The sequence below is a fragment of the Silurus meridionalis genome, chromosome 12, assembly GCF_014805685.1.
Source record: "Silurus meridionalis isolate SWU-2019-XX chromosome 12, ASM1480568v1, whole genome shotgun sequence".
Taxonomy (NCBI): Eukaryota; Metazoa; Chordata; class Actinopteri; order Siluriformes; family Siluridae; genus Silurus; species Silurus meridionalis.
The window spans coordinates 14,630,532-14,918,889 of record NC_060895.1 but is presented as its reverse complement, the minus strand read 5'-3'; the positions used below and the strand labels follow the sequence as shown (position 1 = coordinate 14,918,889).

Here is a 288,358-nt window from a genome sequence, read left to right as displayed (position 1 = left end):
TCGTTGAGTGCCATTGAAGGATCAGGGATGGAACAGGAACTTTTGATTTCCCTTTGGCATAATCATAAGTATCCACTCAATAATCTTTGCACCACACACAGTATTTTTAGATGTAAAGCAGCCTATCACTAGCTGCTGCCCTTCAGGAGTGTGCTCTGCTGGTTTATAAGTAAGGAAAGTAAGCTTCCAAGCTCCTGGATCATTACATGTAAATTAGACTACTTTCTGGGCTTCTCTTTATATTAATACTATAAAATTATTTCATTAAATATACAGTGAACTCAGAGTTTGAGCTCATTCCAGTTTTGCATGAAGTCCACTGTAGTAGGAAGGTAGTAGTTGTTTGGTCCCTAACTCTGTGTATTAGTGGACCTTAGATCTGCATCTGCATTTCAGAAAATACACCCATTTTAGCAGACTGAGCAATGAGTAGCATGTGGAATGCAAGTGAAACTATGCTAAAATATTCAAAACTACGCAGCACAAATTCCATATGGTGTACATTTGGTTTGACATGTACAACTTTATTAGAAGAAAAGTGAAAGGTGGCTGTACAGCAGCTGTATTTAATACAAATACAACGCCACAGTGTGACTTGTAGAGCACACACACTAAGGTATCTTAAGGTGGTTCTCTCTGCCCCTGCCAGTAGAAAGTGGTGTAGTAGAAGTCTGTATACATGAAATATACAGCACAAAGCAAGCTTTAGTCAGGGCTAATTTGAAATCCAAAATGTATAATGGAAACTCTTTGCTATAGTTAGATTAGCATGCATCTTTGCTATTTTAAATATTTTTACAACCTTTATGGTGTTATGTAGCCAGATGTAAATTGTATATTAGGTAGGACTCTAAATTTGCTCTAAATCTGAATTACACACTTGCCTCTTCAGGGCTCTGGACTTAATAGTCATTGACAAAAGGGCAGGGCTGCAGCATTTTCTGTGCTTGTTTTAATTGGGGTTATGTGTTGAGTGAAATTGAATGCCTTCCCATTGAAAAACTGACAGGATACTAATGTGTCGGGGTGCACTGATGATAAATTGGGGCTATGACATGAAATAACCTCTTAATAAAAGGAATAAAATTCAATTGCCGTTTTTACTCTTTCATTCTTTTTCTTTACCTGTTTATTTGTCCCCTTCTTTATACAGTACAGAACTCTGTAAGCTGTAAGTTCAGATCCCAAAGGAATTCTTTGGCTAATTGTACTATACAGAAAAGAGTAAACAATAAGACTGTTTTAATTTCTGTCTGTATGCTCATAATTACAGCAGTTAGGTCACACATGCTCATTTTGTTCAGTACCATCCTGTGCTACAGTTATAACAATTTTGACTCAATTTATAATTAATCTCAGATAAATTTGATATTTCACAAGACACTATAAGAAAACTTAGTAGAAAAATACTTTCTGAGGACCATAGTGTGTCCTCATTCTGTTTTTAAATAATAAACAAACAACCAGTTAAATAAATAAAATTCTGTATATTATCAGAGCATAACTTTTTTTTTTTTATATAAGAAATTTATTTTAAACTGATTAGCAATTTATTAGTTATTTTCTTTTTTCATCTAATTAAATTCAGTAGAATAATTAATAGACTAAGAAAATCAGCTAAATTGTATTATTAGTGGCAAGGCCCAAGGAGAGAAGGTTGATTTAAGCTTTCCTTTCAGTTAACTGCTAGGTAATGGCTTGAATTACAATCTTTTGAGAAAATCAGCAAAGTTCAAAATATCCCCCTCGCAATAATCTGCCTGTTACCATTTCCCTCACGTTGTGAAATGCACAAACAGCCCGAGACCATGTTGAATTATAGCTACAATGCACATCATTATTTGTTTACATAGTGTAAACAGCACTCCTTGTGAATACAGAGCGTGCTCAAATCAAATGGGAGAGGGAACACATTGACCACCTTACACTGTGCTATAAACACCCCCATAAACTCGCTCAAAATGTCTGCAACATACGAGATAATATTTTCTTCCTTTAAAAACAGGCAGACCCCTCAAATCATCGGAGAAGTTAATTCAAGGTGATTGCCCTTGAAAAGAGCAGCATCTAAACAGTGACCTCTACAGTCTAGAGATTTCCCAATAGAGCTGCTTTCCTCATTCTCTAGCTGGCCCGTTCTCTTTTGTCAGCACAAGCTTCTTTTCTCTGTCCTTCTTCCGAGCTTATTACAAATGAATGTGACAGCTGAAGAGAAAATGGGCCCATCAGTTAGTGGCACCGGAGCACAGATATGATGGATGATGGGAAAGTTCCCCTCTAAACTTGGGGCTCTGACCTTCTTGCAGGTAATGTTACATGTATCCTGGCCTTTTACAGATAAAGAGGCAAACCTCATCAGCTTTGATACCCCGACAGTTAGCAGCACATCAATCCTGAGTATTCTGGTGCAGGGCCAAGGACACCACAAATGCAGTAAATTGAAAAGCACTTTTAAAAAGCAGCAGCATTAAACAGATGACTTTTTTAAAAGTGTTTTCTAAAATGTCAAGCTGTTCTTAAAAACTGCACTAGGTTCTATGGAGACATGAATAGACAAATAGTAAATTTCAAGAGCTTTATTTACTGTTAATAGAGCACCACAGAATGAAATACAAGTTTTTTTGACTGCCATTCATAAGACAAGGAAGCTACATTTTGTTGATCAAGCGTACTTTCAATATAAATGTATATATATATAATTTTATACATTTATATTGACAGTACACTTGATATTCATTACACTGAAAGATTTCGGTCCAAATGTTATTAAATCAACAGAATTGTCAATAAAACCCTACAGGCCCTAAAACTCCACAATTCAAGAAGGGTTGAATATAAAATAATACCAAAAGAATGCATAATGTGGATATGGTATTTCTTGTAATATGAAAATCCCATCACGAGGTAATGTATTCTGTTTAAAAATGTCAAGCCTTTCTGCATTGGGATTATACAAATAATAAATTTAGGCAAACGCTCAAACATTACTGAAATCATACAGGTGTGAGCAAATGCTGTAAAGTAGTAAGGGTTTTAAAAATAAAAGTGTTAATAGTATATTTTTATCAATTACCAAAATGGAAAGAAAATGAACAGAAGAGAACTCTAAATGAAATCAATACATGCTGTGACCACCCTTTGCATGCAAAACAACATCAGAGTACAGTTGCACACAGTTTTTGAATTTGTTTTTGAAACATAGCAAACATTTTGGAGAACTAACCACAATTCTTTTGTGGATGTAGGCTGCCCCAAATCCTTCTGTCTCTTCATGTAATCCCAGACACATCAGAGATCAGGGCTCTGTGGGGGCCAAACCATCACTTCCATGACTAGTACTTCTCTAAACTGAAGAAAGTTCCTAATGATATTGGTTGTATATCAGGGGTTGTTGTCCTGCTGCAGAATAAATTTGGGGCCAATTAGATGTGTACCAGATGGTATTGCTTGTGGGACAAGTCACTGTCTGTATTTCTCAGCATTGAGGACACCATTAATTCTGACCAAAACACAATTTGCAGAAATGTAGCCCCAAACCTGCAAGGAACCTCCACTATGATTTACTGTTTGCTGCAGACAGTCATTATTTTACCACTCTATAGCCATTCGGTAAACAAAATGCCTCCTGCTACATCCAAATATTTAACATTTTGACTCACCAGTCCAGAGCACCTGCTGCCATACTTCTGCATACCAGTTTCTGTGTTTCTGTGCATAGTTAAGCTACTTAGCCTTGTTTTCATGTTAGAGTTATGGCTTTTTGGCCGCAATTCTTCCATGAAGATCACTTTTCCAATCAGAGGATGGGTGTACCAGGTCCCACTGGTATTCACTAGTTTTTTGCTGATGGCACTGCTGAACATCTACTGATATTGAAGGGAAATAATAATGATGTGTCTTTCATCTCCTGAATCAGGTTTCCTTGCTGATCACTGTGTTTATGACCCTATGACTCTGTTTCAAACTACATCTGAAATTGATAAGTGTTAGCACCTGGTTGGTATAAATGATCACACATTCTGATCCGACAAAATCCCTGACTTTGTGCAAGTGTACAAAGTGTGCAGATGTAATAATTGATGCTGGTTTGAAGTCAAAGATTAAGATTTTCCCATTTTGTTCACTTTTTATTTTGTAAATGTATTAAAAATAAACAATTAAAAAATATATATTTTTAAAGCACTCTTACTTTACTGCATTTCTTCACATGTCTTATAATTTTGTGCAGTACTGGATGTAGTATCATATTAACAATTTATTAAATATTAATCATTCCTCTCAGAACGCATCTGCATTTACCCCATTTATCATGTGAAATCAAGTGAAAAAAAGCACCACTAGATATAGATACTAGCCACTTTGGTTCTCTTTTTCTTTGTAACCAAGGATACCTGTTTTTTAACTCCCCCTGGGTACTTCAGTTGCAACATGAAACAGCTTTGCTCCCAATGCTGCTCCTCACATAACACTTTTTATCCAGGCGTTATTCTTTTATACTCTCAACTCAAAACAAGTAACACTGCAATAAATTACTGTGCATGGCATTTACAGAACTGATAGACAAAGCCCTCACTGTGAATAAAACCTTACTGTGTTACTTTTGTGGTTCTAATGTATTTGTTTTTGTCCATGTTTTTATCCAGTCAGAAATTCCATTCAAGTCATGTCACGAGTCAGTCAAGTTCAAATTGCGAGTCAATGTGCGATTCAAGTCTGAGTTTCAAACTGAAATCCCATCTCTGGCTTGAAATAATGCCTTGGGCATGGTTCATACTTGAACAATGCAACATCATATAAAAATAGAAGACAATACATAACTGAATAAAGAAAGCACCAAAGCGAGTGACCTTTGTATACACCTAGTTTAACTTGACCTCAATGAACTGGAATCAGTTAAAGAAACTGTCAAACGCAGTTGCTATTGCATTATACCTGTATATTGTAAACTTATACAGAGGATAAATACAGCCAGTCTGTAAAGAGCATCTATTCAACTTGGACAAAACTTAGAGTTGAAAATAAACGAAAAAGAAAAAATTTTTGAGGTCTGGAGTTCAAGGTGGTACATGACACAACATAAACTATGTGTGACAGCAAACTTATGTCTAGACATTTATGAAAGCTTGTTCAAACAGGTATCGAGCATGTCTGACAGTATCATGCTTTATATATCAGAGTCATATATTAGTAATTATATATTATATGTGCATTATATATTATGTGTAATATATTATTTATATATATATATATATATATATATATATATATATATATATATATATATATATATATATATATATATATATATATATATATATATATATATATATATATATATATTAAACAGCCAGTGTGTGTGTGTGTGTGTGTGTGTATATATATATATATATAATATTAATTTTTTTATTTATTCATAAGTGATATGAAAACTGGCTGTTTAATAGTTTTAAATAGTTATGTGTTTCAAATAAGGTGTACCTTATGTCTAAGCATTTGATTTTACAATTGAAGTTAGTGTAGTATATATTTTGCCACCCCACAGCTTTAAAAACATTAAAAATATACATTTGGACCTAGCTGCTATCTTTAATTTTTTTTGGAGCATGTTTTTAAAAAAAAGCTGTTCAGGGCTTAGTATCGGTCCCATCTGCTCAAATCACAAGCCTGCTTTCTCATCAGACAGCCTTTATTATGGGTTTTTGATTGCTGCCCCCAAAGAGAGATTCATTTAAAAAAGTTTTTAGCAATTCCATAGAATTTCTCTCACCTGATGCTTCTGAGAAACCCTCATAGGACTTGCTTTAATGGACATTTGATGACCCAGTGTCACTGACTGTATTTCAGAGCCATGCAGGCACAGAGCAACAACTTTCACAGATGAAAATCAAAAAGGAGGAAAAGCACTAGAGGTTTACCAAACCAGCTGAGTAAATTGAAAAGCTTTTCTGCCTTGTTATTGCACCAACAAAAAATGACATTTCTGCCACATACTGTTCTGGAGTTATTTTGCTTTCCCCTTTACACTTGCAGTGGAGTGCTATAAGAATCAAAATGCTGAATCTTATCCACAGTGGTCTTGTGTGGTTGCAGATTTTCATTCAATACAAGAAAGAGTCACAGCTCATAGAGTCAGTGGTCATTTGAGGGCTGAGACAATCTTATTAAACAAGAACTATCAAATCTGGTTGCTGGTTGGCTGGAATAAAATAACAATCAGGTATCCACACCAGTGGCCAGCAGATAGGATTTGACACTGGCTTATAGGTCCCTCTAGAAAACTCACATCCACTATCATGACTGTCTCGAATAATGCTCCTATAACAGTTCTGTTTAACTCATTTTAGAGTCCAAGGTGCTGGATCCCTGAAATATGGAAACATACTATATACAGGGCAGTATTTTACAAAATATACATCAATATTAAACAGTAGTGTGAGTATCATATTGAATACTCTTTTTACCATTTAAGGTTATCTTAATATTATAACTACCTTTTGATTTTTTTCATTAAACACCAGTAAACTCCAAGGATATTGAAGAAAGCATACCATATAAATAATCTTAAAAATTAGTTAAATAAGTATATTCTAAGGACAAGACTATATTTATGATAATATATTGCCTTAAAATTATACCTTGCCTAATTTATATTAATTCCAAAAATGTGACAAGTATTAAGTAAAATGTGTTTAAAAGGGTTAAGGTCAAAGCTCTTTATAAGGCTATTCGAGATCTCCCATTCCAACCCATATAAACCACATCTTCATGGAGCTAGAATTGGGCACAGGGGCATTGTCATGTTTGAACAGGTTCGGGTCTCCTATCAAGTGAAGAAAAAATGTAATGTCACCACATCCAAAGACGTCCTATACAATTGTGTGCCTCCAACATTGTGGTAACAGTTGGGAAAAAAACACATGTGGCTGGAAATGTCAGGTGTCCCGACACTATCTAATACAAATCTAGTCTTACGGTAATTAAGTCTCTAAACAAATGCTCTTGCACTAAATAAAGCACTTGTTTCGAGAAAATTTGAGTGGATGCGGAATCCTTCATTACAAAAATGTGATTGAGCATGTGTTTAATTTTGTCTAGTGTATGCACAAACTATAATAATACTTACATAAACTCCATCAATGCCACAACTTTACATAGACTGGTTCATTATACAGTATAAGGTGCATTCTCAGCACCTCATTTTTAATGACAGTTTACTGCATTATTAAACATTTCTCTAATAGGAGGTCTGTTCCTCTAATAATTTGAATAAGAGTGCACTGTTCCTGTATTTAATGGTCTAATGGTGTAATACATAAATATCATTCATTTTTTACTGATGACTGTTTGACATTTATTTTACACACACAATATGTAAATGTAGTATGAGTTGCTGTTAAGTTGATGAAAACATTTTTAACCTCTGATTATGTGCATGCATTTATTAGCAACCATGTCTCAAAAGAGTTGCACGAATACTGCCTTTCCAAATATGCACAAATTAGCATAAAGGTGAATTCATAAGCATGTGTTTGGTATCCACAATAAGGGGGAAAAGACATGTCTACAATGGACCTTTTCTTTCATCTGAATTGTAGATGTAAAAAGCAGTTATTAAATGTAATTTTGTAAAATGATTTTAACTATGCTTAGCTGTAAAGCTAACTCATCTGATTATTGGCCACTGCTGTTTATTCATCAGAATAAATAGTGAAATAGGCAGTTGGAGATTTAATGACACCCTTCTTTATCCAGAGAACCATGCTGAATAGCTGATAAAACACACACAAACATAGTAATGGTGGCTTACAACCTACACCGTGAGTGTATGTGCATGAGTAATTGTTATATGCTTCTCTTTTTTATTTTCTGTGCATGGGCATAGCCTGCATGCTAATCTTGTCCATTTTATGCTATTAGGACAGTGATATGGATGTAAACAATGCTATTCTGTTATTAAAAACTGTCTCTACTGCTCAACTGCACCAAAATGGAAGAGGTGTGTGTGTGAGTGTGTGTGTGTGTTCATCTGGTATCTGCTGCCACACACATGCACGCATGCACACAGCTTTCTCTTCATTTCAATGCAAGAGACATTACATGCTTCGATTTTAGCATGTCCAATTTCCTCAGTTTACCACATATTAATATAGGCTAATAGTTTCTTAGAGAAAAAATCATTTTATAAAATTCTCTATTTCTCTGTCTAAACAGGGATTGAACCAGGCTGCTTGATGTTTGCTGCCCTTGAATAGTTGCCATAATCATGCTGGGTGTGTTTAAAGGATCAAAATAAAATTGAGCATGTTCCAAGGACTTGTTGTTAGGCTTCTAATTTAGCCTAATTATGCATTTAACCACATATCTGGGTTTGGACCAAACTGGTTTTGATCAGCTGTTAACACCCCGGTGTATTTATTATAGGATAAACCAGTGTCCTAGCGAGTCACCAACTCAAAAACACACAGATAAAATGTTCCCATTGAAGTCATCTAATGATAAATTTTGTATGTGCTTATAGAACGTCCCATTCCACATTTATTTCCTATTTTCTGTTATCATAACCTCCACTCTTCTGGAAAGATGCTTGACTAGATTTTGGAGAGTGGTTGTGGAGATTTGTATTCATTCAGCCACAAGGGTGTTTGTAAAGTCAGGTACTGATGTATGGTGAGGAGACCTGGGGTGCAGTCAGCGTTCCAATTCATCCCAAAGCTGTTCAGTAGGGTGGCTCTATAGCAGAAGACTTTATGAAACACTCTATTATTCAATAGCTTGTAGAATCATTATTAGCAGCGATTACTTGAAGTAATAATTCTTTGTCTCACACCGATGTGGAGGAATTATGGTTCACTCCTTTTCAAAACATTGCTTCAATTCATTGAGGTTTGAAGGCATTTTTATGCACAGCTTATTTAAGGTCCTGCCACAGCATCATCGATGGACAGACGACCTCACATTTGACTCTGGAATATTTTGGTATGCAGAACAATTTGTTAACTTATTAACTGCAAGGTGCTCAGGTTCTATAGCTGCAGAACAAGTGCTTGACAAGTTGTTATAAGCTGTTGTTTCTAGCTGTTGTTTTTTCTAATTGTACTGCCATGAATCTTCACATTTAACATGCGAACTGAACGGATCTAAGAAGTAACTCTTGGATTTTTTTTCTTTAAAATCCATGTATCCTGTCCTTTAAAACCTTTGGTTAAGCAGTTTTCTGACCTTGAACTCTTTTAACTTAACTTACTCACTATGTGATGCTACTCACAGGCATGGTCATACTCTTGATCTAGTTTTATCTTTGGACTTGTCCATCAGTACTGTGGCCATAGAGGACAATTGTATATCTGACCACAGTTTTGTTATGTTTAATGTCGACTTGCTGGCAATTATCTCGAATAATATATCCGCAGACTGTTTTTTTTGTTCTGTAAATAAGATTACAGCAAAGTGTTTTGCTGAGGCATATGCAGCAAGCCCAGGGCCTTCTTTCATTGATGTTTCTAGATCCTCTCTAGATACAGAGTAACTGACTCCTGTTTTAGTTCTATTTGTTTGTACATTATGAATGATGTTGCTCTACTCAGACTTAAAATGTCTAAACCTCAGTCTCAGCCATGGTTTACTGATGAAACACATGCTCTTTGACAGGTTTGTGGGAAAGCTGAACGCAGATGGAGGAAAGACAGATTACAGATTTCTTATTATATGCTAAAAGATACTCTTAGCACCTACCGGCATGCAGTTAAAAGCGGCAAGAACAAAATATTTTTTAGATTTAATTAATAGAACAGTTCGAAAGGTGGGCTCAATAAACTCTGTTCTTAACCCAGCTATATCACCTTCTTCAGATTTCACTTCCCTTACTTATGATGATATCTTGAACTTCTTTGTGAGAAAGGCTGACAAGATTGAGACTGAGATTGTTCTCTCAAATATTGTTCTCATAACCCCTGGTTCAAGCCCTTGTTCAAGCCATTTGACTGATTGTCACTCTTCCCAGTCTAGCAGACCTACTTAAGCACATGGAATCATCATCTGCTCCACTGGAATCCGTTCCACCACGGTTTTTAAAAGCTCTATTTGAAACCGTGTGCCCGAGTTTACTAGCTATTGTAAGTAGTTCCTTATTTGAAAGTTGTTTCATCTTGTTTCAATCATGCAGTGGTTTCTCCTTTAATTAAAAACCCGGCCATGAGGTTACAGAGTTGAACAATTTCCGGCTCATTTCTAAACTACTATTTTTGTCCAAAGTGTTACAGAAGGTAGTTTTGACTGAAATTACTCTTTTCTTGCAGGAGAATAATCTCCTAGATAAATTCCAATCTGGTTTCAGAGCTGGCTATAGTACAGAGACCACTCTGGTAGAAGTTTGAAATGATTTATTTTAGCTGTGTCTGGGTTGACACTGTGGATCATTTGATTCTTTTAAAACGGTTGTAGTGTGAGTTTGGTTTTAAGGGATCAGCTTTAAATTGGTTCCACTCACATTTTAGGAATAGAACATTCTCAGTTAATTTGGCAAATGTTTTATCAACCTACGTTGTTTTCCTTATATATGTGTCCCTTGCCTTCTATTTGCCATCGCCACAACATTTTTATCACATGTATGCAGATGAGAAACAAATGTATCTACTGCTGAAGGTTGGAAATGAGCAGTCTTTGCAGTCTGAGGTTAAAGTTTCGCTGTCGAGTAATTTTCTTCAGCTTAGTGAAAAAACTCTGAGATCATTATATTTGGTCCTCCTAAGGTGAAAAGGAAGAAAGCCAATGCTCTTGGCCCTTTAGCAATAACATTGGGAAAAAAAGTGAGAAATCTCGGCATTATAATTGATTCACCTTTTAGTTTTGATAAGCAGATCAATTCGGTTGCAAGAAGTAGCTTTTATCAGTTTAGAATAATTTCCAAGCTGAAACCTTTTCTGAGTTTTAAAGATTTGTTATTCTTTCTATGTAGGTATCTGTCAGTGGCAACTATCTCACTTGCAGGTTATGCAGAATGCCGTAGCTAGGCTTTTGACACAAAAAGAAGGGAATACAAAACTCCAGTGTCCTCTCTCCATTGGTTACCAGTCAAGTAAAGGATTGAGTTTAGAATTGTATTATTGTTTTTTTTAAAGCGATACACAATTTGTCTCCAAATTATATCTGCAATCTTGTATGGTCTTACATATTGATTAGGTCACAAAGATCACAAATCATGCACTGTTGGCTGTTCCTCAGTCAGAAGAAATCAAAAGATTTCAAAAGTAGTAGGTCCTAAACTGTGGAACGGTCTCCCCCTTTTTATTTGGCAGGCTTCATCTATAATTATTAATTATATAATATAATTTATATAATATTTAATGGGAATTTGTGTGACAGGGGGTTCTGTGGATTTATATAGTGTCATAAAGTACCAAGAATATGCAATCAAAAAACAGGAACTAATCTCATCCTTCCAACACTAACTACACTCAGAAATTCTCTCACATCTAGAACCTAAGCTGCTATCTAAAAATCTCCAGTGCTGAAGTCTGACCGTGGCTTACTTTGGCACGTACACAGTCTTAAAATGAAAAGGACAAGAAGGTGACACACTTGAGGACATTGCTGAATTATAGAGATAAATGCAACCTAAAATGACTCGACCCTGATCCACAGAGTAATGGCCTCTATTTCACACTACGTGGCTTTGCTGGACACAGAAACACAGGCATAGAACCCTCCTTGGGCTAGGTTCCTCCTTGGGCACCTTTTTATCTGGCTCTGATATAGGAATTGACCTTTGGTTTCATGGTGTATTTCACCTAGGACATGTGGTTTTCCCAGCTTGTGGGTTGCTTTCCTGCACAACTGGAATTTATTTAACCATTTTCAACACCTTCACAATAGTTTCCAAGTTATTCTCAGGGAGATAAATGATATTACAGGTGAAATAACTGTAATCAGTTGTAAGCGCTTTCAAGATCTTGATTCTTTTCTTCTCACATAAATATGGTGATTTTTCAACATAAAACAGTGTGTTTCAAAAATAGGTGCTTCCAGCTCTGTTTTAATTCAAGAGGTGATTGAAAAAAACACATACAGCATAACCAGATCTCATATCAAATCACACAAATTTAAACCATATTGTGGCCTAAGAAACTGTTAAACAAATAGCTGTGGATAAAGTGTGAAAATATTCATACTGGGTTTCCTAAAAAGTGTACATACATAGAGGGCTATGTATGCCAGCACCACGTTGGTTGTGTTTTTATTAGTGAATATTCTTGGATGTCCACTTTTTGTTTGGTTTTCCATGATTAGTTTGGAGACTGGAATTAGTTTTAATTGGCTCTCCAAATGCTTCAGAGAGGAAATGCAGTTGAGCAATGAGATATGCCTTGGTACTGCCTGAACTTGTTAATACATTTTATTTAAAAAATGTGTTAATATATTTGGCAAAAGTCTTGTGTGTGATGTGCTTGTTATGATTCTTGTTAAGGTCTGATGCAACCTTAAGACACCTTCCTAATCGGATCCAGCAATGAGAATAATTTCAATACATTTTTCTTTTGGGTTTTTAAAGATAATTACTATTATTATTATTGACTTTGAATATTAGTCTTATTGTATTTAAAGTCTATAATAATAATAGTAATAATCATTAAAATTAATTATTATAATAAAGAAAAATATTAAGTACATCTTGCTAATAAGAAAAATGTTAATTTTCCCTATTTGACATCCCTGACACCCATTAGTTTTGACCAAAAACTAATCTCCTAATTATATACCTTGGCATTTTCACCTTAAGAAAACAAATTCCTGCCTCAGGCGATGAAGTAAAGTGGTAAATTGTAATTCTTTGAACTCGGCAGTTATGTCATTTTTTTAGTTTTTTTTTTTTTATATAGAATTAGTTTGCGTTGTTAGCAAACACATTTTAAACTTCAATGTTAAACACAAAAGTGTTATAGTATGTTAATTCAAAAACATAGCAACAGTAGTGAATTCTGCCTATGCTTAGCGATAAATCTATTTTAGCATCTATAAGCATGATTGGGAGAAATTAATCATCAATAGCTCTATGTTTATTTTACACTTCATGAGCAATAAGTTTCCTGATATTTTTTTAACCAAGTGACTGTCTAATGCTTCGATTACATTGTAAATGTAACCAGTGTTACTTATAGTATAATATTCCTTAATAAAGGTTTAGAAGGTAGGAAAATCCCCTAAATGCTCCATCGCTGCATTGCTTTATGTGAATTATGGAGGCTGGGATAATGATTCTAGGAATTTTACGACCTCTTAATGCTTTTGTACGTAATGCTTAATGCTCTATAACAGTCCTGCCTCTTGCAACATTAAATGATATTAAAGGCTGATATGACAGAAATAAGATTTTCTTAGGTTTTAGGTTTCACACTTCCAGGCAATGGTTCTCTGCAGGGAGGTCATCAAAATGTAACATTAACAGCTAAAGATGCAAGAGACATTCATCTTCTGGTGCTCACTATGCAGGGATATGATGAAAATAAATAAAGGAAAAAAATCTATGGGTTTTATCTTCACAAAGAAGATCAAGGTTGAAATGACTATTGATTAACAATTCAGCCCAATGCCATCTTTGTCTTGGAGCACAACATTATTTTCAAGCAGGTGCATTTCCATGTGTGTTTCTTTTAGCAAACAATAACAACTACTTTCAGTTATATTCTCTACCTCCGTAAGAATCTGGTTGCACAGTGTGTACATGTGTGTATATAATGGGGCCTGTGCTCAGAATTGGCCAATCACATTCAAATGTATATTGAAATGTAATTATCAAAATGGTAGTTCTGTCATCACTGAAGTGGTTATGATTCTAAACCCAAAATAAGGATCAGCTGTTTCTGTATGATTTTCTTGACATCATCTTTGCTTCATAAGAGAGCTTATTCTTGAAAGGCAACACTTGATGCACCATGAAACATTTTGAAGAATATGAAGGTAAAGAAAATAAGGGGTCAATAAAAAAAAAAAAGAACAGGACTTCCATTCCAAATTGACAAAAGGACAAAAATAAAAACGTATCAGGGAGGTTGCCAAGAGACCTACGGCAACAGTAAAGCAGCAGCTTTAAATCCTAAACATATATTTTGCACAAAAAAACAAGGCAGGGTATGATTTAAATATAACCTTATCCTTGATAAAGCATGGTGGTGGCTGCATTATTCTGGAGGCCTGCTTCTCTTACAATTAGATTGGGGTGCTAGTCAAGATAGAGTGATTGTGAAACAGCTCCAAATATTCTTATATTTAGTACAAAACCCATAGATCTCTGTTAGACAGTCGAAGTTGACGAAACTTCACATTCCTGTACAACTAATCCAAAGCAACAAAAAAAAGGGCTTCAGAAGAAGATCAAAGTTTTGAAACAACCCAGAAAGAATTTGTGAAATTACTTGAAGAGCGATGCACATGAGGTTTTACAACTATATGATATACTATATGGTATATGGTATACTATATATAGCATATACTATATATAGTGTATATACTATATACTATATAAGGATATATTATATGGACAAAAGTACTGGGACACCTGACTTTTCCAGCCATATGTGGTTCTTTCCCAAACTGTTCCGTGGGCACAAAACAAACTTCATGAAGATTTACATTTACATTTACATTTACATTAAATTATTACCATCATGATGATATACTTTGCTGTGGTTGGAATTGAAGATTTCCTGCTATAGAGCTCTGACCTCAAACCTATTGAACACCTTTGGGATGAATTGGAACTCTGACTATATCACAGGCTTCCTCGGCTCACCTACATCAGTACCTGACTTTAATAACATCCCAGAGAAATGGAGAAAAACCACACTTATCAACAGGTATGTATGTATGTATGTGTGTGTGTGTGTGTGTGTGTGTGTGTGTGTGTGTGTGTGTGTGTGTGTGTGTGTGTGTGTGTGTGTGTGTGTATGTATATATATATATATATATATATATATATATATATATATATATATATATATATATATATATATATATATATATACACACACACACACATTATTTCTTAATTTATTGATGTCTCAGTTTCTGAATAGCTACTCTAAAATATTACATTGCTGAACTGCACTTCCTCCTGGCAGCATTTGAAGGGCAAATTAAAACCAGAATGAATGGAAACATGACAGGTGAGAGTGATGGCTCCGTCTGGTCATTCAAAGCTTTCCACTATCCTCCACTGAGAGCTCATCTGCTGTCATTTAATCAGGAGAAACGTGGCTGTACAATCTACACACACACACACACACACACACACACACACACACTGATCATGCACATTCTAATGAGATCAGATCCTCCTGCTTTTGAAGGCGGCTATAGTTTCATATTTATCAATCATGCATGAGGTCTTGCTGATAACACCAAGGTCAGAGTATCTCCAGGTTTGAGGATCTCCTGTGATACTCTGAGACTACTTCACTCTTTTATGTTCATTTAATCTTAAATCTTGCTTATCATAGCAATGCACACTACTTATTTTTATTACACGTAGAAGATAATCTACAGCCATCATATTATGAAAGGACTTCTCATGGAATGTGCAGATTTTTTATCTGCTACAATCAGCTGACTCCAGTCTAAAGCCATGGGTAAATTTGAACTGTGCAGTATTCCTAATTCCTTTTGCTTTTTTAGTTAAATGAAAACAGCATTTTACCTCTGAAATAGTTTAATATCTAACCTTTTAAAAAAACTAACAAAGTGGATGAGATCTGACATATGAATGTCATGTCATGTGATCTGGAAGGTGTTGTAATGCTGTTTTCAGTGTCATCTGTTTTAATTTCACGTTTCAGCTGTTTTTGTTTAGTGTACGAGCGATACAAATACAAAGTTTATGGGTCAGATACCTCATGTATATGCACTTTCTGTCAATTTGAATGTGTTTTGTCAAATGTGAACATGAAAAAAAAAGAAACAAAGAAAAACAAAACCAAAAGTATTTTCAAGTGTACCTGTGCTAATGTGAAATAGGCCTTAGCAGATGTTTCACCAAGTTCTGTAGAGCAGAGCCAGATGGCAGTCATGAATTAAAATCCTGGATTTAATAGGGTATAATTCTGTTAATCCAGTGCTATCCTGTTTGTCAATTTGGGCAAGAACCAGCTGCATTTCATTACTAATAGTCTTCTAGGTTTTACCATGAACTGGAAATAAGAAAATTCATTTTTGTGATATACGTATATCAGTGAACAAAGTGATACAAACAGAGATGTTAAACATGTGATATTTAGACCTTATGTTTCACACATTTTCCCACATGTGGTAGCATATGTTTTTGTTTTTTTTGATCACATATGTTTGTCCCATATTATTCAGTTATTTGCACATGTAGTGTAGGCCATTATGTAGGTGTTATTTTTCACAAGATCACATATTATTCATATTGGTTTATTTGTAATGGTGAGGGAAGACATGCAGGTAGTTGGTTTGAAAGAGGCAGATGTAGAGGATGCAGACGGATGAGCTGCTGTGGCGCCCTGGATTGAGAGAAGCCGAAAGAAGAAAAAGAAGAGGACATATTATTATTATCAAGCATTTAGTGCCAGTGGTTATGTGTGCCACATTTCCATATTTTCCAGTGTTGGACTTGTGATCAAAATGACTAGGATGTCTGAGAACGAAGATGAGAACCCAATGCTCTGTTCTATGATCAGTCAGATCATGTGCTCTGATATAAAATCTTTGAGGAATCAAAGTTAAGCAATACAATATAAATAACATGATGTTATGAAGATTAAAACAGCTGAATTCTATATCGGTTGTTTTCTAAATCCCAATGTTGCCTGGGGTATTCATTGCTGCTCCTGCTAAAGTGAGCAGGGGAAAAAAATCCCTACTTTCCATAGTAGAATATGTATGAAATCTCTAAGTTTCAAAGTCTTCATGAAAAAACTTCAGCACAGGGGGAATCCTAGTAAAAGCCTAATTTATTTCAGTGATTTGCTGCAGGTCCCTCCAGCAGTATTTTGACTGTGCTTCTATTCCCCTGTCACTTGCAAACTTTTAGAAAGTGAAGAGGACTGTGTCATTTCTAGTGCTCTCAGCTTAGAATATGCAAGAGAGTCTTTTACAGAGGCATGGCACAAAAGTATATGCTCTGTGTATGTATATGTATAATGCCTTCATCTCACAAAACTGTTGCTCTCATTACTCTTAAAATATCTTTGTATACATTTTCAGTATTAGTATGAGCCATTCTTGAAATCATAGTCTAATTGATGCTTGCTTTTCTTTTTTCCAAAACCATAAAAGTGGTCAAAAATTGTGTCTCCACTGAATTCAGGGGGTACATGTACATGCACATAGCCATGTACTAAAGGTGTTTGCCATCATACTGTGGAAGATATAAAAAAGCTAAATTCAAATAATGTACTGAATAATGTACTGAATTATCAACATTTTTTACCTGAATAATTCAATTGCTAAATTGATATATAAATGCAGTATTTCTAAAGATATTAATAAAAGAAAATCACAAAAAGACATATACATTATGTGGCAGAAAATCTAATAGAAAGTTTGATTTATTTTTTTTATTCAATCCACATTTTTTTTTTTTCCTTTTTACTCTACTACTGCTGGAACTAAAAATAAGGTAACTCTTGAAACCAAAGCATTATTATTTATATAGCCACTAATCACGTCTCTCTTTTTTCTCTTGCAGAACATCAGCAGTTTCTAAACATTTCTGGAGGCTTTATGCTCTTTATAGCACATATATAGGAATTTCTCATTAAAGCAACTGGCACACCTCCTGTCTCAGCCAGTCAGTGTGATACACATAACACAGAGTCAGAATATTGGAGATGCTCATGTAATTTAATAAAGAAATATAAGGCAGTTATTATACTGTATATTACACTAAGAATCTCAGTGTATTTAAAACATGAACTGTATTCTAATAATTATAAAAAAGCATAATGGATGTAGTTTTAGAATATAGCCATACAGCAATATTTCCATATGCATAAATACATTTATTATAAGTGTTTTTCTTTTTGTATATTAATTTTGGCTCATTTTGTTACAAAAAAGTTTATCTTAATTTTTTATAGATAGAAAGTTCAGTCTGTCGATTTATCTAAATTATGCTGATATTAGTTTGTTTTAAAACTTTATAAAAGCTTAGCTTTGTGAGTCAAAGGTTTTGAATTTAATACAATATTTACTATTTGATTTTTTAAATATAAACTATATGTCATGATGACTATAGTCAGTGAATTGAATCAGTGTGTTCTTAGTTTATAACACTTTGGAAAATGACAATAATAGTCATATTTTTGAGAGGCAAAGTATTTGTGAGTTAGCATTAAATGAAGTAATTGAATAGTCTATCCAGGCAGAAAATTTGTTTTTGTTCTTAGAGACTCATAGTCGACAGATGACATGCATTTAAATAGACTGAGGCGAGAGCATTCTACAGGCCACTAGCCTAGAGCACTAAAAAGGGGGTAGTTGGCCAAAAACCCAGTTTGACAGCTTCTAACCTCATTTGACAAGAGTAATCACATTGACCTCATAACAGACAGCGTAAACAGAAACAGAAGGCAAGTGGCACTCTAGTGCATGTGAGCACGTGAATTATGCAATATTATATGCATGGACTTTAGGGGAGCATGCGGAAAACCAGACAGGCAACGAATTAAACAGATTTGGTGACTGCTATGGGAAGCAGAGGTGCAGGAGTTGCGTCAATCTTAAATTGCGGTCATATGTGCTGGGGCATTCTGACAACTCACAAGCTCCTGCATTAAATAAATTGGTGACAAGTGCGTAAAGATGCTGAATTGATATACTGAAGACAGGTATGCTGAAGACAGGAATGCTGAACACAGCACTTTTACAATAAACGTATCACTCTGGTAGACATATTCTTGCTACTATTTACCTATGTCATTTAGAAGGAAATGAGGGCAGTGTTTCTGTTAAATAGCTGCAGGGTCCCTGGTTCAGTCCTGAGCTCGAGTTACTGTTTGTGCAAAGTTTTACATCGTCTCTCTATTTTCTTATGGTTTACTTCAGGTTCTCCAGTTCCTTTCCACCTTTTAAAATTCTGATGATAGGTGGATTGGCTACTTTCAGTTACCTTTGGGTATAAATAAATGTGTGAATGTTTGTACGTGGTGCACTGTGACTGACTGGCATCCCATCCCGGATTTATCCCAGACTCACACATATTGCTCAGGGGATAGTTTCCAGATCCACCATGACCCTGACCAGAATAAAGCAGTTCCTGCAGATGAATGAATAAAGAAAATAGGATTTAGTAGCCTTCATGGCAGAACATTAACACTATGAAGTACAGACAGTCTAAAACAAATGTAATTGTGATTAGTTTTAAATTGCTCTCATTTTGCTTTTAATATTATGCCTAAAATTGTATTGTGTTATGAATATGAATTAAGTGGCATTTATGGTAATATAATTTGGTTAAAATACTAAAGGCACCAGTGTCAATTTCAACAATATCCAGTTATTTCTATGTACTGCTAATTTATATGATATTAATTATATGATAATCAATGCAATTGCTCCCGAAGGCATAGAAATTAAATTAAAAAGGTTTAATGTCAATTTCTGGAAACAACGTCATTGATTTCCATAATAGAGTGACTTTTGTCATCTATTGTCTGGACATAAGCAACCACTTCTAACACTCTGCAATGTGTTTTTCTCTTATTTTTTGACAATAACAAACAGACAGACTAAAAATTATTTTGAGACTCCATACACACACACACACACACACACACACACACACACACACACACACCACCAACTGACAAATCAAATAATTGAACCTCCAACTTTACTGGGCCTCTTTAGTTCAGCACCAGCGGGCCTTTCCTTATCAAAGACCATGAGACATCATTACCTATACCTCACTTCAGGCCAGGCATTTAATCCTCCTGAACAGGAAAAGAAATTGGCCCTGAACCTTTGGCTGGTGGATTCATAGAAAAAAAAAAAGTATAGCATGTGAGAGTTAACTGACATTTTTTTTCTGCTTAGTTTGAGGTCATTTCCAAGTGGCACTGATGCTACACTTATATTGACCCAAAATGTCTCTTATATAGCATCATGTTTAAGATCATATGTAATGAAATTCTACCTTCTATTCATTTTTACCAACAATCTTGCAAAAGAAATGTTCAGTTTTTTTTTTTTTCTTTTTCAATTAAATTATTTTCTTTCAGTGAACTATTTTCTTTCTCCCCAGGAGTGTAACCCAAGTCCATTATAGCAATTAAAGAGCTACATTTGAGAGCAAAAGAAGGCATAGAAGTTATACATATACATATCCCTGTAGTAAGAGCAATGAAAACTTGATATATGAATGTGCCATTGTTAACGTTTTATCATACACTAATAGGCTGATTTCATATCTTAAATAATAAAAGCTTTTGCCCTTGAATGTAAAGGAGGTATGTCAAAGTGTTTCACTTATAGAAAATCCTTGGCTGAAAAATGTCCCTGAAGTTTCACATACAAAACTTTATTTTCAACTAATCAATGTTCTACTATCTACTGACCCACTTTAAAAACTTCCTAGATGTCTTCATTTAAAATGAAAAATTAAGTGTATTCCTAGCCCACTTGGGTCAGTTTGAATTAACCATTTTAATGAGAAATTCTCCTCAAGTTTTACTTGGTCCCCAATGAATAAACTTTGATATAATATAAACAATCAAAATAAGCACAGGATGGTATTTAATATGGCAAATGTATAAAATACTATCTGAAAGGAGCCGATACCGTGGAGTCAGTGGTCCATAATAAATTTAAATAAACCAAGGGGTCTGGTCTGTATAATTTTCCCTTCTCTTTTCGACTTTGGGTATAATCAAAAAGGGGAAGTAGTTGTTCGGTAAAAAAAAAAATCCTTTTTTCCCTTTTTTTTCCACTTTTAGGCCCCTTTGAGCAAGATGTATAGACCCTGCTCAGATGTATTTAAAAAAAAAGGAGATAATTGCAAGTTGCTTAATGCTTAATGCTTAAATGTAAAAAAATTTAACATAAATGTAACGTAAAGCGTAAGTCCACATTGACACTTTTTCTTAGCCTGAACTGTGTAGATTGATCCAGGGGTCTTGCATGGGGCTAAGATTAAATTTCCATCATCACAATTACATAGACTTATTGTCTGCCAGAGAAGGGGCACAGTGTCTATTTATTAACAAAACAATGAAGCAAAGTTTTGTTACGTTTCCTATGAAGGGCCAAAAAACTTCATAGAGGCCTGTGGGCAGAAAGTAAATGTTGAATGAAAGTAAATGTTTTTGCTGCCAGACTTTAAGAAAGCTGATAAATGTTTTGTTTCATAATAACAAAGAATATTAATTTACTTCATTTATTAATTTACTGTTTGCAAACTTGACATAATGTCTTTCGAAGTGTCTTCAGTAAATAAAATATTATCTTGCCAATTAAAAAAGAAATTTCCTCTTGTCTGTGTGCCACTGCCTTGATCCCTCCGTAATTAACTGTTTATTTAGTGTCACGATCGCTGTATCTGCACCTTGAAGTATGAATGTACATTGCATTTGAAAAGTCAAACTTTCTATTATTTAACAAATTCAATTTATATGTACATTTTTCCAGTTTAAAATTCTGTTAAACACTAAATTATAAATGAAAATCTGTATGAATTATTTTTTTCTTTTATTCCTTTTCTCCTATACCAAATGGGCCAAATCAGAGGTTCCATGTTTACCTATTTTGGGATGTTTACCTATTTTAGCATCCCGGCTATAGAGCATTTACACAGGTTAAATAACTTTCTTCAAATTTCCTATGCGTTAAAATCTGATACAAAAGAAACAAAGAAGGAATGTTTTTAAATACAAGTGGAAAGTCAGAAAAAGATGGTGATATTTTTAAGATCAGTGTGAAATATCGAAAGAAAAATCCCCTGGTCAAAAGAATTAGCCAGTCAAAAAGGGCAAATGTAAAAGAACAGCCGTAAACATAGCACGGGTAAAATTCTGAAATACAAGCTGAACAGCTGTAATTACTGAAAAGCTTGAGAGTGTTTTGTCGTCTGTAAACAGAAATTTGGATTAAGAGAAGAAATGGTAAATGTTTGGGAGACAAGCTTTCTGCAAGCCCCGAGGTGTAATGTCCTGAGTGAATGTGGCAGTAAATAACTGATTTGCTATTTATAAAAACACATTCATATGTGAAGACATTTCTTGCATTTAATTAGATGGTTACTGAAGATCCAAGAAGCATCCGAATCAATATATTTCATAAGAAACAAAAATATCTAAAGTAATTATAGGCATTGGTGTTCTTTATTTGCCATGTGTTTAAATATATACAACAGATCAGGCAGCGATAACCTTAAACCCAAATGACTTTAAATTGCTTTCTGCACCCTTAATGATGACGCACTAGAATAATTCCGCATCCTGGAATAATTCATCAGATCGTACCCAGCACAGATAGCAATAAAGTCACAAGTTCCTAAAATGTGAATTAAACTCCATCATTCCGAGTGGCTTTCACTAGCATTAGCAATGCAGATACTGAACACTTTAATAAATGTGCTTATCTCATCAAGAGTAGAATATGTGATATGGGAAATACTAATTACAATTTTATGAAGATGACTAAGCCCCGGAATGACATTTTGTCTGGAGACTGAATGTTAATATGGATCCATTTCGGTGACAGAAGCTTTACATCAGGAATAATAGCTCATTCCTATCTAGCAGATGTGTAAATAGTATCTTTAAAATAAAAAAGAAAAGATGCCATGCCAAGATTTTAGTCTCCCTAAAGCAAGGATTAACCTGTTAGATGAGAGAAAACTTGGCATCCTACTACTACTGACACAGCACGACTCTCTTAATGTGATGGTGAAAATTGCAGCACAAAGAGGCTTACACTGTATGTTACCTCGTGCAATTGACAATTTTAAATGCCAAATCCTTAAAAATGTTCACAATGCTGAGCAGTGCTCAGGTTCATGCACTGAAAAAAAGAGAGAAGAGAGCAAAGTTTATGGAGATGCCTGTTCCAATGTTCCTGTGCATGCCTGTATCAATGTTCCAACAGTGGTGCTTCCATTACCAGTGTGGGGTTGTTGTTTTTTTTTTTCCTCAGTGCCAACCTATTTCAACATTGGATTCAGAGTTTTGGATATGGATATCACACACCACGAGCAGCCTACAGCATATGAATACTTACTTATTAGTGTTATTTTTATAGAATGAACTTGTAGAAAAGGATTTATAGTCCTACGTTGTGGTGTCACAATGTAGAAGAGGGGGGGCTCATTTTTCATTGTGTTCCAATGTTTCTTTCACAATATTTTTCTGTACAAGTAGGTCTTTAGTATGTACTTGGACTAAGAGTGTAGATTGTTTCCAACATCTACTCAAAAATGGGCTGCTTTTAATATGTATTGATGCTTCAGGAAAAGAGCTATTCAGTACTGTAGTGTTTATTATGATTTGCAGTATACTTTTGAGGTGAATTAGGTGATAGGACAAGACCATATTCAGTACTTAAATAAATAAATACAAGTTGTTATTAAGATGCGACTTTCTAGTTATTTGTAGGTCCCTGGCTTTTGTGTCTGAATCATGTTCAACTGATTCACCTCATTTATTCAATCTAAAGGTCATCAGTGCGTGCATGATTTATAGAACACATATTACTTATGTTATATTCCTTCATTCCAAAGACAGAATATGGATCTTCTAGAATCATGACTGATAACAGTTTCAAATGTCAGTGGTGACACCAGGATTAGTAACCACAGTCCATGACATGCTGTATGATTGCAATATCATTTAATCTGTTTTCATTGCTTAGGCAGATTATTTATACAATCTTGAATCAGTGAATTAAGATTTATGTGTGGTTGTGTGACTGTTTATTCCTTGGGACACACAATGTGCTGCTGTCAAGGCTTGCTGAATAAAATGATTATTCCATGCAATTAAGTTTATTTCTATATATATTTTACTCCAATCTTTGAACATCGACCTATAATGTAGCTTCATGCTGATGCTATATTTAGACGTTGAGATTATCATCTGACAATTCCTTTAATAGGGTGCTACTCAGATAACAGTGGAATTTATGTGAGTGCCAAAAGGGAAAATAGGCATATATGAGCATAAATATTATTTGCATTGGGATATCCATGGATCATTTAATTGTGATTATTTAAGAAATACAGAAGAATGGTTTTAAATGTACTTATTTTATATTAATACTATTAAATTTGCAAAACTAATCTATTGGATGGCCACATTAATTATACTTTTGTATCATGTTTTACAAATTTTCACAAACTTTCTTTGGTTCAAAGAACAGGCTCACTTTATCTTGATTTCCCCTTCAATGGCTTGGCCTGAGCTACTATATCCGTTTACCCAGCTGCTCTGTATCCACTACTGACCCCATGGATATCTTTCAGATGGAGCAGTTCTTCAGTCTGGTCTTCTCACAGGCCTGTTAAACTGACACAATGGACACTTCTGGCGCTGCCACACCTGCTGATAGCTCCCCCAAATTTAATTTGGCCTCCAACATGATATCTCTATCCTGTCCTTCCAGCTGGTTTGGTTTATGTTCCACTAAAACATTGTCTCTATGAGAACATCTGTGTGCTGAGCTTTTTGAAGTGTCAGGTAATTAACCGACATATTGAAATGCTTCCTCACCTTGATTTGTGGGACATTAGAAAAAATATAAGTGGCCCCACTTTTGAAGAATGTGCCTATAGATAGGCATGTTAAAATCCCATTGTTGCAGGTCAGCTAAAATCTTATGAGCATGTATCAAAGCACTATGACATCACAAAGTCATGCCAAATTGATAGTTTGATTAGATTTTGGATCAACATTGTGGCGATGATGTTTAATCTCTGTTCATGTATTGACCCTTTATGTATTTGGGGCTGCATTTTGGTGTTATTAATAAAACCTGGATTTTATAAAGCCTCCTGAGTCCAGTATGTTACTGTGCCCTTAATTTTGACCGGCAGCTGTTGAGTGATTAGGACTCTCTCCCCATGACCTGAAGGTAATGAGTTCAGATTTCAGGTCTGATCAAAAGCCACCTTTGGACCTTTGGAGTATAACCCTTAAACCTTATTGCTTTTTCATCAAGTCATTTAGGGGGTTGGAATAAATGGACTCGTTTTGCCCTGTGTTATCAGCATCAGTGACCAGGTGTCAGAATTTTAATCTTCTTCACTGGAGAGTGCAGGTGTTTTACTATGACCTATGCTGACACACTAATGACATGTACAAGATAGTATGCAAATTCTGATTAGCACCAATGATTAAAGATATGCAACACAGCAGAATTGCACTCAGGGTTATACTGAAATGAGACATATGAAGGTGACTTTTAGTGGTTGATGGAACACAGATACAGTAATGCCTTTTCCCTTGTAATGACATAATGACAGTTGATATATTTTATCTTTCTTTTCTTTACTGTGATAATTTCGAGCTGTATATACTGTATGTATAAATATATATAAATATTAGTAGTAGTAGTAGTAGTATTATAATATGGTTTGTGATGTTATTTACTGTGTATGTTTTATTTCACGAATATGGCTTAACTGTTCAATTATTGGCATCAAGCTTACAAATAGACAACCAATAGACCAATTGACCACCCGTTCATGCCAGTAAAGGCAACTTTTTAAATGACACCAGTAGGAAAGAAATGCCTATAACATATATATGGATGATAAAAGTCATGAGCCAACACTTTTCTTTTTAGGAGCTACAAAAACAAGCTCATCATTCTCAGTCCAACATTCACAATCCTTTTGTTCTCTCTGTTTCCCAACCTAGTGCAGTTGACTCTTCAGTCTAACAGTTTTGGAAGGATTTGCTGAGGCGTGTGTGAATATAATACCCAGTTGTGTTACCAACACTCAGACGGCAGGTGTTGAGTTGCGACCTTGGATAGCAACATAGGCTGTATACAAATTTTCTGCTCTGTGCTTTTCTGTAGTTCTCATCTAGAAAAAAAGATTATTCAAGACAGGAAATCAGTGTGTTTACTTGGATTAACATTTTTGAGTGTGGTTGTATGTGGATAATAGGTATTATTTAATGAATGCTTTAAATATAGTGCATTATTGCAGAAGGTTTTTACATAGTAGTACAGAGATTCCTGCCATAACTAATGTGTGTATATATATATATATATATATATATATATATATATATATATATATATATATATATATATATATATATATACAGTACAGACCAAAAGTTTGGACACACCTTCTCATTCAAAGAGTTTTCTTTATTTTCATGACTATGAAAATTGTAGATTCACACTGAAGGCATCAAAACTATGAATTAACACGTGGAATTATATATGGAATTATATACATAACAAAAAAATGTGTAACAACTGAAAAATGTCATATTCTAGGTTCTTCAAAGTAGCCACCTTTTGCTTTGATTACTGCTTTGCACACTCTTGGCATTCTCTTGATGAGCTTCAAGAGGTAGTCACCTGAAATGGTCTTCCAACAGTCTTGAAGGAGTTCCCAGAGAGATGCTTGGCACTTGTTGGCCCTTTTGCCTTCACTCTGCGGTCCAGCTCACCCCTAAACCATCTCGATTGGGTTCAGGTCCGGTGACTGTGGAGGCCAGGTCTTCTGGCACAGCACCCGATCACTCTCCTTCTTGGTCAAATAGCCCTTGATGCCTTCAGTGTGACTCTACAATTTTCATAGTCATGAAAATAAAGAAAACTCTTTGAATAAGAAGGGGTGTCCAAACTTTTTGTCTGTACTGTGTGTGTGTGTATATATATATATATATATATATATATATATATATATATATATATATATATATATATATATATATACACTGTGTGTGTGTATATACAGTGGAACCTCGGGTTACGAATTTAATTGGTTCCGGTACTTTATTCATACCTAAAAAGTTCGTATCCCGATACGTGTGGATAGAGCGTGGGTGGCGATAAGAAAAGAACCGACTTGCCTGTGATTTTTTTGGTGCGACGTTCATATCCTGAAATTGTGTTCGTAACCAGGGCAAAAATTTTGATGAACTGCGATTCGTAACCTGAATTATACGTATGCCGGGGCGTTCGTAACTTGAGGTTCCACTGTCTATATAATATATATATATATGTCTATATAATATATATATATATATGTATATATATATATATATATATATATATATATATATATATATATATATATATATATATATAATATAATATAAAAAACCAAGTCCAAGGCTGTAACACTTTAGCTTACAGTCACCCATTTCAGAAATCTTGACTAGAAATATGTAATATGTAAATTATTTAACATTATTCTACAATTACCTGTAGTAAATATTATATCAAAAATATCTTTAAACTGTCAGAATACTGAGAATTAATAGCTAACATAATATACTTACATCACATTCCCTATCTCAAAGCATTCAGGCAACTGAGACAGATGATGGATGCTTACAGCAGCCTAGAGCGAGCTTGGCTTTTGTTTGGGCATAAAAAGCTCTTAAAAGGCAATTAAAATGCCCAAAAAGAATTGTGTTATTTCTTTATTTATTAAAAAAAAAAAAGTTGTAGTGTAATTCACTGTTTATGCTTTTGATAAATATAACTACACCATCAAGTAATCAGAAAACAAATAAACAAGACAAATTATTATTTTAATGTTCAACTTACTTCTTGCATTAAGCATTCATTTATTCATCATGCGTAGCTGCTTTACTGTGTGCAGAGCTGCTGTGGACCCAGACCCTATCCCCAAAACCTCATAATAGGCAGCACCATGCCAAGCACAAAATGATTATGCTTAGCATTTCACAATTTTACACATTTTACACTTCTTCAATTGGTAATGTTGTAATTTAGGCAGACATCAGCATGGACATTTTCTCATAAGCTTACTCTGGAGATGCCTGGGCTGAAAGGTTTGAAAGTGTAGTCTGTTAAAAGTCTATTAGAAAACCTTGTGACAAACTGATCCAAATGATCTCTATAAAACGCTCTGACAGGATATTGTGATATCCTGCATGGTTTATACAGGTAATCTGTACAGAAATCTTTGACTGCATATTACATGGTAAGATGTTTTATGTATAAATTAATTATTTCTGTTTTCAAATATATTGTAAGTTTATTGTGCACTTTTTATGTATTGTGAACTGTTAAATCCTCAGTGTTGTGCTAATTAAGCTCTTTTAACTTTTGTACTATATGTGAATATTATGTGAGGCTTAATACCAAATGTAGCTGTTATTATAAGCAATAAAGCAATTGTAATCAGCCAGGGGGATCATGCTATTTGGTTTACTTTCTTTTCCCATTTAGCAGTTACCAGAAAAATTGTAACATGGATAATATAGCATCCAGCGTTCTGTGATTGGTGGGAAGTTTTTTAAAAGCGGACATAGGTTTAAATACTAGTTATGGAAGTGAGTACTTGAGATGTGATGTTTCGAAACTGCTTGAGACTTGATTTGTCATTATTCAGGAAATTAATTTCATGTATATTTGGCCTATCATCATTCTTTCCCTTAGCACTTTTCAAAACAAAGTAGTGCCTCGGGACATATGAGTTAATAATGAAATAACTAACACTATGGAATATCGATTGTTGTGATTCAAGGGTATTTGCAAGAGTGAAGGTTTATAGGACTGTGGTGAGACCTGTGATGATGTATGGTTTAGAGACAGTGGCATTGAGTAAAAGACATGAGGTGGAGCTGGAGGTTGCAGAGTTGAAGATGTTGAGATTTTCATTGGGAGTGACAAAGATGGACAGGTTTAGAAATTATTTCATTAGAGGGGCAGCGAATGTAGGTCGTTTTGGATACAAGGTGAGGGAGGAGTGATTGAGATGGTTTGGACATGTGCAGAGGAGGGACATGGGGTATATCAGTAGAAGAATGCTGAGGATGGAGCTACCAGTTAGGAGGAAAAGAGGAAGACCAAGGAGGTCCATGTATGTGGTGAGGTAAGACATGCGGGTGGTTGGTTTGAAAGAGGCAGATGTAGAAGACAGAGGGGTATGGAGATGGATGATCCACTGTGGCGACCCCTAATGGGAGAAGAAGAAAGAAGAGGAAGAAGAAGATGGAAAATCGATTGTTGAAGTTTGCAACATGACTGTGTAAGGAGAATCACCTAGCACAAAAAAAAAGTATATGAATGAAACGGAGTGGTAAACACGTTTATAATAATAAATTAGATTATAGCTTACACAGACATGCGGATTGTCACAGGTAAAATTAATTTATATGTTTTATGTTTACGTTCTAACTTAGTATTACACACTACTGTAGCTCTTTTGCTTGTGATTAAGTTAGTTAAGATAGTTATTGAAATGAAGTGCTGTCAGTTTCATTGTATTAATGCCAGTAATGACATATTGACAAGAAATCACTGCTTCGACTGCATTCATTCCAATTATGTTTGACGATGCTAAAGCTAATCTGTTTTGGTCGTATTGCTTTCTTATAAATATAATAAAAAATCCCAAAATGCTTATTTTGTTCTGAACTATTCTCTGACTTTTTTAAACAGGGGATTTATGAAAGAATAGGGAGTTGGTTTGCTGTGATAATTGTATTTCCCTGGTTCCCCTCAAATGGCCTGCTGGAGGACTGTTTAAATAGTGCCAGTCACGCCTGATAACCAAGAGCTGTCTTCAGATAACCCTTTCATACTAATTCCAATTTCCCAAGAGTTACACAGATGAATAAAACACATAACACATCTTCTGTTCTCTGGCCAAAGCTGTTTGTTTTGTGCTGCATCTTCAGTGTATTCTCTGTGGATTATATATTGCATTTTTGGCAAAATTATATTTGGTTAGAGAGGCAATGATTGACAGCCGAGTGCCATCAGGGGCACCAGCCTTCCAAACATTGCGTACAATTGGATCGTGTGAGGTCTTGTAATATTCCTCCCTACAAAGCTCTTTTGATTTCTGCATTCTTTAGTTGTCGGTTTTTCAATGCTGCCTGAAGACAAGCATGAGCTGCTGGTTAATATTAGCTTATACGCACCTGATGTAGGATAACATTATCAGTCAGCACTTAAGGTCAGCACATGAAATATGTTTGCAAATGTTTTTCCCTGTCCTCCGGCATGCCATGCCAAAAGCTTGCTAAGGCTAGCTTATGATTACTGTAGCTGAAATGCATCTTTTATTGTTGTGATTTTGTTCATCAAGGTAAAGTATGCCATACTGAACAGCTTCTTGTAGGTATGGAAATCATCAACTAGAGATATCTGATCATTTGCATATTTAGATTTAGATGAGCTAATAAGCTAATAAAATAACACATTACTTAAATATACTATTTTACGTCAGCATGACAATGTGAGGTGACCTAAAAATAATGGTTAATAGTTGTCAGTATCAGATGCTTCAGAGCTTTTTCAGACCTCAGTATTCCTGAACTTTTCACACACGATAAAGTTTATACCTAATGTTAAAAAAAAAACGTAAAATCACGTAAAAAGCAGATCTGTGGGTGGAAAAACACGCGGTTGGTAAGAAAAATCAGAAAATAATTACCAAGTATGGTAATTGATTGGTAATAATTGACCAGATTGCTGTGGTCTAAAGGTAAAGCTATGGTTTGTCACTACTCTTGACATGCATGGTGAGCAGAAAAGCATCTCAGAATGCACAATATATTAACACTTGAGATGCAAGAGCTATAGTGGCAGAATACTACATTAGGTCCCATGTCTGTCAGCCAAAAAAAATACATTTGAGATTCCATGGACACTGATTAGGGCTGTTGAAGACTGGAAAATACCAGGCAATGTCCAATTTTGGCAATCTTGTTTTATTTATTTATTTATTTTTTTATCATATATTTTTCTATTTTACCCAAACGTCAAAGGCTGACAACCCATGGAAAACACAGTGTAAATAAATTTATTTTTTTACACTAATAATATGGGCATAAAAAGTAGGGTATGCTAGACACTCGGTTATTTTAGGTTTTCATGTGTGCCGGTTTTAATCCGGTATACTACTGTGTTCAGAATACATTTAAAAAAAGATTTCAACTCATTTTCTGATTTAACTGTGCCTATTACACCAACATTTAAATACATTCTTTTAATAACATATCAATTAACAACTTCTCAGGTAGTGCTGTGGCAAAACCTTATGATAGTCAAGTGTGTTATAATCTTGTTTGTGAGAAAAAAATTTCCTAATGTGAAACATTTGTGACAACATTGATTCTTAAATGCAACATAAGTGATAATTCAATTACCTGCACTATTAAAAATGTTATTATATAAATTATTCAATTTATATAATAGATAATGGCAGAAATAGATTTTTGCAGGCATTTGTAATGCTAAAGACAACACCTAAAAAAAAAAAAAAAAAAAGGCAAGGTATTGCACGTTAACACGAACGCCCGCTTGCATGCTGCACCCTGAGTGTAAATGAAGAATAACACCACTGAGCCATGCGCATTATAACCTTTACCTAGTGCCAGGCAAGAACAGCCCACATTCGTTTAGATAAGCCTCTATAAAGTGTCAGAATGATCTGTGCTTGCCTGCGCAGTAAGATACAAACTCATTTCATCAAGACTTCCATGAATGTGGGGAAATGGCAGCACTAATGCAAGGGTAATAAAAACCCAAATGCAAGCCCGGCTGATGTAGTTAGAACATGAAGGCACTGGTAAGTGATACACAAAGTGTTTGGAGTATCTCTTCTTCCTGAGTACACAAAAAGGTTATTAGGAATAAAAAAAAAGAGTAGAGCATTGCAAAAGTCATTCTCTAGTTTGTATGTGAATGGCCTCTGTAAAGTGAAAGAGACGACTTTGTGACAGCGAATCAATCACAATAATACCTTTAGTTAATGGCATAGGAGCACTCGAACATTTGACTAAAAACATTGTACCACATCTCAACTGGATGTCTAAACAGTGCAATCAACCTCAGTTCCCGCTATTTACATAATTTTGTATGAAAGAAAAGTCCTTTAAACAGAAGAATGTCAACATAATTTCCATCTCTGTATTGGTTTTGGAGACTCTCCACCCAGGTCTGTTTTCAGGCCTTCTGGGAAAGCGCTTCAAACACCTGCAACCTGACTCCGGAGCGCTCTGGACCTGCGGTGAGAGAAAATAAACAAAATAGAAAAGTCATCTATTGGCAGGTTTAGCAAATCAGTAGGTGGTCTCAAGGACAGTGCAATCTGAGCCACAGACACTCGGCAAATACAGTCGAATAGTGGTTTGCTTTGTGCATTACTGCATTGTGGGAGTGCTTTTACTGTCTAGCCAAAACAGTTCCCAACAAAACCATCTGTAGGCTGAGTAGTCACAATCTGTGTCTGGCTTTTCTGCTTTTCTTTTTTCTGTAAAGGCACTTACACATATATTCAATTTCATTTAATGAATAATCATTAAATTATTTAAAAAATAAAAAAGATTAGCAGTCTTAGGAATTAATTTATTTTTAATATATAAAATAGTCGACAATATCAATTATGTTAAAATAGCAACAGGGAATTTGCTTTAGACACCAGTTGCCCATAATAACAAAACCACTAAATATAAAGTAAATAAGACTGATAAAGTAAATAACATTGATTTTCTCATTTCAGGGGCACATGTCAATAGATAAATACTAAATGATCAGATCTTGAAGTTGTGCGTTTGAAGTAGAAAAATGCATTTATCAAAATCTGATCAACTTTAACAAGGGCCAAATTTGTTATGACTGGCAAGTGGTTCTGAGAATCTCCAAAGTGATAGGTCTTGGATATCAAACATGTCTGATCCATGGAGCCTTGCAACCAAAAGGATTTAGAGGTGCTGCTAATGTCAAAAACCACAGCACACTTTTAGTGTTATACCATTTCTAGGTACATGTGGGACATCCAGAAGACAAGTTAGTTCACTTTTGTAATTATAAAAGGTTCAAATAGACGTTTTCTTGTTGGAAATCCGAATGTCTCCTGTCCTGAAGACATTCCCGTGGCAGAAAAAAGCAAAAATGTTAAATGAACATCTCCTTACAAGAATGTAAATGATTATGATTACATTTTTTAATTGTTTAATAGCAAATACATCATTTGTTGAGCTACATAAGGTGTTCATACACCTTATGATTTGACAGTATAACTAAGGACAGTAATGTTCCTAGTCCTATTCTTGATGCTGTTTTAAAGCATAATAAAAGCAACAACTACAAAAATACTTTAGTTGTTGCTAACCATGAACAAAAGTTAATTGGTGTCACTACTGTAGGATCTTTTTGAAGTATTTTAAAATGTCTCATGGTGACTCATTTCAAATATTTGGTTAGACCTCTCATTAAACCTCCATTTGACTGAAGCTCTTTTACACCTTGTTGCTGCCCTCCAAAAGAAAAGAAAAAAAAAATAGAGAAAGGAAAAGCGGAAACTTGTTCTGTTTGTTTCTCTCCCAATTACACCTCAAATTGAACTCAGGGGGCACCGATGTCTTGTTTTCCCCGAGTCTGGATGTGCTATTTTCCCTCCACAGATGTGCACATTGCTTGTGTCTCCCGAGCACAGACAGACTTGTATTATACCAGCTGTTGTGTTGGTTAGACCTGGACAAGCCGTCTCCTGGGTCCTGTTTTTTCAGCTGCCTTCGTGCTCTCCTTTCACCTTCCTCCCCCAATCCATCTCTTGGTCCTCTGTCAAAGCATGATAGCCAGCAGGTTAGCCAGCTTTGCCTGAACCCTGGCACTGAGCTCTCAACCTGTGGGCCTGCTATGTTTTTAAATGAGACTAACGAGGACTTTGTTTTTATTTCCTTGTCTGGTTTACAGGTGTACCAGTTCTTTATTTGTGTTCAATGACATTCTAGTATGGGGTGCTGTGTAAAATGATCTTTTTTTTTTTTACCATTGACCCATTCAATCTCTGTTCGCAGTTGACTTGAATGTTTACTTTTCACTCCGTGTTTCTGACTGGGTGTGCCCTAGAGATTGCACTAGGGGACCTGATTAGTCATGATTAGAAAAGCAATCATGCTCTTCTCAGCAGGCAATCGGCATGGATATTCCCATAGAGACACCTTTCACCAAAGCTGCTAATAAGAAAATAAATGACTGTTCATGCTTTAACAGAAGGCTGTATCAATTAGCCTTTATCAAACAAGGCAGGACAATAGCTAGAACAGATATTTACTTGCATTGTTATAGATCTCATGAAGCCATGTGTGAAATGTATTTACTCAGAGAAATATAAAAATATACCGTCTTTGTAAAGCAGGTTATTTACTATATTACTGGATGCGGCAGAAAATTGCACATCATTTGGATCATCTACAAATTTGTGCAACTATAAGTTTTCTGACTTTCACCTTAAGCATAGGGAGAGTTAGACTGGAGCTCTGGCTGGCAGAAACATACAGTATGTGAAAGCAAACAGACCTGACAGATATCTACCAAATGACTCAGAACACTTGAGGGCTGTTCACCAGACACTGATTGTGTCATTTTGACGAATAAACTCACTACAAATGAGATGGAATTTTACTGTCAGACTTTAAAAGATGTCTTAAGGGCAATACTTGTACTAAAAAAAAAATTAGCCCTTGGAAAATATGAAGTAGAATTACATGCTCTAGAGTTAGTGCATGAAGGGATTTTGGAGTGCTTATAAAATTCGCATATTGAGCACCCAGCAGCATCAAATGTACTCCTTTACGTTTGGGTATTGAAGTTATTTAATTGTTTTATGTTTTTTTTTTCATAAAGCAGTGTTGAGAATTTAATAAAAATACAAATGTCAGAACTTGTCAGGGGGACACAAGACACTAAACGCTGTCACATTAGAGGCAAACTCCTTACAAGAAATAAAGGAAGCAGAATGTCTCTATTTCTAAAATGATACCATATATGGTACATTATTGGAAGCTTTAGGATGTATATTTCTATCATAATCATTATTTAGGTTATTATTTAGTCACCTTAGGGTTCCCTGGTGGTCTAGTGGTTAGGATGCGGCGCTCTCACCGCTGCGGCCCAGGTTCGATCCCCGGTCAGGGAACCAACCCCAGCCACTTTCAGTGCCGGTTCCAAGCCCGGATAAAATGGGGAGGGTTGCGTTAGGAAGGGCATCCAGCATAAAAACGTGCCAAATCAAACATGCGGAGGATCCGCTGTAGCGACCCCTAATTGGAGAAGGCGAAAGAAAGTTGTTGTTGTATTTAGTCCCCTTAGGTAAAAGAAATTGGATGTGGGCTTGCACCTTTGCAAGAAAATATGATACAGTAAATAGCAAAAAGAGAGTAACACCCCAATGACAGGAAATAATACTCCCAGTTTAGGATATTATTTTGGCATTTCATGTTAGTTTTTACTAACAGAACATTTATGATTCTTTGCAATAAACTTTCTTTCGGCTTCTCCCATTAGGGGTCGCCACAGCGGATCCTCCGCATGTTTGATTTGGCACGTTTTACGTTGGATGTCCTAACTCAACCCTCCCCAATTTATCCGGGCTTGGGACCGGCACCGAAAGTGGCTGGGGATGGTTCCCTGACCGGGGATCGAACCCGGGCCGCAGCAGTGAGAGCGCCGCGTCCTAACCACTAGACCACCAGGGAACCTTTAGAATAACTTGTAAAAATACAAAATATTTATTCCATTCCTAATCATTTACATAAGCATAAACCAACAGAATGTATTGGTGATTTAAAAGATTTACAACTGGAGTATTTATTTTTCTGTATTTTTTTTATATGAATGCTATTGGAATATTATGTTCTTTTAAATTGTTGATTTGAGCCGGCACTCATATATATATATATATATATATATATATATATATATATATATATATATATATATATATATATATATATATATATATATATATAAGAATCCCCACTGTTGATTTTTCTACTGCATAGTTAGTAGGTTAGTAGTTAGCGTTGGTAATACAATCATTATTTTAGATAGCAGTTTGGCACACAAGAGTTTCTTTTATTCAACTTCATCTCTATTTCCTAGTTACATTGTGCTCTTTTCAGTCAATTACTAATGTGTCAGTTAGCAGATTTTCTCGAACAATGCCTCGGGCTAGAAACATGAACGAGATCTATAGTTTCAGTATGCATTGCTGACAGAACACTCACAGGGAAGCTTATTTGTGTGATAATTAAGTGTAAATGTATTCTACAGCCAAGGCCCATAAGACTATTATTTGAGCTTGGTTATATGCGGAATAATATTTTGAGCTCCTCTCCTAGGATGATGCATGACGATGCAATATGTGTGATCTACAGGAGAAAGTGCAAGTGCTGTGGCAGCTAAAAAAGGCTGTTGCTTCAGTCAGCAACCTCATCAGGACTTTGGAGGCTTGTTCACTCCACTTTTTGCTGGCAGTCAGATAGCGCATCCTGACCTTGAGGGTCATTTGAAGGGAACGAGACATCAGTCAAAGGATCAGTCATTTAAGAAGCAGTCAGTCTTGTCCTGCTATCTCAGTACTAAATCACTCTGCCATTTTTTTCAGGCTAAGGTGTATGTGCATGGGTGAGGGGTCTTTGCAGGGTGTGAAAGACTTTTATGAACAGGATGAAAGTAAATATTTTGAAAACGAGCTCAGGAGAAATTACATTGGACGTTGGTGCTATGTGATACACAGGAATGTGTCGTGCTATTACTCACGAACAATATGCATGCTGTCATTTATGTTCAGTTTCCCACTAAAGGCATGAGGAGAGCACAGTATATCTTCTCGAGCATGTCAGCTTGCCTAACTTGCTAGATTTGCTGCAGTCGTCGATCTCAGGTTGTTTTCCAGATGGAGGATTTCGTTTTTGTCTGATCTCTCTGGCAACATTGCCTGAAATGGAACGCTTTAGGTTGCATCATGGGTCTTTCTCCTCCACAGTGCCTACTGAAGACAACATGCTGTAGCCCTTTCTCTGTCTATAGCTGTGTCTGTAGCTCCTTTTCATTGACAATGAATAATGTAATATGCTGATGTTCCAATCACTTTCAATATGTGCATCCACACTTTTTTGTGGCTCGGTTCACTGACACTTTTCCAGTCTGTCTGAGAGAAGTTCTAAATGACAAAAATCTGTGACCCTGAATTTAAAAAAAAAGCCTCTTTTTACACTGTTTCATAATCTATATCGTTTTGAAGGATACTTGCACCAAGCTTTGAGATTTCATAACACATTTTTATAAGCATTACATATATCTTTCATAATACTGGATTATACAAAAAAAGTTAATGTCAAACTTTTTTGAGAGATGGATTTGAGAGGTCAACTTGTCTTTAACAGGAATGTGTAACTCAATACTGTTACTGTACATATTTTATTCCTATACTGTTGTTGTCTTTGTTAACGGCATAGTCGTGCAGCTTTGAGACATTATCTATGAAGTTTCCACTCTATTCCTTTTAATTTACTTGACATACAGTATGGGCTTCTTAAATAAATTAAGCTGCAGGAAGTATACATTAGTGCTTCAACCGTTATAACTGCAAATTAGATTTCCAATTTAATTCGAGAGCATTAAAATCATTCATTTAGCTCACACATGAGCTCAAATAAGTGGAGTCATAGAAGTAATGTTTTATGCTATTATAATACATTTATCTTTTATAAAGCAGTATACCAGAGAATTCATTTAAAAAGACAAATGCAAAAGATTTAAGGTTATTAAAGATATGTAGTATGTTAGATAAGAAGCCTGTAAATTTACTTATGTTTGGTACACACACAGCTGTGGCAAGGGTGTTTTGTTATATTATTATTGCTTTTTATAGGGATGTCTTGTGATTAAAAGTACATATATGAAACTATGAGAAATCTCTGAAGCATCCTCATGATGCTGTACTTCTTGGTGAGAGTATTTATGTACTTCATATACAGTAGGTGCAATCAAATTAGATAGAGTTGTGGTCATTTATTTGCATTAATAAAGTGTAAATGTGCACCATTCCATGAATGGAGTGTTTTGTTTAAAGGACAGTCCAAACTGGATCAAATTAAATATGATTATGTTGAGATTGAGGCATTCTGGTGCTGGAGTGGTGAGAATAGGATGCATATGGAAAAAATTCGGGGATTACGATCAGACTCTATAACAGTTTCTTTCTGCAAGCCATTAGACTTTTCAATACACAGAGACTGGACTGGCACACACACACACACACACACACACACACACACACACGCCATGACTAATTTGTTAGTTGATACTAAATTATAGATATTTCATTGTAAGTAAGTAAGTAGGCGTGTGTAGGCTGCACTGGTCAAATAGGCACATTATTATTATTATTATTACTATATTATTTTAATAGGAGAAACTAATTAAGCCATGACAAAGAGGAGTGATAATGTAATGCAGAGTTACCGTAACAACTTAGTTTGGCTAGTACTTTTCCACTCTACAAGATGGCAAGCATGACAGTGTTGGTGGTTTGAGGAATAAAAGGATGAAGCTTTGGGAGCTGATTTGGAACAGAGCAATGAGATGAGGAGTTAAGAGACCACTGCTGCATCATTAAAACACTGCTGCCTCAGAGATGAAGCATGGATTACTCACTGGCATCTCTACCAGTAAGTAGTCAAATGGCATTCTGGGTAATATAAGAAATCCTGGTTGAAATGAAAAAAGTCAGACCAGAATTACACTACAAAATAAATCTTGGATGCCAATAAGGATCACATATTCATTATAAAAATGAATTATAAACATGAATATGCATACCACAGAGAGGGGGTCTTTCATTTTGAAGCACAACTAAAGTTAATCAGTTTTACAATTAATGCACTATTATGAAGTATTAATTAATACTTCACCCATTTTTAGAAGGCTACTTATTAGTAGGAACAAACTAATATCCTGCAAGATATGGATCTGAACCTTTATTCATAACCATCATTTTTCAGTTAAATCTATCTTTTAAATAAAGACAATACATTATGCCTCAAGTGACCCCCAGGTTTTGACATAAGCCTTTATAATCCTCCAGCATTGCTTTATACATGATTTAAGCAGTGATTATGAAAGGCAGTGATTATAAAGGCTACGTGAAGCTTTCCATCCTGGGTTGTGCCACCACTTTAGGTGAAGAATATTCCTTTTTCTATATAAAGCATACACTTAAACATACAATTAACATTTCTTAAAAGGTAAGACAGGAAGTGGATACTTGATAGATTTCTTAGCACTTCAAGAACATTCTGTTAGCAAGGACAAAACAATAAATGATGTCCTCAGGATCAAAACTACATAAAAGACAGTCTTCCTCTTAGGTATTTCCTTAAGCATTTCTTTATATATATATATATATATATATATATATATATATATACACACAGTACTCATGGATGACTTTTAACAATGTAAAGCATTAACCATCTTCATCCTTTTTTATCTATTTTGTGCATTGAAAACAATGCAGCGCAAAGAAACACTTTAACAATTTCTCATTTAAAGCCATGAAAATCCACACCTCAACCTTAATCTCATCACCTTGGGCTTTTTCCCAATACAGTTTGCTTGCCAGGCACATTTCAGACAGGCTTAAACTAAATTACACATCGTAGCAGGATAACAGTGATGCAAAGTGATAGTGACTGATCTGTATGATACACTCTCCATACCTAATGTCCTGTTTGGCTAATCCTCAGCTTCAGGACTAAAGTGCTAATTGTTTTTTTCCTCCTAGTGCTTTGTGCACACAGGTGTGTTTGTGTATGTGTCTGTGGAGAAAAGTCCAGTATGGTTTTGTACCTTACAAGTTTATGCTTTTGTAGATTATCTTATCATTTTTAATGAGTCAATCTAGAAGCAAATATCACAAGAATGTCTATATGTATAGTAATATATGTTTTGTCCAGAATGCTTATGCAACATAACACTGTAAATATAATGTAGGTTCTGTGTTGTACAACAGAAAGCAGAAACAACTGATTTGTAGAATCATTTTTTTTCTTGAGCTTTATTACTTCTAACATTTTTGTACTGGTCACTCTCCTTGCACTGCAATTTTAACTGTGCCCACGTCCAGTAATAAAAATCAAATTGTGCAGAAAGAATATACACACAGGGTTAGAGTTTCAAAGCAAGCATGTCATTCCACCCACATTTACCCAGAATACTAAGAACACTAAAAACTTGTGACAAAAATCAGAAATTGTGTTTAATATCCCAACAATTCACTCGCTGCGATAATTGATTTCACATTTTGAAAGGAACGATATAACTAGGATGACATTATTTAGTCATTTTTTTATTTCATATCCCTGGATGCAAAGCTAATGCAAATTGCTTTGCAGGCTTTTCTCGGGCTGTGATGTTAATAATGGCAGGAAAAGCAAGAGGAGATGGGAGTCCAATTTGTGCATCTAAATGAATTGCAAGTAAATTAGCATGCGTGGCGCAACCACAGAAGATAGCAGGAATTTTCTGACTTGTGAATGTTAACAGCTGCTGATTTAGTTTCTTCATGCTACATGACTAATTACATAAGAACATCAGACTCAAAGAAGGTGCCAGAATTTTCATTGTTCAAGGTCTTCTAATACTTTTTCCTTTGCATTCAAATAATCTTAAAACAAAAATTAAATGGACATTTCTAGTATTTTTTAGGTTGGTACACTGTAAAAAAAATGCTGTACATTTGTAGCATTTCTTTTTGGTGTTTTATTATTTTACAGGATTGTATTGTAAAAGATTTGGCATTTAGAGCAACACACTGGTTAATAGTTAATGGTCATAAAATGCAATGCATTGTGGCATAACTTGCATTTATAGCCAGGGTCAGAATGCTAAAAAAAAACCCACTTGTAAAATGTACAGTTGTCAGGATTATACCTATGGACTTTGCTTCTCAACAGCCTCTATGTTCTAAATCAAGTGCTACACTTCTAACTTTAATTAATATTGTATAGTACTGTTGAAATTTGGGATTCTATGCTTCACAGATATCTTCTATGTTCCTTACTTACATACTTTTGTCATGTTTCTATTAGCTATTGCTTTAAACCTTGTTTTAGATTTTGTTTCTTATCTTACACTCCTTTATTTATTTCCACTCCTTAGCAGCCAAATTTACTTTAATTACATGACATCAGGATAGCAAAAAGACTATTCTGTACTACTTTTAAAATACTTTATTGATATCTACTAGTTAATTACTGTCAATTTCACATAATAAATGTTTTACAGTGGATACCGAGTTTGAATAATAGTAGCAATATGTACAGGTCAGAGCTTATAAAGTTGTCTGTTGGTCGCATTTTATGAAGTAGTTCTTGGGTAACTCCGTCTGCTAAGGTACAGTTCCCACTGAGCTTCACTGTTGAGTTCTAACTGGCTGATTCCCAGAGATGCTACTGCCATATTTGACATTACGTGGGTGACAGCTCTAAAAAAGGTGGCTGGATTCATATGCTTCAGATAATGGCATGTTAGCCCACACTCTCCTAGACTGGTAGTGCTGTGCAGTAAGAGGGAAATACAGTATTCATGGTTGTGAAAAGGCTACAACGAAGACTGACTAAGGCTCAGCTCCTTAGAAGACAAATAAGTCAGACTTGGAAATAAAGTGTCAAGCTAATCTGCACATTTAACCATTTAGAGCAGCATGATAACTGGACAAAGCCATGAATATTTGATAAAAGATAAACATTTCTCAAAAGGAAAAAACAAATAAATACATTTATATTATTACTCTATCATGTTAAAATAACCTGGAAACAAAACGTGCATGCACTTTATCATCTTTCACATAATTAAGGTATAATATAATAAACTACAAAATATTAAGCTTTTTGGTAGTCTTGAAAACAAATCATTGATCTAAGAATCCATACAAATTGAACAAACAGATCATATAATTTAACAATAATAATAAGAAGAAAATTAATAATAATTACACAAATAATCATTTATTTAATAAATAAGTAATAATTTAAAGTAACTTGTGATGTGCTATTTTCTTGCAGTAATTTCTGAGTTTTTGGGTTAAGGTTCCAGTCAGCTTTTTACAGAAAGAGTCAATTGGCATTTTTTAACTCGTTCTCTGAACTGGTCACAGTATTAAACTATACAGTACAATTATTAAGTGTGGTTATAATGTGAAGTGTTTTTATTCAGTGTTCGTTATTTCCGTATATAAGGCTGTACATGTTGAACATTTTGCTTGTTGCTTATTCATTCTATTCATTCGCCTTTAGTTAATCAAACCCTTTTTCTAGAACTAAAGGACCTCTTGTTCTCTCACTCTGTTACCTTGCAGCTGTAGAGTTCTGTATTTATGAACTTGCTGGAGAAAAAAAGGAAACAGCAGTTGGCCCTCAAGCAGAAAAACTCTCTCATTAGCACTGTAGAAGGTGTTTGCCTGTAGTTTCTATGCATTAACGAAGTAAAGCTTGAAGCAAAAGCGTCACCACAGAGCAAGTGTTCGGTATCTGCAGCGCTTCACTAATGACTTCCTACACAACCCAAAAAAATAAAATAAATCACTAGCTTTAGGTCAGAATCTTTCCACTGACACAAAATTTAGCATGAAAAATATTCAAACCGTTTAAACTAGACTAGATTTCTATTTCAATTTTGTTTTCTTCACTTTTGTCAGGTCGTGCGCATGTTTGTGTGTGTTTGCCACATATAGAATTCCTACATACACATCGAAAGCCCGAGGTTTGTTACGCTTGCCATTCCGAGTGGATTATTCGTTGTGATTGACCACTGACATTTTGTGGTGCTTCTCTGCATTGTGGATTTTTCCCTGGGGGGTTTGCAGGAAAGGGCAGCATTATCAAAGTCCTCACGGCAGCATCTCACCAAGGTGATGCAGCCAGTGCCAGGCGGGCACAGGAAGGGGGGGACTGCACAGAGGGGTGACATTTTAGCACGGCTGACCCCTTAGATGTCAGTGTGTGTGAGTATGGTACCTTCTCTTCTCCATGCATATGCGCTTTTACATCCCCTGCGTGTGCACACACACACACACACTGGCACACAGCATCAGTCTGGTGTGAGGGGTTTAATAATCAGCTATACGGCGTGAGTGTGTGGTCATGCTCAGCCTTCCAGCGCACAACTTAATCTATCTGTTTACTGATACAATTAGCACTCGCTCCTCAAGCGAATTCAATCAGACCCAAATAACTCAAAGCCACTGAGCAGAAAACATTTGTTTTTGATACAACAAGGTAATTTAGAAACAGCAAAGCTCCCAGTCATTTAGTTTAAGCTTTTCATATAGAGCAGCAATCTTCTGGGGTTATTTTCCTCCTGGATGCTTTGGATGCAGTCATGTTACATTTATTTCCTCACACACACACACACACACACACACACACACAATCACACTCTCTCCTCTCTTTTTCTATAGCTTTCGAAACATACACATTCTCTTTCTCTCTCTCTCTCTCTCTCTCTCTCTATTTCACTCTTTCTATCTCTCTTTTACACATGCACACTCCTGCACACCCACATTCGTTCTTTCGTTCTTTCTTTCTTTCTTTCTTTCTTTCTTTCTTTCTTTCTTTCTTTCTTTCTTTCTTTCTTTCTTTCTTTCTTTCTTTCTTTCTTCCTTTTTTCCTTTCTTTCTTCCTTTCTTTCTCCCACACAATAACAACAACAACAATAATAATAATAAATACATTAATACATCATGATGATAAATACATCATTTAATCAATATATAAATAATAATTTCAATTAACTTGTGATATTTTATTGCTGTGATTTCTGAGTTTTTGGGATAAAGTTCCAGACAGCTTTTTACAGTAAGTAAAGTCAATGTTGTTCCATTTTCATCAAACATTTGATCATTTTCTTAATTTTGCCTTTAAATATGAGATGTGAATTTCCCAGTTTTTAGCTCATATATATATATATATATATATATATATATATATATATATATATATATATATATATATAGAGAGAGAGAGAGAGAGAGAGAGAGAGAGAGAGAGAGAGAGAGAGAGAGAGAGAGAGAAATTCTTGAAGCTGTACATAAAACTGTAAAGAATCCTTAGCGCTAGCTCCAGCCGATAGCCACTTCCTGGTTATCAGCTAATGCTAACGCTATGGATTTGTTCGTGTTTTCGTGCACAAAACAAATCTTATTTAAGCCACACTGACACTGCGCTAATTGTATTTTCTTTTTTATACACCTTCTATTGTTGGTATTGTTTCAAGTTTAATAATAATTTAAAAAATGCGCTCAAACTGTAAGGCGGAGACTGTACAAACTTGACGTTCTCTAAAATTCAATTGATTTGTAGAATTTTTTTAAATCTTTTAAATATACATGATTCAGTTAATTTAAATCAGCAAATCAAAACATAATTAGTAAAGTAGTATTTGCTGTAGCTGTTAATGTATGACCTAAGAGGTAAAGCCCACAGTATGAGCTTTTATAATTATAGTGTGCTATCTGGAAGAAGAGCGGTTTGAGATTTCAAGCAACTCCTTCTAATCCTGAAATTTAACGTTACAGTTCAACAACTAAATGTATAATTAATATATTATATAAATACATTATATGGAGAAACGTTTTGAAAACCTGACATTCAATATTATGTATACTTTTTAACCATCCCATTCCACATTTAGTCATTATTGAAATGTTCTAATCAAAAAAGCTTCATCCTGCCTTTTGTTGATAAATGCTAGTGGTGATGTTTTTTAACTGAAGTATGTATTATGTACATAACACGCTTGAGTCATCAGTGTTTCTTTGTTTAGTGAGCCAGAGACATTACCAGTTCCAAACACACTTTCAATACCTCAAATACAGTATAACATCTCCAGGTTCCCAGGGGGAACGAGACATTGCGTCACAAACGCCTTGGGTAAGCCTCCGCGTTGTCCACACTCTGAATCATATGTATAATGAGTCCAATGGAAAGTGCGGGGTCATCGGCGGGATGACGTCATGACCAGGAAGCTTAAAAGCACATGGAGTGAAACCTGTGCTAGCTTCTGAAAAGGGAAGAAAGCACTGCAGAGATTTATGCAGTGTGGCATAAAGATGCAGCGTCTCATTCCCTCTGGAAACCATGGTTACATACGTAACCTGGAGATGTTCACCTTCAGGAGCTCAAGCTGCGTCAAAAACGCTTTGGGAACAAGAGTCCAATCAAGCCAGACTGACCAATCCCTGCCTAGTGTGGACAGGCACAGCTAGGGCGAAGGACAGAGGGCCCAGTAGTAGCACTGAAAGTATGCATCCTTCAAATCTATGGTCAAAATCCAGTCCTCTGACCTGATTTGGTACACAACCTGCTTCAAGGTCAGCATCTTGAACCTAAGACCCAAACTGAATCGTAAATAGCCTCTGTCTACAGTGCGCAGGACCCACTGAGACACATCAGAGCCTGCCAGGCTGCCAGATAAGGGGGTCTCTTAAGGGAATCAGTCTCTCAAAACTGACCTCTGGTACACCTAGAGCCGGAGCAAACTCTAGGGGCCTCCTGAGTGGGGCCTTCGCTGGAGTTTCCGTTCCTGAACACATAAAGTGGCACGGTTAAAAAACAGCGCCCCTTCCCAGCAGGGTCCCCAGGTGGTCCTACGTCAGGTTGTGGTGAGGGCTGCACTTGCTGAGCAGCCCCACAGGGGCGATGTTGGAGGAATCGCTGGAATGCCGCCAACTGCTTCTCAGCCTCATGAAACCTGTCAATGCACCGCCGAACAGGCCGGTCAGCAATAGCATCCAGGAGCACAGCATAGCTTATGGACTTGCTGACCACTTGAGACATCTCCCACGTCTAGCCCCCGCAGTAGATTGGCCTGATGGGCCTGCAGCACAGCCATGGTGTGCAGACAGCCTGTGGCCTGATCCGCTGAGGCATGGGACCTTGCCCACTCTCGCTAATGTGGTTCTAAGGGAAGAGATAGCCAGCCAGCATGTATTCGATCCGGGGCAACACCCCATTACCACGCTCTCTCAGTCTGACTATATTTTAATATAGTGACACCCTAGGACTAAAGAGGCAGGGCAAATAAGGCATAGCCCACGACCTGGACACCTCGATGTGCAGGTCTGAAAAGTCTGCGGAAGCAGTGACGCGCGTTGCAGGAAGCGCTTTTCCATCTTACTAGGCGGACCAGCCCTTCTCTGATCCGCCAGCAAATCGATCTGGAGCTTGGCAACGACACGGGTCACTACCTCTAGGAGCTCCAGTCGTGCCGTCACCTCGCCAGTGATTTCATTGTTTCATTGGACCGATTATACACGTGATTCTGAACAGGGACAACGCGAAGGCATTCCCAAAGCGTTTCTGATGATGTTCAAGTTTCTGAAGGGGAAACTTTTTAGATTGATGCTATGACAATATATAAACAGCAATGTACACTATCAATGATCAATGATATTGAAATTATACTTGTGGAACTGATTTTTCTATGTTTTTTCTGTTTAAATTAACTATGTAGATGTTTTTAGAGTACAGTTATAAATTCAAGACACAGCTAAAGTCTGTAAACTAGAACCTGCTGTGCATGTTTACAGCATAAGTTAAATTTTAAAAGTTAAAAAAAGGCCAGATGCACAGGAACAAACATTCAATGTAATGCAAACTTCCACAACGAATGATTAATTGACTCAGCTGACTTTGATTTTTCTTTAATTGGTGTTTTACCCATTAAAACACATAAAGCAATTAATGCGGTTAGATAACTGTTGTTAATCCTGAGCAAGCCGGTCGGGCATGTATTCAATAAAAGACAGATGGATGAATCGGCAGGTGAAAACAGGTTTGGTTAACCAAGCAGAATGTAGGGGTGGATCTTATAAACTTATTTTAGTGAGGAGTAACTAAAAGAGGAGAGAATTGAAGCTGCATTGCCAACTTCTCCAATCACAGAAATCTTTCCCGGCTGCTCATTGATGCAGAGTTATTTGTCAAAGTAGGTTGAAGGAGCAATGGGGAGAGGAAGAGGGAGTGGCAGAGAAAGATAGCAGAGAGAGAGAGCAAGCAAGAGAGATAGTAGAATAGAAGAAAGTGTGTGCATGAGAGACAGAGAGAGAGAGAGAGAGAGAGAGAGAGAGAGCCCTTACACAGATCATATGATGTTGCCGGGTCACTGACGTTGTCATAGAGACAGTGATGCAAGTGTGGCTGTGAACAGTTGTAACAAGAATAGCACCTTATTGATTCTCACACTCGCCAACTCTGTTAATTAGGTCTTTGCTGTAAATGTGTTCTTTGAGTCTTAAGCCTAATGCAGGTACATGTAAAATAGATTTATTCCTAGCGATGTAAATTGTAATTTACACAATGAAATGCATAAAGCTGTGTACGTTGCCAATCAACATTTTTTATTTAAAAACAGTACAATATATAATTTTCCTACAGTGCCTGTAAGTGTAAAGCACCAAAACACACCAAAATAAAAAAAAATACAACTGCAATAAAAAATATGAAGGGTAGGTTTCTGTTGAACATAACATGCTCTTTGTTGACTAAACGATCAAAAGGAAGACATTTTACTTATTCACTTTGTTATCTAATTAGTTTAGTACATTTTATTCACATGTACTTATGCTATTACAATGATAGGTTGTGCTTTGAATAAGCCAGCTTCCTTTTTTTTACTCGCGTATTCATGTAAATGTAAACAGCATGTCGAAAGTAACATCATATGCAATGACTATAATTAAAAAAAAAAAAGAATAAAAATCATCAGTTTTTTTAAAAGATTTGTTTGGGCTCCTATTTCCTCTTACAGTAAATTTCCTCCAGCTCTGTCAGTAATGAGTATATGATGTTTGTTAAGGTTGTCCCCTTTCAGTTCTGAGATAATGTCAATGTGTTTCATTTTTTTTTAACACTGCTTGTTACATTTTCAATTTGATAGTAACATCACACTACAACTTATTATACATTCATTTTTCCTGCGGAATAATTCTGAGATTGATTAGCAATGAGGAATCCTTATTTCATTGCTCTCCTGCGTTCCGGCACGCACATAAATAGATTATCTGATGTAAGTCAGACACACTCATGTGCACATAGCCAGGACTTGGTTTTAATATTTATGCTTGTGCTTGCCCTACTCATTGCCCTTGTCAAAATTCTAACACCACCAGCACATCAGTGACTCCTCTGGTCCTCTAGGGAAAGCCTTGTTTGGCATCATCTTTGGAGATTTTGACAAGTTTACATGGATTGCTGGCAGGCTCATGTGGTCTCGTTACGGAAATAAGCTGCATCTATGGCTAAACACACTCTCACTGCTCCGAAAGTTGCATTTGTTTAATGTAAACATGTTCTTTACAATGCAATAAAAGAACAGATGTAACCGGAAATGGAAACAAATATATTATTATTAGTGTTATTATTATTATTATAGATATAATAACAATTATTATTATTATAATTATTATAAACTATATTATAAATTAACATATTTATCAAATATAGTTTTTTATCAAATGTATATATTATTATATAATAATTATTATATAATAAAATATATAATAATAATAATTATTATTATTATTATTATCTAATAATAATCCATCTATCTATCTACTGTTCCCTAGCTGGTATTTGGACAGAGTTGCCCCTAAAGCCAAAATTGTGCTGTAGGTGCCAAAGGATTTCCAGGTTTGGCAGTCCATAGTCACGTTCTGGCCCCATCTAGATTGCTGCTTTCCTGATCCTGCTGTGAGTCTCTGTGGCCATGTTCACGCTAATACATTTTTGTTCATATTTTTCTTTTCGTTTTGTAAGTCTGTCCACACTGAGGCCTTTTCAGTCAACAAAATGTGGCTTTTTAAAAACGCTGTTTCGTGTCTTAGTGACAAAAGCGATGAAAGAGCCAGAAAGAGCTGGAAAGTAAATAAACACCAAGCAGAAATGACACAGGTCGAAGTGTCATTAGTTTGCGCAGTACAGAGACATAAGTGTTTATAGACGTTTTAATGTGGATGAGCAACCGTGATTGAAAATAAAGAGTAGCCTGTGTTAGCCATTCCTTTCTTTTCCTGCAATCCATCATATTTGTCATATATATATATATATATATATATATATATATATATATTTTTTTTTTTTTTTTTTTTTTTTTTACCTGTTTGATCAAGACACCATTGAGTTGGACAGCTAAGGTGTCTTAAATACATTTGTTTTCTCCATGTTACATCATCAGTGAACACAGTCAGTTAGGGAGTAATAATAACAATATGAATGAATTAGTATTGGTAGTATTATATAGTTATATATAATACAATTATTGTCATTAATTGTATTATTTATAAGTATTAATATATAGTTACAAATAATAAAAGTAATGTGCATTCCATATAAATGTAAAGCAGCTGCTCAATGGTAAAGGTTTTGAGCTATAGAGCAGAGGGATATGAGTTCAAAACCCAGGATTGTCAAGAAAAGTATCACCCCACTGAGTAGCTGTAGTGTAAGGTAATTGCCGGTAAATAAGAAAACACTCGTAAATTACACCGACCAGGCATATCTTTATGGCCACTGATCAGACATATGACAACCTGCCTAATATATTGTTGGTCCCCCTTTTGATGCCAAAACAGTCGTGACCCATGGAGCATCAACAGCATGGCCTTCTTCAGCAGTTTGAGCTACAGGAACTCGTCTGTTGGACCAGCCTTCGTTCCCCACATGCAGCAATGAGCCTTGGCCTGTCACCGGTTCACCACTGTTCCTTCCTTGGAGCACTTTTGATAGATACTGACCACTGCAGACCAGGAACATTCCACAAGAGATACAGTATTTGAGATGCTCTGACCCAGTCGTGTAGCCATCACAGTTTGGCCCTTATTAAACTTGTTCAAATCTTTTCAAATCTGCCTATTTTTCCTGCTTTTAACACATCAACTTTGAGGACAATAAATATAAAATATAACAAATATTCACTTGCTACCCAATATATCCCACCCATTAAAGGTACCATGATGAAGAGATAATCAGTGTAATTATCTTCAACTTTTATAATGTTATAATGTTTAATGTTATGCCTGGTCGGTGTAGATAGCTTAAACGTCAAATGATGCTAAATGTTCAACATCATATCCTCGGACACTTATTAATAAATATAATAAAATGTCCCCCTAGAGTTGATCTCCATTTGGCCTGATATTTTTCACCCCACTTCACTGACACGTCTGTAATATAAAATAAAACCTTATATTGATGTTTTTTTAATAACTGAAAGACTGGACAGCATAACCCCACTAGCCCATTTATAAAAGCAATGCCTGGGTGCACTATTAATGCACTTTGAGACTGAAGCCGATGTTAACCCCAAACTGTCAATATTAGTTTTAGCTGCAGCCAATGGGCCATGAGTGACCCTGTAGATTAGGACCGGCAGCAGTGTTTTGCTACATTTACACATCTACACCTCAGCAGAACTGCCAGCTCTGTCAAGGGTGATTGTAATTTCACTGAACATGTGTTTGAACAAGGGCAACAGTCACTGTAAAGCAGTGCGAGGCATATTGAAAAATGAAGTGTAATATCAGTGTTTACAGTGTATTACAAAAAAAACAAGTAAAAAGCCATAATGATGGATTTAAATCCATGTGAATTCTACTTTGATGAATGCAATTCATAGTGTTGGCCATGAAATTATATGCTTTTAGCTGTATATTGATCAATGTCATTATGTATGAATCAATCTCTCTATCTGTCAATGATCTTTTTATTCATTTAACTAAAGTAACAGAAAAAATATTTTTAACATTAATATTTCCCTTGATGTTCTGCGGTATAGGTTTTGAAATGAAAGTGTCGCCTGGAAACGAGAAGGAAGAAAGATGGAACCTTCTTCCCACATAAAACATTAATATTCAATCTTATGGCTATTTATTCGGAGAATGTCAAGGAAGGCAAGCTTTTTTTTAATTGTAATTAAACATTAAATTCATATAAAGTTAATGACAGAAACCAAAATTAGCAGTGACCCTATTTAGTCTGCTTCCTTTTCATGCCCACTCACTCTCACAAACTGTACCCCACAGATTTAATTAAACACACAAACACTGATCTAAAGAAGCACCAGTGTTAAATAAGTTTCTATCACAGTACAACCATCAACGGTGTGTTAAAATAACATGCACTATATTACAGTATACTGTATATTATTAGTGTTTAAAGTAAGAGGTATTTATAATTTTTTTAATAGGTCTCCAGTCAAAGGTAGTTTTGTGAAAGTCTTCAGAAATTAGAGCTTTGCCGTCTGTCTGTGCAGTGGTGGATGAAGTACTCCATTTCTGTACTTAAATAAAAGTACAAATAGCGCTGAAATATTACCCAGATAAAAGTACAAATATTCCTTTTATATTTCAACTTGAGTAAATGTACATAAGTGGCTAATGTAAATTTTTTATGAGTGATGCAATCTTTATGAGGAGACAGTTTTCAATAGGTACAGACACACAGTGAGAGTATCCATACATCATGGACCTTCTTCTAAAACCATGAAGTAACAGTAGTGAGGAACATGTTTTTCTGAAATGTAGTGGAGTAAAAATTGTGATGTTAAATATAATGAACTTAAAAACAGCTGCTTCGCATCAGGCTGCATCACTTACCTTGCATATTCTTTTATAAAACTGGTTAAAAATAAAATCATAGCTAATGTACAGTATGTTTGCTGCCATTTCCTTGGTTGCTTGGTCACACAGGTAATAAATTAGCTAAGGTGAATTTTTCCATCACCAGCTATGCTTAAATGAATAACTATATGAATGCATCAGGATAAGTGGTGGTGTAGCATTTCATTCATTCTTTATTGTAGTTTGTAGATTTGCAGAATATCTATGTATGAATATAGCTCTGACTGCATACTTAGTAGCCTACATCAGTTGGACATCTTTAGCAAACTGGATTTTTTTTATGCTACATACCACATACGGCTTAATAGTAAAGGCTTCATGTCAGTAGTATGTGTACTATGCTGTTTTAACCACAGCTGTTGTCAGCCTTATGAGTTTCTTGATGTTATTTTTAAATTATGTTATAATAGCTAAGGCTATTTGAGCACCATGGAAAATAGCTCTTGCTGTTACATCTTGTACTGAAGAGTGTAGCTCCACACCCTGGAGAACAATTCAGAGCCACTCAGTGATGCTGATTCACACAGAGCATTAATGATTGTACAGCAGTGTTTTGTCAGCCATGTTCTTTTCATTTGGAATGAGGTGGAGTGCTTGAGTCAAGAGCTTCAGTCACGCTAACATGTCAGTCTGGTCAGCATGGCTCCAACATTTACTGTCCTCTGTGTCTTAGAGTTACGCCCCACTTCTAATACATGACTGATGTGTGTGAAATGTCCCTTATGTATTTAGTTTTAAATGCAGCTGTATTAGGTATAAGTCTAAAGCCACATTAGCACATCATTTTAGGCACATATGAGTGATTATTCATTTTATTAAAGCATGTTTTATAAAACAAACAAGCTGCTTTGGAATTATTGATGGAGATTATACCTGCATCTTCAAGCTTATAATTGAATTTGAAATTTGATGCCTGTCATAGTAAAGCACTCAGTTGTGCCTGTTCCTGAAGCCCCATTAAGGGAGAAGACCATAACTCATTTCTGGCCACAGAACCAGCTGGGGTCTAGCAATCATCTGTGGCCCTTGTCAAGTCCTTTAAGTCCAACACCTGTAAAGCAGAATTAATGGCAAGTCGCTCATCTCTTGCCTAACGGCACTGTTCCACCCTACAGCAATTTACAAGGCAACAGTCCAAGATCTTGCCCCACTGTTCATCATCAATCTGGTAGTGAATAAGAACACTGAACAAAAAATGCTAATTTGCAAAACAGTGAATGGCAATTACTTGCCCATTTTATTCCAGATTTCTTATTTAATGCTTATTTTACAGGGAAAAAACAATTATCAAACAAATATTTTATCAGAGATGACAGATCAGCAATGATGAAATCGTCTTCAGTCGGATGAGGTAAGATAACCTTTTAAATGCAACTACATGAGTCTTAATTACTGTAAATAAATGCATGTTTTTATGTATGGGTGTAACATTAGAAACAATACCTTTACTCAGTTTGGAAAGAGGTTTCGTGAAAGAAAGTTTCCTAAATGTCATGTACATTTGCTAATTACGTTTAATTTTTAGTTGATCATGAAAGGTGATATAATTCATATAAATGTGCCTATTCATATGAATATGCTTTTAAAAACCCTTGATTGAAAAGTTTGTTTACGAGTAGTCAAAAACGATGCAGTATGACATTGAAGACCTGGTTGGGGAAGAATAGTGAAGTGAATAGTGTAATGGTGAATTTTACTGTAGCCATAAAATGACATACAGTTTAGTGGGGTGTCCTCAGGGTGTCCTGACGGCTAAAATGTGGACATCATGCTTACATGACATACTGTAGAGTAGCTCGCTCTTTGAGTATTTTTCGCTTGAAGCAACTATAAAGTTCAGCCTATTAAAATTCTTTCAATAACTTTTTGTCCCAATGGTGTCCATTTATTTCTTTTTCTGAAATTGCTATTTGAGTTCCATTCTCAACCCGAATACAGGCTTATAACTGTTCCTTAATTCCTGAGAAGAGAAACAGCTAGCTTTATTGGCTACATACAAACTAGTATCTACTATTTTGACTTGAGGAGCTGCAGCCTTTCCAGAAGTTCTTATGTGAGGTCAGTTCACCCTAATGAGGTCAGTTCATTTGCTTCCTTTATCTACAAGGACCAAATCACATTCTGTATCTCTTTAAACCCTTGCATTCCAAGTCTCATGGATCTCTGTTAGCATGGAACCACTTTATGTGTCCTTTTATAAGATCTGAGCATGCGTTTATTGAGATCCTGGTTTCCTAGTGGAAGAATTTATCTTTTTCTGTCCACACAGATCTTTTTCACAGTGGACAAAAAAAACATACATTTTACCAATTAACTTGTAATATTTTGCTGACACTTTGTGTAACCTTTTTTTTAAATGTATGTGTTGTGTATACATACATATATGTATGTATACACATATTTATGCTATACACTAATTTTACTGACTAGATGACTAGATCAATGTAGCACTTAACTATAAACTATCATTAGTTCAAACATGTTTTTAACATCCTTTTTGGGCAATTCAGTCACAATCAGACAGCCAAGTGAAAACAAATAGCCTCTTTTTTTAATCAGTTGCAGATCAAATAGCAATAGCAGAGTCAAATCTACCAAGCTGGTGCTGCTTCAATACCAGAAACCCGAAAGCTAGAATGTTTTTACGCTGTTATCTGGCCATATGCAGCATCTTATCATGGTTTATGTTCTTTCAGAAAGCACATACCAGAAAGATAGTAAAGTGAAAAACCAAAACAACCCATGAGTCGCATATATAATTATAGTTTGTGCGTATAGCACATGCTGTTAGACTTTGATGATTTAAATAATCAGTTCCCCATAAACACGTAGATTTAAATAAAGTACTTTCTTGTAAAGCTAGTCTCAAAACCTTTTGATACCACCTCGTTTTTACATATACCAAACTGAATCTGCCAATTACAAATCCTTAGCACTATTTTTAACACCATCATTGTTATAAATTAGTTACTATATTCAATCTTTTTTTTTTTTTTTTAATTGTCTAGTTATTTCACCAAGAGGCTAAAATTGCTTTGTGTTATCAAATATACTGTATACATTTCTATAACATAAGGAAATCTAGAATAGTTTTCTTTTGTTGTAGGGCAAGGATGTAAAATAATATAGGACTTGCAGAATATAATATAATAAGAAGTATATAATATAAGTATTTGCAGAAGTGTTATCATTTTTAAGAAAGAATCAGATAAAAATTAACTAATTAAAGACAATTCATGATAGAAATGTTTGCTTTCCAAAGTGCTTGCAACCCCTATTATTTATTATTATATTCTTGAAATGGCTAAAGACACAAGAATAGCAAACACCTACATAAGGTTAGAAATTAGGTGAACAAAAAGGAAAAATATCCAAATATCTCAAAGCTTATTTATTCTAAACCCTCATCACACCCCATCGACAGCAGCAGCATTGCATCACATTTGGTAATTCAAACAAACTAGCATGATTCTATTTATACAATAGTGTGAGTATTGTTGATTTTGTGTGTGCCTTTGCATGTGTCATATATTTGAGCCTCACTACTCTCTCCCTGTGGGGCTACAGAAAATTAATGTTAGCAATGCTAAGCTGATTTGAAAGCTGACTTTATACACTTCAGAAGCGATGCTTTCGCCAAAGGCTGGTGACACCACTTGTCAGCTTGTGTTAAGAAGATGGGGTGTTGAGTGTTGTCACTTCATCATGACAGACAAGAGGTTGTTATCTCTGGTGCCCCCTAACAATGAGCAGCAGGTCGGGTCAAGAACCTTTGAAAGGCAAAAACATTATCCGAATGCATTTTCATTAGCAAAGTTAAGACTTTGTGGAATACTACACAAGTACAGCATCTAATTCTTTAAGTTAAATTAAAGTAAAAAGTAAAATTGGCAAACTAAAATAGATTTTGACATATCACCCTATACGTGGGTGGGTGTGGGTGTGTATTATAATGCTAACAATGCTGAAAACTGGAAGTATGGCCAAGTATATGCTTCAGATGAACATGTTTATGCCAAATATTTTATAGAAGAATAATTAAAGGTCAAATTAATTAAACAAAAGAGGTCTTTTGTCAGAAATGGAACAAACCCCCAAGTTAAATACAAATCTATTATCTTTTACAAAACTATAGTTTAAAGGAAAAGGAAAAAGTGTAGAATTTGTATAAGTCCTTTCTAGCTCTTGATAAGCTAAAAAATATATAAATTATTTTCTCTACCTATATTTACTTGAACGAAAGTAATTTATATGATATAGTACAGAGTTGATCAGAATCTCTAACTTACATTTTAATATATTTTTTGTCTAAGAATATGTATTACATTATTTCCAATAATCTTTTTTCTCTTAATTTCATTGTGATTCTCTCAGATTCATTGCTTCTGGTGAGGGTTTTGGTTCGAGTTTCGGTAACTGTCTGCCTTGTCCTGTAGGCATCTTGTTGCTTACAAACCATGGTGCTTGAATCTGTTGCTTTAACTAATTAAATATCGACTTGCTGACTCTGAGGCACTCCAGAAGGCATTCAATCATGTCGACATTTTCATGTCTTTTGATTGGATGGTCAGAGAGCACACTAGTCAGAGCTCGCAAACCACATCTGTAGCAAACTGCACAAGCAGTTGATTTAATAGCTGATTTTCATTTCACAATGGCTGACAGTGGAGAAGAAACTGATTTGGTCACATATACACTTACAAGGACATTTACAAGAAAAGCTGGGCGTTATGAGGAAAGGGCGGCCAAAAAAGTTGTTAAGCTTTTTCAGGAACCATTTTACTTAAGTATTTTTATTCCTGTAGAATTTGCACAAAAACAGACATTTTCCTTCATTTCAAATCCCCGGAAAACTGTTCTGCATGGAAGAAATGCACAAAAATGGACGGAAAAACAAGGGTCTTATGAGGTTAATATTGATGCTTCTGCTAAGGATTAAGTATGTGGACAGTGCAGCTGTGGCTACAGTTTAAGGAAACTTGTTGAATTGTGTTCATTGGTTTACTTACTTTAGTAATAGCATTCATTCTCGCTGTGTGAAATACTTTTCTGTGATGCAGCGCTCTGTTATACTTTGTTTCTATATAATTTTTTTAATGGTTTCTATAGCTGTGGCATCATAATGATGGTATTAAGAAGTGGACTGATTCAGGTAGGACACCACTGAAGGCCTAGGTGTGAACTTCAATGGCAAGTATTTTAATAATGTCATTTAAAAATGTTAGTAATTAGATTCCTAAATATGCAGTTAAGAAATGAATAAGTCAGTGAGCAGATTCGTTTATTTACATTCTATTGTGTTTAAACAGGATTGCATCTAAGGTACAAATAAAAAAGGTATCATGTCTGTTTCACACAGGAGGTGCAGACATTGTATTCCTGTCAAACTGATTATGCATGAGATCTCCTTTTTCCTTCTGCTAATCAACATGTGAAGTGACAAAACAAGTAGCGCTTTATTAAAGTGTCTCTTCACCTTCCCTGTAACATCTCACTTGATCAAGTACTGCAGCAAGAGCGAATGTGCTGCATTAAAAATAGAGAGAATCAGCGGATCTTTAAACTTCTTCAAACATTTAAGTCATGGAATAAGTCAGTTTTATTATAAGCATTTAGAAATTAACCAAATGCATAATTTTAAAACATGAAAAGATTGTTTTTGTAGTTGTCTTCTTAGATGTGACATTTCTCAGAAAACACTGACATATTGTGCTTTACATGGATTTACTGTAGTTCCAGCCCACTAATTTAATTAGTTGAGCAGCATTCCAAGAATGTTATAGGTAGGTACTCAACTACGTGTGGCAAAATCAGTCGTTCCTTTTTTATTAATGAGCAGGAAAAAAATTAACTGCTCAACAATCCACCAATCAGGGTAGAGCGTCACTCTGTTTTAAACCCGTTTTGATTGCCGCTTGGCAGAGGCGGATTTAGGCGACATGGGCAGCCGACCAGAGCGGCATCTAGCTGGGGGGCGTGTTCATAACGTGTCATTTTTATACATTTGTTTATTTTTGTACAGCTCATTTGCACGCTCGCGTCAATTATTATATCATGTCACGGTCAATAAACCTAGTCGAGACTCGAAGTGTGCACCCACCGCCCGGAGAAGTTCCCACACTCATACACTCAGAAAGTAGAGGAGGGGTTAAGTGACGTTACATCAGTAAGGAGCGCTGAATCCAAATTATAATTATGGATGACAAAAAAAGCTCTAAACCCTCAGGAGCCCAATTCAGAAAAAAAGAAGAAAGTAGGGGGAAAACGTGCAAAAGATGGAGGTGTGTATGCAGCTCATCGTGATAGGAGTATAGTAAAGGCAAATGCATTAAATGTTAAGCTGTGTTTCCTGTTATGTTATGTTATGTTATTGTTGCAAGCTACACACGTTATGATAGACTACATACTATAAATTATGTAGTCTATCATAACGTGTGTAGCTTGCAACAAAACAATTACAGCCTAACTAGTCTAGTTGGATTGTAGTTAAACTAGCACTTACTCATTTGGTTACCTTTAATTGAGGTGATGTCAAAAAGGTTTTCTTTGATTGTACTAAATAGGTGCTGAACTGAGTTCAGAAAGGTGACTCTCTAGTGCTCCACTAATTTAAACGACATGTATTATAAGGATATAGATGTTGTATGTTGCCCTTGGTGGTATCTACTTAACACGATCATACAGTTCAGTGTCAGTTTAACAGAAAGCAGAACATTTTGCGCTGCGGCCCAGGTTCGATCCCCGGTCAGGGAACCAACCCCAGCCACTCTCAGTGCCGGTCCCAAGCCCGGATAAATTTGGGAGGGTTGCGTTAGGAAGGGCATCCAGCGTGAAAACATGTGCCAAATCAAACATGCGGAGGATCCGCTGTGGCGACCCCTAACGGGAGAAGCCGAAAGAAAGAAATGATGGGAGAAATACCGGACTCTAACTTGCCACAGCACCCATTGCCCTATTTGCGTCAGAATGTTTTAGGCTCATGATAATTTATTAGATATTAATCATTGTTTGATTCATTAATATCATTCTATTAATAGATTGGTGTGCTAAGAGTAACATTAGAGTCTTTTTATATAAACTGAGTTTATTAAGCAAAGAGTCTTGTGTTAAAAGAAATTATAATTAGTCATTATATTCATTATAAATCATAGTACAGTGATACTTTAATACATTTGAAGCTAAATATTTTTTACTTTTACTTAAGTGAAAGTTTAAATGGACTTTTACTGGGGTAATATTTTACCTAGTGTATCTCTACTTTCACTCAAGTACATGCTTTGTGTACTTCGTCCACCACTGCTTAGATTAGATTAGATTAGATTGATTATATTAGATTAGATCCAACTTTATTGTCATTGTGCAAGGTACATGCACAGAGCCAATGAAAAGCAAAATATTTGCAAAATTAATTATAGCATTTAGCCAAATTGTCTTTGAAATGTCAGTGTCAGCATCACACTTGCTATCATGTAGTTAGACTGGCAGTATATAATAGTAGTATCATTGCAAACTGTTCATAACTGTATTGCTTCCATATGGGCATATGGTTGTCACACAGCTTGGATGCAAGTGTGTAAATGGGCAATGCTTCTCTATTTTAGAATGAATTGGGTGGAGACAGTGTTTAAAATATGTTTACTGTAACTAATCCTTAGAATTAAGTGGTACACAATAACATTTTACATGCATGTTGTTACACTTCTAAACATTACTGTATATCGGGTTGTGAAACCTTTAACTTCACCACCAGTACACATTAGCAGATTCAGTGAAAGCTGTCCCTTGTAAACACATACTGTATCTTTTCTATTAGTTTCACTCCTGTTTTTTAATAAATTATAAGAGTTACTAATTACTATCCCTAAGATAAGATAAATATCTGAATATTAAGTGGGAGGTTTAATAGCTTTGTGTTTCTGTAGTGTTGCATCAGAACTTATTCACAGAGTGGAAACCCCAACCCCAGCAGAGCCGCTTGATACTGAATCCTGGTGAGCACTAAAAGTGCCGTCAGTCTCAACAATCCTTTTAATCTCTCATCAATCATGTGGAAGTGGTGCAGGGGCCCCTGATGCTATTACCGTCTCGGGGAAAATTGCTATTCGTGTGAAGAGACAAGCCTGCAATTGGCAGTGAAAAGTAGCCGTGGTTCAGTAGGGGAAATGACAAGCTTGAGTGAGCAATCACAGAAACAAATCGCTCAGCAAGTGAAACACAAGTCCTGTAAGTAAACAAATGAGAAAATTATGCTGTCTCACTAATTACCAGATGTGGTTAGGGCTATCTAATGGATGTGTCTGCACACGACTTGAGATTTATGAGGGCTTCTGACATTTCATGCCATCTCTGACTCACTTATCCAGATGTGAGGTGCTGGATGGCTTCGGCATGACTAATTGAGCTATCTGTTCTATAATTCTTTAAAACGATGAAGTCAACATTCAAATGGCACAGAGTTCAACAATCAAGAGCATGCTGTAATTAAATTTTTGCTAATTGACTTGGACTATATTTAGTCCTAGATTAAATAACCTTTGGTCAGTTTATTAACACTGGTCAGTAGATTAAACCTTGATTTATTACTTGTTAACAGTCATCATAAGCATATATCTAAAATATGTACAATTAAATATATCAGATTTGTGAACCATTCAATTTCTAAGATTTTTATATCAGCATTATTATTAAAATACTGCATTCAGTAACAGTGTTAAAAACACTTTTTTTTAAGCGCTATATTAAGTTTAAACTGAATTGAATTACACTCTATAATACCCAGACACAGTACATTTAACACAAGCCAAAACTGAAATGGATACACATATTTACATAAAATGTTCTGCTGTACTCTGTCTATAACAAAGCAAACACCTGCAATAGTAAAATTACAGTTTTCTCACATGCAGTTGAAACCTTTAATTTAACAAATGATATTAGTTTGAAGTTACAGTTTTAGCACATCACTGTAAGTGTTGTTAGTCAAAGTGAAGACATTATATAAAATGTTTTAAAGTAGACTACCTATTAGTACAAATATTAATAATAATAATAATTCAAATCTCTGTTATTTTAGATCTAAATAAAAGCTTTTGAGTTCCCCCTGCATATCAGTTTGTCTTTAAATTTTCTTATGTTGTAATGATGTACAGTTTGAGCACCAAATATATTTTGATTTTTAGAGGACAATAATAAGTGTTGAGACAATCGTATCATCCAACACATAAAAACACCCATTGTATCCCTCACTCTACTCATTACATTTGCAATTAAAATGGGATATTAAAGATTAATCTCAGCTCTGTAAAAGTTTCCGGTGAAATCTATTTCATACTGGTGGAAAATGTCCCCTTTTTCCCAATGAGTTTTACAATGATTAAGTTTGATTATCTCATTAATGAAGAGAGTGAGGGAGAGAGAGAGACAATACAGGCAAGCCAACACTAATTAAGTGTTTTACGGTGCATGTAATGTAGGTCTCTTAACGCACCTTGCCTAAAAATAAGATACATCAGGCCCTTATTCAGCAGACAGTCAATGAAATATATCAAGTACCCCATAACAAATGACTGAACATGTGGGAAATAATGCAGTGATCTTTCATGAGTTGGTGTTATACTTATTTTGCAACAAAATATTAATAACTATATTATTAATTGCCTTTGCGTATGCGTTTTAAAAAAAAAACTTGCAATAATTTTCGTCCTTAGTAATTTTGAGCAAATGATTTTGTTCAAAGTAGAAATCCCAGGAACACAGCCAATATATCTACATATCAGTACATAGCAGGACACCAAGCACATATATACAGTGTGTGTCAAAAGTTTGAAAACAGTCTTTTATCATTTTTTTAGAAACAAAACAGTCCTTTGGTTTATATGCATTTACATTTATGGCATTTTGGCAGACTCTCTCAACCAGAGTGACCTACAATAATTTCATTTATACAACTGAAAGGGTTAAGGGAGAGAGTATCTGTTGAGAGTTAAGGGCATTGCTCAAGGGCCCAGCAGTGGCAACTTGGTGGTGCTGGAATTTAAACTCACGTCTTTCTGATCAGGAGTCCAATATCTTAACCACTGAGCTTCCACCTCCTTATGCAATTAGTTAAAATGTAAAAACACAAGAAATTGACAGTGAATGACTGAACAATTTGACAAGTTTGGCACTAACAGAAGAATTTATGTAAGACAGAGAACAGGAGAGATGATGTTAGCAGAATGCCTCACACCACAGTCAAACTTGGAGAAGGAAGCTTAATTTTTTGGGGTTGGGTTTGGGGTTGTTTCTGAGCCGAGTACGTTGGAAATGTATTTCGGGTGAAAGAAATACTGAACCAACATGGCTACCATTCCATAATTCGACACTATGAAATTCCATCGGCACTGTGGATAATTGAAACCTACTTCAACATAGAACAAGACAATGAACTGAAGCATATATCCAAGCTATATAAGCGTTATGTAGAGAGTATACAGTTTTACAAGAAGCATAGCAAAGTGTCTCAAATGAATGTTTGGAAAAACTAAATATCTGGATACTAAGATTGTATAAAGCTGTAATTCATGTTATTCATTAATGAAAATAACGTGTACATCTATGAATTTGTTTGGTCATATTACATTTCTACACTGTTAAATTACCTATTATGTTGCATATAAACATAAAGAACATGCATGTGTTTCTCAAAATCGATAAAGGTCTTTCTAAACTTTTGGCAGCAGTGTATTCACATCTTGGGACAAGTTAGAGTAGTCAATTCACATTTGGGATTGTTTTTAGATTGTGGGAGGAAACCCTAAATCCTGGATGATGCTTACATGGGGATGTGGAGAACATATAAGATTCTACACCAGGAACATTAGTGCTTCATTGTGAACCATTAATTGTGGAGCTCTGAGGTGGCAAAGCAAGCCACTAACTCTAAACTAAAATAAATTCATTAAGAAGTACATTTTGTATAATTATTATTATTAAAGCAATTCATCACATCAGTAATAAAATATCTGGTGGAGTAGAGAAAAAAAAACATCAGAAAATATTACCTTTAATTGTGGAAATCATTTAGATTTGAGTTCTATCCCTGTGGCTCTAATATGATATATTAATTTTACTCGCCTCACGTGGAAAAAAAAGTGTCTTAGGATAAAGCCCAGATTTTTGGATGAACAGCAGCTTGTGTAAAACAATTACTGTATCTTATTTGGGAAGTGCTTCCTAATCTGGTTGCATAAATGAAGACTGGGTTTCCATGGAGATGCTGTTTCAAGGAAGTAAAGAAGTCTGATACAGTGCAACTGTTATTACTTTACTCTACTGCAAAATCTTTCCCACAGGCCCAATCACAAAAACATGATCACAGATGAATGCCACAGCAGGGGGCCCTCCGTCTTACCTAGTACGAACCAGGCACTTCTGCTGTCTGCCTGTCTGTCTTTCCATCCACCTGAAGCTCAATCTTGGGAAATCAAAAGACAAAAGCTTTAATATTGCTCTGTGTGTGTGTGTGTGTGTGTGTGTGTGTGTGTGTGTGTGTGTGTGTGTGTCTGCGTGTTTAGATTTGAACTGATCCAAGAGAAGTTAAGGTTTTCTGACAGCTTCATGTGGAGTAAAGAGCAGGCTATATGTTAGGCACTGTTCTACTGGGCGTCTACATGACTGTCAAACCGGATCGATGCTGCTCCTAAGTTAAATATGAGTATGTCAGGATGGATAAGGATGAAAACCGTTTACTGTAATACATTATGAAAGGTGCATTCCTTGTGTATAGAAATTGCTCAAAGAGTTTTTAACTGTTTCTGCAGGGTTGATCGATAATACATTTTTGCTGAGTAACAGAGCAGCTTTCCCGCTTTTGCACCTTTTGCACTTATACTCCAAACTGCCAGCATTATACTGTATATTTAAAAATACAAAGAATTTCAGTCAGACAGTAGAACTGCTGCTATAAAACTCCCGAGTTATAAAAATGCTGATAGTGATTTCCAAGTATTACTGTATTTAAACCTGAAGGAGCAAAGACTTAAAATGTTAACTTTATGTATAGGCAGAGAGTAGTATTGTAAAAAAAAGTATTGGAACACCTGACCTTTTCTGCCATATGTGGTTCTTCTTCAAACTGTTACCACAAAGCTTGAGGCACACAAATGTATAGGACGTTCACTTAAACTTGGAAACCCACACCTGTTCCAGCATTTGAGCTCCGCAAAGATATGGTGTACATGGTTTGGAGAGGAAGATCTTGAGTGGCCTGCTATAGAGCTCTGATCTCAACCTTACTGATCGCATTTGGGATGAAAACTCACTGCACTCCAGGCCTCCTCACCCTCCATCAGTACCTGATTTTACTAACACCCTTGTGCCTTTGGAACAAACATGTCCACAAGCACACTCCAAAATCTAGTGGCGCATCTTCCCAAAATCTGGAGGGAAATGTAAGAGCAAACTGGGACTAAATGTGGAATGCGATGCTCAAAAAACACATACCATACTTCTGACCAGGTGTCCGCACACATATGGCAATATAGCGTACGTTTAGGCGCCCTCAATAACATGTTCATGCAGGGTTCCCAATCACTTGATACCAGACCTGTTCATTTTATGTTTTGCTTAGACATTTAGCTTTGTTTGACTATGTGGACTTGGGTTAGAACTGGGAACTGATAAGGAAGTGGTTGCGTGGTGGATTTCCAATCGGAAGGTCATGAGTTTAAATGCCAGCATCGTCAATTTGCCCCTGCTGAGCCCTTGAGCTCTTGATTGCTCAGTAGTATAAATGATAACTGTAGGTTGCACTGGATAAGGGTGTCTGCCAAATGCCCTACATTTTAATGAACGCTGTAACCTTACCTGCTTCCATCTGTCCACTTTATCGACAGTCATGTAATGTTTTATCTTTATGCACATCCCAAGTCTGTCTTACTGCCTGTACTTTACTAAGCCTACTAACTTTTCACACGTTCATTTACAATATATATTTTCAAAACACCACAAATTAAGCTGCTATTTTTTCGATATTACAATCTTCTGGATTGTGTTTATTAAGGCAAAATAACTAACCAACCCACTAAATAATTTATTAAGCATGCATTTGATTAATGAACAAAACCAGCAATCTAGATGTTGGATGATGTTTGGAAGTAACATTTTTATTTCATACTCTTGAGAAAACTATTTACAGAACAGTTTACTGGAATTTATTTACTATTTTTACATTCTTTGTATTGTATTATATTTGCAATACAAAATTCAACATGGCCTTACAACTATGGACATTTTGAGAAACACAAAAGCTTCTAAATATGGATAGAAATGCACCTGTTATTCTAAACAAAAAATAAAACTGATTTGAAAAATAAAAGTGTATATACTTTTTTAAAATGTGATTTATAGTATTGTTTGATAGGGTTTATAAAAGAACCTGATGTATACTGTATGTATTTCTAGCTTGTTAAACAAGCTTGTTAAGGATATATAACTTGACATGATTGTGTCGAGTTGTTGGATTTAATGCTTTATAAGTTATATTTCAAATGTTATATGTGGATAAAACCAGCAAAAAACAGAAATTATATTTTACTATGATTCAACCATTATATTATAATTACAATTTAACCAGAAATCTGAAAATGTTATGACCAAATGAACTATTGCTGCCTGTAATGTGTTACTTTGTGCTTTCTAACTACATGTGACTTGGTGGCACATTGGAGCTTTTTCTTGCACTGTAGACTATTCGTTTATCACAGATATAATCCCCTATAATTATATAATCATATACCATATAATTTGAAGTCAAATCAAATATTAATTGTTTAAAAAATAATAATGCACTAACCTAGGTAACCCAGAACTACTAAGCATATGGTCTGTAGCACATGGTTTGAAGCAGAATTTGGATTTCTCTAAGGCAGGCTGCATGCATATGGTAAGCCTATATGAAGCCACAATACACAAAGCAGATCTTCAACTGTATTTCTTTCATTACAAGTCCTGGCTGTGTGCATCATTCATTGCAGTGTGAAGGCTAAAGTAAATTTGCAGCACATTTCTCTCCCATTCACTTTTTCACACTGCCTGATTTTATTCATCACAGATAGTCAGGCTTCCCAGGCTCTCCTGTGCGCTAGGGTGTGTAGGCGCACATGTGGGTGTCCTGATAATGAGCCTGAACTCGTCTTCCTGTTGCCTGTGTCAACCGAGGGGCTCCAAAATCCCATGGCGACACCATCACAATCCTAGCTCGGCCTGACTGTTTACCATTTGAAAGAATATTTAACTTTTCACTCATCTATTCACGGCCACTGAGAACCCTAAGCCTCGCCCAGATTAGCTGCCTGTGGATAATGCAGCGAATTGAAGGCACACACATACCACCTCCTGGCCTCTGCCTTGTTCTCAGGGTAACCAAACACACTTGGTGGGATAGGGATCCTTGAACATTCTTTATGCCTTGTGAAGGAGTAGAGAAAAAGAGAAAGCGCTTGACACAGGCATGAGTTTTGTGGCAGACCTCATTTAAATGCTGTGACCCCAACAAAGGAAATGTCAGGTGGGACAACATGAAGGTTCTGTGTCTGCCTAATCTTCAAACTCCTAGTGTCAGAGGTTTTAGCAGGGGTTGTAGAAAAACACATGCTGAGATTTCCTCAGTAAACCCAGTCAAGTAGAGTTGCTCGGTGACGATCTCAAATGGAGCTGTTTAAAATGAACTTAATGTGAGGGAGAGATTACGCAGTTCAGATGCTTGATCTGTAAGCCAAACTAAATTGCTCAGCCAAACATGGGCAGAGTACATCCTTTATTAACACTTCTTTAAAATAGTGCTGTTTTTCTGAAAGTTTACCAGGCAATGTGTTTACGTTTTACTTTTTACATTCTACATACTGTATATATGAATATATGTATATATCTATATATGTATATTTCACACCTAGGCCTTCAGTGGTGTCATACCTGAACCTACCCCTTATTATGATGAGCCACGGCTATGGAAAACATGAATATTATACAGAAACACAGTATAACAGAGTGCTGCATCACAGACAGGAATCTCGTGCAGCAAGAATGAATGCCATTACTAAAGCAAAATACCCAATAAATACAATTCAACAAGTCTCCTTACACTGCAGCCATAGCTGCACCTCCACCAACATCATCTCTAGCATCAAGCATCAATATTATCCTTATACCTATTTTCGAGGTATATTTACCTCGAGCTGTCACTCATGCACCCTCTGACCATCCAATCAAAGGACGTGAAAATGCAGAGGTTATTGTGTACCTGCTAGATAGCCCTAGTGCCGTGAACTTGAAATCTGATTGGCTAAAGCAACAGCTTTAAGCAACTTGTGCTGTACACTACCTGCGCTCGCACTGCTGTTTCTGAAGGCTCTATGCAGGTTCCTCTGAACTCGGCAACACATGATGTGACAGATAAAATCTGATTGGATAGAAACTCCAACATAAACAGACTCTCCTAAAAGCAGTGTCCAGAAAGAAACGCTATGAAATGAATATAATAGACTAATGAGAATCATTTTAGACATTTTCATGGACAAAAATATATTGAAATCTAAGTCAGTGATTTTTCTGAAGAGAAGGCCTTGCTGGCCCTGATGTATATACATGATTTGCATCATGGAAGGAGGCAAACACGCTTCTGAATGACAGGACCAGTGCGCAAAACACACCACCAGAAGGCTAATGAGGCTGTGAACATATTTTTACAACAATTTTCATTTTAGTTACTCATTCAGAGCCAGTTTATTGGATAATAACATTTGCATTTCCACACCATTTTCAAAAAAAAAAAAAAACAAGATTTGATGGGGTGATTGTAATCTTTGTATTTATAGATGCACTTCATACTGTATGTTACAACGGATTATAAAAATATAACTATTTATAGCTATTATAAGATAAGTGCTAACAGGAGCATTTAATGTAACCATAAATAGATAAAAAATGTGAATGTAAAACATTCTTAAATTAATTAATAAAAAATGTAAATAGCTGTAGTTTAAGAAAGTGGACCATCACTCAATTACATGATTATTATTATTTTCTTTCTATACATCATCTGCATACAAACATTCCTCCTCCCATTCAGGTCAGATCAGTTTAGAATTTTTCCTATGAAAATAAGGTTGTGGTACTAAGATTAACAGCTAGCTACATTTAAAATTTTGATTTGCAAAAAGTAATTCTAACATGACCTGAGTAAAGTTCAAGAGGCTTAAGTCAAGATCGTCATTGTTAGATGTTAGACACATGGGGCTTCTCCACCTTCTGCTTGAGGATGCCCCACAGGTGCTCAATAGTGTTCAGGTCTGGAGACATACTTGGCCACTCCATTACCTTCACCGTCAGCAAGGCAGTTGTCATCTTGGTGTGGTTTGTTTGGGGTCGTTTTAATGTTGGAAAACTGCCATTTAAGTTTCTGAAGGGAGAGCATAAGGTTCTGCTTTAGAATGTCACAGTACATGTTGGAATCCATGTTTTCCTCAATGAACCACAGCTCCCCAGTACCAGCAGCACCCATGCAGCTCCAGACCTAGACACTACCACCACTATGCTTGACTGTAGGCAAGACACAATTTAAGTTACTCCTCACCAGGACATCTTTACACATGCTTGACACCATCTGAGCCAAACAAGTTTATCTTAGTCTCATCAGACCACAGGACGTTTCCAGAAATTCATGCTCTTGGACAGGTTGTCTTCAGCAAACTGTTTGTGGGCTTTCTTGTGAGCCAGCTTCAGAAGCAGCTTCCTTCTGGGACGACGGGCATGCCAACAGACTGGTTGCAGTGTGTGGCGTATGGTCTGAGCACTGACAAGTGGACCTTCCTCTAAAGCAATGCGGGCAGCACTCATGCGTCTATTTTGTGAAGGAGGACTCAACTTTGATGCTTTGACCCATGCAAGGCCTGTTCCGAGTGAAAACCATCTTGGAAAACCTCTGTATGACATTGACCGCTGTACACTTTTTTGTTATGTATATAATTCCACATGTGTTAATTCATAGTTTTGATGCCTTCAGTGTGACTCTACAATTTTCATAGTCATGAAAATAAAGACTCTTTGAATGAGAAGGTGTGTCCAAACTTTTGGTCTGTACTGTGTGTATATATATATATATATATATATATATATATATATATATATATATATATATATATATATATATATATATATATATATAAACCAACAACCTCCAGAGGGCAGGATTGAAAGTATCTCAATGCACCATCTGTTAAAAACTTTGAGAGCAGAAATATAGAGGTCGCACCACAAGAGACAAACCACTCAAAAACCAATACTGACCTCGACTAAAGTGATGAAAAGGCCAAAGTGTGGAGAAAGCAAGAAGATGCTCATAATACAAAATATGATCTCATTGGTCAAGCATCTTTACTGATATAATGCAACTCATGATGCATAGGCAGAATAATTCAGATGCCTACAGAAACATTTTGTCTGCCAATTTACAGACAAAATAATCTAATTTAATTAAGAGCAACCCAATTGTATAGCTAGAAAGAGAACCAAAACATGCTGCCAACACAACAAAAGACTTCATCAGAGGAGAGGGGGTTGTTGACAGTGGAAAGCTTTTAGATTGGCCAAGTCAGTCACCAGACCTAACCCAACTCCTGAAGAGGAGTCTGAATAGAGGAACCCCTAAAACAAACACAAACTGGAAGAAGCTGCAGTACAAGTCTGTAAAAGATCACAAAAGAAGAATGCCACAGTTTGATGATGCCATTGGGCCCCCAGGCTTGGTTCAGTTATGGTAAGTTGGGATATGCCTCCAAATGATAAATGTTGTTTACTTTAATTTACAAAGTCTGTTATATTATTTCTATACTATTGCTCATCTAAGAGTAAGTTCTCTAAATGTAAACATCATGAAATGAAAGCTGCGATTCTAATTCATAGGATATATGATCTGATATTCATATGATGTTTTTAATGCTCTTAAACTCAAATATCTTTAGTGTATTAGAAAATGACAACATTCTTATCACTGTCATTTTAATTGAACAAACAACCCTGTAACAAGGGCTTTAATAAATCATGCTTAGCTATTTTTTATTGACCCCCTTGTTGAATGGACAGATAAAATCCTCTAACTGTTCTGAATGAATATGAAACCTTGGGGCTTTCTGAATTTTTTCCCAGTAGCAATTTTCATGAAGTAGTATAATACTTGTATGTAAGGTAAAGAAAGGTACTTTATATTTGTCACAGTGAGTTTCTTTCTTCACATATCCCAGCAATGTTAGGAAGCTGGGGTCAGAGTGTAGGGTCAGCCATGTTGCAGCACCCCTGAAGCACAGAGGGTTATGGGCCTTGCTCAAGGGCCCCAAGCGTGGCAGATTGGTAATACCAGGGCTTGAACACTGACCTGATCGGGAGCCCAGAGCCTTAACCACTGAGCTACCACCTCCCCAGTTTCCTGTGTAGTGTTTGCCTTAGATTGGAAAAGATAGGAAAAGTAAAATATCCAAAAGAATTTCGTGTATACAGTAGATAAGAAAAAATGAACACATGCATGTTAAATGATAAAGAAATGTATCAACTAAAGAAATCTAGTTTAGCCAATACACAGGCTGAGCTGGTCAGACTGGTTGACCATCTTTCTTTATTTGTGTATTAATAAAGATGGTCAGACTGGTTATTTATACACAGATCTTTAATTTTAATTGTGATATTTCAACAGGTGATTGGGGATTTGCATTATCTTAATACAGTAAAAAAAAAAACAATTATTACATCAGAATTGATTGTGTTTCTAATGAAAAGAAATGATTGGGAATTAATTCATTCTTTATTAATTTTTAAATAAAAATGCTTTATCTTGGTCAGGGTTTTGTGGTATCCAGAACCTGCCTGAAAAACAATGGGCATGAAGTTGAAATACCCCACTCAGGGGTAACCAATCAATCTTACATTTACGGCATTTGGCAGATGCCCTCATCCAGAGCAATAACCAGGTGGGGGTTAAGAGTCCTGCCCAAGGGCCAAGCAGTGGTAACTTGGTGGTGCTGGGATTTGACCTTGTTGACTTTCCAATCCAAAGTACAATGCCTTAACCACTGAGCTACTACCACCTCTTCGAACACCAATGACACACATTTACACCTAGGGGCAATTTAGAGTGGCCAAACCACATACTTGCAAGTTTTAATAGGAGGTGGGAGGAAACCGGAGAACTCTGAGGAAACTGGTTTAGATTTTCAGATTGAAAATGTGTGAAACTTCACACAGGCAGTAACCTGAGCTCAGGATCGAACTTGTGACCTCTAGCGCTGCATGTGAACCTGCAACAATACCCACTGCTCAACTATACTTCATACTTCAGTGTTTAGTATATACTTTTGTAATGGCAATAGAGCATATCAAAAAAACGCTTAGGGCATAAATCTCTTTCAAATGTATTAAACATGTTCTGTAATGAATAGGTATGAATTATGTAGCCTGTATGAAATTAAATGAGTGCTGGTTGTAACGGGCTCCTAGCTGGATGCCACATAAGCTACATTTACACATGAAATAATCATTGCACAAGTCACCAGTCTCAGAAAGTTAAGCCAGTGAAAGTAGGAAGTACTTTTATCAGATGGTTACACACCCAGCAAGGGTGGATAATGTGCGCTCTACTGTCTTCTCTCCCATTAGAAGTCACTGCACCAGGTTAATCTAGATTTGCATAAAATATAAGGTTTCTCATCTGTTTCTCATTATCAATGGGTACACCCACTTCTAGTCTGTGGTCAATAGTGGCTGTCAGTCATGTTAAAAGAAGTCACCAGCTCTCTATCAACTTGACTTTTCAAGTTTCAAGATTTTTATTTGTCACAAACATTGTTGTATAGGTAGCTTTAGGACCATGGTTTTCTACGCTGAGATTTCAGGATTGTCTCCTGGTGTCTCAGAGGGAATTAGTAGCTCAGTGGTTAGTATCTTGGACTTTTGATCAAACAGCTGTGAGTTCAAATTCCAGCTCCACCAAGCTGCTACTGCTGGGCCCTTGAGCAAGGCCCTCAATTGCTCAGTTGTATAAATGATATAAATGTAGGTTGCTCTGGATAAAGGCATCTGCCAAGTGCCCTAAATTTACAACTGTTATAAATGAAAGCATGATGAATAATGTCAGGAGGATCCTTTTCACCACAAGCATTCTGAACTATATGGGTGGAGGAATATCCAAAAACATTAAATATGAAATTTTGGGGGGAAAAAGATGCACAATCTTGAGGCGTTGTTAGATTTAGGACGCAGCCACAATGCACAGTCTTCGTGCTGTGGTCTTGTGTGCCAACAATGTGACTACATCCCAAACCCCTACGGCACTGAGGAGGGCTACAGTAGTACGCCTCCTATGGTGGAAGCGTGTCCGCTTATACTCATGAGTAGCCAGAGCTCGCTCTCTCTCTCTCTCTCTCTCTCTCTCTCTCTCTCTCTCTCTCTCTCCACCTCTCTCCACCGCCCTCGCACGACCCAACACGAAACGCACCCCTCCACACGCTCTCCCACATGGTACGCGCCGGCTCTGGCTTGCACGGGGCCGTTGTGAAGTCGCGCTCCGGCGTTTCCCCGCCGCCTTTCGCACCGTCCGTATCCTGTATCCTGCACACGTAGGATAACGCGGCAGTAGCTGCATCTTTCCATCTCGGGTTCATTTTCTTTTTCCTTCCGTTCCTTGATTTTTTTTAAATTCAGATCGCATTGTTACAGCGTTTATTCTGCTGCTCTTTCTGTGCTATTGCCCATCCAATCCGGACTCTCTCCAGCACTCTGAGTGTCTCTCCTCCGAAATGATGCCGCTGCGCACTGGACGCTTCACCTCGTGTTAATTCTCTCATGGGAGACGACGTGCGAGTGATAAATCCAGCGCATCCTGCACTCATTGAGAGAAAGCACAAAAAATAATCAAGATAGAAAGAATAAGAGATTTGGACATCGCTACGGCTTAAACGCGGATCTGCTTCCAGAATGGTGAGCTTCTCATTTTTCCTTCACTTGAAAGTGCGTGGTGCTGCAAACGCACGCAGTGCAAAGGAGCATCACGCAGCGCACTGGGGTTTCTGCTTTTATTATTATTATTATTATTATTATTATTATTATTATTATTATTATTATTAATAATTTTCGGTTAGTACACTTAACTAAACTGGGGATCACACCTAAGGGCTTTAGTGCACTCACAATCCAACACATCACACATAGGATTGAGCTTGCTTGCTCTGGGGCTGCAGCTCGAGCTCCAGCACAATGTGATGGATAAAAAAAGTTGCTCTCATTGAATGATTAGAAATAGAATAAATCATAATGACTGTAATTATAGCTGATTTGAGCTCTTTCAGTTAGTCCAAAGGGCCATGCATTGGTGTGCTTGGGGTTGCGCGTGCACCGCCTACACGGCAAATCAATCGAGGCTGGCAATCAAATAATAGTAATATTGCGAGTAACAGTAAATGCATGGATACAATCACCTTACTGGTGCATGCTTTAGAGGATTAAAAATAAATAGCCAAAAACAAAATGTTTTTATTTCTAAAAACGCAGCGCTGATTTCTCGTTTTTATATGCGCGTGCCTGCTTTCCTGTTAAACCGCTGCAATGTGCAGCTCATATCACGCGCTTCCTCCATCTGCACTGCCTACGCGAATAGATGAGAAGAAGTCGATGCAAACAAGATCATGTCATAAAAGCGTATCATCTTCACGGATTCGACATGCTCATTCTGCAGCACGATTTCTTTTCTGGGGAATTTTGGAGATTATATGTAAAAGTGTGTATGGGGTGAGATAGTGGTAATGGGTTAATATTAAAAAGTTTGCAATAACCTGTATTGTTGTGGAAAAGAAAAATAAATGAACAGGGATGCTGTAATGAAAAAACAAGTCGTGCAAAGCTTTAGAGGAAAAACCTGCACTGGTGTTTTTTTTTTTTTTTTTTTTTGCTGTGCACTGCATGTATTACTCTTTCTGTCAGCCATGGTTAAGCCTGTAGCTGAACACTATTGGGCCCGAAATCCAAAAGTCAGTTCTAAAATGCCCCACAGGCTGCATGCATAAGAAAACTTTTCTTGAGCTACTATTTCCCTAAACGGACACTTGTGTGGAATGCAAATCAGCCTCCTCTGGCTGTTCAGGATGGAGTGCTGGGGCGCTCCGAAAATCACAAGTAGCTCCCGCTGGCTGTAGTGAGGCCCAAATGATTGAATAGCTGGATTGAGGTCTGAGGTTTTGCATGAAGCACTAGGGGTAATAGCAATAAATGAGTCTGAAGTTGGTGGGTCAGTGTAGAGGCTGACCTTTCTTGTTGTTGGTCCAAGTTGATGAGCACATAGGAACAAAGAAGAGCCGATCGTTAGGCAATGAAAAGGAAACAAAGCAAAGACAGAGCCCCCTTTGTTATCTCTCCCTCAATGCCTTACTCTTTCTCAATATGTTTTTTTCTGTCGTTTTGTATTAAGCATATTCGGTTCTCATCTTTCCGCAACTAATTCACCCATGACAAAGAATAGTGTATGGAGGTAAGTTATATTGGCGTTTCATCGGTGCAACAGACTCACGTCCATGTTCTCATGAAAGCTTCTTCCAAATATGTGTAAGATCTGACCTAAAGAAATGTGCAAAAGTCCAAACTTGCTTTTTTCATATGCTGTTTCTGATGCGACATCTCATAAAACTCCCATCTTGTTGGGGGCCTTCGGAGACGAAAAACAATGATAAAGGCAGTACAGCGAACTGCCTCAGCTCTCTGGTGAGGCTTTCAGTGGGGACTCGGAGTCTCTCATGCAATAATTGCAGAGAGTTTACAGTTACTGAGGGAAGGAGGAGGCTTCACTGGAAAGTGGACAGCCAGAGTATGGGGAAGTGTGGCTCATTGTCCTTTTGTTGCTTCTCCCTCCTATTAAAGCAGTCGACAATTGCACCCCTGCTGGGTCTTTCATCCCTGCAGTGCCACAACCATTTGATCACTGCTTTTAGCGACCGGCTGTTTGGAGGTGGTTTTGCTGGTAGAACACTTCACTGAAACCTAGTGTGATAGAGCTGAAGTGAGAACCCCACTGTTTTTCTTTTCTCTTCTTCCCTTTTCAAATGTTTCACACATCTTCCCAAGTGGCACATAATTTAATCTTAGCTTTTTTTTCTTTTAATCTCACACCTTTAAATCTCAAACTAAGTTCACAGTGGTTAGTATTATTTTTTTTAACCCACAGCCTGCATTCTGATGAAGTATCCTACAGGACACGTGTTGCTTAAGCCCAACAAATTTTTCAGGAACAAAGCAGCGTGATCTTTCATCAGCTTGTGAAGAAAGTAATCAGAACTCTCATCAGCTTCCTCATTTCGGTGAAGTCAAATCCTTCAGCGCTGCCGAGTCTAGCATAAGGAAAGTTGGATAGAGAAGCAAAAGGCGAATGATTATATCACAAGCGGATGTGGTTTGTATAGTTATAAAGCAGGGCATACATGCAAGGCCAGATCAATGAAGCGCATTACAACTGTGACCTCATGTGCACTCACAACCCTATGGCGGATCAATGGGAAAATTGGTGTGACCCTTGGTGTTTGGGCGTTCTGCTAAGGTAATTAAGCTTTTATTGTAAGTAAGTTTATAGTGCTATAAATACCACCCAGACATGTGATTACCCTGATTTAAAACAATGCCCAACTGCTCAGTAAAACCCACAGTTGTTCATAAAGGACAATGCCACACAGCAGTTTGCCCAACAGCCACCTGTTTATTCATTCGACTGTTTTATGTTATTTGTTCGTGGTTAATATCTAAAAGCTTTCAGACCTCATCTCTGAAAGATCTTGCATGTAATCTGTAATCATAGAACACTTAACGGAGGCAGGTATTTGATATTGCACAGGCTTAATGATAGCGATGGTTTATGAGCTGGGAAAATGCCTCTTTTCTTCCGAGGTCAGGGCAACTATGCAGGTCTGGCTGCTCCTTATTCAGGTGTCTTGTGTCCAAAAAGAAACGAAAGTAGTAAAGAATGAGAAGGAAAGACTTTTCTGTTAAATCTTCTTAAGATGTTGGCTGGTTTATAATTATAAATAGACTTTCCCTTAAATAAGATTTCCAGTGGAATTTTGCCGGAGGGAATATAAAAAACACCCAACAGCTTAGATTGTTAATTATCAAATAAGGTCTTGTTTAATTGTGGTAATTAGGTTTTGCTAATTGTAGTCTTACGAAAGCTCAGTCAAAACAATACATCACTGTTGGCCTCCTTTATTTTTGCAGTCTGTGTCAAGGCCTAATGATAGGAAGAAAAGGAAGCGATTGAATGAATGGCTCTAAATGTAATTTAGCCTCTTTAACAACGCTTCATTTGCTCCTCGTTTTATTTAGGGGGAATTACGCCATGCCAACACATCGGAGGCGACTTATAACATGTGTGTCTGATCAGACATGACATACATCATCGTCACGCTTTTTCCATTAATGCATTAAGCGAGCTTTAAAAACTCAGCCGACCCTCTCGCTCTGTATCCACAGACTTGAGAGATGTGAGAGGGGAGAGGGTGCTGTATTCACATGCCTGGAGCATTATGCTTAGTCGAAACTGCAGTCTGTCACACAGTGATTTATCGCACGAAGGACTAATAGCATCCTATCGAGATAACATTTTATTGTAACCAAGAGCTGGGAGCAACGGAAAAAAAACAGTAATCTTTATTTTCAGATTCACTCAATGGTGACTGGTCACCGGAACACTGAAGTGTCTTGAGATCTGCTCAGAGAAGGATATTCCTCTCTCTCTCTTTTTCTCTTTCTGTCTTTTTATCAAATGAAACTTGCATAATCTCAGGGAAATTTTCATTCAAGTAGACACATTCTTAGTGGAGTTATGCAGCTGTCAAAGCTTTGCACCATTCTCTTCTAAATGCGGCTGTTGGGCAAAATGCAGTTCAGGCCTCATATACGAGAGGCACATTTTTTCACCCCCCCAAGCAGTTGGTGAAGAAGAAAAGCTTGTCCCTCACATAGACTTGGACTTAGGACTTAGACATTGTGCATTCTGAAAGCAGGGCTCAGGATCAGCAGCTGCCACATTTACATCCAAATGACCTTGGAGAGGGCCTTTTTCACAGGACGTGCCCACCTCCTATACACTTCCAGCCAGGTAGACCCTTGGTTCCTCTAGCACATGCTTACTGATTCGTGCACAGCACACAACAGCATTCCCAGGGATCATTTGTTCTTATTTCTGTGGATATGGAGGACACACTTGGCTTGTTTTCCCGTAATATGGATTACAGTTTTTGTTTGTCGTTGCTCACGATTTGAATAGAACACTTTGATAAATGTAGATGAGTGAAGGTGTGAAATTGAAGTCGAAGCGGTTTGTTTAGTTTAGTTTAATCAATCAGGGATGGCGGGTGATGCGTGGAATACATAAAAGCCCAGGAAGAGTTATTGCTCGTGGTTGCTTGACAGCTGAAAGCAGTAGATCCTTTAAACAGAATAATTAATCAATTAACTTCTATTTGCCGTTAGCGGTGATAACACTCCCGGCCAACGAGTGGGGTCAGCGCCTAGTTCTCACTTTATCCTTCACATGCATTGTGTGCTTTGTTTAAACATGCTAATGCACCACATGGCCTGCAAACGACCTTATTCCTATCGTGCACGGACACGGCGTAAATGGAATCCGATGGAGGTGTTTTTCGACACGGCGGGACACTATACACAATGGAAAGATGATGAATGCTCTTTGTTTTTTGCGCTTTAATAAGGAGGCAGCACTTAGCTTTCAGGCCTCTGACTCTATTGTGGTACACCTAAAGCATGAGCCCTGAAGCATGTGCCCTTCTTGATCCCATGAGTTTACTGCCCTGTGGACTCTCTCACATCAGTCACACAATCCCCGGTGTCGAATTATCACCATAAGTTCAGCTGGGCACAAGCGAACACCGAATCTTCAACACTTGTTCCAGGAAAACTAGAAGTGTTTGGGATTGAAGTTGTTTTTCAGCTTCCTGTGTTTTCAAGAAACTTCTGGCAAATAATAATGTGAAATAATTTGACAGATTAAGTTAAAAGCATTGTTTTGAAACCAAACAATTGAGGTATGGAACCCGGTAGTGTGCATTACTATGGGGATTAAATAAAGCAAACAAACAAACGAAAAGTCGAAAAAAGGTTTTTTGTTTTTTTGTGGTTAAAAACACATGGTTCTGCAAAGAACTTCTGAGAAAGTTTGAACATGAAATGAACAGGCATGACTAAACCTTATACATTTCTTCAAATATAGCGGGTTCAACTTCATGTTTTAAGTCAACACAGGACGCGTTTCTTTTTTTCTTTCTTCAGATGCACAGGCTGGGGTTTAATAAGCATCTTTGAATCATATTGATTCTTTTCTTTCCCTCCGCTGGAGAGATGTCGGGTGACCCACGCAATGAATGGGGCCCTTTTACTCCCATCCTGCTCATTGGCAATACGAGGCAGAATCAGCCACCGAAGTAGCTTCAGGAAAGAGAGGGAGGGGGGCGACAATACATACTCGAGCCACTTTCAAGAGAGCAAGAGGGCTCATGTTCCCCTCCTGAGCGGTCACTAACAGAATGTCCATTGTGTCCTCCATTTCACACTACACATGTAGCAATTTCTGTGATGATTCGCATAAGCCACGGGAACCTAATCATGATCTCGGCGCAAGACTCGGATTTCAGCTTTTTGTCACCGCAGCTTAATTTACTGTCACAAACTTTAACACGCCTCATATATATCCAGTGGAGTGTACGAGTGTGGAATAACGCTTCGCACCTAGACAGACAGGCCGTCTGGTTCGCTTACGGCTCTCGTAGATCTGCTGGAGTAATGTCCGTAACCAAGGCATTATTACATAGCCATTACGATTACAATTATCTGTGTAGTCTGGACTAATGGAGGAAATGCGCTAGCAGTTATAAAAAATGCTGTGGCTTTACCGGTCTAACGCCCTTTCTCCGGTAGCCAAGCGCTGTCAATTAGGAACCATAAGAGAAGATTTATAGCACTGCATTGAGTGTCTGAGAGGCAGACACTTGTAATGTGCTGTCTGGGCATGAATATTATAATCAAACAATACAGATTCAGTGGATTCAGTTGCTTAAACGTAAAAAAAAAAAATCTCAGCATATACAGTCAAAGTCTGTCAAACATTTGGACATGCTTTAACTTTAACTTTTATAGAAAAGGTAAAAAACAAAAAAAAATCATTGTATGTACTGACAAAAAGTGGTTGAACAAATAAAAGTGAAAAGTGTTCTCATTTACAAGGTTTACAAAGTTTTATTTACATTTACAAAGTTTTATTTAGTCAGAAAACTGACAGTTTCCTTCTCATCTAGTCAGTACAGTCACACTGAGGGACATGAAATTATGTTCATGTAGCTGTCATTGCTAAAGCAAGCAACCTTTTTCCGTCCTCATAAAATGCAACAAACGTTTGGTATAAGATGTGGTTCTTTTTCTCAGTATAACACTTAAAAGATAACATTTGAACACATCTAACATAATTTATAACTGTTCACCACGACAGATTGTGGATTTATATGACACATTTGCGCTGCACTTTTCCTGGATTTGTCAGCGTTTCCATATACCTACCTGCAGCTTCATCATCTGTCATCCATTCATTATGAATTATACGCAGAAAAAGAATGACAGCTGAAGAAAAGCATTGTGTGGTTTTCAGCTGTCCAGTTTTGATCAGGCTGTGCCTACTGTAGCCTCAGATTCTGGTTTTCAGCTGACAGGAGTGGTTACTGATGTGGACTTCTGCTGTTGTAGTCAATCTGCCTAAAGGTTTGACATCTCGCTTGTTCTGAGATGCTTTTCTGCTCATAACGGGTGTAGAGTGATTATGGGTTTAGCTCAAACAATTCTTCTTTGATTTCTTTCAAAAGCAAGGCATTTTTGACTGACGTACCGACTCACTGGATGTTGTATTTTTACACAATTCTGTGTAATGCTGTGTGTGAAAATCCCAGGAAATGTAAATGCATAAAACAAACATGGTGGCTATAACAAACATGCCACTGTCAAATAGCTTTGAGATCTTTTTTAGATCTTTTCCTCATTCTGACTTTTGAAGTCAACATTAACTGAAGCCCTGGACCGGCATCTGCATGATTGTATGTATTACGCTTTTTTCAGATGATTGGCGTAAGGTGTACAGGTGTACATTTTAAAGTGGCCTGGCTAGAAATAATTGTTTTGTAAAGTTAATAAGAAGCATAAAAGAAAGATTACAGCCTAGGATGCTTCTCGCATAATCTTGAATGCTTTTCTACGTTTTCAGCGTGCTGGCTGTCTGCTTTCGCTTCACTCGTGTATAGTTTTTCATTTTAATCGCATGCTGTTCATGTGTCGGTTGCATCATTTGTAAAGGAAACATATTATAAGTATAAAAAACTACTTGAAAATTTAAACATTAATATCATTGCTTTGACTCGATTTGTGCACTTCCACCGCAACAGGAGAAAAACCCTTTGGACTGCCCTCACGTCGTAAATTTGACGTTGCATCATGGGACGAACAGATGAATATTCTTCAGTGGCTGCTATTTGGAGAGACTCGCCAGAGCACCAGCGGCCATGCTGTAACAACGGCTCAGAGATAGAGAGAGAGAGAGTAAGCGAAAGAAAGAAAGCTTGAGTAGCTGATGAAACTTACTCTGTCCTGTGACAAAGAGAAGACTCTAGGGACCGGAAAGTAGACAGAGTGAAAGAGCGATATGGAGAGAGAGATTGAGAGAGAGAGGGAAAAATAGAGTAAGAAATGTGAAGGCATACAAGGAAAATAGGGGAAGTGGTGGAAAGGCATGCATAGAAAATGCTAAATACAATGAAAGAGAGTGAGAAAGTGAGAGCAGCCAGTTGAGGAAATTAGAGTCCAGCCCTCTGGAGGTGGTTTAGAAAGCAATAATAAGCCACACTTATTTTGTTTAAAGGCTCCAATTTCAGGTTTCGTCTGTCAGCCCGTCGTGTCCATCAGCATCATCCGAATAAAAGAGTGATTCCACATTTTCTGCATGTACAGGTCGCTCACCTCTGATCCGTCTCCCCCGTGGCGTTTCATCATGTGGCCAGTAATCTTATGCAAGATGGTGAAATGGCAGATAATTTGCTGGTAATTAGGCCCTGGTGATTTGCAGGTGAAAGGATGCTGGAAGTGAAGGCTGTGCTTGAATGTCACAGTGGCGGTTGTACCAGTGGCGTAGGAAATTATTTTTTTCTTTTCGAAAGCAGATGCTTGTGTAATTTTAGACTTGTTAAAATATGGATATTGACTAAATAATATAGTGGTACAATGATAAAACAGTAGATAATGGCTTTAAAGCTGAAAGGATGTAGAAAGATCGATGAGTGATACACGGAAAGAGAAAAGTTTGTCTGACTTATTGCCCTTGTACTGTTGCGAGGTTCTGATCTAAAACTTTGTGTAGAGTTTGACTGCCAATTTGATTTCACACAAAGAACACGTTTTTATCAAGATGAAAAAATACCAGCGTGAAACAAATGCTATCTTTTGTAGCGCTGGAATGTTTCTAAATGCCAGAGAACTGTGTCCTGTTTAAGCCGAATTTCTCTTTGTTTTATTCGAGGACATACTGGTTGTCCAATTGATTGCTTTGTTTGCAGCACTTTCCACTCGTCTTGCTCACAAAGCGACCCGAGGGGGAAGAGAGCCCATGCTTTTACAGGATGAGTGATTGAAAAAGAGATGTGTGTATGTGTAGGGGGGATACAAAGAGCGAATAAGTCTTTTGTATCTTGACGTCATCAGTGTTTTTCCTGTTGCAGATCTCCCACCGTAGCTCTCCTCCTCCACGCACTGTCTACTCATTTGTGCGTATCAAAGGCAAAGCACTTCAAGAGGCAAAACGGACTCTGAAATGAAAGACCTGCTAAGCCCTCTAATACAACAGCAATTAAGGTCCCACAATTAAAGCGCTTACTCTGGAATTTGGCCTCCATGCAAGGGCACCGTCAAATAAAGCGGGCGCACTCAGCCAGAGAGTCCGTGCAGAGCTTGCGAATAATTACAGGTAGTCGTTACACCGAAAATTGAATTAGCTTGGAGGTTGAGGAATGAAAATGAAAAGGGGGATGTATGGACAATGGCTGTGGGGTAAATAAACACTCTCAGGCATCATCTAGGTTGAGGGAGACTAAAAAAGGAGACTATTGTCTGAAAGGAGCTAAGGGATGTAGCTGGAATTAAGCGATCTCAAGGCTTTAAATGTAGATGTCTAAGGAAGGCTTTGCCAGTGTTGGAACTGATAAAACTCATTACACTGACTAGTGATAGAAATGATTTAGGTGGATAAAGAAAGATATGAGTCTTAAATTCAAAAATCCATTAAAATTATTAAACATCATCACACATTATAATGATTAGTGAAGCTTTATATTAAGGTTCCTGTAACTATCAGTAGGTAGCACAGTTTGAAATATTGTATGGATGAACGTTTGTGGTAGCCTGATAATACAATTCGTAATTGATTTTTGAACATTCCACATTTAATCCCCATTTGCTGTTATAATAACCTCCACTCTTCTGGAAAGATAATACCACTACATTTTGGTATGTAGTTGTGGAGATTTGTGCCCATTCAGCTACAATGGCCTTAGTAAAGTCAGGTACTGGTGTAGTGTGAGGAATCATGGGTGCAGTCAGCATTCCAGTTCATTCTAGAGACATTCAATATGGTTGAGGCCAGAGCTCTATAGCAGGCCAATCAAGATCTTTCACTCCTATCCATGTAAACCATATCTTCCTGGAGCTCGTTTTGTGAACAGGGGCTGGAACAGGTTTAGGTCTCCGAGTTCAATGACATCCTTTACAATTTTATGCCTCAATTTTTGTGGTAACAGTTTGGGGAAAAACCACATATGGCTGAAAAAGTCACCCAGTACTTTTGTCCATATAATGCATCTTTTTTTACTTAATGTGTTGGAGTTTTTTCTCGCCACCATCGCCATGGCTTGCTCATCAGGGATAAATACACATTGCTCACCTTAACTCTTAAATTCTGTTAACTCTTAAATTCTGTAGAGCTGCTTTGAGACAATGTCCGTTGTAAAAGTGCTATAGAAATAATCTTGACTTGACTTTGTCAGTAGAAAGTTCTGAACTAGAAATCTGTATTGTGGGAAGTGGTAGCTCATTGGTGATGAGTTTGGACTTCAAATGGTCATGAGTCACTTCCCAGCATCACCAAGCTGCCACTTCTGGGCCTTTGAGTATGGCCCTTAACTGCTCAGTTGTATAAATGAGATAATATGAAGTCACTCTGGATAAGTGCATCTAAATGCCTTAAATGTGCATTAGGTAACATTTTTGGAAAAAATCTGTCTCTAACCATTAAATAAGTGGAGCTGAATGGACCTCTCATTTCCATCCATCTACACAAAGCTCCTTCCAAAAAACATCTGTTGCTTCAACTAGAGTTGAGAAGTAGAGTAGAGTCATGCTAGTAGCTAGTGAAATTTCATCACTTTTTTAAGCTCACTTGGAATTTTATTTGTTTGAAATCCTATAGTCAAGTCAAGTCAGGTTTATTTGTATAGTGCTTTTCACAACAGACATTGTCTCAAAGCAGCTTTACAGAAATCAACAGTTAAGGTGAATGGTGCGAATTTGTCCCTGATGAGCAGCCGTGGCGACTGTGGCAAGGAAAAACTCCCTTAGATGTTATGAGGAAGAAACCTTGAGAGGAACCAGACTCAAAAGGGGAACCCATCCTCATTTGGGTGACATCAAGAGTTTGATCATAAATCTTTCAACAATACAGAACACTGGAGAGTGAGAACTAACATGATTACTGGAGTATAAGATTATAAGTGATGTTCTTTCTGCAGTCTTATACAGTCTATATGGTTAGTAGCTCCTAGTTTTATGAGCTCAGCATTTGTGATCATCACAGATCCAGCATCAGCTTCTCCATGCCAGAGCCTTTAAACACTCCAGGAGGTCCAATGTCAAACTCCACACAGGTAGCGGGATCCAAATGGCACTGGTAAAAAACTGCTATAAACATGCAGTATTTCAAAAATAATTTCAACACAATTTAACACACTAGTTAACAAACTGTACAACATGAATTAACATTTAACAAAATACATAACAAATAACTCACATAATCAACATCTGCTTTCACATATGTTCCATTAGTGAGAGTTAAATTACGGCCACATTGATCAATCTGAAGCAACACCAGCATGAACATTTGTGGGGCAGAATTTTGACCCGAGGCTTAAAAACAAGTTTTAATATTTACATCTTGAGATCTAAATTCAATCACTTATAAGTGTAATTAAATTTGTAGCTATTTCATGTGGGTCTATTATTTTGCCATAGACGATACCGCCACCGCACGAGCATTATTTATTATTTAAGCAAACGTCAGTTGATGTGTTCATTTACTTTGTATTTAAGTTAATGCCAATAATGATTTCTTAAAGCTGAAGTTTTAGTATTGTTAATTTAACTCAGTGCAGTCAGTTTGAGTAGATATGAGGTCCCTAATTTAAAGTTGTACCTAATCATATTATATTTCAGGACTTTAACGATATTTCTATGAATATTTTTGACATAGCACAATGTGATCTATGAACATAATAACTTCAAGCGAAAGGTGGAGACATACCTCTTCCTGAATCACTTAAACAAGCACTTTTCTAAGTTTACTTTGTCTTTGTGTATATTTATTAAAAAATTTATCCGGAGTTGTAGGCTGATGGATCTTCAAGGATTTTACATTTTAAGTTTGTAGTCTCGTGGACCAGTGTTGATTTATTCATTAATAGAGACTCAAAGCACTTCTGCACGTAGCTCTGGATAAGGGCGTCTGCTAAATGGCGTAAATATAAATGTAAAAATACAGCAGCAGCGATGAAATTTTAAAGTGTTTATTATTGCAGTGTGTAATATTTGGAGATTGTCAGTAGTGTGTCAGAAGTATATCTTATATTAAAAAGTACCTAATGAATTAAAATTCTAATAGTAATGGTAAAATAGTGTGCAGTATTATTATTATCCAGGTTATAAAAATAACTGTATAAATATTGTATTATTCAGTGTGTTCTTATCGTGGGTGTGAGAACTGCAGGATTAAAGGTGTGAAAATTAAAGGTGTCTCGCTGATCACTAGGATCTAATGTGAACTCTTATTATTATGAAGAGTTGTAGATTTTAGCACACGTCTACTATGCAGCTTGTGTGCTCATTTTGTTTGCTCATTTCACAGGACAGCTTTTTTTCCTTGTAATGTGACTAGTGGAATATATTACCACTGTATTAATGTGATATGTAATAGAATGGGAATAAAATTTGTCCACTGGAAAAACTCTGAAATGGAAAGTAAATGACGGGAAATGAAAGCTGTTTTTGTTCATGCTGTTCATGTTTTATGTAGGTGAACTTTGATCTGGGAATTTCCATGTTTTGGTCTTGTGAACCAACAAGATCATGCGACTGTGGTCTCTCTGTGGTTATTATAACGTGGAGGAGCTGCTTATTAAGTTGAGGTCACAGTCGACTTTTACCTTGGTGTTTTGTTTACTGAGTCTTGGTGTAGATCTGAAAGAAAAAAAAATACGTCCTACTACGTTGTCTACTAGCGTGCTTTAAAATTCTGCATATTTCATTTTTTCATTTATTTATTTTTTGATAACCATATTATGCACGATATTTTAAACTATTTTTGGTTTATACATTTAACATTGTTGAACATGACAAAGATAGGACGTGTTTTTTCTTTCTGTAAACACAGCTTGCATGCGCCCCATTTTAAATCAGTTTATGATTTGCTTTGGAGAATGAAGCTTATCGAATTTGTTGATGCTATGGAAACAATGATGAAGGAGCATTAAGAGTGTATAAATATCTCTATTGTAGTGATTTAAGTTATAAACTGTTAAACACAATAAGCTCATTAATGAGGTGATCTTATATTGTATTATTAACTTTAATTGTCTGGACAATTTAAAGTTTTATAAATTGAACTTTTTCAGAAAATGAAACAAAGTATTTCCTTGACAACTTGTACAACATTTTGGAACAAAGGTTATCTTTCAGTTGTGTTTAAATCCGTTTCTATCGCAGCAGCTTCAAATATCTTAGAGTGCAACTGGACCTTCAGTCATGGCTGTGCTTTTATAGAAGACTTATCATCCCCTTCAGATCCAACAGCACAGTGGTATATAGGCTAGTAATGGTTCATAAAAGCTGTCCAAAACGAAATATACTCTTTTTCTGACCTTTATCTTAGTCTAAATGTTGTCATCTTGTCCTCTTACTGAAAGTGAACTTTTTATATGGCAAGACTTTCCGAATGTGAGTTTCCAAATGTGTTTTTAAAGCAGCATATCTGCTACGGTGTAAACTAGCTCCAGGTGTGTCAGTGATCTCTCTGGGCTCTGCGTACATACTCTGATCACTCTTAATCTGCTTAACCAGGAATGCCCAACTCCTGAAGACCTTCCTGTCGAATTCATTTTAGTTCTAACCCAAGACACGCACATACACACACATCTCAGTTAATTAAGTCCTTAAGCGGCATCTTAATATTAGGACCAGGTGTGTTTTGAACTAAACACTGCAGCGTAGCAGATTTCTGGGAATGATTTTACATACTAAGCCTCCACACACACACACACACACACACACACACGTTTTACTTCTCTTTCACACTTGCTAGCTGTCCTCCCAATGCCAAACTCTGTTTACCCACAAACAAAACATAGTCCTTCCTCTGTAATGGTTCTCAGAGCTACACTAAGGCGTTATATAACACACCTTTATCTTCATTGAGGTGTCACTAATAGTTGAGTGCCAGTGATTTCCCCATCTATCCCACCAAGCAGTTAACAGGCATTCATTTTCTTTAGTCCTTTGCTAGCTTGTTTGTCTCGCTAGAACTTATTTTCTGCCTCTCATTAATTTGATTGTGTTCAGATCCGGGGCTGGCCGTTGAAAATCTGTTATGTAAAATAGTTTATGTTCGACGAAGGAAGCATTTCAATTAAACATGTTTGATTTGTTTTGTGTAGGAAATGGACTACAGACGCTTCCTACCTTCCAAATGAGTTACGTTCCTAACGACCGTATACAATATTTTGTATTAAGTAATAAAAAAGAAAAAAAATGTATAATTAAAAAAATTCAATCAAAATAATTAATTCGCCCGAGTCCAGTGCGCATCATGTAGACTGGTTACGGTCGACAACTAGCCAGCGGCGGCTCTCCTCCGTTTAGAATTTTTCAGACTCCAAACAAATTTCACTTTGAGGACAGGTTTGTTCGTATTCACGACACTTCGTAAAGTGAATGTTTGTAAAGTGGGTAGCATCTTATTACCTAGACATATTCAGGTTTTATTGTATTACTATTATTGAAAAGTGGTTTTAGAACTATTTGTTAATCCGCTTTATAAAATGCAACATGAAATCAGTGGAAATTAGTTTCTTGTTTTAAAGGAAAACTCATGAAGTTCAAGTATAAAAACTTTGCGTGAACAGTTGACATTTACAAATCCATTATAGCTTGTTTACTTAAGTTCAAAAAGTAAGAACAAACACCACTTTGCTTTGCCTAGTTGTTGAACCAATCCATTAGTGGAAAAAAGGAAAGGAAAATATTTTTTTGTATTCAAAACAGAGATCTCATTAGACGATCAAGCAGAAGGGATTGTTGAAGCAGCCAGCCGGTGGCATACACACTCGGCTATTCGTGTTCCCACCAAAGCGGCCTCGATTTTCAAACTCAGCTGAGTGCAAGTGTTTCACTCGGCTCAAAAGGCATACGGGCCTCTGGCGGAGAGAGCTGTGAGAGACTTGTCAATATATTTTGTGAGCATTAGGCAGCAAAGTGGAGTGATAGCTCTCAAGGGGGCTGCCCTTAAGCTGTTCTTCTATAAATATTAATCAGGCCCACAAGCTTGCCTGGAAGGTAGCTTGGCACATTTGGCCTGTGTTGCCGGCTGTAGTTCTGCATGTCAAGCTGTGATTGGGGAGAGGACGAGTTGACATTTAGCGACATGTCTCATTTCCAGCCCAATTTCATGATTCCCTTCTGAAATGGCACCCTGAGCCGCTGACCTAAAAAGGGAAAGGAAGAGTTGATGTATAGGCTGCTTTCCCTAACACTTCAAAAGAGTCCTTCCAACAAGTGTGCTTTGGTTCCCTCCGACCTTTTCATGTAAAGAACTGCAAGGATGGAAAGTTTCATGTCATTCAAGAAACCAAATGTACCCACTACCTGGATTTCTATAGCACGCTAATAGTAACAAATCTGTTATTGTACATTAAGCTCTTAATGTATCAGTCACATTGCCGCAGCTAATCAGCTGATGTAATATGGAGAAGACATTAAACACTTTTGCACCATACATATGCAATCACTTAATCACTCATTCGAGTGCTGTTGATTAGTTAATGAGCAGCATTTCAATGTTTTGCTAAGCATCTTATATACCACTCATTTATAAATGCATGACGTGCATAAGTCTCACACACAGACGTATCGGACTGCATAATTATGTCTCACTAGCACAGAACGGACTATTAAAAACCCGGCCATACATAATGCATCGGTGGCTGTCACAAGAGTTTATCTTCTCCTTTTTTTCCTGCGCAGAGAGAACGATCCCTGAGTGGAGAAATAACCTTTAAAAGAAGAGCGAGCTTCTGTTTTGGTGCTTCGTTTTTTTCTTTGCAAAATAATGTCAGGCCCTCTAAGTGCCTTTGAACTGACCAGGAAAATGCAGCATGCACATTGGGCTCCGGGTGTGAGTACTGAGGCGTTTAATGGCTGCCACCAGCTTGGGCATTCAGTTGCTTTAACCACTCACCTTTTGTTCCCATTTGGTTCAACCTTATTTTGTCAATGCCTGACTCTTGGGAATTGAGTGCACGAGCGTCGTTGGGGTTTTGCTTCATGCGTGTGCAGTTTTCTGTAGTAATCTTTCAACTACAAGAGGAAAGAGCAGAAAAAACAACATGGCATTATGATATGAATATCGTATTGTTGTAGGTCAGCTTTTCCGACTGTATGATCTACAATTTCAGTTATACTATTCATTCACTTGTATTTACAGTAACAAGCAGCTTATTCGAAATCAGTGTTGTTCCTTCTGATTCTTTAGGTTTCTATCTTTTTACTGTGTTACATAGTTTTATGGTGTAAAAATATTCAAAATATTAATATACACTGTATGAACTAAATTTTGTATTTTGTGGACACCTGACCATAAAAGTTTGTATGTGCTTTCTGAACACTCCATTCCACATTCAGTCCCCTTTTGCTGTTCCCACTTTTCTGGGCAGATGTCCCTTTACATTGTAGAGTCTGTTTGTAGAGATTTGTGATCACAGGGTTCAGGTCAGGGCTCTTTAGCAGGCCATTCACAATCTTCCATTCCAACGCCATTTTAAACCATATCTTCATGGAGCCTGCACTTTGCACAGGAGAACTATCATGCTGGAACATGTTTGGGTCTCACAGTTCAAGTAAAACGAAAATTGTAATAATCCGTTCCTATACATCATATACAATTGTGTGGTGTCAACTATGTGGTAACATTTTGGGGGAAAAAAAGCAAATATATCTGGAAAAGTCAGGTTTCCTAATACTTTTGTCCAATTATCAATGTTCATAGTATAGTAATAATAAATAATAGTATTAGTAATATTATTATTAATACTACTACTACTACTACTACTACTACTAATAATAATAATAATAATGAGGGAAAGAAGAAAATAAAAGATGATGATGATGATGATGATGAAAAAGGCCTCGAATGGTTTTATTTTAAAATATATCTGTACTGACAGTATGTGGTTTAAAACTTATTAGAAGCACGTCTTTATCTTTGATTCAATCAGAATTCCGAATGGGTTTTGCTCATACACATAAGGAATTTGTTCTGGTGACAGGACATTTAGATACGTAACAGACTCTTTAGATCCTCGATAGTGCAGCTCATCAAATGTGGACATCATTCTGAAGTGGTCCTTTAGTGGTTTATAAAAGTAGGAAAGATGAAAAAGTATGAGTGGACATTTTCTAAAGCATAAAGTGGATACAGAAAAACATGGCATGACAGAACCTGCACTAACATGTCGACGACTTGGAATGCTTGTTTGTTGTGACCCTTTCTGCTGGATTAAGATTAAATACTACTGCTTTTCCATCCTAGTAGGCTTGTAACTCTTAATTGTAGTTGTCACAGAGTAAAGTGAACAGATGTAAAATATTTCTTCTTCCAGATAATCTTTTAAAAGGTTTCAGAGCATGTGTAAGTATGTAATGAGTTCGTCTGATGGCAGTATAAGAGGTTTGTTCTAGATTTAAAGTTGAAGTCAGAGTGGATTTGCTCGTCATTGGACGTTGCTTGAGTAAGGCTGCTGTTTGTTCGGGCTTTTGTAATTGAATGATTCAGTGCAAGTTGGATTAGAACGATGAGTTGTGTGTGACAAGGTGCAAAATCGCACCTCATTGATGTTTTGGAGTTTGCTCAAGCGTCTACATTAGGGTGTTAATTAATTGACAAATGCAGTAGATTTAACTTATTTTTATCTTCCTGAAGCCTCATGTTTGCAACATTTTAGCCAAGAGGAAAGCAGCGCTACTTCTTATATTAACATAGAGTTAAGAAAGTTTGTCTTTTCCATTGTGTAGAATGCTTCCTGCTGCTTAGTGTGTTCTTTGTAAGAGATTCAAATATGTTTCATTCATTTAATATCACTATTTTTGTTGGGGTTTTTTGTTCCATTGTTGAGAGTTTTGAAAACATTAAAAAAAAAAATTCGTCCTCTAGTACTTCTCATGGAGTTTGTGTAAATCTAAGTTATAGAGAATCTGAATGTGCAGACTGCCCTTGTGGTTAAACAGAAACCGGAGCATTTTCTCCTTCCTTTGTTCAGCATAAAAGGAGAGTGTTGACAAATCATGTCATCATGTAGCAACTATCTGTTAGTGCAGTCATTTTTGTCCTACCTTGGACAGAGTATGAAGGACAGACGTAACATAAATCGTGTCTGCCTTTAACTGCTGTTTTAGCAGGAACCACAAGCCCCACGTTAGCAAAAGTCAGCCCACCAAGCATCGCAGCTCAATCATGTGCATCAAGCATTCCAACAACTTCAGCCAAATCAGAACCTCAAACATAAGCAACCTTCATTTCATTTCCAGTGCTAGAACATTACATACACACGTCACATGTACAGAGATCTAAAACAGCACAGCGCTTTTTCTTCTCTTTTCATTTTTTGTTTTAGAAGGTGAAACAAGGTTAATATCAATTACGTTTGCATAAATTAGCATCAATCGTATTGAATTTAGTTCAACACAATTAATAGAAACGTTTCCAAAAGCATAGAGGAATTGCGTCGATTAATTCTGGACATGAATTTCTTTAAAAAGGAAAGTCTAGTCGATATTTTTGGGGGAAAAAACAAATATTTTGAATGTAAAGCTGAAAGAAAAGGACAAAGCATAACTTTCCTCATAGAACTAAAGAAGCTACAAAATATTTAATTTTTATTTTTTTATATTTTACACACGAAAAAAACAAAAACAAGCTGTACTACAGCAGTATGCTTTATATAGTACCAACAGTATAGGTCAATACACACACATTTGCATTTAATGTTAATTAAATGATTATGAATTTATGACTTTACATTTACATGTGAAAAAAATCACGTGAAAAAATGATGAGGACTGACTGCATCTAATATGATTCAGAATATGAAGAAGTACACTTCAGTAGGAACACCTGAACGTTTGCTTACACAGTTAAAAATCTAGCCTTTTTTTTTTCTTTTTCATTCTTCATTCTTCTCTGTACCGTGCCCTTGCATTTATTTTCTTGATGTCACCCAAATGAGGATGGGTTTCGCTTTTGAGTCTGGTTCCTCTCAAGGTTTCTTCCTCATAACATCTAAGGGAGTTTTTCCTTGCCACAGTCGCCACGGCTGTTCATCAGGGATAAATACACATTGTTCACCTTAACTGTTAAATTCCGTAAAGCTGCTTTGAGACAATGTCTGTTGTGAAAAGTGCTTAAGAAATAAACTTGACTTGACTTGTTTTTTTTGTTTTTACTAAATGTAATCCTCGAGGTTTGGTATGCTGTTCATTCTGTTTCACTAAGATGCATTGTGCTGCTCCTTTTTTTGAAGGAGTATTTGCTTCATCTGCATCATTTTTATTCATCATGTTAGATCCAAAGGTACATCAATAACTGCTCACATCATTTTGAACAAGTACAGTACCAGTATTGTAGGTGTGTATTAAACAGAAACAAAATTACATGCCTGGAGCCCCACTTATATCCACCATTACTGTGTCATTTAATGACCTAGGTGTGAAGAGGAGTGATATATAAATGTTTCACATCTCTCTGACCCATTTCTCATTTGTTAGCTCATTTTATCCAGCAACACCCCCCCCAACACACCTCACTCCACACACCCCACTCCACACACAACTACTCCAGGCTCATGTAAAGAATTGAGAAATCCCCGGTGTGACTAGATTTGTGTCAAAAATCCATTTCCTTGAAATTTTCCAAAATTGACTAATAAAAATGCCAGGCACAAAATGAGTTTAGTAATGGGCTTATTAATATTAATTCAAAGCCACTTCTTTATTTCGTCTTGCTAAAAATATATACCAGGATCAGAAGATTCATTGGAGACTGTACTTCAGGGAAAATGTTGAGTGAAATGTAAATTACAAGCACTTGCATTATATGCAGTAATTGGAATTAGAACCAGTATAAGGGACGCCACATTGCGTGATATTAAAATTTGATGGGATAATGTTAATGTGTATACAATCAAAAGAAAAAAAAGAAAGATAAAGGTCAGGCTTCTTGATTGGCAACGTCGATTGTTTGGCTGCTTGATAATGGAAATACTGATTTGTTCTTTGAAAGATTGTAAGTTTAGGTTCCTTGTACGCTTCCTTAATTTTTGAGTCTTATATATCTAATAAATAAAAATACAGTTACAGTAACACATAAGGCACAGGCAGGTTTGTGAATTGCTGTCTCATTCTGTTGTCATTCCCTTTCCCTCCATTGTGCTACATAACCAGTAATTTGATTTGTTGCGTTTCGCAGTGACTCGACCGTGTTTGCGAGTATTGCACAATCCCAGTTTTGCCTAAAAGTACTTCTTAGGTACTAGAGCACATTATCTGCAACCCTGAAGCGTATTTTCTGCACACTAATTCATGTTCGAAATTAAATATTAAGGATGTGGTCATTGGGGAAGAGAGATAAATCACAGTAATATGGCTCACTCGCGGAAGAGATTAATCTTACCCCCGGTGTATTTGTGTTTGTTTTGGTCACACGGTTGACTTTTAAATCACGAGAAGCACAAAGTCAGAATCAGGATGGAGCTAATAATATAATAAATGGCACTGGAGCGATTTTGCAGCTAGTTAACGTCTATATTCAGTGTCGTACCAGAGACCCAAAAAATGTTGTGTAATAAATAGAAAAAGTGCTCCTTGTTGAATAAATAATAGAAGCACTCAGTCTAGACAAGGCGAGAGACAGAGTAGGGGGAATTCTCACTTAACCAAATCCCCTCACTTGTTTTAACCCCTTAACAGCTGTTACTGGTGATAGAGCAGCTGTATTTAGAACCCTCTGTACATTTTGTACAAACTGCCAAAACAAATTAAGATGCAGGAGACAAATATATGTGTATTTTGAGGTGATTTGGTTCCTAACCGTTTGAAATTGAGGAAGTTTGCTGCTATTTTTGCATTTTCAGCAACCACCTTGTGTAAAAATCAATCAATCAATAAATCTCTTTTCCATCAAGTGTGGGATGTGGGAAACACAATAAAATAATTTGTACACCTTTCAGTTCCTATTACTTGTGCATCTTAAGGGGCTAACTACACATTTAGGGTCTAACACAAACTTATTACCTGCATCTGTATCGATGTAATGCTTAAAACTAGATGTAAAAACGAGAGAAAACGCTGGAAAACAACATAATGGTAGTATTAAACCAAAAAACAAAACAAAAACACTGATCCTGACCAGGCAGGTTCTAAGGATGACTGACTAAATGAACAATAAATGCATTTACATTTATGACCACAGTTTTCAAAGCTTTATATCTAACCACTTGCTCCTGCTCATATGAAAGTAGCTCGACTGTGTCATTACATTATTTTGTCTTTTATTATATCTGTGTATCAGACCTGAAAACATCAGGTAGAGATCATTCAAATGAGACTAATCACTGTTTCTTTACCCTCTAATGAAACAGATATACATTACAGCATGGTGTGATCTGTGTGATTATTTGGTACCAGTGTAAATGGACTAGTGTATGAAGAGCCAGAGTGATGAGCTTTTCAGCAGCAGATGCATGCTCTCGGAAGCCGAGGCGGAAACGCTTTTCCTGTTCCCAGGAGCTCAGGCTGAAATATCTCCATGCTGAACTGGATCATCATTCTGTAGTCATGATAAAAGAGAGCATGCCGCTTCTAATCCTTGTCTCTGTCTACGGCCGCTCCACCCACCTGCTGTGACATGATTCAGACTCGGGTGTTACTGCAGCAACCCAGAACAATGCCAACGCCAGAATTCACAGAACAATTAGGATTTAGTCGATTCAAAATGGCAGAAAGAATCAACTTTGTAATTGGAGTAAATTAACAGGGAATTATTATCTGCTTGTTTAAAGGAGAAAGAATGCAGAATGTGATGTGTGCATTTGTTTCTGTAAGCAATTTTTTTGTTCAAACTGTGTTTTCTGAGCCAGTAGATAACACAAAAGCAGGAATATTGATTTGACTTTATTTACCCGAGCTGGGCTCAGTTTTAGGGAAAATACTTAAACCCCTATAGTCTCAATTGTATCACATGGTCATTAGGTCTAAAAAATGTTTCTTCGAGTGGAAGAAATGGAAATGGCTTAACTGTATTCACAATGGAGGAATGTTCAAATGTTTTCTTAAAAAAAAAAAAAAACAAACATGTTTTGCATTTCCATATTAAAAGACAGGTTGTATCATTTATGCCGTTAGCACAGATCAGTCTCATGCACAGACTTTCTGTAAGGTTTTTGTGGTCAAATACTGTTTTTTTTCCCCCACAACTTTCTGCTATTGGGATTTTTTTTGTTGGTAATGCTGGCATGTCTGTATAATAATGGAAGTTAACAAGATCTTGCATAAAAGCTGAAATCATTGATTTCTTGGGTGGTGTTCTACTTTTTTGGATTCGTTTTTATTCTGTCCAAGGTTGTTAAACTAATTAATAATTTATCTGGAACACGCATTTGAATACACACTAAACTAGGCCTTTAGCAACAGAAATCTTTTTGACCAATAAATTCTTTAGCTTTACCATAGGTCTGCTTTTATCAATGTTTTTCATCAATCTCTGCTAATAATTATAGTTAAAAAAGCTCCTTGCAAAAGCTAATAAAATGTTTTCTTTTTAGAAAAAACTGAGTATTAAGAAATCTATGAGCCTGTCTGCAAATTTTGAGACATCAAATATTTTTAATAATTAAAAAATACTGAAATGAAACCTGTTTGCAATTATTGCAAGTTATAAATAGAAATCGAATCATCTCTGCTCAGTCTTATCATATGTCTATCTAATGAGGACATTTTTGCCTTTTGGCTAGTGTTTGAAATATTGATCAATGGCCATTAAGAATGCTAAGTAATCAGCAGTTTTTTTGTCCCCTTTAAATTCAGATCTTTTAGGTTTATTGTTTGCTAGATTTTAGCTAGAAGTCTAGATTTTAGACTTTTTATTTGCTGTAGAAACACGTGTTCAGTAGAATATAGGATAATAGATGCCTGTAGTTCATAGTCGAGGTCAGAAGTTGAGGAAAGGGTAATCAGTGAGGAAAAGAGGCACCTTCTGTGCATGGCACACTTGGTGCGTTCTTTCATTTGTGTCTCAGCAAGACTCCATCTTCTGTTGACTCAATATTGTAATCAGAAACCCAGGGAGCCAAGATGGATACAGCAGGTCATGTGTGCCGTAATTAGTGGAGAAAATAGAAAGTCAATGTCTTAACATCCTGCTAACATTGTTATTGACCCTGCCAGGGTTTAGCCACATAGTTAAAAAAAAAGAGAAAATATGTATTTCTGACCTTGTGATGTCTTTCTAAATTCCTCAAAATAAAATCATTTCTCATACACTCTAGCAGGGAAAAAAAGTTATTTATTATTGTGCTTTTTTTTCAGCCAGCCGATGGATATGAATTCATTTTCTGTAGCTAAGCAGTCCAAAATTTGGTGTGGTAAAAACATTACACATGCACATCAATATTCATATAGTTCCACTCATTAAAATGAAATGTGTTATTGGTTGTGTATGCCCTCTGGTCTGTGCAGTTTTATACATAAGAAAGGCCACATGTTCAGAAACGAATGTAAGGGTATGAGAGACGGTGCTTATTCAGCAGCAGCCTGTTTCGGTTGAAGAAACATGCTGACTTTTGGCATACTTTGCAAAATTAACACTACATTATCATTCGGCTACATAGGGGAACATATATTGACTGCAGTTTATACGCAGTGCTTGGAAACAACTCTCGTTGTCAATTTGAAACAAAAAATGCTGACAAATCATGATTATATGATAGAAACAAAGATACATAGGTGGACAAATTAATTAGCTCGAACACCCAGTTAGTGAAAGTGTCGGTGTGTCGTCCATTCCCAGTGGTGAACTGTAACAAAGTAAATGTAATTTGTTACTGTACTAAAGTTGCTTGTTCGTGTATCTGTACTTTACTGTACTTTACTTTACTGTTTTGCCACCAATCAGAGTAGAGCGTGCTCACTGTTTTCAACTTTGTTGCTGCTGCTTTGTGGTATCTATTTAGCACCAACATACAGTTCAGCAAAAGTTCAACAGCAAGCAGAATATTTTGAGGGGAATAAATGATGAAAGAACTCCTGATAATTTGAATAGATATCAATCAGTGTTTGAATAATTTATATCATTATATTAATAGATTGGTAATAGTAATATTAGAGTATTTTTACATAAACTGAGTTGATTAAGTTGATAATATGAACATTATAGTCATAATAAATACTTAAGTACATCTGGAGGCAAATACTTTTGTATATTTTACTCAAGTGAATGTTTAAAGCGAGCACTAACTTTTACTGGAGTGATATTTTACCGAGTGTCTCTCTACTTTAACTCAAGTTTGTGAACTTCATCCACCACTGTCCATTTCTTCTGAAGGTGCTAACTGGTATGTGGTTAGACAACTAAACAAATACAGAGTTCCCACAAAAGGGATGACTAGTTATTGTCTTCCCAGTCCTCTCGCGATAAAGTTTGTGACGTAGCACATTGTCTGTTCCTGAACAAAAAGTCCCCAAGGCATTGGCAAATGTGATGTTTTCTGCTTGTCTACAGTGCAGAAGTATGATTCTTGCTAGCATCTCGTGATATATTTAACTGCAAGGTGAAGGAAGGTTGTATGATTGCTTTTTTTATTTTACTTTTTTAATACTTTGCTCAGATGTGCTGAGGTTTCTACCCACGCTATATGGCCAGGAGTTTGTGGGCATGTGATCATCAGAACGGTTAAATATTCCAGATTTAGTAGGTTTAGTTGATGTGTTTTTGAAGGTTTTAAGTTAGATGTGAGGATTTGCTCATTCAGCCACAAGAGCAGTACTGAGGTAAGGCAACGATGAAGCACTGTCTGTGTTCCGAATCGTCCCAAAAGTGTTCACTGGGGTTATAGTCAGGGCTCTGGGCAGGCCACTTGAGAACTTCTACTCCAACTTTGGCACATTGAGTCTTCAAGGGGCTCACTTTGTGCACAGGGGCAATGTTATGCGAGAACAGGTTTTAGTTCTAGTGAAGAGAAATTGTAATGCTACAAGTGTAAAAAAAACATTCTAGATAATTTATTTGCTTTAAACTTTGTGGGAAACTATTTGGGAAAGAACTGAATTGGATTTGATAGATAGACTAGAAAAGATTACCTGTTATAATTTGGGTAGTAAAAAATATATATAAATCGTGATCAACTGAAAAAATCACCTGATCGACACCAGGGCTGATGTGTGTAGTTCAGCAGGCGATGGGATTCACAGGCATCATACCACTGTGAAGTGAATTAAGTTAATAAATGAAAACGTTTTCCAGAAAGTCAATAGGAGGATGGGTTTATTTGTTCACCAGGAAACTACAAATAGCACGGACATGATATCTACTTGTCCTGGGCGCCAGGTCTAGCGATTTGCCCACCCCTGAGAATAACTATATGAAATAATGCAGCAGGCTGTAGGTAGCGGTAGGATTTCAAAGCAGTGTTGTTAAGAAAGCCGTGGTAATTAAATACGTTTACCAGCAGGCTGTCAAGCTCCAGCACTAATCCCTGATGACATGAGAAATTGTTTGCCTGCTTAGATAATGAAGCATCCCACGGGTCAGTTTGGAGGTTTGACCCATAGGTTGTTACACTGTTGCCATGATATAAGCATATCTGAAGCGTGAATGATGGACATGACATTATTCATGTTGAGTGATGATGCAGGAATCTGAAGACCAGTAATAGCCGTCACTCTGCCTGGCGCTGTGCGCTGCTCTACAAACCTTCTCTGTGCTCTCCAGCTCGGATTCCCTCCATCTGCCAAGTATCATGTTCCTCAAAACCTTAGGTCTAGAGAAGAGATATTAAACGCAGATTTTCTTTAACTGCGGGGAATGACTTGTGTATTCTGGCATTAGTGGGATATTTTAGCTCTGTGCAAAACACACATATAGGACAGAAATGTAAAGACCATACCACAGTGCTGTTGAGTTGGGGGACTGGTATATTGATATAGCAAATACTCCTCATTATTCACATGATAGACAGATTTCAAAAACATGTTTAATTAAACAAAGAGAATATACAGCCATTTATATGTTGTAGTTGTCTATAAGGACCTGCTTATTTAATAGTTAGGGAAGAAGTCTCGGGTGTCAGCATTTTGGAACAGTCAAGAACTTTTCACTCTTTCATGTTGCTCAGTAACAAAACAGGATCTGTTGTTCGAACCCGAGAAGGGAGCAACAGCTAATAACTGCTACGACTGTAAAAGGGGTAATAAATGACAATTTAGTCAATTTAGAATTGATGCAGTATAAGACACCATTATTGTCAGGGTGCGTGAGAGGAAGGACCCCAATGCAGGACACAGGATGAATTTCAAAAGGCAGTCTTTTAATTAGAAAAACAAAGTAATAGTTCAAAACTTATGAACCGCACTTAAATCGGAGCCCCAAATACAAAACAAACCAGGGGCAGGGCAGAAGAGAAAGGAAGCAGACAGAAAAATCACAAAACAAACGTCCAAACGTCACATACAGCATGTATCAAATTAAGCGAATAATGTGCCAAAAACGTGTTTATTTGAATTATTAATAAACAAACTAAAAACATTTTTGGAAGTCTTTTGTCCAGTAAACATGAATCACTGAGGGGGAGAAAGTCCACATGAATGGATGACTGGGGTGGGATTTTGCTGCTTCTGTTTAAAAAAAAGCAAACTAACAGCTCAGGACTGGAAAATAAATAAACAAGCATCTTTGTCTTTTCCACGATGTTGAAAAATCCCTGATTGTTCAGACACTCGTCGGACATTGACCTGCTCCAACTCGATCTCGGGGAATGAATCGAAGCTCCGATCCATGTTTTAGGAAGACGTTTCCTGCTGTTTGTGCTGGATTGATTCCGATGCCAACATTTGTAATAATGGCACTGGTTGCGGCTGGCACTTTAAACTCTTCTGCTGCAAACTTCAGCACAGCGGTGAATGGTGTACTGTCAGGTACACTTAATACTTTGTAGGGTAACCGAGGATCCGACGTCAGGGTAATTTTAAAAGTGACTTTAGACATGTTTTCCGTCTGCACGGTCTGAAAACTTATGAAACGCACTTAAATCTGAGACCCAGTGGACAGTGTTAGGAATAATAATATTATTATTACTGGCCTTTTATACTTTTGATGGGGGACATTGCACTGTGACGTCATAGGTAACTTGTCATTGCTTACACTGTATGTCTGCCTCTAGTGGTGAAGCGTGGAAATACAAATAAATAGGAATCCTTTCTTACAGACAGAGAGCAGGAACGGCAAATACAAAACAACAAACCAGGGGCAGGGCAGAAGAGACAGGAAGCAGACAGAAAAATAACAAAACAAACGTCCAAGAACTGGCAAAAAATTCAAAAACTGCTGTCCGAATCCGGGAAAAAAGCTAGTCCAAAAAAAGCCAAAAAGCAAAGTAAAAAATAATCCACAGGGAAAAACTGCAGGAAGGTCCCAAAACAAACATGAAGCCGAAAAGACAATCTGGCGAGTCATAAAAGGAGCTGACGTCTATTTATACACACGGAAGATGGCCGCACCGGAAGCGGAAGTTGGATTACCGGAAATTGGATTACCGGAAAGGCACGCGCCGTTGGCTGACAATTAATGTCACTTAAATACAATGAAAGCAGAATTTAAGTTCATTTTAATAGCGTGCAAACATATAAAACACAAGACACAACAAACAACTCCAAAGAATCAAGGAAACCATAACCTTTGCACAACGACACAATGAACAATAGCAACAACCATAGAAAACAAACATGAAACAATGAGTGCTAAGAAAATTGATACTTATGTTTAAGTGCTAATTACAAGATTGTGTTGCAGGTGTGAGTTATTAGTTATGAACAAGTTATGTGGGGGTGCAGTGGCTGGTGGGATTCATAGTTCAGAGCCATAATCCCGAGAGATTTACAATACTGATATTTTGAACATCATCATTTTACAATTTAACTTTCAGATATAATTTATAAAGCAATATATATTTTTTTTAGTTCTTAGTAACTGCAGTTTGAAAGGCTTTAAATCAATGCCTTCTATTTAATATGTTTTTACTCTTATCTTCCATGTCTTTTGTCAGTTGCTAGCTATTTTGTTAGCTAAATTAAATATTGTGAAAAGTACCGTGTGCAGAAATTTTTTTCAGCCCACCCAGTACTAGCTTGCACTAAAAAATAATTACTATTACTGTCTTTGCATTGGGCTACATCACATCATTCGTCGTTGATTATTTTCCTAGAGTTACACTTTCCATAAGCAGCAGGATTATTGGTGATTTTTTTTTTTATATTTCATGTTATCAGTATATCAGCCTGACAGGATACAAGGATTGTGACATTAATTCATTAGCGTCAACTATGCATTTCCATCGAATCTCCACAATTCAAGCTCATAACCCTGTTAATTACATTACCTAAACCCACCTCTCCTACAATATATCTTATTATATGTGGCATTTCATATTAACTGATTGGTTGTATTGACATTTCATAGTCTAACAGTTGAATTTATTACACATCACAATAATTATCTATCAGATTTTATATAAAAAAAAAATGTTCATCTTTCATAAGTTTGTCGCACAGATTCTAAACTGCGATTCGGTTTTGCTGCTGTCATGTGATTGATGAATGTCACTTCAGGGATTAAATAACATCCTCTCATTTCTGTATAATGGTGAAATGGCATCTCTTTGCCCTAATGTCTGTCTGTCTGTGTGACAGTTTGCGTTTTAGCAGACGGTATTAGTGTTGTCACGGTTAAAAATTTTGACTTGCGACACGATACCTGAAAGCCGGCGGGATTTTTTTTTCTCTTAAAAAAGAATAAAATCCCAGTCGCTAAACTATATGGCTTCTGGGAACTTCCGTGTTACCTAGCACATGCACAAGATGAACACAAATTGCTTTTTTAGCTCACATACCCTTTTTTTTTCGCTTTCTGCTGAAATACTACCCAGTTCATCATGTCCTTGGATGGTTGTAATTATATGACATTTTGTAATTAGAAGGGTAATTGCTCAAAATTTAGAGTAATCTCCGCACGCTCTTACGAGGATCTGCGAGCAGAAGGTCAGACAGCGACGACGGAAAATAAGACGGGACTTTGTTCTGAAGGTTTAGATGAGAATGTTTACTTTTCTTTCATGAAAAGAAGGTAGCAATTACTTTCATTCTCACTTATTAGCTGCATTTTGAAGTTTCTTTGTTGCCCCTTTTTTAGTTTTTTTGCTTTCCAGCTGCATTTCTGTTGTTGCTTTTTTAAGGCTAAAATGAAGACAAACAGTATTTTAATGCACACCTAGACTGTGAAGGGCGTTGAAGGAGTGCCGATTTAGATATCGGTCGTTTGCTAAAGGTGACTTTGCTTCATTAAACAACGTAATTGCGAACATTTTGCTTGTGCTTAGGGCTTTATGGGATATTAAGCATCATCATTAGTGGGATTTCAGTGGTGCTGTCATGTGTAGTAGTTCCAGTTTATAAGCCAACAGTTCTTCTACCATTTTATTAATACCCATATAGCACCAGATGCAGAGCTACTCACTGAGTTGGAATGCTCATGCTGTCAAGAAAAAGACCTGTGAAATCTGGATTGAATTGTGTTTTGATTGTAGTTAAAAGTCTAATTGCCCAAAATGTCGAAATAATAATGCGAGATCATTACGACCGTGTCACAAGCATGTATTTGACTTGGCATCCTTTAGCAATTATTCACCTTTTCACATGACATTTGGCTACAGAAGTGAACCCAGGGCTGTATGTGTCCTGGCGAAGCAAGTGGGTGTGTTTCACGGCATATAACGCTACTTGTGAGTGGAGGATGTCTGTTATGGGTAAAATACTTTTTAAAATTGAAGGTTATTTTGAAATGAAGTAAATATATTGCATCTAATATTAAAAGGAGTACAAGAGCTTTGTCTTTGTTTGGCTTAATAGCAGCATAGATTCAATTGGCAATGGTGCCAATACGTAAATTCTTTGGGAAATCTTTACCAGGCAATTTTATAATACGAAGGAAACCCAAAAGCAAACCAGAAGAATACAAGATCATTGTTATAAGGATTTTCTTGGGAAAAGCTTGTCTGTAAAATATTTTACACTGTTAAATTTTGTTGTATTGTTGTTTCGAGCCGTAAGAGAGATCTGCTGTGAGGACGAGGCTTTGAGCCGAGCCAAAAATCAAACATACAAACAAAAGAAAATGTAACAAGCATGTTAGTACAAGGTCCTTGTAGGCCAAATCATTGTTTTGTGTGGTTATGGTCAGCAATGCCATGTTCCTCTGTGCTTTTGATAGCTGATGTGTATGATTAAGTTGGGAACATGCTTGGAGTGGCAGCAGTGGAAGCAATGGAAGTGGATTACACAGCCAAAGGGTTTTCAGTGCTTTTTCCTTTTTTTTTTAAAATCATCTTGTACAAAAATAAATGGAGGTTACTGTGGTATGATTTATGGAGAGTCCAAAGGGTAGGGGTTATAAATTTTTTAAGCTGGACATGAAAGGGAAGAAAACCATTTGTTTAAATAACTTGACTGGGTAAGTATAAGAGATGGAAATGCGAACGAATTTGTATTTAGTAGGTTAATCAATCGTAGTCATAGACCAAGACTAAATATGGTGCCATAACACCCGTAGTGATGTTGTATGGCGTCTTGAACTGCCACAGCATGAGCAAGTGTATGTATTAAGTGAAATGTTGTGGTCCATTGAGTAATGTAAAACCTCTCATTCACACAGAGTGAAGATTAGCACAGGATTTAAGTAACTTATTCTCCAAGGCAATCTTGTCACTTCCATTGATGTCGGCTCCTGCCAAAACAGTTTCTTACAAGTGAAATACAAAAAGATTGGAACTTATCTGCTTGTCTTATGTATCCAGAACCCATTGCTATGTGATCCGTTCATTAGACTAGCGAGATTGTGTGTTGAAGGAACAGACACACCTTCTGTTCCTTTTTATCCGCTGAAAGACCCAAGTGTTAACCCAAAGTGGGTCTGTTAACAACGTGTCTTGCATTAACTAACACCATTTCTCTGGCGGGTTCGACATGACGTGTCCCGGAGTAAGTGAGCAAGCCTGGCGCTGGGTGGCAGCGATGCCCGCATTGGCCCTCATTCTAGATCCGAGCCTCCAGGGAGCTCTCGGCTTACGGCTGTCGCATCCTGCCGCATTAACGAGGCACGGTGAAATAACACGCTGCCATCTGGAACGCAGCCTCTCGATCACACTCACCTCAATTAAGAGCTGTTTCTTCAATTCAGTCTTGTTTTTTTTTTTTCTTCTTCCCGACAAATGACTGCATCTTTTTTTCATGTTTTTACTGTACTTTAAGTCTTTGAAGACTCTGCTGCAGCAAAGTGCTGCTTTTGTGTTGTTGTTGTCTGTTTTAATGCTCCGGGGCTGCAATTTGATATTTTAAAAGCATGTGCGAAGCAGGTGTGGAAAAGTAGCGTGTGAAATCCGGGAGGTTGAATCTGGGCTTTGTGGTGTTGAGAGGTGCGCTCGCTTGGGTGAAAGCACTTTAAGGCTGAAGGCTCGGCCTCCGTGCTCAACACGACCCTCTTGTGACCCCACTTTAACCGACAATGCACACCCTTGAAAGGTTTTCTTGTTCTTCATCACCTCCCTCTCCTAGTTTCTGTCCTTCAATGAGAAGGTTTGTTATTTCGCGCCATTTCCTCGTAGCACATCTGACTATGTACTCTTTAAGTTGCACTGGCACAATGGTCTGAGTCACATTTACCTCAAACATCACGACTGTTCTGCTTGTTTACACAAAAATTCCACTGCATGTTTGGCCAAGGAATTAAAGCAAATTTTAAAGGAGGTTTCCTTATTAAAGGACACTTGCAAAGTAGAAGTCTGACACAGACTCTAGAAGTTGAAAGAAACTTGTGGATGAAAAAATAATGTTTGAGCAGAGTGTACAAATTGTCAAATGGCTTTACAAAGCGAAAAAAAACTAAAAACTCAAAATTTTATTCCAAACATTTGTACAATCCTAGACGCCATTGAAGATTTCTTGCAAATTAAACTCCCCCCATTAAACTTTTTCCTTTTATGTCCATATAGATGGCTCTTTGTCAGACTTCTGCTCTGCAAGTGGCAGAGTTTTAATGACTCTTGCGATCTTTCGAACCATAAAAGTGCCTAAAGATCACGCAGAGGCCGGAAAGCCTTCAGGGCATGTGAGGAACTAATTAATGCAAAGTACTGCTGCGGGATTCAAGCTCATAACCAGCTCCTCCTGCACCAGCAGTAATCAGTCGACTTTCACTGCCGTGCATAGAGAACAGACCCGTAAGAGCAACTCTGGACCCCCCTGTGCTTCATAATCCAGCATGCCTAGAATAAAATACTGTGTATAAACGAATCTTCCAGCCTGCACCCTGCATGCTTATCCATGGATTGAGTTAAAGTACAGCTGTCTGAATTAATTCTGCTCAGTTCATTTTAATTTCACAACCACATGCTTCTCCAGGTTTCCAAAAGTGTGAGGAAAAAAAAGAAAACGCAACCCGCTTCCCTAAAAACAGGGTGATGACATGTTTTGGAACACACAGTTTGACATACTATCATGATGCCCCAGCTTCTTCGTAAAACCAGAGAACCAAACTGTGTAAATAATGCAACGTGTCTGCATTAAAGAGTGACTCTGGATTGATAGACAGCTTGAATTCTCCCTCGTTCTTTGACATGTCGGCTTGATAGACAGGTGCTTTATTCGGTTTATTTTCGTCTGTGAGTCATCTGCGTTGTGCCGTTAAGTGTGAAAGTCATTTGCACAGCTTCTCAGGTGTCACCAGGTCGGGTGTGATCGTCTCCTTGAAAAGAAAAGAAAGTGAAAAAAGTTGAAAGAATGAAGCGCTTTGACCGTCACACCTTAGAAACACAATCGGTTTTGGTTGCAGGGATCTGGTGAAGCCTGTGCTTAAAAGAACAAAGAGAAAGAGAATTATTAAGAGAAATATCTAAAGAATAAAGTGGTGTAAAACCTCACAGTGCAGATTCATGCCGACAGTTTTTTTAGGGAAAAATTGCTTTAGCTTTCTTTGTAAAAATTAAAAAACCAAAAAACCAAAAATCACAGTCAAATGTGAAATTATTAGAAATATAATGGGCTAATATAATATAATGTTTATATCTAGATTAATTAATTCAATTATTTCATTGCAGTTGTCTTTTTCTCTTAATTTTCTTTTTTTTTTTATCAAACAATCTAATAAGTAAGCAAGTAAATTAATAAAGGATTAAATTTCCAGAATTTCTGCTAATTGATGGTCCATTTTTCAGCTTGAATTAGAAACAATGACTAAAATTAGATTTTAGAGTATTTTCATATTCATTTCAAAAGTTTTGGTTTTCATTTTTCTTTACCAGGACTCTGCATCACAAATTACTGCTGATGTTTTTCCTTTTTTATTTTCATGAAGTGTTTGTTTTAAATCCGGAGGGAAACATGACACACATTATTATCATTCACTGCTTTTTATTTGTTCGTCCTGGAAAGATTGCAAGCTGCATTTCGGAAGCTCCAGCTCAGGGTCATCCGTGGTTTCTTGGCCTAACGGAGCAAAAAAAAGCTGTCTGTGGCACTTAAGCGTGCCGTGTTGTCAGCTTATCTGAGCATGCAGGTTGGCTGTTCGAGATGCCAGCGAGATACGGGCCGTTACAAGAGTGCCACCTGAACCCAGCACTTAGCATCTCTTACGCTATCACGTACCACAATCTGTAAGTGGGATTTTGTAAGGGGTTTTCATGGGCGTAAAAAAGACGGGCTTCTTAAAGCACAGAATTCTCACCATTATTTGTGTCTGGCTGAAGGACATTTGAGGCAACGAGCACGATGGGCGGATCACTTAAAACAATGAAACTGGCAGCAGTCACCTGGATGCCGCACCTCACACTAAACAAGGGCTGCTTGATTACAGCCGGGCTCGCTGGAATGTTCTGGAATGAACATTGCAGCTCTGTTTTAAATCATTGCAGTTGGATACAGTAAACTAATTTACAAACAAGCAAATGAGCATGTATACAAGCGTAACAACAAAAAGGCAAACTCAGCACTAGCACTCACGTCCAGCTTTCTCCGCCAAGGGCCAAACTCCAAATCCCGCTTGTGTAACCATTTATCCCTGCCTCCATTTGGTTAATAGATCCATTAAGCAGTAGAGAGAGAGTGCAGTGTGTGTGTGTGTGTGTGTGTGTGTGTGTGTCAGTGTGTCTGTGATGCGAGCCGTGTGTGTGACATGTTAATTCAGCATAATTTATGACCGAGAGCTTTGCAGGAAAAGCTTTCCTGTGTGAGTTGTATCTCTCAGGATCTCCTCAAACTCTCGCACTCTCTCCATCAGCAGGCTAAGAGCACCCTCTTGCACATCCGCCCGAAGAGAGCACAAAAACAAAATGCCCTGCCGGAGACACACAATAGCCGGGGAAAGGTTTAACGTAGCACGCTAGCTGCTGAGGCGGGGGGCTAAAAGCACACCTGCCAGGAGAGTGGAGGCTAATCCGATTTTCCTCGCACCGTTATGGCCGCTCGCAGCTTCTCATATGGTTTATATTTATGGAGGACTGTTGCTCGAGCGAACACTTTCGCTCCACCCGCCTCCCCCACCAGCCCTTTCCGTCTGTCTGATTAGATCCTCGATGATGGCTGCGGCCCAGGGCTGCAGTGATCAATCCTAATTTACTGGGAGAATTAGATTAACATTTAAAGAATGCAGCGCGTCGACCTGAATGGTTGAAAGGATGTATTGCTGTCATGCAACCCTTAACGCTGAGAGAAGCCCAGAGAAAGCCATTCTTTCTTGTTGTTTTTGGAAAGTGAGTCTGAACAGGGCTACTTCGGAACAGCCACGTTCCAAGAATCACACTGTAGTAGTTAGTCAACCAAGAATATGCTGACCTGCCACTCACTCGGCAGACCATCTGTTTGTTTTGGACCGTGCTGATGTGTGTGATATTCACACACTTTCTCACATTCTCACATTGTAATTATTTCATTTCTGAAGAAATAACTGTAACTCTGCCTCCATGCCCCTTTTTTTCTCCAATTTTTTTAATACCTGTCTGTAATAATACCCAAAACCAGCCCTTAGTATGCTTCAATGATTTGCTTTGCTACTCAGCATGTGTTGAAAATCACAAATGAATCCCCTCTTCCTTCATAAGGCTACATTACGAAAATCCAATTCAGCAAGCTAAGCACATTTCCAGCTGCAAGGTATAGTCTATAGAATAGGCCTGGGTGTTTATGGCTATTATTCTCTACACAGTGCATGAATGAGTGTGGAAGGATGTATACGTGACTCGCCGGAACGACTTGCGCCTTCTGAACAATCATGCATTTTGATTCCCAGCTTCTTTTATTACCGCGGTCTTCACTCACCAGAGGACTTTTTAAAAGCTGCTGGAGGGGCCCTATCTACCAGCTTGAGTAAATATTCATGAATGTGGGCCTATCAAAGGTGCATTTTACATTGTTCAATAAATCCAGACAGCACGGCTTGTGCTGTTGACAGTAAAACGTATGCGCGTTTGCCGTCTCTGAAGCCAAATGCTCGACAACAGTCGGGTTTTGTTTTCTTTTGCCATTATTTTATCTTAGCAATTTCACACAGATCTTTTATTTTTTCATAAATACATAAAACATCCTACACATGCTGTTTTAGAAGAAAGCCCAGGCAAATCGTCCCCATTAAAGTAAGTAATAGGTCTAACTCGGTGTGATTCATTGGTCGACTACTGCTTTAGTGAAAGAGGTAAATATGCTGACTCATTATTTATTTAGCCTTGGTTACACTGATGCATCATCCCTTCACTGTATCTAGTGCAAGGCTCATGCAAGATATAAGTAAAAAAAAACATTCAGGAGTGCAAAAGTCATTACAGTTTAAACATGCTGCTCACTGAAGCGTGCGAGTGATGTATCGTGTTTAAGCTTTCCAACTTTTTGTTTTGTTTGGAAACATAGTTGGAGAAGAAAGTTAGCTGAAAAATTTGCTCTTCAGTTTTGCCAAAAATGGACCTCACAGTTCTACTAGATAATAAATATTAATTCATTTTGATTTCCACACTGACATCTGATCTCTTTTCTCTCTCCCTCTCCCTCTCTGTATTTACGTATATATATATATATATATATATATATATATATATATATATATATATATATATATATATATATATATATATATACACACACACACACACCAACCAGGCATACATTATGGCATTATAACATTATGATAGGTGGAGTGGAACACTGTTTATCTCTTAATTATGGCACCTGTAAGTGAGTGGGATATATTAAGCAGCAAGTGAACATTTGGTCTTCAAACTTGATGTGTTACAAGACGACTAGACGGCTAGACGTCTGTGTCAAAACATTTCCAAAACTGCAGCTCTTGTGGGATGTTCCGGGTCTGCAGTGGACAGTATCTTTTAAAGTGGTCCAAGGAAGGAACAGTGGTGAACCGGTGACAGGGTCGTGGGTCACGTGGGAAGCGAAGGCTGGCCCGTGTGGTCCGATCCAACAGACGAGCTCCTGTAGCTCAATATGCTGAAAAAGTTAATACTGTTAATGCTCAATGGGTCACAACTGTATTGGCAGCAAAAGGAGGACCAACACAATATTAGGCAGGTGGTCATAATGTTATGCCTGATCAGTGGCCTTAAAGTTTTGACTGGTCGGAGTATAATGTGTATGGATGTTTAATTTTTTTCCACTACATGTGCAATGTTATAAATGTGTTAAACTTTTTTTATTTGCTGCATTTAAAACACATATTGTAGGAGAGCCAGTGTAATTGTAATACGGTGTGCATGTTTGCAGCTGCATGTCATCAGCGAGCACATTTTCACTGAAAAACAAAAGTCCATCTTTAAAGGTGTTGAGATTTTACCACAGGTCATGCCCATGACTTCTCACCTTCATGCAAACTGAAGCAGCATGCACAAAATCTGAAAAGTATACTGACAGTTGGTATAGAGATAAGTATTCAAAACTAGTCAAAATAAACAGTATATGAAAAATGTTTCGGATTGGACTAATATGTCCAGCAAAAGTAAACAAATCTTGTTTGGGGGTAAAAAGAAGTAATTTGCTTGTATTCACATAAAGAATGCAAGAGTTATAGTATGCTCTCTGCTACCATGCAAAACAATGAAGGATAATGTATTTACATTATGGTTGCTGTAATGGATGTTATTTTTATGTCTAAATTTGAACGTTAAAGATCCAGATATTTCACATTTAGTTATGTAACATAATCTAAAAGTGGGTGTATAGTGCAAACTAATCTAGAACGATGAGAAAGATGAAAAAGATATCGTGCTACTATGTCTGTGGTAGTGTAAAGTAGTGTAAAATTACAGGATCATTATTATTCAAATACAGTTTTAAAAGAATTTGCTCCAGCCTATGGTTTGTTTTTCATCAGAGAAGTGTGGTACAGTTGATATTGTTCGTATTGCTCATAAAACTCCGATTATGAGATTTTGTGCATTGATGCAGGATTGTTCAGGAGAGAATGGCGGTGCATTGAAGAATTGATTACTTTTTTCCATTCCTACTATTCCCACCTAATTTGTTTATAGCCCAGGTTTATGACTTCATGAGTTAGGTTTTTTTTCCATTTGCTATTCTTCTAATAACTTAAAGCTCAAGACTCAAAGCGAAATCAGATTGTAATGTACTGTAGCACTCTGGCTTTGGTAAAGACTGACTTAGTGACTGAGTGTATGCGAGGAGAGATCGGCAGGACACCTGTGTAGACTCAATGTTCACCCACCTCTTTTTCTTTTTTCCTTACCGAGTAGTTTATTAGGCTGTCAGGGAGAGGAATCTTTTTTTTTGCCTGTCTACTTTCAGAGCACATGTAGCTGAGCGAAATCTGGAGCACAGCTTTTTGCCCTCCATTTTTATGGCCGTGATAAAAGAGAGAGCAGGCTGGAATTGACGGCACACCATTGTCTGGGACCGCTCCGAACGAGCATCATCGGAGGCAATCAGAGCCCACGCTGTCACAGCAGAGATGTTAGAACACGAGTCCCTGCCCTGTTCGGCACAGTTTTCTCCTCAGACAACTTGCCGCACCGCTCTGGAGTTTTTTAGCCCCTTTGGCGTCGTGGAACTGTAATTGGTTCCCTGTTACAGCTACACCACTAGTTTCCCAAGTGAGGTATCTCCCGAAAGCATGTAGATGAGACTCGGTGTGTTTCTCAATGCACAGTGTTGTAGGCAGGGTGAGATTTATTCTGCAGCTGACTAGAGCAGATTTGATTTTCAACCCAAAATTGAATAGAAGCTCATCGAGGCGAGTATTTATGAAGAGCTTTTGACAGTCAGGCATCAGCCTGTGACTTGAAGCTCTACTATTATGTGCAGAGAATTTAAGCTCGTCTAGTTAAGTTGTTTTTTTTAATGCTGTCTGTCCACACGTGCAGTACATATACGATACATAGAGGAGAAATGTGGAATAACCTAAAAATGTATTATTATTATTTTTTTTAGCATTTTCTATTTTATACAGTTATATTATCACTCATTAAAATCTTTCTCCCCACCATTTGAAAAGGAGATAAATCATATATAACTATTTCCTTCCGGATATGAAAACAAGTATTCGCTTTGATCATGTGCATCATTCAGATCAGTCTGTCTAGTCTCATCAATTAAGGTAAACATCAGTCACAACTTTTAATGAACGGGAGCTTCATCATCAGCACTTTACTCGATGTTTGTTCTTGCATCAGTGCGGAAATAATCTATGATTAATTTAGTCTGTTTTGCTCTGGATACTTATTTTGTTTAGCATTAAAGCTTTGCCTGGTGCCATATTTACTGTCTCAGCAATAATCCATGTGTATCGCCAATCGTAAGTAATATGACCACTTCTGTTTTAGTCTATGCTTCACTATAGCACATATTTAAAATTCAATCCTGGTTGCAGTATAACATTTACTGCGATAGAAAAGTGTTTTCCCACATAGATTTACAGATATTATGCCTCCAAAATACAATGACTGTGGACGCTTAAAGTGCTTAATGTGACGGGTACAGCAGGTACAGATATAAACAAACGTCTCAGCAGAGACAGTTACAGTACATATTTTAGATTTGAGTCAGTGATCAAAGTACAGCTAGTCATCAGTGTACAGCTGGGAGCTTCAGAAATACTTAACCTTGCCAACTGCAGGTGATGGAAGATTGACAGCTCTGAGATTCTGCAGCACCGAGGCAAAATAAAAACTCAATAAAGATTATCCAGAAAAAAGCACACAATGTTTATACATTTACAACGGCCTCATTCCAGTTACTTTTCTTAATAAAGCCAGATCATCAGGATAACTGGATGAATAGGATGGATATGATAACTGGATAAATGTTATAACTGGATGAATATGATAACTGGATGAATATGATATCTGGATGAACACGATAACTTGATAAAGAGCTAAATAAAAGACTGAATTAGATTTTATTTCAAACGATTCTAATGCTGGTCATAGTGTAAAAGTGTAGCAAAGTCATTCAAAAGTCACAGAATTAGTGTGATCTGGCTTTCTTCTAGTGCTGCTGTATATTTACTCATATTGTTGCTGCTTGAAAATCAGGGCACGTTTTGAAATTAATCAAAGATGTCTCTGACACAGGTTCCAGCAGTTACTTTTTCTCATTTGGCCCAAATTATATATTTTTTTGTCTTTCCTGAGTTTCCCTCTACTGTGCTGATGTAACTCTTGAAAAACTAAAGAACTGTTATTTTAAAATGTGCTTTAGTTTCTAAAGTCCCACAAGAACCTTCCTTTTTTCAATTACACAGAGATATGTGTGAGTACAGCAGTTCAGGAAAGTAGTGATAGATTAGCTTGTGATATGATGGGCTTTGTGAGTGTTTTCGACTTGCCAATAAACTTTTAACTTCTGACTGTTAAAAGTTTATGACTTTATTTTCTGGCATGGTACACATTTTATATATATATATATATATATATATATATATATATATATATATATATATATATGTAGGTATTATATTAGACCTTTTATGCATTCATGTGGAGACATAAAAGGTCAGTGGGGGCATATTTAAAATTACTAATAGTAAATAGTATGGCATTCATTTGTGTTTATGTGGGTTTTTTTTTACCCACTATAGTTCCTGTTCTACCCAGAGGAAAAGAAGCAGCACAGGACCAGCACTGACCAGATATTATTTAGGTAGTGGACCATTTTTAGCGCAGCAGTGAACCTGAGTATAGCTTCTGGATTGAAAAACAAAAATATCCACCCAACAACATTACTGTGGTCAGACTATAATGAAGGCCTTGAACATTATTCTGTTGGAGAAAAATAGATGATAAACATAAAAATAGATTTACTCAATTGACATGATTTATCATACTTATTGATATCCACTGATATTTTGTGGTAGTCAATTTTTGTTTTCTTAGGCAGTACATTGAAAAAGTTTACATAGACTCAGGCAGATTTTATATTTTCTCTTTCTGTAGTCTGATTAATGAAGCCGACAATGAAACCAATGTTTAAATATGACTGAATAAAAAGTCTCTTTAGTTGTCTTATATATAGCCTTTACTATTCGCTAATTTCTAAGCAGTATCTAAGCGTACACTTATAAAGGTGCCAGTGCTGCGTACACACATATACACACATACACACACACACACACACACACACACACACACACACACACACACACACTACCATGTCACTCTAATATCAATGATGTAATTTAGTGCAATATCAGTGTCATATTGTCATATCGTCTCACCATAGCCTTGATTCTAAACTGCTCAGCTGAATATTGTCAGAAGGCATCCTGTCTCCTGTTCAAGTATTGTGCTTCGGATAAAAGCATCTCACAAATGAATGATGTAAATGTAAAACGTATAGCCGAGGGCCTAAGTGTGCTTTATCTGAATGAAGGAAGAGCAGTTTGCAAGCATCTAACATGCTGCTTAGACAAACAGAGAGTCATGAAAAACACATGATGCCATACTGCTGAAAAATAGCGTGTGGCATGGGAATAGGCCTCGGCACTCAGCCTTGACGCACACACCCACACCCACACACACACACACACACACACACAGAGCCCAGGGATAAGAAGCTTTTCTGAAGGTGCCATCTCTGCTAGCACATTGCTAGTGTATTTTTAAACCACTGCAGTGTGTAAAGCCAAAATGCTACATGCACTCTCCACTGGTACTGAAAAGGTACATGAGACTCATAGCACTGATCTTCTTGTGTGTAAGCACAGGACCTTGCCTTGGAGGTAGGAGAAAAGGAGATGGAGAAGTGTGAGCAGTTCTATGCTTCAGCAATCTCATAGCGAGTCATGGAGCTCAGGGATTGGGCATTAGAGCCTGTGCCTTCTCTGCTATGGCTCCAGTCAGGTACATGTTATTTTGGAGTTTGAGTAGTCGGTCATGCCGGGCTGCTCTAGAGTGCTGGTGGGACTACAGTCCGTTCATTATTGCTTAACTTGTTTTAGGACCTTTCTCACCATCAACTGTGGTTGTAAATCAGAGGCCAACCCGGTCAGAGCACCATATTAAGCAGTAATTGCACTCTAATGAGCCACGGTGGCATGGAAACACACACAAGTTCCACACCCACTACTTTCTTTTTTGGCCATGAGGGCAGAGATTTTTTTTGCATCCCTCTGTCTTACTCATGTTGTGACTTATTTATTTATTTCCATTTTGCACTTTGGCTCATTTGCTCTCCAAGGATTAAGAGGGGCATCTAAAGTCAAGATTGTTTATTTCCTCCTGTTCCAGAGATGAACAGGCGAAATTTGAGCATCTTGCACGTAAATGTATGCTCTTGCCCCTCTAAACAACACCGGCCAGTGGACTCCCCTCTGACATCTCCTCCCACCTGGGCTAGAATGTAATAAACCTCTCTTGAAAGCATTTTTTGTCTCCTTTTGGTGGTGTTAATGAATAACCTGCCATTTTTTTTCTTGCTGAATAGCGGGCTGTTAACGTTTCATGGCTCTAGCCAAGGTCAGGGATGTACATCAGTGTGGAGAGTGAATAAATGTACCTCGTACATCCTCCCTATTCACCAGTGCCACCCTCTCTGTTATTTACTGGGATGGATTGAAAGCATTAGGCCAGCTGTAGGCCCACTGCCTTGCTCATGCTCTCCCTCTCTCCCCTTCTCTCTCTCTCTCTGCCTGAAGCCTATAATGTTAGGGAAGTGATTAGTTGGAGGAGAGTACAGCAGGAGCATGTCTCGGCTACTTTTTGTTTACATTAAGGCTTTTACCAGTTCTGTTTTTTATGTGCTGCCAGACTTTCCTGTTTGATCCTGAAAGCGGGAGTGCACAGAACAACACAACCCCTCTTGTGTACACACTCATATGCAAGTCCCCACCAGTCACACTGCTATGCCCTCCTTTCTCTTGCGCAAGACGGCTAAATTGAATTTGCCCCCTCTCCTCTTTCTCGTCTATTAAAAACACACCTTTCTCAGAGCCAAGCAGGCATGTGAAAGGGCCTCTGCAAAGGAAGCAAGCATTGCTTTCAGGCCACTCTTAGATCTGGATGGAGATAATCCCAGTTGGGTTTCTCGGTTCTGTTATGACTTGAGGTGGCTAGGTTTATCTTAAGGCAGCAGCAGCTCCTAACCTATAATTGTTCTTACTGATGTAATACACCTGATTCCAGCAGTCAGCTAATTAACAACACCTTCGTGAGTTGATGTTGGTGTGTTTTGTCAGGGAAGAAGGCAGGCCAGAGAATACTTCAATTACTGTCCTAATGGATGTTTTCACACAATGAATATTGTGTATATCCAAATACCATAATTAATTTACTTTTACAACATTGTGTATGGATGATTACTATAAGAAGATTTATTACTTCATTAGTTTACTAGTAACATTTTTAGGATATGTAGAAGTTTTTTGTTTAGACATGATGTCAGACAGAACAGCAAGAGATACATAGTACTGTAGTTACTAAAGATTTCCTGGTAGTAGAAGTGCTATTACTGCATCTAGTCTAACACTGCTTAATCCAATGTTTAAAAAAAAAATCAATAAAATTCTGTCAGCTTATTTAAGATAGCTATCATCGGCAGTGAACGTGAATATGAATATTTATAAATTACTTAATGTTCCTCTCAGAAATCCTGTCAAATTAATTTGTAGTATTATTTAGCTAGCATTGGCTGTGAATATATAAACATTACTTATATTATCCCCTTTAGAACTCCTATCAAATTTTCTTTTTAAAGCAAGATAGCTAGCACTGACAGTTAACATTCATAAATTTGACTTTAAAATTCCTGTCAGAAGTCCTGTCAAATTTAGTTTATTTTAACTAGATAGTTGTCATGAATATGGATATTTATAAATGACTTAAAGTTCCACACAGAAATCCTGTCAAATTAATTTATATTTATATTTAGCTATCATTGACAGTGACTATATAAACATGACTTAAATATTCTTTTTGAAATTCTGTCAGATAAACTTATGATGATTAGCAGTACCATGCAGAGAAAAAAAAAATCTATTTGTGCACTTCTTTCTATAAGCTTATTCTATTATACTGTGCTTTTAGTCTTCAGATGCGGGGAAAATACATACTTTGTGGAAATTTGAGAGTGGATTATTTAAGCATGAAAGCTAGCATTAATTCAGATATCTAGCATGTGACCGGCACCATGTGTTTATTGACCTCCTAAAAGCAGGTGATTCCATGTAAGCTTCTTACATTTTAAGCTCAACATATTGCATCCATTTTCATTATGTTTGCCTGAGGTAGAATTTCACAAGCATGCTGATGGGTCATGCATGAGAGTGCCCAGTGCTGGTAAACTTAGACTAACTGAGCAAAAAGCTCCCTTTGCCTCTGGCTTACAGTCTCATGTGGTCAAGTCTGCTTTTGCCCCGACAAGTGTTGTTGTACTTTAACAAATTCTATTCATCAGTGTAATCATCTCCAGAAGTTTATCATAATCTAAACCATCAGTTGAGCACTACACACTTGTTTCCATCGCTCAAGGGAAAGGAACGATAATATTCTCTATGCCAAACCACAAAATGGCTCCGATGGCAGATAATAGTGCTGGAGCTTTGCATCTGCATCGGAGGACTGAATAACTCCACTTAGCTCAGATTGCTGAATGAACAGACACGCTGAATGAAAATGAGCTTGCTTTTACTAATTACATTTTTTTGCATTTCTTAAGATAAGATTTCCGCTATGGATTTTAAAGCTTTGCTTTTTATTTACAGTTCATGTTTGCTTTTTTTTTTTTTTTTTTTTGCAGTTTTTTTTTTTTTGCAGTTTTGTGGAAATGGGGGCTAAAGGAGTTTTACTGACTGCTTTAGTAAAAAGTTTTGGAGTTCTGAAAACAAAAAACATTTAAAACTGTGCCATGGGTTAGAACAAATAATATGGAAGTATTGGGCTTTAACCAGATTTTAATAGTGCTGATATAAGCATAAAAAATACATACTAACTAATCATTAGTCCCATCAGTATGTGACACATTCAGATTCCACAACCCCAATTTACTGACACCGCATTGTATATGCATACAATATGTCCTGATCAACCAAATATGTATGAGCACAAGATAAGCACAAGGATATTTTCACAGGAAAAATAAATAAATTAAAGAATGAAGGCGATAGAGTTGTCATTTTCAATAACGACAGAAAAACTCATAATAATCAAAAGGTCAGATGTGGTATCTGTGCAAATAGTCATATTCAGCAGCGGTGGTTTAAAATGAAAAAGTGTAGACTGCTTTTGATGTGGAGGATTATGATGGAGGTTATTTTTAACATTGTTGCTGTTTTTATGGATGACACTGCCACAAAACAATCAAATCACTAAGTTGGGAATTACCGTATATTTGATTATAAACCATTATTAATAAAGATTATTGAGATTATTGTATATATAATATATACAATAAATTATACATACTTTTTGAGATTCTTTACAAGATTTTTTTTTTAAATAAATCCTTTTATCTGAAGTTTTCATCCTTCATGCTTTCTCTGCTTGAATAACTGTGTTTGTTAATTACACTCATTGTTTGGTTTGAGGTTCTGAAGATGCATCATATCTTAAAATATCAAACACGGTCCCAATGTTAAGCAGCCAGGCTTTTAAGTAGGTTGTCTACTTATGGAGCTATGTTTGGAGTGTCCATCGGGTGCTGCAAGACTTTATTAGAAAAGGTTTGTGTTTGTGTTATGCATGAGAGGATTGGTAAAAGTGTTGTCCAGAGGAAAACTGCTCAAAACTTTAATGTAAATACCATTACAGTGGCAGAAAATATAAACAAAAGCCCTAGGGACAGACTACAAAATATATCTTTTAGACAGTTTAGTGCCCTATATTGTAGACAAGCAAATGTTTAAAAGTAAACACAACAGGTGGGATAATAAGGTGTAATTTGCCTCTAGGGACAACAGTAAGTTAAGAAGAGTAGACAAACAGTTCAGCACTTGTTTATGCCGACATTATGTTAGACCTTTACAACATTCCCCCCCAATGTCATGGAGAAATAACAGTGAATGTGATTAATGCGCAAACTGTTTTCATGTTTTTGACACACTGCGAATTCATGCAGATACGTTAACGTTCCTTTACATTTTTCTTGTCAGTCATGTTCTGTTATTTTACACGGCTTGAACAACAGGGCATAAATCCAAGACATTCAGCTTCTTGGCATCCTGTTTTTAGCCGCCGCTGAACTCCAGGGAGTAGATAACAACAGATGCGTCTCCTTTTTTTCTCCTTCACTTTATTCATACCTCCAAATGTTCTATCAAAGATAAACAAAAGTAAGAATGTTCAGTTAGTTTTTCCTCTAACCTAAACTCAAATTCTTAGCAGCAGTATGTCAGTCAGACACGGCTCTGCTTTTAAATTTATGTATTTGCACTAGGTGCCAGCTGTCATAGGGTTTGTGATGCCAGTGGCTTAATTGTGAAAGACTGGACCGCGTTCCCATGGCCTTAAAGGTACAACCTTACACATACCAGCCGTACAACAGCAACAACATGACGGCATATGCACAAGGGCATTGAGGATGTTTTAGTTGAGGCCAACTGTCTCGGAATTAAGACAATGCCTGCAAACAACCCCCAAACTTCAACACAAGGCTTTAAATGCATTAGCATAGGCCCATGAACCTTCATTAAATGCTAAAAAATTAGTAACCCAGAAGCAAAAGGCTCTGCAATGCAGAATCAGCAGCTGAAGGGCTCCCTCGGGTCTTAAAAGAGAAAGGCTGTTTTTGTCAGTGACTGAAGTCCATGCTCCGAGGTCTCAAAGCCATTAATCACAACCATCTTTTTAGCTGTCAGTCCATACAAAAGGTGACCCCTCCGCCACAATGAGCTTGACAATAAAAAGCCTATTGAAGGAGGGGGGTTATGTCTAGTTTACTGCGGAAGGCAAGACCAACTCAAAAAATTTGTAGTATACTATATAGTATAGCTTTAAAAAGCTTTATACTCATCCACCTGTAGTTGTAAATTGAGATCAGGAAAAATATTGTTAATGGAAGCTTTTTTATTATTGGTTTTTGCTATACGAGCACCATGTACACATTTCGTTTTGTAGCCTTTTAACCGGCACTCGTAAGCCACACCGCTGCTCTGATATTGTTGATGGTCACCAGTTGCAAAGCTGCAATTTGTATAAAACTCATAAGACAGTGAATCAGTTTACTACCCATTTAAGGCAGCATCCTCCAGCCCATAGAACGAGAATGGCTCTCAGCTGAATCTTGATCATTCGCCCCAGTGCTGCATGACACACTCGATTTAGAGGCCAGAATTTGCAGAGAGCTTGACTGAAGCAAATTAAATGAATCAAGTGGGGAAATCTCTTCACTTTAAGCAAGCCCCAGAGAAAACAATGACCCAGCTTCTAATCATCTTTATAAATCCACATCGACATGCTCTAAGCTCGTTCATGGTCAGACAGTACCGTGTGATTACCTGCCGAGGGTGAACAGGGAGCCCAATAAATTTGCTGTTCGCACCCATATGCTCACCAAGGCACCATTTCATTGCTAAAGCCAAGCTATTCATCTCAGAGCCACTGCCATTTTGTTTTCACTTGCGCCTCCAGCTACTTTATATTGCGCACTTACATTAGCATGCAAACTGTTGCATGGCAAGCTTCCATTTACAACACACCTGACATCTCAATTTGCTCAAGGTCCTACATCCAGAGGTTTCTCAGGTTTTTTTTTTTTTTTTAATTCTTTCACCTCAGACATTTGTTAAGAAAACAAGAGAAATAATACCTAAATATGATCAAAATGGTGAATACACTGGGCTGTAGAAATAGCAATGCTATCAGCATGAAAAATCTTTTCCCACGTTTGTAATTATTTTTTTAATCTCATATCTTTATATTTTAATGGGTTTTATAGTGTCTTGTCAGTGAACACCTCTGCGGTTTTATATTTCTTATTGGAGTTGATGGGCTGCAGCATTGCTCCCGTTCACAGAAGGACACCTGCCACTTAAAAAAGCAGCTGGAAGTGCACTATTTCTCTCTGATGCTCATAAAAAGGGAGTGGGGTGGGGTGGGAGTTATTTGTGACAGGACTCATACCATAAAGTTTATGGACAGATGATTTGTTGTACTGTATTTTATCAATGTGAATCCCACTGGCTGCTTGCTCTGGGAGCTTCTGCTTTTTCTTTTATCTTTCTTTTTTCAACAAAGCCACAGAAATGCTTCAGTGGAGTTTTGAGCTGGAAAAGGGATAAGTGCCAAGCCGAGGATCATATAAAGCAAGGCATTGTTGTTTTTGCTTACTCTCATCACATACAGACTTATCAATGTTATAAAATGGCACAAAAATTTATTTAAGTGGATGCTTGGGTGTGTCTGTCTCCATTTGCTTTTGTCCAATAGTCCTGAAAGGAAAAAAAGGGGAAAAAAAGAAAAGGGAAAAAAAGTATGTTCCAACTACTACTACTGCTGCTGCTGCAATTAGTGCTACAACTAACACTAATTACTATTAATACTGCTGCTGATATTAGTGCTACTATTGTCAATTATAATATTATACATTTGTTTTGCTATTATAGTAAAAATATTACTATTACTAATATATTTTATTTCTCTGTTACTAATATGACTGCTTCTAGGGGTTTTACTACTACTACTACTAATGCTTTTACTTACTAACTAGCAAAACTACCAGGAAAGTGCTGGCATAATATTTAAGACATTTCTGTCCAGAGGGTCATAATTTTATGACTTAGCTTTGCTAGACACTTCAGGCCCTGAACCCTCTCTGCTATGACTCTTGTGGTTTACTTGTTTTCAATGATATGCAGCAATTCCAAAATAAAGGAATGATGCATGGGAAAGAATTTTGCATTACTTGTGTATATGACAATAAAAGCTTATTTTATCTTCTAGAACCTTTCCTATTTATCTGTACTAGCACATCTGCTATTACTTCAATTCAAACTAATACTGTCATATAACTTGTGTTTCTGCTTGATACTAATACTGAAATACATTCTAATTATTACTATACTGTATAATGGAACTACTGCTGCTGCTATTGCTGCTTTAACTACAGTATTAATCTTTTAATACTAGTGATATCTCTATTGCTTCTCCTACTACTGCTAATAATAATAAAAATAATAATATACTATAAAACACAATGTACACAGCAAAACCAAGGCATATAAATATTGCTAGCAATAGCAAGCTACTGCAATATGTTTCTTTTGAACACACGTAAATAAATATTGAATTTCTTTTTACAATTGATACTGAGAGAAGCGAAAAGCTTTAAATAGGAGCTGAGAAAATTGCTTCACTCAAACTCCATTTCTCATTCTGAATTACGTTACTGGGCCACACGAGTCATCTGAATTAAATGGAGCCACAAAACATCATCACAGCATGTCTAAAGAATTAAAGCACCCACATAACACCGTATCATTTCCTGTTTCAGAATTGCAGGGGCTGAACCAGTGCCTTCTCTTTTGATGTGGAGAATCAAGAAGAGCTCATGATGGAAGTGAAGGAACGCAGACCGTACCGCTCTCTAACGGCACGGCGGGACACCGAGCGCCGCTATACCAGCTCTTCGGCCGACAGCGAGGACGGCAAGCTCAAGCCCAAATCCTACAGCTCCAGTGAAACCCTCAAAGCCTTTGAGCAGGACTCCCGAGCAGCGTACGGCACACGCGTCAAAGACGTAGTGCACCATGAAGTCGACGAGTTCAGCAGGCAAGGTAGGGGCTAAAGACAAAATCCTGAGCTTTAAACCAGTTACGATATTTTAAGCAAGCTGGATAGCTTTTTTGCATCTTTAAAAAGGGCATTTCAAAGAGAAAAGATCATGTACTGTTATATATGTAATGGCCATCTAATCGTGTGATCTCATTCAAAGGGTTGTTTACAATTAGCAAGAGAAGATGAAAATAACGTAGATGCTGGCATATATCCATACAATCTGCTTAACAGTCTAATAATTTCACCTTTGCTAGGCCCTACTCGTTAGATCTCTCATGTTTCATGATGAACCCGTGTATCATTTGTACATCCGTATCCATTTTAAATAGTAGAGTCACCTTGGCTTTTAGATCATTTTTTTCTTTTTATTTTCCCACCTCACACCGAAGTAGATATCTGTTACATTCAGCTGTTGACATGAAAAAGCTCCATAAGTAGCAGCAGGTTTTCTGAGATGGGCCCTGCATCCCTGAGATATGCTCTACAAAGGAATCACATTCGTGCAATTAGGGGAGAAAACGCTGTGAAGATTTGGTTTGCTGTTAATTAGATTCACTTTCAGTCATTAAAAAACTGCAGCATCTAAACATAAATAGATAAAAGGCTGCATTGTAGCGCTGCCATTAGCCCAGCATGAGTCTAAAGAGAGAGGCCGGGGTGAATGCCAATGCCAATCTACGGATTTATGACCTTCTAATGCAGGGGTGTCCTTTCTGTGGAGTTTAGCATCATAGCCTATTTAGCGCACCTAATTCTGCTTATCAACTAATTACCAAAAGGCTGAGTTTATAGTGTTAAAAAACAAAGATCTCTCCAGAATGGCGTTTGGTATATGCAAGGGAAAAAACTATTGAGTGGTCAGAAGATTGATTGTGTTTTTTGCAGGTCAGTAGTTCTGGCTTAAGTTTTTATGAATTAACTTGTTCATATGAATATGATAAGGAATGCATTATAGTTTTTATAGTAACAACTTAAACCTGAACTGAATAGAAAAAAACACAATGAAAGATTTTGTTATCAGTGATATGGTGAAGTCTCTTGTGAGGAGGCGCTATTTGATTTTTTTCACAAAATCAGAGGTAAAGCTATAGCTCAGAGTCTTCATTTTAGAGGACAAGCGCGGCTTTTTATTTCGTTTGTTTCTGGTTTTTACTTGAGAAGAAATGAGGCTGGTGAAGAAGCAGCTGTTTATAGCTGTAATAATGTTAGTCATAACAGGGACTAATTAGTTTCATAAATGTGTTAAACGTAACTACTGCATGTACAGATAAAATGTATAATGTGTTATCTTTATGTAGGGAAATTGCTGGGAATTGTGTCAATTGAACAAAATAATACAAATATTTGGTGGTCAGTTTAAGTGCTTTCAATGTAGATCTAATTTCTGTCGTGTTTACCAGAGATATCCCACATACATGCATTTTACTTTTGTGTTCATCTACCTTATAGTTTGAGCTGGTTCTGGCAAGGGTTTGCTAAAACAAGATGGCATGAGGGACTGTAAAGTTTATGATTCATTGTTATACACACAACTGCAATTAGCAGTGTAATTGGCTTCAGTTGATTGTGTTTGATTTTATGCCACTTTTATTATATAGTGTAATAATACACCCAGAGAAAAATATTAACATTGATCAACAGTTTAAGTGAGTCAGCTTTTTAGAACATCATAGAGAAGATACAATATGTAAATACTAATGAATAATAAAGATTTCAAAATATAATTTAAATATATAGTATAATCATGAATTATATATATTATATAAAAAATATGATGCATCTGGTGCTATTCTGTATTAATGCAATAAATGTTGTAAGAAATTTAGTAATTGTGTGCCTGTTAGATTTTAGCCGCATGTTTGCATGGTTAATATAAGGTTCAGATTAGAGAGTTTACAAGGTTTTTTATTTCTTTTTTTACTGCCAGATTAAAGTGCAGGTGTTCTTAAGTGCTGCTGTATAAACAGGAACTTTTTCAAATAAGTCAGATTTAAAATCTCTCCTTGTTTTGCACTCGGACGCTACAGTTCAAGTAGATATTATGTACCCACACAACATAGTTAAAATAAAATGTGGTTGCTAATTAGACATTTTTTTCTTTTTTTTTTTTTTTAGTCAGCAAAGTTTAAATACTCCACATTGAAGTGCTGTAAATGCATTTGCATGGGCACGAAATGTCAAATGTCAACTCTACAGTACTCATTTCTTTATTTTCAATCGAGTTTCACGTTTTGGACGTAATTCTTTTTGTTTATGTTGCATGTTATTGCTTAATTCCGTAAGAGAAGGTAGAGAACAGTGTATTGAACTCAGGGACTAAATCCGCAATTTACATTGTTCTCTTTAATTTGTATTTTTTTTTTAGGAGCAGATTTTTCTCTGCGAGATCTGGCCTTTGGTGAGCCCGTGCCTTCTCGCATAGTGGCGTATCGCTCAGACATGGCAATGCCACACCGTGACTACTCACTCAGTGTAGGCTCAGATGCAGACACCGAGACAGACGGAATCGTGTCCCCAGAGCATGCTGTTCGCCTGTGGGGACGTGGAAACACCAAGTCAGGCCGTAGCTCCTGTCTGTCCAGCAGAGCAAACTCCAACCTGACTCTGACGGACACGGAGCATGAAAACACAGAGAACGGTAAGTGTTCCGCCTCCTCTTTTTACACGCCGGATGCTCCGTGTTCCGCAGTAATGAGCTTTTAAGAAGCCAATTTGGCTCCATTGTAATTTTCCCTTTAGAACTGGTGGCGCTTTGAACCTGGAGCTCTTATGGAAATGAAGAGCCATGCAAAATAATTCACCTTGGCTCTTGGTTATAACAGGCGTTCATAAATGCATCTTTTTATGCCAGCTGCGGAGCGATCATAATTTTTCCTCCCACTTTGCATTTTGATTGAAAAATCTTATAATAGGAATAAATAAAACCTTTTTACCATTTTCTACAAGACAAATCTGCTTGACCAAGTATTATGTCATGTTCACTGATGATATGCTTTTAATTCCAACATGGAATCTCGGTCCTGAATGAAATTCAAAGCTGGTTGGACGGTTCTGCTTTGCGTATTCTGTCTTCTGTGTGCGTTCTCATTGTGCTGGCAGTGACCCCTTAGTCACATGGTTGTGGGGTTTTCTACTTTGGAGCTTCACCGGCTATGGCAACTATGGAACAAATTGGACAAAGGGATGAATCAGCCCCCTTTGTTCCTCATAATTGTTTTCGGATATTTCCATGGACATCCAGCAATGCGTAATGAACCAGTGGCCGACAGCATTTTTTCACAGAAGTTAGCCTAAGGCTCAGGGCTTATTCGAAAGAACACATTTCTACTTTTAAATCTTCTTCTCACCCAAACTGAATGAATTTGTGAATTCAGCTGTCCTGTTTAAGGCACTGTGATTTTGTTGTTGTTGTTTGTAAATATCATCCGTTCTCAGTGATTGGCATTAATGGTTTTGGCTATGTGTGCACTAGGATGTAGCAAAGCTAACAGGTGGCAGGTGCCCCAAATAGCTCCAGCAGCCATGATAGATTTGTCTTGCAGAGGCTCACCACTTCTAAATTACCCTCAAGGGCCCAGTGAGTCTCTTTACTTGCATGGAAGGTCACTGTGCACACAGAACACATCTCCATGAAGCATGTCAAGCGCGGATCCTGATTAGGCAGGCAGACAAGCACAGGGAGACACATGCAATCCAGAAGAAAAGTTGCATAAATGGAGTCAATCAGAAAGGCTTGGTTTCTAATGGGCGGTGTTTGGACATAAGTGATTAGAATAAGTAATGCAGCATCAGTAAGAGGAGGCAATTGATACGATAATGACGGTTGTTATATATGACCTCATCATTCAAAACAAATTGAGTGCTGAAGACTGAGGGCTGAATGTAGGACGAGGTGTTGTGTTTTCTGTCCTAATGAGTACAATTATGTGGACAAGATAGACATCTTACTCTAAAATGGTCATAGATATTAATAAATCTGTTTTCTGAGATAAAGATTTGAATTCATTTCAGAATTTTATCGACTGTGCAGTGAAATAAGACTCCTACAATGACATATATACACTGATCGGGCATAACATTATGACCACCTGCCTAATATTGTGTTGGTCCCCCTTTTGCTGCCAAAACAGTCGTGACCTGTTGAGCATTAACAGCATTAACTTCTTCAGCAGTTTGAGCTACAGAAGCTCGTCTGTTGGATCGGACCACACGGACCAGCCTTCACTCCCCACGTGCATCAGTGAGCCTCGGCCACCCACGACCCTGTCACCGGTTCACCACTGTTCCTTCCTTGGATCACTTTTGATAGATACTGTCTACTGCAGACTGGGAACATCCCACAAGAGCTGCAGTTTTGGAGATGCTCTGACCCAGACGTCTAGCCATCCCAAATTTGCCCTGTGTTCAGACTCACTCAATTTTTCCACCTTCTAACCATCAACTTTGAGGACAGTCCCAAGTGATGGGCAGTCAGGGCCAACAAAGCCCTGTCTGCTGGCCTTAACACTATCAAAAGCACTGACCTACATTTACAACCTAAATTCCAATATTTGTTCCATGAAATTGTATTTATTTATTCCCAACAGTTTATTCTCTTCATTTCGTAGAGTTTCTCTTGGCTGCACTGCTTCCAGTACGTGGATGTGGATGTAAGCTTTTTTGTCCAATCAGATTTCAGCCTCTATGTGCTGCCATGTCAATCTAATCTGCCCAGAGCCTTCAGAATCAGTAGTACTGGCCAATGTACCTTAGACCATATTAGCAATGGGTCTGTTTATTGGTCTGTTTATTTAACCAATCAGATTTCAAATGTTCCTCTGGCCCAGAGTAGCATCAGCATTTTTCTGTCCTGTGATTGGTTGGTCTTTGGGAAACTGTTACAGCCAAGTTTGACTGGCAAAACACGTGTGTAGTGTTCTGCACACATTAATACATCTGAGTTAGACTTTTTTATGCCTACGGAGGAAGAGAAATTTATTTGGTCTCGGACATACTTAAAAATAAATTTTCCAGAAAAAGCTAGACATCCTGAGAAGAGGTCGGCCCGAAACTAGCTAGCATGTCTCAGCCCGGGAAAGCGTTTGTTCACCACTTCCAGACCAGTGAATACGAGCGGTACCACTGGTTTACACACTCTGAGGAGCGGAGCAATTTATGAGTTTGCATCTCTGTTGAGTAGGTTGTATTTTATTAAATCTTTATGTTTTTGTCATGCTTTTAGACAAATATTGATTCTGAACTGCTCCAGATGATGTACGTGGCACAGTAGTGGTTGTAGTGTAGAGGTTTGGAGTTTTATTAACTGGGTTTCTTGCTGTAGAAAAATAGTATTCACCCTCTATATGTGAAATGCCTCTCTCTCTGTAATGCCACGCGCTGTTATGTTATGTTTTTGTGTAGTATTGATGGTTTCTATAATTGCGACGTGATAGTGGTGGTATTAAGAGGTGGATTAAGTCGGGTAAATCCCCACTGAAGGCCCAGGTACCAAATGCATGGCCCGTCACTGCTCACTCTCTCTCTCTCTCTCTCTCTCTCTCTCTCTCTCTCTCTCTCTCTCTCTCTCTCTCTCTCTCTCTATATATATATATATATATATATGTTTATAATTATTGTTATATTTTCGACAAGCTTGTTGTTTATAAGGAATTTTATTGGCATCATTATAGTTGAGAGGTTGCAAGCATTATAACTACTCATCAGTGTGAAAAGAGTGAACATTATACCTCTTTGAACTGTACACAACCTAAACATTCAACATTTTTAGGATTGTCATTCCTTTCCACAGTGATTCCCAAACGCTGACTATATGATGCTAGAGCACATGCTAGACGAGACAGTTTTTTGCATATTATCCCAATAGTTATGAATGTAACCAAAACATCATTACCATTGGGAATACAGTTTTTGAGAAATGTATTATTTCGAGAGACTGAGTGTAACATGGCAAACTTAGAAGCATAGTGAGGATTCAGGGGCAACAAGGTTTATTTCAGATCTTGGCAAACAATGCAATCGCAATCCAATTTCCAAAACAGTAAGTCAGACAAAGGTCAAAACACAATCAGCAATATACAACAAGGAGAAAAGGGTGATACAGCAAAAAATGTTAAAACAGCAGCAGCAAAACATGACAAACAAGGTTCACAACTTCACTCGGTTGCCAGACTTCACAATGAATAGCTAAACAAGAGCCGCATAAACGCTCTAAAAATGTTGCTATTGTGACAGTGCTTTTAAAAGGGGGAAACAGGTTTGCATTTGGAGATGATGCCAATTAAGGTGGTTGTATAAAATGCGATTTTTACCAAATTTGACAGACTGCTAAAGAAAACCATTTGCCTCTTTGTCAGAAGATCATAAGTTTAAAATCCAGTGATGCTATAAACATTTGTAGCCTGGAGTTAAAAAAGCAAAACTGGACACTTTCTTGGTGGGTGCGTCCAGTTGTAATGAGCAACTGGCATCTGAATCAGTGGCATCTGAATCAGTGGCATCTGTGAACTCATCCGAATGTGTAAGGCTGCCTGGTTTGAAAAGACATGCTTGGTTGGATTCACATGACACAGAGAGGAAGCACACATTAGCCCTCACCTTCTTCCTTGTCAGGTATTTTTTGTATGATGTAAAAGAACTGACTAGTGGAAGTGGAATTGGAAATTGGAAAGATGATAATGATTCCTTAATAAGATGAGTACTAGGTACAGCCATGAGTGTGTTTTTGTTTTTAAACACAAATCAATGTTCCCAGGTTACACCTCTCTCACTCTCGCTCTGCACAAAGCTGTTTGTTTCCAGAAAAGCAACCTGTCCAGTGTACTTCTTATTCCACTCGTCCAAGCAGAAGGACTCTTCAAAGTCTAATCAGATGGTGCATAATAACATAAATTTTCTATATGGCAGGTTAATTAAAATCCACTGAGCTGCTCAGCTTTCGCATTCCTTAATCAGAGTACCAACAACAAGACATTTATGTTGTTACTGCATCCACAAGATCTGTCTTTCATCGCAGATGCAACACATCATATGATCTGTGTATATACAGTATTTTCCGGACTATAAGCCGCTACTTTTTTCCCACGTTTTGAACCCTGCGGCTTAAACAACGAAGTGGCTAATTATTGAATTTTTCCTGGGTTTTTCCCGGTTTCACAAACTTCAAGCCAAAAAACTTAACCCCATAACATTAGACCAATGATATTTCCGAACAGAAACGAAAAACGCACCTCACCTGTGTTCTAAGCTGCACGGCATTGGGAGAAAAAACTTCCATCGGGTGATTTTTAAATGCACGACGATGCCAAAAGATAAACTCCCGAGAGAAATAGTTGTGAAAGGAAGGAGGAAGACAGTGAACAATGACTTTCTTGATTGGCTACTGTTTAGATACAAGCCGTTGTAGCGCGTTGAGTCAGGGTGAAGGGATAGCTCGCTTCTAGCATGCTATTCCCAAAATACCGCTATGCTCCTAAAGGAAGCGCAACATATTTCACCCGTTACACTGTGTGTAACGTGTCTTTCGTTTAAGCCTGTGTAAAGTATATTAGTGTAGACAGGTGCAGCTTATTTATGTAAAAAAAAAAAATTGAAAAATTACCGGGTGCGGCTTATATATGGGTGCGCTTAATAGTCTGGAAATTACGGTATGTGTGTGTGTGTGTGTGTGTGTGTGTGTGTGTGTGTGTGTGTGTGTGTGTGTGTATATGTATATATATATATATATATATATATATATATATATATATATATATATATATATATATATATATATATATAATTTTTTTTTTAACCTAAGCTGATTCTTTTTAAAGGCTGTTAGAAGAGGGTTGATATCGGATCTCCGTTTGCATTTGTAAAAATTAATTGCTTCACACAAGCATGTAAATTATGTACAAATATTTTCAGAAGTAAGCGCGTTGTTATTTAGCAATTAGCATCCAATTTCCACAGTACACACTGAACACAGTGTTTACCAAATAAACAAGAGTGATTAAATGCACCACTCGATTGGTTACCATACTCTATTTGTGTAAGAGAGGCGCGTGTATACGTGTCTGTGTATGAGAGAGTGTGTGTATGCCAGTGGTGGACAGTAACGAAGTAAATGTAATCAGCAGTTCCTTTTTATTAATGAGCGGATAAAAACGTAACTGGTCAAACACACAGCAATCCACCAATCAGGGTAGAGGTTAATTTTTTTTTCTTTACCGCTCATTTGCACGTTCGCGTCAATTATTATACCAGGTCACATGGTCGGGACTCGCAGTGTGCACCCACCGCCCGGAGAAGTTCCCACACTCATAAACTCAGAAAGGAGAGGCGGGGGTTGGGTGATGTCACGTCAGTAAGGAGCACTGAACCCAAATTAAAATTATGGATGAATAAAAGGTCTAAACCATCAGAAGTAGGAATGGGCGATACCAATAATTTTCTTTTCAATCTGATACCAAGTACTTTCATCGCCGAAATCGATACTTCTATGAAATATGTATAAAATGTTTGAATTAAAATCTTACTGTTGAAAAAATTTCCATTTGAAATATTTATACTCATATGCAGTGTAATATTCCGCTCCACATATAATACTGTATGGTATAAAGTAAAGCTCTCTGATACGATTCTGCTAAAGAACTCTGAATCAACCAGGAATATGGTGGTTGTCTCTGTGTTACCTCCTTTGCTCTCCTCAGCTGTACTCAGTCATTCTATATAAGGTGTTTTCCTTTTAGATGCTTTGTCATATTTGTGGTATTGCCACAGGTTTTTGACATGTCACATAAATACTTCTTTTTCTTTCAGTCATGATCTTAGCCATGCACTCGAATCTTATTTTAAACCTATACTAAGTGCTTTGAATGAGTGAGCGAACGTTGTATAAATATTCACATACTATACGGCATATTAATATAAAAAAATATCAAACTCACTGGTTAAAAAACAAAACCCAGATAGGATCGATACTCCTATTTGAGAATCGATCCTTTTGATACAATACTAGTATCGAAAATATCGAAAGAAGTAGGGGGAAACATGCAAAAGATAAAGGTGTGTATGTAGCTCTGTATCTATAGCATAGATAGATAGTCTAGTTGGATTGTAGTTAAACTAGTTCTAAAAGTTTGATAACACAATGACGTGTATTTAATTGTGCAATAAATGCATTTAGGGTGATATTTATACATGAAAGGAAGTTCAGAAATGTATTTAAATTTGTGGACTGCTCTGAGAACATGTAATACTCATCCAGTGACGGTAGCTGAAGCAGATGGGGGGACTTTAGGTCATGGCGTGCTTCACCCAGAGCGTTATTCAAGCTAGAAACGCCACTGCCGCTTGGTGGTATCTACTTAGCACTTACAGTATAGCATCAGTTTAACAGCAAGCAGGTGGATGGAAAAAAACTCCTGACTCTAACTTGCCACAGCACCCGTGGCCTTATTTGTGCGATTTTGTTGAAAAGAAGGTTTTGGGCCGAATATAATTTATTAGATATCAATTACTGTTTAACTGATTAATATAATTCTAGTAATAGATTGTGCTAAGAGTAGAGTCTTTTCACATCAACGGAGTTGATTAAGCAAAGAGTCTGGTGATATAACATTATAGCCTTAATAAATCATAGTACTTTGGATACTTAAGTACATTTGAAGGCAAATACTTTTGTACTTTTACTCAAGTGAAAGTTTAGAGGAGCACTTTTACTTTTTTACTTTTACTGAAGTGACATTTTACAGAGTGAATCTCCACTTTTAGTTAATACATGTGTATTTTTGTACTTTGTCCACCTCTGATGTATGCATATATGTAGGGGGTTTGGGTGCGTGTTTATGGAGATGCTCATATCTTGACTTAAGTATTTTGAGGATGTATTTGAATTAAGAGCCCACATATGCACGCTATGGACTAAAGTATTAAGACACAACATTTTACAGCCAAAGTGGTTTCTTACAACATTTCACTCAAATACTCTGTACAATTCATACATCTATGTATATTGTACCACCAATATTACATTATAATTGTATACATGCTGTTTTTTGCACACCTATTCGATTGCTGCTGTTGCTGGTTTGCACAACATTTTGTGTTTATGTTTACAAGTACACTTGTTTACAATTCTCTTTTTTTGCACATTTTTCTGTACAACAGATTATACAGTGGTTATACTGGTCAGTGCTATTCGGTGGCTAAATGACTACAAAAACAATCCAAAATCTAGTGGAACATCTTCCCAGAAGAGTGGAGATTATGATAACAGACACTAAATGAGGAGCAGGATGTTCAAAAATGGATGGACTGATTAACCAGTTACATGTGATTTTTTTGTGCTCGCTCCACAATATTATGAACCAAAGTACTAAAGAGGTGGCACAATGCTGCTAATTTAACCATAATGTATTAAGACAATTTGCAGCCATTTTACACAAATTATTACCTGTTACAGCTCTGAAGCCTAACATCTTTTGGACAAATTGTTTTGCATTTCAGAAAATTACATTCTAATTGCATTCATAATTCAATTAGATTTCTTAAATTATTCTTGAATTTCTAAATGTTTTTAGTTTTATTTATTTTTTTGAGAATTTTGAGATTATGATGGAAACACATACATTATATGAGCAATTATCAGGATTATCTTTTGATTTATGGGCTTGTATTTTAAAAATCATCTTTTATAATTATTATTATTATTATTATTATTATTATTATTATTATTATTATTGGTGTTTTTTAATCTTTTAAAATGAGATTTGTTTCAAAAACAGACCGCAATGAACATACAACATAACTCACAAAACAGTGTGTATTATTTTAACTAGAGCTTTGGATAGACTTTACACACACTAGTTTGTAATTTGGAACGATACACACTGCTCAACTCAAGCTGTTGTTTTAAACTGATGAGTAAAAAGAACGAGGTGGAAAAAAAGCCATTAGTGTTACAAAGCAGCAAATGAATGCCTTAATTAGTTCTTCAAATGCAAAAATGTCACCTGCTTGTATTCACATGCAAAATTCTCATCTCTTTGTTGTATGTATTTAGTAAGTAATAATGGTTATTGCAGGTTTGCTATATAACACTGTTGGCAAAAGAAGCAGGTTTTGCATTAGAGAGGTAGAAAAACTACACAATAATTTATTAAATGTATTTATAATATACAGGCAATTAAGCATTGGATATTGGATATTTTAAAATTATTAATTGTATCAATGATACAAAGTCACAAACATTGATATTTTTTCAATGCTAAATAGCGGGACAGGTGCAGCTTGGGGTTACATTTTCCAAAGATTTACAGTCATAGCTGTCTGTAAACATGAAGCACTATTTGTTGTGTAAATCACTGTTTGCGAATGTAAATATTTAGCGGATGAAAATGAAAACCGGAGAATGCCATCTGGGCGTCTGTTCTTGCGACTTTGCCAGCCATTTTTGCGTCCTCGCTGACCAAACCGGCAGTCGTGAAAGTATGCGAAAGAATTGTTGCGACGAAGAAATCTAGGACACAAAAGCAGTGCTGCCAAAATCAAAAATCGCATGACCACATGTTCCCTGGTGGGTGTTTGCAACACATTGTGTACACATTTGCAACTTACGACGTATGAGTGCACCCGTTATATAGACTGAAAGTTACAACATGTATTAATCACTAGAAGTGACTTGCAGCCTGGGTCAGTTTCTGAGTCTCTGTGATCCTGTAAGCTTGAGTGCTTTATCCTCCAGCCATGTTCCAGAAGACGGGGCTGCTCGAGGCGATACGCTGCCAGCCTCGAACCAACAGCAGAACACTCAGCGTTTTCACTCACTAATCCCCACCTTCATGACCACTCTGCACACGCATTCGTGTCTCGTTATCCTATCACGGTTATCATAGCTCAACCGTATCTGATGAAATCCCCTTTTAGAAAAGAAAAAAAAAGTTAAGCATTTATGTTAGTATTTGCTGTATCTCTTTAGAGCGAGCATGTGAGTGATGTGTGCTCGAATGGAACGGTCTCCACACTGTAAACACTCCGTAATCAATGTAATCTTCATGTGTGGACCGTTTCCATTTCACTCAGTCAGCTGGGAAATCTGAGGTTGCATTGAGCGGCTTGGTTCTTTCAGCACGTTCTTACACCAGAGAGCTACATCAGGAGCGATGTTTGACCTACTGGGGGATGAATCAAGCATGAATTAAAAGTCTTTTACCAGAACTAAATCATTCCAGATAGGCACGCTTGAGTTGTTTAGAGCGGCTTTGTCTGTCAAGCTTTGCATACATTTCTACCTGGAAAATTATCAACTGGCTTCAACTGTTTTGTCCTAAATAAGTAAAAAGCTTACATTTTAGGAAAGAATAAGCAGGTACACAAAATGTGGTCAACTGGCATCCATGCTAATGCAAATATCAATGATTTATTTATAAGGTATTCTAATGATGCCTGTCAAATATGTTGTTTTACTTTCATCTGATAATCATCACGATGCGATGAGAAGTTACTTTTCTTCCTCCTGTGATCTTAAGGAAATTAGGATATGATGCAGAAATGACACTGCAATCCGGGAATAATAATAATAATAATAATAATAAAAACCGCTATTTTCTCAGGTTCTTTCTTATGTACGACATTTTCCCACCCTTTCTCATTCTCACACATTTCCTATTTCAGTCAAAGGCCTAATTATAGGTTCTCATCCTATTTCTGAACGCACGGCGTGAGAAAATGATTTACGAGCACATGAAATCGAGTGTGAGGTGAAAATTAGCGAGGCTTGGGTCTTCTTAAGGGTCGCTTGCATTATTGCAGCGTGATTTAACCTGCACTATCCATTAGCATGTTTCCCACTTGCAGGCTAGGCTCTGATAACGTGCCGATGTAATCGTTCTTTAATGCGCACGCCAGCGAAGCGAGTACCGACGCCTAGAACCGATCAGCAGCATAACGCCGTTGATTAGTGGCTCAGCTCATAGCTATCAGCGCTCGCTGTTTGTGGCTGGCTGTGCAAATTGACAGTAACACCGCAGATGCAGGCGTTCAGCGATGACTTCCGTATGTCTTAAAGGGTGAGAAAGCTAACATAAGAAACACGTTTGATGTCTGTACACAACGTGCCTGACAGAAAGCACATTCCTTTTAGGTTTTCTTTCTATTTTTCCAAATTTTTTTTAAACGAGAACAGTAAAGTAGGTTAATTTTAGCGAACGCCTCTATGCCGTACACCGACTGTGTCAGGTGTCACAACTGAGGCTCAGAACCTGCGGGAAACTTTGAGCCGCTGATAGATTGAGGTTAAGAAAAAAGGCTCAGGGGAAACGATGAGTGTTTTGCTGCGATCATGGAGTGTTCCGAACAAATGCAGATGTGCTTACTGTAATTTTTATCTTAATGGACGAGTAACAGTCTACAAGAGATTTAGGTAATTCTGTTCTTGTAGACAGGGAGTAGAAACTCAGGAGCTGTGCAGAGGTGGTAGCAGATCTACCTTAATGTTTGGCGTTCTGAGATGCTTTTCTGTTTGCCACGATTAAACAGTTACTGTAGTTCAAACCATTTTAACCATTATCCTCTAACCTTTCTCATCCAAAAAGCATTTTTGCCAAATATTCGATCCTCAATGGATGTTTCATACCAAATCATTCTGTATAAACGGTATTAATTGTTGTACATGACAATCCCAGGAGCTTGAATGTTTCTAAAATACCAAGACTAGCTGTCTAGATATGTATGAAATCTCACACTTTGATTAAGTCTGATGTGAACAAATCTCTTGACCACTGGTGGACGAAGATTACAAACCATGTACTTGACTAAAAGTAGAGATTCGCTAGTTAAAATGTAACTCCAGTAAAAGTAAAAGTGCTCCCTTTAAACTTTCACTTGAGTAAAAGCACAAAAGTATTTGCCTTCAAATGTACTTACGTATACAAAGAACTATGATTTATTAAAGCTATAATGTTCCTATCATTATTTTTTTACAAGACTCTACTTAATCAGCTCTGTTTATGTGAAAAGACTCGCATGTTACTCTTAGCACACCAGTCTATTAATAGAACGATATTAATGAGTCAAACACTGATTGATTTCTATTTAAATTATTATGAGCCCAAAACCATTTTTTTTTTTTTTTTTTTTTTTATAGCAAAAAACAATGTGCAAATAAAGTGTTAAGTCAGGATTTCTTCCATCATTTATTCCTCTCAGAATTTTTTGCTTGCTGTTGAACTGACGCTGAACTGTTCAATACTGAGCTCGAGCTCTATTCTGATTGGTCGCTCTCTGCTTGCTATTTAAGTTTTTATCCACTCAACTGATGTTATTTGACTTAGAAATGTAAAGTTGAAGTAAAAGTCTCACCAAATGAAAATACTTCAGTAAAGTCCAGATACGCGAAAAAGCTTCTTAAGTACAATGTAATTCGTTACTGTGCACCACTGCTTGTGATCACCTGATTGGATGCTTGGATAATGGAATTGCATGAGCAGGCATACTTGATAATTTGTATTTGTTTCTTTTAAAAAACAATTTCCTGTCATGTTTGCTTTGCTGTCTCGGTGCAACACACATGCATGAGCATGTCATTTTTAACTTCACTACACGCCTGCTCTTCAGAATTACAATATTACCTTACGAGTGCTTGTAATATGCACTCATGACAGTGCTATCATGCTGTAACAAATCACTTTTATTTACTACTGATCTTGCTGCCGGAACTCTCCATCTGCTTTTCTATCCAAATTGAATAAGAGCTACAGATGGCTTTGCACTGGTCTCATCCATTTGGTGTTTAGCAAGCGTGCATTCTCTTTACTTTGTGTAGTCCCGTGCACTGTGGTACATTATTGTGTGTGACACCATTGTCTTGCGGAAACAACATTTCTTTGTTTCTATTGATGAATGACAATAAAACCCAGTAGACTTTAGATCACCTGTCACCAATTAGTTCTTACTTTGCACACCATGAGGAAAGACACTTGATATGGGAAGACGAGATCATTTCTGTTGTTCTAGAAGATCTTTGAAAATGCAGGTATTTGTCACGAGAAGCCGCTATTCCTCCTTGGCATCCACACCCACCTGAAGCGTTTGATATTTCGAGTGATGCTTTTGAAGTTTGCTCCATATTTGGAGCGTTGCATTCCCCCCCGTCGCTCTCTCCTCATCCTTTGAACTCGTTCCCCTGAGCCTTTGCGACTATTAGGAGTCCGTGGTGCGAAAGTTAGAGAAGTAGATTCAGCGTGCCATGTTGTACAGCTGCACACAGGGATGGGGTTACAGGAACCTGACCTTGGAGCAGCGAAGAGACGAGATGGAAGGAGCGACCATTTTGCATAGATGAGTTTTCCATCAAACGCACTGATTGAGGAAATTGATTTCAGCAGATCTCGTGGAGGACCGTGGCTGCTTGTGCCAATTCTCAATCTGCATGAAATGAGTTGCGCGACCTTCTTTCTGAGCGACCATAAAACTGAGCTGGCCATGTTTCCAGCGTGATAGGGAAACTAGAGATGCTGCGCCGTTGCACATTTCTTTATTATATTGCCAAAAAAAGTTTATTCCCTACATGTCTGCTTCATATTATATACTATTAGAGTTTCCTTACATTTTTTTTTCTTCTCTTCAATTCACCAGACTAAATTTAGCTGATAGATGTGAAATACGATCAGGCACTAAATGAAGCCATGGCCATTGCTTCGATTAGTAGATTAGGTTGTATTGTGGGTAACATGAGGCCTTTTAATGTTTCCTCTCAAAAGGTAGCTGGTATTATTTTTGGAATCTTAGAAGTAATTGTGTTTTTTTAGAAGGATGTTATTTACCTCAGTTTCCCTGTGGGCACACGTTGTGAACTACACAATACCACATTTCAGCTTTTGGCACCAACAGCTCTGAGGCAAGGCTTCTCTTGTTTAATTATAGACATTGCTTTTTTTATATGCAGTTCTTAAGTGGTATTTGTCTGGGAAATTTGATATCCTGAAGCCTTTTTTTTTTTTACTCTGAACAAAAATAGTGCATTATAGTACATTCCTAAATTCTACTGGAAGTATAATAAGTACATTTATATTTAGTTGGTGCATAGGAAGTACATTTATATTTTGAATATTTAGAGGTTATTATTATCAGTATACTTTTCTTATGTTATTTTTGCTATAGTAACAACTTACTCATATGCTACATCCACATTAATTCGAATATATTTGTAAGAACATTTTGGCTTTCTATCCACAATGTGTTGGCATCTAGCTATTACAGAGCTCTTACAAGTGGATAAATGGATATAACTTCAAGTTCAAGTTCATTTATTTCTATAGCGCTTTTCACAATGGACATTGTCTCAAAGCAGCTTTACAGGACTTAAAGATTATTATGATTGTCCCTGATAAATGCCATTTCCCTTTTGTTTCCCTTTTTGTGTATACTGTAGATATAAGTATACACTACAACAAGGTATAACTGATTACAGGAAATAACTGTTTTAGATGTTCTACATCATTTACTATAACATTAAATGGTTAAAGTGCATAATCTGTTCATAAGTTTAAAGTTTAGGAAAAATTGTTATGGAATATAAGCGAATGAACAAATGAACAAATGAATAATATGTTAAACTAAACAAGTAAAATAAATCAGAAAGTTGATCTATCTGGAAAAATAGGTAGGTAGGTAGACAAATTTATACTGAGATATGTACCTTGTATGTACAATGGTACAAAAAGTATACAAATAATATACAGATAGTTTACTAGATAGATCTAGGATATGTTATGAAGTTATTACAGTTACACTTGCATTTAGGGTATTACATTAGTGTATTAGTAATAAATTAGGACAAACTAATATTATGGTTTTAAAGAAAAATGTTTTTAGTAGCTTCATCCTGCTTTTAAAAACTGTTATAAAATGGCCACGATAGTCGTTCAAGTTCAAATCTGATTCCTCACTGAGGAGTGAAAGAAAATCAGAAAATCTTGTCACGCTTACACCCAGGCCTGGGCATTTCTTCTGTGCAGCCACCAGAGAACTGCTGACTTTGGTTTCAATTAATCACGCTTATGTTCTGCCAAGCCTCTCCCCCCCACCCCCCCAAAACCCAAACCCCCCCACCTCCAACACCCCCTTTTTTTGTGTACCTGACATGCTTTTATTTATTTGCTGGCTGGTTTTTGGCTGCGGTAGTTCTTCAGATGGAGGATTAGTTGAGTTAGCTCAGGCTTATTTGAAAGCTTATTATTATGGATTTGAAAGATTTTATGAACAATGCAGGTCTGCTATAATAGCTACCCTCCAGAACCCTCCAGAAGGGTCTGGACCTGAATATGTGCTGCCACCACAGACACACACACACACACACACACACACACACACACACACACACACACACACTATAAAACCATATTAAACTGCACTATAGCCACCACCATTTGCCCGAGAAAAAAATAATAGTTTACCCAGCTATGAACCTGAAATATAACTCTATCTATTATTAGTCTTTTGGCAGTCTGTTGCTAGGTGCAAAGCAGTCCTGACTCTGCATATGTACTTATTATATCTCTGCAATTATGCAGAGTACAATACGGAGCTTTGCACGATTTCCTCTGTTAAACACATTTGATTTTGCACTTCATAGGTTAGCATATTTTAGTTTCAAATGAGATTTTGCAAGGATGATTGCACACGTTTCTTTTTTTTAAGCTTGAAAAACCACATCTGTATCCAGGATATTATTAGCCGCAAGAAAATCTTTGTCCATCATCCGGCTAATGCGCTCCTGCAAAATGACGGACATGCATCCGTTTTCAAAATTACCGTAATTACATTTTATCAGGGCGAAATCAAAATCTGTGTCATCCAGCTTTTGTGCATGTGTCATTATGCATGACAAATACAGTCTTTCACTTTATGGTAGTGGATATGAAACATTAGGTGGGCCTGCAGAATCAAATATCAAAAACGGTGCAATATTTGGAATGAAGATGAATTAGGCATTAGAGTGAACGGAGTGCGTGTTTACAGCAGATCCCACACAGAAGTCCTCTTTGCTTCTGGTATTATTGAATTGCCTCGGCTTAAAGCAGCTCTTTGCCTTTGGCTATAGAGAATAGCTCCACTTTCATTAGAGTATAATTGCTACAGGTAGCATAAATAGATAAGCTATGGACTGGTGGCTCTTTTTTCTGTTTTGTGGTACTTTGTTCTATCTAAACTTCCTGTCACATTCACCTTGTGAACCCCACAGAGACTCGTGTGATACCGATTGATGGAGACTATAAATCCAGTCAGGAAAAAAGCATTTTGCAGATGCTAACATCAAGTAAACTTTGTGTGCTTTGTGTGTAGTAAAAAGCATAAATTCTATTTGCAAGTAACACTGCCTAGTATTTATAATTGTAAGGATCTCATGGTTCCATTAGCTTTTTTATTTGATGAACTTTGAGTGGAAATGAATGCAAATGTAAACCCACCAAGTATAAAAGACAACATTAGAATAATAAAAGTGTGATAATGAATGGCAAATCAGAAGAGAAGTAGTGAGCTTTGTTAGTCCCCCCTTTTGCCCATCTATCTCCCAGGATGATACAAAGTAGCTCTTTTTTAAAGTAAATGCAGTAATGATGAGGAATGTATTGGGCCTCTACAAATGAAAGGAACAGGTTTGAGAGGAACCATGATTAATGAGTTAGCTCAGTTCAGAAATGATCGCCAAATGCTTATAGCATTGTCAAGTGAGCTAATCTCTAGGCACACACTTGCATATGATGTTTTTGGATGTGGTATATCGTTCATTTAAACTTGGAAACCCGAATCTGGTCCAGCATGCCAATGCCCCTGTGAGCAAAGTGAGCTCCATGAAGATATGGATAAATGGTTTAGAGAGGAAGATCTTGAGTGGCCTGCTATAGAGCTCTGATCTCAACTTGACTGAACACTTTAGGGATCAATTGAAAAACTGACTGCACCCCAGGTCTCTTCACCCTACATCAGTACCTGACTTCACTAACACCCTTTTGGCTGTTGAACACAAATCTTCATGAGCACACTCCAAAATCTAGTGGAACAGCTTCCCAGAAGAGTGAATTATAAGAGCTAATTGCTCAAAAAACACATCCGTACTTATAGCCAAGTGTTTGCAAACTTTTGGCAAAATAGTGTATATGTGAAGACTCACATTATTATAAGAATGCTGCCAATTTATTACTGCTAAGTTTTATTTTACATTTTAGTTTCAGTGCAGTTAGCATAGAATAGCGTGGATTAGCATGGAGCATTAGAATGCAAGTATTTAGAACTAGGAAACAGGTTGAGAAGAACCTGGAGAGGTGGAGGTATGTGCTGGAAGGAAGGGAATGAAGGTCAGTAGGAGTAAGACAGAGTAAATGTGTGTGAATGAGAGGGAGGGCAGTGGAGTGGTGCAGTTGCAGGGAGAAGAGGTGGTGAAGGTGGAGGTGTTCAGGTACCTGCGGTCAACAGTGCAAAGTAATGGAGAGTGTGTTCGAGAAGTGAAGAAAAGAATGCAGGCAGGGTGGAGTGAGTGGAGAAGAGTGGCAGGAGTGATTTGTGATAGAAGAGTATCTGCAAAAGTGAAAGGGAAAGTTTATAGGACTGTGGTGAGTCCTGCAGTGTTGTATGGTTCAGAGACAGTGGCATTGAGTAAAAGTAAAAATATAAATTGTTTTAAAACAAAAATGTAACAACTTATAATCAGGGAGTGTGAAAAAGTTGAAACTTTTTGTTCCTTGTCCAATATTTGAAAGGCAGGAAAGTGTAAATTTAGCTTGCAACGTATAAGAGACATCTGCCGCAGTGATGGAGGCTCTTTATACATTCCCTCCATATATTTTTCGCCATTCTCCCCCAGAGGACAAAAAGTAGCATCATTGCCTTTTGGAAAGTAGCCTCATCTCTCAGCTGTATGGATTGCTCAGTTTTTACTGGTTGCACATGAGCTGTGCCAGCGGCCTGTCCTAAGTGAAGAAAGCTGCGAAAAAAGCAGCCTTTGCCTCTTTTCCATTATCACTCAGAGACACGGCAGCTTTTGTGCTGACTAGTAAAGATGGCTTTGCCTAAGCCTCATCAACAAATGCCTGATAAGGAATAAACGAACTGGCAGAACTATCTGTAATGATTCAGCGCAGTAGCTCTCATTAGCAGCGAACCCGATGCGAATTGCGTATAAATCAAAAGCAAGCCTTTAAGACAAGGTGCGTTGGGTGAGATTACAGATTCTGTTACTGCCATGAATCCTGTTATCATACCCCCCAACACACACACACCATTTCTGTTTGAAGACCATGACACAAAATGTGTCACTGCCCGAATGTAGTGAATTTTGGTATTTGTACTGGAGCATAATATCTATCTAAAAGATAGCCGTAGGCAAAAACAAAACTATACAAAAGGAAGGTCCTTATTATCTCCGTTCACTGATAGTAAACCTTTATCAGTCGCTTATGCAGTTAAAACGACCTCATTTTTCTCATGGAGTAAGGCTGATAATATAGGTTGAATAGTTATTGTTGTAATTTGTTGGCACAAAGCGACGCGAAAAGGGCTTCTTGTTGCTTTTGTGATAGACTCGGCACAAATATACAATGACTGGATCAATAGCCTCTCCCTGATGGTGGCTTAACCAGCTGCAGAAGGCTGAGATTGGTCTTGTTATCAGATGCTCAGAGCCAAACACAGATGCTTAGAAAGCAAAGCATGCCTTTGATACATGTGTTGCATTTAATTCCACCTTTACACACCCCCTTGTGCTGAAGTGGTAAATGCACAGCATGATTCAATTAGGTTTTACTAGCACATGGTTTATACATAGAAAACTTTTCTTCTCTCAGCAAGGTGGGACTTTGATGGGAAGTGTGCAGCCATCATTCAGGGAGTGTTTTAGGATTTGATTAAGCTAAAGGATACTGGGATGCTCACTCGGCGCTGCCCCAGGCTAACCACGTTCAGCTCCTGTTATGCTGCTTCACTTCAGTTCCTCTCAAATACCTTGAGTAAATTTTTATCCTTGTAAATTCTCAACTTGGGCTTTTGTGTTATTTCAGAGCAAATTCGCATGTGGCGTGTGAGCGGCCAAGGAGCAACGGAAGAAACGTTGGGAGGGAAAAGTCGATAATTATGCGTTATTTGCATTATTGTGATCTCTGGGGTTCGGATCTCTGCTCCTGTGGCAGCTGACAGCAGAGGAAGGAATGATGCGTGCTTTGAATTGATTAACGCGGCCCGGCCCCTGCGCTGTTGTGCGGAGTGGGCGTGAAGGCGATTAGAGGCTTGTTTTTAGGGCACTCGCCGAGAGACAAGAGACACTCTTTCAACACGAGGGGGAGGAGAAGTACTCCCACACGGAACAGAGCCAGTGCTAAGACACTGCTATCATACACAGAGAAGACAGAGACACAAAACAAAGAGGATAGGGCTTCAACAGTGTAAAGAATTCACCACAACGTAATAGCAAAACGGAATATCATGGTTTGTGGGAGATCAGGAAATGAGCGTATAGCTTCCCATTTTCATAGACATGGTATATTGAATTATACTTTCATGTATAGAATAAAGAGTATGTGTTATAACATTGTTAGTAATTCACTGCCCAACAATGTTACTCAAAATAACAAGTATTGGATGAGCAAATATATTTTTTGCAGTTTTATTCTTCTGTTCAATTTAATTTATATCAAAACTTGAAAACTTCTGAACTTAAATATTGTCAGAGAATATGAGTCCTATACATTTATTTCACATTATAATAAAATATACTATGATGTAATATATTTTGATATATATAATGTACTGTACTATATTGCAATGGAATAGAATGTTATTTTTATTTTATTTGTATTTTTATGTCACTTAATATTTTCAGCAGAACATATGGGCACAATTAAAAGACACAAATAATAGATAAATATTTTAGGGAAAGAGAGAGAGAGAGAGAGAGAGAGATGGGGGAGAGGGCGAATGGAAGATGTGACGGTGCTCTTCTGATCCTATAACAAAGTGAGCTCCTGAACCTGATGTTTGAATGGTCTATCTCAGAAGGGATTTGTGCTCGTGTCAGCTTGGTCCTGTCAGGCGAGCTGAGTGTAAACATGAATAGATGACATGCAGAGAGATCAGACGATCACACAGTTTGATTTAAAGCTTGACAGTGAGGGACTTTATCACACTAGATGACATAACTGACCTGGAATACTCTGTGAGCTGAAATATCACAGCCTGTGATATTTGCCTATGCATAATGTTATAATTTGTATTGGATTATCATTCCACACTGGGGCGTGTTAACCATTTGATTTTTTTTTTATGATTTCCTGTCAGTTTCACTGGTGTGAAGTTTCACATTGTACTGATTCTTATTGAATAACCTTTTCACAAATTCCCATAAGGGTTTTGCATTCGATTTGCCCTCGTCCTATGTGTTGGAATTGTTGTCTCATCATCTCTTCGTCTCTGTTTTGTTTCTTGGTGCCGTGTCGGTTCCAAACCACACGACATTTGGCAGTTTCGCGGCCTGGTTTTTAGCACCCTGGCATAAAAAGTAAGCCCCGATTCGGAACTCTTTTGATTTGAGTCAGGACTTCAAAAAAAGAGCTGCCACTGTTAGGCCAAGCAGATGGAGCCTTTCAGCTCAATGATGCACCAATGGCACGCAGAAAAAATAGGACTGGCAGAAGGAGGGATGAGAAAGAGATTGTGGAAAGGCAGGAAATCTACAGAAGACTGGCAGGAAAAGTCTGTTTTATCAGTTTGCTTACTCTTATTTATCCCAGTAGCGTGAGTTCATTAATACAGACTGTTTAGATTTCAGCATGCTGTTTTTTTGAATGAACAAATATACTGTCGTTTATCACTAGACCAGGAAAGTTGAATTACCTAGTCTGCTAGATTCTTTTCTTAGAGATTCTAGTCTGGCTTCTAAAACCTAGAGCTTGGAAGTAGAAACTAACACAGGAGGCAGGATATGTCTGGCTGTGGGGTGAGAAAAAGCAATCGCTGCTCCTCATTTCTTTAATTGCAGTATTTCAATTTAAGTCCTTGCTTCACATCATCACCTTTTAGCTCCTCATGAAAAGGTGCACAGAAAGAGAACAAGGACAGAGGAATTGAGTGCCAATAAGAAATCCTCACTCACTGAAGCACAGCATGTATTATGCTGTCTGTAGGGCGGATCGTCATCTAGATAAGACTGATTAAACACCGAATTAACTATCATCTTTGTTTCACATGTACATCACATGTCGATGATGTCTGAAGGCTAGTCAGTGCTTTATTTAGAAGGTTTCAAGTTCAAATCCCACACTACCATGTTGCCACTGTTTGGCCCTGGAGCAAGGGTCCTAACAGCTGTAAATGTTAAATAAGTGTTTAATTTCTACCTGAGGTTTTTAGTGGTGGTGGAGGTGGGTTGGGGAAATATTTGGGGTCCTTCAGGGACTGGGCAGATTGGTGGAACTTTTATGTTCTGTGCTCATCACACACTATTATAATAAAGACATCTCTGTAGGAAGTCAATCTGGAAAGAACCTGTTCTTTGCTTTGTTCAAGTCCGTTTAAAGAATTGATGCCTACATAAAGATGCCAGACTAATTGATTTCCTGGAGCAATGCTAATAGCAGCTCTTCTTTTCAGAGATTATTAATTCAGAGATGAATTAGTAACCACATACCCGCTGATGTCCTTAGCAACTCATATCCATGAGTGTCTTATATTCAAACATGCAGAAACTGTAAGCAATATATTTTATAGTAAGAAAAAAGTTAATTGGTAGTGGTGATACATTGAGTATTAATCGAATGACATACACTGATCCACTGATGTTAGTAAATCGTAGCATCCATGGTTTGCATTAGTATATTCTGTTTATTTGTTTTGTAATGTATTAGATTTACAGCAGTCAAACGATCAGTATTTTTGGTATAATTTCAATAAAATTGTGCAGGAATATTCATATGCATTGCAAACATTTTGCATCTCTTTCAGTTTTAAATAATTAATTCATCTTCATCTTCAGTTCGCTATTAGTCGATCACTTGTTTTAAATTATATATTATTGAATAATTTGTTGAGTTTTGCATTAGCAGTAGACAGATGATGTAATAAAGTGGTTTTTGGTAGTGAACTAAGTAGAGTTTTAGTCCCTAACACTGCTTTCTACCTGCGCTTCCGATCACTCAGAATATCTCGCTGTATTAAAGATACTGTATATTGCAGAAATTTCCTCAGTTGTAGCCCCGGTGTGGTTTTTGAAGAATACTCACTGATGGATAATTAGTGTCATTTCTTGAAGATTCCTGTCAGAAAATGCAAGCAGTACTAATTTATTCGCTTGCAGGAAAAGGTTCTATTGCTAACTGAATACTAGGTAGGTCATACTGTATAACTCTTTTGTGCTCCACTGTTTGAGAGCTATGCACCCAGGCCTGTCTCAAACTAAGCTTTTACATTTATGTTGTTATATGATATATCATTATAGAAAGTTTCATTATTATTATTATTTTTTTTGCTTATGTTTATGTCTATAAAAGCCAGTGTTGGAGAACTCACCATTTGTTCTGGTCTTTCTCATATATTATACTGCCACTCTGATATTGCAATATTGATTGCTTGCTGTTAGATGGCTTTGTCAGAGTGAATTTATGACTTTTCCAATGATGTTCTATTTGGAAAGCCATTTCCAAACTTCCTTCTAATATGTGTGTGGTCTCTGGTCTTGACATACGGGCCATGAGGGAGCGAGCGAAAATGCTTCGACTAGGAACGAGAATAAGAAGCTCCATTGTTTAGGGTCTGCACGAGATACGTGCCGGTGATTAGCCTCGATGTTTCAGTTCGAGACGATTTAAGGCCAACATTAAATGGTAATGCAATGTGTATTGACGCAAAGAAGCACATTATTTGCTAAACCTAATGGCCTGATATCACTGATTCATTCCGGACTTTTGAGCAAAAGCCACATAGGAACAGGGTGAATGGGATCTATAAAAGAAAAGTGTTTTATGGTGTAATTTTCACTCATGAGCCAAGCACAGCCTGGGTACTGCCTTCTGTTCAGAGTCTGCTGTGCGAGACAGATGTTGTTGTCGTCACACAGGACATTTTAGCACTTTCATGGCACGACCCTGTGAGACTAAATCCAAAGCCAGAAGAGCTAGCTTGGAGCTGATGGAGAGGGCTGTGTCGCCCTTAATCTCACACAGGACTGCTGCTCAGCAAGTTTAGCAGAAAAAAGCAGGCTTGACAGCTCTGAAATTTGGGAAAGGTTTCAGGGATCTGACACAGTGGGGCAACTATTAAAGTTCAATAAACTGGGGTATGTACATAGCACAGATTCTTTTTATGGTAGAGGCTTCTGGTGTACAATGTTCCTTCATATTTAATTAGCCTCAAAGAAACTTTATTATAAATAAATAGCTTTCATTTTAGTGGAATGTTAACATTTCTAATGAGTAATTCAAAACATTCTGTATTTGGGCAAACTTGGGACTGAAAATGATCCAGACAGTGTAATTTATTGTATTGTATTGCATTGTATGCCAGGCTGTTAGCTTGTATGCCATGATGTAGCCTACTGCCTCATTCTATAACCATAGCGTACATCTGTAATAACCAAGTACACTGGTAAACATGCTAACATCAATTAAAATGTGCATGATGTTACTAAGATACTTGCAGCTGTAATTAATGGACTAAAAGACAATGGAGGGGATTTAAGTAGATATCAAATTGTTTGTAAATGCACACACACACACACACACACACACACACACACACACACACACACACTTTTTTTTTTATCAATTTTATCAATTTAAAAAAGCAGATTTTTTATTTACCAGCTTCTTGTTCTGATCTTCTTTTTCCTCGTCCTGACTAATTATCTCCACATTATGAAAAATGTCTCCAAAAATCTGACAAGAAAAGAAATATAATATACTTTCCAAATGCTCAATGTGAAAATTTTGAGCCCATTGTGAAAACAATGAACGTGAGACCATTTTATATAAAAATAAGCTCACTGAATTATTTTAATAATGAGATAATGGTGTAGGAATTAAGACAGAAAGTGCAATTTGCCTGCATCTGATAGTCTCAAATGCCATGTTCACATGCCCTTTATACAAAAAAGTGCTACAGTTAAATTTGTTAGGTTTTTTCTTTGTACAATGCATTAGATAGATTGTCAGGCTTTAAAGATATTTGAGAATGTGGATATAATGGTGTAAAAATTGAGTGTGATATAATTATACTTCATGGCACCATGTACAGGAGTGAGACCTGCAAAATCTGAACAAGTCTTGTACCTAGGTAACATTAGCAGTGTAAACTGCTACTCAACTGCAGGGAATGAAGACTCTTGAATGACAAAAGGAATATGTGTAAATCCATCTGCATAGTTTTTACGCATATCATTTGTGTCAGATTTTTAATACAACTACAGTACAGTTTCCTGCTGCTGAGCGCTCATCTCCCTTCGTTGCTCGTCTCCCTTCAGTGTCAGAGGCAGCTCCATAATTGAACAGGCGGGGCAAATTTACAGAGCATTTATACTCAGTTGACCAATAGAGATTAATGGGGAATGTCTTTTTCTAAGATTCATCACACTAAAAATAAAATAGAAAAACAAAACAAAAGAAAGACACCAAAAGCAAATAAATAAATAAATATGTCAGGAAATTTAGGCATAAATCATCATTCAGGAATATTAATTTAGATTTTATTTTTACAGTATTGTATTTTAGAGGAAGGGCAGTGAAGTGGTGCGGTTGCAGGGAGAAGAGGTGGAGAAGGTGGAGGAGTTCAGGTACCTGGGGTCAACAGTGCAAAGTAATGGAGAGTGTGTTAGAGAAGTGAAGAAAAGAGTGCAGGCAGGGTGGAGTGGGTGGAGAAGAGTGGCAGGAGTGATTTGTGATAGAAGGGTATCTGTGAGAGTGAAAGGGAAAGTTTATAGGACTGTGGTGAGACCTGCGATGTTGTATGGTTGAAGAGACAATGGCATTGAGTAAAAGACAGGAGGTGGAGCTGGAGGTAGCAGAGCTGAAGATGTTGAGATTTTCATTGTGTGACGACAATGGACAGGATTAGAAATGAGTTTATTAGAGAAACAGCGCATGTGGAACAAGGTGAGGGAGGTGAGATTGAGATGGTTTGGACATGTGCAGAGGAGGGACATGGGGTATATCGGTAGAAAAATGCTGAGGTTGGAGCCACCAGGAAGGAGGAAAAGAGGAAGATATTGATGGATGTGATGAGGGAAGACATGCAGGTGGTTGGTTTGAAACAGGCAGATGTGGAGAACAGGGTGGTATAGAGACGGATGATCCGCTGTGGCTGAAAGTAGAAGAAGAAGTAGCTTTTAAATACTCTTTTTATATTTTTTATAGTATTAACATTTTGCTTGTAGACTATTATTCTATTACATTTTTTTTTAAGTTACTCAATAAAGCACAAATTAACTACCCAACTAGACAAATGTCAGAACCTTAAGTGTTGTGTGTGTTTTTTAATGAAAGGTGACATCTTTCTGTTTAAGTGTGAGTAATAGGTTGCTAGTGCCATTTCTATTATGTCCTTAATGAAGCCCTTGTGATAAAATGCATTGCTCAAGACTATGTTCATTGTTAGGTTATAGATTATTGTGAAATTTTAGTTCTCCCATCTAATATTTTGACTAGGCTGTAATCACTATAGTTGATTGTGATGCCATATTTGTACAATAATATACAATATTTATTATATTTTTTTTTGTCATATTATAAATGTTATCATGGCATGATCGTGGGTGCTGTTGAATTTTCACAGATTTTCACGTTCAGCAGTTTAAAGCTGCCACTTTTCCTCTCATGCTCATGCATGTTGACTTTCTATTTTCCACTTGTGAGAATAGACGGATAGGACTTTAACAATCCGGATTGAATTCCCAATCTGAATGACTCACATAAGCTTCTGAGGTTGCGTTTGCCCAGCCTTTGGCAATGAATGCTTTGCTAGACCTTGGTTTTACAGCTTTTAATGTTCTGAAGGCAATAACAGCACTTGAAGGCGGTTAATAAGCAGATCTATCATAACACACAGTGCTCGCAAGTTTGTGTAGATGGTATTTATCTGCGCCGCTCCTATGTTTTACATCCAGTGTCCTTGCCAACTTTAAGGTGAGATGCTGAGATATTTGTTTTGTTTTTTTCCTCCCCCCGCTTTGCTTTTCTGCTGCAAACGTGCCATTTTTAGAACACTCCCTGGGCTTAAACATCCTTGAACAAACTGATAATGCTCCTCTTCGGTAGGAAATCACATATCTGTGCCGACTCACATCTGTGTGTGCCTTTGTGAAAAAAAATGTGCCTAGGTATATTTTACAGGAGGCTCTGAAATCTAAGGCCAGATAAACACCTGGCTTTTGTTTATAGAGACGATAGGACAACGAGTAGAGCGCATCAGGGAGTTTTATATTATGTGCAGAACTCAGCAGAGCTGGGAGGGCGAGGGAGTAATGATGCAGTTATTCACGCCGGCAATGCCAGACATAGTGTATTCAGAGACTTCTCATGAAACTTAAGGAGGGTTTAATTATTCATAGTAATAAAGTGCAAACCAATTTCAGGGTTTAGGTGTCAGAAATTAAATCTGTATGCCAACCAGCTTTGATCAGCCATGTTTTTTTCTTTTTGTGGCCATTTCCATACCCACAAGGTGGACCGAATATATTTAGCAGTTAAAATGCAGCACTGAACTCAGTTTTCATGCATATGCAACATGCATTCTTTAGAAAGTCTGCTGAGGCTGAGCTGTGGCGCATCCCGCCTGCAAACCTGCCAGTGAAAATGTATTTTCTGGAGATTTATTATGTGACCCCTGGTTTGCTCAGTAGCTCATTTTTGCTGCTAAAACCAGTTTGCTCACACATACCAGATCATTTTCACTTCTTTGTAGTAATTACACACACAAGAAACACCAGCAGATCAAAGACACCCTGTTGTGAATTTATTTTTGTTTTAGGGGGCCAAGCACCATAGGTGTGTAGGTACCATATTGCAAAATTCTGGGAATTTTCAAGAATGGAAACTTTTCATGAGAATTAACGGGAAATATATGGGAATTAACAATACTGCAGGTTAACCTATAACAGGAAACTTACATGTAGTTAAAAAAAAATCTTACAGGATAATCTTAATTAAAGCAACCCTATTAAATGCCATTTTATTTGAATCTCTACCTTGCACATTCAATGATATTGTGATTTGTGTGTGAATGAGAGGGAGGGCAGTGAAGTGGTGCGGTTGCAGGGAAAAGAGATGATGAAGGTGGAGGAGTTCAGGTACCTGGGGTTAACAGTGCAAAGTAATGGAGAGTGTGTTAGAGAGGTGAAGAAAAGAGTGCAGGCAGGGTGGAGTGGTGGAGAAGAGTGGCAGGAGTGATTTGTGATAGAAGAGTATCTGCAAGAGTGAAAGGGAAAGTTTATAGGACTGTGGTGAGACCTGTGATGTTGTATGGATTAGAGACAGTGGCATTAAGTAAATACTACTACTAATTATTATTCATATTAATATTATTATACTTTCACAGTGAAGTCTAAAGCAACACATATAACACTTTCTCTTGCAAATCTCTCTTGTCCAGTGATGAAATTTGGAACATAGTGTAATGAGAACTACTGTCAAATGAAAAACATGGCCATTTTTCTTTTATTTTTCTTTTATTTTCTTTTAACACTTTTATGTATTGACATCAAATGTAGCATTTATATCTAGCAACAGGGTAATAATGTTAAAACATGACTGTCAGGTTCATTTCTAACATGGAAGTGCTACTGAAAACAGGAAGTAAGGCAATGCATTAGCAACAGATTGACTTTTGCCTTCAAATTTCCTTGGGAACAAGCACTGGAGCATGCACAACAAGCACCCAGTGGCTTCTGATCTTCCTCTGTTGCTAAGGGATAGAGTTCAGTTTGGCCACTGAAATGTTGCTGGCAGCGAAATTTTAAGATTGAAACTGTCAATTTCCAGGCTTCTTTGACATAAGATTATTGATTTCACAGACATTACTGGCAGAATCCTGAACCCAGGCCTTACAGTATTCTACTGCTAAAATTAATAGATTGAGAAACTATTTATCTTGCCATCCTGGAAGACTTCAATGCAACTTCATACAGATTTCCTTACCTACTTGTGGGTGCCTGTCTGAAGGTCTGCAGAGCTGGTTATTGTAATATAAATGCATACAGTGAGAGCGAAGGAGCAGGTCGACCCCCGCTGTTTGTACCAATCGCCTTGGCATTTGTCTCCACGAGTTTGGGCCAGCTTCGTGGGGGAATAGGCAGGTTACAGTCAGGTTGCCATGGTGAATGCAGCACCTCAGCCTACTTGAAAATTAGTGCCTCCTGTTTCTTCACCTTCCCGCATAATTAGGTGATTTCTGAGCAGAACCCGCTTCCTCGCTAACGTGGGTGGCCTGCTGAGTCCAGGATCCGTGGAGCATTGCTGTCGCAACCAGGCTGAAAGGCCACGTCCCAGGAGAGAGACACCGTCTGGAGTGTATAGAGGATGCAAAGCACACCGTTGTGTGTGTGTGTGTGTGTGTGTGTGTGTGTGTGTGTGTGTGTGTGTGTGTGTGTGTGTGTGTGTGTGTAACTTTAGTGTGCTGATGCTGCGGTCTGAGCCAGTTCAGCTTTGACTCCAAACAACGAGTAAAGGGCAAAACAGTCAATTTCAGTCAAACAAAAAGAAGTTTTCTGTTCAGATTTTATCCAAGCTGTGAGTTTTGTGTTTACTGAGCCCACTCCATGGCTCAGTGCCTGTGTAAGTGCAACGGATGAGAATGAATTACGGCAGGCTGGCTTAATTAAGCACAGTCAGCCACAGGCCGACCTTTCTCTGTAAGACAAACGTGCTCTCTTTGCATAGCTGTGCACAGGTATGGAAATGTGGAGCGATCTCTGCTATGTGTGACTTTCAGTCCTTCTTTTAGAGGACGTAGACGAGCAGTTCGGAACCGAGAAACAATGTGTTCATTACTTCAAGCGGTTAAAGAGTTTCGCACAGTTGAACACAAGGTGAAACTTAATCTATGATTGATGGATTTAATCGTAAGGGAAAAGGTTGGCTTACTTGCCTGTCGTACTTGTGACAGGAATTTCGGCATGAATTTGGTCTCTTTTTATGAACATTTTATTTTAATGTGTTCCTTGTGCACGACTGTGACCACTAGGACCTTGCAAAATACAAGCAAATGTCAGTTTGAATTATTTCTTAATTGCCAGGAAGCTGCATATCATGATTTTGAAGCATGTTCTGTGATTGAGCTCTGTTTTAAGGTGGCTAGACCAGGCATGGCTGATGAGACTAGACTGATAGGCTGAGCTCATTACAGTGATGTTAGTTAAGTGCTCGTTTTTCAGCATGTGGGAGAACAACACTGAATGTTAATCGCACTTTATTGGGGCCACCACCGGGATTCAACTCCCCATGACAAAATGAAGTGAAAAGGCAATGAGTCTTAAATGTGGAAATTGAAAGCCATTGCAAGAAGCTGAGGACTGTTGTTTTGTTCAAGCACGAGCAGTAGGCCCATGTAAAGTAGACCACATCAGGTGCTTCTCTTTGTTTAAAGGATTTTAACAGTGTCCTGGTTGTGCTCTTATTCTAGGATCCATTATATTGCAAATTTCTTTCTTTTTTTTGTCTTTGTGCTGTGTTGAATGAAAGAATGGTGTTTGTGTGGCTGTTTGTGTAATAATGCTGCATGTGAGCATTTAGACAACAGACTAATGAGCTAACGTTTATGTAGTGTATTTGATTTTGAGTGCACAGAACTTCAAAAGTAAAAGCTGATTTAGAATTAAGTTACTGAATTGAGAGATAGTAAAATGTAATCTCATGATGTTTGATGGCAAAAAGGGGGGTAGTGGTAGCTCAGTCATTAAGATATTAACTTCTAATTGGAAGGTCAAATCCTTGCTCTACCATGCTGCTGCAGCTGGGCTCTTGAGTTAAGGCCAAAACTACTCAGTTGTATAGATAAGATAATTGTAAGTCGCTCTAAAAAAAAAAAAAGGGCATCTACCCGAATGCTATAAATATAAATGTAATGTGTAAATGTCGGTACAATTCGTTGGAATTAGTTGTTTAATAAAGAAAAAACATTTCAGTCAATATTTATTTTCAAAAGTTTATCAGTACCTCGATTTTCTTTATAAAAACACATTTAGTGCTGTGCAGAAGTCTGTATTTAAACCTACACTGCTATGAGACTGACATTTTTATTTGTGCATCACAACACATTTTATGATAAATGAAATTTGTAAAGATCTATAGGAATGGTTACCAACCTGCTAGGTAAAAATAAAGAACATAAAACAAAACAATTAAGCAAAAAATATAGATCAAATAGATGAATCCTTTATGGTGATGGTTTTTCTTTAATTTTCATGTCTTGAAAAAGTATATGTTGTACCCATGATGTATCAGAGAAGCATGTTGTGTCATTAATCACAGTATATATATTTTTTGTTGTATTTCATGTTCTTGTCCTACTCTGCATCATACTGGGTTTATTTTCCGCATGCAATATATGTGCGCTGTGTTTGTCTACTTTTTTTTTGTTTACTTCTAATCGTAGTCACTATTCATTCAAAATGTTTTCTCGTGACGTTTGCATCTGCAAAAGTCTCTCCGTTTGGTTGAGTGATCAAAAAAGTAAACACCCTCCCTGATTGTTGTTCTTTTTCAAACGGCTGGATACGTTTCCAGCTGTGAGCCCCGTCACTCATTTAAATCCCGCCTCCCGGTGATGGCTTCAGGAGATGGCTTCAGGAGAGTGGGAGAGACACACACATTTTATTCATGCCTCAGATCATTTGCATGCCTTTTTGTGATGAAACTTGTTACATCTGTGTTTGGTTTTAAGTTGTTTCTTGTGTGTTTGTGTCTTTGTGTGTGTGTGTGTATATACACGTATGTGTGTGTGATTCTCAGGTCCTCCTCTGCATTGCTCTTCTGGCTCCTCCTCCCCCGTCGCCTCCCCATACCCGCCCCCTGCCCACGCAGCCAGTGAGAGCCAGGGAAGGTTGCTAGGTAACAGCGGGCCTCGGGCCGACCCCGACTCTGAGTCGGAGGATGAGTTTGGCCCTGCTTCTTCGTTCTTAGTTAAGACCGGCTCAGGGAACGTGAGCGTGTGCGCCCCTGGCTCTGCGGCCGCTGACGGTGAGTGCTTCATACACAGGCTCTGGCAGGACTCACGCCTTTATTTCACTGCGGTTGCATCCCAGTTTTGTGCATTGCTCTTATCTACACTTGTCGTATTGTGTTGTTTGCCACACCGCGGTCCTGGAGGCACAATTTTTTACTCCCGTATGCATGTGTATAGACGGGATGTCAATAGACGTTGACTCAACTTGGCACTTTGTAGCTCAAGATGCCCACCTCAGGCGAAAACACTGCTGTTTTAAGCTGTAGTTTGAGATGAGTCAAGTGTCAATGGGAGATTTTTTTTTTTTTTTGCCTGGGGTTTTTGCGAAGGCCCACAGGGGGAGTGTTTTATATTTTAAGAGCCTCCACTACTTTAGAGTAGCATATTCACCACAAAGAGATGCCAAACACTTTAAAGTAAGCTTCCAGAAAGAAGTACCTGTTACTCCTCGGCTCTCTGAATATGGTTAAACATCTAAAAACTTTTCTTTTGGCCCTGCAATTCTTCAGTTCTTTTGTTTTCATCCTCAATGCTTAGCATTTTATTTCTCCAATCTAAGTTTCCATTCCAATGGTCACCCTTTATTTTAAAACCTATTAGAGTTTCAGAAAAGCTAGTGATTCCATTGTCACACCAATTACTGTAATTCATTGTGTTTTAACATCCATGTGGCTACTCATACTTTTTTTCTGCACAGCAGCATATTAAATCTCACTATGAGAACTTGATTTACTTTAAATGTCTCCTGACAGTTTTTTTCAACAAACAGCTTATTCCTCCGATTGTTCTCGACATATCAGAATGCACGGCTCCTATTGTTGGATCTCTCCTGTTTGGAGCAGTCCTCAGCAGGTCTTGCTTCGTTGCCCTTGTCATGGTAGATTACATCCTGCGTCGTGAATGCTGGCGTGGTCCACAGCAGCTTCACGCTTGAAAGGTTTAGCAATTTGCAGGCGCCTTAAAGTTCACATGTCTTTAGTAGATATTCTAGAGGTTTGTTTTATTTGTTGTTGTTTTTAAAACCTAGGAAATAATCATGATAAGGGAATAATTCGTTGATAACATGAATAAAGCAGGAGGCAGATTGCAACGAGTGTGAAGGAAGGAGGGAATATGGCAGATATAGTTATATTGGATGACAGTTTTTATTTTTGTTTTTTTAGCTGTGATTTCATGCTAATCAGCAATGACAGTATTCTTTTTTTCCCTCTTTAGCGTTTAATATTTGCACTACCCCTTCAAGAGTTGTGAACCCTCCTTGGCCCCTTATCTACTAAATTATGACTAAATATTAAGCGGCATTAATAATAAATAAAACGTCTCACAGCTGTAAGTCTGGCTTCAACATTTTTTGAAAGTTGCATAGTGAAAATTTTGAAATGAGCACCAGAGCGATTAAAAAAAGACAGATAGAAATTTATTTGAGAATGAGGTGCAGGAAATCAGATGGTGTTACATTATAATTAGCTCAACTCTTATCATTTTTTAACTCGAATATAATTTTTTTGTGATCTTTGGTAATATTGTAGATGCAAGCAATGTGCAGTGTCGTGCTCTGATAGCTCTAATTATGTTTGATGTGTGACTCTGCAATTATAAGGTGCTGGACAGTAAATGAAGGTGTGGGTTAGTATTGATAGTACTGATTTGGCTTATGCACATTCTACTTCTATAGTTTCACTTCTATATTTTTGGTTCTGGTTTTCTGAAAGCTGTGTTTATTGCAGAAGGAATCATTAGATCATTAGAACAAGGCATGGCACTGTATGGCTTTGGACCAATGTTATAAAATGACTGTAGACGTGGCCGGATTATCTTCCTTAAAAAAAGGTGCATCGGTCAGTTAATGTTCGGTTCAAAATCTCCTTATAGTCCTTTTGGCTTTGCTACTATCGTGCGGCATAATCGATATTTTTTGTGGAGAACCTCTTCTCGTTATGTCTACAATTATTTTAGAGTACAGCTAGATAAAAGAAAAGTCATAGTTGTGTTGGATGTCTTTATACACAGTTTTCAGAAAAACACACCCTTTTTCTGTTTAAGTTCATTTCATTTTTTGATTTTGAAAGAAACACAATTCGCTTTAAAATTTTCGTCTGTTTTTTTTGATGATAAAAATGGAAAAAAAAAAAAATTGGTTTGTCCTGCTGGATTTTGTAACAGCAATCAAAGAACTATTCATGTTTTCTTTTTTAGGGTTTTTCTTTTCTTTCAAAAATATACTGATAACAAAATACACATTCTGTTTTCTTTACTCGCTTCTTTTTTTTTTTTTTTTTATACTGATGCTCCTGAACAAAAAATAAACAATTAATGTTTATTCTGGATATTTGGTTCTAGGAATCATACAGTAACTGATTGAGTGACTCTGTAGCTTCTGTTGTTGGAATTTAGAATGTGAGAGATGTTGTGATGGTGTATCTTACCAACGTTGTATGTTAAGTTCTATTTGCAAGACCAACGCATCGGAAATAAGACACTGTATTAAATATGATCCAGAGTTATAGGCCAATGTTGGTGTTGGAGTTTGTTGTTAAACCAGAAATAATAATAAAAAAAACAGTGTGTGTATACAGTATATGTATAAAACTTGAACAGTGGCTCTTTTTGATTAGACCAGCACTGAAAGCAAGCACAGTCAGAAGTGGACATGAGAGCGTGAATGACTAAGCACTTGGTCTCTCCCAAAGGCCCTTTAATGCAGTATAACAAAAAATGCTCTAAATAATAGATCGACTTTACCAGTTAACTACCCAAAGGCTTGCACTTGCATCACACTCTGGAGTATTCCAGCCATCTGTCAGCACATTCGATGCCTATGTGTGATTTTTGCTTTTCTCCACAAACAACCCCTGGTCATCTAGCAAACAACTCTGATGAAGTGACTCGCCAGTTGGAAAGTTGGGATTTCGTCTCTTTGACACACGCCTGTGATTTGCATCAGTTCTATAGGTTACCCTTAGGCTGACAGTGAGGGGTAGCACAAACACCAAGGAATCGGCTTCTTTGCCTGCGAGCTATGTGAAGCACCATGCAGCTCTGATTGACTGAAACAAAAGAGCATGCAATAGTGGCTTTAGCATGCTGAAAGTAAGTGTAACGTGACGGAAGATCTTTGTTGTCAAGGATCAGTTGTGTTGCATTTGCTCTGTTGTTGATATAGTAGCGGGCCTGAAGCTGCGTTTTAAGATTTCCCCTGACAGTTCGGTCATCAGGAGTCTTATTCTTTGTATGACCTGCAATAAATGACAAAGATAAATGATAGCTATTCTTTAGAGAGGACTTTGTTATTTTTGTCATTGCTCAGCTGCTATTATTGGCAAATCTGTGCCAGGACAGGAAGCCAATTATGCTATAAAAAAGATATGGCACTGTTTATTCACTTACAGCACCTAATGAGCTGCTAAAGCCAAACCTGCTTACACATTGGCCTTAAAATATCACATATGGATTTTTTTTATATTCATACCTCGAACCTGCTTTCTTCCCCTTTTAAATTAATTTCCCGTATTTTAATGAACAGGTGTCATCACATTCATTTTGAACTGCCATTATGAGCGTTAATCATAGCTCAAGATAGCACGCTGAGTTAATTAGCTCAGTTAATATAGGAACCCTGGCCATATGTTTCTAACCCCTTTCTAATTCACCATCCCTCTTTCTCACACCTTGACACCATGTCAGGAAATGAAACAAGTACATTAGCCGCATTAGTACAGTTCACTGTTTTGACTGCACTCCCTATGCAGGTTAATAGAGCTAAATGATGAAACAAAAAATAGAGCGAGCGGGAATGAACACGAACGGAACGGCGTGCACGTGACACGTGCGAGTCCATGTTCTCACGTCTCCTGTAAAATGATAAGGGAGGCCGGACCCAGCACGGCGTTGCTCGCCGCTGATGTGATTTCGCGTCCATCTTTGGAAATCAGCCCTATTATGTAGTTACAGAAATGTGATCTTGTGCTGAGACGTTGACTAAAAAGGCTTAGCTCAGGGTTTCAGAGTGTTATTTCTCCTGAGGTATTTGGCTACTCGTCTCAAGTGGGTGAGAGAGAATTATACAGGAGCAGCGATAATCTCAGAATCGCGGTATTAGAGCGTCAAGTCTGACTGGTGTGAAAACAAGACGGCGAATAATTCAAACTGAAATGGAACAAACAGCTCAGTTTAGAAGCTTAGAAATTAAAACCCTGCCACAGGGGCTGTAGTACAAGTGTAATTTACTGGTATTCGAACATCAGGCTGACTGTGACATTCTAACTTTGTTCCAGTAATAAGCCATGATGCATGAAATAAAAGTACTGGTTGTACTTTTTTAGATGCATTTACTGCTTCATTTTGTTCATCTACATTAACTTTTAGAGATATCCAGTGCAAAGAGGCAGAAAAAATCTAAATGAGAAAAAAAATCCAGTTCTGAATGCTGGCTAAACTGCATTAAGGCCAAAGAGGTGAACTCACTGAAGCTTGAGCTTCTTTATCCAGCATGTGTTGCACCATGGCCCCTAGGTCTGTGTCTGGGCCCAGATCCTGGAGAGAGTGTTAAAGCAGGGTGTGGAACCCCCGCTGGGCTACTGTTCTCCAGATCTAGAGCTCTGCTTTCAACCACACCATACCGGCGTTTGCATCTTTTAGTATGAGACAGCATGGGGTTTGGCCACAGTGGGCTGCTAATTGAGTATGGTTCTCCTGTGTAAAGGCCAATTCAGCATGCCTTTGCAGCTGACTGGGTAGGAATGAGCGGCGGGAAACGAAGCCGCCGGGTCGTCCTTCATGCCAGCATTTAGATGAGCAGAGCTTGGTTTGGAACTCGCTTTATCACAGGCCTCCTCCCTGTCACCAGAGCAGAGGGAGCAAAAATAGGGTTTAAAGAGGTCACAGTGGAACGAGTTTTCCGCAGGAGATACTTTGATATTAAATTATGGATGTAGGAATACTGAGGTAATGAGTAGCACACGGCAATGGAGAAATTTGAAAAAAAATGTTTTACTACTCAGTATGGTGGCCTGTTCAAGAGACGTTAGACATGAGATTGTGTCTCTTTCTATTCATAGATTTATAAAACAGCAGTGGTGGATGAAGTACACAAACCATATACTTGATTTAATGTAAAGTTACACTCGGTAAAAAATTTACTTCAGTAAATGTACAAAGGTACTTGCCTTTAAAGATAATTTAATATCCAATGTACTATGATTTATTATGGCTATAATGTTCCTATAATCATTTTTGTTACATGACTCTTTGCTTAATCAACTCAGTTTATGTGAAAGGACTTTAATGTTACTCTTAGCACACCAATCTATTAATAGAATGATATTAATGAGTCGAACACTGATTGATATCTGTTACAATTATCAAGAGCCCAAAACCTTCTTTTTAACTACTACTACAAAAAAAAACTTGCAAATAAGGCCAATTCACATAAGTTTCTTCCATCATTTATTCCTCTCAAAATGTTCTGTTTGCTGTTGAACTGACACTGAAATGTCTGTTGGTGATAAATAGATACCACCAAGCGGCAACCAAAACAAGTTCAAAACAAAGCGCCTGCTCCACCCTGATTGGTGGCTTGCTGCATGCTTGAGCAGTTACGTTTTTATCTATTCGTTAATTTAAAGGAATGACTGATTTTGCAAAATGTAGTTGAGTAAAAGGTTATTACAAATAAAAAGTTATTTGACTTTGAAATGTAGTGAAGTTAAAGTAAAAGCCTTCTCAAATGTTAATACTTCATTAAAGTACAAATACAGTAACAAATTTACTTCGTTATTGTCCACCAGTGGCCAACAGGACTATACCAGTGGTAATGCATCTAATAGCATTTCAGCAGTTGCTAGCCCAAATAAGCACACTTTGACTAGGTTTTAATGTAGTCAGTCCTCTTTGATGGTACCATTGGCAACAACAAAAGAGGCAGTCAGAGCCATCTGTGCATTTTACCATCAAATCCATTTTCAGAACCTTTAATGATAACAGGTCATGCATGTTAATCTGGGTTGAGCTTTTCACTCCCGACACGGTTGTGAATGCTTTTGGTAATTGTTACAGATAAAAAGAAGAAAGAATATAAAATAAATACAAAGACCTGTCTCACTATTCCTCCCGAATACGACAGCTTTCACGTGCCCATTTGAAATTTGAGAGCGGTATAGATTCTTTGGTCTCTTTCCGAGCACGCGCACCTTCAGACGCAGGCCTGTGAAGACAGCTTCCTTTCCCTTGTGTCCTTCCTTCTCTTTCTCCACTAATGGTGAGAAACAGTAGTTTGACTGGTGAGCAGAACTGAGAACAGTAGTGTTGAAGCCAGAATTCCCCAGGCTTTGAATTAGGCTCAGGGGAGACATTTTTGCTTGTGCGCTTCACTGTATCTAACATCTGGCAGCTGGAGAAAAAAAATAGAACAGCCACCTCCATCGATGTTGTATCTGAGTAGACAAACACTATTAAGTTGGGGTTTGATGCTCCTGTGCTTAGCTGTAGGGGTTTCAGCAGTGGATTGCTTTTAATGATCTGTCTGGCTGGTGACTGTCTTTTGATTAATTCTGAATCAAATCTCTCACAACTCAGCAGTTTGATCGAGTGTTCAGGGCATGTCATGCCTTGTCAGGTGTGACCGTCGTTGGTGTAGGTTGTTATTTTTGAGCTTCAGGTCGATACACACTGCTCTTGGACGGGGGCTTCATTTTTGCCTCTATATTAACAGTGGAAAGTTGTGATGTGCAGATATGACACCGAATATTGCTGCCAAACTTTATCACAATCGAGGTACCAGCTCAGATAATCAAGCATGAAAGATGTAGCCGAATACTTGACCTCACTGCTCATCAATTATTTATATTCACAAATCAATTCTGCACAAGGTTTGAGGGTTTCGTATCAACCATTGGTTAACTAATGCTGCTGACTGAAGCAACCTGATTTTCCTTAGAGATTGTTTTCAGACCAGTTTAATGGGACTTTGTCGCCTGCAAATATTGAACATGCAATAGGAGTCGCTTCTTTCTTTCTTCCTTTCTTTTTTTTTTTTTTTTTGTTTCCATCCTTCTCTTCCTCCCTTCTTTTGTTTCTACCCATGGAAATATACACAAGATCTACAAGACAAGTTTGATAATACTCATATAAAATCTGTGTAACACGAGTACATTTTGACGATTACCTATGAGGCTCAGCATTGATTTGCACAACGTTGAGTGCTGATACTTTTAAACAATTTTTTCAGATTACTTTTTTATTTATAAGAGTAAAATAAAGTTCCCTCAGAAGCTGGAAAACCTTTGCTCCCATTATTTATACAGTACAGTCATTTTTATGGCAAGCATCAAATATTTTAGACCTGAAGGGCAATGTATGTATTTGTTTAGATACGTAGTTAATTATTTTTTTAAGATGCAATGTTTTATCTAATTTTACTAAGTGAAAATGTCCAAAAGAATATAGTATGCTGCTTTAATAAATAATGATGCATTAATTAATTTAATAGATAATAATAACAATAAATTGTAACCAGTAGCAAATAATAGTGTTATCTAAAATGATTTGTGTAAAAGGCAGATCCCATCATGTACCATAAACAATAGGGCTGAGTGGAACAAGGTCCTTGTTATGCATTATGTTAATAAACGCATAACACTGAAAGCTCTAAAGCATAATGCATCTTCATTTTTGTTATAATGTAATTTGCAGTGTCTTAAATATGCATTATAAGATAAAATGAATGATCATTACAGTCTATTATAGTTTATTATAGTGCCAACCTTCGTAGTGAGTGTTTCCAACAGTGTGGCAGCATCGTGGAACCATGTCACATCACTATGTATGAAGTCTTGGTAACAAAAAATAAATAAAAATGCATAAAGCATCAGAAGAAACCAGGCTTTACCTAAAAAATATTCTGTACTTGACACTGCTGCTTTATGTGATATCTATTTATTAACACAACATAAAAATGTTTTTCATTGCTTACTAACCTTGCCTTGCTTTCTAAACACAATTTCGGTACTTTAGGAGCCGGTTTAACAAAAGCAAAAAATATTAACTTTGTCAAATTGCTAGTGTTCTTGTGAAAACAGTGAATGTGATATGCTCAAATTAAATAGACATTATCACTCATAGATTTGGTATTGCCACTTTGGAAACAGTATAAATTCCAGGAGTCAATTTATTCACAATGTACATGCATCATTGCTTCCAATGTAGGCAGGGCAAAAGACAAATGCTTCAATTCAAGTCAAAATAATTGGAAACGAAGTCAACAGAATCATTCACACTGAATTAATCAGTGATTATTAGTGTACACTGATGTAAGAGCAAACTATATTCATTGGGGTCAATATAAATGATAAGGTTCCCGCTTGGATTTTTACCTCAGGAGAAGAAACTAAAAACACTGATGTAGACCAGACTAACATGCTGCAGCTTTATTTGTGGTTAAGATGCATTTTAAACCAAAGGAAACAGATTTCAGACATATTTCTGAATATTTCTGAATATGTCACCATGTATTATCTTGGATAGGACATTTTGTGGTAGCATTTTTCTCAGAGCTGCTTCTTTCCTTCCATATCAGCTGCATGACACATTTGTTGTCCCATAATTATGAAACACTTTAATATCCTACAAACTGTCAGCTTGGATAATTAGGTGGAAATTACATTATATCTCAAGAGAATTTTCCCCCCACCTTTATTCCTCTAGGCATAGGAGTTTTAGCAAACAAGAGGGACTGGAGATAATACGCTAAAACATTTTTTATTATTATAAGTTCAAAACTTGGGTCTGATCTCATTTTGGCTTTTTGTACAGTTACCCGGTTTGTCTTAATATCGATCAGTCCATCTACGCGATTTTAACCAATTTTGGTCTGTGGCTGATTTATTTTTTTGCCAAGTCATTGCTTCTTTTGTTGTGATTCTTATTGTCTCAAGGACTTGAATGTGCCTCAGCATTTGTGCTTTTCAATGAAAATAAAGCTCTTATTCTTGAACGCTGCATCAGCTGTTCTTATTTGCCGTCTGCTATTTTAAGAGACCTAAAGGCCATCTCAAGAGCAAATGCATAGTAAAAGCCTGACCAGTGTTGTTGATGGCAAAAAGGTTTACTCTCAGTTGAATCACTTGTATTTGAGGAAATAAACATCCTGTGGGACTGATTGAAAATGTATGGCTTTAAGTTTTATTATCCAGCACTTTAGCTTTGCTGATTACAGCATTGGCATTGCTGGACAGATTTTGAAAAGGTTATGACAAATTTTTTCTCTTCAGGCCATAACATGTGCTACATAAATTTGGGCTTTGGATATTTTCAGCAATAACGTTGCTCTTGCTCAAACATATGTGTTTATTTAATCACCAGCAGACAGATTCCCAGACTTAATAGTATCTGAATTTATATTGAATATCTCACCGCATCAGACATTTATACCTTAAACGTAAGTAAAAAACAACAAGCCTTCTGGTGCAGGAGGAAGTAGCAGCCACTTTCCTTCATCTCTTTCATTCTGTTTTGGTGCCGGCTTCATCAGGGTCATCGTCAGCTTGGCTCGGAAAACCATCAGGCTCTGAGTAATCAGGAGCGTAGGATTGTGCGAACGTGAGTCTTTATGGATCCATCTGTCACTGCTCTCTGACAAACGATCCAAGCCTGCGCCTGAAATGAAGGGGAATAAAAAGCAACTGGGTTTCTGTTGGTGACATATCCCGTAATGATTCTCGACAAAAATTTGCTCATCGCCTGCCATAAAGCATACACTTCCTCATTTTAACAAGGTGATTTATCATAGCGTTAATTAATTAAAGCCGAGGTAACATTCTTGGAATGGTTGATATTCTTCTCACAATCAGGCAACTTCTATAAAATATCTGCTCATGAGGAAAAACGACAGAAACAAACAAACCAAAAATTTGGATAGCTGATGTCTATCAACTCAACTTGCTCAATCTTGTTACCTGCCAATTTTGTTTGCCACATTTATATATATATATATATATATATATATATATATATATATATATATATATATATATATATATATATATATATAACATTAGTGCGGTTAATATGAATTTATATTTATATATATATATTTTATATATATATATATATATATATATATATATATATATATATATATATATATATATATATATAAAATCATATTAACCGCACTAATATTATTAATGTGTGATTAATGCAGCGCTGGTTTATTGTGGACCATTTGTTATTTCAAATGTAAATAAAAAGCTATATAAGGCGATAAACCATTAACACAACACATATTTATTCACAGCATCCTGTCTTTACTCAAATATAAAAAAATTAACTCCAGCGAAAAATATTTTTATTCACATTTGTTTGACTGATGCGTTTTTTTTTTTTTTTTTTTTAAATCAAAGTCTCAAATTAAGAACCAAAATCCACTCTGATGCACACATCCGGCAATTATGACCGTCCGTGTGGAAACATAGCAAAAGTTCCATTTGGTGTCCTGATGATTACCATAATTTAAAACACCATAATTGCTTTAATACATTTACAAGAATATTTTGTCTTCATGCTTTATGTTGATTAGAGTATTAAAAACTTGAAAAGTATTCATTTAAGGAACATTAAGAGCAAAAAAAACGTGATTAAGTTGCAGTTCATCACTCATGAGAAATATTTTAATTGACTGACAGCCCTATTATATATATATATATATATATATATATATATATATATATATATATATATATATATATATATATATATATAAAATATTGTTTTTTTGTTTTAGATTTTGTTTGTACTGTTTGCCTGAATGTGAAGGGGTTTAGCACTCTGAGCAACCTTTCCCAGTTTTTTTATGCATCGTTTAATGGAACAGTGAGCTCAAATATCAGTCGGATGAACTACATTTTGGTCGGCACAATACATCAGCCTTGCCATCGGCAACGTTTTACAGTCACTTTCGACTTTTTGCTTGTAGAGGGCACTTTTGCTAATAGCTGTACTCAGTCTCTATAGATGGCTCAATCATAAAAATGCAAATGTGAACCGGAAAAATGTGCCATGCATTTTGTTAGGATGTTTTCAGATGAGTGTTTGTGTTTGCCTTTGAGTATGTAATTTGTAATTTTTGTTATGTATTTAATTGTATTTTATTTATATAGTGCTTTTAACAGTTGCCATTGTAGCAAGCAGATTTATGGAAATACATTACTGTATCTACATTATACTATACATATACATATACGTTTATTTATTTGTACCTGTAAGTTTGGCCCTAATGAATGAGATAGAGGGAGCAATGGAATGGAGAAACCCTCTGAGATAATAATATGAAGAAGCCTTAAGAGGAACCAGACTCAAAAGAGAACCCATCTTCTGGGTGACACCATTGTAATTTTTTGATGAGGTTATCAACTGTTCACTGATGAGTGCAAAACTGTTCATGGTAATTGGAGTCCTAGGCTATTACACAAACTTCTCATGTTGCTATAGATGCATGGATGGATGCAAAGACTGTAATATAACATAAAGAACTGTTTGCTTCCATCTTGTTCTACACTATCTAAAGTCAGTTAGTTTCCCAAGGCCCATGACATGTAGTGACAGCAGGATACAAAAACAAAAGTTGCAACTCTTGACAAGACTCCTGATGGCAGGCTCTGACCTGTCGGACAACACTTCATAATGGAAGCACATCGGGTGACTCTGGTAATTCAGCATACTTGATAATGACAGCTTGTCAGCAGTGCAGGTAGCTAATGCTAGATGGGTGTTCCAGCTGCCAGCTAGACTGTGATGGTGGAATGTCAACCTGGCATAATGCCATTCACATTGTTTTAGAGAGTGTGCATGTAACATCGGCTGTGAATATGATGCCATGCAACGACGTGCCTTAAATATTTTTGCTCCAATATTCTGTTTAGCACAAATACAATAAAATGAAATAGAATCATGCTGGGTTTCCTTTAACCATAGCCTGAGTCATTGTAGCATACTTTGGTGGATTGTTTAACCAGATTAAACCAATTTTCAATAGCCTTCTTCAAAAAGTCCTACAGTGGAATGTGTATATTTAGTACACTTTTCTGGCCCTGAGCTTCAGAATCTTGAAGGGTAAAATCTGTTGAAATACTCTTAACCTTTTGCCAGTTTATACCGTGGCAGTAATTGACTCATTGTTCATCGTGGCTTGCTGTATCTCATTGCCTCTTTCTGTCAAAAAAAAAAAGGTTGCCACTTCTACCAATGGAACACACCAGACAGTCAGCTTGTGAGACATTCGGTCTGTCTATAGCCAGTAACTGAGTAAACACTGTTACTTCTTAATAAGTAAAATAAATAAGAATAGTAATAAATGCACTACAATTAAAACAAACCATAGCTAAACATAGAGTCTTGCTGTTGATATTGATGATGTAATGATGTACAGCCCCATGTTTTATGGATACATTTTGGAAGTTTATAGACAAAACAGAAGTACACCCACCTACACACTGTTCCATCTAGCACCCTAAACTCTTTTTTGTTTGTGCTTCTGGTATAACCCATAAATGTTATACAACAGAGGATTTCCCTTTCACGAAATGTACCTAGTGGAAATCCTGTATGAAGCCAGAGCCCTTGAGAATACAGTTTTGACTGAGTGTACAGCTCTTTGTGCTATGCTTGCAGGTTATAATGCATTATATAATGCAACCTTATGCTTCCTCTCTTTCCCTTTCTATAAATCTCACCTTAACTCCCTTGTCTCCTTCTCTTCCTTCTCCTGTTTAGAGGGCTCATACCAAAATCATTCGCGCCTGAGGACACCTCCACTCCCCCTCTCCCACTCGCATTCTCCCAGTCAGCACCATGGAACATCTGTGGGCTCACTGAGCCGGAGTAACTACACACCACGCAGTAACGTCAGTCCAGCGCCCACCGACAGTACGGCGGCCCCCGAAGGACCCTCTAGCGCCCCAGACTCTGGAAGCGCCCAGGACAACTGGCTCCTCAACAGCAACATCCCACTGGAGACCAGGTAGGACAGAGGTCTAGGCTTTATGCGAACATGGATAATGTTAAAATAATAATAGAAAGATCATTTACCAAAAGAGCTCCATGATTCATTGTATGCCTGTATGTTATGCACTTTGGCCTGAGTTCGACTTCTTTAGTGTAGATGATTATCTGAATGTATTTTTTTTTTTTCATTTAGATTTTAATGAGCATAATTACAGATGGAAGTACGAAAGACAGCATTTTTCTGTAATCATAATTATAAGTTAAATGCTGTATAATTATAGTTTGTTTACTTTAAAAGAAAGTTGTTCATGTTCTGTGATGCCTGTAAGTTGCAGAACAGTTTTGACAGTGAGGCTTTGCACAATGTCACTCACTCTAAAGGTTGTATGGTGCGCTTTTCCATAATGAACTCCAGGTGGAACAGTGTCTCATCAGGTCACCTATAAAATGGCCTGATCTCAAACTTTTTCTCAGTGCTGCAAAAGGCCATGATTAATCTGTAGCCTGTGAGTTCCACAACTTTGAATGTTATAAAAAGCAAGGGAAACAATGAACTGTAGCATACCGCAGACTCGTATATGGTGAGCAAGACTTGCCAGGTTACAGCACAGAGTCGCTGTTGGCACCAGGTGGTGTGATCTACCCACTGCGATTACGACAACCAGCAAATGTTGATAAAGTTCACAGATGATATTGTTCCTCTTTTGTACATTTTGCATCATCAGTCCATGTATGAGTCCTGCAACGATGAGTCAGTTTGCATGAGATTGAGGACGATTCTAGATAAACATAAGCTTCCTCTGCTTTTACAGCCAAAGGGTCAATTTCACAGATGAATAATGTTTGTACTTATATATAATAATGCATAATGCTTGCTTGGTAAAATGTTCTGGCTTGGCAGAGTGCTGTGTAGGTGTTTAGTGCTGTATAAGTATATGGGGCCAAAATACAAAAGAAAAAAGAAAACACAAATGAACAAAACGAATGTATGCAAACAAACTGTAATGTGGATCATTAGATTAAAATGACAGTTTTGCATTTTCTGTGCATCATTATACTAAACGGCATGTTTCTTTGCAAATACATGCTTTACCTTATGTACATTGGTGCATCTGCACTGGTTGATGCTTCAGTCGAGTGACCTTCAGTAAAAACTCGTGCTCATGTGGCTGTCATTGTCAGGGCAGTGATCTACCATGCATCCAAACCATTCCACAAAAGAAAAGCACTGTTTCCCTTCTGCTTGAAATTTACAGAGCTTGATGTTCTTAAGTATAATGTATAGGTCAGTAGATAATGGATAGGTAATTGCATTCAGACCCCTGCAGGGCAGCTCTCGCTCTCCCTGGGTCCTTGTTTATCTCCGATCAGCTTTTGCTCACGCTGCTTTAGGAGGGTCTTATATGAAACCGATCAGTCAAGTGCATTGAATGCTGATGACTGTCTACACCGTTCTGGCATGCTTCTAATGCATGGAAAATATAAGAGCTATCGGGTTAGGACCGAAAAGAGCTAGTGTTCAGATTATCCACGCACGCACTGAACTTTGATCCATTCAAGCTTCGTGACATACATTCCGAGTTGGTCCAAAAGGTTCATCAATATTTAAGTGGGGAAAAGTAACGTTCTAAAATTCTACAATAATGACAGTGGTTTTATTCATTCATTGCGAAATGTATCCATTCTTTGGACGATTATGTGACCAAGCATTCATTTACTACTGTGAATACTTACATTTCATTTATTAAGATGCTGTCTCCTCGGACACCAACCATGCAAGACCCCCCAAAATCCCTAGACATATTGTGGTTACATCAAACTGTCCCAATGTGACAATGGATTTATGCGTAACAAAAATAAATAAAAAAATGGCAGCTTGAGCAGTTTTGGTATTAAATCAACTGTTAATGTAAATAGTTCATTATAATAAAATATATTTTCAGTGAGCTTATTATTAAGTACTAAGGGCATGTATTAATTCTGTATAACAGCACAGTTCATGTAATTCTGACTGTAAGATCAGCGGTAGGTTTATATTAATGCGATTGTTTTAATACATTATAGTTACTGTATTTACAGTTTATACAGAGGGGCTTGTATAGCAGATGGGCCACATAGTCATGTTGTTTAAGCAATGTAAATCTTTGTTTAAGCTGTTGATGTGGTGACTTTTTTGGACAGTCATTGTGCTGTGCAATGTTTATCAGCACAGCACAGATGAGGTTATAAATATAAGTGGCATAAGACACTTCAGACCATATTAATTAAATGAATTTTGGTGGTAGGTTTTAGTTATAGGTTCCTATATGTGGCCTAACCGATTTGTAATACATTCAGATTATGGTGCTTTTACTTCAGGTTTTTTATATATAATGTTCTATCTTACTACAGTCAAATATCTTTTAACATATACATATGTTATGAATCTACAGATCACCGTTTTCACTCTTCTCCATCTCTACATGATCGTTGCTGTGGCGGTCCACTCAACAGGAAAATGAGTGTTAATTTTAGTTTGCGAAGGGACACTTAACGACATAATGACTGATTAGGCGCTACGGATTTTCCCAAAGTTTAATCTGTAGCAGGTATTCCCAGACGAGAAGAGAACAGATGGTCATGCCAGCCAGCATGCAGGAGAAAAGGAGGTGTTGGGAAAGTGAATAAATCAGCATTATATCAACCCTCCTCATGCACCTTATCCAATCCGTTGGTTAGATAAAGTCTTTTGAAAGAAAATAGAGCCATTACGGAAGGTTCACAGGGACTGGTATACATAGGGCTTTAGTTTTTTGCCTAGAAATGGTGCCTTCTCTCTCTCTCTCTATTTGTCGTTGAAAGTGACAAATAGAGAGAGAGACTCCCACAATGTTATGGCTTAGCTTGGCCTTCCATTGCTCTCTTTTTCTACTTTTTCTATCCACCTACACCCTGGTGGTCAAAGTTTATTTTCGAGCTTGACTCCTTCTCATTAAAAGTTTAGCGATTCTCTCATCGGTTGAACAAATAAACCATAAACAACAAAGTAACACGAAGTGAACAGGAGGGAAACAAGTCTTTTCTCTTGTTGAACTAAAAGGTGTAGAGTTTGTGCTCTGCATGCAAGATGCTTCATTCTTCCATTGCCTCACCTTAGCATTCCCTTATGGAACAGCCGTCTGATGCGGACTCGATTTGGCATTCCTCAGACAAGAGAAAACTTTTTTCTTCCGATGGTTAACATCCATTTTCTTCCTGAAACTTATTAACATTTCGAAATATAACGTAGAACTGCCTGTAAACCGTAATGTGTTTTTTATTGACTTATAAATTTACTTTCTAAAAGGTGAAAAATGTATAACGATAATATATAACACCTTGTTCTTTTTTAACCCCAACCATAAAGGAACCAGAATACTCTAATGTTTATTAGAGAGGAGCAGGACTCTTGCAGAGAAGGGCAAGGGTCATACAATACAAGGTACATGCTTGTGATGGGAAAACACTGTTTGGTTCCAGTACAGGGTATGGGGAGGTTTCACACCAAACAACAAACTCCTAGTTTAGTTCCATAAGGGCTTTAGTTTTGTTTTCTTTACTTTTGTCTCTGTCAGTTTTTTCCCCCCGCCTTTACTTCTGAGGTCACAGGATGATCACATCTGTGTTTCCTTCTTGCATGCATGTCCCTCACTCTCATCCATATATCCATCTCTCTACGTGTAGAAACATAGCAAAGCAGACAATCCTAGAGAGTTTACAGGACAACCTTATAGAGATGGACATACTGGCTACGGCCCGCCGCGACAATGTTTACAGTGACGGGTATGTTGCATGCTCCGACTGCGGCCGGTCTAACTAGTAGGATCTGCTTTGCCATGCTTCCTAGCGCTTACATGCGTGCATTAATCTTGTCTTTTCGATCTGTTCTTTTGTTTAAATGTGAAATTGCACCTTCCAGCTATCCTTTTTTGTTGCATGCACAGAACTAACATGATCAATAATAACAAATAAAATTGCAATTGATTTTTTTAGCACATTAGACTGGTCAAGATTGCATACGATTCATATGTAATTCACCTCTGAGTATCTCTGAGTCAGTGAAGCGGTCTCAATTGTCTCAAACATCTCTTATCGCCTTTGAAGGCCAATGAGATAACCAGAGCACTCATTCGGACCTGAGCATCCTTTATCAAGAGTCTGTCCTGATCTTCAATGGCAAACGAGCTGTCCTCTCCACTTTGTGCCCTGCAATATATATGGATATATATAGCAGCTTTTTCCAAAGACACACCCTCTGGAGGTGAATTAAAAGTCACCGCACGGGTCCATATTAACAAGGGTCCTCCGGGGTCACTCGAGCTATGAATTAAATTACATATCGATTCACAATTGCAGCGTGGCAAACCCTAATGTCAAGACAGTTTTTGAACCTAATGCAGGTTTAAAAGTGGGCAAAGCAAACGAAAAGTCTAAGTGACAGCTTCACTGACTGTACAGACGTGTTCAGTACTGTCTAACATGCGGGGGAAGACACTTAACAAAGGCTGGCCTGAATCATTTGAATACTCCAGGGTTTGTTGCCTTTAATTGCGAACTCCATGCACTGTGTAGTCACTGATTATCCATACATTTTCACATTATAGATAGACTGTCATGTGACATGACGTGCTCTATTATAACACCTGGTATTGATCAATGACAGTCTATTAGACATTATGTATAATGGTCAAATATGCATTAAAAAAGCTGTTGGTGGGCAAAACATTTTATAATGTTATCCCTGATACACCAAAAAAAGGTTATCATTGTCAAAATTTTAAACATTTTGTACTTCTCAGAATATATACAGCACAGTCTGACAAAGTATGTAATGTTATTTGTTTAAACTCATTTCATTCAATTGTCTGTTCACACCAAACACAACACCTAACTCCAAATCACTTTGAATTGTCAAAAGCTGTTGAAAGCGAAAACACAGAATGAGAATTCAAAGTCTGCATATGGTGTTCAGGCCAGCCGTAAACATAAAACATCAACACACGCTTCTTGACCTTTTTCTTTGTGAACTTGTGCAATACAGTATTACTGCGCCCTTTTAGACACTTTCTGTTCAAGCCCGGTGGGAGCTCGCCGCTGTACTGCACCACGTCGCCCGCTTACCCTCTGACCTCCAGCACGGTGTACTCGCCCCCGCCGCGACCTCTGCCTCGCAGCACATTCACCCGCCCCACCTTCAGCCTCAAGAAGCCCTATAAGCACTGCAACTGGAAATGCGCCGCCCTCAGCGCCATTCTCATCTCTGTCACGCTGGTGTTCCTGCTGGCGTACTTCATCGGTAAGTTCGTACGCATCTTATATTTCGCTTTTTAATCCCAGAGCCTTGAAATATGCACCAGTGTATTAATGAGGACTGTTCCAACTTGAGACACGCACTTCTTTTAAATATTTTAATACACATGCATACCAGAGAACATTATGCTGAATGTATTTCATCTTATTAAAGCAGGGATTTTTCTTTTTTTTTAGTCAGTTAAAATTTTATGGTCTTCCAAGAACTTTTTCAGGCAGACATTTTAAATCCAGTTCAGAACCCCACTCTAATTAAGGTTTTCTTTTTAATAAATGGCACCTTTTCCATGGAAGGTATAAGCTCTGTATATGCTCAATAGACTACATTTTCGAATCCTCTAGTCAGAGTCAGTGTCTTATCACGGATCTTTCATGCAGTAGTGAAGTGTTTTGCACACGCTCCCTTGTGCGTCATTTAAGAACCCGACTGTTAGATTCCATGCACATTAAAAAAAATAAAAAGAAGGAATAAGATGCCTTGTTTTCCATCACACCCCAAAATGCAGATTTGTGTCAGACCGAGAGTGTGTTTTACATTCAGTTCTTCTACAAAAGGACTTCATCATATGGCTCACATTAACACGTGTATCTGTTTAGCATATAAATTATTTCATTGTTAAATGCAATCGCAGGAGAGGGGATCTGAAATTTTATGAAGTAGGAAACGAAATGGGGAAAGCAAGTGCAAGGGCACATCAGTGGAATATTTTTTTAGAACAATTTCCCATCATCAGAGAGAAAATAGCTTCTCCTGCTTCATCACTGAGAATAAATATGCATCCTTGCAGAATGATGATTTAAAAAAAACATAATTTCTACTTCCCTCTTCTGGCTAAATGATAGTAAATCATGATCATCTATTTTTTTTTGCTGGGAAATCTGCATAATTATTATTTTTTTTTTCCGATGGCAATTTGCCATTATATTTTTAAATCCAAATGCGAATGTAAAATCCTCAGTTAATAGCAGATGTACTGAATAAAAATAAATAAATCCAGTAAGCATTGACAGGTTAAAGCTGAACATGAAAGTTGTGTGTCTGTGGCCGACTTCGGCTTTGACCCCACCAGGAGCTCGAAGAAGCACAACAGGCTGATGGGCCCTAATTACTTCTTGTAATTACTCAACCCAAAAAATCAAGACCATCTCCCCATGCACTCTTGAGTAAACATGTAGGGAACCTTAGCTCACCCTGAGAATCGAGAAATTCCAATCAAGAACAAGGGGCCACGTTTAATTAAAAGCTGATGAGAAAATATAGTTAATTTCAAGTGCAATTAATTATGGAGGTCTGTAATTGGAAACTCTAACTGTGTTGTCTAATGAACCCAATTAAATCTTCTGACAGATGTTTAGTGTCGTGTGTGTGTGTGTGTGTGTGTGTGTGTGTGTGTTTTTTTTTTTTGTTTTTAACATAGTTCACATGAAGCGGTTTGTTTAAAAATGAGGAGTGTGTGGTTTAAAAAGTCAGGAGGCGTGTGCCATTTTCTCAGCGGTGCCATTAAGAAGGTCATTATGTTCCCCGCATCTGAAGGTCATCAGCTACCCTCTGTGTTCATTTCTGCTCACGCTGGGCTCCCATTCTTTCTTAATGCTGGAACGGGCTCAGTTTGAACTCCCACACACTCACATTTATATTTCAGCTGTGTCTTTAGTTCCTGCTTTTAGTCACCTTGCATCAGTCTCTATTTCCTTGACTGCTTTAAGTTAGTGTTACTGGTTGAAATACTAATTAATCTTTTGAAAGATATGAGGTTACCTTTGATATGCATTAAGTCAACATTGTAGATGTTACGGAAATGTGGGACAGCTTGTTCAGCACCCTGTTTAGCTCAGTTACACTGTATATAGACAAAAGTATTGGGACACCTGGGAACCACTTTTCCAGCCATATGTGTCTTTTTCTCAAACTGTTAATGCACAGCTGTCTTTGGATGCAGTAGCATGGAATTTTCCATTCACTTTAACTAGGAGACCGAAACCTGTTCCAGCATGACAATGCACCTGTGCACAAAGCAAACTCCATGAAGATATTCCTTGCATGGGTTGAAGTAGAAGATCTCCTGCTATTGCGCTCTGACCTCAACCCTGTTGAAAACCTGTGGGATGAATTAGAACTCTGACTGTGCCCCAGGCCTCCTCACCTCCCCTACATTCAGTTTGTAGTTTTCAGTTAAGCCATAATTGAAGAAATTGTACGTCTGATAGATTGCAATACTACTTGGTTACTCTGAAAATAAGTTAGATTACTTTACAAATTACCTTTATTATAATACATAATGAGGCTAAAGGGTTATGTGAAACTTTTATAGATAATTTTTATACAGTTAGTCATCTGTAATGGGTGCCGGCTTCTATGCCAGACTACATACTTCTGTTCTCTTGTAGAAAAATGTATAATAATGCATAGTTATTTAGTTTGAATTCATCCATGTCTTGTCTTCTGTTAGCTCCCTATTACAGGGCTGCTTTGCCAATTTATTTTAAATATTAGCCTATAGCATAATTCAAGTGTAATAGCCTCTTGACTTATTTGATTTTGTTTGAGGTTATGTTATTGTTAATGTCTTCCCACTTCACGAAAATACAAAACGGTCATGAGTCACTCCTGAGATTAAATCAGTCAAAATCGCTGTAAAGATTTGATGCAAAGAAACTTTTCCATTTATTTAAAGAACAAAGTAAGAGTGTACTTGCCAGACATCAACCCTCACAATCACAAAAAAAGAAAAACGAGAGAAATGATTCATTCTTTTCCTTAGATTCACTCTTAGAGAAGAGAATTGCTGAAGTAAATGAGTAGCTGGTAGTTACTGAGTGACTGGCCAGCAGTCCCTGTCACATCTTTTGACTGACTCTATCAGGTTTTGTGCATGTCATTGCTTGTGTGACACAGACCCCCCACAAATCTCATCATCATTAGTAATCAATGAATTAATGAGACTGCTTCTCCCAGTCAGTGGATTTAATTACCTCTAGATAATTACCTCTATCCTTGCAAGTGTGTTCCAGTAATCTTGCCTCTTTTCGCATTTCACCTTTTCTCGCTTTTATATCAGCTGCCAGTGAATTGTTGGCAATCTGGTCCAATAGGGCAAGGCTTCACAGAAAAGTGGCACCGGATTTGCACACTGTCCTCTCCTTCAGGAAAGGTGTCAGAGTCATTAGGACGCTAATGAGAGAACAGAGAACTACCTGCATTTGACACCTCATCAATTTAAGTGTCTAATAGGAGTTAATAAACTCTATGCTTGCTAATGCACTTTGTCTGTTGTATGGAGGACGAGTGATAGTTGGTGGTGGCGTATTCTTATGCCAATTTAGACCCCACCCCAATGGCATTCCTTATCCTTTTTGGTATTTTATGAATGGTTCCTTGTTTTTGGTTCCTCTTTTGTGCTTTTTGGGTTACACTATTTCCCCTTTAGTGCAGGAATGGATGGATGGAGCAAACAACCTGTTAACGGACATGGCATCTTTTACTGGGCCTTGGGAGTAGTTTTCTCCAGTGTTCCACATCCTAATTTGCTGCTTTGGAAAAAAAAAGAAGAGTGCTGGTCCATACCAAAATTTAAATGCGAATGCCATGTAGCCCCACCAGCCACCTGTTATTGCAATGGGCAAGATTTGGGATGGTTTTTCTAGAAAAGCTTGCCAGGAATCAGATCTATTCTAAAGTTTGGATGAACAAAGGGAAATATTTCTTTCATTAGCCACTTTCTGGATTCTGACCAAGCACTCTGCATCTTGCAGATACCAGGAATCTCCTGAGGTAATAATAGTGTAGGTGTATGCTTAGAAGGTTTATTCGGGCAAGTCATTTTCCATTAAGAGTGAAGAGCGGATGAGTGACGGACCCTACATTGGAGTGATTGCTTGGATGTTTGGCACGGCGCACGGGCTCCTGATGCTGTTTGATGTGCTTGTCCAGGACCATCCTCAAGCACTGACTCAGAGGAGAAAAACGGAATAGATTGGAAGAGATGGAAACGGACAGAAAAAAATTAAGAAGGAGGCATGCATGCATGCACTACCCAAACGTGACAAATGGTGCCATCTGTCTCAGTGTGCTCACACCCGCCTCTGCTGTAGCCAATTCCAGCCAATGCAGAGGGACCGGATTGTTTGCATTTATATTGTCTCACAAGGTATTGTTTTGTGCTCATCCATGTTCACTTCAACACAAAAGAGAAACACAGAAATCTGGGCTTGTCGGCAGGAATGCCTAGATGTGTCGGAATATAATCAGCAAAAGGCACTCAGCATTTTTCCAAATAGCTATTGATTCAGTAAATCAGAGCCGAGAGACTTTCCAGGCTCGACGGCAAGCTCTATCAAAGGCCTTATTATTTTAGGAGATCAGATTTTCTTGCACTTTTTGAATAGGAAGATGTAAAGCAGGATGGAGCAGACTAATATGACTGAAATTAATGGATGAGAGGAACTGGGGAGCAAAATGTTGCTGTTCTTTCTTTCTTTCTTTCTTTCTTTCTTTCTTTCTTTCTTTCTTTCTTTCTTTCTTACCAATAGTTTGATCAGCTCAGTGTTGGGGCCTTATAACATACTAGTTTGAAACTCTTTATCAAAAGTGGTCCAAGGAAGGAACAGTGGTGAACCTTGGACAAGGTCATGGACCTTGTCCCTGTTCAAGGCCAAGGCTCATTGATGCACGTGGGAAGCGAAAGCTGACTCGTGTGTTCCTATCAACAGACGAGCTCCTGTAGCTCAATTTGCTGAAGAAGTTAATGCTGTTAATGCTCAATGAGTATGAACTGTTTTGGCAGCAAAAGGGGGACCAACACGATATTAGACAGGTGGTCATAATGTTATGCCTGATCAGTGGCCATAAAGTTATGTCTGGTCGGAGTACATTTACATACATATACATATACATATAAATATACATATACATGTGTGTGTGTGTGTGTGTGTGTGTGTGTGTGTGTGTGTTTGTGTGTGTGTGTGTGTGTGTGTGTGGTCTCGAGAAAAGTTCATTTTGAATAGCTAGTGCTATCATCTCATTAAAATACCTTTCATTTGGATTAATTGCTAATTAAATTTTACTTATATGGGCTACTGCCTTCTGCCTGTTGATGGATAAATATTCTCTAAATGCACAAGACCCTTTTCTCTTTGCAGGTTATTATTACTGTGGTTATACAATACATTATTCATTGTTCTTTTCTGACCTCAAGTATAACCATTGGTCAATTACATACTGTAGGTGTATAATTTAGAATAATGGCAACTAATGAAAATGTTCATGTTGAAATGTTCAATAATGCATTTGCTTTATTGTGAAAAACAACAAATATCCAGGGAAATCATCCAAAATTATTATATTGTTACAATGTGTAAAGAATAACCTGCAACTATACACTTTTCCGTCCAGTCAGAAGCAATGTACTCCTTACACTGTGGTTTTCTTTCCCTTGTACTTGTGTGTGTTTGGAACCACAGAACAGAACACAAATTAAGAGTGAGTTCAGTATTTTAGGAATTACACAAGCTAAGCTTTTTTGCCGAAAATGCTGTGACATGAAAATAAATCAATTTGTGTAGACCCCCTTTCACCTTTTTTTTTTTTTTTTCGAGATAAGATATTTGCTGTCGAGTGAAACCAATACTTGCTCTTTATTCTCGGTGATGTTAAATGAAATGGAAAGCTATTTTTGCTGCTGCACATTGTCGAGAGTGAGAGGATGCAGTACAGGAATGTGCTCGGGCACCTTGTAGTCTTGTACCAATTATATGCTGATGAATGAAATCAGGTTTTGAAATTTACGTGCTAAGAAAGAACACACTAGGGCTTTTTTGGTTCAATACCCAAGCTATAGTCCAAGCTGCATATAAATCTTCTTAGAATGAACTACCTTGGTTGTGTATACCAATCGTAGGAAAGACTTTAATAGTTAATGGTTGTTGCTTGTTTTTAATGCTGACCACGGTGTTCTGGGTTGTGATATTCCCCAGTAAAGCTGGTCATGCCTTTGCTCTTTCTGGTGATCCATCATTGTGCGGCACCCTTTCTTAGTCTTCAGCTCCATGGCTGATCATCCTAGAGGTCACTCCTTTTGTTGATTCCAGGCTTCTCTGTTCTCTTCCTGCTGACTTGATCATTTCCTTGTCTCGTTTTGCCCTGGGGAGTGTGTTGGGGTGGGGGGGAGTTATTAGTAAGGTAATTGGGATGAGAAGAATAGTGTTACCCCAGGGACCCTGTGCTGGTAGTTACAACACACTTTTTGTCCTGTAGCGTTAGAGAGTTGAGGGGGTTTACGGCTCTTTTGGCTTTTACCCACGCTTCGTCAGCAAGAAAACTCGATTACCCATTCACCCTCATTCTCGTGATTCGGCAAGAATTCATCCTTCACAAAAAAGCATTTCCTCATAATGAAATAGAATTGCGTGCCAAAGCACCACATTAGAAAAAAAGCCCAATTTGTTGTTATACATTATATATACATTATATTCAAATATATAACCAGTTTGTACTGTAAACACTTTCTTTTATCATTGTAGCATACGAAAAGAAACAAGTTTGTAGTCGTTGGATTAACGTGAATATTTAAGCATCTATTATAGCAATCGGAAATGCAGATGGTAATAATTGCAAATTAGAACCTGACTGTAGCTTTCATTTATTATCAGCCTCCTCACTGTTTGAAAGCTCGTTAAGAACCTACACTTGTTCATTCTAAACACGTGTTATTGCCTTGCAGCCATGCACCTGTTTGGGTTGAACTGGCACTTACAGCCCATGCAAGGGCAATTATACCGGCTGGCGGAAGACAACACCAGCAGCCTGTCCATACCGACAGACCTGGGCCTGCCTCCCCTCGGCAATACAGGACTGGAGCTCCCTGACCGCAGGGGTAGAGAAGACGGTACGTACAAAAAGTTATGGACAAATGGCATAGAAAACCCCCGATCTTGAATCATAATTAGCATATGGGCATTTATTAGCTGTCTCACAAATTTTATGTCCATCGCGTGCTTGAATTTCTGATGAGTAAATTATCAAAAGTCTGATTAATTACACACAAGCGGTAATGTAGAGATGTTCACTTGTCTTGGGAGGAATACATTTTGTAGATGCTGTCATGATGATTAGCAGTCAAGAGGATTTAAAGTAATTAAAATGTATACAGACATTTAGGGAGGATTTATACCTTTAACATTGCTTTAATGCAAATGAACATTTCAAGGTGCAGTTAAGCAAAGTTCATTTTTCAAGCTATTTTACAACTAAATACCAGGTTATAAAATTTAATTTTTACTCATTTATTGGCATGGATTCCTGAATATTGGGTGAGTAATTATTTGTTTGTATTTTGAATGGCTTCAATAATGTTGGCCCCACAGGGCTCCATGAAGCACTGCCAAGGGCAATCACAGAACAATATTATCAAATTTGTTATTGAGTTCTATCAGAAATCGGCTGATTTGACTGGCCACTCAAATTCAGTCCTCAAAAGTTCAAACCACAAAGATCTATTATATAGATCTATTTAATGTGTTCTGTTGGTGAAACATGCAGCAATAACGTTCTTTGACTTCAATAAACAGCCAAATGATTTCTTGGACCATGTTCATAAAACTGTACTGAGGAGGTCCACGGAATGAAATGGGTTTGGAATTGCTTCTCTAAAGCTTGAAGAACTTCTCCGATTAGTCCGACCGTACTTGACCCCGTGCGAAAACCTTCTTCGCAGCCAGTTTTAGTAGTGTCCTTCAGCCAGCACAAATCCAGTCACGCATTCCAAAATATCCAGCTAATTTCCTTGAGGATCCCCACTGATGCAGCTCATCACTGGCCAACATTAATACATCTTAGTTTTGATTTTTTTTTTTTTTCTTCAAAGACTTCATCAGATCCAGGATTATTTGTCATCCAGCTCCAAGCTGTGACCAGTTTTGGCAGCATTCTATGACATCTGCATTGTAATCCAGCAAATGTTGCCAGAAAAGTTTAAGGGTTTTATTTATTCCTGGAGGAAGTGATGGCACCGCTTTGGGGAGCAGGTACCCAGAGGCTTGAGTGGGATTAGAACTTGTATTCTGTCCAAAGGAGGCATGACTTTCCTTCATCGGGTAAACTAAATTCCAGTTTTCCTGGCAGTTGAAGAAAGTGCGTGCTAAACCCCGTGGTATGCCGATGAGCTGCACAGTAGGGAAAGTTTTAGTTTTTCTCTGCTCTCAAAACAGAACAGAGCCCAGATTAAGCTGTTTGATTTGCCGAAAGGTGGAGATCACAGCCATTACCATATAGATGAGTCACAGAGTCATCCTTTTTTCATTTAGCAGACAGTGTGTGTGAGTAAGTGAGTGAGAAAGAGGGAGAGATTGAGTGAGAGAGAGAGAGAGAGAGAGAGAGGCAGAAGGCCATTGCTATCCTGTCTCTATTTGAGTGACGGCTGTAGCTGAAGGGCAATCAATAGGCAGGGGTTTGTAATTCTGCCTTACAGAGCACAGTTGTCACCAGAAACACACCCAATCAGTCCAGTGTCATCCCAATAATATGCACACTTATTTTCCGATTCAATCTCGGTGTTGCTGATATATAAGTACAAGATTTAAATGTCGGCTGCATTCCGATTATCTATTATTGAAATAATAAGATGTCTTGGAGCCAGAAAATACAATGAAAATGCCCCAGAAATATACTATAAAGCTGATAAAAGGTCAATTATGGGGTTATATTGGAGCTGCTAGAATTTGAAAGTGGACCAGTAAAGAATTATGTAACATGGAATTGGCATTGATGTGTTCACACACGATCCACGTCAGTAAATTGCCCTGCAGGAGAGCGTACCTTGTCTCTGCGGATCGAACACGCTGCAAATAATGGTGTTTTTTGAGAGGCCGCCATCTGGTGTGGCGTGTGGAGACGCCTGTGGAGCTGCCTGCCTCGGAGTCCTCCGGGTTCAGTTTGCAGGCATGTCTGTTTTTGGCGCCATCATTGCGGAAATTGGCCGGCGTACACGGCCGAGCAGATGTTGCCATTTTCCAGCGAGACCCATAAGAAAGGTATGGTGTGGCAAGACTGCTTTGCTTCCTCATGGAATGGTCATTATGAGTGAATGAGACTGGGCTGTCCATAAGTTTATCAGTGATACTCTGGTCATTCTGTCGGTTCCCTTGACCTGCTTTTCGGAAACCTATTACCTAAATCACAGCATTTTGTTGTTTTGTATCGCAGGCAAAGTGGATGGCTTATTCCCAGACGACAGCTTCATAGACATGGGTGAGATAGACGTGGGGCGTAAGGTCACACAGCAGATACCACCCGGGATCTTCTGGAGGTCTCAGGTGTTCATCGACCACCCCATGTACCTCAAGTTCAACGTCTCGCTTAGTAAAGATGCCTTGGTGGGGATTTATGGAAGAAGAGGCCTTCCTCCTTCACACACACAGGTGGGTTGTTCAAACAAGGCACTTATTTGCAGTAATCCCTTCTGGTTCTGCGAGCGGATCAGTACGAATCCCCTCTCTGAGAATACTAAATTTGTATAAATGTCAGAGATTTTAGTCTTTCTAACGAGCATGTAAATCGATGCTTATTTATTGTACGAACACTTCCTGCTAAAAGGTTACACTAGCAGCATACGAGCACTGCATCCATGTTCATTTTGTTCGTTTTTTTGCAGTAAAGGCTACAATCGTACACGAAGATTGCGAAATCAAAAAGACACCTAATTTTGGTATTGAACATCAAGTGTGTCGAACTGGCTTTATTGATTTGGACCATAGTTCCTGTGTTATTATATTACTGGAAATTACTCTAAGGCCTAAATTGATTTTTTTTTTACAATAAGGGGATAAAGGGAATATATACACAGTTTACTTTTGTGTGTTTGGGAATCAGTGGTGAATAAGAACACTAAGGTAATAACATCTGATATTTTTTTAGCTTTCCCTTCATTTTTTTTCCTCCCTATCAGCAGAGTGTTTCCTTTTACAGACATCTCTCGAGTACAGAGCAGACAGCAAACCTCCTCATGAGCACATATCTCACTGAGGCTGTCACCTAACGCAGTAGTCCATTTTGTGTCAGTCCTTTGTTCACTCTACACTCTTGTGTGTGTATGTGTGTACGGTAGCTTGTGTGTCATTCTAATACTTTTCTGGGGTCTCCTCGTCTTTGTCTCTAGTTTGACTTTGTGGAGCTTTTAGATGGACGGCGGCTCCTGGCTCAAGGGGTTCAAAGCTTGGACGGACCGCCGGCTTTGACTCAGTCACGAAGCCTGGTGCCCCTTGGCAGCCATGACACTGGTTTCATCCAGTACATGGACTCAGGCATCTGGCACCTGGCAGTGTATAATGATGGCAAGGAGCTGGAGCAGGTGTCTTTCCTCACCACGGCTATAGGTGAGTAACACAAGAGTGTTTATGGAGGATTGTCTGGCATATGAAGAGACTAGTAGGAATGTGGGAAAACAGAACTCTTGCGTCGTGACTAAGTTAGCGCATTCACAGTTTAGTAAACCTGCTGTCTAGTTGATGCTTAATTTTGTGGTTACTGTGCCAGGTATAAATATGTTAAAAGGATCATTGGATGATGGATGAATTTTTAATCCGATGCAATATACACTTGAAGAATACAATTCAAGTTATGAGTTAAGGGCCTTGCTTAGTGTTTTTTCCTGCCACTCCTGGGATATGAACTCACACTAACCCAGAATCTCGCCTTTAGTATTTCCTTTTGTATTATAATATTATAATCATGTGGCATTATTGGACCAGTTTGACTGACTCTCTGTTTTACTACAGAGAACTAGTTTCTGTGGCTGCGCTAAAACTTTAATCACAGTTTAATAACTGCGAAATCAGCGTTTAATTTTAGTCAAAATCATGCAGCCCTAGAGCCTAGATGTACAGACTGAGTAGTTCATCTTGTACGAGCTGCATTGATGACAAGAGACAGTTCAAGCTTTTAAAATGTGATGTGCTCACACATTCAGTTGATTCAGTCATTAGCTCACACATTCTCTTGATGGTCCTGATCGCACATCTCACTCCATTTCTTCATTGATAGCTTTCCCATTCATAGCCCTCAAATATTCAAATGACCCACTCTGATAAAGCAGCTAGAGAAATTTCACAGGCGCAGCCCACTACTTATTAACCCGACCTGCCACTCTTCAGCTCTGATCAGTGTGACCTCAAGCAAACTGAGCCTCTACACAGCAATCAAGGTGGATAACAAAGACAGCTCCACATCACCCTGCTTCTCCTTCATACGATGGCTCCTGAGGCTTCCATTAGCGTTTAAGGGTCTTCACCAAGGCTGTTTTTTTTTTTTTTTTTGGAAAGGGGGGATTTTTTTTTGGGTACCCCATTTGAATACAATGCTGCCCAGATTCAAAGCTTCTGATTGCTCAGCCCCCTTCATGCCTCCCTGCCAGAGCCATTATTGCTCGTTATAACTTCTCGTTTGCATTCACATCTTGCTGCCGGAAGAATAAAGCGTTCTTTTTAATACTCCTTTTGGTGTTTTGTGCATGGCACCGTGACCATGCAGCCCAGCTGCCGACATCTGGCCTCCTCCGGTGTAGGCTGTTTGTTCGTTTTGTCCTCTCTCTTGTGTTCGCTAAAAGCGTCTTTGATTGGCGTGAGCAGAGATGTTAGGGCGGGGGGACGCGTGAGGTGTCGGCTTTCACAAAGGTGGCAGCTGGGAGCTGTTCTCACATGCTCTTTAATTAAAAGCTCCTGGGTCCTGGTCCATCTGTGACAGGCGAGGGGTGGTGCGGTGGGGTGATCAGATGAAGGAGCACAGCAGATCGATGGAAGACGCATGTCCTCAGTTGCCGTGACCCACCCGGAGACAGACATCAGCACGGTCTCGCACTGGGCGTAGATATTTGATACTGTGAGGAGGGTTGAACGACGACGTTGGAGGGGGAAGGAGGGCTGTCTAAGTGAAATGCTCTCTGCTCCAGGGAGGGAAGATGTCTAAAGCGAGGGCGTCTGATAAACCACCTGAGGTCTAGGGCACAGTCTCGAAGGACTGTAACGAATATATACAGCAGGAAATATTGGATAGAATTTGATTTGAAGTCAAAGTTGATCAGGATTTTTTTTTAAGTGTCAAAGAGAAAAGTGGTGATGAAGTGGGTCAGCTGATGACGTCTTTCAGATAGAAGCTAGCTGTTATTTTATTTTAATTTTTAAGTAAAAAAGGCCTTAGATGATCCTCAAGCATTTTAGGTTTAGAAGGTCTTTAACATTTACTAATTTACGAGGTGGTCATAATAAAGTAATGAAGGAAAAGGGATTTAGAATCATAACCTAAAAATACAAGCTATGCTCATTAAGACAAAGAGGATAATGTCTGATATAATGAGCCTTTTGTTGTTGGAGCATGTCGACATCAGATATTTATAAAAATTTCTTTTTGTACCCTTTTTATGCAGTGGTGCTTTGTGTACTACAGTGCGGCTTCAGTGATTCTGTATATCACATCAGAATCAAAATAAATGAGCGTTACTGCTGGAAAAGCTCATATTCTGTATTCATAAATAGTTATTTCTGCTTTCATCTACAGCATTTTATCAAAATAACCGAAGGAGCCCATTTCCCTCTTTTGCTCTTTCATCCTCATTGCTCTTCATTCATTACTAGGCTGAGATGCTCGATCCTTTTCCACTTTTCACCAGAACACGCTCTCATTTGTCTGTCCTTGGACTGTGTTCTCGAACACATCCTTAGCCTGAAGAAATAAAGTGTTCGTTTTCCCAAAACAGTCTGTCCAAATCCATGCCCATCCATTGTTAATGGGTTGAACATGCCGTGTTAAGGCCAGACACGTAATATGTTGTTCATTTTATTTGATGGATTGCAACATTTACGTCACTGTCTCAGCTTTAGACACTGACTATAAGCATTGCAGACTACAGTCTCATTGACTGTCTGCATCTTCATGTGTTTGCTGTTTAGTGGAACAGATTCTAATTTGATTTTCGGCCATTTCACAATGCTAATTTTAAGCATCAGAAAATAACTAAAAGAATTAAGAAAATCAGATTCCCTCGCATGGTTTCTGACGAGATACACCAAATTTTAACATCCGGCCTTCCCAAATGGCTTCCTGTGAAATGACAAACATCAACCAGGTAGGTAAAAGTCTGGCTTGTGAGGTAGCCTTAGACTCAGATACCCTGACAGTAGATTGTCTTCTGTGTGTTGTACTCTATTGCTAACAATTTTTTGACCATGCACAGTAAAACCACCATCTCTTTAAGTCTAAAACCAATATATATATATACATATCAAAATCTTTAAAAACAGGCATTCTAATTGGTCTTTCGAAGCAAAATTCAGTGCTGGGATTAATAGTGGTTTGCAACATACTGACTTGTTTGCAGACATGCTGTGTCAATAACAAAGGCTGATGATTGGTCGTTTGCCGTCTGCTTCCTAGGAAAGCCAACATGTTAAGTGAAGTAAACTTCAATTCAGCAGCTTGTGAGACTGTTAGTGAGCCTAAAAACCATTTAGGAAAAGAGTGTACTTATTTATTCTGAATAAAACTACATTGTTTCAGATCTTAGAGCTTTTATGGATATGAACTTTGCTGTGTGGGGAAGCGGAGTGTGTAATACACGGTTTCTTTAAAAGTATGCATCCCTCCTGATGCGGCTTGGTGATGTCAAATTGGCAACCAAAGCTTTCCCCCAACACTTTTCTACTGAATACAGCCCGGGTCGAGACTCGCCCGAGGAGTCAAATGTGCATAATTGTATTTTTAGATACACTTCAAATGGCAAATCTGTGAAGCTTTACACTTCTGTATGCATTATTACACACTCACAAACACTAAACTTCCCCGGTGCCACAGGTCTCTGAAAGCAGCCACAGCCTTCTAGTCAGAACTTGCCGATGGAGACCATCAAACAATTTACTCAAGGTTTTAAAAGGGATGCACAGGGGGAAAGGCAACCTTATCACCTCTTCACTTTGCATCATTCCACTGAAAATTGTGACTGATAAATGTATAAAATGCACTCCTTTAACTCACTCTGGAGCTGCCTTTCTCTTTCTTTTTCCACCAGTCACAGCTTTTTATCTCCTCCTATTGCATTCTTTATGGTGATTGACTCTCCTGAGGAAGGACAGAGGACTGTGTGGAGGTTCACGTATCTCCTCCTTTGTTCGGCAAAAAAGCAGTCGTTCAGGTCGATTATGGCTCAAGGAGTGCCAGCAGCCCCGGGGGCCTGGAGAGAGGGCATATTATTCCTTGCCATTTTGTGTTTAATTCACTGCCTCGACTGATTTTGAATTCAGACGAGCCACTACCTGCAATTGTGTAGTGCCCTGTTCTGTAGAACACTTTGGAAATTTGGAGAATGCATAGAATAACCTCCAGATCACCGGGGATGAGTGGTGATGGCAGGCATTTGTGCATGAATAGTTTGTAATGTGTGTGTGTGTGTGTGTGTGTGTGTGTGTGTGTGTGTGTGTGGATGTGTATGTGTTTACCTCAAAACATTGTCAGTGTTTATTATGAACTCAAATAACTTTTTTCCTGTAGCCTGTGACTCCCAGACCTTACAAGCCTATTTATAATCTTGAACAGATGTTTTGATCTATAACAATTATTAAAATAGGAAGAGATATAGGTGAAAATGAACACGATTCTCTTGTTGCATTTAAATACCAACTTTTTCATGATGCTTATTATGGGCTTTATTCCTTTATATTAACTGCTATTATGTTCTAATAAATGCAATTTATGTTCCCCTTTAATATGATTATCTACTATTACATGGGGAAAATGTTTGTAATTTGGTTCACATTATTATTTATTATTTAAATAACAAACACGGTCAAATATTATAGTTTTGGGTATTAAATAAAAAAAATATATTATTAATTTTTATAAAAATAATATTACTTTTTCCATTTTATTCAATTTTTCCACTTAATTTAATTTAGTGTTTCAAACTTTGCTTTACTCTGTACCTTTTATGTTACATGTGTTTGGCATGTGTATATTCATATATTTCAGAATCAAAATCAGGTTTATGCACACAAGGATTTTGGTTCCAGCTGTTGGTGACTCTCAAAAGTACAGAATTATACATTTAGCTTATAGAAAAGACTATGCAGATTAAATAAAACCACATTATACAAAGTACATGACAGATCAGTAATGTACATAAAGTGTGAGGGTGCATGGTAATACAAGTAGCAGTAATGTGCATCACATAAAATAAAGAAATTACTATTAGCTTACACTATAGCAATAGTGTGTGTAACATATGGTGTTGAAGTGATGAGTGTCTGATCTTATAATGCAGTTCTTGTAAATATGAAGTAGGGTTTATTATTAAGGTCATATTAAAGTTAATTAATTTGCCCTCTGTATGGATAAAACACAGGAGAATAGAAACTACATGTAATCTGTTTGAGTTTGTTGGAGGCGAATGAGTTTAAGATTGAGGATAAACTAGTCATTGCGAATGAAAAAGACCAAAATATGTTTATATGAAGCTTATTGATGGATGATTTGTGGAGATCTGACAGATGCTGTTGTGTATGATTTGGTTTTAGACTCGATAGATGACTGTCCCAGTAACTGTTTTGGTAATGGAGACTGCATTGCTGGAACCTGCCACTGTTTCTTGGGCTTCAGAGGACCAGACTGCAGCAGGGGTAGGTCTCTTTCCCTCTCTCTTTCTCTCTTTCTCTCTCTCTCTCTCTTACTGTTTATTTTCTCTTTTTTTTCTTTCTGTCTTTGCCTCAACTTCTCAATTCTCTGCTCTGATACCTGTAAGGTTTTATACACTATATGGACAAAAGTATTGGAATGCCTAAATGTCCCACCCATATGTGGCTTATTCCCAAATTATTTTCTAAGAGACCCAAACCTGGTTCAGCATGACAGTGCATCTGTGCACAAAGTGACCTGCATGAAGATAAGGTTTACAAGCCATTTAGCATCTTAAGTGGCCTGTAATAAAGAGCTGACCTTTCTCTTATTGATGACAGAAAATCTTGTCAGCAATCAAATTAGTAATTAAAACTTGTTTGAATTTGTTGTCCCCACAGCTTCCTGTCCAGTTCTTTGCAGCGGGAATGGTCAGTACCTGAAAGGGCGCTGCATGTGCCACAGTGGTTGGAAAGGGCCAGAGTGCGATGTTCCCACCAATCAGTGCATTGATGTGACCTGCAGCGGACATGGGACGTGTATAGTGGGGACCTGCATCTGTAATCCAGGCTACAAAGGAGAGAACTGTGAAGAAGGTAAGAGCATCCTGATGATCAGTGTGATCTGTTTTTGTCTTTCCTGGTCAATATTTTCTCTTTTTCTGTGTCTAAGCCCAAAATCTCTGCTGCACTCCAGCAAAAACATTGTAAGAAGATTAGATTCAGCTTAGGACCATATTGAAAAGGGATTTCAGTAGTGAATTGCTGCCGGAGGTATCATTTAGTTTCATGTCATTCACTTGTTAGCTTTCAGGAGAATTCACCCCCTTACAGCACCCAGCATGAGGCTTACCTGATTGCAGAAGCCTGCTGAGCAACGCACTGTGGTTAGGAAAAGTGTTTCTCTTTTTCCACTAGTCAAATGCAGCATTTGTCCAGTGCCAGGCGCACAGCTATAATTTAGAGAAAGCCTCTGTCTGCCGATATGCTTATTGTGTTTTTTCTGGACCAGCCTGTACCCTGTTCCTGAATATTTTAGACCCCGTGGTTTTTGAAGTCAAGCCCAGTAGTGATCTTTTCCAGATAAGCTGGTGAAGCTTTTCTGACCTCATTTCTCTTTTATGTATTATGGATGTTTTGGAGGGCTTCATGACATTCCATTAAGTAGCAAAACAATCCCTTTTCTTCTGTGAAATCCAATAAGTTTTGCACAGAGGCAAATTGTGACTTTAATCTTTTAATGGTATCCCAGTGGCCGGGCAGAGAGGCCCAGAGCAAGGCGCTGAGAGATAAGATTGAGCTTGCCCATTGTGTTTGCCACCTTTTGACGGTTTTCATTTCAAGCTGAAAAATAGAGCAGTTGATTTTGATAAATGCAGGGTTTGGCACCTCTGATCCCCACCATACATTTTATTTTGGGTCGCACAGTCTGCAGGCAAAGGCAGAGAATAGGGCTGCTGGCCCTTTAAGGGTCCTACCTTTCTTCCCTGCGACCTTCAGGCAGTGATGATTAATTGCCAGGAGAGTTGCTCCTGTCAGTTAGCCTATGATCTCAGTCTTGCGCCCAAGCCATCTGCTAAGAGGCCATAGCTCCTGTTTGTATATAAAGGACTTCCTCGTCCTTTTATGTCGTGAAAGAGCGAAGCCGCCATGCTGCAGGCCTCTCCTTCGGCCCCCTATGGGTTCCCCTACATTGTACATTCTCCATCTGTAAGATCCCGTTTCTTGTTGTTGTTATTATTTTCTAATTGAGTTTTTTTTTCTCTCACGGTTCTTGTCCCCTCGTTAACCGAGGCCACATTTGCCAGATTTCTCGAGGTCTCATGTATTCATTAAACAACCATTAGCCATCATTAGCATGCAACTGAACAGACTTTCTGCATTTATTTTCTTCTTTTTTTTTTTTGCCAGAGGTTGAGGGATGGAAGGATCAAGCATCATGAGTCAGGCAGGGGAATATAGCTGAATAAAAATTAACAATTTTGTGAGGATACAAGGGGTTTTTTTGAGAGGGGGGTTGCCCTCAAGGCTAGAGCCATGCAACAGACACCTTGTTTGCATTCCGCCCTGCTTTTGGTTTTTTGGGTTCAGTGACTAGCAAGAAGGGGGAGCGTGTCCAGTGCCGCTTTTCAATTTATCCCAGCGTGCATTGGCTCCAGCCTCCCTTCTTGGCAATGGAAGGAAATCTCATTACCGAGAGAAAGAAAGAAAGAAAGAAAGAAAGAAAGAAAGAAAGAAAGAAAGAAAGAAAGAAAGAGACAGAGAGACAGAGAGAGAAAGAGAGGTTCACTCTAACTGGTGGCATGAGAAATGGCTATGGAGGTAGCTAGGGTTTTTTTTTGCCAGTTTTGAATTTTTTTTTATCTCCAGATGTAAGAAATATTTGGGGAATATATTGGGACGTCTGTGTGTAAGAGATTTCCAGATGAAAGGCTTTGGAAAACCTACCATGCGCATAATTCCAATAGCATAGAAAATGTAATTTTAAGAATTGAATTTGTATTTGTCAAAGACAAATAGTAACTCTAGCTTGCTTTTTTCTCTCTGTTGAGCTTTCTCCCCATGCCTCTGTGTTCCTGTTCCACACTCAGATTTGTTTTAGCTTGCAGCTTTTTCTGACTCGTTGTTTATTATTCTTCACAGTGGACTGTCTGGATCCCACATGCTCAGGCCGTGGTGTGTGTGTGCGCGGTGAGTGCCACTGCTTTGTGGGTTGGGGAGGCTCTGGTTGTGAGAGTCCACGGGCATCCTGCATGGACCAGTGCTCAGGGCACGGAGCCTTCCTGGCAGAGACGGCCACTTGCAACTGTGACCCCAATTGGACCGGGCATGACTGCTCGACAGGTCAGTACTGTTGCACAACTGAAAACCAGAATGTTGATGGAGTTCATTTGAACTCATGTGATCTATTAAAAATCAGGTTTATAAAGCAGTAGTTACATTTGTATTGTAATTTTTGGTTAACCTTCAGCAATAATGGAATATTGGACTTATTTTTAATATCTGTTTATATAATTTTGTTGCTACAGTTTACATCACCTTTTTGTCCTTACAGATAAAGGAAATTGAAAGTGAACCAAAAAGCATGATACTGAGGCGTAATAGAGTTTGCCCTTTTAACAACAGCTACAGCCAGTATAGTACATAACTTTATATTCCGAATCGTCACGGTTTTCTTTTTATTTTAACGATAATCAAATTTTAACATATCTCACCCAATATTTGACACAAACAGGAAATCTATGAAAAGAAAACTAATGCAATCTCAATCATGTTATTTATTCATAGCTATCTGAATACCACAGAGGAGAAATGATCAAAGATATTTATCGCAAGCATTTTTGTATTCATTTTCTGTCTCTAGCAGATATAGAAAAGATTTTTAATGGACCTAATAGTGGTGAGGACTTGATCGCAACATCAAGTGGAATTGGATGTTTTCTTGATTAGTTAGATTTTTAGCCAAATTAGCTATTTATGGATAAAAGCCCCTTTTTGGTATGATTCAAACCTTTATTTTAACCATTTTCATTGACTTTGAATGCCTGTTGAATTATTTTATATTTTACTGTCTTTCATTCTTAGCAGATTCTACAGACACTCCTGTAAAGTGCACTGAACCACCTTGGAGTCTTCCTGGCAACAAAAACAAAGCGTCATTTCTGTGTGTTATTGAGTCTGAGAGTGAAAACGCAAGCAGTGACGAATAGCTCATTCTGTTAACGCTAAGATATCAGTGCTGCCCTTTGAGGTGTGCCAACTATTCGCTCTAATCCAGCATTTCATTCACCGTCCGTGTTTATGTGCACATACTGTACATTAAGGTATTGAGGTACAACCTGTCCAAGTGAAACGAAAAATCAGCAGGCTGTCCCTAATCTTACCCTGTTACCTGTTGCTATGGGAGCAGTCACTTCCTCTCTTTCTAGGGGTGTTGAAGTATAATTATACTCTAAAGGTAATTTGTCTTGCAGTTCACAATTGGTGTTATTCCTAGAAATCTCGAAAGCTTTTCCTAGGCCTGTGATTTTTCAAAAAAGAGGGCTTGTTTTTATTGTTTTCTTTTCTAAGCAAGGCCTTTTTGCACAGCCTCTTAGATGCTTGGAGATAGTCATAATGATTTGTTGGCTGTTTTATGAAGAGTCCCATTTTGAAGAGCATTTTGATTATTTTTGTTGCTTTTTTATGGTTTTTTTCCCCTTTGATTAACATTTCTACTCTGTGCTTTACTATGGCTGCTGTAACATGCCCATTGCTCTTACAGGCCCAATAAATTATCCAATTGTCTTCCTAGAGATGGAGTGCAGACTTTTTCTGCTATATTGAGCCATTTCTGTCCCTCCATATTGTTATCTTTAGAGTGGTAAAGCGTCTGTCAGTAGTAAGTAAAGCTACACATTGATATGATATATTTTTGGCTTGCTGCCTCATCCATGTGGTGAAGATGCTGGAACAGAGGTGGGTTCTGTGTCCTCCTGAGACTGCTTCACTTCACATTCCTTCTGTAGATGCTATTGTAAGAGTTCCTCTCTGCAAGCAATACTTACAGCCAGCAAGAGAGTGTAAACTGACTTAACTCTTTGAGAGATTTTGCCTGTCTGCCAACTTTAACCACCTAGTGCTGACACTTTGGATTGTTTATGATTTATTTATGTATTGTGCCCTGAAATGATTTCATGACATATTCGAAATCTCAGCTATTTGGCCATGAAAGGCATATTTCATCTTTCTTGGGTTATTTTTATTTATTTTTTTATTTTTCTTCAGAAATCCAATTTATTTTGGACTTTGGCTTTTAGTAAAACGCTTCTCCGCTGGGCTTAAAGAGATGATACAAGTAAAAATCATTCTTCTTTTCCGAAGTGTCGAAACACAACGATCTGTGACTGTGAATTTCCCCCGCTAATGCCAAACTGACAGTCTGACCTATTAGGTAATCCAGGGGATTTGCTGGAAAATAGGCATTTTAAAGGCTGGCTTCTCAAGCAGAAGGACTGGTGCCGTATATTATGATTAGCTTGCAGTTTCTGGCTTCTGGCCCTGCTTGCTTTTAGAGCTGGTGAAGCGCTCCGGAATTAAAAGGAGGAGTGTCTGCTGGTGGAGAATGTCTACCTCAGGCCAGGGAACTCGGGCACCAATCCAAGTCATTGTATAAAGCCAAAGTGCATTTTACCGGTGTTAGCACCGAGGAGAAACATTTAATTATCGAAGTGTCATGAAATTGCAGATGGATGAAAATGCATTTATTTAAAAAAAGGTAATCTAAACAAACAGGCAGATATGATGAACCAGAGCACAGCTAAAGGATTGGCGATACGCAAACAGACTAATCCTAGACAAATCCAAAGAGCAAAGTATAAAGAAAAAAAACAAAAACCAGAAGCATGATAGAGAGTAACAAATCTGTGAAAAGTCATGGACAAGAAATCTGGGGCCAGACTTTATATTTGGGTGGTTTAAATGCATCATGCTCTCAGTGAAGTTGCATATGCATGAATCAGAAGTCAAGTGATCTTGGACATGGTAGAGAGTGTCTTGCTATAAGATCAGAACATTATTTTTGATTGTGGTAAATTTGGTGAATAGTTATCTTGTCCCTTTCATATACTTGATAAGGGTTGTAGAGAGAACATGATTACATAAAACAAAATCCTTGAAACAGCATTAAAACACATAACACTGTCATATACTAGAAACATTCTATAAAACTGAGCGTTACCTGATTTTCAAGCAGCCATATATAACCAAAAAAAGGGTTTTAACTCTCTTGAGTAAGCAAAAAGTTCATTCTAACCATATGAAAAGAAAATGAATATCAACACAGACCAACCTTTTTGTGATTTTATATACAAATTATCTGAAAACTAGAGGAGGAAGTCCACTTAGGGTTTTAAAGTATGCTATACTTGAGAATTTCATTCCATTTTCTCATCTCAAAACTTACACACCTGAAACCCAAAATGTTCTGACGATGTTGTATGCTCGAGACACGTTTCTTTTGTGATATGTGCAGTGAATAGTTAACGATTTTATAAACATTTTTTAAAGCATAATTCACGACTTATTTCTCTTCAGGAGAGCAAAATAGAAATAGTAAAAGACCAGAAAAAACAAGACAGGACAAGATGATTTTTTTAATACAGGAAGCAACAGTATCAACTCTTATGTGTATTTGCTGTGCATATCTGGTTGTTAGGCAAGAAGCAGGAAGGCGTCTCCTAGACAACTCCGAGCAGCTTTGAATTAATGCTGCTGCGACACGTCTAATTGAAATGTAACACGTAAAATTAAGGCCATTTGCATAATCTAACAAAGACTCAGTTCTTTAAATAGTTTTAAATCTTGTAATGTTATATTATGGTCTGTGGCTGAAAAACCTAACTTGACTCACAAATGTCTTAAACAATGTTTAAACCGTGACACTGCACAGGATATAACTGCCTCATTAATCAATGGCTTTTATCTTATATCCGGTACCCTGTGGCAAATGGTGAAGGATGTTGGCTAATCAGAGAGAAATGTACGGTTATTACTATTCCCTGTGGGCATCAACACTTCCACATCGCAAGAATGTCTCACAATCCAATTCACAGTATGACCCCATTTTCATTTTCAATTGCTTTACCATTTTTTTACCTTTTCTCAGCTGACTGTGATAAACAAACTTGGCTCTCAGAGTTTGGAAGAAATGTTCTGTCGCTTTAACCCACCTGGCTGCCTCTGTGTCCCCTGAGCTCCAGAAGGTAGAAGAGGGCATTTGATTTGTAAACACTCAGATGGCAGATTTTTTAAAATGCAGGTTCTGTTAGAGCGTGTTGAACATTCCCCATCTGGCTCTGCTCTCCTCCACTGACTCGCCTGCAGTGCAGGCTTTTTGTTTCATTTTTTTTATATCCACTATTGCGATGCACTCTCTAGTGTCACCTTAGAAGCAAGAGTCAGCCTCCTAACCTCTATATCATGGCAAAGCGGGATTTAATGAAGGCTGACGCATTTCACTTTCCATAGAATTTTAAAATTGAAACTTTTTCTTTTGCTATTAAGGGCTCATTTACAAAAAACTGAACAAAAAATAAAAAATAAAAAACAGGGCCAGTGGGAAAATCTGACAAAATCCGCCTCCCTTCTTCCTTTTGAGACAGACTTATTAGATTTGTATTGTCCGAAAGGGGATCTTCTGCTCTCTTATGAGGCACAGGAATTCCTTTCGAAGAGCCATCAAACAAGCTAGTGGAGCATGGCCATCTGATCTCTGACAATAACTCCTGGATTTGTCTTCTATTACCCCCTTCTGGTCTGTGTCTTTTCTGTCCCCTTCCCTTTCTCACTCCCTCCTCTATTCACTCCTACAGAGCTTTGTGCGTCTGACTGTGGCGGCCACGGCATCTGCGTAGCGGGCGCCTGCCGCTGTGAGGACGGTTGGATGGGTGCCGTGTGCGATCAGAGGGCATGCCACCCTCGCTGCAGCGAACATGGCACCTGCAAGGATGGCAAGTGTGAATGCAGCCCAGGCTGGAATGGAGAGCACTGCACTATTGGTAAGGTGAACAGGGCGGGGTTGTGTGTGTATGAGAGACAGAGAGAGAGAGAGAGTGGGGCGGCGGGGGGGGTTTATGTATCGGGGGGTCTCTAGAAGGGGAAAAGCATGCGTAATTGAATTTGTGTAACTCGGCATAGCATGAAGAGGTTTGCTCAAGGATCTGAAGCTTGACTTCATGCATTTTAATGTGAAAATATGCTAAGGTGTCTTTTCATTTCCGCTCATCCTTTGCCTCATCCCTCTTTTTTTTTTATCCTCCTACATTGCCGTCGCCTTTTGATTTGGTGATGTGAAATACAAACATTTGCATCGTCTCCAGCAGCACAGTCACTGGAAAGACACTCTATTTAGTGGGGCGCTTGATCGAGAAAAAATAAAAATAAATGGAAAGCTCTTTATTTACTCAGAACGCTCTGGTATTTATAATGGCAATTTTACTTCAAACCCTATATAAACTCTATTTAAATTTTGATTGAAACTGCCAGAGAATTAATCAACTACGGACACAACTCTTTCTTTGACTCTTTACACTTCTCGTTTTTCATTATCTCAGAGCTGACTTCTAAGAAAAACTTGACATCAGGAAAAAAAAATCAGATTAAAAATCTGGCTTCCCTTAACCTATAATGCCAGCAATTATTTCAAGAAAAAATAAATAATTAAAGACATGCCAGGTTTAAGAGAAGCATACTGTCTTTCTTGAATCTAGGGCTGGTTTCTACCAAACCCTGCTAACACTGCTAATTGTTAAAGCTAATACTGGCAGTCAGTTTGCATGACGCCATTCTCATTGTCATCACAGACTTCGTGTTAGACATCAGTGTTCTTTGTTGGACCTGTTCATTTATTTATTTATTTTTAGCAAAATCCCACAGGGATTAGCAAAGCTTCCAAAGTTCATGACGGGAAGAGAATACAGGATAAGGTCAATCTGTTTTGTGTGCAGGTTCACATTACAACATTGGTCTTCAAGCACTTATTACAGTAATACTACCATATCTTATTTTCAGTGTAAAAAAACCTTCAATTCCTAATACTTTTACTGAGTACCTGTTTTTAAATGAATTTTTCACTGTTCCTAAGCAACCCACTTGAACTGGTCCAAGAAAAATGCTCTCATAAATTCAATTCAGACAATTCGAACTCTATGTATAGACTAAAATCCAGCTAAAACAGTGCTGTTGGTCTGTCTTTTAATTCTGCTATGAGGTTTTAAAATGAACTAATGTTAATTAAAAACAATTATTTATATATATATATATATATATATATATATATATATATATATATATATATATATATATATATATATATATATTCAAAGAGTTTTCTTTATTTTCATGACTATGAAAATTGTAGATTCACACTGAAGGCATCAAAACTATGAATTAACACATGTGGAATTATATATGGAATTATATACATAACAAAAAAGTGTGAAACAACTGAAAAATGTCATATTCTAGGTTCTTCAAAGTAGCCACCTTTTGCTTTGATTACTGCTTTGCACACTCTTGGCATTCTCTTGATGAGCTTCAAGAGGTAGTCACCTGAAATGGTCTTCCAACAGTCTTGAAGGAGTTCCCCGAGAGATGCTTAGCACTTGTTGGCCCTTTTGCCTTCACTCTGCGGTCTGGCTCACCCCTAAACCATCTCGATTGGGTTCAGGTCCGGTGACTGTGGAGGCCAGGTCATCTGGCGCAGCACCCCATCACTCTCCTTCTTGGTCAAATAGCCCTTGATGCCTTCAGTGTGACTCTACAATTTTCATAGTCATGAAAATAAAGAAAACTCTTTGAATAAGAAGGTGTGTCCAAACTTTTGGTCTGTACTGTATATACATACACACACAGTACAACATCGATACTCGTTACATTTTATGACCCCTCGGGAGCAACAAAAAAAAAAAAAAAAATGGGGATTTGTAGTGGAATTGTACACGTACTGTACTATAAACTCAACAAAAAATTATGAATTACTTGTCATAAATGTTTTTATGTACTACCTTAAATGAATAATAGTATAATAATATAGTTTTTAAAACAGTTTTATGTAATTTATTAATACAAACTCTGTTTTGAAATGTTACTCTGAACTTTTGAGCCACTCGCGGCTTCTCGCAAACTATCAGATTTTTTGCGAGTTACTCTTTACTCAAAATGAAAAATCACGAACTTTCGAGTGACAAGGTCGCAAGAATCGAGGTTCCACTGTGTGTGTGTATATATGTATGTATGTGTGTATATATATATATATATATATATATATATATATATATATATATATATATATATATATATATATATATATATATATATTTATTTATTTATTTATTCATTTATTCATTTATTTATTTATAACATCCTATGAGGGAGTTCAGCTCTACTGATAAATACACAAAATGAAAAATTGGCATATGATACATTTTGGAAAAGTTCCAGTTTTTGAATTTAATGCATTTTTAATCTTTTTAACTCATATTAGATAATGCATTACTGATAAACCCAATGCACTGACTATAAAAGCAACAGATGGCAGTTTCCTCCAAGCAGAATTAAGAGCAGTGGCCTTTAGGTAAATAATGTACAATATTTGTTTGACTTTATCAGTAATAATAGTAAATGTTAGTGTTTTTCTCTAATGGCCCTTTCTGGGGTGCGCTCACTTTGTGTTTGCTGAGCGGATTCTCATTGTCGCATTTGACCTTAAAGATCCTGAATGGGCCAGTGGACTGAGCCGTTCTGGGAGAATGCCTTTCCCAGTGTGTCTGTCTAAACAGCATTGTTCCTCGTCCGCTGTCTCATCTGTTTACTCTCTCTCTCTCTCTCTCTCTCTCTCTCTATATCTCTTTTCTTATTCTGAGAAGTGTCCCTGCCACCTCTGCTCACTAGAAATGGGTGACACCGTTCTTTGCTGCTGTCATTGTGCTTTCCAGACCCTGATTTTTGTCTGTTTGTCAGTCAGTGGCCCCAGAAAAGAAATGGGCCATAAACAGAACTCGACAATTCACACAGCAGGGGAGGGGAGAGGAAATCAAAATAAGCAGAGCCATGTTTTGACTATATTTAGTTTCAGCCATTCTGAGGTTCTACAATGCAAAATGGCTGAGCATGCGAGGAGAGCTACAAGGTTTTCTCCATGCATTGAGAGCGTATTCAATGTTTAATATTATGGAAATGAAATATTAATATGCCTTTTATACATGCCATGGTGAGCTGCATCATTCACGAAACACAGAGAATCACAAGTATTGCACAAGGAGCTTAAATATAATAGAAATGCTCGTGGGGTGGCATTCAGGGTATATGTATATAATGTTTTGAGTCAGAATCAGCCTGCTGTACCTTATTGGATGAATCAAGTGTGTTTCATTATATCTGTATTTAATGTCATAAAAAGTAGGCTTATCTTCGCCCTAGGTTAATACACATTAGTTTAATATCCAGTCCTTTTCTTTTATTAGATGAAAATGTATTATGTACATGAACAATTCTATGGAAACAGTCAAGATAGCATTTTTAAGTTTGGTATTTTTTTAAAGGGTTTGCTTTCTTGCCATAATAATGCTTATCCATGCCAGTGCTGGGTGGCAGGAACTGCTTCTTAAGAGCTTAATCTCCATCTCTTTCTCTCCCTCGCTGTGCTGCCGATCTTTTGTCTCAGCCTGTGCTGTATGTGTGTGTGTGTGTGTGTGTGTGTGTGTGTGTGTGTGTGTGCGTGTCCGTGTGTGTGTGTGCGTGTCCGTGTGTGTGTTTGTATATGTGCAGCTCTTAATGCATGCTGTCGGTTCCTGTCACTAAAGGCACGCACACCTGCTCTAGCTCTTGCTGCCCGTGTCTCATTCTGGAAGCAGCACTGTTCAGATCCTCCCCTTACATGTCCTTGTCTTTTATCTCCCAAGCTCACTATCTGGATAAGGTAGTGAAAGGTATGGCATTCCTACTTTCCTTCCTTTATTTCCCACCATCTTTTCTTCCATCACATCCCAATATCCTCCTTTTTTTCATCCGGCAGATGCACAGCTAACGGTTCATTTCAGCATTCAGAAAAGCCTCCTTTCCCCTCTTCTCACCCCCTTCTGCTCCCTCCGCATGCTCACTCCTGTCTTTTCGCCTCTTTGAATGTCACTCCACGTCGTCAGTCTTTCTGTGCACCTTACAGACGCCATCTCAGATAGCATTTCAGACAGCTTGCTAACCATGATATACAGTTGTAATTTTAAAAAAGTACTCTCATTGATGGTGGATAAATTTCCAACAGCATGGAACATGAATTGTAATATCATCTTTATCTTTATAGTCAGTGGTTCTCAGCTCGTTTTACAGCAGGAACATTTATTCTTTATTATTAAGTCATGGCCCTGATGCTGTGTAACGTTCTAACATTTCAGATTTATTCCACAAAATAAATCATGCAGGAATGGGTCATGAATGAATAAAACAATTGAAACTTTATCAAAGGATAAGTTCCAAGATTAGAAAACAAACCATGGTCCCAGTTCAATCCTGAGCTCAGGGTATTGTATTGTGTATGGAGATGTTCTACACATGTTTGTTTGTGTAGCCTTCCGATTTATTTCCGTTTCCTTACACCTACAGTACAAAAAAAAAATCCAATTGGTCCATTTGTCTAATCTAAATCACCACTAGATGTGAATAAGTGTGTAAATGTGTGTGCATGGTGTCCTGCAATGGACTGTTATCCCTCCTGCCTCACACCCAGATTTCCTGAGAGGGATCAGAAGCTCAGTGACTCTGACCAGGATTAAGTGTTTACCGAATATGAATTCAAGAAAGAAATATAGCTGCAAGCTGCGATTATAGGGATCCAAGTACCATATCATTCAGAATGTATTACAGTTATAGATATAGATAATTTTTTTGGAAAAATCACGAATAACCCAGTATTTGAAAATTTGCTCTCCACTAAAAAAAATCTAACCACTAATTCTGGTTGGAAAAACTTCACAGCCTATGATATGGATTTGGCTATGTGATGAGATGAAACTGAAGGAAATAGTAAAAATTTCAGTATGGTCTAGAGTAAAATGAAAAATGTTGACCATTCCAGAAGAGATTCATACCAATTATTCTCTAACTTAAATTATACTTAGATGCTAGAGGTAAGAGTAAGGGTGCGCTACTGTTATGGAAAATAATTTTCGTTAAATTTGGTGAGTCTGTGCTCACAATTTTAGGGAGAATTACATTCAGGAGGAGAAAAAAACGACTACAAAAAAATGACAGGGGCTCAGAACTGTGTGCCTGTTAAGCTTAATTATTCTGGAGTTCATGGAAGTATCAGGTCACAATGATCTTCTTTGAACTAATGGAAAGCCTTTCCATGCTTTATTTTTTTATGGTTACCTCATATATTTCTAAAAATGTTTAAATTTATTATTTGCACAAAGGAAATGGTCTTGCAAAGCACATTTTCTTTATATATATATATATATATATATATATATATATATATATATATATATATATATATATATATATACATACATACATACAGCGGTACCGACATACGAGTGTCCTAACATACGAGTTTTTTGAGATACGAGCGGTCACTCTGTCGATTTTTTTGCTTTGATACGCGAGCAAAAACTTGAGGTACGAGCTCGAGACGCCGCTGCTAGATGGCGAATCGAAGCCAGAAAGCGAAGATTGTGACGAAAATTAAGATAAGCAAAGAAGAAAAAGTACAAATTTTAAAGTTTAGGGATACGTAGTGTACAGGAGTGATAGTAAAAAAACGAGTTTTCCCTCCGCCTCCGCTTATCGCCTCTACCAAATATGTTATATATATATATATATATATATATAACATATGTAATAACATATGTAATATACAGTGAGGAAAATAAGTATTTGAACACCCTGCTATTTTGCAAGTTCTCCCACTTAGAAATCATGGAGGGGTCTGAAATTGTCATCGTAGGTGCATGTCCACTGTGAGAGACATAATCTAAAAAAAAAAAATCCAGAAATCACAATATATGATTTTTAAACTATTTATTTGTATGATACAGCTGCAAATAAGTATTTGAACACCTGAGAAAGTCAATGTTAATATTTGGTACAGTAGCCTTTGTTTGCAATTACAGTAGTCAAACGTTTCCTGTAGTTTTTCACCAGGTTTGCACACACTGAGGGAGGGATTTTGGCCCACTCCTCCACACAGATCTTCTCTAGATCAGTCAGGTTTTTGGCCTGTCGCTGAGAAACACGGAGTTTGAGCTCCCTCCAAAGATTCTCTATTGGGTTTAGGTCTGAGACTGGCTAGGCCACGCCAGAACCTTGATATGCTTCTTACAGAGCCATTCCTTGGTTATCCTGGCTGTGTGCTTGGTCATTGTCATGTTGGAAGACCCAGCCTCGACCCATCTTCAATGCTCTAACTGAGGGAAGGAGGTTGTTCCCAAAATCTCACAATACATGGCCCCAGTCATCCTCTCCTTAATACAGTGCAGTCGCCCTGTCCCATGTGCAGAAAAACACCCCAAAGCATGATGCTACCACCCCATGCTTCACAGTAGGGATGGTGTTCTTGGATGGTACTCATCATTCTTCTTCCTCCAAACACGCTTAGTGGAATTATGACCCAAAAGTTCTATTTTGGTCTCATCTGACCACATGACTTTCTCCCATGACTCCTCTGGATCATCCAAATGGTCATTGGCAAACTTAAGACGTGCCTGGACATGTGCTGGTTTAAGCAGGGAACCTTCCGTGCCATGCATGATTTCAAACCATGACGCCTTAGTGTATTACCAACAGTAACCTTGGAAACGGTGGTCCCAGCTTTTTCAGGTCATTGACCAGCTCCTCCTGTAGTTCTGGGCTGATTTCTCACCTTCCTTAGGATCATTGAGACCCCACGAGGTGAGATCTTGCATGGAGCCCCAGTCCGAGGGAGATTGACAGTCATGTTTAGCTTCTTCCATTTTCTAATGATTGCTCCAACAGTGGACCTTTTTCACCAAGCTGCTTGGCAATTTCCCGTAGCCCTTTCCAGCCTTGTGGAGGTGTACAATTTTGTCTCTAGTGTCTTTGGACAGCTCTTTGGTCTTGGCCATGTTAGTAGTTGGATTCTTACTGATTGTATGGGGTGGACAGGTGTCTTTATGCAGCTAACGACCTCAAACAGGTGCATGTAATTTAGGATAATAAACGTAGTGGAGGTGGACATTTTAAAGGCAGACTAACAGGTCTTTGAGGGTCAGAATTCTAGCTGATAGACAGGTGTTCAAATACTTATTTGCAGCTGTATCATACAAATAAATAGTTAAAAAATCATACATTGTGATTTCTGGATTTTTTTTTTAGATTATGTCGCTCACAGTGGACATGCACCTACGATGACAATTTCAGACCCCTCCATGATTTCTAAGTGGGAGAACTTGCAAAATAGCAGGGTGTTCAAATACTTATTTTCCTCATTGTGTATATATATATATATATATATATATATATATATATATATATATATATATATATATATATATATATATATATATGTATTATATATTTAATCCACACCAGATATTAGACTGATTTACTCTACATTTATACAGTTAATATCTTTGATGGACAAAAACACACAAGATCCACCAGTTAAAAACCACTGATTATGCTATGCTAAATAAACATTGAGTCTTATATAACTAACAGCATATTTCTACACTGCTGTGTCTGTCTTTATTGAACAAACACTCCTAATGCACAACTTCAGGGTGTACAAAATTTGCCTAAAACTGTAACATCCTGTGCGAATGTGAAGAGGTGAGGTGCTGATGAAGCTACATTGCAGCGTCGCTAATTAAAGAGCACTCTGCATCATGGGTGGTGGAACGGAGGTTGAAATTGATGAAGCTACATTACAGTCTCACTAATTAAAAAGGGCCTGAGATTGAAAAGAAGGTTGAGGTATAGTTAATTTTCTATACTCACTCACTCTTACTCTCTGTCTTAAACTAGGCTCCCCCTCTCTCTATTTTTTTGTGTTTTTTTACCAATCCTTTTATTTCTGTCCTCTGCCATTTTTCCTCTTTCTCCAGACCACCTGCATAGCTAGCAGGAGTTGGCCATGCCATTTTTCAGGCTCGCTCAGCTCCAATGCCACTTCATTCTGACTAGCTAACACTCCGCAGGGGCTTGTCTCAGAACGGCCTGCCAATTAAACTGAACCAGTGCCAGCAAAGAGCCAATCTTTATTTATTTATCCCCATAATAAGCTCTCAGAAGTGACTAATCTGCCACCTTCTCTGTGTCTACGTAGAGCTGTTTGTCTTATGGATGGCACAAATGGCTGCTTTCAGAGAAAGATGCGTAAAAAGGGTTTTTTTAAAGAATGACATTTACATTATAGTTATTTAAAAAAAGATCCTCTATGAAATGCCTTTGTAGTTGTACCCTGATATCAGGTGGAATATTGTTATGCAAAATTGAATGTTTAAAACACTGCTATGTCACCCCCCCTCAGACAAAAAACTTTTTTTTTTAGGTTACACATTTTTCTTCGACTCCAGATCTGGTCTGTCAGCTCTGAAGTGTACTATTTTAATTTTACACATGAACTAACAGGCAGCAGGGGTCTATTTGGGCAAAAAGACATAAAGCAAAAAAAAAATGCCTCAGAGCTTAGCGTTCCATCAGCTGAAGGATTGTTAGCGGGGACACATGAGTCAGACTTGAGCAGACTAGATAGTCTGGTACTTTTTGTCAATAAAGTGTCCTTAAACCACCTAATTTCTCAGAAATGGAGCATTTGATTGGCATTAGAAATCAACAACCGTGTTTCTTCACATCTGTTACCAAAAAAAGTTCTAATGTTTTTTAAATATGTGATGGCATTCAATTTTCATTAAATGTTTCATTCCTGTTTTCTTTCCTCTAATAAAAGTAAAGCTTGAACAGGAGATGAAGGACATTTGGAAACTAATTTCTGCTACATCCCAAAGTTAACATTAATATTGAGCTGCTACGGTTCTGGAGATGGTGGCCAGAAACGCTTGCAAGAGAATCGGGCTCACAAAACATCTTAGGAGCTAAAAAGTAAAAAATGTCCTTTCCATTTGGATTTGCAGGCAAACAAACAAAAAATAAACAAACACAAAACAGGGCAAAACCGGTTTAGTTTTGGCCAAACTGTAATACAACAAAATACTATTGCATCTGATACGTTTCCTGTTACAGAGTATATCATATTTTGTTGCTTTTAGATGTGACCGTTATTATTATTTTGGACGCTGTGGAAAGCAGAGCTTCTAATCATGTTTTTTCACACGCAGGATTTTCCTGATTCCTTCGTGCACTTCATGCTGCGCATCATAATATATAATTCAGAAGGGCCTTTATACGCGGCGCAGCCTTATCACAAGAGCGACTGCACAAAGCTCAGATGATCGCATTCCATGCTTCTCAACATGCAGCCGTTTTCCTTTTTAAAAGCACTAAAGCATCTCATTTTTCTCCTTATCAGACAGCACTCACCTTCCTTCTTCTCCTCTAAACCCACAATCACGCTCTCTCTTTTTTTTTTCACTCATTGCCTGCGTTGTGAGAATGTCGCACCGGTGGCTGTCACCAGCAAAGCAGGCCAAAATATACGGAATTGTTTGTGTAGCTGTGTCGTGCTTCCGTAGCGCAAGTCTGGACACGGCTTTTCAAAGTATCCGGCATTTGATCAGCATTTACATCAGAATGTGAAAGAGCTCAGCAGCAGGGAAGTGTGGAAGGGAAGCAACAGGAAAGGCTTTTTCAGCTTCAGGCCGAATCAGATGCTGCTCTTCACAGCACATCTTCACCTTCACAAGCCCACGCAACATTCCACATGTCCGTATGTTGCAGCCATCCATACTAATTTTAGCGTTCTATGAACAGGACATGGATCCGAGGACAGAATTTAACCGTTGTCTAATCATTAAATGTTGGTTCTAAGAACTTATAACAGTTTCAGATAACAGGCTTTAAAAAAATGTGGAAAACTTCATGTCCTCACAATGTTGCTACAACATATCTAGGAGCCTTAGTATTTCCTTAAGCGTTGTTTATGGTGAAGAAGTAATATTATCTGTACATTATAACAATTCAAAGACAGCCATTAGACCCGGTGTTTAGAATGTTACAGCCTTACCCTAATAGAACTGTTTGGGAACATGCTGTATGTTTTACCAACATTATCTGTTAGAACGTTACATGACATAGAAAATAAAGCAAGAAGCCTCCAGAGGATGTCCTTCCACAGTATGTTCATTGAATAACAAAAACATAGTGTTCAATCAAATTTGAAACCATTCATTTTATAATGCATTGTTGAAAATGTTTATCCCCTGATTTCAGTAATTATTTAGGTTTGCTAAGTTTTCAGTACATCATCAGGGATTAGAAAAACAAAATTCATATATCAGGCTTTTTATTTAATTATGGATTTGAGATCGACTGCTGCATACTAAAATGTTCTCTATTTCCTGTTCTCTCTCCCAGGTTCTCTATTTATCTCTTTTTCTAACGGTAGAATGCTGGATTCATATTGCAGCGCTAATGAGAATGTACTGATTTAAAGAAACTAAGCAATGAATGTCTGCTTCAAAGGGATACGAGGGGCTAAACAAACGGCATATGAAAATGAATCACCCAAAATCAAAATCAATTATTTTCTGACTCACTGTTCAACATGTTTCTAACCAAAACAGTTTAAACATGACTTAGATTATGAAGACTAATCAGCTCTGTTTGCAACATAACTATCAAAACTGTCTCTCTTTACCATATGTTTTGGAATCACGTATGAGTAACAAGTTTGTTTTCAGCCTGAATTCTCCAACATTAACATGGTCATTGCGCTTGTGTGTGCACAGAGGGTTGCCCCGGTCTGTGTAACGGCAACGGCAGGTGCACCCTGGGTAATAACGGCTGGTATTGCGTGTGCCAGCTGGGCTGGAGAGGAACAGGCTGTGACACCTCCATGGAGACATCCTGCAGTGATGCCAAAGACAATGATGGAGGTAAACAAATACCAGACTGAAGTAGTCTGTCAGTATGTCTGAGCTTTTTTTTTTCTTTTTTTTTACTGTTATTTATCTTAACTCATTGATGTCTGCTATCTAAATCTCCTGAAATGGAACTGTTTTTAAACCTGACATCCTGGTTTTGTCTTCTCCTTAATCCTGAGCACCTGCACTATCGACTAATCAGGTAGCTCTTTAAATAAACACAGATGTGTCCGAACATGCCTTTGGATTCTTTCGGTATAGGAGAGTAGAAGCTACGTCGGGTGAGAATTAGATGTTCAGAGCTCCTTAAGCTGAGATCGTGGGTATACAAAACCCCACAGAGCCCATGCCTTCCAATCCCAGCATGCACTAGCTTCAGGGTAGGCTTCCCACAAAGCCAAGAAATAAGCCTCAGCCTGCGCCTCTGACAAAATCCTCCAAGACCTGAGAACACACAGACTCCAGGGATATACGCCTCCGCCTGGGAACGCTCCTGTCCGTGATCTGCAAACACACTGCCCCACCACTGACTACTGCGCTTCAAACAACCATATCAGTCATCATTTTTTGTTTTTGACAATTCCTCTGTATTCAGACTCCAGGCTGAACATATGCTGTCGGAGGATGATCAGTGCCGGAGCAACACACAATCCAATCTAATGTGCAAATTACACTCTCCCTCATTTACCATACTGTTCAATATAAGGCCAAAGCACTTGGCACATTAAGGCATTTGGATTTACATAAGTGTCCACTCAGCAGCAAAACACACTATCGAATGTGCGCAGTAAGAAGTTATGAATTGGTTACTCTGTGACAGCAAAGGCAGGCGTTAAAGAGGCAACGGTGTGATGTCTGCCAGGAGACGTGTTATTTTTGTCTCTCTGTCCATCTGGCCAGAGTGCTTCCTGAGAGCTAAGAATGAGGGAGGAAAAAAAGAGCCATGACCCATTTCAAAGCTCTAAAGTGTCCCTCTCCTGGTCAGGAGTCTTGAATTATTCGAGCTGAATTACAGGAAGGAGGAACGCAGCCAGTGGAGGTGAAAAAAAAGATATGTTAATAGCATAAAAAAGAAAAAAAAAGGAGAGACCCATATTTATTAAAAGGTGTCTTTGACTGACTATGTGCAGTTTTATGTAGAGTACAAAACAGGTTATTACACATAGTTATTTAAGATAGTTCACTTTCAAACTCACAATGCTCTGTGTTTTGTATATTTTAATTTGATTAAATTATCCTTCATTTAAAGGCATAAATCTAACCATTTTATTGTACTGACTTTTATCTTTGTACTAACATATACAAAGAATAAAATAGAGCATCAGAGATATTTATTTATTAACAAATTCTACATATATTTTTTTGTTCAGGATTCAACAAATTTTTTTTTTGTCTAGACAACTTTATCTGATATTAATAATCTAAATGCTGTACATGTTGCTAACAGAAATCCTGTTAGTTAAACACTGACAGATTTGCCTTTTCTCTTCAGATGGCCTGCTGGACTGCATGGACCCGGACTGCTGCGTGCAAACGTCGTGTCACATCACCTCCCTGTGTGTTGGATCTCCAGATCCTCTGGACATCATCCAGGAGACGCAGATGTCTATTGGCCCGAGCAACCTGCACTCCTTCTTTCAGCGTGTGCGCTTCCTGGTGGGCCGAGACAGCACGCATGTGGTTCCTGGGCCTAACCCATTTGAAGCTAGGTGAGTAAAGTAATTAAATAGGAGGTCATTTAGATCATTAGGTTATTTATCAGCAATATCAACAATAACAATAATGTTTTCTTATTGATATAGATACTTCAAGCCCTATCAAAGACAGATGTAACATGAACAAATAAGAAGCACTAAATAAATTGATTAATGAGTTGTGACTAACAAAGTCAAGCACTTTGTTAAAAAAAAACTATGCAGGCAGAACACAATTTACTTGACGAAAGTGATCACTGAAACGCCCACAGCGTTGACTGCTTCTATCTTGGGGAGATTCATTAGAGAGACTGTTTCATGTCTCCAATGGCTTGTTGTATTTTTCCCCCCAAAGACGCCGGTGCGAACACATTGTGCATTATTTTTAGACTATTTGGCTGAGGAATTGCAGATCAGATCACAGGAGTACAGCAACTACACAAGTCGCACACACTGGCATGTTTCGAAAGTTGTGGCATGTGGAAATTCTTTTGAGTGGCTCTCCCATAAGCAACCAGGGCACACGATCCCATCCACACTTCTACAGATTAGAAAAAACGACAAAAAAATACAAATAAAAATGCTGTCACTATATCCCATGTGGCTTCTTAGATTCTCACTGTCTTTGTCTTGTTGCCTTTACATTCTGAAACCCTAGCGGGATTCTTTGGCGATGCGTTTGCATCTGTCGTGCTTGCGGATCTTTCAGCACCCTCCCTTCTTTTCCTCGTGCTTCTTCCTAAGCTCATTTAAGACATGCACAATAGGCAGAGACACACGGAAGAAAAGAAACGAAGCAAACTCCGAAAACTTACAGACCGCCCTCTCACTTATCATTCATCAAACTGCACTAGAAACATCAATGCATAAAATGTGGGGGCGCAAAAAGCAAAGTATAAAAAAAAACATCTAAAGGCATTTTGAAAGATTGCTCTAAGGGTCAAGCCTAGCAGCACTCTAATGTTTTGATTCTGTCTTTTTGAGGCTTTGACTTAATATGCAGAAAAGGCCTCGGATTGATATTTTTAGCCTCCTAAAGTGTGATGTGATGTTTTGAGAAGCTTTCACTTGTTTGCCCTTAATGCCGTAATTTGCCATACAGATCATCTCAACTTTGTAGTGAGTCTTAAAGCCAAATGGCTTTCTGCTTTGTGCATCAGTGTCTCCAGTTTGTTCAATCTCTTTCGTTTTTTGATCCATTTGCTTTGATCACTTCAAAGTCAAGGCCAATCGTCTAATTCCCCCCCACTCCGAATTCCTCTGGCTTTTCTTAGCTAAGCCCCCACAAAACTTTTCCAAGTCATCGCACCCTCAGTCCGCCAATATTGAGACGCCTGGTGCTTGTAAGCTTCCTCGAACTTCAGCTCATAACAAAACATGGCAAGAAGGCAGTGTCTGATAGCGCCTTTTGTGGACCTGTCAGTGCATCCTCGTGGACTGCTTTCTGAACACAAGCTGACATTTTCCAGAAGGATTTTGAGTGGTTCACCTTATTATTCTGAGAAGGAAGCACTCCATTTGATCGAAAGTTAAAAGAAAAACACACAGAACAAATAAGTGAAGCGGCGATAAGGCACAAGGCCTAAGCTTTGTCTCTTCTCACCTAAAAATATCAGCTGTTATATATTATTTAACACTGTTCATTCTGCTGACAGATCTGAGGAGGCTTGGCAGAGGCTCTCGGGCTCGTGTGGGACACTTCGACACGGGATGTGCCAGCAGGAAACATTCCCCTGGCCGTCACCTGATCAGCCCCTCTTTATTGATCCTCTCTCCCTTTTTTTCATGTCAGAGTCCTCTTCCTTTATGCGTCGTGCTATTAGAAAGCTTCCGAGGCGCCGCACGCAAAAGCCACCTGGCTTTTAATGGGACACTTAATACGCCAGACTACATCATTTGAGAGCATGCGGCTGAACAGGAAACAGCACGACATTGTTTTATTTCTATTTCTGCTGTTATTTTCAGTATTTTATGTTGTTTCATATGAATGCATATGTCGACAAACACGACATGGGATCTACAGCAACGTTGCATCAACTGAAACCATGATTTTTTCACTCCAGTTACGGAAACATACAGTAGGTGTTCTTTTTCATATTGGAGACGAGGGAGACAAAGAAAACTCGTTATTTCGTTTCTCTCCATTTAGCTTGATTTCAAAAGCTGGCACAAAGCCCTGCAAAGGAGAAACTCTTATGCATGTTAATGCACTTCTAACGAGGACTGGAGCATGCTTTATGTGTTCATTTTCTTGCGCTTTAAAAGTAATTGGCTGATGTAATGACGAGGCAGCTTCTTTTGGAAAGATGCTTCACTTGTAATATCTATCTGGCCCATACAGAAGCAATAGAAACCATTTTACAGTCAGGTTCATCAACAGGGAAAGCAATGTCCTGATGTAAACCCGGAAAACTGTAAAAGGAATACCTGCAGAAACATTGGGTAGTGTTTTATAGTATATATACATGATAGGGATGTGCATCTCTATAACTGAGGTCTATGCGATTCGAATCTCGATGCATAGCCAACGATACAAGCTACCGATGCCATATTATTCACCCTCACCACGATCCAGTGCGATTCACCACAATGCAATTATATAAAAATACGATGCAACGGAAAAAAATATATACTATGCAATTCACTGAGGTACAGATAGTTTGCTTTTATTTCTTTGGTTCAGAAAATCATAAATTTACTTCAGTGCCTTCTGCCTTCTAAAGAAATTTGAACCAAAACCAGACCTTCTTTTCCTGTTCTGTCACTAGCAAGATGCAGCTCTCCCTTTGCCATGTTGGTCTATATTCTGTCACTTTCAGTAGTGTCCTGATACTTCATTCAGAAACATAGAGAAACTGTTTAGCAAAGAGAAGATCAATCATATATAATATAAATAAAATACATGTATACATATCAAATATATATATAAAATACATGTATACATATAAAATATATACATATAAAATATTGTCACAAATTTTTGGTAAATTATTGTTCACATTCTTAATAATAAGAGTATTGCGCATCTACTACTAATAATATATATATAAATCCTTTTTAACTGATGCAAATATGTAAAAAAAAAAAACGATGCATCGTGATACAAATGGCAACTTGTATCCGATGCACAATTTTTAGATCGATGCTTATTTTTTATGCCGATGCCGAATCTTACCATCCATGATAAATGTACTAAAAAAACTGACCGTTGTTCAGCAACTCATTGGTGCTTCAAAAGCAGAATCTTTGTTGTGGTTTATTTAATCACATGTATTTATGTAAAGTATTTTGCTCAAGGCAACTCATCAGATCACAGACTAGGTACAGGGCTAGAGACATCAAGATAGAAAGAGAAGAATTTCCACAGAATCTAATTTACCTGACAACATAACTTAATGAAAAGAGAAGTCAAATGAACAATGCTGTTACAAACAGAATTCTTTTTTAATCCTGCAGTAGCATCTAACGTTACCAACGTTAGATGCTACTGCAGGATTAAAAAAGAATTCTGTTTGTCTTAAATATAGACGTGAATGAATCACTAATGTTTAACACTTCAAAAGCCTAGCAGTCATGTTAGTTGCTCATATAGGACATTGCAAAGAAGGTATTTATATAAGCAAATGTATAAGTGTTAATCCAATAGGCTTGGTCTAAAATGCCCAGGGATTGTGTATTAGTTTATGACTGTATATTCTCCTGACCAAATGGCACCTGTTAACACACCGTAGTTTTTTAAATGGCTGTAACAAAAGAAGACTTGATGATGCCTCTTTCAGCAATTCTACATCTAAGATCAAGGCAGATCCAGCACACAGTTTATTTCCTTTTGAAATAATGAAACCGTCAGCACATCTCCCCATGTGTTGTTTTACTGCACTTCAACTCCAGTTGAAATGTGTTATTATTTTGCCCATTAGTGCCAGTGAAAAGTCCAACTGCTTTCAGTATTCCTGCAGAGCACAGCAGAGATGGAGCCACACTAGATCTGTTGTTGTGACGTGTCCTTTTGAACCAGTAAACCTCCCCATAAATAAACCCTCCAGTTTCCTGCGGTTTGGGAAGTTTGCTGAGGGTTTTTGTAGTTTTGAATTCTGCTGTGATCACACACATCTCTTATTCCGTTTCACTCTCTTGCTTTCTCTCTCACTCTCTCTCTCTCTCTCTCTCTCTCTCATTGTCTGCATCTCCAACTGCTCTGTATCGCTGTTTAATATCAATATTAAAATCATTCACTATTTCCATTATCAGTTCTACATGCGTCCTGCTCAGCCATGCACTGCCAGGCTTTAAGATAGTTTCTTTCATGTGACAGCCATAGTAAAAGGCCACTAACACATAAATAATTGGCTGTGACTGAGTTTCACCTTCTTTCTTTTATTTTTTTTTTCTCATTATCACTCCACAAATCTTTTCTGGGCTTTGGATTGGCCTGCATGTGCTAATATTGTTTATAAGGAAGCAAAGCTAAATCAAGGACTGCTGAAGGAGAAAAGCGGCCTGAATTAGCATAAAGCCGTGCTCCATGGGACCAGGATATTGTTAGGTGAAGAATTTCGCCTGCAGTAAGGACACGGCGAGGGCGGCCACTTACACACCGGTGTTAATTGTTTTCCGCTAAGTAGCAAATATTTACGATCCAACTCTTCAGTAATATATTTTTCGCTATCGATTTTTTTTTTTCACTTGCGCTTCGTGGAGCATCTTAAACGGCACACCAGTGAGAACCGCAGGATATAATACTGGCATAAAAAGCCTTTTTGATGTACAGTGTGTTTACTTCCCAAACATCTTATGAAGTCTCCCCTAAGTCCTACTTCATGTGACATTGAACTTCATAACACTTGTATCCTGCACTTAAGCCCTTTGCTGTGAGTTCAGAACTATTAGAAGTGTTTGATTGATTTTTTAATATTGATTCCGTGAGCCTCGTCTCGGCCAAGGTGACAGATAACATCTTTCGACTGCAAGATCATTTCCAACCTGAGTAGAGTGGCTGAAAACACCAATTCTGGCACCGCACTGCTGTCCTCTCTCCTCTAAGCAGAACCTGTTTTAATGAGGATGAAAGTGTAAAGCATTCTCTACGAACACCTTATTCTTCTTGTCATTATCTCTTTTTCCTTCTAGGCAGGGATCCCCACCGCGCTCTCCTCTGAGCTGTCGACTGGGTTGAATTCATTATTTACGCAATTAGAAGCGGGGTAACGCGAGGTGCACAGTGCCACTATGTGTCTGCATGTTTGAGTGATATCGCTATGGCAGAACGTTGGACTGACTTTCTGGCTTTGTGCTCACGTCTCTCTGCAGTCATGCCTGCGTCATCCGAGGACAAGTTGTGACGTCTGATGGAACTCCACTGGTGGGGGTGAACATCAGCTTTATCAACAACCCTGCCTACGGCTACACAATCACCAGGCAGGATGGCAGGTAGGATGCTCTTTGCAAAATATAATAAATGTATCCCCGGTGTGCTGTTAATAGCATATTGGAGGTGGCCTAAATCAGCTCTTTTTTTATTTTAAAGCAATACAGTTGTATCTTGTAAAATCCCCAATATATCACATGATTATAGCTGGTTATATAGGAAAAAGACATAAAACCAGTTTATGTGCTTGGCAATCCTCCTGATAGCAAAGCCGTGTGCACAAGTGTGAGTGCAAGTGAAAGATCATGGGAAGGAGCCAAAAATCACCTTTTTATTTGTTTTATTCTTTCATCATCTCCGTGTGAAGGAGGCATTATGTTTTAGGGTTATTTGTCCGACCCTCCATCTGCTCATCCATGCTTGTGACTAGGATTTTGCACTAATGCAATAGTGGTTTAAGACTTGCCGCATTTATATGGTAAATCCTTAATTGCTGAGCAGATGATTAAATTTAGATGCAAATTTGAATCGATCCAAACAGGGTCAAGTTCACAGCAAGGTCAAATGTCTGGAATAGTTCCCCCCCCCCCCAATAGCTTCCGTATAACGTATATTTTAAGGGTAGTTTTAACGTATAAATTTATAGGTCAAAGGACTATGTTTTTAGCCTTCACCCCTCATCCGAAAACCCATGAACTATCACGTTTATATTATAATACACTTCATTTATTTACAAATTTGGCATACACTGTATGGACTGTATGGACACTGTATATGCTTTGGGTAAATGTAGTAATGACTGAACTATTGCTTTCTGCAAAAGTGGTAGCAAAATGGTTAAAGCTCTGGGAAGGTCAGGGGTTCTAGCCTCAGTATTGCCAAGCTGCTCTTTAACTATCTGTGCTCCAGGGGCACTGTATCATGGATAACCCTGCTCTCTGACCAGTTTCCTAACATCAAAATGTTTATGTGATTAAGTAAAAAGCCTCTTTACCTTTCTTTCCTAAACTATGCATCATTGTATAGAATGTTTTGGATGCAATGGAATACAATTTTCCTGCACTTAAACTATCAGACCCAAATCTGTTCCAGCATGACAATGCCCCTGTGGCCTCCATGAAGATATGGTTTACATGGGTTTGAGTGGAAGATCTTGAGTGGCCTGCTATAAAGCTCTAGCCTAAACCCCAAACAACTTTGGGTTGAATAGGAATATTGAAAAATCTAAATCGAATCTCCACAACAAATCTAGTGTTAAGACATTCCAGAAGAGTGGATGTTATTATGACAGAAAATGGGGACTAAATAAATGGGACACTCAAAAAGCACATCTGGCACACATCTGCCACACAGGGTTAAACTTGGGGTTGCTTAATAACTTGGATTTCTCTGTATTTCTCTGTCCTCTAATTTTAAAACACAAATAAAAAAAACATCTTTTCCGCTTGCTTTTCCACCCACCCAGTAACTCATTTGCATTCTGTCTTCTTCGGCTTTCTAGTTTACTTTGCTATCTCATACTTATATAAACATGCATTTTCCCACTCTTTTTCAAGTTTTTATTACTGTTTGTTTTCAAATTTCAGTTGATTTTTTTCCTTTATAAGATAACAGTGGTTTTATGTTCTTTGATGCGTCTTCGTGTACCCTGGAAGTGGCTTGTAAATAAGAACGCTTTTATTTAAGTGTGATATTAGAACAGAAATTCTAAGTATTTGATAAATTCTCCTGACGTTGTGGTAGCTTCAGCAAGCTTTATGCTTTCAGGTGTAACTTTGATCGCAGAAGTTTCTAGTTCTGTAAGCAGAAGCAAAGAAATTATGATGTGTACCACCATTATACAAACCGATCAGAGCAAGCAGGTATATGTACGTGCCTGCTGATCCTCTCTCACACTCAGCTGTTCTAGCTATGGCACATTTAAATGTATTCTATGGGTTGTGATTTTTGAGGGAACACCAAGAACTAGACTGAATCTTTCAAACCAGCTGCATTCAGGTAACTTCCATCAAAATCACGTTAGCTCAGTTTGTATTCTGTCTGTCTAGGCAGTAGATGTTTTATTTATTGTGGTGTGTACACAGCCTGTCAAAAGGCCACCTTGTTTTTTTTTTTTTTGAAGATCTCAGAGTAATGTTTGATGTTCTATGCCAACAAACACCCCTCAAAGCTTTGTAGGAGCAGTGAGGAAGTGCTGTTTGTAATGAAACGCTATGTCGAGTCACTAACCTGCACCCAACATCAGTTCCTCTGGAAGGTGCTGGATCAAAAGGTTAGAAAGAGCCCATGTCCAGACATCTGTACAAACCTCCTGGGAAATCCTTTAGGAGGCACAGTGAAGCATCTCCTGGAGATTGGAGTACTTTGTGTGGAGAAAAAAACTGTACAGTTGGTATAGCTGCTCTAACACCTAATTAGCTTTTAAAAGTGTAATCAGTGATTTTGATTAAAGCTACTTGTTTGGAACTTTAAATACATCGCGCTAAAGCTACACCCAGGACAGACTGATGTGTACTGTCTAGGCTAGACTTTCTTCATTACACTGTGCAAAAGTGGAGACATTTTTTTGTTATGGTATTATAAATATGAAAGTATAGACACCTCCTTGTGCTGATTGGTTGGATTGTGGTGGCCAACATCATTACACATCCTGTTTTTTGAAACATTTTACCTCAGAGTGGATATTTGATTGACAGCTGGACTAATAAGAATATATCACCAAATATTTATAGCAAGAAATGGTCAGAAATAACTTATAATAAAAATAAATGAATACAAATGATTGAATCGATTTTTCATTGTACAGAAGCCAAAATAAAATTGAACCTAAAGTCATGTGCATGTGCACATACACACACACACACACACACACACACACACACACACACACACACACACACAAATTCGCTCACAGCTCCATTTTGAACCCTTTCCAACACCCCACACTGAAACACACCTTTTAATCCCAGCATCCCTCCCTCTTTCTATCTTTCCTGTTTCATCCAGCACCACTCTGCTGTGATCTGTTTCTTTATCCTCTTTCATGCTATTCTTTACTCTCAGTTGAGATGTCGTCCTTCTGCTAGCTCTCTAAATCTCTACATCCTCTCCTTACCGCCTTTGCTGATAATTTTCTCCCTGCTGCTGTTATTGCTTTCCCTACATCCCACACATTTACTCTCTTCTCCTCCTCTATTCTGTCTTACTCTTTCTCGCTCCCTTTCACACTCTATCTTTACCCTGCACCTCCTCTCCTCATCACTTTGCGGGTGTAAACTCTCTCTCTCTCTTACCTCTCCATCACCTTGTTCTTTTCCATCTCTCATTTTCTCTCCCCTCTCTCTCTCTCTTACTCTCTCTCTCTCTCTCTCTCTCTCTCTCTCTCTCTCTCTCTCTCTTTTCTCTCACTCTCTCATGTAAATACTGCCTCTCTCCCACTGCTCTGTAGTCAAGCCTTGCGAAACACGCTCAGCATGGCGTGAAATCACAAATGCACCTGTTCAACCACTTAGAAATGGAGGAAGACTGCCTTCACTCATTTTTATGATGTGTTCTTCATCCTCTAAGCACATGCTTTCTCCTTTAAACCTTGAGTGAATGAGTTCCTCTGACTCAACCAAGACTCACACTGACCACAGCAATTCATTCATTCATTTTTTTATATGATTAATCCATCATCTGTCACTGCTGAAGTGAGAGACAAAAAAATCAAACAAGCTTACAGTCATCTTTGATAAAAAACAAAAAATCAGCTTTTGACATGCTCCATATGACTTATGTGAAAACACTGAAAAAAGGATAGTTTTCACATTTAAAAGAGAAACTAGCTAAGTAGCTAATCTGTTTAAAGTAGCATATGAAAGCGAGTTTAAAATGTAGCTAGATAAAATAGGAGTTTTCAATGAAACTGCTACACCAAACACAACTACATTGTTAACTACATATTAAATATAGGGTATTATCTTGGCTGTTCATAGCTAGACAGACCAACTAAACAGGAGGTAAACATTATCCACTTAGTTTGCTAGCTAAGTAGATAATGCTAGGACCTTTAGACATTGTAGTAGTCAGAAAACCTGACAGCAACAGCACATTTTTTTTTACATTAGGAACTTATGTGCTGAGCACAGCTCAAATAAAAGCTTGCATTAGCAAAAGTTAAAGTTAGCCTACAGTTTAATATATGTACATACTGTGCATACAAGTCACACAACCATATGCTGGAATAAAACCGAACAGAATAAAAAGTACAAAATTACTTTGCAATAAAATACAAATAGAATAAAAATAGAAACAATATGCCCAAAAGGTCCAAATTCAAGTCATACTTTAGAACAAAACTCATTTCATGCTTTAGACTGAACAGGGTGTACATTTTGGGTGGATCAAGATGCATGCGCTCTTTTTATTTTCCACTTTCTTACTTTCACTTTTCAGCAATTTTATTTTACTGTGCACGCACACCGCTCCGCTTGCTTCTCTCTCTCTTTCTGAGTTTTGCTGTCCCTGCTGGCTTGCCGCCTCCTCTCCATCCACAGCTGGCACTCAACCATGCCTTCGCTGCCGTAGTCATGCTTTGAATATTCAAGCTACTTATCATTTACAATATTTTATAGTTCACTATTCATACGCCTACAAAGATCATTTTTGCTCCAGCCTGTGTATTTGATCATGCGTGACATTCATTAGCATGGAACAAAGTTACCAGGATTCATTTAAACCATTATAACTTGCACCAAGGTACACCGTATGTACACTGACATACTTTTATGGCCACCTGCCTAATAATTTGTTCTCCTGCTGCCAAAACATTAATGAACTTTCAAGTATTAACAGCATTAACTTCTTCAGCAGTTTGAGCTACAGAAGTTCGGCCAGCCTTCGCTCTCCACGTGCATCACTGTTTCTTCCTTAGACCACTTTTGATAGATACTGACCACTGCATACCAGGAACACCCACAAGAGCTGCAGTTTTGGAGATGCTCTGACCCAGTCGTCTAATGATCACAATTCGGCCCTGGTCAAACTCAAATTTAAATCCTTACGCTTGTCTATTTTCCTGCTTCTAACACATCAACTTTAAGAACAAATGTTTACTTGCTGCCTAATATATCCCACCCACTAACAGGTGCCATAATGAAGAGATAATCAGTGTTATTTACTAACTGGGCATAATGTTATAATGTCATAATGTTTTGCCTGGTCTGTGTATATAATTTGTCATCAATCTTTGTATTTGTATGCTAATTCCTCCCAAACCAAAAGGCTACATAGCTCATGAAAGCGGTTTGTGTGAGACTTTGTTGTGAGAGAAGCTCTCGACTATGAAGTGTTTAATGCTGTTAAAGCTGAGCTGGATCAACATCCTTATTCATATTGCACTATAGAATCCATGCGTCGAACGTAGACGCATAAAAAAGGGTTTAATTGTGATCAATGCCTCTTGTGTAGCTTTAGGGATGTTCTGCAGGATGTTAGAAATCCTTTGATTTTTGAAGTACATGGAGTCATGTGTATTCCCCTGAAGGGGACATGAAAGCAATCAGTCATTCATTGCATCAACGAGCAGACTGCAGGCAGTGTAGCCGGACCGAGCCGTACCAATTATTCATGTTAGTGGTCTAATCCAGTTAACCCCTTTGGGTTCACCCACTTCCCTGATGAAATCCTAAACAGAGAGAGTGATGCTGTGGAGAATTATAGTGTGTGTCACTTCTTCAGCCTGAGGTGCTTCTCGTGATTAATAACAGGACTCATTGATCGGCACGGCGGCCCGTAGGTGTGCGATTTATGCTCGTGCGTCTGGCTGGGCATTGTGTGTGTGACCGGCTGTGACTGCAGTTCGCCAAAGGCTTTGAGGCAGCATGAAAGCATGCATGTGACCATTCTGTCACGCACACACACACACACACACACACACACACACTCATACACACCCGCACAGCGTCCAAGTTCTATTTTAGCAAGGGTACCATGGCAAGGGCAGAGCAGACCTTTGTTTACAGACTCAGCCAATGAGCACTATGCACCAGAAGGCAGTCTGTAGGGATGTGTAGGTGAATTAATGCCCAGGCAGTGTGAGGGTTTACCTGCACATTCACTCTTTAAATTAGAGTCGTGGAGATTCACGGCCACACTGTCCCAGCACACTCCCTAGGGTTTCCACATCACCTTCCGCTAATGGCTTATTAAGGGCAGCAGTTTTACAACGCAGGTGTTCAGTAGGTACTTAGGAATACTGTGCATTTCTTTGGTGTGTGTTTGTGTGTGTGTGTGTGTGTGTGTGTGTGTGTGTGTGTGTGTGTGTGTGTGTTTGTTTGTGTTTGTGTTTGTGCTCTGTTTTTTTACTTGTTTAATTACTTTGTTATATGTATTTCATAATATTTCCACTTTCCTCCCCCAAATATGTTTTATTTTTATTATTTTTTTTTTTACTAAAAAGTATTTTAAAATGTTTGCTTGATTTGAAAGTGTTCTGAGTTTTTTTTCTCTGGCCAGCAATAATTATGATCATAAGAAACATTAAAGGTGCTTGCTTTTTACTCTGACTGGATAACTCCAAGAGTAATTTGTCAAAAGATGATTAATTTTTTTTACTTTTTCCTCACCTTCAAGGTCTCGCCTTTAAAAGAGAGAGAAATATTGATTGGGGATTCTTTCATGCAGTCTTTTGTGATTATTTTGCTTTCATCGCTAATCCGTAGACCAGGTCACGTCAATCAGCAGCTAGGTCCTGATACAGACCAGGAGAGTATTTCATCAAACATCCAAACTCCATACCAGAAAACATGGGGGAAAACGTGGCATAGTTCAGCGACTTTAGTTTTTTACAGGATTTCAGTTTAACCAGTTCCTTGCTTTTATATCAATTATTTTGCTGAAGGCAGCTCATTAAATCATAGGTTACCTGCTTAGAGATATTAGCTCACAAAAGGAGGTTTTAACAAACTTTCATAGATTTTTTTATTATTATTTGGTCTTATAAGTTAACATAATGTGGCATTACAGTGGTACCTCTGAATATGAATTAAAATTCGCACTCTGGAATAATTCGTTCCAAATGACCCCAAATATTAATAGAAGAATAAGAATACAGCCAAATGCTCTAATATCATTTAGTATTCCGCATTTAATAATTGTGCCCTAACATCTAAAAAAGTAAAACATCATCTTAACTGGGTACTTTAACTTTGAGAAGAGTGAATGCTGGCATGATGGAGATGACGTTTCCAGGAAGAAATTATTGTTTGGAAGGAGACGAATCTCCTTCCACTATGATATCGGGCAGACTGTCACCCGAATCCTTGTTATCACTTATTTTTCTATTTTTTTTTCACTTTGCTTTGTTTCACTGCTTTCACTACTTTCGCCTTTTTCAACTTTCTTAAAAAACGTATCTATTGAAACTTGATTTTAGCGACTTTTTAAAATAGCACTGAAGTGAGACTGAGACTGAAGTGAATATTAACGAAACAAAGACACACCGATAAACGCAGAGCTAAGACGGTGCTCTCACTACGAATTGAGAAGTTGAGAAATTGAGGGTTGAGAAGCGTGAGAGACGGTACAGATGAACCATCGTCTCTTCGAATTTTAGCCCACGAGGTTCAGAGGAATTTTTCTAAATTCTGAATTTTTATGCGTAAACCGATACCGATATGAATTTTGATTCGTAATCTGAATTATACGTGTTCAGGGGCATTCGTATTCAGAGGTACCACTGTTTTTAAATTCGCCAAGCTGAGGCATGATAAAAAAAATCAAAATACCATTTCAGATTGTCTTGTTTATAGATGCACTGTATGGACAAGACACCAGTTTTTGCCAGCCATATGTGTTTCATCATGATAATGTTCCTGTGCACAAAATAAGCTCCATAAAGATAAGCTTCACATGGTTTGGAGTGGAAGATCTTGGGTGCTCAGATATAGAGCTCTGACATCAACCCTGTGGAACACTTTGGGACGAATTGAAACACTGACTGTACCTAAGGCTTCCTCACCCCACATCAGTACCTGCCTTTACTAACACCCTTGAGGATGAACGAGAACAAATCTCCTCAAGCGACTCTGAAATCTAGTGAAACATCTTCCCAGAACAGTGGAGGTTATTATATGGGTTATTATAGTATAAACTTATACTCAATGCTTGAGTATTTAAAGGTTATTGTTGTCATTATTCAACCCTGACATATTATTTTGTAACCTTTTTTATTATGTACGGAATTGTATGTACCTAGCTCTTTACATATTTTGGTTAAATAGACACTGTTTACCTTTCTCGCCTGCTGTTTTATAGAAGAGTTATTATCATCGACTTTTAGACGCTTGCCAGATCCAAGTCTGGAGGGTGTTAGCGGTGAACAGTTCAAAATTTCTCCTCCCCTCTTTCAAGATTAGAATGATGTCGGAGTATCTGTGGTAATTTCTCTTAGGGAGATAGAATTAAAAACTGATTCAGAAACTGACTGTCAATACTTATTTACTCTGTGGCTTTGCTGCACAATGCAGTCACTATTATATGCTGTAACAGTGGCAGGGCTGTGCCCCTTTTTAATTTCCCATATATAAAAAAAAAAAATTATAGTTTTTCCAGCACCACCCATTCAAAATGGTTCGATTAATTTAGATTTGAAAAGCTCAATCTTTCAAAGAGCCAGAAGCTTATTGTTTTTACAGCATACTGTGAAGCCAGTAGATTAAAAAACACGCTCCTTAAATAGCTGGAGCCGAGTTCTTTTCAGCAATAATTAATGCATAATTAATTACAATCACAATTAAATCCCCTTAGGGTGCTGAAGATAGACTTGGAATATGTTGTTTATAAAAAAGCAAAAAAAAATCTGATTTAAGTTATTATAATGAGATTGCATGGTAAATCATTGCGTTAGCACATAATGTAACGTTTTGTATGTTTAATTAATGGGATGATCATTGAATATAAAATATTCTCAATGATCTAATCTATTCATCTATTACCCTGGTGTTGTATTAAAAATGGTGCATGTACTAAGCAGATTGTATTATAAAAAAGAAGCATGTCAAAATTCACAAGAGATAAAGCCATTGCAGATCCCTACATGCTGTAAAGAAAGAAATGATTGCCATGACAAAATGAGTGAACATCGTCTTTTTTGTTTATTTGGTGTGACGTAAGCCATCCAGGCCCCTAAGTGGTATGTCAGACTGACAGTTTCACCAAAGCACAGTAATCTTTTTGCTCTGTTTCAGCTTTGACCTGCTCTCCAGTGGGGGTGTGGCCGTAGCACTGCGTTTCGAGCGTGCGCCGTTCATCATGCAGGAGCACACGCTGTGGCTGCCGTGGTCGCGCTTCTTTGTCATGGACACCGTGGTCATGCGGCATGAAGTAAACGACATCCCAAGTTGTGACCTCAGCAGTTTCACCCGCCCAAGTCCAATAGTACTGCCCGCTCCTCTCACTGCCTTCGCCTCGGCCTGTCACGACAGAGGAATCGTAGTGCCTGAGATCCAGGTGAGTGGTCATGAAGAGCCTGAATTTAGACGTTAATTAATATTGAGACCATAGATATAGGAAACCTGCTGTAGATTCTATTGTTAACTTTGTTCATACGTCAGCTTTAGAGTAATCACTTGTTAAACGAGTGTACAAGTCTGAAGAGAGATTTGATGCTACACTTAACTATGTCAGCTCACTTTATGTTGTCAATATTCCAATTTAATTAACTGGAAATATGAGTAACGCATTTGGATTAATTAATGCACTTAAATCTGCTAAGTAAATCTGCATAAGTATTAAAAAATCCATCTACAAGTTCAGTCAAAATCCGATAAAACAAAAAACGCCTTGAAATCCTTCTTTAAACGACATTACAGAATACTATCTTACAGTAGGTTCTCTTCTAGAAGTCTATTCCCTATTCTTTTGCTTTGAGGTGTCAGTGATTCTAACATCCAAATACTACACAGGCATTTTCACAAAAAAATATCGTCAAAGCTTATGTTGTGTCGGATGACTTCTGGGGGAAAAAAGTGTGATAAAACTCTAACATCTGCTTGGCTGTGAATTAACAAGAGAGTTAGTAGCAGGTTTATCATCCTATAAATTCTTTTTTGTAGCATCGCACAGAGAGTGATTATGACACTATTGGATTGTGAATGTATTTATAGAAAACTATAATTCTGTATAATGTGAATATAACACCAGTTTTCTAACATGTAGCATTAATGATGAAGTATTTCAGTCATCCTTTAGAATTCTGCTCTGTCTAGTTACCGATTTCCTTTTTTCCCGTTAGACAAGAAGTCACACAACTCGAAGCAGCACAACTTTTTTTTTTTTTACGAGTTTTTCCGCATAGCATCTGTATCCGGAATGTGTACGAATGCTTCAAAGATATAACAGACAACCCATGGGTTCAGCAAAAACTGTAGGTATTCTAGGCTGGAATTCTCACAGGAGTAAAATATAAATAAGAAAAACACCTTGTAGCACCTGGGAGGGATCAAATTATACCAGATCGCCATGTAGAACTAATTCCATTGCATATAGGTTGTTATTGATGGCTACATTTTCACATTTTTTTTCATGCTTTACATATTTATGTTCAATTTTAAGTTGTTTAAAACATATGCATCTGTTTTAAAGTCAGTACATATGGAAGCATATGTGTATGGCATTCTGGGAAAACCCTGCACTGGGTGACATTTTGACATTTTCTACAATACATATAGGGGTGAAATCTACAGGCTTTTCTGAAATAAGTATTAAGTAATAAGTATAAAAATTGAAAGTAAAAATGTGAAAATTGCATTTTAGATGCGAGATTTAATTACAGTTGCAGTGACTGTCTAAAATCAACCGCTCTTTATGGACTTTATTTATATCTAATATGTAATAAAATGTTTTGTTTTTTTCTCTACAAAAACAACAAAAGGCACTGTTATTCATAGCCTACAGCTGAGTTTGTCAAACCGGCTCTTTATTTACAGAACGTGATCTTTACAGAAAGTCTAGGAAGGTTTAAAAGTAAATAAAATATTTCTCCAGGGCTTGTGAGCAGCACAGTAGAAAAGCGTTGGCCCTGACGTAAAGAGATCCAATTCTGGCAATGCTGTAGCCAGAAAAAAAGGTCTTGGAAGGGATGGTTTGCTTTCATTTTCCTTTGTCAATCACAGAAAACACTAGCCAGCCATGGACATCTGTAAGCTCGTGTCTGAGGAAAAGGGCGCTTTCTTCCAAAATGTGCTCATGTGGTGTGTGATGCAGCATGAGCATCCGCTTGGAAAGATGCATTGGCTAGCCTGGTGTCTCTTGGAGGAAGTACATTGCTAGCCATCACGTTAGAGTGAGGAGCCAGTCAGAAAAAAATAATAATAATTTTCAGTCTGGAACACATTTATTTCTGCAATTTGACAAAAATGATGATATAGAAGAGACTAAGAGTTTAACTAGAGGTTGTAAAAAAGAAATAAATAACTCTACCACAGGACATTTGCTAAATATAAATCTCATTGGCTGTTTCATTTCAAAATCATATTAGTCATTGCGGACAGTGTTGCTCTTTATCCTCGACTGTTTTGCATTTACCGTTCATTAGCATCCCTATAGATTCACACTGGGAGAGCTTTAATTAGATGAACAGTTGCTATTAGCTTTTAACAGACGGAACAAAAAACATCTGGCCCTTTAGTGCTCTCTGTAAATGGATTGTATGCCCTCTATTGCACTGCGTGTTTTGATTCATTCCATGCCAGCTGGTGTCACTGATAGAGGACCCTATGCCCTCATATACAGAGGAAGCAAATTGGAAAGAGCATACATCAAGTTGGAATGGAGGAGTGACTCTAGCTAGTGGCAACACTTTCATCAGGGCTTTGTAATTGGTTGGAGATGCACAGTGTAATTTACAGCGCAAGCTTTTTGCAGAGCAAGGATAATTACGTTTAGCAGAAAGCAGACACTTATTGAATTTCTGTATCCAGAGTTTGCAGTCACAAGTGAAAAGCTGCATGTTTTTTTCTTCCTTCAGAGGGCAACAAGGGCTTGGGTGCAGGTGGTTCAAGTGTTTGTGTTTGTGATAGCAGATTGATGTTGGTCTATGAAGATATGTCAATTTGCTCAGTAATTCATTTCTGAAAGACAATTGCTCATTTGTTGTGTGTTTTTCTGCCCACTCCTGTATGTACTTGTCTGTGTGTGTGTACCAGTGTCCATGTGTTTCCATCTAATTATTTTGACTCCCTCTTTGCTATGCAAGATTAATGGCTCTGTGCAACATGCAGTGCTGTCTGGTCTATTAATATCAGACACCACCTTTCCCATCTTTCCTCTCATTGGCCTGGGGACACACACAGATTACTGTGATCTTTTACACATATTTTACACCATTCTGCATTTTTTTTTTTTTTACAGTCTATGGACTTTGTTACTGTCATTAATAAGATTTACAAATGAGCCTAATTTAGCAGACACCCTTCTTTTTCTTTGTCGTCCTCTTTATCTGTGCATTTGTGAAGGAGTCACTGACTGTGTTAATTGCTCTGGTCTTGTCTGAGAAGCAAAGTGCTACATGTGGTGACTTAATGAGAGCACTGCAGTGTGCGTCAAAAAGATTGTAAGGAGAAAACTAACGAACCAATCAATTCTGTGCACTAGGTCTTTGTGGGAGCAAAGCGCTGCTCTTTGGCTGCTTATCCTTTATGCAGATGTCTGTCTGATTTCATTTCACGTTCATTCATAGCAGAATTATTATTTTTTTATTGTGCCAATGCACCCAAATAAAACGAGTTTATTCAAGTCTTGTTATCGGGCCCTATTCACGTTCCAGCTGTGAGCATCTGCTTCAGTGCCAAATGAACTCTGGAAAGGTTGCACACTTGGAGTTTGTCCATCCATTCTGGCACCTTTTGTTAGTGTTTTAATAACTTTCAGTACTGAGTAAAGATGTCATCTTTTCTTGTGCAGGCTCTTCAAGAGGAAGTGCGTATTCCCGGGACAGATTTGCGCCTGGCATATCTGAGCAGTCGCACAGCAGGATATAAATCCATCCTGAGGGTCACACTGACCCACGCGGTCATCCCTTTCAGCCTGATGAAGGTACATCTCATGGTGGCCGTGGAGGGCCGCCTATTCAGAAAGTGGTTCTCTGCGACACCCAGCCTCTCGTACGATTTTGTTTGGGACAAGACGGATGTCTACAGTCAGAAGGTGTATGGCCTGTCTGAGGCGTTTGGTAAGTGGATCATCAAGTGGTTGGTTAGCTTTGTTTTAGCTTTCACTGTTTATATGTTAAATATGCATTGGCAATTTCTTTTGTTTTTCATTTTTAAATTACTTCACTATTTGTAAAGTGAAATGCAATTAAGACTTCAGTTCTATACTACTCTGTCCTCTACATCTGCCCCTTTCAAACCAACTACCTGCATGTCTTACCTCACCACATCCATGAACCTCCTCCTTGACCTTCATCTTTTCCTCCTTCATGGCAGCTCCATCTTCAGCATTCTTCTACAGATATACCCCATGTCCCTCCTCTGCACATGTCCAAACCATCTCAATCACTCCTCCCTCACTTTGTCTCCAAGACGTCCTACATGCACTCTCTCTAATAAACTCGTTTCTAATTCTGTCCATCCTCATCACTCCCAACGAAAACCTCAAAATCTTCAACTCTACTACCTCCAGCTCCATCTCCTATCTTAGAGTGAATGCCACTGTCTCTAAACCATACAACTTAACAGGTCTCTCCACAGTCCTTTAAACTTTCCCTTTCACTCTTGCAGATACCCTTCTCACAAATCACTCCTGTCCCTCTTCTCCACCCACTCCACCCTGCCTGCACACTTCTTTTTTCACTTCTCCAACACACTCTCCATTACTTTTGCACTGTTGACCCCAGGTACCTGAATTCCTCCCTTAATCTTAAAAATTGGTACCAGCACACTCCTTCTCCATTCCTCAGGCATACTCTCACCTTCCAGAATCTTGTTGTACAATCTGGTTTAAACTCCACTGCCATCTTTCCTTAACATCTCCATTCTTCTACCGGTATGTCATCTGGGACAACCGACTTTTCACTCTTCATCCTCTTAATCACTGCTCTCACTTCCTTCTTACTAATCCTAGCCACTTCCTGCTTCACCATCTCCACATCATCTACCCTTCTCTCTCACTCATTTTCCTCATTCATCAGCTGCTCAAAATACTCCCTCCATCTTCTCAAAACACTCTCCTCAATCGGTACAAATCCATTTCTCATCACAATACTGTGTTTACTATATTGACATACACCGATCAGGCATGACATTATGACCATCTGCCTAATATTGTGTTGGTCCCCCTTTCGTTGACAAAACAGTCGTGACCCATTAATCATCAACAGCATTAACTTGTTTAGCTACAGGAGCTACAGGAGCTCGTCTGTTGGATCGGACCACACGGGTCAGATTTCACTCCTCACGTGCATTAATGAGCCTCAACCGCCCAAGACCCTGTCACAGGTTCCCCACTGTTCCTTCTTTTGGACCACTTTTGAAAGATACTCACCACTGCAGACCGGGAATATCTCACAAGAGCTGCAGTTTTGGAGATGCTCTGACCCAAACGTCTAGCCATTACAAATTTGGCCCTGGTCAAACTCGTTCAAATCCTTACGCCTGCCCATTTTTCTGCTTCTAACACATTAACTTTGAGAACAAAATGTTCACTTGCTGCCTTTTTGTTTTTTTGGAATCTCTTTGCTCACAGTTAATTTCACACTCATTTGATGATTTGTTCTGATTATTAAAAGCATACAATGTAACTAAATAATCTTCTCTGTAAAATCATCATGATCATCAGCTATAGAGCAATGTGACCCTTTTGGAAGCGTGTTCAGGTTTGTGGGTTTGTAGAAGGAATGTTCACTCTTGTGTGTTTGTGCTTGAACAGTGTCTGTGGGCTTTGAGTATGAGTCATGTCCTGATATGATCCTGTGGGAGAAGAGGACAGCAGTCTTGCAGGGCTACGAGAGCACAGCTTCCAACCTTGGGGGGTGGAGCATAGACAAACACCATGCGCTCAACATTCAGAGCGGTGAGCTTACACACACTCTCACACACACACACACACACACCGATTTTTACTTTTACATAAGAATTACATTTCAGGTTAAATGTCAACAGAAACCAGGATAAAAATCTCAGGGAGACTGACGTGGCAAACGAATAGGGACACGACTGAGTACAACTTCCGCAGGAGTTGATGCATGACACCTTTGCCCGAATGTTTCTGAGTGCCTGATGCATGACACGTTTGAAACCAATAATTTAAATCACTAGGAAGGCAAAGTAAAAACAAAACGTAAACCCAGGAGTCAGTGAAGAAAAAGAAGAATGTGAGAAATGTCTGTAAATAGGAGCTTTTCAGAAATGAAGGAGCTGTCAAGGACATGTTTCATCAAATAAATGGCAGAGTAATGAGGCTGCTAGTAGACAAATCACCAGCAGAAGCAAGTCAATTCATGTCAAGTGGCTTGTCATTCTGCCATTCACTGTGTATTTTGTTGTTTATGGTGTAAGTGCAGTTTATCCACTATATTGGATATAACAAAAATCACTACAATTTTTGTAGAGGAAAGAACAGAACAGTAGATGATGGATATTAATAAAAAGCAACGTTTATGTATTAAAATGCAAATATCTTTTACATCTGTTTTTATAAGGCATTTATTTAATGAAAACAATTGGAATGCAGCAAACGTATCACAATTGAGTGCTCATCCTGTTCCAGAAATATAAGTGCACACTTTGTCATATACGGATTATTAATGCTACAGTTCTCCAGCCTCCACACGCTGTCATTTCGGCGCCATGGACTTCACTGACATTCTGACATGAAGAGGCCATTTTGTCCATTCGGTTTTCTTTATTGTCTTTTTTTATACCTTTTTGGTGGGAGGTCAGTTTTCATCCTTCTGCCGAATTGGTTTTGAAAGACAGGAGCCATGCGCACTCGCCACTTTCTATCAGGAGCGAGCTCTCTCGCCGGCGTCCATACACACTCATCACAGGAAATGAGGCGTACTTACAGGAGCGTGTGGAGCGCAGGTGGCACTTCGATCTGTCACTGATAGCAAATCCAGTCGGCGGGAGAACAAACTGCTCCGACAGAGGACTTCCTCTGAAGTTGATTCTGGCTCACCATCAGATATCTCATTCATTCATGCATCTCTCGCTCTCTCTCCCCCTCTCTCTCTCTCTCTCTCTCTCTCTCTCTCTCTCTCTCTCTGTTATATCTCACTCCCCATATACTGTATATTCAATTTGTATGTATGGATAACACAATGATCAGAAAGAATTCCATGTGTGACTGTGTAGGTTTTGTGCTAATGCGCTGTACATTTATATACAGTGTACTAATCTAGTCATTTTACTATTTTATATATATATATATATATATATATATATATATATATATATATATATATATATATATATATATATATATATATATATATATATATTTTATATAACATTCATTTACATTTTTTTGGACTTTATTCGTACAGTATTTTACCATTTTCACTGGCCAGTGATTATGACATGAATTTCATTTGCAAATGATCATTATGGATATATTGATCTCCTTAGAAACGTGTTTGGATTCATAATCATCTTTAGCTTTTCATCTCTTCACTCTTGAAGCTTTTATTGATTATTGGATTTCAGCTATAGTCCCATGACTTTTTTTTTTTTTTACAATGACAGTTTTGTAATGCTTTTAAAAAATACAAACATCTGGTTTAAGTGCTAAAAATAGATTCTGTAATACATTTTATTTAAAATACATTAAAGAATAAAAAATTTAGTTCTGGTTTGATCTCGTCAATCGAAACTTTCAAACAAAACACAAGTGCAACATGAACATGAAAAACCTCAAGCCAAGAAATGTAAGTTTTTCTTGATTCGCATCCATTCAGCTCTGCTAATAATATGGATTGCTTTCATCTGTAGTAGCAAAAATCCTGTTGCTTCATGACAGGAGGATGCCTTTATAAATAAAGCTGAAGTGAATTGAATCAGCAGTGAAGCCCTGTGACTTCCCATACTATACTTTTATCATTAACCAGAAAGAAAATGAATAATCCCATAATTAATGAATAAAACCATAAATGCATACAAAAGGAAAAAAAAACGATCTAACACTAGTGTGTGTGTGTCAGCATGTTATTGTTATTGTTAAATACTTTTTAATGTATGCTCATTTTACACAAATGTATTTTATCATTACTTGCAAAACAATCATCTGTCATCTACTACAGGTATCCTGCACAAAGGCAATGGGGAGAATGTATTCATTTCCCAGCAGCCCCCAGTCATCGGGAGCATCATGGGTAACGGACGGCGGCGCAGCATCTCCTGTCCAAGCTGTAACGGTCTGGCTGATGGAAATAAGCTTCTAGCTCCAGTAGCTTTGTCCTGTGGCTCTGACGGCAGCCTATTTGTGGGTGACTTCAACTATGTCCGTCGAATCTTCACTACTGGGAATGTCACCAGCGTTCTGGAGCTTAGGTACATCATGTCTGCTACAGTACATTCTCCCAGCACTCATATACACACATCGATTATTTTTGAGGCTTCAAAGATAAGCTTCCTGACAGATAACGGTTATCAGCAACACTTAAAATCCGGAGAGCTTTACTCCAAGTTAAATGGGATGGCCTTGAGTGTAGGGTGTAAGAAGCAAAACTTGAAACTATACGTGTATGTATGTGTGTATATATTGCCATATGTTTGCAGACACCTAGTCATAAGTATGGTATCTGCTTTTAAAGCATCACTTTCCACATTTAGTCCCAATTTGCTCTTATAATTCCCTGCACTTTTCTGGAAAGATGTTCCACTTGATTTTGGAGTGTGTTTGTGGAGATAAGAAACTCATATGGCTGGGAAAGTCAGGTGTCCCAATGTTTTTGTACATATAGTGTATGTATGTATGTGTATATATATATATATATATATATATATATATATATATATATATATATATATATATATATATATATATACACATATATATATATATATATATACACACATAATCTAATGTGAAAATTTTGTATCTAATTCTTCTTTTAAACTTGGTAATGTCGTCTGTAGTTTATCATGTTCTTTTTGCATTTTCTGCTATCTTTTCTGCATGAGCTGAATGCTAACACTCTTCTAACTTGCCATTCCTAACCTCTGCTAATGCTTTGGTTATCTTCCTTCTTTCCTTCCTGCTGTTCTTATCAAACGTTACAGAAATAAAGATTTCAGGCACAGGTAAGAGATTTCTGAAAGGATTATTTTTTTCTTTCAAGCATCACCCATTTCACAATAATATCTCATGTCATACAAGGCACTTGAGACTATAAAGATTTGCCAAAAAAGCATGCCATACGGGTGAGATCCATTCTGCCAGCTTGAGTGGTGTGTGAACATTCTGACCCGGCTACCCACTCAGTGCATCAGAAAGATTCAGATCTCCCACAGTGGTGAAAAGGGCAATGTGATGTCAGGCCGTTGGATATGCTGATGGGCAGGGACAGAAGTTAGTTTGATGCATACATTGCCACCCCTCCCCGAATTGTGGTCACAGAGTAAAGTAAACATTTGCAGAGAGCGATCTGTCAGGGTATCAGAGAGAGCCAGACTCCCAGGACCATTATTTGAAAAGTCAGACAGGTAGATGGAGCAGCCATGTCAAGTCATGAACTTAGCATAAGCCCTGTTTCAGTGCTTTAAATATTTTTCACCCTCAGGGGACATGGCTCTAATAACGAAAGTATCCACCACTAGGAGCAGGGAAGAAAAAGCCGACTGCTTTATATATAGCTCAATTTGACATTTTGGTCAGAGAAAAATTACGCACTTAACCGCCTTTAGCGTCATCCAAGTGTGCAGTTCATTAATGAAGTTCGATGTCACAAATTGTAGTTCATCATCTGAAATGCTCTAGACTTCAAATGGAATGTCTGAGGTTGAAAAACATCATAGGATTTGCGCTTGTGGGCATTACTTCTCATCACAGAGTACAACTTTAGTTGTCCATGAGCAGGTGTCTGGCATGACAGTGAGCAGCAGTGCTCAGGTTTGACTGACAGGACCTGAATGATGTCTAAGACTGGGCAGAAGTAGCATGGCAAACACCAGCTGCTTACATTCTTCACAGGAAAGCCATCTCGCACGAAGCACCATTGATTGATCTTCATGCTGGCAGGTCACAGCTCCCGTGGTGAACGTTTCAGTTCTAGGCAGGAAAGAGGAAGGTTTGAAAAATTCCATCTGTCACCCATATGAGCAGAATTGCACCATATGGCTAAGTATAACTATAGATTTAACCCCTTTATATTGTAACCCTGGCCTACATCAAGGATCTATGTCATTTGGGTTGAAAATAAAAGGTTCCCTCAGGGTTTTTTTGATGGTTAACCAATCCAGGTTTCCAGTTAGATTTTTCTTGAAGTCATTGGTGAACAGGAGTCCCTTTGTTTCAGGAAGCATTAATTGATCTCCCATGGGGATAAACCAATGAACCTAAATGGTTGGAGATCTTTTTTCTCAGAATATCATTTAAATGTTATTTGTTATTTGATCATTGTTAAACTGGGAAAAAGTAGAAACATGAGCTGTGTCAACTGGTATTTGTGTTATTAGTGAGAAAGTGAGGTGAGAGTGTGTGCAAGAAAGTTCGATTGTGTGTGTCAGACCTCACTGCCATGTGCTGTTACCATCAGTAAGGTGTCTCTTCTTTGCCCAGGCAACTGTTCATCATCACGATGACCCATTGTGAAATCCAATTATCCCCCTGAAACTGTCAGTAGCAAAGGAATAGAGAGTCCACGAATTTATGAGGTATTCCTCACATAAAAGAGCACAACGGGAAAACCATGTGCAGTACAGCAGCCAGTGATATACTATTTGAACTTCAGGGAACTGTGAGAAAAGAGTCAGTTTGCCAACTGTGCCTCACTTCCCTGCTGATCCTTAACAAACCAAGGATAAATCTTTTTTTCCCCAACAATCCCTATTTGCCTCTATTCAAAATGGAGGTCATCATTCAATGTGGCCATTGGAGATAGAGATGACTTCCTGCCCTCTGGTCAACTGGAGCATAATTTTTTTAAGCATGCAGCAGAAGGTCAGTTGTCATTCCGCATAACAAATAGGAGTTGGCATTAGGACAGATCCACTTCCTCCTTTCCTCCACATTCCTTCGAGGTCTTCGTCTTTGGCAAGGCTGACTACACCCTAGGCGATATTCAGGGATTGTGAAGAATCAATCTAGAGCACTGCTTCTTGGACAGACAAGTTATTATCATTAATGATGTGTAGCAGGACAACACTGTTTTGAAGTCCTATAACCTATATTTAGATCTCCATTGCCTGCTACACTATGACAGGCATTAGAAAAGAGCAAATCTTTTCTCAGTATTCTGATCTTTTCTGACTCTTGACCTTTTTAACTCTCTTAAAGCATTTCTCTCATCTTGACCTTTCTGTGTTCATGTGGAGATAAGCGCTTGTGTCAAGACCCACTATAGGACAAAGAACACTAAAACAGATCAAGTCACTATAAGCCAAACATCAAGTGGGAGACCAAGCCTTTAACTGATCATAGGGAGTTCTTTTGGGCCTGAATTTGGTGGCTGGCAGACGGTAGTCTAGTAGTAGTGAGGTGGTGATTCTGAAAACCCGGGATGGATGAGAAAAACCATGTTAAAATAAGATAACTAAAACAAGATAGAGTGATAAGTGAGGTTTTTCTTTAAACTTCAGTTACTTTATAATTTCCTTGCTGCCTTCTCAGTTTAGCCAACCAAAATGATAAAGGCACCTTTTCTCAATGAAATGATACAACAGGGTGCCCGATCGCATTCCTAGAAGACTGGAAGTTGGCCTTAAAACTTGGTAATATTGTGTCTTTGAACAAGGAAAATCACCAGACTGTGTCGAACTCTAGCCTTTCAGACCTGACGCTAAGCACCCTAAGGTACTGTATAAAGAAAGCCTGGATTAGTCACCTTTAGTATCCGAGTCCACATCAGTTCAAGTGCCCAGCAGCCTGCCACAATTAGCCAACATGTGATTTTCTGAAACTTTAAATTGCAGTGCCTTGACCTACCTCCCTTATTTGATAAGATTGCAGAGGGGAGGACCAGCGACAAATGCCAGGGTAAAGTTTGCATTCCAGTAGGTAGCTGGCTCTCTCACTCCACTCTGATTAGAGCTATTTTGTCAGACATTGATGTTGGCTCCTGTGTAGATGTGAGAGATAGCTGTGTCAGCTTGACTCTTTTGTATAATGGGCTGTTTTGTTGAGCAGTGTGCCATTTTTGTTTGAAAATGTATAGTGTTTTAGATACCAGAATTCAGACGGCATACATTTCTATAAGAAAGCTTTCCTCTCATGGGAAATTGGCCGACCACCTGCCTGTATGAACTGACAACACATTAGCCGCCTGGAGGTTTTACTCGGCATGGGAAAACCCAACGTTTGATTGTTGAACAGAGGCACACATATTGAATATGAATGCAATAACCATCACACAGATGTCAATGGCAGCTAAAATGGTGTGATATAATTGGGTTAGTATTTTAAAGTCGGTATGTACGCATGCCATTTCTCCATCACAGGTTTTACATACGCTGTGAACATCTGCTCACCAGCTCCTCACGTGACTAGGATTGTTAGGACAGTGGAAAGAACATGCTACAAATATATCTACAGAATGACTCTATAACTCTATTCTACACAAACATATTGTGTAGAGCTTTTTTTCTTTATTATCATGTCGCATGTATTGATATGACACAAATGAAAATTATTTGTGCAATTTTTTTTTTTTTTTTTTTAGTAACAGTCCAGCCCACAAATATTATTTGGCAACGAGTCCGGTGTCAGGAGCTCTGTATCTGTCAGACACCAGCAGTAGGAAGGTGTTCAAGGTGAAATCCCTGAACATGGTGAAGGATGTGGCTAAGAACCTGGAGCTGGTGGCAGGGACAGGGGACCAGTGTCTTCCCTATGATGAAACACGATGCGGAGATGGAGGCAAGGCTGTGGAGGCGACTCTCACTAACCCCAGAGGTAAGAACTTGAATTAAATCAAGCACCAAAAACCGCTATGATGCACACATCCGGCAATTAAAATCTTCCGTGTGGAAACATACGTAATTTAAAACACCATAATTACTTTCAAACATTTACAAGAATATTTTGTCTTCATGCTCTAGGTTGAGTTTGGTTTCACTAAAAAGAAACATACATTTGTATAAAGCATCTATATTTGTCCATGCCCATATTGATTAGAGTATTAAAAACTTATTAAAAGTATTAATTTAAGGTACATTCACAAATAAAAATGTGATTAGGTTGCTAGTTAACTCATAAGTTAACTCATGACTCAAATAAGTTAACTCATGGCAATCGTGCAACTAATTGATTTGTTTAGGCTGAGAACCAGATGCTTTTAACATTTGTTATGCATGTTTACTACTCAGTCTAAGAAGGCAGGTTGTTCAACTGTGGTTGTTTCATGTTGTAGATTTCGGAAAGGGATTTAATTATATTTTTTCTGAATGAGTAAAACTGATGAATATTTAAGGGTTAAAAACGACAAATCAAAGAACCCTATAGTGTACCTCTTACATCTTCTGACCTCACCAAGAACAAAAACCAAACATACAATTTGCACGTTTTACAATTTGCAGAAATTACATTTTTGCTCTCATCAAAACGTCTTTAATCTGATTGAAAGATATTGATTTAATGTTATTCCTTCCCCTCAGACTAAAGAAAATTGTTCCTGCTTAGACCAGATATGCCAAAAAAACCCATACTTAACCTGCTGGTCTAAACATAGCTTAAGCTGCTGACAGCTTTTCTGTAAAGGCATTATGTAAAATCTTGATTATGGCACTTGGAAAGATGCCCTTCTGCACTGTTTAGTTACAGCTGTCAGAAAATGCTTGCTCTAAAGCACACTAAATAAAAATTATTCATGATTTCATAAATATTTTAGCATATTTACCTAGAAGTACAGTCATATTGATATCTATAGCATTTTAAGGAAATACATTTTTGACACGCTGTATTACTCTGTGTTTATCACCCATGCTCAAAATCCTCCTCTGTATTAAGGTTTCTTATTATAGATGCAGATTAGAAACTATCCAGACTGCATAATATCACCTTCCAGCATTCAGCCTGAAATTGTTAGTAAAACCTGCAGTGCAAGGCCAAATTATACAGCCATCATCCATCATGGGCTGGAGAATGAGGGTCGTCTGAGTGGTGGATGTTTAGTGCTTGCAGTTGTTCATTGGAGTTGTGGGGCTCTTTAGGATGGGATCGGTGGTGCAGACATCTTGAAAGAGCTTTCGTTTTACAGCCCAGATCAATGCCTCCCTCCATTTCCAGAAATATAGGCATAATGATATTTTCTCTCTCAAGATTTGTGATCGATACTGCATGGCCAATGTGTTGTGTGGTGTTCATAAAATAAATAATAATAAATAAATAAAGGCGCTTTCGCTACAAGAGCCGCTGATTACAGATTCGGCGCATTATAGCTCTGCCACACTGATTCTTAACTGTTAGATGTTTGATTAGTCACTCGATCACAGGCTGTCTTACAGCTTCACAATTTTTTTGTTAATATTGTGCAGTCTGTGCCCATTCATTTTCCACTCTTAGGTGTGTGTGTGTGTGTGTGTGTGTGTGTGTGTGTGTGTGTGTGTGTGTGTGTGTGTGTGTGTGTTTGTGTATATATACTGCTTTAGGAATTATATACCACGTTATATCATTTCATTATTCAGCTTCACACAGGATGCCAATGATTACAATTGCACCCAAGCAGTAGAATCGCTTTAAATTAGGATCATAATGTTCTTTGTTGTAATTTTTTTTTATGTTTTATGAAAGCCATGCTTTGACAGTTGTGACTGTAAGAAAATTGAAGGCAACATATTTCATAACTTTCATGCCAAGATTCCGACATTATGCTAATAAGCTGATGACCTCAGAATGGAAATGTTTGGTGACACTACCAGTTATTTCTAATATATAAATAAATGATTGAGTCAAAACTAAAGGAAATACAAAAGTTATACAGTGGAACTCCGGTGTACGAGTGCCCTGTAGTAGGAGAATATCGGTGTATGAGCGGTTTTACTAGTAAAACTCTTTGTAGTAATACGAGCATATTTCAGGAAGACAAGCATTTCTTCTGACGCGTTTGGTTCCAGTCACGCATTCTGATCGTCACTCGTCACCTCCGTCCCTATGCTTCATGCTCAATCGCTCCATAGACATTGTTCTGAGTGCGTTCCCGTCGTTCTCTCGTGTGAATATTGGCTTTTTGTCTGTTTTTATGGTATTTTTGTTTTATTTCACTATAAATTTAGCATCATGGGTCCCAAAAAGTGTAGTGATTGCGCTGGGAAGAAGGTTGTAAAAATAATAACCATTAAAATAAAGAAAGAAAGATCTTTGTATTTGATATGGCTTGTCTAGTTCAACAGTAAGTACAATTATGAAGAACAAAATGTTATTTATTTCTTTTTATTTATAATTTATGACTTTTTATGTTTATACTTTTTTACAAGTATATTTGCGTGTTCAATTAGGCATTGAACAATTTTTTAAGGGCTGAAATAAGCGATCGCCTGAGGCCTGGGAACGGATTCATTGCTTTTACATTAATTCCTATAGGAAAATTAAAATGCGAGTACGAGCATATGGGAACACAAGTGGTTTTCAGGAACTAATGTATCTTGTACTTGGATTGTATGTTTTGGCTTTGATTTTAGTTTAGTTTGTTTTTGGTTATTTTATGTTTCGTTTGACTTTTTAATCTAGTTTGGTTTGTTTGAAATTGACTTGCGGTTAGTTTAGTTTAGTTTAGTTTCTTTCTCAGTTTAGTCAGCATACCTTAGCAATAGTACAGAATAATGAAGTAATTAGGACAGGCCCAGTACCCTTAAAAATCAGTCTGCAGGTATTTTAAACGGCAGGATTTTATACAAACAATGCAAACATACATTTCAAGGATGACTCTGTTCCCATACATTAGTTAGGGTTTTGTATACATTTGTGTTTAAGGATAAATAGATATTCAAGATTCATTTTCCTATTTTTGTTTTTCCTTCTCCTCCAGGAATTACAGTGGACAAATACGGCACCATCTTCTTCGTGGACGGCACCATGATCCGCCGAATCGATCAGAACGGGATCATTTCCACGCTTCTGGGCTTCAACGACCTGACCTCAGCACGACCGTTGAGCTGTGACTCTGTGATGGACATCTCACAGGTATACTCCTCCGCTTCCAGCAGCATCATCACCATCCTGCAGAGTGGCCCCGTCACATGACAGCATAAACACATTGCCTGGTTGCTGTCTGAGCATCCTCGACATATATAGCAGCATGAGCACCTAGCAGACTGCCACCCACACCAAATGCAAACAGTCACCCCAGGCAAGGACACGGTGCTCTCTAGAGGCATAGTGGCTTCCATTAGGGAGATGATAGGATACAGGATCTGGCACCAGAGGGAAAAAAAACAGAAAGCAGAAAGCTGTGCTTAACCTTATGAATTTGCAATTATTACATTTAATAAGAAGATGCACGTTGCAAGAGATAAAAAATAAAATCTCTTAGATAAAAAGAATTCTAGTTTGGTGTCCTTTTTGCTGTCCAGGAAAAAAAAATTAGGGTTGTAAGCAGGAAAAAAGTTTTAAATAAATAATTGCAATTTAGGTATCTTTCTATTATTTCTTATCAATAACACGTTTTATGTACAGAAATGTACAGAGACGTAACTAAATTAACAAAATAGACTGCTTACATAAATTAAAACAGTGCAATTCCACATTTTAAGGGGGAAAAAAACACCTTTAAACTCTGAGCTACAGGACCCAAAGGCAGCTGCTGTACCTTGTGGAAACATGAAACATTCTTCATTTTTTTTCTTTCTTTTTTTTCCCATTAATTAAATGTCCAAGCAGCGATGTTTTATTTTATTTTAAATTTCTTTGTTTTGTTTCTATTTCAGCCTCTTTAGTGCAGATTTTAGGGCTGTCTGTGCTAATGAAATCACAAATCACCCAGAAAAGGGTCTTAATTCAGGGTGCACTGAATGCAAGTAAATTTTTACAAGACCTTATTTACAATCCAATTATTTTATTATTGTATAATGCAATAATACATTTAGCAAGCAGACAGGACCGTGTCGGTAATATTGAGCCTGATCCTTGAGCACTGTAGTGTGTTCATATATCAACTCTCTTACTCTTTTCCTCCTGGCTCCCACTGTGTGTGTCTGTGTCTGTGTGTGTGTGTGTGTGTGTGTGTGTGTGTGTGTGTGTGTGTGTGTGCACGCGCAAATGTGTCCCAGTTACCATCAATAGGCCTGAGTTGCCTGAATAGGGGAGGCTTTATTTTACAAAAAAGGATACAGAGTGCTGTGTGGATGACCTACAGCTGCCCACCGCTGTTCTTCTGAGACACTGCACTCCCCTGACACACACACACACTCAGATTTCCTGACACATGCACACAGATACATGCAGTCATCCTGACACATCTTGACATATCACACACATGCACACCATTTCTTTTCCATCCAATTGGCAAACACATAATTGAATGCATAAGTGAACACACACACACAGACACACACACAGATACACACACATCCACAACCACCACCATCACCACCACCACCAGACATGCACATACTCACAAGCACTTACTCACTCTAATATGCTGAAACTTCTGAAAACCCTTAGCAGTGATGACAAATCACACTCATTCCTGCCACAGACACTCAGACAGTAAAAAGCATCCATTATAACAATTCATGTGCAGCTCACTGCTTTCTGCTTCAAATACATCCTGTACTCCCTGCTACAACACTTTTCCAGGCTATGTTTTATCCTCTTTTTACCTGGAATTAGCAAAAAAAAAATTTTTTTTTTTAGACCTATTCATTAATTGCCAATATTTCATTATTTTTGCAGTGCTCTCTCTCACAGGAAATAGTGTAGCTGTGTTTTTTTGGGGGTTTTTTTTGCATGTGTTTATTTCCACCATGTATTACAAAACCAGTGATTCCTAGTAGCCCCAATGTCTTATATGAGAACTAAGAGACCTGGATGTCAAATGAAGTACTGGTATGAAGATTTTACCTGAAAAAATCAATCTTCTTCTCAGCCCTCTCATTCCTGCTGTAATCAAAATAAAGGATAAAAGGGTATTATGCAGGTGAGGTGACTTTTTATTAGTCAAACAGGCAAAACAGTTTGCTGTTCAGTCAGGAATATTGACATCAGCATTCTTTCTTAACAAGGGCAAAACTTGTGGTTAATGTCAATTATTATCGCTTTATTTTCTACAAGTGAATTCAATACATCCTTGTGTGAGTTAGCCTGTATACATAAATATAGATTAGTGCTTTTAGACAAGGTCAAAAGCAGTTCTTTTTCGTCAGGGCATCTGTCACGTGTTCTGCTTTTTATCATAGGTGAGTTAAACAGTGTCACTGTGGTGATGTTGCTAAACGTACAGTACAGTAGGTGGTAGAAATTGTTACCCACTTTTGGACCCATGATTTAGGCTTAAAATGCACAGAAAGCACAAAAGAGAATGCTATCTTACTGTTTACGAGTTAACATGAGACCCTTTATGCATCTGTTTTACCACGAGACTGCTGAAAAACTTTTTTCAGTATTGAATTTGCTGAGTTCCACAGCCCTCGAGTAACAAAGTGTTACTGTATGTGAACATCAAGACTATTGCACTCATTTACACCACAAAGTCGTACTAAATATATTTGTATTCTGTAGCTTTAAGATTTCCTTTCATTGGATCTTATGGCCACAATCATCATATGACCTGTAGAGAACTCTGACCTACACCCCACAGAACACCTTTGTAATAAATTGAAACTCTGACTAAACACCAGACTTTCATACCCAACCTCTAGCACTCTTGTGACCGAATTGGCAACAGTTCCCACAGCCACGTTACAAAATCTAGTCGAAAGCCTTCCGAGAAAGAGTAATGGCTGTTACAGCAGCAAAGAGGAGCAATTCAGTCTTATAATGTACATGCTTTTGGAATGAGATACTCAATACTCAGGTATCCACATACTTTTGGATGTACATGCTCATGAATGTGTACATGTGTGTGTTAGACCCCTGCCTTCGTGTGCAAAGTCTTGCAGGCTTGTGTACTGAAATCCCACCTGCACACTTACCCTCATGAAATATTTAGCCAGGTTGTTGACAACAAATTGATTTTAAGGAAAAGGTCCCCATTTTCATTCCATAGTAATGTAGCTGCTGATAGAAATAAGAGACGTTCCCTATGCTAGCTGTCGGCGTAGCCCGCATACCTGTAATGGGTCTTATTACATAAACCCCACTGCTTCAATAACAGATTCACAGACACCACACAGATGAAAAGTGATACATGTGAAGAGTTATTTGTGTGTGTGTGTGTGTGTGTGTGTGTGTGTGTGTGTTCTAATATAACCATAGCTTTATGTTATTTAAAATACTGAGATCACATTGGCAGAAAAATATAATTTTAAGCCACTCTGAGCAAAAGGAAATCTATTACGTGTATGAAAGTAAATGTTTTTACAGTGCAAAGCAAGGTTTAAAAATGTGTGTATGTTACATACTATATTATCACAAAACCAAGCAAAGTCCCTCCTGAGAGGGAGTAGCATGGCACTCAGTCTGATTTGCTTTACTAGGTGACAGTTCAGTAAGGAATAAACAGATGTGTTAAATAGGAAAATATTCAGCTTCATGGTGATAACTGTAACTCTTACATTTTACTGCATCACACCACCATGTCAATCATTTTATCACAGCAGTTTATGTACTTAATTTTGTAAATTAAGGAATAGATTACTTTTTGCTCATTTATAGTGCCATTTAATGTTGTGGAGCATTCAGGCACTAGGTTATTTTTTCCTAAGAATTAACATACCTTTGCTTGTGACAAAATGCTTAGTTCTGAATACTCTCCTATGGAGAAACCTTATTGACCATTACAATACATCGACACTTGACATCTTCAAGAAATGTAAAATAAACAACTCTTTACAGAAAACATTAACAAAAGTAGATTGATGATGGAAGGAAGTCAACAGAAAAGACAACAGACTTTTGTCAAGCTGAAAGAGCATCTGTGCTTTCAGGAGGTTAATAATAAGTGATCCTTGTATTAAAAAAACCTTTATTGGATTTGTGGGGTTTTTTTCGTTTTGTTTTTTGTTTTGCCAGATGCTGCACAATGCTTATCTTGACATTTCTCTTTAGCCTGTGAAAAATGGATTTGTTGACGCATCCAAATCAATTGCTGCTTTTAAGGTCTTCTTATAATAGACTACACAGCATGCTAGTTTGTTTTTGCTTTTCTCCTCTCTTAGAACACTATAACCATCTTTTAATCAAGCAGCTTTTTTACCATGTCTGCTGTTGCTTTTAACCGTGGAGCTAAAAAACATCAAGGTTTTTTTTTTTTTTTTGGTGTAATGGTCAGGTGTCCCAACTGACTGAGTTCAGATCATTTTGTAACTTAATTTGTCTATTTTCTGTCATAATCGACATTCAATCTTATATTCCCATGTGACGGCTAAAAAAAGGATTCTTCAAAATGGGAAACAAAATTGCAGACTAACTTTGCCTACCATTGTGTGTTCTGACAGGTACGTCTGGAATGGCCCACGGACCTAGCTGTGAGTCCAATGGACAACTCACTCTATGTGTTGGATAACAACGTGGTGCTGCAGATCTCAGAGAACCACCAGGTCAGGATTGTCGCCGGCCGACCTATGCACTGCCAGGTGCCAGGCCTTGACCACTTCCTGGTGAGCAAAGTTGCCATCCATGCCACGCTGGAATCCGCAAATGCACTGACAGTGTCCCACAATGGCATCCTCTACATTTCTGAATCTGATGACAAAAAGATCAATCGAGTGAGACAGGTTTCCACTAATGGTGAGATCTCTCTGGTTGCTGGTGCCCCAAGCGGCTGCGACTGTAAGACCGACCCCAACTGTGACTGTTACTCAGGCGATGATGGCTACGCCAAGCATGCAAAGCTCAACTCACCATCATCACTGGCAGTCTCACCTGATGGAGAGCTTTTCATTGCTGATCTGGGCAATATCCGGATCCGTTACGTACGGCAAAACAAACCTTACCTCAATCCACTTAACATGTATGAGGTGTCATCACCCATGGATGATGAACTCTACTTGTTTGATACCAATGGCAGTCACATCTACACCCAGAGCCTTACCACAGGCGACTACCTGTACAATCTGACATATTCAGGACCAGGAGACCTAAACACCATCACAGACAAGAACAAGAACAAAGTGACCATTCGTAGGGACAGTACAGGACTGCCCCTCTGGATCATGACCCCAGACAGCCAAACGTTTTGGTTCACTATTGGGACGAATAATGCCCTCAAGATCTTCGGTACCCAGGGCCACGAGTTAGCCATGATGACTTACCACGGAAACTCAGGACTTCTGGCTACGAAGAGCAATGAGGATGGATGGACTACGTTTTATGAGTAAGCAATATTAAGGTTTTTTTATGTATATATTTGTAAGTGCCAGTATTATCTAGTGCTTCAATAGCACATCAGTTACATTAATCTGCTGTAAAAATAAACATTATATAAAGGGCGCTAATGTGAAATCTTCTAGAAGAACCTACGATGAAAAAATAGGCAGTCTTTGGTGCACATATGAAGGCATATGAAATGTATTTTTAGCTGTTGAAACCACTAAGTAGTGCCCTGCAGCTTTATAAAACATTTCTTTAAAAAGTACTCTGTTTGATATAGTATTGTTAGAGCCTAAGGTTTTTACTTTGGACTTTTGTAGTGATATTGATTTTCAGGCAAGTTTTATCAGATGCATCAAGTTTTTTTTTTTTTTTTTTTTTTTTTTTAAATCTCTAGGATGTAATGGAGCTTTCACAACTAATGGTTCCTTTGTTACTTAGTTTGGTTTAGTTTCATACTATACACAATTAAATAATTTTAAAAAAAGGCACAACAATGTCGGCTAGGGGTGTGTAGGCTGAACATATTCTCATCAAAATGTAGACAGATTAGAGATTATGAGAGTGATTTTTAGAGATAATGGATAGGAGAATGATTGAAAGCAGAGAGAAAACACCTTGCAAGGATTGTCTCAGACACTTATTCTGGTCTGCATCCACGTACATTTGTGGTGTCCTCATCTTTATAAATAAACCTTGTGAAAAAAGTAAAAAAACAATAAGGCTAGATTCAAATGCAATAAATGCTGCATATATGAAATTACTTGAAATTTTTGACAATTTTGCAATCAGTTTGTAATCTGATGGAATGCTGAGCAGGTGGAAAGGTTTACTGTGCTATGTATGATTCTCAGCACAAATTGTATTTTGGCATGTTGATAATAACACATGTAATGCTGAAGTGAAACCTCTTAACTGAAGACCCTAAAAAGATGATGAATTGTTAACGAAAGCAGTCAGGGATTATCAAAGAACTCATTACTTGCAGCCCCGCTGCTTTATGACCCAGAACTGGTTGATGCTTGATTATACGTCAGAACTCATTGGTGTTGGACGGTGCAGTCAGAGTCAGATTGTGTAGCCAGACCACACTTTGGCAGGAGATTTGGCTCTGGCTCAAGTTGCTATGGTTACGGCAACAGATCAAAGCTGAATTGGGGACATGGGCAAATAAATATGGTCAATTAAATCCGCCTCTGTGCAAAGGAACGTATTGGTTTTCACAGATAATTTAGATGAGGCCAAATAACTCCAGTACATTTTATATTCTGTAGTTTATTGTGTTCCTGTGCATTGGCATATTTTATTTTATTTATTTGTTTTGCACTCTTAGGTGAACCTTTCTTTTGAAAACCCTTAAAAATATTATTTACAATTTGTATGGGTCCTTTTTCCTTTTCTTTTTATGAAAATAACACCTTTGCCTATGTGCAATTATGTCTCCTGTAGCAAATATAAACACTGTTTAAAAAGTTGTACAATCGTCCATTGAGAGCATGCTCACACTCTTACCTTGATGTGTTAGATCTTAGTGCCACAGAGTAAAATCAATAGATAAAACAAAGCACAAACCGTTGTGCATCTTTAGCACATTTCACATCAGCCTCAGACTGCTCATGCTTCAATACACTTACCTCCACCTGCAACAGAGATCCCTGTAAATCCACACCACATATACAGCACTTTGTTCCAGTCTGATATACCGTAGAAGAATCTTGTTTTTCTTGCGAGGCCTGGTTGAAAGTGGATATCTGTCACATGCTTTTCCCTTTCTATGCTTGCCTGCCTTGATTTTATTTATTTTTATTTCAAAAAAGCCTTGGCTGTTGCTTCTCATCGTTCTTCTTAACAGTGTACTGAGGCTTCTTCTTTGTGCGTGTGGAAAAAAACATGTTTAGTAAGAAGCTGAAAATCCCCCTTGTCTGTTTTTTTCTGATTATGGGTCATTTTCTCATTCAGATGAATTACAAAAAGTCTATTGGCAATTAAATCTTTCCCCTCACCACTATTGTTCTATTAAAACTCATGCTGTCATATGACTTCTTTGAATAAATGGCTTACAAAGCACATTAGCGTTGTAATTGCTATTAGAATTTGGGGGGAAAAAACAATAATTAACATTTGGAATGGTTCACTCTGTGTACTTTTCTAAACAATTTTATTTTACCCAGACCTTTTTCTCCTCAGGCAGCATAAAGTGGTGTTTTTTAACAAATAGAGCTTTTTGTGTAATTAGTTTTGAAGGTTATAATGCCGCCTAAAGAGACTTCGTCATAATGCACCAAAGATGAAACAGATATGAGAATTCGTCTATGTACTTTTTCCAGGGCACAGTGACGGTCTTCTGAGTTTATCATAGCCACCACCTGAATTCATTAAGGTCCTTTCAAGCCTGTTAGCTCGAGGACACGTGCTAGCTATGTCAGCCAGGATTTGTGCCAAGACTCTATGCAAAGCCGCAGAGGCAAACACAACAAAGGCATCTGCTGAGCTGTCCCGTCCATTAAGCTTTATTGGAATCTCTCTGTACTGTTGAGGCTGCAGATGTGTTTTTGTCACTATAATAGTGTTTTGAGACTTCGTTCGGAAAAACGCGAGCTAATACTACAGGGTAGTAAGTTAGTACCAGGCAGACAGATAAGGGGGGGTCAGTATATAGTTGTTTGCTTTATTTTACTTCCTCTTAGGATTATTATTGTTATTGGTACTCATTCTTAAACTTAAATTCCGAAAAAGATCAGTTGAACAGAGCAGTGCAGAATAAAACAGGATCAAAACACAGAGGACAGAAGCAAAGGACCAAAACCTGCAAAGGAAATAGAAATCAATAGAAAGTAAAAAGATTCCCAAAAACAAGGCACTTGATTAAGCTGTTTAAATAGATTGCAGGTGTTGTTATATCCAGTCTGGATTTAGAAATAGGAATGAGGAGCTGTGGCTCCTGGATTAGCAGTGGTTCCAAATTGAATAATCTTCCTGTGTGGCACAACAAAAAGAAATCATAATCATTAAGAGTTCGCAAGTTCAAATCCTAATGATGTTGCAGCTATCTGTGGATGGGAGTCCAACAGAGCAATATTGGGCCTGGGTGCGAGGGTTGATGTTATTCATTTTCCCTGGCATTCAGAGCAACACTAAGCAATCGTAGGTGTCCGTGAGCCATCTACTGTGTACAGACAATTGTAGGTAGAACTTTCCTGAGCCAGTGTTCAGCTACCCTGTGACTCGAGCACCATGAGCAACATTTAGAAAAGCTTCATGTCTCAGAGGAAGTGGTGAGCAAGCTAGTTGGTGGGAGCTGGCAAAATGACCAAACTGAGTGAAACTGGGGTGTATATATAAAAGAAAATTCTCATGCAAATAAGCTGTTGCATTGTAATTAAAGAGTTTTTTGTTGCTTTGTTCTTAAGAGAAGGCTAATGTGATTGCTGCTGGGGCTCAAGAGGTATAAAATCATTATCTGTTTCATTTTAGTGTCTTATGGTATGGCAACTCATTTGTCTTATCCTGCTAGGGAATTGAGACAGAAAATAGGCCACAGCTCAGTCTAATAACTTCCATAATATTAACATCCTGACACTCAGGTCGCATAGCTGGAGTGAGGCTAACTGGAGCTGAATTGCCCGAGAGCAAGTATATGTATTTAATCGCATGGAAAAAAAAGAAAGTAATATTTTTGCTTTACTTCATTTCCAGCACCATTTTCATGATCAATGTAGAAAAGTAGTGCTGAAGTCTAGAAGTTTATATCCCATTACTACTTTTCATGGAAATAAAAGCGGACAACTCCATTTTGCACTTTAATACCATGCTGTGTGTTTCTCCCCAGCACTTTACCCTGCAAATCAGATCAAATTTCTGTCAGCATCAGCTCTGCCTTTTCTGTCTTTCATTTCATTCTGATGAGACTGAGTGGAAGGGGGCCAGTGCTGCAGACCAGCTGCTGCCGTCACTTCCGCTTTGAAAGTTATTAGAGAAACAAGACGTTTCTGAGACCTCCACGGGCTTCAATCACATGCCTGATAAAAGTCTTGGACAAGATGTGCTCGCTCATAATTTTAGAGGACAGGTTGTGTTTAAAGAGAGCCGACTTTTTTGCAGTGCTCTAGGATGTGACAGGGTGTTTTGTTAAGCTGTGCTTTGCTTTTTATTGCTTTTTGATTGTTGGCATAGAGGCGTTTGTGCAACTATTTTTATAAGCTAAACTAATTTGCAGAACTGAAACTTTACAGTGATCTTTGGCCAATATTTAATGCATGAATTTCTGTTTCTTTTTTGTTTGTTTTTAATTGTCTATTTGCATTAGTTGTATTGTTGTATATATGAGATCACTTTGAAAGCTTGAGTGAAGAATTTAAGAATAATAGTAATGTACCAATAGCTTTTTCAAGTTTTCCAACAGTTATAGCCTGGTCTCTAACCCTCTTCTGCATGTCTGTCTTTCTCTTTTTCTGGTCCTTTCTGTCTGACACCCTCCTCAGGTATGACAGTTATGGGCGACTGACAAACGTGACCTACCCTACAGGCAGGGTGAGCAGCTACCGCACTGATTCTGATGGTGCCGTGCGGGTGCAGGCTGAAGGCTCCAACAAAGAGGACATTATCGTCACAACCAACCTCTCAGCCTCTGGAACCTTTTACACACTCATGCAAGGTCAGTTGTCCAAACTGCTTATGAGGTAATACATGAAAAATCCTCCAAATTATTACAAGCCTACCTGAAATGTGTAATGTGAGCTGTGATAAGCAATTTTAACCATGAAATGTGTCAAGACTGGTAGCATTCACATCTATTATCTCCTGGATTTTTTCTTTCACTGTTGTGACCATTTTAATTAGTTAGCACTAAGTGCTAGACTGCATTGTGCCAGGATGAGATTGATTCATTACACTGCTTAAGCTGCTGTTCACCTCGGACACCTGCAACATTACCATGCCCTCAGAAAACAGTGCTTTATTTTTTGTGGCAACCCTGAATATGTATGTGGATAACAGTGTACTTATTGCTGACAACCAGCTCTGCTTGCTTTCACATGTGTAGATTCATGAATAAAAGAACGAATGAATGTGTTTTGGTGTTCTCGCTCAGAGGAAATTTACAGAACACACATCTTTTATAGAAAGATAAAAAGCAGCCATAGATTTTCCATCCTTCTACTTCACACGCCAAGGCTCCGCTGTCTTCTGTAGGAAACCCAATCTTAATCACTCCGATTTCAGGACAAAGGAACATGTCAGAGGTCGTGGGTCGTGTGCATAAACTGGTCATTTTTCTTTGCATACTTTGGCATTTTGATATCCTGCTATGCAGCTGACCAAGCACTTCATTGATTTCCAATAATCGCCTTTGAACTCACTGTTTCTTTGGTCTTCACAGTCAAAAGTTGTAATGATTTTGCCATACTCCCACAGGCGCTTGATTTGAAAGCCCACCTTTTTCTGGGTTTTAAGTTAGGCCCAATAATACAGCATCTGAAAGATAACATTAAGTGCATTTCCGCATTTGCTGTTTTGCTAAACCAGCAAATGTTTGTATAGAACTGCACCACATTTTTATCAGTTTAAGGACCAGACAGGTTTTATAACTGATCGAATTTGACAGGCTTGAAAATACAATAACGTAAATCGATACCAAGCGTAGATGGTTCCAGAGGTTTTACTTCTGGCTGTCAGGACATCTGTTATCATTCAAAGTCCCAAACCTATGCATCTATTTCTGTGTATAAACAATAATAGATGAGTGTGTGTGTGTGTGTGTGTGTGTGTGTGTGTGTGTGTCGCAATACTCTTATTTGTTCCAATGTCCATTACTGCTCGAAGGATGGAAAGAAGGCATAATACATTTACTTTTACAGCATTTAGCAGGTGCTCCTATCGAGACTTAGTGTGCAGATGTGCACTGAAGTCTCTATTAAAGAACACATCCTAAGACTAATAGTCTATCATTTTAAAGTGTGAGTAGTGTGAGATTTTTTTTTCTGTAGAAATATTGCTCATTAATATTAGAAGCCTTTTTAAAGTGTTTTAATAGGGGTCATTGTGATGAAATGATACTACACCAAAATCTATAACATCACTATTTCTTTGTTCCAGACTAACTACTTTTCTCTATATATAACCACACAGATCGTTGCTGTTGGAATGGTTTCAAATTAGGAACAAATCTATGAACATATGAGAAGATTGTTCAATTCAGTTAATGTAGAGGTTATAGAATTCAGATTTGTTGGTCAAAGCAGAATGAAGACCTTGTGCTAGGAATCTGAGAGAAGGGAGAGAGGTAGTGCGGGTGCAGAGCCAGTTTCTTTGCTGCTAATTAATTCACTCTTGTCTGCTTTGTAACTGGAAACCATTTTGGCTGTGCTTATACACTAAATCAATTGGATATAGGCATCTCTCAAAGGCACTGACCTTGTGGTATTTATAAGCGTTGCATTCAAGTGTGTGTGTGTGTGTGTGTGTGTGTGTGTGTGTGTGTGTGTGTGTGTGTGTGTGTGTTCAAGAGGGCTATTTTTTATAGTTGTACTTTCTTTTTTAATAATTTTTGGTTTTTCATATTTCCTGAAGGTCATTCTTCATTATACTATAATTATATGCAGGCATGCTTCATTCTGGTCTGACTATGAAGTTCCTTTTGTACCTGCCTAAATCATACTTTAAGCACAAACAGGCTTCATTTAGTACTTCACACAGCATTCTAGATTACTAGACCTTAAATACCATTAAATTAGTGCACATGGATAACTTGTGCAATGATTCATTTTTAATATGCAATCATTTAAATTGCATAACTGTCCCTTTCAGTTTACATTACATGTGAAACACATGTTTTCACAGGGGAGGATTAAGCTGGCTGAACATTACTGTTTAGGCTGAGAGCACTGCAGCATAATGAGCGTAGCTCTCATCAACTCATTAATTCGCAGTGGCCGGTAATGAGCATTTTATTCATGGTGGGCCCAGTAAAAGTGCTGACTGATACTTACTCGTGTGTGTTGCATTGGTGGCATTGTTGCATCTTTCCTTCCCTGCATTATTTATCTTCATTTTTTGTTTCTCTTTCACATCAATCTATTTCCATCTCCACCCCAGTGAAATTTGTCACTCAGATAGAGCACCTGGTAACGCAGAGATCCATCTCTTCATGTTTGCTGATACACATGTTTATTTCAATACACCCTCCACCCCCCATTCATACACATACACCTCTCACTTTTCCGTTGTTAGACTTTTCACACGGAGAGACCGTTTACTCTCTAGCATCAATCACTTATTGTTGGTCCAAGGTCATTTCAGATAAAACAACTCAATTCCTTTTCTACACGAATCAAAATGAGGTGTGTAGATGTCTTTAGTGTTTAGTCAAAATATACCCAGAGTTTGTTTTTTAAAGTGGCCATAACACATTCCATACATTAAACCTACTGTAACAATTTTCCTTCCTACTCTATTTTCTCCATAGATCAAGTCAAGAACAGTTACTACATTGGACTGGATGGCTCGCTCCGGCTGGTTTTGGCTAATGGCATGGAAGTTTCGCTGAACACAGAGCGACACCTGCTCTCGGGTACCGTGAACCCAACAGTCAGCAGGAGGAACGTCACCCTTCCCATAGATAATGGCCTCAACTTAGTGGAGTGGAGACAGCGGAAAGAGCAAGCACGGGGACAGGTCACAGTTTATGGACGCCGGCTGAGGGTGAGAATTGATCTTTGACTTTCTCCTTCTCTCTCAATCACACACACATACACACAGACACCAGTCTGAAGTGATCATCCGTAAAAACTTTGAAGGATTCCTGGCTGCAAGGGCCAAAGCAGCATGCATCACTATCATTTTTCGCTATGCTGAGTCACATAGTGTCTGACACTTGTGAACAAGAATTCAATAATGAACAAACCAGCTAAGCAGCCAAACCTTTCCCATGCTACCACCAACTTATTTTACTGGTTACAATTCACAAATTTACTAATCATTACTAATTACAATCATCTCCACATCTCATCTTTCCAAGGGGCATTGTTTCAAAAGGTCTGTGATTTGTTCAGATATAACTAGAGGAGAGGCTTTTTTTCTGGTAACCTTTCTAAATAAACCATACTTGTTCAGTCTTTTTCTAATTATACTGTAATGAACTTTCAGATTCACCATGCCTGTAGAGTCTGAGATGTAACCTTTTTTTTTTATTATTTCTCTGAGCATTGCATGGTCTGACATTGGGGTGAATTTGCTGAGATGCCCACTTATGGGAAGATTGCCAGCTGTCTTGAATGTTTTTCAATTGTGACTAATGTTACTGACTGTAGAATGAGGCGGTTTAAATTGTTTGAAAATGCCCTTATAACCTTTCCCATCCAAATCATTGTTGATGTCTTCCCTCCTTGACATTGTGCTAACACACACCTGAATGCTGCAGACCAGCAAACTGCTAAACAGAGGTCCTCACACTGGCTGATGGTTAGTTAGTCAATTGATTAGCACCACTTGGCTGCTACTAGCCTCTTAATTTATATAGAAGCAGTAAGAGTGTACTCAGTTTTTCAAACTGGTGGTTTCTGAATTGTAATCATATGCATTTATTTATAAAATGTAAAATAAGCATAGGCTTTCTTCCCATCTGAGAAACTAAGCAATGTACACAAACAAAATAACTCATTTAGATTTACTCCTCATTGCCCCCAGGCTCAAAAGACATAAAGACCTTGTTTCTATTCACCTACTCGCTCACAGATTATGAATCTCTGTGGTATGGCACATGCCCACGCACCACCTCTAGCACATACAGAAAAGTGCCCAGTGTGGCCTCACAAATACGGAATCACAAACACACCTCCTACAAAGTCAGTCTGGCAGCGAAGCCCGCGCAGTCAGAAATAAGTCCACACGGATGAGCATGTTGCCCCAGTGTTGGCTGGATTAATTGTGTGAGGGTCTGACACTGTTTCTCAGATGCACACTGACTCATCTAAATGCAGAAGAGTCTGCTGCAGCTTTAATTGCATTTTAATTACAGCCTCTCTTGCTCTTTATAGACATTGTTGATGACCACACCTGTCTTTTTGAACGATGGGCGCTTTTATGATGGCACCGTTAAGCTCTGACCCAGCCTCGGCAGGCATGGAGCTGCTTGCCAAGGTCACAGAGTATGGGCGAGCTCACAGTGTCTCCTCAGCAGTCAATCCATCACTGTGTAGCATCCCACTTTCTGACCCTGAAGACTGGGTCAACAGCTAGGGCAGCAATGAATCCCCTGATACTAAAAACCCAGAGTCTTTCCTCACTGTAAAGCCCTGACACCTCCATCCATCTCCTCGGTGCGTCTCAGGGCTGGTTGTATAGAAATCGCCTTAATAAGCTAGAGTCACCACAGACCTTGTTTGGCGAGATTTGCTCATGGGAAAGAGGACGAGTCATGTCACTTCGGCTTTCGATTGTGCCTTCCAACCTCCAGGGAAGTAATAACCGAATCAAAGTGTGCGACCCAGTTACCGGGACGCTTTGACCCGCACTCATCTGCCAGTGCTGTAATAACAGACGTGATAATGGGAAAACCACTTTAGCCGCTATCCGGCACAGCCTTCAACACACGACGACCTATTTGTGATTTGAACCATGGCTTAGCGGCCAGTCAAGGACGTCGGATCTGGATGTATTCACCGTGAATTGCTACACCATGTTGTCCAGCATGCCCGCTTTCTGTTTGTGTAAGCAAACTTGATGCAGGGGGCCGCAGGCAGGGTGGTTTGTAAGCTCAGGCAGCATAGCGGACAGCTGGTCACAAGGTGCCATTCAGCTGGTGAATAGCGGCTGGTTTAATAACCCTGTGTTGTGTCTTGAGGGAATAGGGAAAATGTATAGAATAGTCTGAACCCCTTCGGGTGGTGTGTATTTGTGTGTGCGTGCGTGTGTGTGTGTGTGTGTGTGTGTGTGTGTGTGTGTGTGTGTGTGTGTGTGTGTGTATATATTTAATTACAGTGAAATGGTGGGGGAAAAAAGGGGTGAATTTTAAAGGAATCAAGAGATATTGTGTTAGATTACATTGGTTCGGTAAGAGCATGGAGAGGTGTGTGTGTGTGCATTAGAAAGCATGAATCAGCATAAGAAGCTTTGAATCAGGACATGTGCTGTTACATTGAGGCAAAATAGAGACTGTGTGTGTGTGTGTATGTGTGTGTGTGTGTGTGTGTGTGTGTGTGTGTGTGTGTGTGCGCATCCCTTCTGTACATGTCTACTGGTGGAAACACCCACCCAATTTTACACACACACACACACACACACACACACACACACACCATGCACTCTGTTCTCAGTAAAGCTTGTTCTACTACGAAGCATGTCACCGGCACACCGCAGTGATGTCTCTGTATCGCGTGTACCATGTGCTTATCACCGTGACAACCCGTGCCATTAGGAGAGCTTGCGGGTTCTGCTGCCAGGACATTACATTTTTGTTTTTCTCCATGGCAACATGCCACCTATCTGCCCCCAGGCTTTGGGAGTGTAGTGGGGAGAAATTCTCCATCTACTGCAAAGTGAAATTACACAAAAGCAGAAAGCCATCCTCAGAGCCTCAGTAACAAAACATGTGCACACAATCTTTTGGATATTTTGGGATGCATTTAATAGAATGGTGTCATATACTACCTCCAAACAGGCACAGTAAACATGCAGACACACTTGTTTGCTCGAGGAAGCAAAAAATCGCACTGAACAAATAAGATTAGAGTTCTTATCAGAGAAATACCCGGGACATGTTTAGAACAGAAAGCGCAGGCAAATATTGGAACTGCAAAACAAAACCTTGAATTTAATGAGAACACAAAAGACAGACATCTGCAAATGTGTGTGAATGTTGCATATGGAGATGTTTCTTTTGTTGATGCTGAATGGCATATCCATCATCAAGACAATACATCAAGATTTATTTGTGTGTTGTGTCCTTCTATTTTATTTTTTGATCATAAGTGTAGAAGGAGCCATTATAAATGGCCTGCATCAAATCTATAATAACCTTTATATTTGTCTTTCCTAAGTTAATGCCTTTTAGCCTATTTTCAGTTCATTTTAAAACATCTAAAACATGTGAGCCATTTCCCTAGATATTCGATTCTCTCTTTAAGTCTGTTCAGCCAGAGCTGGCAGAATCACTTCTCCTCATCTCATTTCCACCTTGATTAAAAAAAAAACCTCGTTGGATACAAATATGTTCAAAGGCAGAACATACTCCAATTCACTCTCAATGAAAGTTTTATGTTCTCATTATTATATGATTGTCTATCAGTACTGGCTGGTGTGTGTTTGTGTTTTATATATGCAAAATATATGCAAAAAAAGAAAAACACAGGTTGTCTTTGTTACACGATAGAATTGAGAGAACTGCAGGACACTTTCTTATTGGCATCTATTAAGGTTGGAGGCATCTTCTTCATTCCTGTATGTCTTGCTGGAAGTTCATGAGTTCCTTAATTTAAGTATAAAGTAATCCTCTAAACTTGGCATTAGTGACATTAATTGGCCCTGGTGTAATTGGCCCTTTACAGACAAGGGCTCTCAGCATGCAAGAGATATGTGAGAACACTTTCACACTCGTCTCCTCTAGTGCCATTGGACAGCAGCCAAAGACAATGAGAAAAGCTGCTTTAAGACTTTACTAAGACACACAGCATATCAAGCCCAGATACGTGCTCATACCTGAAGTGATCAGCTTTAATCATACTTAAATCGACATGGGCCAAGGGAATCGATCCTGATTTCTGAGGATTTATCCAAGCACTGACAGCAGATCAGATGTGGCATTTGAGCATTTCTTGGTTGAATATATCTTAATATAATTGGTATTACTCAATAAGTTGAAATTGTATTTAACTAGACTTGAAGGTCCCGAAGGAGATATGTTTTTTTTTTTTACCTCAGGTTCAGATTTTCTGGCTGGAGCAGCTCAGGTTACTGTCTGTGGAGAGATGTTCATGTTCTTTTTTTGTTTATGCCTCAAAAATCTTGCTGTCTACTTTGAAATGCCTCTATTTGAGACATAGTTTGCGACTAGATAAAAGCTAGAGACCAGAGGTGGCAAAAGTACACACATCATTCACTTAAGTAGAAGTACAGAAACTCATGTTTTAAAATACTCTGGTAAAAGTTGAAGTACTGACTATACTTTTTTATTCAAGTTAAAGTAAAGAAGTTTGGGCTCTGACATGTACTTAAGTAAAAAGTAGCCACTACTACTACCTGTTTTAGTGTCAGGCTGGTAACTAGACCTCACGTCATTAATATTCGGGTTGTCAATCGATTAAAATATTTAATTGCGATTAACTGCGTGATTGTCATGAGTTAACTAACCAATAATTGCACATTTTTATCTGTTCTAAATGTACCATAAATTAATACTTTCCAATATTTTTATATTTTTTTAATACTTTAATCAACATGGGCATGGACCAATATTGATGCTTTATGCAAATGTATGTTTATTATTATTTAACATGGAGCATGAAGACAAAATATTCTTGTAAACCTTTAAAAGTATTGTGGTGTTTTAAATTACGTAAATTATCAGGACACTAAACAGAATCTTTGCTGTTTTCACACAGACGGTTAATAAGGTGATACCGGAGAAACTGCACCTCTTCTAACTTTTTTACAGATTACATATTTATAGAATATTTGTATTCAATGTGAATTCGTTTATTTAAAAGTAAACATTTCCAGCTTTTGATTTATATATTTATTATATCTGTGAGGCGAGTATTCACTTAGATTCAGCATGCTTTATTTATGTGTCTGTGAAGAAAGATGACAGAGACAGCAGAGAGCACCCCCCCATCTGTTTTCTTTATTTTTTTAAAAGCACAGCATTTTGTTGTTATTTCAAGTGCATACAAATAAACTTAGACCCTTTACAGATTTGAATGATGTAATGCTTTTAGCTGTACCATGAAAAAAGGCAGAATAATTTAAGTTCGTTTCGGCGTTATGAGGAAAAATGGCACAAAATTTGTCAACCCCAGATGGTTAATTGTGCGCATCATGGCGGATTTCGGTGCTGATTTGAGACTTGGCGCATCAGTAAAACAAATGTTTACTGATAAATAAACTCCACCGGAAATTTTTTTATATCTGAGTAAAAATATTTCTTTATTTGTATTTTAATAAAAAATTGCTCATTAGCTTTGTAATCTAGCCTACCTGTCTACGGCAAAATACTCGTGGTTGCGGGAGAATAAAATAATTTAATTATAGTAATAACAGTTGATAACAGTTGATTTTAATTTATTTATTTATTTAATATATGTATTTATATGTATATATATGTGTGTGTATATATATATATATATATATATATATATATATATATATATATATATATATATATATATATAATTAATTAATTAATTCAAATCAACTGTTATTTATCTAATGCACGAAAGCAACTAAAATAAAATAAACCAATTTATAGGCACAAGGTGGGAAGCGAACTCCCGTTTGGTTCAGGCACAAATGTCTGAAGTGCAAGATTGAGTGCTACAGGTATTACTTCGTTATCAAAGAACATACAAGGCCTGTTTTTTTTCTTTTCTTTTTTTTAATATAATTTAAGTTGATGATCTATGTTTCGTTTTTTATTTGGATACAAAAGTGAAGCAAGTAACAGAAAGAAGCAGTCAGTACATTGAAAATAAATGTACTTATACATTTTACCTGCTGGTTTTTGCGGGCGGGAGCGGACAAATATTTTGAATATTTAAATATAATTGAATATTGCGGAAGAAAACGTTTTTTTTGCAGGAGCGGGACTGAAAAATCCGTCCCGTGCAGGTCTCTAATGCAAGGTACATGGTGCAAAGTAATGGACTAGATTGGACTTTAGTCTCTGTGCTCTGGCAATCCTCACATGTGTATATATGGGTTTCTTTTGCAGACAAAGCCGTAATATGACTCATTTTCTTCCTCTCTGTCCTTCTGCATTGACCCGGAAGTGTCCTACGGATTAGCACCTTCCAATGATTGACTCTTTTCTTTAATCTCACCATGTGCCTGAGTCAGAAAGCCCTTACCCATTAAAATGGACTGATGCTCAGTGTGACATGCCATTTGAATCCTATAGCGAGTCTTTTGATTATATCTGCCTTCTATCAGCACCACTGATTTTTCCCAGAATTTTTCTTTAACCGGGGTAATTATTTCCTTAAAGGCATGGTGAGCGAGTATTAATGATCAATGAACTTCTCACATTCCCCTTGTCCTGACAGGAGACCCAACAATTGTCTGTGGTTCACCATGCAAGAAAAAAAAAACTATGGAAATTCTTCTTCTTTTGTCTGATTTTGTTAGGAGTCGCCACAGCAGATCACTCTTCTCCATATCACCTTGTCCTCTACATCTGCCTGTTTCAAACCAAATACCTGCATGTCCTCCCTCACCACATCCATAAACCTCCTCCGTGGCCTTCATCTTTTCCTCCTTCCTGGTGGCTCCATACTTAGCATTCTTCTAACAATATACCCCATGTCCCTCCTCTGCACATGTGCAAACCATCTCAATCACGCCTTTCTCACCTTGTCTCCAAAATGTCCTACATGCATGGTCCCGCTAATGAACTTGTTTCTAATTCATCTTCAACTCTTCAACCTCCAGCTCAGTCTTCTGTTTTTTATCAATGCCACTGTCTCTAAACCATACAACATCGCAGGTCTCACCACAGTCATATAAACATCCCCTTTTACTCTTGCAGATACTCTTCTAACACAAATCACTCCTGCTATCACTCTTCTCCACCCACTCCACCCTGCCTGCACTCTTTTCTTCACTTCTCTAACACACTCTCTATTACTTTGCACTGTTGACCCCAGGTACCTGAACCCCTCCACCTTCTCCATCTCTTCTCTCTGCAACCGCACCACTCCACTGCCCTCCCTCTTATTCACACACATGTACTCTGTCTTACTCCTACTTTCATTACCCTTCTCTCCAGCACACCTCTATCTCTCCAGGCTCTTCTCAACCTGCTCTCTACTCTCACCACAAATCACAATATCATCAGCAAACATCATAGTCCATGAAGACTCCTGTCTGACCTTGTTCGTCAACCTGTCCGTCACCACTGCAAACAGGAAAGGGCTCAGAGCCAATCTTTGATGCAGTCTAACCTCCAACTTGAACCAGTCTGTTGTTCCCACTGCACTACACTGCTGTCACACTGTCTTCATACATGTCCTGCACCACCCTCACATACTTCTCTGCCACACCCTACTTTCTCATACAATACCACAACTCCTCTCTTCACCCTGTCGTACGCTTTCTCTAAATCCACAAACACACAATGCAACTCCTTCTGACCTTTTCTATACTTCTCCATCAACATACTCAAAGCAAATATTGCATCTGTAGTGCTCTTCCTTGGCATGAAACCATACTGTTGCTTACATATGATCACCTCTTCTCTCAGCCTGGCTTTCACTACTCTTTCCCATAACTTCATGGTGAGACTGAACAACTTAATTTCCCTGTAGTTACTGCAGGTCTGCACATCTCCCTTATTCTTAAAAATTGGTACCAGCACACTCCTTCTCTATTCCTCAGGCATCCTCTCACCTTCCAGTATCTTGTTGAACAATCTTGTTAAAAAAAACACTACCATCTTTTCTGAACATCTCCATGTTTCCACTGGTATGTCATCTGGTCCAACCAACTTTCCACTCTTCATCCTCTTATTAGCTGCTCTCACTTTCTCCTTACTAATCCTATCTACTTCCTGCTTCACCATCTCCATTATCCAACCTTCTCTCTCTCTCTCTCTCTCTCTCTCTCTCTCTCTCTCTCTCTCTCTCTCTCTCTCTCTCTCTCTCTCTCTCATTTTTCCTAACAAAATCTATGGAAATTACATCAATTTATTAATATCTAGACTCCAAATACCCGACTATTATTTATGTAAAGGAAATTAAGGTCACCTTTAGCCATTTTTTATATAAATTCTTTGCATTTTTCTTTCGGCAGGTTCATAACAGAAATCTGTTGTCTATGGATTTTGATCGCATCACTCGGACAGAGAAAGTATATGATGATCACAGAAAATTTACTCTAAGGATCCACTACGACCATGCAGGCAGACCTACCCTGTGGGCACCGAGTAACCGTCTGAATGGGGTCAATGTTACCTATTCCCCTGGAGGGCATGTGGCTGGCATTCAAAGAGGAACCATGTCAATCCGAATGGAATATGACCAAAATGGAAGAATCACCTCACAGATATTTGCAGATGGCAAGTCATGGAGCTATACTTACCTTGAGAAGGTAAACAGTTTTGAAATCATTGTAGTGATAAATATAATAATTATTATACTTGATTGGAATGTGAGTAAAATTGCTTAAGACCCTTCTACCACATCTCTGTTCTCTGGCTTTATGTGGTATTATCAAGTTTTAACTTAGCAGTTAAACTGTCTGATAAACTCTGCTCACATTATGCATTGTTACTGCTGACAGCTTGACAGTGTAGTTATGCCCAAAATAGCACCATTTTAGAGAAGGTAAAATGTCTTTGTCTTGCTAATTAGATACCAGGTTTTGCAAATGTAAAAATACAGGAACCAATGCAAATCCGAGTTTTATATTTGATTTTAAACCTTTAAACCTTTTAACAGTGCTGAAGGGCTGAGAGTACATTTTAGGTTGTATTTACAATTATTTAAATGTATCTTTCATAAACCTGGATTATTTGTGAGTTTGCCTTTCAAAAAGTTCAAACTCTGGCATGTGCTGCTATATTAGAAAGCTTAAAGTAAAAAAAAAATATATATATATATATATATATATATATATATATATATATATATATATATATATATACATACACACTATAAAATTATCTCCTTGAACTCTATAATAGGTAATATTATTTGCACTCTTATTGAGCAGAGCCTGATTATGGAGCCATCTAATGAGAATTTGCCTTGCAACATTTTTCAGCCTGTTTTGCAGCAAGCTATCAAGCTATTTGTAATTGTATACCCCCTGAAGCCAATGTGTGACACCCCACAGTTTGTTGCGCCGTTAATCACATAGCAAAATGTGACTCCTGGGCTCGTAATGACCTTCAGTTCCATTGACAAAGAATTTAACATTTAAGGCTTTAACATTTTCAGGCAGTTTTCACAAATGTGCTTCAAATTATAATGCTTCATTGACTCAAAAACACTGTCATTTTATGTTTCCCTTGGCAGTCCATGGTGCTTTTGCTGTACAGCCAACGACAGTACATCTTCGAGTTTGACAAAAATGATCGTCTCTCATCTGTCACTATGCCCAATGTGGCCCGGCATACACTAGAGACAACCCGCTCTATTGGTTACTATAGAAACACATACAGGCCCCCTGAGGGCAATGCCACGGTGCTGCATGATTACAGTGAAGATGGTCTGCTTTTGCAAACCATTCACCAAGGCACAGGACGTAGGGTCATCTATAAATATGGCAAGCTTTCCCGACTGCTCGAAATTTTATATGATACGACACGTGTTGCTTTCTCATACGATGAGGCAGCAGGCATGCTAAAGACAGTGAGCCTACAAAGCGAGGGATTCACCTGCACCATCCGTAACCGGCAGATCGGTCCACTGATTGACAGGCAGATCTTTCGTTTCAGCGAGGAAGGTATGGTCAATGCCCGTTTTGACTACAACTATGACAACAGCTTCCGGGTCACAAGTATGCAAGCTGTCATCAATGAAACGCCACTGCCTATTGATCTGTACCGCTATGATGACGTATCTGGTAAAACAGAGCAGTTTGGCAAGTTTGGGGTCATATATTATGACATTAATCAGATTATTACCACCGCTGTAATGACCCACACAAAGCACTTTGATGCCTATGGACGAGTCAAAGAGGTGCAATATGAGATCTTCCGTTCACTAATGTACTGGATGATGGTGCAGTATGATAACATGGGCCGTGTGGTAGCCAAGGAGTTAAAAGTAGGCCCTTATGCCAACACCACACGGTACACATATGAATATGATGCTGATGGCCAGATCCAGGTGGTGTCCATAAATGACAAGCCTTTGTGGCGCTACAGTTATGACCTCAATGGCAACCTGCACCTTCTGAGTCCAGGAAACAGCGCCCGCCTTACACCTCTACGCTATGACATAAGGGACCGCATCACGCGGTTGGGAGATGTCCAATACAGGATGGATGAAGATGGGTTTCTCAAGCAAAGAGGCAATGACTTTTTTGAATACAACTCTGCTGGCTTGCTAATAAGAGCTTACAGCAAGGTTGGCGGATGGAGCATAAAGTATCGTTATGATGGTCTGGGCCGCAGAGTGTCAAGCAGAAGCAGTCAAGGACACCACCTGCAGTTCTTCTACGCGGATCTGTCCAGTCCCACAAGAGTCACCCATATGTATAATCACTCAAGCTCAGAAATAACATCACTTTACTATGATCTGCAGGGACACCTCTTTGCCATGGAGCTGAGCAGTGGTGATGAGTTCTATGTGGCCTGTGACAACATTGGCACACCACTGGCAGTATTCAGTGGTTCAGGCCTTATGATTAAGCAGATCCTCTATACGGCTTTTGGAGAGGTCTACCTAGACTCAAACCCTAGCTTTCAACTCGTAGTAGGATACCAGGGTGGCCTGTATGAACCCCTCACAAAACTAGTGCACATGGGCCGCAGAGATTACGATGTCTTAGCTGGTCGCTGGACCACACCTGAGCATGACATCTGGAAGCAACTAAACAGCAACAACATAGTGCCCTTCAACCTCTACATGTTCAAGAATAACAACCCCCTGAGCAACACACGAGAGACTAAGTGCTATATGACAGGTATGTGCATAGCCATTGAATCTTTGAATGCTCTGTAATCTCTTGGCTGTAATAGAACATGTGTTAAATTAATGGAAGATTATACATTGTATAAACTGAATGCTTTTATAAGAGTTTTATATAGGGTTTTTCAGCTGTTTCAGGGCTCAGCCTGGGGTATTTTTATATCCATTTCAGCCTCCCCAGGTAACATGACAATGCACTGGCTTCTTATGCCTGTTTTATGTTCAGTTCTCTTCCCCCCAAAATATCTCATCAGTCTATGTTGCCTCAGAGCATGAGTAAGGAAAATAGCAACGAATGCTCCCCAGCCAGAGAACACAATAGAGGCTTTTCAAATCAGAGCCAGTGGCTGTTGTATCAGCTTCTCCTTGCTTGGCAAGCAAACAGCTATTTTATTGGAAGGGGACAAAATATTATATGCCTGTCTGTAGTATGTGCCAGTGCCTTTAAAAAGCCCATTACAGGCCAGAATCAAAGCCTTGTTTAATGCCAGCACTGCCAAGACAAAATTAATGATTGAGAATAGTGGCCATTAGCTGCACTCGTTATTTTGGATCAAAGCCTAGGGTTTTAGTTTCCCCTTGTGTATTTGATTAAATTCAAGAGTAAGAAACTGGAATGTATGGAACATGTTAATATGTTTATAAGCTTTGCCTTTCAGCGGTTTGCATTTGTATGCCACTGCATTTAACTTAACATTTAAAATGATGGTCATTAAACTTTAAACTATATCATTAATGCGAGACTTGGAGGAGGAATCACTAAAACACTCTTGAGATGTTTAAATACATGCATAGATTCTAGTGTTCAATTTAATTGATGATGTTGACATTTTTATTTCAATTCACTGTCCTATTGCATATTTCTGTTTAAACGTGTCCTATTAGGCAAAGCCAGGCAGAAATAATCAAGATGCTCCGAAAGTGCACTTCACGGTCACAGCTAGTGAAGAGTACTTTGGAAACATAGTGGTGCAGTTGACAAAAAGTTAACGTTTTATGGTTCAATGACTCTCTATTATACAATGTAAATGCAGTCAACATTTGTAAACAAATTCAGTGCACAGTTTCTGATCTTAGAATGTGTGAAATCTTTGTCTTACAAGAAAGCAGACAATGAGAAATTTAGACCAACACAAACACTGAGCCCAACCTACAATGGTATTCAACTTTGTGTGATGCTTAAAATTGTATCAGTGTAGTGCATAATGCTTGGGATTATGACTTGTTTTCTTGAGATGCAGTAATCCCTGTATTCATCATATTTAGCCTACGGTCACACTCTAATCAATGTTCAGTTGTAATGCGTTTAAGGAGAGCTTATTTTGTCAAAAGAAATCATTTGACCTATATCCTTCTTAATGAAAAATTGTTTTGCAGTGCATAATATCAGTGTGTCCACCATGTGGAATACGTGCAGTCAGTTTGAATGCTTGAATTCTCAAATTATTGTCAACACGGCTCATTGCAGATGTGAACAGCTGGTTAGTGACGTTCGGCTTCCAGCTGTACAATGTCATCCCTGGCTATCACAAACCTGTTACTGATGCCATGGAGCCATCTTACGAGCTCATTCTTGCCCAGATGAATACACAGGAGTGGGATAGCACTAAGGTAAGCAGACACACAGCTTAAACACCAAAAGTATTTATGCACTCTTGTTTTTGTTTTATACATTAAACAAATTCAGTTCAGTTCATTTTATTTATGTTGCTAAAGAACTCATATAATTAATAATTTTATTTTGGGTAAACCTGTGTTTTTGGGTTCAACATAGGACATTTTTGTAAATTCTTTTATTCTTTGGGCTCAAGTTTTTTTAATAGGCTGAGAAATGTCATTTTGTGGAGTTGTGTGATTAATGTTGTGGGGCCTTTTTTTCCAAAATAAGAAGCCTAAATGTTCCCATTTGTTTACTAAGGTTTAGGCATGGAAGTAATTAGCTGGAATAATACGTATGGCAGTCTTGAGAAGGATACTAAAGACACACATTTGACTTCAACCTGTATCAATGGCAACCTGACACCTTAGATGGTAGCCTTCTGATGGTTCCCAGAGTAATCAGTTCAAATCAGTGGCTCGCATGCCTGCCCCCTGCGCCTGCTTCTCAAACTAGGGGTCAAAATAAAGAGTGCTTGTAATAGCCCTGCCATTAAGGAAATTCATTCCACATTTCCTCCACCACTGGCAATTGATTTCAGCTCAGCTTTACACACCTTTTATCTCCTTTTTTCTTTCGTCTTTCACTTTACATGGTGTGATTCTTAGACTTATCAAACCCTTGTGTCTTCTTCAGGTCACCTGAATAATTTAAAAGCTGTTTGTTGTGTGGGTCAGGTTACTTTCTTAGAGTGGCGCACATTAGGTGTATGTTGATGGCTGAGTTTTTCCTTAACACCCAAAGACACCTTGCTCCCTCGATATAGCACTGCAGGCTTTTAAGTCAATTTGAGTCATAATAAAAAAAGGACCATACTAATGTAAATGTCTATTTGGCTTGTTGAATTTGAGATGTGGAGGGAGTGTACAGTCCTATTCCTTCTTTCAGCTGATAAGGGTTTCTATTCAGTCAGGAAAGCATTTGAAGAGGCCACAATTCATCATTATAGTCTGAATTGCAAATGGATGCAGCATAATAGACAGGCATTTGAAGGTATGAGGCATCCCAGGTTTCAGATGTCTGAGATATGAGATTTTAAATGTGAAGCGATGGCTCCATTTGAAGCAGTCAGCCTGACAAAGTTCACGTGTATCTCATACACACTCAAGGAGCATGAGCGAGCGAGCCAAATATACTAAAAGAAAGGATTTTAACAAATGTTGTTTGGGACCATCAGAGACATTGTTTTATATTCTGTATAGTATGTTCTTTGCAGTGCTTTAATGGATTTACCTGCAAAACACATTAACAAACCAAATGCACTGTGGAAAAACATAACACATCAACATTATCTCTCAACAGAAAAGGGAAGGTCCTTATAACATCACATGCATTAGGCAGAGAGTGCATGAAAGACAGAAAGCTGGAGGAGTTTTAAATAAGAGGAAATATGATCTGAAAGGAATTTGTTGATATTATTTTAATCATTATAATTTTATTCGTATGAATTAAATGTATTAAATTTTATGTTAGATATGCTGTCAACTTTGCGCATTATTATAAAAAATGCTAAAAATGAAGCCGGGTTATTAATATACTCACTATAAATACACATGTAAGGATTCATTCTTTTTCAGCAGACTAATTACATAATAATTTGTGCATGATTTTCCCCAGCAATGAGCAGGCAATGTTAAGTAAGGACCTACCCATTCAATTTTGAGTAAAAGTTCATGTGTCTCTGAATTTGCATTTGTGATTTTGGTTTTATAGAGCTTTTTAAATTGCTGTGGGTTTTTTGGTTTGTTAATCTGTTTAGTGCATACAGGCCACCATATTTATGGGATATTTTTGAAGGCCACACAGACTCTGGAAGCCGTTTTTCTTTTTCATTTGCTCGGAGTGCTTCAAATCCAACTTAATGAAATCCCTTTTGGAAAATAGTCGTTACAGTGTAATCACACACACAGTCTTTTTCCAGACTGGATATATTCAGCTGTTTGATTTTGCCAGCATGCACAGTTATAAGTCCTAGTTGTTATTTGATTAAATATTCTTAGCTGGTCATGAAAGCATTAGATGACAGAAAGGCCTGCTGGCTAGACTCATTTCTATGTGCACTTTAATTATCACTAACTTGACCACATGATAAGACTGAAAAGTTGAAAGCAATGCAATTTCCGAGACCTGTCAGATCTTTCCGTCCTGTAAAGATCTATAAACAGCCAGGGCAGAGTTTAAATCACCCCAGGATACTTGGCAAAGGCGCTGCATCAGTTTCCTTTGGGTGTAGTCTTAGCCCACATAGAGCTATACCCTAAACATATAGCAGACTTCCTCTCTAGAGCAATTCAAGCCCTAATTTAAGCCTACACAAGTCTTAACATTTTTCTATTCAATACATTTCAGCTGGAATTTTTACATAATCTGCAGTTTACATTTTTCTTTCTGTACTGTTCCAAAGTTCATAAGACACATCAATAATAGATTAATTCCTGGCTCGTTAGTATAGGTGTAGCTACTTTATTACTCATAAATTAGCCCAACCCCACTACAGACATTATTTTCCTTTTTATTGGGAGGAAGTAAATGATTCTAATTGCTGGCCAAATTGCTTTTTGGAAATATAATTATGGGGTCATTTATGAGCTTTTAAAGAAGCTACATTAAGAAAACCCACTAATGGCCTCTGCAAAAGTAGTGCTGCTCCTATGAGGGTTTAAAGTAGGCTGTTTGTTTCATAATGGCCGTATTTCATTTAAAGTATTCACAAAGATAAAGGGGAAGGAGGAAAGAGCCACTCATTACATCTGTGACAATAGCTTCTCCATTTACACCAGCAGGATAGTATGCTTTTACAGTAGCCTCGAAATGCTTAAGCGTAAGTCTCATGAAGGAAAAGCGTAAAGCAGGGTGGTTGTTTATCAAGAAAAAGTGCTGTAGTAGTGCAGTAATTGGGTTCCATTATTGCACACATGAATAAGCATTTTATCAAGATTTCAAGAAGTAGTGCTAGAAGGTTTCTTCACCTTGTTTTGTACCAGTAAGCATTCATATGTGGTAGAAAAGAGACAAAGAAAAGGAAGAGTAGTGGGATGATTAGGACTAAGATCAGAAAAAAGGTAAAAGCATTGTGCTCCTAAAACTTCAAATCAATTGAGAGCAATTAGTGGTTTGAGATAATGCTAGGGAAGAAACAGAAATCCCATAGAACTTCGTTTATAGTATATTGATCTAATGATTATCCACACAAAAAGGATCGTCCACCTCTTTAGTAGAAGGTGAAGAATGCTTGTTGAATAATTAATGTCATATTCTGGCCAAATAAACATTCCTACCCTGCCACCCATAACTACTTTTGAAGTACTTGATGCATATCTGCATAGTCTGGCCAGCGTCATTGTTCCCTGATATGACTGCAGCAGCTGTGGAGTAGTGAAGAAATAGTGCATACGGCTTGATTTTTACTGTATTGGCATTTCCTCTAAAAGCCAGCCTCTTGTAATTAAATTGTCGCTGCTTCGAAGCACGAGTTTGGCTGCCTCTTAAACTGATCGTGATGGATGTTACATGCTGGAAATTTTCATAAAGCAGCAACGAAGTGAGTGCTTGCTTTTAATCTACCACCCATTCAGTGCTGCTTGCACAAGGCCCACAAGCCAGGCAGACCTGCAGGGTTCAAAACTGACAAGAGTATGTGGCCTGATAGTCCTGGTGGCGCCCACCATTAGCTTCTGACTTTGATCAGTGCTCTGGACCGCAGGCACTCTGACCACCATACGCTACTTGAATGATGCATCCCTTTTAGAGCTCAGACAGCATGGTGGTAGACCACAGGACAGACATTGTCATCCCACACCCGTTCATTTTGTGACCAAGGTCAGAAAGTTGGCGTATTACAAATTGGGGTGGTGAGGTGTGAAATGTTTTTTGAGACTGTGTGTCCTGCCAGAGATACCTAACAGATGAACCCATTCGACTAAGCTTTGCTCTCACACCCTTACTTGCCATTGACTGAGACAGATTAGGTGTGTGTGGCAGTCCCAAGAGAGAGAAAGAGAAATACATATTTGGAACTAGGAAGGGTAGAAAAGACAAGAATTTCCTTTGCCTCTTCTTTCTCAGCATAAGCTACTCATAGCCAGCATCCAGCCCTCACTATTTCATTCTATCTTCCATGTTGTTCAGATTAGTGTCATGTGGGCAAAGATATTCTGTCAGGTTTTATATATATGTATGTCATTGGTCTGTCATTGGTCAAGAATTGTATGATTTTGTTTTAATTAAATCACTGAAGATGACTGGAACCAGATATAAATGACACTGCTACCAGCAGTAAAAGTCAGTACTTATGTTCATACATCTCACCACAATACCAAAAGGCTTATACTGAGTAGTCAGAACACGAAAATGAAAGGTGTTTTGAAGTGGTAATGAAGCAGACTGAGAGCTGGACTGTGAAAGAGATGAGTTGCTGAGCATAGGGAGAAAAAAAGACAGCTTCCTGCTGAGATCATCCACCCAGCGCCAGCCATCGGTTACTCTTGGGAGTTAGTTACTCTTGAGAGACGGTGGTGCAATCAAGCCTGCTGCTACAGGGCAAACAGGTGGTGAAACCAAATGTAGATATTTCTGTGTGCATACCAGGACGTGTCTAGTCTGGGTTAAATTTTTATGTTTCATTTCTATAGAGCCTTTGTTAAATCCAACTCTGAGTTTTTAAATACAGATTGCTAATTGTATCATAGACAAAGGGCTACAAGTGTTATGAGTGTTAGAAGACAACTCATTCAAGCCAGGCTTTAAAGATGGGCTTTGCTGATTTACATTAACAATCAGATACAATTCAATAAGATATAGTCATGGCAGGAGTAATAATAATTAGAAGTACCGGTAGTTCCTGATTTAAGATGAAGATGAGCTACGATGACACTATCGTAACTTATATCTTAAGTATAGAATGTCGCAAGTCGAGACAGGCCTAGCCTACCCAGGAGTCTTAAAGAATGGTGATCAATAAGGGGTGATATACTGTAAGTTGTTAATAATTTAACAAATGGCAGTACATAATTTAGCAAAACAGAACAATTTACACTACTATAATGTATAAACGTTACAATATATATGTATGTGGCAAGTAAAGATAGGTGCGGACGTGCGGACGTGCGCTCGTGCGCTGGTTCACGAATGGAGGGCGGAGTTGAACGTGCTTTGTTTCAGTGTCCAGTAATGCAGATAAAAAAAGAGTGGGCTTTAAAACACAAAAACATGCATACATCATGGCAGCATCCCAACATATTGTACAAAAATTTTAAAGCCGTGCAAAAATGTAAACTTTTTTTTTATTATTGTGTCGCTATTGTCATCATAAGTTTAAAAATCTTAAGTTGAACCATCATAACCGAGAGACTACCTGTATTTGTCTAGTCAAACAAACTTAAAGAACATACTATGGATGGATGGATGGATAGATGGATGACTTAAGTCATTGGGTAACTAGGCAACTGATTAGAAGGTTATGAGTTCAGATTCCAACACCCCCAAGCTTTTACTGTTGGGTCTTTGTCCAAGACCTCATAATTGTATCCAATTCAATATTTTTTAAATAAAAACACAAGGCTGAATTGATTACATTAGTTCAGCATATTAGTCAAACATTAAGCACTATATGATTTTAAGTTGTTGGTATTTTAATTATTTGTATCCAAAACCAAATGAGTTCAGAGTAATAATAAGTGCATCTTAAGATAATTCAACTATAATTCAACCCACTTACTAAGCATTGATAGCATCAAAATAATACACCTACTGCGATAACCAACATCTTAATTTTTGTCTGTGTGTGCAGTCTGTTCTCGGAGTGCAGTGTGAGGTCCAGAGACAACTTAAGTCCTTTGTCAGGTTGGAGCGTTTCGACCAGATCTACAAAGCAAGTGGCGCTGGCTGCCCCCAATCCCCTTACAGTACATTCTTCGCCTCAGGGGCTTCAATCTTCGGCAAGGGCGTGAAGCTAGCCATCCGAGAGGGTCAAGTGAGTGCTGACATCATAAGCCTGGCCAGTGAGGATGGCAGGAGGCTTGCTGCTGTTTTAGACCAGGCTGTCTACCTTCAAGACCTTCACTTTACAATTGATGGTATGGACATGCACCATTTTGTGAAAGCATCTTCAGCAGAGGGTGACTTGGCGTTGCTGGGTATGACAGTGGGACGGCGAATGCTGGAGACAGGAACTAACGTGACGGTGCAGCAGGTGAACACTGTCTTGGGTGGCCGAGCTCGGCGTATTACCGACGTGCAGCTGCAGCATGGTGCACTGAGCCTGAATGTGCGCTATGGCAGTAGTCTGGATGAAGAAAAGGCTCGGGTGCTAGAGATGACTCGGCAGAGAGTTGTGGCAGCTGCCTGGCACCATGAACGACACCGACTGCGCCAGGGAGAGGACGGTTCACGCGCCTGGACAGACACTGAACGGCAGCAGCTGTTCAGCTCGGGCCGTGTGCAAGGCTACGACGGCTACTACGTGGTGCCTGTGGACCAGTTCCCTGAGCTGGCTGACAGCATCAGCAACATTCACTTTCTGCGCCAGAGTGAGATGGGCCGCAGGTGACACGAACACAAGGGAAGCCCCACTCCGGCTCAACGTCTAGGACTTCTTGCCAAAGACATGTTGCTTGTGTGACCAGTTTGTTAAAATGTTTGTTTTTTGTTTTTTAACTGCCTTACTTAAGACCAGATTGCAGGCAGTTGACATTGCATTGACAGTGTCATTGCATTGACATCCAAGTGCTTTTCTTTCCTTTTTTGGAATCACGTGACAGTTTTTGGCTGCCAAATGAGGCTGCTAGTTGAATGACATATGGCAACATTGGTTTAGTTTTGATTACTTTTTCTACAGATCAGCTCAAAGGGATCCTGGACGATGGCTGCTAATGCATTTTGATCACTGGCAAGTGAGCAGATTGACATTCAGCATCACTCCACCCTGCCTTTTCTCGCCCCACAGCCAAGGAGAGCCTTTTTTTTTTAAGTCACTTCTTTTTATACTTGAAAGCCTGCCACACTTAAACAAGGACTACAGTGTCTGTTGTTCAGGCTCCTGATCCCCCTTTCCCTTATCATCATTGACTCTTGAATTGGTGCGATGTGCCATTTCAAGACTGCTTGAATACCTAGTATTTCTTAAATATTTGAATCTGACCAATAGATAAAAAAAAGAAATGGAAAGGAAAATTATGGAGGGCATGCTCAAAGTCTGAACACATAATGTAAAATGTCTTATTGAAGGAGATTTTATCCTTAAAGAAAGGGGAGAAAGTGGGAAAATAAAATATCTCCCAATAGTCTATAAAGATGGTTTTAAAAATGTAAAATGACATTGAATATAAATGACATTGTTGGAAACTGTAATAAATCTGTATGAAAATGAATATTTTACTAAGATACATAAAATCACCTAAAATCTATTTCATAGTTACATGTATCAAAAAAGAACAATATATCTAATGTGAATACATTACCAAAATGTGAACTGTTGTCCCTTTTAATTGCAAATTGTTGTTCTTAAACAATGCCTAGTGTTCCAACACATGGAATATGTGTATATATATTATGTTTGGGAATGTCAATCCATGAAATTCATTTGTTTTTTATTGTTGAAGCGAATAAGGTTATAATATGCTTAACAATTCCTTTAAGGATAACAGTATTTATTTTAGTAATGTGCTTTTTAAACCAATGTTGCTCCTCATGTGCACTGTCTGTGCAAGAGACAGGAATGCTTATATACTTAAAAAAAAAAAAAAAAAAGAAAGAAAGAAAAATCAAAAACAAACAGCACATTACTAGAACATGCCCTCAGACATTCCTCAGGCTTTCCCTTCCTGAACATGTTGAGCTGTGGAGTGCTAGCAGTGGACACTGGGCTAAGGACAGATTTAAACCCCAGTGGGATGCCTGAGGGTCAAAGTCGTAAGTGCCAGGATATAAAAGAGAAGACTCCCCGAGTCCCACAGCTGCCCAAGATGCATTACGGCCTGCAGGCGTGTAGTTCCTGTCTACAAGCAGAGGGGTTGAAATGCATGCCAATCTGGCAACCCACCTTGTGGATATAACTTCTTGCTTTTTGTGTGTCCTATAGCTTGACTACCTACTGAACTTCGAAGAACATCCGGTGTAGCCTCTCTCTGGCTTTTAAAACGTGTCTGAGATGGAACAAAATGGTGTTAATGTGTTGGACATGGTGTCACGGTGTAACACACACCTATTGTGTAAGCGTACAGTAGCTGAATCTGTTTTCAAAGTTTGTGTGGCTTAGGACTGGGTGTGGAGAAGATAAGTGTATCAGTGATCACGGCCTGTATAATACTGTCAAGCATATTTTTTTATTTGGATGTCAGTTGGATGTTGGATACAGCCATAATTCTTTGCTGTATTAAAAAAATGAAAAAGTTTGAACGAAGAAAAAAAAAGCATTGTGGTGACTTCAATGAGAACTGCTTCGTGAGGCTGTAATTACTTTCTAAAGTTTTGGACTAATGACATTTTTTTTTCCATTATATTTTTTTTGTTCTCAACACTGTGTTTCTAGCGCTTCTCTTTGGATCTGTAAATAAGAGGACGAGAAATGAGCTGTAAATAAAATGCCAATGTAGATACCTTTTAGAGCTACAGCAGTGAATCTGTGTAGTCTTTAGGTAAAGCAGGAAAAAAATAAAGAATATTTTGTGTTTACATTTATTTAATGTCACTATTTTGTCATGTTTTGAATAGTCGTGCTACTGTGTTTCTAAGGAAAACATCCAGAAGAACAAAATAATTAAATTTTTTGTTTGTTGTTTTTTGCAGTCAATTTATTTGTAAAATTTATAAATCAAATAATGATGAACATTACAGAATCCTATTTTTTGTTTTACATAAAGAAGGAACAAAGTAAAACAATACAAAAATACAAAAAAAAATTAATGAAAGTAATCCTGGCCCATGTCAATAGACAAATATAACACATACACATTCCATCAAATTTTACAGCAAACGAAATGAAGATTAAAAAAAACCACATAAATAAAAGAAATAAAAGAAACACTTAGTCTGGCAGAGCTTAAACACGTGAAACATGAAAGAAATGGTTGCCATTTATGAAAAAAATGGGCAGTGCTACCTTTTAAAGTATATTTTTTTTCTTAAGCTTAAGAAAAAATGCTGTGTCTTTTAGCCATTGTGAGTGAGAAGGTGGAACAGTGGACTTCCACTGCAGAAGAAGACGTCTGACCAACAATGATGTAAAAATTTGTTTCTTTTGAATAGAGTTTAACCAAAATGCCTCATCTGGAAGTCCAAAGATAGAAATCAATTTGTAGGGTTGCAAATGTGCTCCCAGTATAGTAGACACTGTATTGAAATAAAGAATTATGTTTTGACCCAAATACTTTTGCTTATTTTATGCTAATTTATGAACATATAAATATGTTTATATACTATAGAAGTGTTTGTAACCTTGTTTTGGCTTCTTGCCTACAAATATCGCTTTGGGTAAAGTATCTGTTTAACAAATAATTTCTAAATGCAATCAGTTTGTCAGAACTTTCGATCTTAAGATATTTTTGAATGCATATTTTTTTTCTTTTTTATTAACTCAGCCTGTTAATGCGACATGCATATCATGCCTTATTTTTTTTAAACATTTACCCAGCATCTATACAGAATGGAAAAAAAAAAACAACCTCTTATAACCCATGTGGCCATACATAGCAGGAATGTTAAAGATTAGACTACATAAAGGGATCCCCCATACTTTTCATACCAAAACACTGCGAAGAAATCTAAGCAAAATCTTAGGAAACATGTTACTACAATGTATCTTTAATAAGATAATTAAACCTATTTTAATAAATCATTTTTACTCCTTTCAAGCTTGAAATATTCTATTAGAAAATCGTTTTGTTTATTTAGAAAGAAATCTACAAGCTTCAAATAAGTAATACATAATAAATGTCCAGAAACACATTTTTATATTTGGTTCATTATAATCCTAAAATATAAAAGGAAACTAAATTTATTTGCCTACAGTCAACGTATTTTTACTTGCCAAGAGGATTTCCTTTTTTTGCAGTATGCAGAGCATGACATGCTATATCAGGGGGAAAATACCCTCCATTATATACAATGTAGTCAATTCAATTTTCAGTGTAACATCCTACTGTGTCTGTTTCTCTCATTATATCTCAAGTATTCCTCAGCAGCTGTTTCAGCCTGCAAACTCACAGCGGTGTTTATTTTTATCTTTCTAAATTGGTTTGGTGAGACTAGTGCTTCGTTTCTTAAACAAATGAACAAGACAACAGTAGTATGCATACCTGTTCAGGGTCAGATGTAATGATGATCATTTACATTTTGCTGATAACAGTATACTTGTATAAAGGTGGAAGACATACTGCTACATCAGTAACGCCAGCCTTCTTTTTGTAAGATTTTATAGCTACTGTTCTTCTGCACTACTGAAATTTTCCCGTAAACAAGCCTGCAAAAGTTAAGCTCAAACTGTAATCAAATGTTAGTGCATTCAAGCTCGTATATGTGTGTATAAGTCTTCTTGTTTCATTAATGCAGCTAATCGTGGGCAGGTGTTCCAAGTGACGTGTTTCTGTTTGGCCTCATTTTAAATCTAACCCCAAAAAATTATAAATATGATGATGTATGGAGATTGTTAACCTACTATTTTATTTTCTTGTCATTTTCATTCAAATTAATAACTGCTAACTAATAACTCTAATGAATTCGGTTTCACGCCAGGGATGCAGATTCTGACATATTGGTTGATTAAAAAAATAATGGCTTATGGTCCATAAAAATTGTCAAAACAATATCTGACCATAACATCGCTGTATTACGCTACTAAATCATGGCTAAAACTGACAGTGGAAATTATTGAGATGCATTTAAGACACAAAAGATATAAAACTAATTTTAGAGTATTGAAACTATACTGTATTTTTTAAAAGCCTATATCAAATAGTAGGTCATAAAAATATAAAGCATATCTTGAGAAACAATCATTGTTAAGCATTGATGCACAACAAGCACATTCACAGAATAATCAGCCTTTTTTTTCAATTTATTTCTTATTCACTTCTTTTTAATCATAACTACAGCCCACATATACAAAGTCATGTGTAAAATGACAATACAGTGATTTGTTTGGAAACAACAATTGAGCTCTTTCCTCCTTGGCGTTGTTTTAGGGGCCAGCAAACTGCTAAAACTTATGCTTTTCTAGAGCATTCACATTTGCTGATGATCAGTTAATCAAGGGCATTTTAATGTAGCAGTAAAGATGTACTTAGATTCTCACATGGTTTGTCCATTTTGGCTTGATTAAAAAAAAAAAAAAATAATGACAGTGTAATATGTAATGTGGTGTTGTTCATATGAGATTGTATTTAGCTAATTCTAAGACATGCTAAGGAGCAGATGATTATTTATTATGTCCTTATACATAAAACTATAGAATTTAAAGATGGTCTACTTTCATTTTTTTACATGACCATATTCTACAAAGCATCTTCCCTTTCTCACTTGCAAAACATGTTTTTATCAGATGAGTAAGAAGTCACTAATATTTAATCATTTATGTTGACAGAGATTAATTCCAAATAAAAGGAAAAGGCAACATAACATGGATGAGTAGTGTGTTAGGCCCCAGTGAACCACCAGTAGCTTCATTGCACTTTAACACAGACTCTATAATTCTCTTGCTCATGAAAACCATTTTTTCTAAAAGATAATCCTTCAGGATTTGAGGTTTTGATGATGGTGGTAAAGAACCAAACCAACGAGGTTTAGCTGGGCTGAGTTCTGGTAAGTGTGAAGGCCACAACATACAGTATAATTAACATCATTTTTATCCTCATGTTAGGATGGAAGAAAGCACTCCTATTAGATAAGAAATGTCTCTTAAACTAATGAAAGTTGATCGGCTGGAAAAACATAGTATCGATTTGCTGTGCCTTTTCCTATTCAGAGTACACAAACCATGACGACAAATTAAATAAATGCCCCTCAGCAGAGCAGAGCCACTGTTTTTTCCTTTAATTTGTCATCCATCATTACTGTTTGTACAGTAAATATAATTTGTCATCAATGTTTGTCGTCAGCATTAGTGTATGAGTTAGGAAAAGCAGCTCAGGTTTGAATCAGAAACCCTGTAGCTGTGCAGCAGTTGTCAAAATAAATGTTACAGAAATAACAGGTTTGTAACATATTACATAACTGAGATTTTTTTTCTCAGAAAAAGCTACATTGAAGGTTGACTGGTTTACCTGTTAAAATAAGAGTCTCCAGGTTCCCCAGATAGTTGAAAGTGTAACTGAGGGAAAAATGGTCACACGGCACAAAATATTGATTTGGATTGTGATCGTTTACTGCTACTCTTTACTGCTTTAAAGTTTTATATGTATAGATTTACACTCACATCCACTTTATTAGGAGCATCTCCACATACATACATCTAATCATCAAATTATTTAGCAGGAGCACAAGGCAAGTCTAGGATGTACTGTATAGGATGTCTCTGGATGTATTCAGTTTTGCAGTTACTTGAACTATAAGACCTAAACCTGTTAGAGCATGAGAATGCACCTGTGCACAAAGTGAGCTACATTAAGATATGGTTTACATGGTTTGGAGTGGAAGATGATTTGTCCTGATATAGAACTCTGGTCTAAACTCTTATAAAAACCTTTCGGATTAATTGGAATGCTGACTGCACCCCAGGCCTCCTCACCATACATCAGTACCTGACTTTACTAAAGCCCTTGTGGCTAAATGAGCACAAACATCTTTCCAAAAGAGTGGAGGTTAATTATATCACCAAATGGGGTCATTTGTCCACAAACCTTTGTCCATATAGTGTAATTATGATATTTTTATTCATGAGTATTCAATACAATTAAATATACAGTATTACCAAGCTCAGCAATAGTAATAACTATCTGAAATTTACAGTTCAATTATCTTTTGTGTTCCTACTCCTAGGCTTAGGCAAAACCACCAGGCTGTCTTTTAGTCGGCTGATGATCATTGTGAGATTTTCAGTTACACAGAGGAAACAATGACAAAAGTGAATGTTGTTAAAATCAGCATGGGCCATATGCCCTGCTGAGTCTAATGTTTTATACAGTCATTCATTCACATGGGGTGCTAGCAATGTTTTCCAAGTCCATAAACATAGAAATGACTCATAATCAGACACCTGGTCTGTCCTTCCAGTCTCATGCTGACATTTAGAGGCTGTGAATTCACAATGAATCAATACAAAACCAGTGAGAACAACAGCTTGAGCTCCAACAATTGCAGTGATGCTCTGATGGGACTCGTAAATGTGTCTTTGTTTTTCAAAACATTACTTTATTTGTGATGTGTGGACACATTTCTTGTGACAAGCCATATTCCTCATATCTTAAATGCATTTTTACTTTTTTAAATGCAATGTGTATAACAAAGGAAAAGTACAAGACAAAACAATAAAATTCAGCTTTATTTATTTTATGCCGGCCCCATCTACAAAATGCATAGATGTAGGGATGCACAGGGGGAGACAGAGAGAGAGCAAGAGGGAGAGAGGGAGGGAGTGAGGGAGGGAGGGAGGGGGAGAGAGATGCCTCATAAGGTCAAATGAGTGTACTAGTTTTGTTAGCTTCATTATATAAAAGCTCAGCGTGTAATAGCACAAATGCATTTCTTATGCAAGGCTTTAAGCTCAATTTTAAACATTATGGGCTGTTTTTGGACTCTCATTAAACACTCATTTTTTTCTGTTGAGACTGTTAATGAACCTGCCTGCACATTTGCCTGTTCATAGACTTGTGCATATACATTTTATTCACTTATGCTGAGAAGCTTTAAAAGCACCTGTACTGTGCTGTTTAATCTCCTGCTGGCTATTCATCACAAACCAACAACCCAATGCAGGCCAAAGGTGGTGAATAAGGCTTCTTTAAAATTCAGATGCTTTTGAAGGTGAAAATGCTAATTTCGGTGAGATTGAGGTGATCTCAACAGACGCATTGTTATTGGAAGGTTTTCAGCTGTGTTGTGACGCCTGGTTTTTTTTTTTTTTTTTTTTTGACAGGTGTGAACAATGGTAGAGCCCAGAGAAATGTCAACATGGCGATTATTAGGAAGAGCAGACACATTCCGACCTTCACCAGTCAGACTGCCATTATAATGTATTTTCATTCTTAGTGACAGTACAGCTAATGCTTTTATTAAAGAAACTACCCCAGGGGGATATCTTATTCCAAAAGGCATGACATAGTGAAGAAAACAGGACAATACCCATTTTGCCACCCATATGTGAAACATTTATACCAATTCTACTGGCTGGGGTAAAAAATAGTCAGCATATGCAAGAGTAAAATATTTATGTATACTTTACTCCCCATGTTCTTGTGTGTCTGTCTCTCAACAGGACACAAATTCGCAAGTGAACTTCAAGCATCATTGTGATTAATTTCAAGGATACATTTTATTGTTAGATTTACAGTATAACCCTACAAAATAAATCCCCGAATGTACATTTTTAGGACAAGTGGTATTAATGTAAGTTTTGTAAACCCAATGTTTATCTACTTATTCTTTCATGGACCAGACCATAAATAATAAATCACTTAAGAATTATACTGGCATTGCTAGCAATAATCTTGAGCAGTGTACTTAATTCTTTTACTTAAGCTATTTTGGTGAATTTGTTCTTTTACTCAAAAAAATTTAAATTAACTGAAAAAAATACCCAAATGTTTTTTACATTATATTTTGACCTTTAAAGTACTCATTCAAAAAATATATATATTTTTTATATCATTTGGCAGGAACAGACACAAGTGCAGGTATTCAAAAACTTTATAAAAAAATCCAGTGGCAAATTGAATACAGTGAATACACTGAATACAAAAGGGAAACAGGCAATGGTGAGACAATCAGCAATCAGCTTTAACCCAGCACGGCAGAAATCAAAAAACAAGAAAACCTCAACAAAGATCACAAACAGAAGTACACTAAATACAAGACTTAAGATTGACTTGTAACAAGACACAACACACAAAGTACACAATATGGTTAAAGTTTGTGGACGCATGAGCATTATTAAACACTTTTTGAACATATCATTCCTCATTTAGTTCCAATTTGCTGTTATAATAACCTCCACTATTCTGGGAAAATGTTTCACTAGATTGTGGAGTGTGCGTCTGGAGATTTGTGCTCATTCAGCTACATTTGCATCATTATGCAGGTCTTTGGTGCAGTCCACATTCCAATTCATCCTTAAGATGTTCAATAGAGTTGAAGTTAGAGCTATACAGCAAGGCAATCAAGATCCTCCACTTCAACTCATGAAAATCATATCCTCATGGGGATCACTTTGTACACAGGGGCATTGTCATGCTGAAACAGGTTTGGGTCTCCAAAGTGACAACATTTTTTCGAATCTAAAGACATGCTATACAATTGCAAGACTCCAACTTTGTGGCAACAGATTAGGAAAGAACATCAATAGGTTACGTATGTAACCCTAGTTCTCTGAGGGAACGAGACACTGCGCTCTAAATCACGTGTAAAATCCAGCCAATAGGCAAGTCATGACATCATCGAAGGGCAACGTCGCGTAAACCCGAAGTGAGCAACAAAATTGGTGAGCAATGGTAGCATTCTGCTTCCTGGCAGATTCTCTCCAAAACTCCAGAGCAGCACAATAGGGGGAAAGGGAAAGGGCCTCGGCCACGTCTGCACCATGACATCAAGACACAGTAGGGCTGAGTGAGAGAGATAACCAGAGGGGACAGTGCGAAGTCTCCTGGGGTGCAAACAGATCCACCTGGGCTCTGTAATATCTTGGCCATATCTGCTCCATCAACACATGGCAAACTCTTAGGTCTTGGAGGAAGTGTTTTAATGCCAAAAACACAGCCATCATTTCCAGGCTGTTTATGTGCCATGAGAGATGTCGCTTTTCCACCGACCTTGGCCACAAATGACCGCTCCCCACTCCATGAGGGATGCGTCCATCGTTACGCAACAACAAGGAGCTCCCAGGACAGGGCCTTGAAACAGGAAGATAGGTTCTTTCCATATTTCTATGACTCTAAGGGCTCGTTGCAAGACCTTGATATTACGGAGTGGATTGCCTTTCTAGAAAAACCCTTTGCCTCTGAGCCACCACTGGAGGGGTCTCATATGGAGGAGGCCAAGTGGAATCATGTTAGACGCTGCTGCCATCAGACCCAGCAGCCTCTGGAACTGTTTCACAGTAAGTGACTGGCCTTCTTTCACTCTCCTGACTGCCGTGAGGATAGCTTTGATCTGGGCAGGAGACAATTGTGCCCACAACACAGTCGAATCCCACACTACGCCCAAGAAGGTGGTCCTCTGCAGTGGAGAAAGCACACTCTTCTTTGTGTTTAGTCTTAACCCCAATTCCTTTATACAGGCAATAACGACATCTCGATGCTGGACCGCCTACAGCTCTGATTGAGCTAATATCAACCAGTCGTCGATATAGTTTATGCACTATCATGCACATCATGAAGGTGCGGGGTAAGAGTGCTAGGCTGAACGGGAGTACGCGATATTGGTAAGCTTCGCCCCTAAAAGTAAACCTTAGGAACCTCCTGTGAGCAGGAAGGATGGCTATGTGATAAACCAGTCTTCGGACTTGATTTTTAGACACGACCTCTTTGAGAGTGAGCATCCTGAACCTCTCTGAGCCTCATGGGTGAGCAGTTCAAGGAGCACAGAGCTAGGATCGGCCGCAATCCGCCATCCTTCTTCGAGACAACTAAGTACTGTCTGTAGAAGCCTGACTCTCTGACTAAGGGAGGAACCAACTCGATGGCCCCTTTCCTTGGGAGGGTGCGCACTTCCTGTTTCAGGACCAGAGCCTGCTTGGGTCTCACCAGGGTGGGACACAACCCGTTGAACCAGGGAGGAGAGGACCCTAACTGAATGGAGTAGCCCTTCTCTGTTGTGTGCAGGACCCACCGAGATACATCTAGCAGGCCTTCCCAAGCTGCTAGGAAAACTCTTAGGGGAACCAGCCCCTCGAGGCTGGTCTCTGACCCCTCCCAGAATGGCTGGAGCAATGCCCTGCAGCCATGAATAATTCCTGAGCAGGGATGGGTCCCCCCCATCCCCAGTGTGGGTGGAAGGAGTCCCACGATGGAGGCACATCTTGTGGGAGAGCTAACAGTCTGGCCTTCTGGTGATGTCATGGAGGTACGGGCACCGTGTAATGCGGTGTACATTGCCCTCCCTGAAATAGGGCGCTCTGATTGTCAGGGCTGCTGCACCACTGCCTGTTTGTTTGAGAGAGGACCACCCTCAGGTTGGCCAGCTCCTTCTATCTGGGCTTATTTGCTTTTGAGCTTCATGATGCCCAGCCGTGCCAGGCTGGGGCTGCACCCACCAAGCAGGCCCATGAGAGAGGCATGGAAGTACCACTGAAATGCCACAGTGGTCTCCTGAACTTGTCGGCAACCGCCCTTACCTTCAGCGTCGCCTGAATAGGCCAGGAGGAGCCTTTTCAGAAGAAAAGCCCTGTCCCTGTCGGGAATCTCTCAGGGTAAACCATAGCTTGCCTTTCTATGGCTACTAGAGCTGACATGGATCGAATGTATGGCTGACGCTGTACCTTGGTGGCCCTGAGGGTTAGGACAGAACATAACTCCTTAAATCGTCAGCCCCAGAGCTGAATCCCTCATCTATCTCTCGTAGCAGGTCGTAGCAGGTATGCCTGCAACACACTCATCATGTGGAGGCAACCCGTGGCCTGACCTGACGCCACATAAGCCCTGCCTACTAGAGCCGAAGTGTTTTTCAACGGCTTAGTAGGCAATACTGGAGCCTTTAGTGATGCAGCACCTGGGGAGAGACAGGCCAGCTAGCGTCTCTTCAACTCTGGGCAACTCCCCATAGCCGCACTCCTTAAACCCTACTATATTCGCATACAGCGAGAGTGGGAAAAAGACACATAGACCTCGCTGTGCAGGTTGGAAAAAAACGGTAGGCCCCGGGCGGAGGCTGTGCTGCAGGAAACACTCATCCAGCTTACTGGAATGCGTTGCTTCCGCTTCTCATATGGCTAAGCTATCTCTAGCTTGGACACGGCCTGCATCCCTACCTCCAGGAGCTCTTCAAACAGTGCAGGCTGTGAGGAGTCTATGGGCTGGCTTGCATCCGAAAATTTTACCTTGGAGGAGGAAGCAATACGGGCTCCGCGTTGCATGCGTCAGGAGAAGAAACTGCCAAAGTGCATGATTTCCCTGGGGAACAAAAGCTCGGCCTGGCAGGAGAGGCTGGAGGGGACTTATACGTCTACATGCCTTCTGCTAAGTCAACCTGTGAGCCCCACGACTTTCAGCGCCGATTTGCCTTGGCGAGTGCGGGACCTGAGCAGCGAGGGAGAGCGCTCCCCTCGGAGAGCACTTTCCGGGAGCGCATAGCCACACGGCTGAAAATGCTAACAGTTGACTTCCTCAAGAGCCAACTTAGCATGCTCCTATTATTTAGCTAAGCAAACAACACATTGGCTGCGTGTATCCCCCACTGAATAAAGCGGGACAAGAAAGAACACACAGTCAGAATTCTGCTTGTATTTAAAGCTCATGCCTGCACAGATTCACACACAAAGCATTTACCTGAACAAACAGAAGCTAATGTCGCTATTATCACTCACCCATTTTGTAGCTTCCAGGTTTATGGGACGTCGCCCGCCGATGACGTCACGACTTGCCAATTGGCTGGATTTCACACGTGCTTCAGAGCGTGGACAACGTTCCCAAAGCGTTTCAACGCAGCTCGAGTTCCTGAAAGGGAACCACATATAGCTGGAAAAGTCAAGTCAAGTCAATTTAAGTTTATTTCTATAGTGCTTTTCACAACAGACATAGTCTCCAAGCAGCTTTACAGAAATCAACAGACAATGTGAATGGTGTGCATTTACTCCTGATGAGCAAGCCTGTGCTGGCTCTGTGGCGACTGTGGCAAGGAAAAACTCCCTTAGATGTCATGAGGAAGAAACCTTGAGAGGAACCAGACTCAAAAGGGGAACCCATCCTCATTTAAGTGACATCAAGAGTCAGTTGTTCCAATATTTTTGTTTGTTTTATTTTCCATATAGTGTATATTGAATTGAGGTGACAGTAAGTAAGATATACAGTTTAAGAAAATACAGGTTCTGGTGATCAGTATGATGGTGACTGTGGACAAAGTTCATGGTTTTTCAGTATTGTATTTAATGGTGGCCTTGTTTGTAGAACACAGTGCTCTGGGAACTCAATTCTTACACGATACTGGTGTTAATGTAACATTCTGTCTCTTTTTGGTCCAACTGTAAAACAATCACTTTTTTTATGAGCCATTCAGATTTGCATCAATGTAAAAGAAATCTACACCAAACTGTGATAATGAGCCTTAAAAAAATGCAAATAATAAAACAAAACAGAATTACAATTTCCTTATAGGCAGTTATTTACCACAAAACCACCAGCATTACGTTTACTCTTACAATGAAAACCTCATCCAGAGAATGGTGCTTAGATCAAAATGTAAAGATATTTCCTGAATTGCTGGTGAACATTCAGACAAAGAATATACTATAATACAAATATTATTACATAAAAATAAAACGTCTCCAGTGTAGCAAATTTAGCTCGCAAAAAGGGAAATATTTATGAGTAATAATGAGTTATAATTAACCATAAATATTTAAATCAAGTTTTAGAATTAATGATAATGGAATTAGTGTTACAATTATTTGGTCTGTACATCCACAAAACAGACAAAATAACCTTTTATTAATTCTAAAGAAGGGTTATCTCCCCGGGTCAAGAAAGGCACGACAACTTTATACCGTACAAGTAATTTAGCATGTAGCAAAATAAAAAATAACCTTAAAATGTGAGCAGCCCTCAGAGACAATCACTTATGAACATACGACTTTTAATAAATGAGACCACGCAACATAAATCTAAATTATACAACCATACATAAAAAGAAAGAGAAATTAAGAATATGTAGACGGAGGAAGAGAAGAAAAAAAAAAGAGAGAGAAAGGAAGAAAGGAAATAGCAAGTTTAGCTTTAAATTAACCACAACCTAAATGAGAATCATTACGAAATTCAAATTCACCTTAATAAAGGGGCTCGAGCTTAATCACGCATTCAAATAGTTAGTAAAATGGTTACTTGCATTGGGTTTGTTGCTAAACAAGAGTCCGGATGCGGTAGACAAAAGGAGTTCTCTTTTGTCATCTCGACTTCTGTAATCCTACCTCACTGTTTCCTGGTTCATGGACCGCTCTATTTGTCTTCAGGAGGACACATCTTCTGATCAGCCTCTGCCGGACGTGCTCGTCCTTAGCCAGGTTAGCTTTCACAAGCCACCCACGCTCGAACCTTTTCTATAGGCTGCCCACCTACTTCTTAACTTTTTTCATGGCGCTTTGGATTGCCATTCCTAGTGTTTGGCGGCACTATGGTGGGGCAACACCCCCTTATCTGTAGATTTGAGTTCCTAAGAGGGAAAGACATCTCGATGCTGGACCACCAGTTGCTCTGATTAAGCCAATATCAACCAATCGTAGATATAATTTAGAATGTGAATGCCCCTGAATCCTCAGCGTGATTAGTGCCACATCCACACACTTTGTGAAGGTGAGGGGAGAGAGGGAAATACCAAACGGAAGGACCTGATATTGGTAAGCTTCGGCCCGGAAAGCAAACCTCAGGAACTGAAGCACTGAGAGTGACAGGGTTAACGAATCATCTCTCTGAGGGTGCCGGGGCGGGGCAGGCACCGTATAGTAAGGTGCACAGTGCCCCTTCCCAGCAGGATCCTCAGGTGGTCCTAAGTCAGGACCTTTTGGCTGAAGCACCTTGACTGAAGATAATAGTCCTCAGATCTGTCATGTCTCGGGACTTCGGCCTTTAGCGCCGCACCGGGTCCCTTTTGGGGGTAGAGCGTGTTGCGACACTCTGTCTGTGCACCTCACGATGCCGGGCGCCGAGCAGCTCCATAGGGGGGGACGTGAGAGAAAATGCTGAAACGCCGCTAACTGCTTCTTTGCTTCCTAAAACCTGTTGACAAACTGCATTAATAGCGTCGACGAACAGGCTGGGCGGGGCATCCAGCAGGACAGTACTATCCCTGTCGGAAAGATTCCACAGGGTGAGACAAATATGCCTCTTAGTAGAGACGAGGGTGGCCATGGACCAGCCAATGGCCTTAGCAGTCTCTTTGGTAGCCCTCATGGCCAGATCCGCAGCGCAGTGGAGCTCAAGGACCTGCTTTCCACCCTAGACATCTCCCACATCTAGCTCCTGCAGCAGGTCAGCCTGATAGGCCTGCAACACAGCCATTGTGTGCAGACAGGCTGCGGCTTGACTCACTGAGACATAGGCTTTGCCCACCAGGTGGTTCTCAGGGGCTTGGTGAGCAATGCTTAATCTTTTTGGTTACTTTAATGTCACAAAAAGAAGGAAAACTTTTCTACCTTATCGGACAAACACATACAGAGAGCTTCCTGAACAACAGAATGTAAATATCCCTTGTACCTTCATTGACTGGGGATTCTAAGAACATTTGTGCCACACAACATATGATAAGTGCTTTTTGTCCCATAAGGTTTATAAGATGTAAATGTAACTGGTAACTTCAAAAAGAGTACAGTAATCAATCAAAATCATAAATAAAATCTGTTGCACACATAATTTTACTTTGCTTTTTCATTCTTTTCAATTTGTGTACCTATGCCATTTAAAATACTAAATGACAAGTTGATTATATGGTTCACCTGTCTGACAGTAAATCAAGTAGTGATTAAAAAATGCATGCATGGCACTATTTACTGTAGAAGGTGCACATTCTAAAAAATGATAATATTTTGAGACATAATATTTCACGCATATAATATGCAAGATTTTTAACAATAGTAAAGAGTCAAGAGTCAAGAGGCTTTTATTGTCATTTCTACTATACACAGTGGTACACAGTAAAAATGAGACAACGTTCCTCCGGAACCCTGGTGCTACACTAAACAATAACATAAAGCTACAACACAACACAAGCTACATAAAGTGCATTGAGTGCAACCTGACGAGTATGTGTTAAATGTCAAGGAATTTGGTGCTCTTGACGATCTCCACTGAGGATCCATCAATAATCAGTGGAGATTGGTTGCTTTGTGCTCTCCTGAAGTCCACAACCATCTCTTTCATTTTGTCCACGTTCAGAGACAGGCTGTTTGCTCCAGACCAGGCAGTTAACCGTTGCACCTCCTCTCTGTATGCTGACTCGTTGTTCTTGCTGATTAGACCCACCATGGTCGTGTCATCATCAAACTTGATGATATGATTCAAGCTGTGCATAGCAACACAGTCGTGAGTCAGCAAAGTGAACAGCAGTGGACTGAGCACACAGCTCTGGGGGGCCCTAGTGCTCAATGTGGTGGTGCTGGTGATCCTGTTCCCGATCCGTACTGACTGAGGTCTCTCAGTCAGGAAGTCCAGGATCCAGTTACAAAGGGAGGTGTTCAGGCCCAGTAGGCTCAACTTCTCAATCAGGTGCTGATGAATGATTGTGTTGAATGCTGAGCTGAAGTCAATGAATAGCATTCGTACATATGAGTCTTTGTTATCCAGGTGGGTGAGGGCCAAATG

The 288,358-nt window shown here is 38.1% G+C and overlaps 2 protein-coding genes across 12 annotated transcripts; one reads left to right on the top strand and one right to left on the bottom strand.

Annotated features, from left to right (window-relative positions):
- Positions 1-72,195: 72,195 nt before the first annotated feature.
- tenm4 (teneurin transmembrane protein 4) lies at positions 72,196-274,388 on the top strand. Of its 11 annotated transcripts, XM_046862847.1 has the most exons (33): positions 72,196-72,643; positions 121,580-121,862; positions 124,229-124,501; positions 154,824-155,051; positions 167,803-168,049; positions 171,419-171,493; positions 171,736-171,834; positions 173,112-173,347; positions 180,081-180,245; positions 182,561-182,775; positions 183,513-183,729; positions 188,914-189,015; positions 189,412-189,606; positions 191,653-191,853; positions 196,362-196,547; positions 200,451-200,477; positions 207,414-207,560; positions 209,041-209,257; positions 214,553-214,672; positions 223,841-224,102; positions 227,556-227,823; positions 229,521-229,664; positions 231,892-232,141; positions 232,874-232,894; positions 236,470-236,702; positions 239,773-239,927; positions 244,340-245,217; positions 249,695-249,867; positions 252,676-252,911; positions 261,210-261,506; positions 262,436-264,050; positions 265,524-265,666; positions 271,501-274,388. In XM_046862847.1, exons 2-33 carry the CDS (start codon positions 121,637-121,639, stop codon positions 272,257-272,259), a joined length of 8,610 nt encoding a protein of 2,869 aa, XP_046718803.1. In that variant the 5' UTR covers positions 72,196-72,643; positions 121,580-121,636; the 3' UTR covers positions 272,260-274,388. The 11 variants fall into 11 exon arrangements, with proteins under 11 accessions (XP_046718803.1, XP_046718807.1, XP_046718808.1 ...); XM_046862851.1 differs by lacking the exon at positions 171,419-171,493; XM_046862852.1 differs by lacking the exon at positions 171,736-171,834.
- On the bottom strand, positions 98,890-99,647 carry LOC124394548 (ubiquitin-fold modifier 1-like). The gene has a single exon (XM_046862858.1). The coding sequence runs from the start codon at positions 99,588-99,590 to the stop codon at positions 99,315-99,317; it is 276 nt and encodes a 91-aa protein (XP_046718814.1). The 5' UTR covers positions 99,591-99,647; the 3' UTR covers positions 98,890-99,314.
- Positions 274,389-288,358: the final 13,970 nt, after the last annotated feature.

Bases quoted from the DNA above. Each gene is read 5' to 3' on its own strand.
- LOC124394548 (XM_046862858.1), bottom strand. From the start codon at position 99,590: ATGTCTAAAGTCACTTTTAAAATTACCCTGACGTCGGATCCTCGGTTA.
- tenm4 (XM_046862847.1), top strand. From the start codon at position 121,637: ATGATGGAAGTGAAGGAACGCAGACCGTACCGCTCTCTAACGGCACGG. The intron at 173,348-180,080 runs GTAAGTTCGTAC...ATTGCCTTGCAG, and splicing joins CCTGCTGGCGTACTTCATCG to CCATGCACCTGTTTGGGTTG. The intron at 209,258-214,552 runs GTGAGTAAAGTA...GTCTCTCTGCAG, and splicing joins CCTAACCCATTTGAAGCTAG to TCATGCCTGCGTCATCCGAG.